Source organism: Lagenorhynchus albirostris, chromosome 1 (genome assembly GCF_949774975.1).
Source record: "Lagenorhynchus albirostris chromosome 1, mLagAlb1.1, whole genome shotgun sequence".
Classification (NCBI taxonomy): domain Eukaryota; kingdom Metazoa; phylum Chordata; class Mammalia; order Artiodactyla; family Delphinidae; genus Lagenorhynchus; species Lagenorhynchus albirostris.
Window position 1 is genome coordinate 172,324,897 of NC_083095.1, and position 250,094 is coordinate 172,574,990.

General features: G+C 42.7%; 3 protein-coding genes across 5 annotated transcripts; 2 read left to right on the top strand and 1 right to left on the bottom strand.

The window, feature by feature from the left end:
* Nucleotides 1–3,501: 3,501 nt before the first annotated feature.
* Nucleotides 3,502–17,680, top strand: ECHDC3 (enoyl-CoA hydratase domain containing 3). The gene is given in 5 exon segments (XM_060164854.1): nucleotides 3,502–4,160; nucleotides 7,009–7,136; nucleotides 8,451–8,487; nucleotides 8,490–8,650; nucleotides 13,844–17,680. Coding segments are annotated over 5 exon segments (1,119 nt in total). The 5' UTR covers nucleotides 3,502–3,667; the 3' UTR covers nucleotides 14,144–17,680.
* A 1,099-nt stretch (nucleotides 17,681–18,779) lies between these two features.
* Nucleotides 18,780–231,968, bottom strand: UPF2 (UPF2 regulator of nonsense mediated mRNA decay). Of its 3 annotated transcripts, XM_060160181.1 has the most exons (23): nucleotides 231,868–231,968; nucleotides 226,583–226,959; nucleotides 223,344–224,123; nucleotides 212,722–212,882; nucleotides 202,956–203,153; nucleotides 202,321–202,470; nucleotides 200,962–201,065; nucleotides 195,852–195,937; nucleotides 184,110–184,218; nucleotides 175,680–175,793; nucleotides 173,478–173,594; nucleotides 168,909–169,094; nucleotides 166,589–166,792; nucleotides 165,602–165,877; nucleotides 163,026–163,209; nucleotides 157,621–157,760; nucleotides 151,623–151,727; nucleotides 151,215–151,313; nucleotides 145,395–145,562; nucleotides 141,368–141,509; nucleotides 139,907–140,027; nucleotides 51,014–51,068; nucleotides 18,780–19,170 (listed from the first exon to the last, which is right to left on the bottom strand). In XM_060160181.1, the coding sequence occupies exons 2-22, from the start codon at nucleotides 226,939–226,941 to the stop codon at nucleotides 51,056–51,058; spliced, it is 3,816 nt and encodes a 1,271-aa protein (XP_060016164.1). In that variant the 5' UTR covers nucleotides 226,942–226,959; nucleotides 231,868–231,968; the 3' UTR covers nucleotides 18,780–19,170; nucleotides 51,014–51,055. The 3 variants fall into 3 exon arrangements, with proteins under 3 accessions (XP_060016164.1, XP_060016172.1, XP_060016180.1); XM_060160189.1 differs by lacking the exons at nucleotides 18,780–19,170; nucleotides 51,014–51,068 and adding an exon at nucleotides 133,378–134,656; XM_060160197.1 differs by lacking the exons at nucleotides 18,780–19,170; nucleotides 51,014–51,068 and having other exon boundaries at nucleotides 139,903–140,027.
* PROSER2 (proline and serine rich 2) lies at nucleotides 55,490–94,825 on the top strand. The gene is made up of 4 exons (XM_060121079.1): nucleotides 55,490–55,585; nucleotides 74,540–74,759; nucleotides 91,440–91,692; nucleotides 93,388–94,825. The coding sequence occupies exons 2-4, from the start codon at nucleotides 74,622–74,624 to the stop codon at nucleotides 94,359–94,361; spliced, it is 1,365 nt and encodes a 454-aa protein (XP_059977062.1). The 5' UTR covers nucleotides 55,490–55,585; nucleotides 74,540–74,621; the 3' UTR covers nucleotides 94,362–94,825.
* Nucleotides 231,969–250,094: the final 18,126 nt, after the last annotated feature.

Sequence of the window (250,094 nt, forward strand, 5' to 3'; positions counted from 1 at the left end):
TCTCCACTCTCAAACCAGGTCTAGAGGCACAGAAAGATAGGAGGGGAGGAAGGAGACGTGAAAGGGATGGGAGAACAAGCGTAGGAATTTAGATGAGCACGGAAACCTCCATCACAGCCCATCCTTCAGGTGACCCCCAGCGCCCTGTCCCAACTTTGTAACTGCTGTGCTGAGCGCGAGTGGGGCTGGCAAAACCTCTCTGAACTAGGTTAATGGTACCTGTCTCACGAGTTATCCTGAGCTGGCGTAAGTAATGCGCTAAGTGCAGGCACTGCCACAGAGTGGGCGTCTTCATAAAGAGCGGCTGTTATTAAATTAAAAAAATTTTTTTTACAATTTTCAAAGTGCTTTTTTAAAAAATTGAAGTATAGTTGATTTACAATGTTGTGTTAGTTTCCGGTGTATGGCAAAGTGATTCCATGATACACATACGTACCTATTCTTTTTCAGATTCTTTTCCCTTGTAGCTTATTACAAAATATTGAGTATAGTTCCCTATTAAATAAAGTTTAGAAGCAGGTGGAAGTTGTCTCTGAAACCTTCCATTTTCATCTGTGACGTTCATGCTCCGAGGGCCCTCCTCGTTCCTTCTCCCAAAACCCTCTACTCCAGGTCTCTCCTCTACTCCAGCTCCTAGGCTGGGAGAGAGCAGTCTCTTTATCTCTTCCCAGTCAAACCTCCCGTCCTGCCAATGACACTTCATCTTGGTAAGGAGGTGGAAAAGGTCCTCCGGTGGTGGACTTTGGCCCATGATGATCACTTTGGTCAGCGTTTTTGATCCTGCATGACTCAGCCTCAGGGAACATGTTCTGTTTCTTCTGCAGCACTTGGCATGACTGGGGGGGATGGACACAAATCCCAGTGTGCAAACTCGAGTGTTCTTAAGGATTTAACTTCCTTTTATTTCTCAGCTTATTTCTATTTCAAATCTCCATTTTGCCTGGTGGCGGAAACTAAGCCAATTTGGAATTCTATTCCCGATCCCTGAGTAATAAGCATCTGTTCATTTATAACACCAAGGCTCTGCTTGGGCAGTTGTGGCCATCATTAAGCAATCATTGCTCAAAAAGACTTGCTAAAAAAAAAAAAAAAAAAAAAAAGACTTGCTTCTTCCAAACACATGGGAGGGTTGTACTTTCCTGCACATCTGAAGGTAAGTGTGGTGGTGTGACTTGCTTTGGCAAATGAATCATGAGACCAAGTGCCAGTTCATGCTTCTCCCATCCATTCCTTTTTTTTAAAAAATTTTATAAATGTATTTATTTATTTTTGGCTGCATTGGGTCTTCGTTGCTGCGCGCAGGCTTTCTCTACTTGCAGCGAGCAGGGTCTACTCTTTGTTGTGGTGCGCGGGCTTCTCATTGCCGTGGCTTCTCTTGCTGTGGAGCACAGGCTCTAGGCACACGGGCTTCAGTAGTTGTGGCACGTGGGCTTAGTTGCTCCATAGCATGTGGGATCATCCCAGACCGGGGCTCAAACCCGTGTCCCCTGCAGTGGCAGGCGGATTCTTAACCACTGTACCACCAGGGAAGTCCTCTCCCATCCTTTCTTTTTCCTCTGCCCCAGAGACTGGCAACTTTCCAGATAGAGGCTGCTCCACTGGGTCACGAGGCAAAGACAGGGCTGACTCAGCACAGAGTTTTCAGCTGATCTGCAGTAGAACAGTAGTGTGAGTGAGAAATGAGGCTTGGTTGTTTGGGGCACATAGACTTGTTTTTGTTGTAGTTGTTTTTGTCACCTCAGCATATTCCAGTCTACCAGAAGGGTACAGGTGACAGCATCCACCCGAGATGTCCTCATCCCCACCTTGTCTTCAACTTGTCAGTCCACACCTGCTGAGTCATCTCTGTTCCCCACCTCAGGGCCTCCTCAGGTCCAGACCTTTCTCAGCTGTTTCCAATCCCCTCTCAGAGGACAGGGACAAGTTTGTTGTTACAGCACCGCACTGGACCATGGGAAATTCTATGAGGTGTTTAGGTCCATCTGCCCAGACATTCCGTGCCACCCAGAGTCTCATGAGTGACCTGGAATTCTACCAAGGAAAGGAGCAATCCTTCCCACTATTCCCACTTCTCCTCCAGGAGGCTTTGGCACACCTTTTTTCCCAAATCCCACTCTCTTCTGGCTTTTCCTGAAGCCCTACTTGCCCTATCCTTGTCCTCAAACCTGGGGGACCTTAATCTGGCCTCAGGTTAGAGGCCTTGTTCCTATTCATCAACTGCTCCCCAAATCTATTATGTCTGCATGGTGTTCTTTCCAATCCCAAGGCTGGGCTTTTACAAATTGAAAGCCAGGAATTGCCCCTGTGTGTCTCAGAGTTCTGCCCCAACTGCCTGAATGGAACGAGGACCAAGGAAATGGAGTCAGTGGTGGTGTTGGTAGAGATGTCAATTGATATTTCAAAATATTATTCTGTACATAAGTGATCTGTCCAATTATGAAGCTGAGAATTAAAGGGGGCCTCACTCAAAGGAATCCAGTGTGTGACTATTTTAAGCCACTGTGCAACCTCAATGGCCCCGCCTGTAGATGCCTTTGTATAATTGTTATCCTTGCAAAATTTCTCAGTGTCAAAGCCCGAGTAGGGTCCTGGGCATGGTGTCAACCCTACAGACTGGAAGATCTTTGAGGGCCCAGACCCTTCCTTCCAAGTATCCTGCAAATCTCCAGACTTTAGGAAGTTAAGGAATACAGGAAGCAGTTAACTAGCAAATGACAATGAGGTTCTTCTCATCACACTTCAGCTCTCAGCCGCAGGATGTGCCCTATCTCGTGCCAGCCACTTAGATCCTGAAAAGGGCCTCCCTTTCCCTCCTTGGTGCATTGGGGAAACGCAAGATATAAACGTAGATCCCACGGGTTCTCGATAAGAGAAGACACAAAGCATTTAAAAGCCAATACCTGAGAGGGATACAGCTCAAGTAGTGACCTGGGATCACATGAGAGGCCTGGGATAGGATGGGTAGGATAAAGCAAGTTGTAAAAAGGTGACGTCCCTAGCTCACATCATTCGCTACCTGCCGACACTTCATTTTTCTCCTAATCCAGGCAAACCACTATGTTCTTGGTGTTGTAACAAAAAGGAGCAAGCTACACCACTGCTCGCCTCCTTTAAACCCTTTCATCTGGCCTTGCAAGGGAAAAAACCCTCAGAGCATGCCTGAAGGTTTAGAGTCGCTCACCCCAGAACCAACCCCTCAGCTCCTCCCGGGAAGGGCGCCAAGGACCCGGGGGCGGGGCGGCGCGGGGGAAGGGGCGGCGCGGGGGAAGGGGCGGCGCGGGGGAAGGGGCAGCGCGGGGGGAGGGATCAGAGGCGGTGTAGTATATCGGGGGCGGGGCTAGGGGGTGGAGCAAGGGTGGTTGGGGCGCCAGGGGAGGGGTTACGGGGGGCGGAGCGTCGGGGCGGGGCCGGAAGACTAGGGGGCCCGGGCGGTGGGGTGGGGCGGGGCGGCAGGGACCCGGGGGCGGGGCGGCGGGGGCTGGGTCCGGCCTGGGAGAAGAGTCCGCTCGAAATCTGGGACTGCGATCCCCGACTCGGTTTTGCCCGCTGCCCGGAGTGGTCGAAGCGCAGCGGCCCGGCTCGCTCCCGCGCCCCTCGGAGCGCCCAGAGCCCGCGGTCGTTGGCGTCGAGCTCAGCGGCGTCCGACCCCGGCGCGTCTCTGGCCGCCATGGCCGCCGCCGCGGGCCTGCGGGCCTTGGGGGCGAAGGAGTCGGGCTGGCTCCGGCGCGGCCCGTGGCCTCCGCTCACTGCCGGCTTGTGCAGCGGGGGACCGGCCGGGGTCGGGCGGCCGGAGCCGGGGTCGCGACCCATCAGCACGCGGCTGCGGGACGGCATCAGGTCAGCGGCCCGCGGGCGTGCGGGGCTGTTCCCAGGGAGGGTGGCCGGCGGGACCCGGGAAGAGAGAGGGGCGGAGGAGGCCGGGCCGCCGACCGCGCCACCCCACGCGGAGTACAGCGAGGCTCCGTCAGTGGTCAGCTCCGCCCGCCACGGAGCCCAGTTTATCCATCACAGCGGATCGGTCCGGCGGAGAGGTCCGACGTGGAGGGAATCCGCGGATGCTGCGTTTACAGACGTCCCTTGCCTGGGCCCAGTGGCCTTCGCGACCCTGCAGGACGCACACGGAGGATTGAAGTGGGGCTACCTGGGAGGCTTCCAGCACTGCCTTTAAACCCAGGCCAAGTCGACAGTGCAGTTGGGCTCAGCGTGGGCAGCCTTGTGGGAGGCGCCACCGCTGCTGTACCTTTGAGAAAGCCCTTCAGTAGAGGGTTCTGTGCCTCACAAACTTGACCCGGCTCCGAGGCGAGGTCAGGCATAGCCGAGCTGCTCCTTGGCCATCATCTAGAAGTGCCCACGTGAGGGCAGGTAAATAGGCTAAAGGACACAGGGTACTGAGCTCTGCCCTTTGGCTCAACAAGCCTAAAACCCTTTTACAAAAACATACCAGGGCACAAACTTGAAAGTGGACGGTGGCGTGATAAAGGTAGAAGGCCCCAGCCCCATCCAGGCCTCACTCTGACGTTTGCCTGGCCAGGGCAAGAGTGCAGAGGGAGGCCTAGGTAGCATGTCTGAGTATTTAGACCTTACAAATCAAGCTGTGAAATATGTTTTCTTCTCCTCCCCTCACGAGTAGGCCGTCCTAAGACCTGGAAGGCTGTGTTTGAATTTACAATCCCCAGGCTCCTAGGAACTCCCCCAAAGCAGGGGAGAGCCTGCAGCTTTGTTCTTTCCTTCCCACCCTGTGCTGCCTGCCTGCCCCACCTCTCCACCCCTCCCTCCTGCTGCTCTGCCAGGGGCTTGGCACACAGGTCTGCAGACACCCCGTGCAGCATGCCCACAATCTGTCTAATCCTTCACCCCCTACAGACAACTGCTCACAGCCACCCTCTGGGCCTTGTGTTTCACGTTAATGATGTTTATGGGACATTCCGCTGTTGTGTTTGCCAGCTGGTGCTTTGCCAGCTTGGTGCTTTAAAAGTTATTTTTCTACTAATACCTGGTATGTTTGGTCGAAATAGAAGATCATCGTAGAGAACCAGTGGAGCCCTTCCATCCTCCCTAAAGGGCCTGTTTTGGTCACTTTTCTGTGGTATCTTCATGAACTGAGATCTAAATAGCAAAGGGCCACAGGGGAGCTGAGATTCTCCCCCGGACAAAGGCCAGATCTTCTGGAAGCTTCCACCCCACGGATGCCTCCAACTCACTGAAAAAAGACGCATACAGGACCTCACCCCGATGTAGTAAAATAGGACCTGAAAGTACACTGACTTCTCTAATACTTTTTCGAAGAAAATCACATTGCCCTGGATAAATCTGAACACCGTGAACTTGTGTGAGATTTCAGTTTGCAAGTGTAATCAGCAGGCAGACGGGAACAGAATGAGCTAGGTATTTCCCCTTCAGTTTATGCACGAGAACAGGGGATGGAAGAAAGGAAGAAATATCTGGTTTGTCTCCGCATCTAAGTTCTGTAGCAGATTTGTCACAGACCACAAGTGCCGCATGACGGTTAGTTATTTACAAATCAGAAATGGGGCAAATTGAAAATGAGAAGAAACACCTGGTCAGGGAAGAGCGAACGTCACCTCCCTCAGGCAGATGTGGGGGGCTTTCGCTGGAGGCCCGTCCTGGTCTCTTCTTTCGTCCCGTTCAAGTTTGAAGGTGGAAACCCTGGTCCAGGAAGAGTCTTCCCTCCTCCTCACACCCACCACTGATGTGACAAAGGGACAGGGCCACTTGCTTTGGGAACGAGCGTAGAACCCTCCGTGATGCTGTTCAGTGAGGCTGGGGCAGAGTTAAATTTATGTCCCATTTTGGAGTAGGCAGGACCAAAACAAGTACTGAATTCAGGAGGCAAAATAGGAGGACTAATCATTCTTGATAATCAAGGGATTGGTTACCCAGCTGGTGTATTAGCTAGGTTCCCTCTATCTTCCCTGAATTGCTCTCTAACTTTATTTAAAATATTTTTTAATTATAAAAGTAATAGAGGGCTTCCCTGGTGGTGCAGTGGTTGAGAGTCCGCCTGCCGATGCAGGGGACATGGGTTCGTGCCCCGGTCCAGGAAGATCCCACATGCCGCGGAGCGGCTGGGCCCGTGAGCCATGGCCGCTGAGCCTGTGCGTCTGGAGCCTGTGCTCCGTAATGGGAGAGGCCACAGCAGTGAGAAGCCCGCGTACCGAAAAAAAAAAAAAAAAAAGTAATAGATACTTCTTATAGAAAATTTGGAAAATCTAGAAGAACAAAAGGAAGAAAATTAAATTACTGATACTACACCCATGATTATGCCACCCAGAGAGAACTGTAATATTTTGCTGTATTTCTTTTTCATCCTTTCCCATGTGTACCCATTTGTTTGAATGATCATACATGGGTGTGATTATACAGTATAATTGTGTAATATCATCATAGCATTGAATGCTTACTATGTGCCAGGTGATACTTTGAGAACTTTAGACATGTTAATTTACATAATCTTCCTGTTCTGTAAGGTTGTTACTATAATTATACCCATTTTACAGATGTGAAGACTGAGGGATAGGAAGAAAGTAAGTGATAGCCGGGGTGTCGGCCCCCAGCAGCCTCACTGCAGACCACCATGCTGATATTTCTCTCAGAAAATTTCATTGTAATGAGAATGTAGCATTCCATTGCATTGGAATATATTTTAGTTTATATAGCCATTTACTTATTTTTGTATATTTGTAAGATTTATAGTTTTTACTATTATAAAGTAATGATTTGGTGAACATCTTGGTCCAGACAGCTTTTTGCCCTATTTCAGATTATCTCTTAGAATTCCTAGATCGAGGGTAGGATATTTTTAACGTTGGTGATCTACTGGATTGCCTAAGTATTTCCCATCAGCTTGTGTGGAATCTCAGCCCTTCCTAGACGACAGGCAGGAGACAGACTGTGCCACCCAAGTCACAGCCAACTGACTCTTCCTACCTTCAGCTGATCAGGTGACGGATGACACTCAGAGCTGAAACAGTCTTTCTGCCTCTGCAGTCAGACCTTACATGCTGTTGTGCAGCCTGCTTGCTACTGTGTCCCCTGAGAAGCAGCGCTGCCCCTCACCCTCCCCATCCTCACGTATGTGCACGAACCCCCTGTACCCACCAGCAGTTTGGGTGCTGGTACGTGTATGTGCATTCCTCTGGACGAGGGTCAATAGCATTTACCAGATTCTCAAAAGGCGAACCCCCAATTCCTGATATCAGGACTATGATATCATATCCCTAAATATATAATTAGTCACTTTATAATAAAGCTGACAAGTACCAAATGTTCATGAACACAAAAGGTAAGTTCCTCAGGCAAAACCTCGGAATCCGTGAAGGTCGTTTTTCTTGGAGTGGCTGCGTGGGAAGCAAGGCCAGGTCCCCGCCTCCCCTCCCTCCTGCCGGGGTCGAAGGGCAAACATTTATACACTGAAGTCACCATAGTAACACAATCTGTTTAGAGTGTCATGGAAAAAAATGGAGAAATTAGCCAAGTTACTTCATAAGCTGCAAAACTAAGTTAAAGTTCTGGAGATTTTGGGGGGAGGGGTCTCACCTGAGCCAGTTTCCAGCTACCCTCTCTGTGCCAATGCATTTTAGAATTTTGTTTATTTTATTTTATTTATGTATTTATTTATTTTCCGGTATGCCGGCCTCTCACTTTTGTGGCCTTTCCCGTTGCGGACCACAGGCTCCGGACGCGCAGGCTCAGCAGCCATGGCTCACGGGCCCAGCCACTCCGCGGCATGTGGGATCCTCCCGGACCGGGGCACGAACCCATGTCCCCTGCATCGGCAGGCGGACTTTCAACCACTGCGCCACCAGGGAAGCCCTGGAATTTTGTTTATTTTGATGACAGCAGGGTGTTCCCCACCATCTTAATAGAATTGAGAGAGTATCATGGTGGTAATTGGAGAAGTAATTACTAAGGAAATTACTTCCCAGGCAGGCCCTTTCCCACCTGTTTCAGACTTTTAACACAAGAGCTCCACACAGGCACCTTTGGGACAGAACTGCTTGTTCCCCAGAGGTCAAAGTCAGCCCTCTTCTGCAGCGGGGTTGCTAGGGGAGCGGTTGAGGGGATAGCATCCTCACAGAAATCATGCTTAGGGACAGACCAGGGGCCTGGAGTCAGACAGAGGTGGCTCAGACCCCATAGCCCCCCTCGCAGATCTGGTGGCCTTAGGGGGTTACTTCCCCCGTGAGCCTTGGTGTCCTGGTTCCTTCCTCCTGGATCTCAGGAAGACCAAATCACACAGTCTGGCTCACCATCGATATTTAATGAAAGTTATTCTCTTTGTGACTTCCCCTACCCTTTTTGTCATAGAATCTGATACACTGATAGCATATGAAAAGGGCTCTGAAAACAGTAAGGTCACATAAAATCCTGAGTGTTACTGTCGCACCTCACTCTTGGATGGAAGCGAAGCAGGTGTGTTTGCTCTTCAGGTCATGATGCTGATCCAGGCCCACCCGGTCCCCATCATCGCATGGTGAATGGCCTGGCCACTGCCGCCGGGTGTCAGCTGGTTGCCAGCTGTGACATTGCTGTGGCGAGTGACAAGTCCTCCTTTGCCATGCCGGGCGTGAACATCGGGCTCTTCTGCTCCACCCCCGGGGTGGCCTTGGGGAGAGCGGTGCCGAGAAAGGTAACTGAACTCCCGGCACCTCCTTGCTAACTGTGATCCTCCAGTGCCTGTGAGGGTGAGTTCCAGAACTTTCTTGTTGAAAGTACCGTTTGATTCAGGACATTCTGCCCAAAGCAGAGCTGGCTGAATGTACTAATATCTCGTGTTGGGAGGTTATCCCAGTGGCTGTCAGTTTGTAAATCACTGCTTTTCATTCTTGCCTTCCCCTCAATACAGCTGGTTAGGTTTTTAGATATGCTTTGTTTTCATAAAGGTGAACATTTTTTGCACTCTTACTTGAAATGCAATTCAGACACAGTTTTGTTGCACGGAAAGGTTGCCCATGAGCTATAATAGCATGGTGACATATGCCAGTATAAGAGGCTAGGACATTCTGTCGCTGGCTTCCTGTTTGCCAGCAATCTGTCTCATTCCAGAACGGACTGAAAGTAGCTGATACACTGAGTGTGTCAGGTTTGCAGTGGTTGCAGGAATGTCCTGTACATGGTGTGTCGAATCTGCCCCAGAAGGAGCTGCATTGCCAGAGTTGTTCTGTTGTTGCTAACCCGAGTGAAGTCCACTTTCTTCACAAACTTTCCTCCTTCCTATAATGTCATAAAGAATGTTTACTGAACAGCTCTTAAGTGGAAACCGGTGGTTTCCTTGTTTTCCTTGTAAGGAAAAATACATCCTTATTCTCAACTGGAAATCTGTTTTTAAAGGGGGTGCCAGAGTCGTAGCAAGTAGGGAATCTAAATTGCTTTCTAGAATATATTAACCATTTTAGCATCAACTAGGAAAATTAGCAGTTGCTCATATGCCAGAGGCACAAAAGAAATGAGCCCCAAGGGAAATCAAGCCGCGGGACCAAGAGGTTCAGGGGAGCACACCTGCCTTTCATGCACCTCATTAGCTTTTACAGAAATGTGTGTTTGTGAGAAAATTCTGGTGACAGATACCTACAAACACATACACTTATGAAAACCAGCTGGACGTGGGCTCCACATTGGAAAAGGTGACCCTCAGAACACAACAGCTTGCTCCAGTGTCCTCAGACCCAGGGGGGTGTCTGGATCCCACCAGGATACACATTTACCTTAAATGTTATGTATTAATTCAATAAATACTTCTCCAGTCCCTGCTTGGTGACAGCACATTAAATTAAAATGCATCACAAAGTTATCGTCAGAGCTTATGAACGAAGTATCTTGTAATTGTGCAAATCAAATCTCCAGGCCTTTTGCACATTAAAGGTGGTTGCTTGGCCAACCTGCTGCTGTTCAGCTTTGACACCTAACATTCTGGAAGGTTCCATGTTAAAGCATTTGAAAACTTTAAATCAGCCCTACTTTCCAGATAAGAATCTATTCTTTCTCAAAACAAACTTTAGGACTTCCCTGGTGGCGCAGTGGTTAAGAATCTGCCTGCCAATGCAGGGGAGTGCGTTCAAGCCCTGGTCAGGGAAGATCCCACATGCCGCGGAGCAACTAAGCCCGTATGCCATAACTACTGAGCCTGCGCTCTAGAGCCCGTGCTCCGCAGCAAGAGAAGCCTCCATAAAGAGAAGCCCGAGCACCACAACGAAGAGCAGTCCCCGCTCACCGCAACTAGAGAAAGCCCACACACAGCAACGAAGACCCAACACAGACAAAAATTAAAAATAAATTCTCATTTAAAAAGATATTAAAAACAAACTTTAAAAATCAAGGCTTATACTTGAGTCCCAGAAACTTACAAATTGATCATATGTGTCAAATTTTAAATTCGTTTTCGAGAAGAAAGAAGGAAAAAAATTTTTGTCAAAGACAGGCCTTAAATTCCCAGGAAGCCCAGTTCTCAGAACCATGTTGCATAAATCTCACCTGCGTGGCCCGCCCCAGGAGGAAAACTAGGGATTCACAAAAATCTAAAACCGACCAAAACACACCTGCCTATCGTCAATGCTTGGCTGCACCCACAGGGACGCATCCATACACGGGCCGCCACCTGCGTGGGTGACATGCCAGCGTTCCCGTGCACATCCGCCGGGAAGCAAAACTAGCAGGTGCCTTTGCAAAGTGGCCCAGTCGGGAAGCTCCGCCCCTTTCAACACGGCTGAGGCGGCAGGTGTGGGTCGCCAGTGCCCTCTGCTGGTCACCCTAGGGAACTGCCCAGCGTGCGGAGGACGCTGTCTTTTGTCCTGCAGAAACCGTGGCGAGGAGCCCTCGGGTTCCAGCCAGACTGAGCCTGGGCGTGAATCATTTACCACGTGTGCAAAGTGTCCCCCTCCCCCAGCTTGAGTTAAATATGCATCTTCGTTGCACGTATAGACGACCTGCCTGGTGCAGCTGCTCCCTCCCGCAGTCGGAGCTGGTCTCACCCAGCCCCTAAAGCAGTGGGTACCACGGGCAGGGGGAGCGCGTGAAAGACCAGAGCCCCGGCTTCCCAAACCAGTCAAGTCTCCGCGGGAACACTTGCTTCCTCCAGTTTACCCACGGTAACTGTGCATCTGCGGGATCTGAATTCCTAACTGATTAGATCAGAGTAGAACTTGCAAGATGGAGAGGATGTTAAGTGAAAACCTTGCTACCCAGCCCGCGTGCGGATCACCAGAGAGCCTGGGAACCGGGGGTCTCAGGCCCCCCCCCCCGACCCACCGCGTCAGAATCCGCATGTTAACGGTGACGCTGTGGCCACCACAGGCGTATGTTCAACAGCCCACCTCACGGAAGGGCTGGGGTCTCAGTGACTCACCGGAGGTCTCCCGGCTGATGAAGTTAACCCATGATCCCCTGTCAGGTCCTTCCCTTCCGGTCGTGCCGAATCGCAGCCCTAATGCTGACGCACCACCAGCTAGTTCTTCTCCTACACGTGCCTTGAGGAACCCCAGAGATGCCTCTGCTTTAAATAATCAGGGGCCTTGATACCTAAAGCCAACACTGGAGATTCATACAAATTTACAGGAGGAAGAAGCCTCTTAATAACAGGCACTGCATTTACTAGGGGCCTCCTGGGTGCCCCGCACTGTAGTATAAGTTTTACACAGCTTTCTCCAATCTTCACAATTCTGCAGGAGAATGGGAATCTTTACTCCCATTTTTTCAGATGAGGAAACAGACTCAGAGGGTTAAACTGCCCCCTTAAGTTTGTGTGGTTGGTAAGTGGGATTGGAACTTGGGGACATCAGACACCAGGGGGCAGCCTTGAAGGTCAGCCTTGGCTTCAAGTGCTTTTTGTTGCTTTTAATACAGATACTCTGGGAAGAGGAAGTATAAAATCACCACCTTGTTAGGGGGACCCTAACAAGGGTTGATAACAGAAAAGGGTGAGAGGTATTTTCTTCTCTCATCTGAAGTTTTAGGGGAAACAGTAAGTAAAGATTGTGCTAATTCGCCATAAAATAGGCTTTCTTTTTCTCAGGGAATGCCACTCTATTATCTAATCCGTGTGTGTACAACCCCTATAAATCAATGTGGTGCTAAATAGCATTACCCCACCAGGCCGGTAAGGACACTGACGCCAGAGAGGGCCATGAACTAGGCAGGACCAGGTAGGAAGCTGAAGGCAGGCCAGGAACGTGAGTGCCCGGGACGGGGGGGACTCTCATGTTCTCTTGCTCCTTCCCCAGATCGGACCCCCTGGCCTCTGCCCTTCACTGGGACTCGCTGGGAGTCTTCAGGGGCGTCTTACTTAGCAGCCCTGGATCAGCAGCACCGGTTTTTAGCTCCACATTCACACAGGCACTTCAGACACGCTTTGCAATGACAATGCTGTTCCTCTTCAACTATGAAATAGTCTCTAGCTCCTGCTGCCTCCAGCATGTCATCATGAAATTTCCAAAATTGGACAACATTGGGATTTAGTCCTCTCCCCTAACTGCAGAGGAGAAAATGGGGCCAACATCGCCTTGTCCCCGGTGGCCAGTCCAGTCCACTGTGTGCTCCATCTGCACCTATGATGGCATCTGTACCCGCCTTCTGGCCTCTCCTCTTCCACCAAAGCCCAATCCCCCAGTGATACGATCTAGTCTCATGATTCAAAAAACCACCTTAATCAGTGGTTCTAATCTGGGAGCAGTACTGGCCAGGGGCCGTTTGGCAGTGCCTTGATTGTCACAAGTTGGGACAGGGGTACTGCTGCCCGGTAGATAGAGGCCAGGGATGCCACAAACATCCTACAATGCCCAAGACAGCCCCACACAACAAAAAATTTATCTGGTCCAAAACATACAATAGCCCTGAGGTTGAAAAACCATGACCTAAGTGCTGATGATACCGCAAGCTAGTCCAATGATCTATAACAAACCACCCTCAAGTCAGTGGCTCCAAACAATAGTAATTTGTTTAGCTCGTGAATCTGCAACTTGGACAGGGCTCAGAGAGGAAGGCTTATCTCTGCACCACAGTGTCCGTGGCCTCAGCTGGGAAGATTTGGAAGGGGAGCATGACAGCTGGGGGCGGTGGTCTGAGGGCCCGCCCACTCCCACATCTGGCTGTTGAGGCTGCCACTCAGCTGAGACCTCGGCTGGGCTGGTCAGGGGCACACAGGCTGTGTCTCAGCCTCAGAGTGGCTCGGGCTTCCTCACGGCGTGGCAGCTGGGCTCCAAGCTGAACAGCCGGAGAGAAAGAACCAGTGGAAGCCGTGTCACCTTCTGACCCGGCCTCTGCAGGACTGTGGCATCACCTCTCCTGTACTGTGTTTGCCTCCATCCATCCACTCCTTAAATCACTCACCAGTAAATATCCTGGAGGCTGCCTACTATGTGCAAGGTACTCTTCTCGTGCTGGCGATACAGAAATAAACAGAAGAGTAAAAAAAAAAAAGTCTCTGACCCTAGTGAAGCTTATGTGCCAACAAAGGAGATAATACAATAAACAAAATGAATGTGTAAGCTATATAGTAAATGGTGAAAGTGCAAAGGAAGACAATGCAGCCCGAAGGGGGGATGGTGCTGGGGTGTGAGCTGTGATTTCAATAGAGTGGTGACACGTGACCTGAAGGAGATGAGAAGGGTCCCCCTCTCTCCTGGGTGCTCATGGATCCCGTCCTTGGCAGGAGTCTGGGGATGGAAGACCTCAGGGGTGATGGGGACATGGTGTTTGAGGAGCAGGTAACTGGGCCGAGCGTCACGGTACAAACAGTCTCTGCAGAGTGAAGCGGGGCGGGTGGGGCCTGGGCAGCGCTGGGTCGCAGGATGGCCGTTGCCTAAGTAACGGCCCCTGTCCCCTCCCACAGGTGGCCTTGGAGGTGCTCTTCACCGGGGAGCCTGTTTCTGCGCGGGAGGCCCTGCTCCACGGGCTGCTGAGCAGGGTGGTGCCGGAGGACGAGACCACGCGGATGGCGAGGAAGGTGGCCTCGCCGGGCCGGCCCGTGCTGTCGCTGGGCAAAGCCGCCCTCTACGGGCAGCTGGCTCGGGACCTCAGGACCGCCTGCCACCTCACCTCCCAGACTATGGTGGACAACCTGGGCCTGCCGGATGCCCAGGAGGGGGTCAAGGCCTTCCTCCAGAAGAGGAAGCCCGTCTGGTCACACTGAGTGGCCTCATCAGAGGAACCGGGGGCCGTGAGCCCAGTGGGCAGCGCTCAGGGTTTCCCCCCCACCGACCCCACCCGTGACCTTCCGACCCCCAGACACCACCGCCGCCTTGTGACTGTAGCAGAACCAGCCTGCTTTTCCGGCATCAGTCACGTCTCAGTGCACGGGGTCTGGGTTATGAGTCAGCACTCCCTGGGGAAGGGGTGACCTGGAGAGTCGGGTGCTAACGTGAATGGAAGGGCTGTGAGCACACAAGAAAGCCCATGTGTGCGCTCCTTCCCAGGACCTTAGATGAGGGGATGCCCCCCCCAGGGGAGAAGGTGAAGATAAAACTGAGGCGAGAAGGAAGGATTTCAGCCCGACTCTGTGACCGGAAAGGGCCCCCAAGGTGGAGGTGGTGCCGGTTGCCCACGACAGAAACATTGCAGATCTTCACGAGATGCTCTCCCCTCTGAAAATCTTCCTGATTCTATTGAGAAATAATCATGCCTCTGGCTTTGGGATAATCTTATGGGGTCTTTTAAAGATTACCTATTTAGAGAGACTGGTAATTTTAACTCCCCAACCAGACTGTAAGCCGGTTGAGAGAAAATCAATGAACTCTGTCTTTGATGCCTGTGCTGATGGACGTCTGATAGGTGCCTGGTGCCTCTGTAACGAAGGTCCCTGCCACCAGGATACTGGGAACCTGGACCCTGGGCTAACCCTGAGGATAAAAGCATCAGGGAGAGAAAGGAGGGACGCAGAACACACATTGTCCCCATGAAGGATCACTTCCTCTGGAAGCATTTCCAAACTCTGCTCAGCTTCTGGTGAAGAATCCCGACTAGCCTCGAGCACTTGAGTTCCCCAAAGGTGGTTCAGGACCTAAACGTCTTACCTTCTCGCTTCTGGTCCACTTAGGCCCCGGAAATGGCCCAGACCTCGCCTCCGCCAGCTCACACCTGGGGCTGATCTTGTTTGTTAAGGCCAATTTTTTTTACCTATGATTAGAGTGGCCGTAAATGTAATTCGTACCAAAGACCCGTGAGGCGCTACCCGGTGGTTCTCATTCTAATCACGGGGGCAAGCAGCCCCTGGAAGGGAGGTCCCCTAGTGGGTTTCTATTGAGATTGGCCTTTTTTTTTTTCTTTGCTAGAGTTTAGAAAGGTGAAAAAGAGTGTTTTCTTGGAGGGCTTCCCTGGTGGCGCAGTGGTTAAGAATCCACCTGCCAGTGCAGGGGACACAGGTTTGAGCTCTGGTCGGGGAAGATCCTACATGCCGCGGAGCAACTAAGCCCGTGCACCACACCTGCTGAGCCTGCGCTCTAGAGCCTGTGAGCCACAACTACGGAAGCCCACGTACCACAACTACTGAAGCCCACGCGCCTAGAGCCCGTGCTCCGCAAGAGAAGCCACTGCAATGAGAAGCCCACACATCGCAACGAAGAGCAGCCCCTGCTCGCCGCAACTAGAAAAAGCCCGCACGCAGCAGCAAAGACCCAACGCAGACAAAAATAAATAAATGTAAAAAAGAATGTTTTCTTGGAAAGGAGGAGCTTGTTACTGAGAATGTTCCTCAGAAGAAGAAAGATCATCAGAGCCACCAGTCCCTGGAGCCCAGTACACACCAGCACCCCCTGTACATCCTCATTCAGTCACCACCAGAATCCAGCAGAACAGGGCCACCATCACCTCCAGCTTACAGATGGGTGGTGGAGACCGGGGAGAGGGAGGGTCCCAGATTCTGTCTGCTGATAAAGCCGTGGGTGCCCTCCACCCCCCACCGCCGGCTGCCCACCTTGTCGGGGAGCCTGGGCTGGAGGGAGGCCAGCCTGAAGACCTGACTCCTGCCCCTCAGCTTTCCAGAACCCAGGGCTGGACTAAGCGCGCCCCCCGGAGGACTTTGCCGGTGCACCGGGGACGTGGGATTTGACTATTGGCAAATCACCAGTGGAGTTTTACTACGAATCTGATAAACAACTGTCTGAAATTTCAACCCAGGCTGTGAAGGACTGGCCGTCATGATCTGCTCAAAAATAATCCGCCGGTGGGGCCCCTGTGGGTTGCCCCCCGTGGGAGTTGCTCTGTGGCTGCTGATAGATCCCACAGTGAGGAGAGGGTGTTATAAACTCCGGGCTTCGGAGAAAGTTAGCGAAGCCTTCTCACACGTCCCAAGGAAAACCGAGTTGCCTTTCCAGTTTCTGGATGAGCGGCACCATAGCCTCCAACCAGGAAATCCTCTGGCCTCTAGGCTGGCTTCCCAACCTGTGAGCTGAGGTGCCTCAGGGACTCGCTATAAATCTTAATAATCGCCGGAGCAGAAAATAATCCAGAAGGAAAATCTGCTACCCAAACACCAGTGTCACATAATTCACCCCCACGGCAAATACAAATTGGGGGTGAATGTGCATCTCTGCTTCCTTCCACTGGGATATTGAATGAAAACGTTCTGATCACCACCACAGACGACGGCTTTTGGAAAGACTCGTGTGTTCATCTTTCCCCCTGTACCATTTACTGCTCAGGGAGCTTTACTGAGCTCAGCCCAGAAGATCCCACACCAGCAGATTCAGGGGCTAGAAAGTCAACAAAAAGGGCCTTTGATTCTGCATGGCCTGGGGGAGACAGCATTCCCAAGGCCGGCCTCAGCCCCCCAAAAAAACAAACATGGCACAAATAAATGACTAATTTTACACCAACAAATGGGGGGGCCTGCCAGGAGATTTATTGAGCCGAAACTCTTGCCAGGCAGCCCTCGGAAGGAGCTCTCTCTGCTCCCCGGTATGTGCATTGGCCACAGTTGAGCCAGCATCTATATGACTCTGAATCCCGTGCCTCTGACACCACACCGCAGCCCTCCCAATGTACCAAAAAGATCACAGTTCCAGCCTGGAGAGACGGACGACCAATGCACTCAAAGGAAACCGATCAGAAATGGCAGAGCCAAGGCAACGCAGCTTTGCTTACCGAGGGGATGAAGGAGAAGCACAGATTCAACCTCGAAGAACACCGAGTTCAAGTCCGAGGATTGCCACCATCTAGCTGTGTGACGGTGCAGGTGACGGAGCCTCTTTCAGCGCCCAGGTCCCCTTCTGGGACCCTCGTGTCCTCCCGGTTCTGACACTGCAGATTCTACAGCAATGGAAACTTGCTGTGAAACCTGAAACAGGTAGCTTTGCTCAGAGAAAATGCTCTTTTACAAAAGGAGAAGACGGGCCTCTTTCCCTAGAAGCGGTGAACAGTGAAAACACCTGATTACATTGGAGAGCGAGAAATCATTATGGAGCCTCGGAGCCTGGGGGCCACACCTGAACCTTTTAAAAACGTCTGGCTGGGAAGCACCTACAGAGTGAAATCGGCCATCATCCTAATTTTGTCTAGGGGCCCCCTTTCCTCTCTCCGTCCTCTGAAAACCCACTGCACTAAGCTTTTAAATTGTTTTAAAATATTTGACTAATGAATGGTTATTCTTTCCTGGCAGTCATCAAGAGGCCAGAGTTCAAATCAGCCTTATTGAAGCTCACCTGTTACCGTTAATAAACTTAATGAAATTTCAGTCTTGCAAGGGTTTTTCTTTCATGTTCTGGAGCCCAGAATGTATTTTTCAGGTCCCAAACAGAGGCCCGCCCCCCACCCACCCCGGAGAAGCTGGCAGGCCGTCCTGGGCCTGCAGGATGGGAGGGCCTGGCCCCCTCTGGCTCCCTAGGGGAGGGGAGGCCGCTGTCCCACAGGAAAGGGGGAGGGAAGGCTGGGGGCTGGGTGAGTCCAATGTTGTGGGGTTTATGCTCCTCTGACGTCCTTGCTGATTTTCATAACGATGTTTCCTTCCAAGCTGCCTTTCCTGCCCGGGAATGTCTCAGCTCTGACCCAATTTGCAAGTATTTGTTCACAGATTTAAGAAATCTTTCCCTTTTCTGTTGTATGTTTTCAATATTTACCTTACCTAACTCTGTATTGAGATGGTACTGGCCACGTTTAGAAATTTCTAGGAATCTAGAAACAGAAAAAAAAGTGGAGTGTGATTTAAAGCTTATCAATGCTGCGACTGATGTCGTGGTTGCTCTGTGCCGGGCACTGTTTAAGCATTTTCTGGATGTTAATACATGAAGCCTCATAAAGTCTCTATGCACTAGGCTTCATGAACCCCATTCTACAGAGAAGAAACTAAAACACAAAGATACTGTGACTTGCCTGTCATCACACAGCCGGTAGGGGGCAGGGCTAGGTCTGAAATCCAGGGGGTCGGGTTCTGAGCACGGACTCTACCCCAGGCCACCCTGCTGCCCCTCTTACTGGCTTTGAGGTGACAGCGACATTCCATCACTTTGTAGACACTTCTGTTGTGCAGGAAGCACACTGAATTATTCTTTTTTTTTTTTTTTTTTTTGCGGTACGCGGGCCTCTCACTGCTGTGGCCTCTCCCGTTGCGGAGCACAGGCTCCGGACGCGCAGGCCTAGCGGCCATGGCTCACGGGCCCAGCCGCTCTGCGGCATGTGGCATCTTCCCGGACCGGGGCACGAACCCGTGTCCCCTGCATCGGCAGGCAGACTCTCAACCACTGCGCCACCAGGGAAGCCCTGAATTATTTTTAATCACAGTCTAGTGTATCATGCTCCCTGCCCCCAAACAAGAGTGTGCGTTCCTACAGGGCCACATCAGTCCTCTGTTGTTTATTTCTCAGCTCCTGGACACTGCCTGGCACAGCATAGATCTCCCATGAGACTTTCCGGGTCCAGTTGAATGCAGCCAGGGTGCAGTTTCCCCACACACCCTCACCCCGTCCTGGCTTGTGACACAGACATGAGAAATTTCTTAAAATTCTCAGACCCACATTTTCTAAATCAGTTTTGCAAAGTTGAATAGCTCAGCCAAACGTGAATTAAATCCATGTTTTCTCTGTAGGTCCATGGAAGTTGATGGTGTCTCTGTGTAGGTCGGTATTCAGGAGTTACTTTGGATGAAATCAGATCCAGGGTTCCACAAAGCCCATTTTCTTTCTTTAAAGCACAGCTGAAGCATGTTTTGGCCTCCAAATGCTTACACGTCTGGTGATAGAACAGAGAGAAAATATATGGTTGGTTGGCAAGGTGAGAAGACAGCTAATAGATTTGCTCGAGACAGACTCTACTGAAATGGTTAATATGCCTATTTAAACCAAAATCGGCTCGTTTGTTACTGCTGTCAAAGTTATTATTCTGATCCTTTGATAATTATCCCTTAAGTTACCCAGTCAGTCTGTCCAGTTTTCACACATGAAGTTTCTTCAAGGCCCTAGTCCCATATCAGCAACCCCACCGGTCCCTAAAGGATGATGGACAGTTGCCAGGGTCACTCACTGTGCCCCTCACCCCACCCAGCCCACCCAACCCAGGGACCCCTCACACCCGTCCTCCTGCCAGTCTAGTGGTGAACCACACACACACACGTTACCATGTTCCTGTAAAAGCAGATTTAATTTCCTTTATTTCAGTTGCATGGATTTTTTTCCCCCGGGTCTATTTCCAAAAGAAACAGTTGAAAGGATTTTAAAACATCACTGCATGTATTTATTGAGTCTAAACTGCAGAGCGCTGTGCGAGGCATCATGCGATGGTTTTTTTAAGACAATTCCGACTCTCCAGGAACTTAGTCTAGTAGATAAGTCATGACCACGTTAAAACTCAAATACAAAACAGCTGTCACGCACGGGAGTCAGGTAGTTGGGCTGCCTCTGTGCCCACGCCCTGTGACTTGCTGTGTGACGTGGGGGCTAGTCGTCTAACCTCTTCGAGCCTCAGGTTCCTCATGGTTAGAAGGGGGATGATAGTGATACCTGGCTCCTAAGTGGTTCGAGGATTAACGTAGATGAGACTTGATGACCGCCGCTCCCATGTCCCCGTGACCCACCTCCATATCACGTGCAGCTGTGGTGGGCACTTTCCACAGATAACAGCTTCCCCTGTTATGAAATGAGCTGTGTTCCCACAAAGTTCATATGTTGAACTACCCTTGTCCCCCAATGGGACTGTATCTGGAACTAGGGCCTATAAGGAGGTAGTAAGGTTAAATGAGGTCATAAGGATGGATCCCTAATCTAGAAGGATTAGTGTCCTTATAAGCAGAAGGAGAGACACCGGGGATATTTATGCACAGAGGAAAGGCTGTCCACAAGCCAAGGAAAAAGGCCTTGGGAGAAACCAAACCTGCCCACACCTTGACCTTGGACTTCCAGCCTCCAGAACTGGAAGAAAATACATTTGATTGTTTTGTTTTTGGTTTTTTTTGCGGTACGCGGGCCTCTCACTGCTGTGGCCTCTCCCGTTACGGACGGAGCACAGGCTCTGGACACGCAGGCTCAGCAGCCATGGCTCACAGGCCCAGCCACTCCGCGGCATGTGGGATCTTCCCGGACCGGGGCACGAACCCGTGTCCCCTGCATCGGCAGGCGGACTCTCAACCACTGCGCCACCAGGGAAGCCCAATACATTTATTTTTAAGTCCTCCAGTCCTCCAGGTGTTCTGTTACAGCGAGCAGACTAAGACCCGCCCCCAAGCACTTTGTCTCTGCCTCTGTGGTGGTGCTAGCCCTCCAGTAACGGGCTCAGCCTTCAACACAAACCCCAAAGTGGCGGGGAGGTAAGGACTCCAGGGACACCCCTCAACACAGCAGGTGGGGGGTGTGGATAACCGCCCCGGACCCTGGCCGTCGGAGGAAGAAGCTCTTAGGTGCGGGGCTGTGTCTTCTCAGGCGGGACCGGCAGGGCTGAGCCCACCATAGCGCTGACCTGCTCATTAACGCAAACTTCATCAGCTTTTCTCCTTCCTGCCTCACCTGGTCCCACGCCCTCACCTGTGCTTCCTAGGATGACCTTCCAAATAAACTGCCTTCACACGGGCCCTTGATTCGGGGTCCGCCTTTGGGGAACCCAAACTAAGTCAAGGGATAGATTCACATCAGTCACTCAGGGAACACCCCCCATCCCTCACAAAAAAGTGGAAACAAGATTTAGCCACAGAAGGCGCGTTACAGTGGGGCCATCCGACCGGTTGCTAAATGAACACCACAGGAAATAAGTATTACAGGAAGCAAGCGGAAGGGATCTCAGCGCCCAGTTACCTTACAAACTGTGACATCACACAGACAAGGTCTAGCTGACTAAAAAGATAACAGACCTAGCCAGCCCTGGTACTCAACGCAGGATGTTCTGACCAGAAGCTGGGGTGCCCTTCCTGGTGACATCCCCTCGAGACTGTCAGGGTGAGCAGCCCCATAAACAATCCAAGCTTTCCGGAAGTTTCCTTAGCAACGTTCAGGAAAAAGGCTGAGCAAGTGCGTGGTCCCCTAACTCCCCTCCAGTGGCCCCTGGAGAAGGAATTTATGAGCTGCTGCATCTCTAGTCCCTTCCTTGACATTTATTGGCTTTTTTTTTTTTTTTTTTTTTTTTTTTTTTGCGGTACGCGGGCCTCTCACTGCTGTGGCCTCTCCCCTTGCGGAGCACAGGCTCCGGACGCGCAGGCTCAGCGGCCAGGGCTCACGGGCCCAGCCGCTCCGCGGCACGTGGGATCTTCCCGGACCGGGTCGCGAACCCGTGTCCCCTGCATCGGCAGGCGGACTCTCAACCACTGCGCCACCAGGGAAGCCCCATTTATTGGCTTTTTGATGAAGGTTAGAGCAATTTTTCTGTCAACAGCTTCTCATTAGGGGCCTGGTGATGTTCTTTTGACCATTATTTTACTCGGCATCATGCCTGGTCACTGTGAGAAGAGGTTCCACTTAGAAATCATCCGTCTTTGCAGCAGCAAAGAGCTCAGGTAATCCCACTGAAATATTCCTCCGGGCCGACAGCGCCCCGAGGCTTGTGTACTGAACTCAGACAACAAGCCATCCTTTCGTGAACCACTCAGCTTCTGGCGTGGTGCCTCCCCATCTCTTGTTAAAGACATATTTCAGGTTTAATTCTCTGTTTCTTTTAAAAATGAATTATGGAGAACTTGTTGGTGAAATAATCACTAGGACTTACTTCTCAGAGACCACAGGTTCTCACCACGAATGACAAGTCTGCCTTGGAAAAGCCTGGAACCAGCAGGTGTTGGAGGAAGGTGTCCGGTTCCCCTGACGGACTGTTTATCTCGCCCCTGAAATGCACTGTCTGCACACGGTGATGCTTTAGGAAAGCATCTGGAGACGTCTGAGGTTCCTGTCATTCATCCATACACCCTCCTCCACCTTCCCTACCACCGTGAATCTAGCCTGGAATGGCTCGTGGCCCAGCTTCCACAGTCCTCAGTGTATAGTTTATCAATCTTGTGTCACCTGTCCTATCCCCACTCCACTCGGGTCCCCACCCAGACTCTTCTGAAGTGGATCCCAGAGTCACCTCCTCAGAACAGAAAGACACTGCTCTCACCCAGGAAATTCCAAGGGATTTGGGAGCTCTGTGTAGGGAACCACGGTCAAGGAGCAAATATTAGGATAAAAGATGCTCCTGGTGCGCTCATCACTCAGGAAGTGACAAGGGTCTCAGGAGCCCTGCGCCAGGACCTGGGGACAGAGACCAGCATATACATGTTCTCTTATCTCACAAGAACCCCTTGGATGTCTTTCCCTCCTGTTCCCAGGGATCATTTTCCAAAATAACTGCCTCCATGCAGACCTGGGGCTCAGGCTCTGCTTTCCAGGGGAAACGCAGGCTGAGATGCCAACCAGGGGAGGGGCCAAGGGAGTTCCAAGAATGCCAGCAAAGGGAGTCCCAGGGTGACCACCAGGCACCAGACCCTTGTTTAATTAGAATCTCTGGTTCTCAGCGCTTGAAGCTGCAGTTCCAAACTTCTCCAGCAGAGGGAAGTGGTAGCTTAGCTCTAGACGGACATCTCCACGGCCCAACTGTTGCCAGGTTACCTGGACTAGAAAATCACATTTGCTTTTTAGTCCTGAGAATAAAAGAAACATATTTAGCAGAGTCAATACTAGTAAAGTTAGTTAGATGTCAGTTCATCTGAGGCAGTGGAGAGGAAGAAGCTCATAAATATAATTGTTTGCTTTTCTTTTTTTTTTTAATAATAGAGTCAGCTGACCTCAGAGTGTGCTATAAAGATCGCTCCCTGCATTTTTATTCCTGGGTGGTCAACGGAGGAAAGGCTCCGTATCAGGGTTTCTCAGGCTCAGCACTGTGGACATTTGGGGCCAGACAGTCCTTTGTTGTGGGGTTGTCCGGGCACTGCAGGCTGTTCAGCAGCATCCCTGGCTGCTTTCTACCCATGAGATGCCAGTATACCCTCCCCCCACCCCTGTGACAACCAAAACTGTCTCCAGATTTTGCCAAATGTCCCCAAGGGGGTGGAGGGACAAAATCACCCCAGTTGAGAACCACTGCCCTGGATGATTATCTGGGCCAGTTAGTTTATCAGCGAAACAAAGTATTGATGCTGCCAAATGAGGCCAGAACCATGTTTTCAAGCCTGCCTTGGGCTGTTAGTATCAAAGGGCAGCGTTTACTGAGAGCTTTTCGGGCCCTGGGCTAAGAGCTTCTGTTCTAGACCCAGGCCCACCTCGGAGCAGAACTCAGCACGCTCCACTCTCCCCAAATAGATTCAACTCTCAGAAAGCATTAAAGGAAAATGGGGATATTCCTGAAGATGACCTGAGGAGACAAAGACAAGCCTCTTCCTAAGACTCTTCCTTTGACGTTTCTGTCCTTGACCCCAAAATTCCTCTGCCAGGTCTGGTGGGTAGAGAGGAAAATTCTTCTGTCTTCAGCTCCAGCTCACCCTGCACCCCTCACAAAACCATTACTCCTCCAGCACACCCCATCCCAAGACTCTTATCAAAGTACCCCCCCATCAAAGAAGTTTCTTGCTAACGTGGAAGATTTTTCTCCATATTTTTACACCTTCATTCACCTCATTTTTATAGATGAGGATGCCGAGGGATTGTCCCCAAAATCATACAGCCAAAAAGTGATGGAAGCAGGACTTGGACTCCAGACAGAGAAGGAACATCTGTCAGGGCGCATGATACTTTCACGGGCTCGGAAAAGTGTTTTCGTGATCATTTCTTTTAAAATCAGAAGAATGTCATTATAAAATATAATTTAAAATTTTTTCATGGAGGAAGGAGCGCATCAAGGCAAAAGTGCCTGGGGTCCCGTAAAGTTATCCTGCACCCCGACATTGTGCTCCATTTTTGATGAGGGTGTAGCTGACACACACCTGCTTGATACAGAGCCAGTCTTGGTCCAGCATAAGACTGACCTCAATACTGGGGGAAAAATGTAAAAGTACAGGTCTTAGCTATTATGGGGTCAGTGGTATCATTTTCATGGATTCATTTATTCACTCAACAAACATTTCAAATGGCCTGCTATAAACGAAAAAGTTAAAATTTTAAATATTATTAAACTTTTGCTTTAAACACTGTTCAATACATTAGTTCTAAGTTATGAAAAATAGAGATTTTTTTTTTTATTTGACACTAAATCCTGAGGGACCGTGATCTCATTGGATATTTTTCCAACACTAGACTTGGGGATGGAGGGGGGAGTCATGATCCTTCACTCATTTTACTGCACCATCTCTGTGCCAACTAGAGGTGGGGTAATGTCTTAGTTTGCTTGGGCAGCCATGGACTGGGCAACTTAAACAACAGAAATGAATTTTCTTACAGTTCTGGAGGCTGGAAGTCCAAGACCATGCCAGTCAAGGTGCCGGCATGGTCCCGTCCTGGTGAGGGCTCTTCTTCCTGACTTGCAGATGGCTGCCTTATCAGTGGGTCCTCACATGGCAGAGAGAGATCTCTGGTATCTCTTCCTCTTCTTATAAAGGCACCAGTCCCATCGGATCAGGGCTCCATCCTTATGACCTCGTTTAACCTCAATCACCACCTTGAAGGCCCCCATCTCCAATTCAGTCACATGAGGGGGTTGGGACTTCAACATATGAATTTGGGGGTGACAGTCCAGTCCACAGCTGGTGAGTTGGTCAAACAATTTATAGCTGGTATATTTTTAGTATTTAATTGCAAGGCTGCTGTAAACAATCAAGGAGGAAGGGTGTAGTCCTTTGAGCATTCTTCCCAAAAACCTCACCTCTTCTCTGCTCCTTTGCTCCAATTAAAGCGGAATATAATGACATCATACCCTGATGGCAATCTCTTCTTTCATGGCTGGAGCTGGTAAGTAATAGGGGTTATTTCTGTTTGGGATGAGGTGGGATGTTTTGGGTTAGGTTTGGGTTTCTTCTTCTTTTCTACTCTGAGAATAAGAAAAGGCAGGATTCCTGCCTAGGAAGGGTGGCAAATTACTGTGGAAAGAAATTCTATCAGAATTGACCGTTCCATTCAGCAGCTAACATTTTTCAGCAGTCTCTTTTTTCTGCTAAGCTCCACTTCTCCACAGTTGACTCTGATTCTGAATAGTCCATTTTAATGGATATACGAAAAAGAGAAATAAGATTTTTTGAAAATGTATTTAGTGGGGGCAGAAAATTATACCATTAATTGGGTTTTGTTTGGTCTGATCTTACATTCCCTGAGCACATAGTCCTGCTTGGCTGAATGCCCCTCTTTCTATTTGCATAATAATTTCTTGACATTCAGATGATTCTCAGATGTTTAATCTTCCCTAACCACCCAATCTAGAGTCCTCTGGTCACGCCATCCACCACCTCCCTTTAATTCCCTTCTCAGCGCCTACAACTCTGATTTTCTTTCTTTTCTCTCTTTTCTTTTCCCTCCCTCTCTTGTTTATTTTTTTGCATGAGAATATAAGCTGCATGAGGGCAGGGACCCTGACTGTCTTCTTCATCTCTGTACCTCTCATTTCAAGGACATGCCTGGCATAAAGTAGGCACTCAACCATTATTTGTGGAATGCAAAAATGAGTGAGTGAATGAATGAATAAGATCTCAGCAAGGAGGAGAAGGCTTTTTATCTTGGTTCAGCAGTTTCTACCTTTGCTTGGAGAGCTCTTTACAACCACTGAGAGGATTGCAAAAGGAATCAAGGCCAAGGAGAAAGAATTCTTAACAGTGAAAAAGAGAGAATATAGAAGCAAAGAAGCAAGGATGAAGCATGGGAACTCAAGAATTCCCCTCAAAGGTGAAAAACCTGTACCATGAAAACCATAAGACACTGGTAAAAGAAACTGAAGATGGTACAAATAAATGGAAGGATATTCCATGCTCATGGATTAGAAGAACTAATATTGTTAATATGGCCATACTGCCCAAAGCCACCTTGAGATTCAGTGCGATCCCTAACAAAATTCCAATGGCATTTTTCACAGAAATAGAACAAATAATCCTAAAATCTGTGTGGAACCACAAAAGACCCCGAATAGCCAAAGTAATCTTGAGAAAGAAGAACAAAGCTGGGGGCATCATGCTTCTTGATTTCAAACTATACTACAAGCTACAGCAATCAAAACAGGATGGTACTGGCATAAAAACAGACACTTAGATCAACGGAACAGAATAGAGAGCCCAGAAATAAATCCATGCATATATGGTCCATTTACAACAGAGGAGCCAACAATATACGATGGGGAGAAGACCGTCTCTTCAATAAATGGTGTTGGGAAAACTAGACTGCTATATGCAAAAGGTATTGGATTACAATATGTTTAAAGCTGGCATTATATAACATAATGCTGTATAACAAAGATAATGTTTTTTTATTAGAGAACTACTATGCAGTCACCCAAAAAAATTTTGTAGAAAGAGGCGCTGCAGAAAATAAAAAGAAGTATACACAAGGGTCCTACTTGTTCGAGTTTCCAAGAGTAGACTTAAAGCTATCTTCACTTCAGTAGCTCAGATGCAATTGTCAATGATTGTCCTAATTTCCTCCTAGGGCCATGCATGTTAGAACCACCTGGAATGTTTCATGCCAGACCTGTTGAAGCAGAATCTCTGGGTTTGGAAGAATGCAGGTATTTGCAATTTTAACAAGTTCCTCTGTTGATCCTTATACATTATATCAAGTGGAAGAGAGAAAGACCAAGTAGAAAATTCTCCGGTACAGAACACACAAGTTCACATTTAATAACCCTCCTCCACTCCTGTGTTTGTTTTGTCTAGTCCTAAAGTTGCTTTTATTAAGGGAGTTGAGATACTCGCCCATGAAGCTTATTTGTTTTTTAAATGCTGCTTTGATTTCTCAGTCGGGCTGGGTTTACATTGCCCTTGGCATCCTCCCAGAGAATTTTTGTGCCAGTGAGAAAATGAGTCTGCTGCCCCCTTTACTTATCCCTTCCACTTTTTGAGCACGATGTCATAGGAGGTCCCCAACTTTAGACATCTGAAACTCAGAGTCGCGTACAGAGGCACGAGTGTGGATCCTGGCTAGACTTCAAGAGCAACAGAAAAAAAGCAAAAGGAAAACTCCAGGGAGAGTGGACCTTCCCCAAGGGCACTGAGGATGCTGGCAGGCTACCAAAGTCAATTTTAATAACAGTGGCAAACTAGCTGCAGTTCTTTCCAGATGATGTGTTGTATTAATGGCCATTACCTCCCTGCTTAAACTCCTGAACAGGCAGGGATTTGAAATGAGGATCTTGCAAGAAACGGACATACCTTGAAGATGAGGTCTATTCTTATAAGTTGTATAGAGCGCCCCAAGTAAGATACGTGTTTAAAGCCTCATTAATAACAACAGTAGGGACTTCCCTGGTGGCGCAGCGGTTAAGAATCCACCTGCCGATGCAGGAGACACGGGTTTGATCCCTGGTCCCACATGCCTCGGAGCAACTCAGCCAGTGCACCACAACTACTGAGCCCACACACTGCAACTACTGAGCCCACGCTCCACAAGAGAAGCCACCGCAATGAGAAGTCCGCGCACTGCAATGAAGAGTAGCCCCACTCACCACAACTAGAGAAAGCCCGCACGCAGCAACGAAGACCCAATACAGCCTAAAATAAATAAATTTATTTAAAAAAATTAAAGTAATAAATAAATAAAGGTCATAGCGTTAAAAAAGAAAACAACAACAGTAGTTTAAGTTCTACTCAGTTCCAATGAGTTTTTGGTGTGTGTCAGAAGTTGTCAACCAATCAAGTACACAAATTCCCACCTTCCCCCTAGAGAGAAAGTCAATAACAAGAGACACGCTGAGGGCCCACCTCCAGCTCTGCCAGCGCCTTCTGACTACTCAGCACTGCCCAGCAGGTCCCAAAGCACCAAAGAAGCTCCACTCTCACCTGCTTGACACTGGGCTTCTGCACATGATTTCAACTAATAAAACCATCCTGCTCCTTTAAATTTTCTAGTAAATGTTTGAAAACGATTGTGTATCACACTCCCTAATGTAAAGAACTTGAGGTCGAAAAAGAGGAATTACCCACCCAAGAGTCAAGTAGCTCCATTAATGGCAGGTGCAAGACGTATTCATTTCTTCTCGCTGCTGTAACAAGCGACCACAAACTCAGAGGCTTAAAACAACTCAAATATATGACCTCACTGTTCTGCAGGTCAGAAGTCCAACACTGGACTAAGACCAGGGTGTCAGCAGGATAGCGTTGCTCCTGGAAGCTCTGGACAGAACCAGTCTCCTTGTCTTTCCCAACTTCTCCAGGCTGCCCACGTTCTCTGTCTCATGACTCCCACCAGCGATCACATCACCCCAACCCCTACTCCTGGCATTACATCCTCTCTGGCTCTGACCCACCCGCCTCCCTGTTATAAAGAGGCTGTGATTATATTGGACCCACCTGACAACCCAGGAATCTCTACCCACCTCACAATCCTGAACTTCATCACATATGCAGAGTCCCTTTTGCCACGTAAGGTAACATATTCACTGGTTTAGGACACGGACATTTGGGGGACCATTACTCTGCCTGCTACAGAGGACCAGAACCCAGGTTCCTTGACTCCCAGCCCAGGTATCCCTATGGCTCTCAGGCCCTCACTACCCCTTGGGCTCCTCAGAGTTCAAGGTCATCTCTGAGGTTCAGAGACAGAAGCTGGGTTGCACAGCAGCAGAGGATCTCCTCTTAAAGTGGCGGTTTACCATTGTGCACACCCCGTATACCCCTGCTACCCCATAACCACCCCTACATTACATCACGCCTCAGAAGGATGGGGCTGGCCCCTGAGGTTCAGGAAGCATCTCGGTGGCTCACTGAAAAGGGCTGGGGGTATAGAGATAGTGTTGCTGACTATCCTGGGGGTACCTCTCAGGAACCTGAGTGTGGTAGGATGAAGCACCCTGATATCTGCAAGGCCCTGGGAGCAACCCGAGGGCTGGTACAAATGCCCACCAGCCATGCTGATGAGAAGCTAGCAAAGAAGGGAATCAGGATGAGGAGAGTAGGGAAGAGAAAAGCAGGCTGAACTGTGGTGTCAGTAGGTCTGTGTGAGGCCAGGACAAAGGAGCCTGTGCCCAGGGAACAGCGAAGGGCTGGCCACCCAGCACTGCCAGCTGAGTCACCTCCACCGACCACTCAGAACGGTTGGCTGGAGAAGAAACAGAAGAGGACTCCGCCCGGAAAACATGCACCAGCAGTCCTGCCAGCCTCGTTGCCATGGAAATGATAAAATTCCAAAGGTGTTCCCACTTTTCTACCACCACAGGCAGAGTCAGGGAAGGCTGGGGGCCTCAGAGAGGAGGAGCCGGGTGGGAGGAGAGTGACAGAGGGGTGTCAGCTATGACCAGGGAACCAAGCCCCACCCGCATCCCCAGTGCTGAGCAGACTAACAGGAACATCTGGAGCCAGAGGCGGGTTTTCCTTTGTCTTGGGAAAGCCAGCTGAGAATGCATCCATGGTAACTAGGGATGGGGGATGGAGAGTCTGCAAGTGAAGACAAAGCATCAGCTGCTCATCTAGAGAGGGATAATAATTAACCAGGAGGGTCCCCTTCGGTCCAATGACCCCAGGAGACAAGTGGCAGGGTCAGACGGTTGGCCTCACGTGTGTGTGACCTGGGCAGCCCCCCAGGGCCCCCACCCAGAAGGATCTCACGGTTGGGTTCAAGCTCGGCTGTCACCATCTTAAACTTATTCATCATTTTGAAACCGAACAGGACCCTGCGAGACTTTCCCCGGGGCAGACCCCTGTGTCCTCCACCTTTTGTTTGTAGAAAAGTTTTAGCCTCCTAGGCCTTCCCCAAGTTCCAGAGAGCAAATTTAATCAGAGAAGTGAGAAAATGCAGAAACAAGGGAAAGCAGTCGAGCAAGACAAAATAAAAATAGTTTAGCCATAAAACAAAGTCAAGGACCCTTAGTTCCTCCTCAGGGGCTACAGATAATATCCTGAGTCATGTCCTTGAGTTGTTTTGCAGATACTGAAACCTCCACCAGGTGGAAACTGCTGACCAGGTAGACCCCAGACTGGTTGGAACCAGAAGGTTGATGATGTTAACTCCCGAAATACCACCCTGTTACGTCACCACCAACCAATCAGAAGGACGTATACAAGCTGGTCATGCACCTGGGGACCCTCTCCCTCATGTTGCCCTTAAAATCCCTTCCCCTAAAGCCATCAGGGAGTTCGGGCCTTTTGAGCATGAGCTGCCTGGACTCCCTGCTTGGAGCCTGCAATAAACGCTGCGCTCTCCTTCCCCACAGCCCGGTGTCAGTGGGTTGGCTTTGCTGCGCGTCAGGCAAGCGGATCCAAGTTTAGTTCAGCAACAATTTTTGAACAAGAGACCCCCTCATTTTCATTTTTCACTGGCCCCCTCAAACCACGTAGCTGGTCTCCGGGTGTATCATGCAGGATACATTATGTCTGTGTAGGACGAAGGGTGAAGAAGGAATAAAATGCTCAGCATCTCATTTAAGAGGTAGATCTCTTATCTACCCATTCAGTCAGACAAAATTCAGCAGAAAATTCTCTCCCACCCTCCTCCCAACCCCCGCATGAAGGTACACACATGTACAATCCCAGGCTTACCCCTCACACAACTGGCCACACCAAACTGCAGTCCCCTGATGTCCAGGTGGGATCAGGCCAGCGTTTAGGGATGCTGAAGGGTATTTCGTTGCTTTTCAGGGAAATAATCTAATGCTCAGATGATAGGCTCATACATTTCTGCCAGGGCTCAGAGGAGCCAAGAGAAGAGCTGAACGTCAAAACGAGTTTGAACATTTGGAATTTAAGTTTTTTTACAGATTCAACCACCACCATCAGAATAAGATTTTAAAAACAGAGACGAAAGGAAGGTAAATTTTTTTTTAAAAGGTGAAGAATAATTTCCTTATAAGATGGTTGCGAAATTTCATTAAACTGCACCTAGGATACTGCCTGTGTACGTAGAGGCTAAATAAACAAATGTTAATTTCCTTATTCCCTTCAAAGCCCCTCTTTGTACACTCTTTCTTCTTTTCTTCCAATCTTGCTGAGTAAGTTACAGCCTTAAGCTGCCCCTGCCCGTGCCCCTCGGTTACCTAACGTGATGGGCTGAATCATAACAAAACTCCTATGCTGAAGACCTACCCTCAGTACCTCGGAATGTGACTGTATTTGGCGTTAAGCCTTTAAAGAGGTGGTTATGATAAAGTGAGGCTGTATAGGTGGGCCTTAATCCAACAGGACTGGCATCCTGACATAAGAGGAGATTAGGACACAGACAGGTACAGAGGGACGACCACGTGAGGGCACAGGGAGAAGATGGCCGTCTACAAGCCACGGAGAGAGGCCTCAGGAGAAGCCAACCCTGCCCACACCTTGATCTGGGACACTGAGTCTACAAATGTGAGAAGATAGAAGTCCATTGTTTAAGCCACCCAGCCTGTGGTACTTTGTTGTGGCAGCCTGAGCTGACTAATACACCTAACATCCGAGTTATGGTTCTTGGAGAGGAGCAAGCCTACACTGCCAAGAATGAGGAAAACTCTCTTATCAGGCAACACCCTGAAGAAGGGAGCACTGCTCTTCAGGAATCTAGCTGGGTGCTTTCCACCAGGTACTCTCTGGGTGTCTTTTCTCCTGGGAGTTCATTGCCTCCTTGTAAATAGAAGCCACTGTCCCCTGAGGAGTGAAGTGGGGGGTGTATTTGGGGTCATCAGTCACTCATGCCAGCCCAAAGTACCCAAATGTTCACATACTCCTGGGCCCTGTTCCAACCTCAAGAGAAGCCCTTTCTTGGTCTTACAAGCCCTGAGCAGCAAAGCACACATGGAGCCAGTCTTCTGCCCAAGGACCAGGCTGAATGAGCCCCCAAATTCTGACTAAACTTCTGGTCTAATGGGCTTTACTTGTGTTCCCCAAGGAAGTTACAGACCAAGAGTTGGAAATGGAGGAGGTGTCTTAACATGTGGGTCTTTATCATTCCTGGCAAAATTATTTGGAGCCATGAAATCTGGATCAAGGCAGGAAAGTCCAGAAGACCTTATTACACCATTCCTAAAAACAAACACTTCCACTGAGTTTTCTCATTACCAACACTGTGTTAAGCACTTCACGTACACTTTTTTCTCCCAAGCAAGATTTCAACACAAAGGAGCCAGCCTGCATTTAGAAAAGTACCAAGAGTAAGGCCTGTGTATTTAGGGTGTCAGGGAAAGAGCTTTTCCAGGGGAGCAAATGCTTTGTCCATTACCATGTCCATTGCTTCTCCCTGGATTTGCTCCCATGTACCTGGATTCTCAGGTATTTAATGGCTCCTTTCTCCTGAGCCCTCTCCCAACATATCTTATTTAATAATAATATTAGTTCTTAATGTGTTTACTTATACCCTGTCTTGTTCTGAAAAGCACTTAAGGCAACGCATAGACAGATATACTGCATATGGCGACTAGCATTCATCGATTCAACATAAACAGAGCACTTCCTATATTCTAGGCACTGTGCTGGGTCCTGGAGAAACAGCATTCACGTTCTACCGGGCTCTCCTGGGTCTCTCCTGCACATGTGCATAGTTTCCCAGCCAGCAGGGATGTGTGGAGAGCCCATCTCAACCCTTTGGCTCTCCCATTCCAAGATTTTTTGTTAAATAGGTAGCTGGTTCACCACTTACCCCAATCAGGAACACATTCTCGAACTTGCAGAGATGTGAGTTTTCCCCATCTGTTTCCTGCCAAGTTCTCTGTTGCTGTCAGTGCTGTAGGTTTTCACCCTCTGCTCAAAATTTATTTGGCCCCATTGGCAGTAAACTTGATATTTTTTTCTGGTCAGCCCCTTGCTGATAAAACAGTGGACAAAACTGGGAAGAGGGCTGGGATGGAAACAGACCAGACATAAAGGCTGCAGACCCGTTCTTGCCTGAAGCTCTATCCATTTTTCATGAGTAAATGCTTCTCAGTTTGTTATCTGCCTGTGGCCAATTTCCAAAGCACAGAAATGGTTGGTTCTGACAATATTGTCCAGTTTCATACTGTCTGGGGAGGAGAGGATTTACTGACCTTTTCATGTCACGATAGCTGGAAGTTTGGCCTCTGAAGTTTGTTTTCTTTTTAATTTTTAATTTTGATGGGGCACTAATTTCCCAGTTTTCTGCTGTTTCCACTGTCCCTATGGCCCTACACTTGTTCTGCTTCATTACCTGCCTCACCCTTGAAGGCACTGAGCTTAGGAATTATGATCCACAGTGGTGACACCTAGACAATGTCCTTAAAGTGCAATGGAATGTACAAATAGTGCTCGGGCCTGTGTGCTAGATTCTCTGGAATATAAAAGCATTCGAGAGAAGGTCCTTGTCTTCAAAGCCCCGAAAATCCCGGGGGAGATGGGGAGCATGGATACAAAGAGATAACTAACAATGCAATGGCGGGAGTCCACGATAGGCACAGGGATGGGCTTCCCTGGGGGTCCAGTGGTTAAGATTCTGCACTTCCACTGCAGGGGGTGGGGGTTCCATCCCTTGTCGGGGAACTAAGATCCTGTATGCCGACAGGGGAACTAAGATCCTGTATGCCGCATGGTGTGGCCAAAAAAAAAAAAGTACAGGGATGTCCTCTGTAGGCTGGGAAGGACAAGAAATGATTTCTCAGGTTTATGACATACAGACCCTTTATATGATTTGTCAGGTTTCTTGTCAATTACTAAATATTACTTTGGTACTTGGAATGAAATTGTTTTCATTGGAAGGAATAAACTAGTGTACCTTAATAAAGAGAGAGGAGTTTGGGAAGTGGAATACTAGGGAGTGCTAGATGTCACCTTGCTGCTGGTGGAACGTGGATAGTAAACAGAATACCACGTCCCAGCTCTGCCACTCCCGTGCTGTGAGATTTGAGAAATTCATTTCTGCATCTGTGCAGTGAAGGAGGGGTGGGGAAGTGGTAATCATTTTTGGTTCAAATGCCCTGTGGTTCTAAGAGAGGAGAGAACCTTTTTCCTACAATCTCTAGAGATATGATTATGTTTGTTCCCATGTATCACAAGGATTAGTCACTAGATTTGCCCAAAGCAATGATCCCCAGAATGGTTAAGCAGGGTTTCTGAATGTTTTAAAATTTATTTTAGTAAGAATATTTTGAAAACCTGATGAAGTTATGACATCTTTTCTAGGCGAAATAAACCACATCTTCCTAAACATACAAAACGTTGCCTAGAATCACAGGGAACTGACACCCTCAGGTTAAGGACTCTTGAGAGCAAACAACGAAAAAGAGACCATGATGAGCTTCGAAGCCCTGGATTCAGCTCTGGGTGTTGTAGGCTTCTCATTGTTTTTAAAATAGTCAAAGAAAAACCAAAGTGAAGGTCTGAATTAAAAACTAACCTAGAGGGGGCTTCCCTGGTGGCGCAGTGGTTGAGAGTCCGCCTGCCGATGCAGGGGACACGGGTTCGTGCCCCGGTCCGGGAAGATCCCACATGCCGTGGAGCGGCTGGGCCCGTGAGCCAGGGCCGCCATAACAGTAAGAGGCCCGCATGCCGCAAAAAAAAAAAAAAAAAAAAAAAAAAACTAACCTAGGAAGATCTGTTGTAGAAAATGAAAATTGTTCATCGCTGAGAAAGGCAGCCTAAAGAACAAGAAAATCTCACTCTTCACAGAATCCCAGGCCGAAGGGAGGAATGAAAAATTAAAGGCATTAATATTTTTCACAGCCAGAGTAGGAAAACCCGCAGGAAACGATGAGCAAGGCTGCAGCGGCAATTATAACCAAAGACAGGAAACTAAAACAGGAGGCTTATCTCATTAGTTAATTTCAATGCAACACTACAGAGGGGTATTTTGGCCGGATGCCTCAAAAGAACACTTAATCCTTCCGCAGTAGTATTCAGAGATCATCCGGAGAGTTATTAATGCCCTCTCAACCTCTTCTCTTTGCCCTCTCCCTTTTGGAAAGTAGAGAAGGAATCTAGCTAGGTTAAGCGAGCATTTTTTTTTTTTTGGCCATGCTGCGCCGCATGTGGGATCTTAGTTCCCCGACTAGGGATCAAACCCATGCCCTCCGCGGTGGAAGCTTAGAGTCCTAACCACTGGACTGCCAGGGAAGTCCCTAAGTGAGCATTTTTAATTTCAACTCCTAGAACATTATATTGTGTTCATTTTGAAATCATCTTACAGAGAATCAGCCCACGGGCTAAGGTATAGATGTGTCTGACAGAAGAGAAGAAGCAGAGTCCAGGGGTCCAGCAGGGCCGTGGGTTTCAGACTCACTGCTGCTTCTGCTGCCCAGGGCTGCCTCCCAGGTCAGAGGTCAGAGGTTAGAGGTTATCAAACACCCAGGGCAGGGACTCCCACGTTCTTCAAAGTCACAGGCACCACTGTCATCATCTGCTTCCAGTACTCCAGCTGTATTTACAGGCTCCCTAGTCACTCAGGGAGAACGGCATCCTGCAGAAGGACAGAACCCACAGTGCAGAAGGACTATGGGGGCAAAAATAAAATGCAATAACTTGTGCGTTGTTCTCTTTCAGGTCAGTGCTTTTTTGCTATTTAGAAGTCTGCTGAGAGACACCCCTGGCAGTCCAGTGGTTAGGAGTCCTGGCTTCCACTCCAGGGGGTGCAGGTTCCATCCCTGGTCGGGGAACTAGTATCCCACAAGCTGCTCTGCACAGCCAAAAAAAAAAAAAAAAAAAAAAGAAATAGAAGTCTGCTGAAGGGAGCAACATCAAAGCACCCCATGTCCTTAGTCTCTACAGACTGTTCTCCGCACCCAACAGCGATTTTTTGAATACTGAGTCAGATCCTAATATGCCTTCAAAATCCTCCAGACAGACCCCACCTCTCTCTGAAGGTAATCAGAGTCCCTGACATTGAGGAGGCTGTGCTCCTGGCTGTCTTTCTGACACCCGCTACCCCAGTCCCTGCACTCCAGCCCACTGGCCTCCGTGCTATGTCCAGAGCGCTCCAAGCCCACTCATACCTCAGGACCTCTGCACACACTGTTCCCATGTCTGGAGAGCTCCTTCTGAATCCCTCAATATCTGCAAGGCTCACCCTCACTTCTTTCAGGTCTCTGCTCATATGTCACCTCATCAGAGAGGCCTTGCCAGCCATGCTGCCTAAAATAACAGCCCTTGTTCATCCTTCCCTTAACCTTCTTCACTTTTTCCATAGCACACATCATTACCTGGCATTCCTATAGATCCTCTGTGTTTTTAAATTGTATCCTTTTGAATGGGGATTTTTTTTCTTGTTCCCCAACTATATCCCTAAGACCCAGAATGTGTCTGACAAATAAAAGACATTCAATAAATATTTTTGAATGAATGCTATTGGTTAGTCTGCCTAGATGGGTGTATAATGGTATTAACTATTTTCTTTTTAATAGTGAAATACCGTAATACAACAGTGCCTACAATGCGTATGTACTCTTTAAAGAATAAGTGCGCACCCATGTATTACCACAAAGTGTACCAATGATATATTCTGAGGTACCAAAATAGATCTTCGATCAAGTCCAAGTACTAAATTATTTCCCGTTATCAGTCAATTAGAACTCTCTTTGATGTAGATAGCAGAAAAGCTGACTCAAAGTGGCTTACACAATAAGGAAATTTATCATATAAAGTCTCATTTTAAAAATCCATAGGCAGATACATGCACCCCATGTTCATAGCAGCACTACTCACAATAGCCAAGACATGGATCAACCTAAATGTTCATCGACAGCTGAATGGATAAAGAAGATGTGGTACATATACAATGAAATACTACTCAGCCATAAAAAGGAACGAAATAATGCCATTTGCAGCAACGTGGATGGACCTAGAGATTATCATACTAAGTGAAGTAAGTCAGAAAGAGAAAGACAAATACCACATGATATCACTTATATGTGGAATCTAAAATAGACACAAATGAAGCTATCTACAAAGCAGAAACAAACAGACATAGAAAACAGACTTGTGGTTGCCAAAGGGGAGTGAGGTGGGGGAGGGATAGACTGGGAGTTTAGGGTTAACAGATGCAAACTATTACATATAGAATGAATGGACAAAAAGGTTCTACTGCATAGAGCACAAGGAACTATATTCAATGTCCTGAGATAAACCATAATGGAAAAGAATATAAAAAAGAATGTATATATGTAACTGAGTCACTTTGCTGTACAGCAGAAATTAACACAACACTGTAAATCAACTATACTTCAATTTTTAAAAATTCATAAGTAGAAGAAGCTTTAAGCAATGGTTGCTTCAGGGGTTAGGGAGTGTCACCAAAGTATTGTTTTGATTCTTCTCTCCATTCTGCCTTCCTTGGTATCAGCCTCGTCCTAAAGCTGACTCACTAATGGTGGCAAGATGACTGCCCATAAATGCAGGCTGTATGCTTCATCTTTCATGTCCAAGAAAGAGCATCATGAGCTAAAGATGCTGAGAGCACTCCGATTAGACTTGCGTGGGTCCATTGCTCACCTCTGGGCCAACCACATGCCTAGGGGAGTGCAATGTGCTCATTGGCTTAGCTGAGCTCAAGTGCTCCAACCTTGGATCCCCAGGTAGAAACACATGAATCCCTGAATAGAAACCAGGGACTGTCGGGCATAGAGAACAGAGTCGTGGTTGCCAAGGGGGAGAGGGGTGAGGGAGGGATGGATTGGGAGTTTGGGATTAGCAGATGCAAACTGTTATATACAGAACGGATAAACAACAAGGTCATACCATAATAGCTCAGGGAACTATATTCAATATCCTGTGATAAACCATAATGGAAAAGAATATGAAAAAGAATATATATATATGTACACTGAATCACTTTGCTATACAGTGAAAATTAACACAACATTGTAAATCAACTATACTTCAATAAAATAAGTGAAAAAAAAAAGAAGTCAGGGACGACTGGAAAGGTGTAATGCAAGCTGGGATGGCATTCACAAATGTCCACTGTACCTTTTTTCACCAAAGAGTAGTTCAGAGCTGATTTTATCCAGCTATAGACATATTCTAGCAAGCTTCATATCTGCTCTCCCAGCCCACAGCAAGTGGACAGCACTCGAAGCAGATAGATTGACAAAAACAGGCAATGGCACCAAGTAGACACAAGATTCCTAAAAACATGATCATTCAGCCACAGGGCAAAAAGCCACAGCAGCTCAGTGATGACACCCTCATTATACCTCAGTGTGACAGGAATGGTATGATGACCCTGAGGAATAAAACCTTTAAGCTGTATCCAGTGGACAATGTTTAGGAAGATAAAAGGATGTTTAATGGATTTTGAAGAGATTCTATCAAAACATTAACTATTACAATGAAGACACTCAAAGAAATGTTTCAGTTCTCCCAAATGATGCCAACTAAATGAATGGCTGTTAGCTATAATTATCAAAATTATAGTGAGATGAGAAGCCATACTTTCCACAATTTGGGGGAATTTCTACCTATTACAGACCTATTATTAAAAAAGAAAATTATAACAATTTAATGAGCAAAATGAATGGGGTTTTTTTCATAAAAAGCAATAAGTAGTTCCCTCCAACCTCAAAAGTTAAAAAGGGGAACTTAAGTCTCAGGTCACTGTATTTCCCACTTCTAGTAAGTATGCTGGAGCTGCCAATTTAACAAATACTTACTGGGAACCTGAATATTTATTTCAACTTGAATGTTCCTGATGGTTTTTTGAGCAAGGAGGCAATGGTTAGCACAACCCACAGTTTTGCACATGGAAAATCAAGACTCTAAGTAGTGAAATAACTCACTTTTGGGGGAGCATTGAGTCCACTCAACAGGAAAAATTCCAATATTGTCCCTGTGTTGGGCCATTGATTGTTTTAAGGTACTAAAGACAAAAATGAGGGGAATCAAGATCTGAGATTGAGTAAGGCACAGGGCTCCGTCTGGGGACGCCACACTGAAGATTCTGCTCAATTTTTCAACTCAGTTTTGCATCCCATGGTCCATAATTTTTTTCTTTTCAATCTTTTCCTCTTTAACCAGGGAAGTCTTAAGAGCAGAAATGGTCAGCAGTCCCCAAAGTGATATAATCTGAGGGCTACCTAGGAAAGGCCTTTACTCCAAATGTTTTCTCCACCACTATTGTGAAATTCCACCAACGGAGAGGAGGGACAGGTATTCTGCCAACTTCAGGGGTCCCCTAATATATTGCATATATTCCTGGGAGATATAACAAGACCCTGGCGGTCAAGGCCCTGACCAATGAGAAACAAGTTGGGCGGCTGGGCAAGGGGCAGGTGAGCGTGTGAGCTGAAGCTGGGAGCAGAGGTTAGATGAGCTGATTGCTATTGTCTTAACCCAGGCTGACCTACAACTGTCTGTACTTCACCCCCTGAGGCTTCCGCCCTAACCTAGAATAGTCCACTTTAGCTCTTGTCATTTCAGAGCAGTCCCTCAGGCTCCAGGCTGTGCCTCCCTCTCCTGGGCCTTGTGCCCCGCTCCCCTATAACAGTTATGCCTCAACACACCTGTAGCGGTCTGCTCAGGAGGTCTGCCCTGAGACAGTAGCACAGCCTGGGGGCTTCAACAGCAGACATTTATTGTCTTATTGTCCTGGAGGCTGAAGGCTGAGATCAAGGGGTGGGCAGGGTTGGTTTCTGCTGAGGCCTCTCTTGGCTTGTGGACGGCTGTCTTCTCCCCACATCTTCATGGGGTCTTCCCTCTGTGTCTGTGTTCGAATTTCCTCTTCTTATAAGGACAGCAGTCCTATTGGATTAGGGCCTACCTTAGTGACCTCATTTTAACTTACCCCTTTAGAGGGCTTATCTCCAAATACTGTCACATTCTGAGGTGTTGGGGGTTAAGATTTCAACATGTGAATTTGGGGGGTCGTAACTCAGCCCACAACAATACCCGACTTTGAAGAGTCCCCTCAAAGGCCCTTGACTCCCATCCTGAAACACTGCCCCTACATCCATTTCAAATTTATCAGAGCAGGTTTCCTAGATCCAGGATTTTCTAGTCTGAAGTTCTCCTGGAGAACATTAGGCAGGACACAGTGCCTTTAAATTGGGAGATCAACCCTGCAGGCAATTCACGGGTTTCTTTATTTGGTCAGAATTAGAAGTGGGTTCTGCAGGGGTATCTTGAATTTTACCCGCAAGATGACTTCTAGTCTGGATTGGGCATCTTTGGTGATGGACATCCTGTGACTTTCTGAGAAGCGGTAGACCCAGGTGAAGACTATCAATTAAAGCATTTCAGAATTAAAAGGAGAAATTGCACCACCATGGAAATAAAATCAAAAGTCCTTGTTCCCTCTGTTGTTTGAATCCTAGGGATTATGGAAATCCGACGCTGGCAGCATTAGCCCAGATCTTTGATGGGGGCCACCCCTCCGGCTCTATTTCACGTTTCGTTACCTGGGTTGCATACCTTTCAAAGAATGGCCTTTAGTCAGGGTTTGCAGCTCTTTGCCCCCCAGGCTGCAGGAATGGCATCACTCTGAGGCCCCTCATGAAAAGCAACTCCAGGTCTTTCAGCCCTTCCTTTCTGGGCTGTGTGACTCCACCTGATCCTGGGAAAGAGCCTCGCATCCCGCCATCCTGACCCCACGCCTCATCCCACCACCCTCGCTGCTGGGCTGGTCTCAGAGTCCAGAGAGCAGGAGGTAAGTTCTATACGTAGCGACATCACTCAACAAACGGCAGTGTCCCCTCCACTTCCCAACTTCCGGAGCACCCAGGACGAGACAGCAGCCTGACACACCCTCCTTGAATCAGGACCTCACAAAATACTATCCAGGCAGCCTCGAGACGTTCACCGACACGGCGTCAGTTAACCCAGGAAAGAAAGCTTCCCATGCTCTTTCCATTCCCCGCGAAAAAGGGAACGAGATCCCCTCGCCTGGGAATCCTTAAAAATAGGTGAGAGGTTCATCTGTTGTAGCTGGAGGATGCATGAGGCCGAGTGGAATGTCTCCTGGAGCCTGGGGGATCCTCTGATCCAGAACCCAGCCGTGTGGTTTAAACAGCCCTGGTCACCTCCACAGGGAACCCCTGGGATGGACCATGAACCGTCTCCTCTGTCGTGATTGCCCTGGACGCTGTGATCTTTCCCCTCCTCAGCACCGGCACTCTTACCGTTCAGCTATTCCAAGAACACTGACCATGCATTTTGTTTGTTGTAGTGCACTCCCTGAAGACATGATGCTCTGAGAGGCTAGCGCTCTGGCCGTTCCCCAAGCTCCTGTGAGCCCTCATGGAAGCAACACGCATCAGTGACACAGCGCTTAGCCCGTCTCTCTCTGCAACCTCCCACTGCATCCTCTCCTCACACTGGTTCCATCACACTTGCTGACGAGTGGCACTCAACCCTGCTGCCCTCTGAGCAGTCATCTTATTGCTCCCTTCCTTTGGCCGCCAACCTTCTGCCTCCGCCTCTTGACCCCTTGTCTCTTCCTTAACCCCCTTCAATTCGGTTTCCATCTACTCCAAATAAGCGTAATTTTCAAAATGGTGTGTTCCATGCACCAGGGGCTCAGGGGGAAGAAGGCATGGGCCTGGCTCCTAAGAGATCAAAGATCTTCCGACCCACTGGTGGATGCTCAGTTAGATGGGGGTAGAGACAACCACGCCGCCAGGCAGAATGTTTCAAGTGCTATAGAAAGAGAAAGAAAGATGGAGCTTCCTTAAACATACTCAAAATAGAGCTACCATATGATCCAGCAATCCCACTCCTGGACAAACATCTGGAAAAGATGGAGATTCTAATTAGAAAAGATACACGCACCCCAGTGTTCACAGTAGCATTATGTACAATAGCCAAAACATGGAAACAACCTGTGTCCACTGACAGGTGAATGGATAAAGAAGATGTGATATATATACACAATGGAATATTACTCAGCCATAAAAAAGGATGAAATAATGCATTTGCAGCAACATGGATGGACCCAGAGATTATCATACTAAGTGAAGTAAGTCAGACAGAGAAAGACAAATATCATATGATATGACTTACATATGGAATCTAAAATATGATACAAATGAACTTATTTACAACACAGAAACAGACTCACAGACATAGAAAATAAACCGATGGTTACCAAAGAGGAAAGGGGGGCGAGGGATAAATTAGGAGGTTGGGGTTAACATACACACACTACTATATATAAAATAGGTAAACAAGGACCTATTGTGTAGCACAGGGAACTGTGTTCAGTATCTTGTAATAACCTATAATGTAAAAGAATCTGAAAAAGAATATGTATACGCATACACACACACATATATATATATATGTATGTAACTGAATCAGTTTGCTGTACACCAGAAACTAACACAATATTGTAAATCAACTATACTTTGATTTAAAAAAAAAGAAATACAGGCACGGCCGCGACTGTTTGTCGGGGCCCTGACCGTTTGTCTGCTGCTGGGAGGGACAGAGTTTGCAGCCTTGGGGCCTCCACGTGTGCGCTCCCCAGGGCCTGTGCACCCAGGTGGACCCTCGGAGTTAGCAACCCGTGTTTTCAAAGGTAACCAACTGCCCCCACACACAAAAATATTCCAAGCAAAAGCACCAACCTGTTTGCTGTGGTCCAAGAAGGGAGTTATCTAATTTTCCTGCTTCACCCTTTCTGTATTGTCTACTTGTCTGTAGGGAGCATGGATGGCTGTTGTCATATCATGTAAGGCATTTTTAGAAAGTCAAGGAAACTTGGGGGAATTCCCTGGCGGTCCAGTGGTTAGGATGCTGTGCTTCCACTGCAGGGGGCGCAGGTTCAGTCCCTGGGACTAAGATCATGCATGCATGAATGCATAACATAAATAAATAAACTCTTCCCCTTTAAAAATAAATAAATAAATAAATAAAAAGAAATATATATTTACAGCAAAAAAAAAGAGAGAGAGAGCGAGAAAGGAGTAGGTGGAGATTTTGGGGGGACGTGCAAGCCACACTCAAGCTGAGCTTCAAAAGGACCAGCAAGATCTTTAAAGGTACAGAATGAAAGCAGCTCTGGCAGATTAGGGTGCAGGTTCAGGAAGCATTCAGGCCACAGACGCAGCAAGGGTCTGAGTGAGGAGGGAATCTGGGGGCCAAACAGAGGAATGCAGCGCTGAGGAGTCTGGGCTGAGCTTGGCGTGTGTGAGCAGGCCTCTGCTTGAGGGGCCTTTAGCGGGCAGCATTCACACATCACAAACTGGGGCTTCGCTCCAACTTGTCCACTTATTAGCAACAAAGGAATTGAGTCATTATTACAATAGATCCCCAGGTTCTGTTATGCCACGCCTCATGGTCCTGTCCTGCTTGTGAAAAAACAAAAGGAGACAGTTCAGTGGCCTCGTAGTGAGTAACTGACTTCAGCTTCTTAGCAAGGGCAGGGTCAGAAGCCTCCATTCTGAGAGTGGGATTGACATCTATACACTAATATGTATAAAATGGATAACTAATAAGAACCTGCTGTATAAAAAAATAAATAAAATTAAAAAAAAAAAGAAGTCTCCATTCTGATCTCCCATGAAAGATGTATGGGCTTGTGCCCGAGTGAGCAAAGCCTGGGGAGAGGGGCGGGTCTCTGAAGTTCAGGGGCTGCTCCAGCAGGATTGGAGGAGCCCCGTGCCTTCCTACCTCCACCTGACATCCACGGTTTCCTCCCAGTCTGTCTCCTAAGAGAACTGGGTCATCACTTCACAATCTGGAATTGGCTACCAAGAAGGCTCTGTCCCCAGAGGACGGTATTCACTGGTGAAATGGAAGAGGCCTTCAGAGAGCAGACAGTGCCCAGGAGATAGTGATCAGACCCCAGGGCGGTGGTCAGCCCACACCTGGCACTGACATGCCACACAGACTTGGCTCCCGCGGGTGCTACAGTTCCAGTTACTAGATACTTTTTCACTTATTTAAAGATGTCCGGTCAATGCCACCCTACAGGTATGTCTTCGCTGGGCTAGAGGACAAAGGCTATCTCTTTTAAAAATATATTTAAATAGCTTTTTATTTCCCTAATCCAATGTTTATGGCTTTCTTCAATTGTCTGAAAACTATTTTGCCAAAAATTACAGTGTGTTATTCTATTACCACCTTATTGTAATAATACCCTCCTTTTATAACCACTCCACCTGTTGGGCAATGTCCCTGAATTTGCAAAGGCCTTTTACTGAAGAAAGCCACAGATGGGGGAGCAAGAACCATGTCCTTCTGCAGGTTCTCTTGGAGCCTCAGTTTCTCCTCCTGAAAATGGGATATATAATGTCATCTAGTTAACGAATTAGTATCTGAAAAATACTTTGAGATTGAGGTGTGAGAACTGCTATAGGATCAGAGCTATGGATGTAGCTTTTAAGCCACAGAAGTGGTCTTGTGTGTAATCTGAATATTCTTAACACACAAAAGGAGCTTACAGTTTAAAGGCATCTTTTAGTAAATGCATTTATGAAATGAAAAATTATGTGGCCCTCTTAGAAATGTCTCAAACATTTGGAATTTCTTAACACAACATTTTAACGCAATGTTAAGTCAGAATGGCTTGTTATTTGTTCTGCCCTCTGTTGATTAGATCAGATGAATTTAGCTCTAGAGTCAGACCTCAATGGCTTCAACTATTCAATTTATGAATCTAAGCAGGCCTGTTCCTCTTCAGTGCTCATAAGCACTTCTTCCCAGGAGAGGAAGGGGAAGGGAAAGCCAATGAAAATTAATTAATTTTGCTATTTTTAGTGAATGTGGGAAATGGGCTGATGGGAGACAAAACTCAAAACCTATTATGGAGCTGTTTGGATATCAATTACCCCTGTTCCCCTCAAATGGACGCTGGAAAATGGGCATATTTAGATACTCTGTTGGGCATAATTATTCTCCCACCATAATACAGGTTTTGCAGGGATGGGCCATCTGTCCTGCCTGGGAGAGTCAGCGTGAAGCAGACTGCATCCCTTCCCCAGCCAGCTCTGCCCCTCACCTGCAGGGTCTTGCATCTATTTTTGTCACCTCTGTCAGCCTGGCTAAGGGGTTCCAAATAAAACCGAAGGAAGACATGAAGATGGCCGAAAAAATGAAGTCTGCGCAGCACGAGCCTGTAGCCTTACCTTTTTGTAGCTTCTGTGGTCTTGCCTGAATGAAGGGCTTTACTCTGTGTTGGAGGAGGTGATGCTTTAGGTAGGTTAGCCTTACCCATGGAATTATTGTTTGGATTTCTTTGGTACATGGAAGCACAGAATCTTTTCACAAGTTAAAAGTACTAACTTTGCATTTGGCATTCAGTAATTCTTTATGGAACACTTCGGGGAAATGTTGTGGCACGTTCCATCGAAATAATGGATTTTTATGTAGTTCTCAACCTTTAGCTGAGACACAGCTTCTATTTTGTTGTCATCCCTGTAGGCTTCCCTCTCAGTAACTCCTCAGCTGACTCCACTCAGATGAACATTTTATAAGACAAGATTTCCACATTTCTCATGGTTATGACTATTCCTAAAACTCTCATAAAGTTTGTACTTTCCCCCAATACTAATTTAATAACCTTGAAAATAGTCAACAGTATGAGCACAAATTCCTTAATTGGCTTTACAGAGAGAAAATGCATGAAATAGTACTGCTACACCCGGTCAACACAGACTCAGGAACGGCAGCTCTGGTCAAAAGCAGAGAGCAGTGGATTAGAACAACCACTTTGTCACTTACTACACAAGTGAGATTGAGCAAAGTCACTGAACACTTCTGAACCTCAGTTTCATCTGTAAAATGGGAATAATCACTGTCAAGAAGATTAAATGTGTGTGAATATGTTTTGGCAACCATGAAATGGTATAAAGATGTAACGGTTGTTATTATTTATGCCCCTGAAATGTGAACAACAGGGGCTCCAGGCCTTTTTTTTGGCCGTGCCATGCAGCTTGCGGGATCTTAGTTCCCGGGCCCCTGGCAGTGGAAGCGCGGAGTCCTAACCCTGGAAATTCCCTCCAGGCCTTGAAAAGAGCTTAAGAAAGAAGGTCGGGATCTGAGAGAGAAGATTATGAGCCCGAAAGGTGAGGGCCAAACACTTAGCATGAAAAACACATGTCACCGGTCCCATAAGGATGTTAACATGTATGAAGAACAGGCACCTGGTGCCCCAGGTCAAGTCTTGTTCGTGAAGATTCTATAATCCAGGCAACTCCCTGGCCTCCAACTTCCTGAGGTCACTGTTTCACTTAATATCAAAATGAAATGCAGTCATTAACAGCTGAATCTAGAATACTCTCATCTATTTCTCTAACATATCCAAGAACACATGGGTTTGCCTTCTCATCCACACTGTCACCGATTTCCCTGCTTTCCTCTGACTCCAAACCATTACTCCCAGCCCTGCTTTAACCGTCCTTGCTTTCCTGAAATCATGGGATATGACCCTTTCCGCTCCCCCAAAGCATTGCCGGCATTACATGGTTTGGGAGCAGCAGGGAGAATTACCACACGGTGTGCAAACACTTCAAATCCAACGTCAGACATTGCTGCGCTCTCCAAGTCCCATTGCTTTCGACATAAAGAATGTTTTATATCCACATCTCTCCACAGGCCCTGGTTTTCTTCCATGTTTCTAGCTAGCCCTCCCCACCCCCATTCCTCTAGACTCTTCCATTTCCTTCTTCAGGATCCCGACCCCCTTCTTGAGATACCAGTGGATTACTCCTGTTTCTGTATCATGCAGAAAGATTTAACATTTTTGTGTGTGTGTCTATACTTCTCCCAACTCAAGCATCCTAAGCAGACAGCCTCACCTTTCACAACCCAACAGGGATGATGGACGGATGAATGAATTTAAATTTAATGAGATGCCCAGCAGACAATTTAAAACCAGGTTCCTGACCACAGTGAGGGGAGGCACTCAGCTTGTTAAATGAAATGAATAATGCCCAGAGGTGAAGATTGTTCAGGTCATGGTCATAGAAGTCATATTTGAGAGCAGGGTGATGAATGTCTTTGCCCAAGGAGAGCAGAGTGAACTCTGCTATAAGACTCAACTTTGGGAATTAAATACTTCTATTTAATGGACAGTCCAAGCTCCTAGATGCCTGTAAGCTGGGACGAGAACTCAGAGAAGACAGCTTCAGAACAGTCGTGGGAATAGAACCTGGACAGCCAGGGTTTAGGAAGTGAATGGAGGTGGAATGAAGAAGGCAGTAAATGTATTTAGGCTGCTGCACTCTTACGTGAATCATTTACAAAGCTAGTAAGCATTTTAAGAAAAAGAACTCTATTCCTGTAACTGGTTTACAGAGGATTCTCACCTTGCTGGGGATGTAGGCACGGGATGGTTTCATTGCTGTCAGCAGCTGCTCTCTGCTGAATCCCCATTTCCCACCAGCGATCAGACTGGCCAGATTTAATAATCTGCCTAAGATTTTGGGTTATTAGACCAGTCTCATTTTTGTATTTAAGATTCAATTCTAATCATTCAACGACAACGACAAAGAAAATAGCAAGTGTTGATGAAGATGTGGAGAAATTGGAACCCGCATACAGGCATTGCAGGTGGGTGCAGCCACTGTGGAAAACAGTATGGTGGGTCCTCAAAAAGGTAAACATGGAATCACCATACGATTCAGCAATTCTACCTCTGGGTATGCACCCAAAATCACTGAAAGCAGGGACTTGAGCCGATTTTTGTGCACCCACATTCACTGCAGCATTATTCACAATAGCCAAAACATGGAAACAACATAAGGGTCCAGCACAGAAGAATGGATTTAAAAAGCATGGTCTATACATAAAAAGGATTATTAGTGAACTATAAAAACGATGGAAATTCTAATACATATCATGACATGGATGAACTTGAAAACATACTAAGTGAAAGACGTCGTCGCAAAAGGACAGATGCTGTGTGATTCCATTTATATGAGGTCCATAGAGTCGTCGAAATCATAGAGACAGAAAGTAGAACGGTGGTGCCAGGGGTGTGGGCTGGGGAATGGGAGTGAGGATTTAATGGGGACAGAGGTTCAGTTTGGGATAATGGAAAAGTACTGCAGATGGATAATGCCGATGGTTGTACAACACTGTGAGTGCACTTAATAGCACTGAACCGTACACTTAAAAATGGTTAAAATGGTAAATTTTATGCTATGTATATTTTACCACAATTAAAAAAAAATTTTTTTTAAAGGTTCAGTCCTAGGCATTGCATCTCAAACTCAGTCGCCTGGCCCATCGGCCCCCCAGCCGCTTGCTTGTTCTGCCCTTGGGGTAATGTATGTTCCCGCACATAGAGCCCCAAGAACTGGAGGGTCCCCTTCCACACGCTTGGACGGACTTGGAGAGTGGGGTGGGTGGAGCTGCCCCATCTTCCCGCAAGGCTCACTGAGCTTGCAGCCCTTCCAGCCCAAGGGAAGGGACTGCTCTGAAATCTCCAGCCTGGCAGGTCACAAGCCTTTCAAGTCTGTCCCCAAACCTCAGTGGGAAGGACACACTGTGCCATGCTCCTCGGCTCCCAGAATGCTCACTGTGACCTTCTCACCCCGCTCAGCTCCTCGTGGCCTGGGGGTAACTACGAGGTCACCCTAGCAAGAGTCTAATTCCCCGCTTTGCTGAACCCCAATCTTTATGAGTGATTGTCTTAGGACTCTCGCCCTGACTTGGCTGTGGGGATTAAAGGAACCCCTTCCCCTCTGTGGCAGGCAGAATTCTAAGCTGGCCCCCAAGATTCCAGCCCCCTAAGCGTGAGTGGAGCCTGCAGATAGGATGGGATGTCACCTCTGTGATTATGTCACATTATGTGGCAAAAGGGATTCTGTGGATGTAAAGTCCCTAATCAGGGACTTCCCCGGTGGTCCAGCGGTTAAGATTCCACACTCCCAGTGCAGGGGGCCCGGGTTTCAATCCCTGGTCAGGGAACTAGATCTCGCATGCCACAAGGAAGATCCCACATGCCGCAACTAAGACACGCTGCAGCCTAAATAAATAAATAAATATTTTAAAACAATAAAATTAAGTCCCTAATCAGTTGACTTGGAGATGGTTAGAAAGGAGATTGTCCTGGGTGGATAGAAAGGGAACACAGCCCCGCTCCAGTCTCCTGTTACAGCCTCCCACCATGAATACTAACTGCATCTCCACAAAGCTTACGACCTGCAAGCCTCTTCTTAGTTTGGAAATGGGACTGGGGGTGTAGCTGGCAGTACAGCCAGCTCAGAAGTGTTGACCATCAGGAAGTCCTGAGAAGCTGGTTAGTTCCTGGTGACTTCCTGAATGGGGAATGTAAGAGGTAGGTATTTTGGTCCTCAGGGCAATTTTAGTACAAGAGGGAAAAAATATTCCACATTTCATTACTCCCAGTGAACGGAAGCATTCGGTGTGATTTCTTTTCCTATTGTGATTCTCTGTAGGAAGAGGTTTTTTTTTTTTAATCCTATTTAACAATTTAGAAATTGAAATAAAACATTTTAAGCTTATCAAAGGATTGCCAGTTTCATTTTCCCCATCCTTTCCTCCACCAGTACTGCAACTTGGAAATACAGTTGAGACCCACTGTCTGAGCACCTGGTGGCATCCAGGTGGCACTGACGGGAACAGAGTTATTGAATCTGTAAGCTGGGGACAGACCTGGACTCCACGGTCCCACTAAGTGGTTAACGATCCTGCTCAGTGATTCCTCCGTCTCTCTGACTGTAACGCTACGTACATTTTGCTCCCTCAAAATCAGGGAATTAACATCCTTAAGTTCAGGGTCACATCAAAGAAGAAGTTATGTCTTGGGTCACAACAGAATTGTATAAAAAAGAAAGTCAGCCCTCAAACGTAGAAATCTGGCATAATGAAATCTTCTACCTGAAATGGGTTTAGAAGAATTCAACTTAGCAGAAGGTAACACAAACTACAAATGTTAAGTATTCCAACGCACTGTACTCATCTCTCCTTCCAAATGTCTGTGACACAAACAGGACTGGGTCTCATTGGGTCCCAGCTCTTACCTAAGACCAACCTGAGGCCAGTTTCAGCCCATATTCAAATCTCCTGAGAATAAGGTTCACGCCAAAAGCACTCGTGAGGAGTGGAGGCCTTAGTGAAATTTGTGGGAAAACGGACAGGGTTAAAAGACACCTGCACAGAAAACTTCCCAAGGCTCTCCTGTCCCCGGCTCCCCAGACACCGCAGGTTCCTGGAGCCATTTCCAAGACCCTGTCGGCTTTGCATCCTCCATCTGTAAACCGAAAGCTAGCCAGAGAACAGCGAAAGCGAAGCAAGTTATCCTCAGACAAATTTCAACCACCCCTGAGTCCTCAGGCTTATCTCTGGGGGGATACGGTTCACCTCACCATTGTTTTATTTACAGAATCACTTCTATTTCATCTAGGGATCAATAGATGGTTGGTGACTAACCAGTTTATCATTTGAGTCTTGTCTGCATCCCACCAAGCCCTCCTGGACCATAAATTCCCTGTAGACAGGGAACTTATCCATACTGTTCACTGTTGCATCTCCTGGACTTTACCCCTAGTAACACCTGGCACAGAAGAAACCACAAGCAATCCTTGGATGAAAAATGAATGGGCTCCATACATTCTCTCTTCCTGTTTGGACGTCAGTCACTTGGCAGGTCCTAAAGCATGAATGAACAGCACTTCTTCATCAGGGATCTTTTTAGAACCTAGCTTCTCTTTCAGACTCTTATCATTGAGTTCAGATAAAATTATTTACCATTTTCTTCCACGTTTGTTTCTTCCAACATGTAGTTCTCCTTCAGAATATCGACCTGGAATACAGACAAGGTGGCATGTTATCTACTTGCTTTCAGGAAGTATGGAACCACTTTATTATCATCTTTTAAAGTTTTTCTTGAAATTTGTCACCAAAAAACCTCCAGGCTGTAATTTCCTCATTTGTAGAATAATTATTTCCTTTTTTAAATCAAGAAATTTCACTAGCAAGTCATCCTTGAAATGCATCAATCTCCTTCTCTTCCCTCCTTCTATTATCTACCAAATATTTATGGAATGTTTGATATAAGCCAGACTCTATGCTATGCACATTGGCATTTATTGTATCAAAAAATTTGTATTAGTCTGTATTGATTTATAACAGTAAATATAGAACCACAACAGAAAATTTAGGACATATACAATACTATAAATAAGAATCACATAATCACAGCCAGAAAGAGTAACTGTCATCCTTTTGATATATTTCCTTCTAGTTTTTGAACATATACATGCATTTTTCCATAGTTGAAGCAATAGTTTACACACAATTCTGTAATGTTCTTTTTTCCCCTTTAATAATATATTTAGGTATTTTCTTGTGTTCATGAAAAATAGCTGCATAATAGTTCACTTTTTTTTAATAGCTCATTTTTAATAGCTGCATAATAGTTCACTTAAACTTCCCCCTAATTTTGGATTTTTTGGTTGTTTCTAATTTTCTGACATTATGAAAAAGGAGACAGTGCACAAATATTTTTCCCCTTTTCTGATTATTTCTGTTGAATCCCTAGATATGGAATTGTAGGCCAAAGTATATAAACATTTTTAAGGGTCTTGAAATATTTCACAAAATCACTTTCCAGTAAAGTTATATCAACTTATGCTCTCACTATAATATATAAAATTGCCCATTTCACTGCACTCCTGCCAGTACTGAATGTTAGAATTTTAAAATGTTTTTCTAATTTAATAGATGAAAATATTGCTTACTATTTTAATTTTTAATTTTTTCAATTACTGGGTAATCCAAACACTTTAAAATATAATTACATATACACACTAATCGTTTTTATTTTTTCTTTGAGGAAATTTTCTTATTGAGTTATTAGAGTTTTCTTATCAATGTGTGTGTACTCTTGTATTGAGGATAAAATGAACTGTCAGGGCTTCCCTGGTGGCGCAGTGGTTAAGAATGCGCCTGCCAATGCAGGGGACATGGGTTCGAGCCCTGGTCCGGGAAGATCCCACATGCCGCAGAGCAACTAAGCCCGTGCACCACAACTACTGAGCCTGTGCTCTAGAGCCCGCGAGCCACAACTACTGAGTCCACGTGCCACAACTACTGAAGCCTGCGTGCCTAGAGCCCGTGCTCCGCAACAAGAGAAGCCACCGCAATGAAGCCTGCGCACCGCAACAAAGAGTAGTCCCCACTCGCCACAACTACAGAAAGCCCGCACACAGCAACGAAGACCCAGTGAGCCAAAAATAAATTAACAAATAAATTTTTTAAAAAAAATGAACTGTCAGATTTGTTCTGTTTTCTATTTTGTTCACAATATTTTTAGTTGTCACAATTTTTATATTCTTATATAATCTAGTCTACTGGTCATTTCCTTTATGATTTTTCGATTTCTTTTCTTCCCCCATCTTGAGGTTACATAAATATTTGCCTAAATTTTCTCCTAGTTTTAAAGTTCTTTAATGTAGCTGAAATTTCTTTTAGCACATAATGAAATGTATGAGCTCAACTTGATTTTTTTTTCAAATTACTAGCTTTCTCAAGTCCATTTTATTGAGAATCTGTCCCTTTTTCATTTATTTTAGATGACTCCATCACATATTAAAATCTACAGTATATCAACACTGTCTTTTTCTGGGTTATCCTATTTTATTATCTATATCATTCAATATCTACTAATATTCTATTTTGATACTTTAAATTGTTATTTTATACTGTTTAACTAACAAACAGGGAAATTTCCCATCTGTTTCTTCATTTTCATAATCTTCTTAACCCTTCTTATCTGCTACTTGTTCAAGTAAACTTTAAAATAATTTTGTTTTAGCCTCCCAAGGTAGGTGTTAATAGCTTCATTGTACAGTTGAGGAACTGAGTCTCAAAAAGAATAAATAGCTCAAGATTACACATATTCTAAGTGGAAGAGGCATAAAGCAAAATCATGTCTTTTGACATCTCCTCTTTCAGCTCTAAAATGCTGTAATTTTTAGTAAACTCAGGAAGCTTACTCGCTAACCACTTTCTCCTTTCCTGTCTACCTCCCTCTAGTGGTCATTATAAATATTGCAGTTTCTCAAGCCAATTTTACACAGTAATTATTTTTATACAACAAAAATTATGTTTAGCTTAAATTTTTAAAGTTTACTTTAAAATTTTTAACTTACACAGAGTTAATAAGAATAATTGTCTAATATTTTGAGCCATGTATCACCGGCATTTTCTTAGCAAAGAACAACCTCAGAAGAATTTAGTAAAAATTCGAGTGAAAAGAAAGTAAAATTTTGTCAATTTCATGGTATTTTAAAGTAGTAACAACAGCAGGTCCAAAGACCCTCCAGATGTTTCTTCGTTCTTTTCTCCATTGACGTTATCTAAGTACTTTTAGGAATAACAATCTTTAAATTCCCCCTCTAAGCCATTTCTTGTTTTCTTACCTCACTTTATGTCCTTTCTCACCTTCTAGTGCCTTTGAGTAGGTTCAGTTGGCACAGAGGTGCCTGGGCAGGGGTGCAGGGGGTACTGGAAGGCAGCCTGAGCTCAGGTACTCACGCTGCGCCCTGGCCAGGTCTGCACCGGCCCCGCGGAAGGGCCACCTGTTCGCAATTCCCACAAAGATCAGGTACGAGCTAGCAGGGCTGGCCTCCTCCCCCTACCGCCTTGGTTGAAACCTCAGTCTCATTTTCTTCCCTGTTCATTTCCTGTCCGCCACACCCTCCCACCCTTTTTTTCTTTTTCCCGTTCTTTTTCTTTTCCCGTTCTTTTTCTTTTTCCCGTTCTTCCTTCCTAATCCCATCATCCTTCAATTTCTTCTTCCCTATCTCCTCTTCACCTGGAAGAAAAGATACCGTGTAAAATTTAATTCGTGCACACAAGATAATGTGTACATTAAAAATTTTAAAGCTAAAAAACTAAGCTACACATATGTTTATACATCATAAAAGCTTAACCAAGCGAAAAGAACACTACTAAAAAGGAAAAATAATTCTGGGAAGCACTTATAATGTCTTTTTTTCTTTATCTGAATTTGTGAAAAACAGGGGCTGCCTATGTTACTCTCACCTGTGGCTGTTTAATACTATTTAACTTTTACTAAGCCAATTCACGATACATGATTTAGTGTTTACATGGAACAAAATTTAAGAGAAAAAAGAACGTGAACAGAAAGCTTGGTCCATTATTCAATGAGGATTAAGGACTGACAGAATTGAGAATCTCTCCTGGATTTGGTTCAGAAAGAGGGGGATAATAATACTTGCCTAATTAACTAGTAAGTGCGGTAGATTCAAGTGCTTTGTAAACATTAATTAAAGATGCAGGGAGTTAGATGAGGCCAATATGTTATTAGTGAAAAAGTTTTCTTCCCTTTAATCAGGTATCTCCTCCTGGGGAGAGCAAAGAAATGATATAAGGAATTGGGGCTCAGCCCCGAGTGCCACCAGTGACCAGTCATCCTGTGCCACCAACCACTTCCTTAATTTTCTGTAAAATGGGGATAAGCACCAACAGCACTTTGCAATACGGGTTTTATGTCTGTCATTTGAGTATATATCAAACACTATAATTAATAAAACCCTATAACTCTTGTTTTCTCCTTTCCTACAGAGTTGTCCCACCCCATGGAAACACCGGTAACATTAACTTCCACCAACTTACAGAAGCCTTCCACAACCAGCTATTAACCTCAGTGGATATTTCCATGGTGATAAAGAAGAAATGGCACCAAGGAATGGGGTCAAAACCTCTTGGATGAGCTTCCTCTCCTTTCTGAACCTCAGTTTTCCTCCTCTGTAAAATGGGGATAAGAAATTGGGGGTTCTAAGGATTGAATGAAATAATGTGTGTGTGTTAAATGCCTTGTCCAAGGGTAATAAGAATTCGATACGTGGTAGTTATTATTGTCATTAAATGTAAAATAACCTCTCAAAACTGACCAAGGAGGGGGAAAAAATGTCCCGTCTTATTCAGAGCTTCGAATGCAAATCCCTATTTCTCCTCCGAGTGTTTAACTCAGATATGGGGCTGGAGTTTCCTCAGATCGTCCCCAATTCAAACCTCGCACCAACACCGAGAGGCGGCTGCGGGGCAGCGCCGGCGCGGGGGCCTGTCCCTTTAAATGCCCCGGGCGCGCGCCGTGTGAGTTTGGGGAGGGAGCAGCCGAGACCCCGACGGGAGCGCGCACGAGCGCGCGCGGCGGGGACGCGCGTAAGCGTGCGCGCGGCGGGGCGGCCCTGGAAGGTCTGCGAGGCGCGCGCGGGCGGACAGGCGAACGGGCGGCGGTAGGGCTCGGCTCCCGCTTGCGGTCCGGGTGGGCTCCTGCGGAACTCCTGCGAGGTGAGTGCGGGCTTCTCGATCCCGGACAGGGTCGGAGGGCGGGAGGGCGTCCTGGCAGCCGATCCCCTTGTCCAGCACGTCGGTGAGTGGGGCGACGTTTGCAGCCGGTCGGGGAAGATCGGGGCTCTGGTGGGGTCCAGGGCGGGAAGGGCGAGCCCCTTTGCTAGTGAGCCGGCTGCCTGCGCTTCCCGCGCGTCCCTGCGGGTGCCCTCCCGGCGGGGATCTCTTCTGCTTGCTCTCCCGCTCCTCCGCATCGCGTCCCTTGGAAGTTAGGAAAGGCTCTGGCGCCGTCCGAGGGGCCGTCGTCGACCCGGTGGTCTCTCACCCGGGAAACCCGGGGCCTCATTCGGGATCACGGGGGTCCGCGTGCGTCCGGCTCGGGGGCGGTGGGGAGGACGCGAGGCTTTCCGACTCCGAGGCTGTCCTGGAGGCGGGCGAAGGTGGTCCATGGCACGATTCTTGCTTTACGCGCAGAGAGGTTGTCCCAACACCCCTGCCCTGTCCCCACCGCCCTCCCCGGAGCACCAATTGCTGCCGCAGCCGTCGAATTCCCAGGGCGCTGTGTCCCATCCCCCAAGGAGAGGAGGGCAGGAGCCTCATATCGGCAGGAGGTGGCCGAAGCCACCTGTTGAACTTGGGTCCTGCGCAAAGTGACCAGTAGATTTTCGTCCCCAACCCCGCTCCCCAACCCCTGACCCCCAACAGGTAACTGAATCACGCGGGAACGTGTAGGATCAGCCAGTGAGCAGGGGCGGGAGGGATTATAAAAAGAGAAGGCGATGTGGCCGATGTGATGCAAATAAAATAAACTCCAGAATTTCTCCAAAGCTTTGAAAGTTTCCCAGTATTGTTTTACGGAGTCTAAATTTAAGCACCTAGCCTTTTATATTTTTATTTTTTATTTTTTTCTTAAACCGCAGGAACTAACATCAGAAAACATTTAACTCTTTGCCAGGACCTACTTGGTGCAAAGTGAAAACTTAGAGTAAAGGAAAATGATTTTTGTGTCTTTTCCCCCTAAACACAGTAGAACACTCAGGTCTGTTTCTGGAGACTGTAGAAAGGTTTCTCTGGCTCCAATTTTCATGCAAAACAATTTTTTTTTAAATCTATATTTCTGAAGGATATAGAAACACTAAATCAGATATAAGTATAAACGTGAGGAAAATGCTCACAGGAGAACCTAAGTTTATTAAAGATGCTTTTCTACTTTTTTTTTTAAGCACTACATTCTTACTGCTCTAGCATGCACTGAAAAGTCTGCCCTCAAAGCTCAGTGTCTGAATGTTACAGATTGTTTTTCTAGGTGGAGGAGGTATTTTGGTTCATGAGGCCAATGTGGAAATACAAACAAATGCCCTGTTTACTTGGGATTGGGCGGGAAGGGTGGAAGTTGTCTAAAATCTCTCTTGCCAAACTTGACAGTGTATGTATGGAATCTTGTGTATTTTCTTGCTCAGACCAGTAATAGCCATTTTTAAGGGACGGGGTATATGCCTTGGTAACAGCACTTCAGAGCCTTTTTTACATTTTGGGGGGGGGATATTTTGGATGCTGATAATTTAAAAGTAACACATTTTCTCCATTACTAGAAATCAGAAAGCCAAAATCAGATGATTTAGAGAAGGCTGGAAAGAGGAGAGATGCTTTTAAGAAAACATGCGGGTGTTTGACACCACGATGGCTCCCTTTGTGGCGGAGGGCGGGATTTACTTGTTTTCGTGCAGGCCCTGCGTGTTCATTAATTCATTCAGCAGTATTTTCAGGCCTGTTTGACCACCTACAATGTGCTGAGTGCTGAACTAGTCATGGGACATACAGACACATCTAGATAACAGCCACACGGCCCAAACAGATTAAAACCAGATCGAGTAAGCCTTCATCAGGAGCTGAAGATACACCTGGCCCTGGTTCCAAAGTTCTCAGACACCTTAGGAGCCTGTGGTTGGCACCCTGTGTTGATTGTCAAGATCATCTCATGTAACTACAGGAGAGCGAGCTGAGCCTTGAAGCCTGGGGGGAGAGAGGGGAAAGGCTTGGGTGGAGCAGAACTGAGAACAGGGCATCCTCTGGAACAAGAGTTCAAGTGCGTCTTATCCGCCTGGTTGTGGATGGCCGCCAGTAGTGCCGTGGCATCCTAGAAGCATCCCAGAACCTGAGCCGCTGCCATCACTGGCGGAGGGCGGCTTTTTGTTTCAGTTTCCACTGCCCTCTCTGGTGGCAGTGTTGGTGGCTTCCCCGCTGCCTGTGTGTTCTCAGGAGGATGGGCTGGGCAGCTCTACCCCTGGGACGTTGCAGCCTTCCCCTCTTGAATCTGACTGGGTCCAGCATCTGTTCACATTGACACAGTGGCGTCAGTACAGTGCAGTCACTGTAGCCACCTCTGTAGAGAACCACCCTGAAGCTGCACTTCTCAGTAACTCCGTTGTCCCCCTCCCAGACCCGCAGCATTAATCTTGAATCTTGTTTTGAGAAAGTAGGTGCTGGGTTTAAAATCCGTGCAGTCGGGATCGGTAGTAGAGGAATGTGTAGGGCAGAACATTCTGCCTTATTGGTTAGGGATGTGATTGCTCCGTACGAACTCGTATCTTCAGACTGGATATTTCCAAAGACCCTACCACTGGAAACACTTGGTTCTCTCTCTCTCTCTCTTTTTTTTTTTTTTTTGTAGTAAAATACATATAACATTGAATTTATCATTTTAGAGTGTACAAATCAGTGGCATTAAGTATATTCACATTATATGTGTTTGAGAAGAATGTGTTTTCTTTCATTTTGCTCTGTAGAGGTCTACAGATATCCGTTAAATGAACCTTATTAATTGCATCATTCCTCACTAACTTTGCGTCTGCTCAACATGTCAGTAATTGAGAGAGGTATATGAAAGATCCCACTAGAATGGGATCTTTGTCCATATCTCCTTGTATTTGAGCTAAAAAATATTCTGAGACTATTTGTATAAACAGCTTTCTATTTTAATATCTAACAGTATGCATTTGTAAATTTATATTGTTAGATTAGACATGCAATGTCTAATAGGAATTGAATTTTTATCATAACATAGTTACTTTTATCACTAGTGAGGATTTTTGCCCTAAAGTCTATTTTGTCTGATGTAGTATAACCAGAAGTGATCTTTTAATTGTTGCTGTTGTTAATATTTGCTTGATATGTCTTTTCCCATTTTTAAAAATTTTCTTTCAAATATCTTTACTAAGGTATAATTGACATTCAATAAACTGCACATATTTAAAGTGTAAAAAAGTACATTCACAATGTTTTGCAACCATCACCATTATCCAGTTCCAGAGCTTTTTCATCACCCCAAAAGGAAACTCCATACCCATTGAACAGTCACTCCCTATTTCCCCTCTGCTCCAGCCTTGGCAACCACTAATCTGCTTTCTGTCTCTATGGATTTGCCTTTCTGGATATTTCATGTTAATAGAATCATACAACATATGTCTGGCTTCTTTCACTTATGATGCTCTCAAGATTTATCCATGTTGTAGCATGAATCAGTACTTCATTCTTTTTCATGGCTGAGTAATATTCCATTGTAGGAATGTATCACAGTTTGCTTATTCACTCATCAGCTCATGGACATTGGGTCATTTCCACCTTTAGGTTACTGTGAGTAGTGAAGTTATGAGGAACCACCAAACTTTTTTCCACGGTAGCTGCACCATTTAACATTCCCACTAGCAATGTTGGAGGTTTCCAGTTTCTCCACATCCTCACCAACACTTGTTATTTTCCATGTTTTTGTTTTTATTGCCACCCCAATGGGCATGAAGTGGTGTCTCACTGAAGTGTTGATTTGCGTTTCCCTAATGAATAATAATGCTGAGCATCTTTTCATGGGCTTGTTGCCCACTTCCAGATTTTCTTTGGAGACGGGTCTATTCAAGGACTTGATTCTCTTTTGTATTAGCTTTTATATCACCAGCATCTTGCATGTAAGTATAGTTATTTTTATAGGACTTGGTTTGTATAGTATGTACCTTCTCCAACCCTCATTCTATTGTTTTGGTTTTGTTTCTTTCTCTTTCTCTTTCCGGCTTCTGCTGCTCCTTCCAGGAGACCAGTTGTCTGACTAGTGCTTTTTTAATATTTAATATTCTACCTATTTTAGTTATTGGTCTGAAGGCCTGGGCTGTTCGTCTCTTCATTCAGCAGTATTTGTAGGCTGTTGGGCCACCTGCCATGTGCTGATCACTGAGTCGTCATTGGAGATATAAACCTACTACTCCTCATACGCTTCTCTTTTGGATGTTTGCAGGTTACATTTTATTTTTTTAAACTAACTGATTCATAGAGCCTGGCATAGGGAAAAAGAGCAGTACTTAACTCTCTCCACCAGAGGTTTCAATACCAAATAGCCGTGTAACCATCGGGTTCACCACTTTACCTTTGTGGACCTCGGTTTCCTGGTCTGTAAAACTGGGGGCAGGACTAAATTACTTCTCAGGCCCTCTCAGACCTTGAAACTGGAGGTTATACATTCATGATTCACCACAGCTCTCCCTTACAAATGAGTGTATGTAAAATAGTTTATTTTGTAAAACTTAAAGGAATTATCTTGTGTGGGGAAAAAGATGCCTGTGCTCTTTTATACTAGACATGTGAGTTTGGTCAGGTGCTGTTTTCTAAAATGGCACATTTGACATTTTCTGTGAAGATTCAGAGGGTCTGAAGAGCTTTCGTGAACATTTAAGTTCCTTCCGTGCTGGGCACAACTGGGAATATAGAGGTCAATGAGTGTGGTCCCCACCTTTGAGAATCTTGTGATCTAGTAACAGACATATAGGTGTCAAGTGGGAGTCTATCTCAGAGGCCCACAGGTCTTCAGGGAGCGGAGGATAGAGGTACCCTTTCTTTCAGGAGGATGTAATGGAACCGGGCCAAGAAGGGCAGGATAGTGGGATGTAAGAATGGTAGAACCGTGGCTTTGCTCATCATGCCGAAAAGTTTAGCCTTGAGTTTGGGGGCATGAACCGCTGACGGGTCACGAGTGGCCTGTGTTCTGCTGTGGACGAGACGTTTGTACACTGAGGCAATAATCTGAGTTGAGCAGAGGGTTGAGGGTTGAGGAAGGAAGGACAGAAAGATGAAGGAGATAAGACAGTACAGACAAGGGGATGGCACTGAAAATGTCCAATGTTGAATAGAAGTTCTGGTGCAGAAAAAGTCCAAAAAAGCATTCTTCTGGAGTGGAAATCTGAAGCCTAAATCCAACTCTTTCTGACCTCAGTTTCCTCATATAACTTGTCCTCCACACGTACTAGAGAACCAATGAATTTGTGGTCTGAGCTCCTGCTGATACAGGCAGCTTCACTTCATCAGTCAGATTGTCTGTAAAGTGTGTGTGAGGTGAACCTGTTGTGTATTTTCCCCCCTATTCATTCCTTTGTGATTTCAGAGGTATCATCTGAGGAAAAGCATTTTAGTATCAATGTGTAATAAAGCCATACTGCAACCAAAATTGCATTTCAAGGAACACTTCGCTTTTTTACAATGTTAATTATCAATTCAGTTCCAAAACTGTTAGGTTAACCACAGAAAACTACCTATATTCAACTATTTTTGACCTACACCAATGGCAGCTTCATACAATTCAATTTACTAACTGCGGGCCAGGGGTCTGACCCTTCCCTTCTCAGCCGCTAGAAGAATGTTGCCGGGAACTTGAAAATTCACATAAAAATACAGTGTGTTAAATACTGTATTTCCTACCGAATTCTCATGTCAGTCTTGTTTTTCTTTTCCAAAGTGGTGAGGAGCCGGACAGCTTCAGTAGCCAAGGGGTCTTTGTCAAATTTTGAGTAATTTGAGTAATTATCAAATTCCACTGTTGATTCATTTAAGGTGCTGAGCTTTCTCTCAGAGAGGCTGATAGGCCCTTGAAATGCTGACATCAGTATCATCTTAACTGTTGGTTAGCGTCATCCAGTTTTTTCAACAAACATTCGGTTGTCCACATTTCTTTTCTTTTTTTTTTTCCAGTTTTTTTTTTTTTTTTTGCGGTACGCGGGCCTCTCACTGTTGTGGCCTCTCCCATTGCGGAGCACAGGCTCCGGACACGCAGGCTCAGCGGCCATGGCTCACGGGCCCAGCCGCTCCGCGGCATGTGGGATCTTCCTGGACCGGGGCACGAACCCGTGTCCCCTGCATTGGCAGGCAGACTCTCAACCACAATTTAACTATATTAAGTTGAAATATAGTTGATTTACAAAGTTGTGTTAGTTTCAGGTGTACAGCAAAGTGATTCATATATATATATATATATATATATATATGTCTTTTTCAGATTCTTTTCCCTTATAGGTTATTATATAATACTGAGTAGAGATCACTGTGCTATACAGCAGGTGCTTGCTGATTATCTGTTTTATACTGGTTGTCCCCATTTCTTTTTTTTTTCTGGCCACGCCCCGCACCTTGTGGGATCTTAGTTCCCTGACCCGCACCCCCTGCATTGGAAGCACGGGGTCTTAACCACTGGACCGCCAGGGAAGTCCCCCATTTCTTTAAAAAGTTCTGAAAGCCCCTTGTCTCTACCCCTCTATTAAAACTGGAGTAGGAGTTTGCACCCAAGGGCCTGGATTTGCAGGGAGGGAGTTGAGTGCTTTGTTCCTGGGTTGCAGGTGTCCAGGAAGAGGAAGGAGAGAGCCTCTGGAGATGCACGGCTGGCAAAGAGATTGGGGAAGACTGGGTTCAAAGTCTGATGCAGTGGACTGACCCAGCAGAAGGTCTTGCGGGAGCTTTGCCCCACTCAGGTTTGGACTCAAATCTGTTCAGCCTGAGATAAGAAATGTAAATCAGATCTTGGCTTCCAGTCTAACCAGGTGTTGTAAATACCAGCGCAGGATGAACATGCTCTCGGTCAGCTTTATTTTTGCTGTGAGGAGGAATGAAAAACTCAGCTAAGAATTTTTTTGAGCTTCTCAGAAGAAAGAAAAAGCATTATAAAACAATAAGGTATAATTGTTATGACAAGTAAGGAGGTCTACATTTTAGCGCCCCGGAGTAGGGCATAGTGCGTGCTCTGGTGACATTTGCTGAATAAATAAAGAGAAAGCACACAAGCTTGTTTAACGAAACAAGAGCAACTTAACCTGGGACTTTTCCTTTGATTTTTTTTTTTAATTTGTTAAACAATCCAGAAATGCAGTATGCATACAGAATGTAAATTTTTTTTAAATGAGCCAAAAATCAAAATTTGAAGTGTCTACCTTTGCAAACATTTCATCAGATGTAACTAGATTTTCCTCCTGTTGATGCTTTTCTGTTTGCTTCTTCCTGGGTTATTACTTTTTGTTATTAGTAACAAAACTCAAATCTGGTCAGGGTTTTTTCGGGTGAGGATTTACGTTGGAAAAATCTGATTTCCGAATCTTCTGTTCAGTGGTAGTACACTGGTGGTAGTACACTGGTGGTGGGAGACGTCTTCCCTTGGGACCTGTTAACCAGCCTACCTGGCTGAGGCCTCTGCTGTGAAAGTGTTTGCTTATGAGTAGGCGAATCAGTTACTTTCATGTGGCATACTGCCTTAAGTAAATTAATTACTGCCTCCTATTAACAGTTGAAAATATTCACAATTGAGAAGATCTGAAACCAACCTTGTTTTTTACATTGTTCAGTAAGAGCTTTTCCAAAAAAAAAAAAAAAAAAAACCTCTAAATGAAAGCATGCTAATTCTTCTGGAGAAGTAAAACTACCAGCCTTTGAAGTGTTTGTCTTTAATACCCTTGAGTGCCAGTTAAGAGTTTAAGGTCCTAAGTTCTTACAGCAGACATTTTCAGAAGTAAGGGAAAAAAACATTCAGAGAAAAAAGCGAAGGAAAAGGAATGCTAAACCATTGACCATGTCAACCGTTTAAAACGCCAGACAAAATTAAGCCTCCGCCCCCAGCTCTCCCAGCAACAACCAGCCTCTACCTGAAAAAGATTTCCCTTTGATGTTCTGTGCTGGGATCCAGTTCTAGTTTGCTAGTTTGCTTAGTGAGTATTTTTTGGAAGCATTCTTTTCTTTCCAAGGCTTTTGTTTTCTGCACATGGAGAAAGAGCCCATACTAAAGAATAGTTACTACTTATTTATTTTACTTCAGCTGTTTATTTGTGTAGAGGCCCATTTTAGAAGTTAATGTTGGTCATGGTTATACCTGTCGATGTACACGTGTGTGCATTCATCCTGATACTTATCACATGTTAATATCAGGAAGCATTACTGGCTTAGTGTGTCTGATGTTATTGGTGCCAAGTTTTTAACAGATCATTATTTGTGTTTAAAGTTACTCCCCTCCTGCTCCACATTTGCCCTTGATTGGAATATAAAGGTTGACTGAGAGTAATTTCTCATAAATTTCAAGGCTTTGGTCTCTGAATATGATAGAAGGATAAAGGACACTTACTGCAACAAGGTTAACATGTCTGAAACGACTCCTACATGTTCAAACTTTTCTTCTACATCAAAGGTCTGTTTTAAGGATACTCTCATGGTTTTAGAGTTTTAAAATATAAATTTTGTGTTCATAGCAGCACTATTTACAATAGGCAAGACATGGAAGCAACCCAAGTGCCCATCAACAGATGACTGGATTAAAAAAACATGGTATATATGCAATGGAATATTACCCAGCCATAAGAAAGAATGAAATACTGCCATTTGACGTAGTGTGGATGGACATAGAGAGTATTTGCTTAGTGAAATAAGACAGAGAAAAACTATATGATACTATATGATATCACTTATACATGGAATCTAAAAAATAATACAAATGCATGTACATACAAAACAGAAACAGACTCACAGAAATAGAAAACAAACATGATTACCAAAGGGGAGAGGGGGGAAGGCAAGGACAAATTAGAGGTATGGGATAAACAGATACAAACTACTACACATAAAATAGGTAAGCAACTAGGATATACTGTATAGCACAGGGAATTATAGCCGTTATATTACAATAACCTATAATGGAATATAATCTGCAAAAAATACTGAATCACTATGCTGTACACCTGAAGCTAACACAATATTGTAAAGCAACTGTATTTCCATACAATTTTTTTAAAATAAATAAAACATAAATTTTGGTTAAGTAACAAATACTAAGTCAATATTTTGGGATGAATATTTTCCAAAATCCTGTGGCTATAGTTTTAAAAAAAGAGAGAGAGAGCTTTGCCTGCAAGTCTAGTCTAACTGAGGAAAAGGAATTACGAGCATAATGAAATCTGATGTGATGAGTTGTATCAGAGGGACAAAGGTGGCATCATGTGGTTAAAAAGTGGTGGAAAGTAAGCAGTACTGGAGGAGCCAGGCGAAGGGCAGCATTCTGAAGGAAGACTAGATGGGGTTTGCCATCGTTCATGAGCCAGGCTTTGAGGATGGAGAGGAGAGGGACGGGGAAGCAGTCCAAACGTGGCTCACACCCGAGCAGAGCATGAAGGAGACCCGGCTGGATAAAAGGGTTCCTATTGTGGCAATAAGTGTGAAGAGACAAGGTTAGGCCAGATTCCAGACACACTTTAAAGCCCTATGTTCTTACAGCTCCTTGGCAGGATTGGTTAGGAAAACAAAAACGGTGCCCACTTTGATAGGCCTGTGGTCCCAAAAGGAATCCAGGATTTCAGAAAGGTTAATTAGGTCTTTGCAATTCACTGGTGAATGTTGCACTGAATCTTTTTTTTTTAAATTATTATTATTTTTAAAATTTTTATTTATTTATTTTTGGCTGCGTTGGGTCTTCGTTGCTGTGCGCGGGCTTTCTCTAGTTGCGGAAGAGGGGGCTACTCTTCATTGCAGTGCGCGGGTTTCTCATTGAGGTGGCTTCTCTCGTTGTGGAGCACGGGCTCTAGGCGCGAGGGCTTCAGTAGTTATGGCATGCGGGCTCAGTAGTTGTGGCTCACGGGCTCTAGAGTGCAGGCTCAGCAGTTGTGGTGCATGGGTTTAGTTGCTCCGCGGCATAAAGGATCTTCCCCGGCCAGGGCTCAAACTCCTGCATTGGCGGCAGGCGGATTCTTAACCACTGCGCCACCAGGGAAGCCCTGTTTTATTTTTAACAAAGTTTTTGAAGGCAGAAAACTTGGAAGAAAATGAACTACAGGACCCCAAACAACTTTTACCTGCCTACCAGGTCAGTTCTTTACATTTGGGTCTAAATGTGCATCTTTGGTACTGAGAGGGATGGGAGGGGCCAGAGACTGTCCTTTATGTGTGAAATGGGAGGTGGGACTGAGAGTTGTGTTGCATTATCAGGTGTGTTGTCATAACTAGAGCACAATCATTTCTATGGAGTTCATCTATAAATTATTTTTAGGGGGAGAAATGAAATGATTAATCTAAGAATTTTATTCAAGCCGTAATTAAGTTGAATAGTAGAAAAGAAAGAATATCAGGACTCCGTTTCCTTTTAACTTATGGATTAGGTTAATAAAACAGTATAAAAGAGTCTTGGCATCGATTACAGCTTCATTTTCTACGTAATTTCTCATTATAAAACTTTTTTTTTTTTTTTTTGGCGGTACGCGGGCTTCTCACTGCTGTGGCCCCTCCCACTGCAGAGCACAGGCTCCGGAAGCACAGGCTCAGCGGCCATGGCTCACGGGCCTAGCCGCTCCATGGCATGTGGACCGGGGCACAAACCCGTGTCCCCTGAATCGGCAGGTGGACTCTCAACCACTGCGCCAGCAGGGAAACCCTAAAACTCATTTTTGTTAATGCACATCACTACCATAAAAACAGGAATGAGCAGAGAACTAGACAGAAAACTATAGAAGCTATAGAAAGCTATAAAAGTAGGACCCCTGTCTTCTTTGTTTGTGTAAATCAGAGCAAAGTACATCAGTACATGTTCAGACAAACAAAGGTTGTCAAGAGCTGCCAGCATTAAGGCCAACAATGGCTATTTTTTGTTTTCTGATTATTTCATCTAAGATTGTGTACATTCCATGAAAAATGGATCTTTCTTTACTTTCGTCCACTGCTTAACCATAGGAAAAGCCCATGAGTGGTAATGAGCTGTGATGACCCAGAAACAGTTCCCACGGGGAAGCTCCTTCATTTTTAATGTCCTTGAAGGTCAAGAAGAACGTATCTTTTTGAAAGCGGCTTGGCCGTTAAATCATCATATTGGGATTTCTCAGGATATAGTCTTCAAGGTAATTTCTGTCCTAAGATTCTTTTTCTAGGTTTGGGAACAAATCTTCCCAACGTTCCTATGAATGGAGAATGAGATGATGAAAGAGTGGGATGTAGGTTTGCACATGGGTCTGGCCCTTGTGGATGGCCCAATATGGGAAGGGGGTGTTTTTAAAAAGCTCATTTCTTCTCCTTTCCCAGCTAAGCTGTGCTTCTGCTGACTGTACCATAGCTGTGGTGGTTCATAGTGGTGTCTAGACAGGAGTCGGGGTCTCTAAGGCTGGATCATAGCCCACAGGGTTCAGAACCCTAAGACCCAACCTTTCTTTTCTTTTGTGAAGCGTTTGCCTTGGCTGTGAGTTGGAGCAGTTCTCTTTCTAAAGTGTAAGGCAGACATGCTAAGCAAAATTAGTTCCACATCACTTGGTTAAGGAGGATCATTTTCCCCTTCGTGTTCAGAACTGCAAAGACAATAATCACCCTTGTGATTTTGTTTAGCATGTCTGCAGGGAATCTAAGTCTCAGAAGACACGATTCCCTTCCCCCCACCAAGTGGGACAAAGCTTAGTAGTTGAATGTAAGGGAACTTATCTATTTGTTCCAGTTTAGATTCTTAGGTAAATTGGATCTGGTCAACCTTTCCCTGGCTAATTTTGAGCTAAATTATGATCCAAGAAAAGTTTAAATTCAGGGTTTCTCCTTCCTAGTTAAGCCAGACCACCTTCAGCGTTTCCCTCCTAAATTGCCCCAGGGTTTCTAGATTATGGGTGTCTCCTCTGCTTCTCTCTTTAAATCCAAACTCATCTGTCCTGTGTCATCTCCTGAGATCTGGACTTTTCACAGTTTCCCAGGTGATAAAATGATCTGATAAATCATTATTATTCAAACCTGCAGGAAATCTTCCTTATTGTTTTTCGGGCAGTAAGAGGTGTGTAAGAAAACAGTGTGGTGGAGCAGACCAGGTGTAGACTATAGTACAGTCGATGTGTGCCCCGCCCCCATCCACCCATCCGCACCACTGGGATGTGTCCCTGGTTATGGATGTAAAATACAGGGCTGTGTGTGCTTTAAATGTATACACATGGATTGTGCTAAGACTCTAATTATAACTTCACTCCATACATTTCAAGATCCATCCACACCATCGTCCAATTGATTGCTTCTGACTGATGAACAGTATTCCATTGTAAAATGTTTACCTTGTTTTTGCTTATTCTTGGAGTTCATCTTTCGTTAAATCTTTTCCCAAGTAATATAATGTATATATGCATCTTTATTTTATGCTATTTTTAATTAATTATGGCTGCATTGGGTCTTCGTTGCTGCACGTGGGCTTTCTCTAGTTACGGTGAGCAGGGGCTACTCTTCGTTGCGGTGCGCGGGCTTCTCATTGCGGCGGCTTCTCTTGCTGCTGAGCACGGGCTTTAGGCACACGGGCTTCAGTAGTTGTGGCATGTGGGCTCAGTAGTTGTGGCTCCCGGGCTGTAGAGCACAGGCTCAGTAGTTGTGGTGCAGGGGCTTAGTTGCTCCGCAGCATGTGGGATCTTCCTGGACCAGGGATCAAACCTGTGTCCCCTGCATTGGCAGGCAGATTCTTAACCACTGCACCACCATGAAAGTACAATTTTATGCTTTTTTTTTTTTTTTTTTTTGCGGTACGTGGGCCTCTCACTGTTGTGGCCTCTTCTGTTGCGGAGCACAGGCTCCGGACAGGCAGGCTTAGCGGCCATGGCTCACGGGCCCAGCCGCTCCGTGGCATGTGGGATCTTCCCGGACCGGGGCATAAACCCGTGTCCCCTGCATCGGCAGGCAGACTCTCAACCACTGCGCCACCAGGGAAGCCCTATGCTATTTTTAATGGTATCTTTTTTAGCTGTTGTTTGTGGCTAGTATATAGAAATTGATTTTTTTTTATATTGGCTTATCCCCAGTGACTTTGTTAAACTCTTACTGATCCTAATAATTTGACAGAATTTTGGAGTTTTCTACAAAGACTGTAATTATATGTGAATAATAACATCTTCCATTTCAATCCCTATTCATTTTTTTTCTTGCCTTATATGTGGGTTATGACTTAATATACAATATAGAATAGAGGATGGGATGGTGGTAATGGGAGTGGTTTTAATATTTTGCCATCAAATATGATGTTTGCTATAATTTTTATGGATATCTTTTATTGGATTTAAAAAGTTCTCTTCATAATTTGTGAAGTTTATTTTTAAATTATGCATAAGATTAAATTCGTCCAATGCTTTTTGTCATCTATTGAAATGACTGTATGACTTTTCTCCTTTAATCAATTAATGTTGTACTGTATGTTGGAAAATCAACGTTATTCCAACCTTGCATTTTTGGGATTAAGTCATCTTGGTCATTATTTGTTTTCTAGATCCAGCTTACTAATAATTTTGTTTAGGACTTTTTGTATCTGTGTTCATGAATGACAGCAGCCTATAATTTTTTCTTCTTTATACATTCTTGGGTTTTGGCATCAAGGTTTTAATAGCCTCAAAATGAGATGAGTTTGTTTCTACTTTTTCTCTTCTCTGCAGAAATTTGTGTAAACTTAGAGTTATTTGTTCCTTGAATATTTCATAAAACTCTCTAGTAAAACTTTCTGGATGTGCTGTTTTCTTTGTTGTAAGATTTTTATATAATGATTTATTTTCTTTAATGATTATATTACTATTCAGATTTTTTCTTTTATTCGTGGTGTTAGTTTTAAGGAGATCTTCTCTTAGGAATTTGTCCATTTCATCTATCTTTTCAAATATACTGGCATAAAATTGTTTATAATACCCCCTTTCAATACCTGTGGCATCTATACTTATGTTTCCCTTTTCATTCTGATATTGTTTGTCTATTTTTTCTTGATTAGTTCTGCCAAAAGTTTGTCAATTTTATTAGCATTTTCAAAACAATAAATTTTGAAATTTAGTTCTCTATTGTATGTTTTTCTATTTATCTAATTTCACATTCTTTTTTTTACCCTGTCTATTCTGTGTTTATTCTTTTGGTTTTTTTTCTAATTTAAACGTTACTTGCTTGGTTCATTAAATTCCAGCCTTGTTTTCTAACACTGTAAGCATTTAAGTGATGTTTTAGCTACATCCCACAGGTTTTGATATGCAGTATTTTTATTATCATGTAGTTCAAATACTTTCTACTTTCTAATAATATTTCTAAGAGTTACTTAGAAATATAAATTCCTAACGACATGGATTCTTCTCATTATCTTTAGGTCACTGATTTCTAATTTAATTGCTTTGTAGTAAAATAATGTGTTTTCTGATACCACCAGTCTTCTGAAATTTGCTGAGACTTGATTTCTGGCCCAGGATGCCATCAGTTTCCATAAGTATTCTATGTGAACATGAAAAAATATGTATTAAGAAGTTGCTTCGGGCTTCCCTGGTGGCGCAGTGGTTGAGAGTCCGCCTGCCGATGCAGGGGACACGGGTTCATGCCGCGATCCGGGAAGATCCCACATGCCGCAGAGCGGCTGGGCCCGTGAGCCATGGCCGCTGAGCCTGCGCGTCCGGAGCCTGTGCTCCACAACAGGAAAGGCCACAACAGTGAGAGGCCCGCGTACCGCAAAAAAAAAAAAAAAAGAAAAAGAAGTTGCTTCACTTAGTATGTTGTAAATGTCGCTTAGATCAAACTTGTTAATTGTGTTGTTTAAATGTTTATTCCCAGTCTGCTGGATTTATCTATTGTTAAGAGTGGTGTGCAGAAATCTCCCACTATAATGGTGGGTTTATTAACTCATGTTATTTATATTTGAAGTACATGCAGGTAAATCGAAATTTTTATCATTTTGAAGTACTCCTCTTTGTTTCTAGTAATTCACTTTTCCCTTCTTTTCCTTTGTCTGATTTTACTGTAATGATTCCAGCTACTTCCTATCCATCCATTTCTCCCTCCCCACAGGCAGCCTTTGTTGGAATTTTTCTCGTGTATCCTTCCAGAAAGATTCTAGGCACATCAAAGCATAAACAGAGATATTTTTCATTTTTTTCCCTATACACATGGAAGTATACGAGACTCTGTTCTGTCCTTTAGCTCTTTCCACACTCTAAAATGTGTCCTGGAGAACACTGAGCAGCCTCCTCCTTCTTTTAAATCACTTGTCCTGATTGCTTTTAGGTTCTCCCCCTGGTGCTGTCACCCTCCCAACTGTTGCCAGAGTCATCTTTCTAACCTATAAATGTGATGCTGCCTCTCTCCAGGGCTCCCCATCACCTGTGGGTGAAGTTCAAGATTCAAGTCCCTCTTCGCTTGGGTCCACTTCTCTGTGTGCCTCTATTTGCACTTTCTCCCTTTTCCAGCTCATTCTGTGTTGTGCTTTAGCTCATTTCAGGGCTTCACCCCAGCCACTCACGACTTTTCAAATAGGCCATGTGTTGCTTACACTCCTTCTGTGTTTGGAATGCCCAGCATGGTTTGTTTAAACCTGAAATCTCAAACATCTCTTATTGCTGGCCTTTCTGAAAGTCTCTGAGCCCTCCTGGGGAGTATGGGCACCTTCCCCCTGCTCCCATGTGCCCTGTCTTGGCTCTGGACACGGTGATGCATCCGTCCTCCATTAGAGTTGGCGCCATGTGGCAGAATTACTTGTGGAACTTGATAAAAATGCACATGCTCAGCTGTTACCCCCACAGGTGTATTCAGTAGATCTGGTTCTGACCCGTTGCTGGATTAACTTCCCCTGGGGAGGAGATGCCTCTTACCCATCAGTCTTTCTCTAGTACCTGGAATCTGCCCCATATGAAGTAGGAGAACAGTAAACATCAGAAGAACATGCTAAGACTAGAAAGGAATATAGGGTACCAAGTGAAGCAAGGATTGATTGATAGGATGAACTTTGATTCTGCAGCCTGTGGGGAGTGGGTTGAAGGTGATTGCTTTTAGGAGAGTGGTGACATCACAGTGGTGTTTCAAGATTAATCCAGCAGGAGAATACAGCAAAAGGATGGCCAAAATGGAAAAAGCAAGAACAGTCAGACGATGTGGTAAAAATGGTCCTGAACTCGGGAGGGGGACCAGAAAGGAAGTGGATCCAACTGACATTGGGCAGGAAAAATCAACAGGGCTGGGCAGCTGGTTGGTTGTGAGTGGCAGGGACAGGGAGGTGTCAAAGATGTCCCCAAAGCTGTTTGTGTGACGAGGCTGAAAGCCCCTGTGCCTCAGGATGGGTCTTTGACAAGATGACTCATCTCTGGGGTTTGGTGAATAGTGGAAGGACCTAGCTCCTTGGGCTGCTCTGCAGACCTGACTGTGGCCATCTGGAACTTTGATGGAGTGGGGTGATAGTGGGAGGAGAGCTGGATGCCTTCCATCCAGGCCATTCTAGGTCTTTCTGGAATGTACAGGGGAGGATGAAGAGGAGGAGCTTCCTTCCTCTCTGGCTCCAGTGCACTCACTCTGGAGGTTCACTTGCCCCACTAGCTCCACCAGTTCCACGAGCACCATCAACTTGGATGGCTGCTGCGCCCTGACCGGCCATGCTTGGCAGACAGAGATTTACCAAGACTGTAGATCACTTGTGACCTTTAACCTTACCAGAAAAGGCTGTTACTAGTAAATACCGAGCAACAAACACAGGAAGCCCAAGAGAATAAACAGAAACACGCACACGCGGCTCTAGTTTCCCTTTGTGGTGCTAGCTTGTGGCGCCCCCGCAGTGAGCCTGCTCTGCGCCCTCTGGGAGAAGTCGGTTTCTTCATCTATGGAGCCCTCTTAGTCTGACCCTGGCCTCCCTTTTCTAAAGTGCACTGTTAGCAAACACAGAAAGTGAGCCCTTGTTTGGGAAAGGAGACTAGATACTGTGAGGTGGTCATGACCTCACAGACTCACGGCTCTGGCCGCTCTGTCAGACGGATCTGCTCCTGCTTCTTTATCTCACGCTCTCCCCTTTCCAGTGCAGACCTTGCCCCCCGCTCAGAAATCCACGCCCCATAGTGGCTCACCCATGGAATTCTATATTTTTGGCTCCTGGGGAACTAGGACCAGGGAGCCCCTCGTTCTCAATTCCTTAAGAGATGAAAGAAGACTGACAGCTCGAGCCTGTGAAGGATATTGAACCAAGGTTTCCACTTTCTCCCCAACAGACTCTGCCTTCTGGAGAATTCTGATTAGCTTCCTCATCTTCTTTCAAGGGAATAATTTGTAGAAGTCTAAACACTACAGTTTTACAGCATCAGAATAGCTTTTAAAACGCTAGTAGCACAGGAGAAAGGCGTGCTCTCGGATGGTATAGTCAGTTACCACCCTCCGCCCCACGGAGGGTCCCATGTGCTGTCTCATTGCACAGATCCGGAGCCAAGTTCCAGGTCCTGCCCCACCGAGCACACGGTCCCCCAGGTCCCTCATTGGAGGTGAATCAGTACCTCGCTTCCCGTCTTTCCTCTGTTGTCAGGGGAAGATTCACTGCCCGCCCCCGCCCCCACCAGATGGCACCTATGGTGGTTTTAGCTCACGTGCCCCTCGGGATTCTTTAGGGGCTCGTAAGGCCACCTGGTGGTGCTTTCAGTGTAGGGAGGGGTGAGCATCTATTTCCTCACTTGCTGTAACATCAGGTCATATGTAATGGACAGGAGGCATATTCCCTTATTCCCTACTAGCCTTCTTTAGTCTTCTGGAAGGTTTTGTTGAACTCAGTTGTCTGTTGTTCAGGGGCTGAGCTGAATTTCCTGCTGGAACAGTCAGAGGACTGTATGAGACTAGGGCTCGGGGGGGACAGTTTCAGTGTCCTTGTTCCTGAAAGTGGGAACATGAACTTCCCAATGGTATTAACTGATGGGACCTTAGCATTTTATGTAGAAACTGCAGTAGTATCACGGCCTCCAAAGAGTCTGGAATTTCGGAGATGTCAACCAAACTTCCATTAGTAATTTGTTAGCTCTTGTCACTTTACCTCAACTCTGAACTGTAACGAGGCTGGAAAAGGAACCATGATGCTGTGGTGTCTGAGGCAGAAAAGAATAGAATTTATAAGCAGTACAGGGAAAGCCTGAGTCTGAGTGTGACGGAGCGTGAAAGTACAGACGCGAAGAGCAGAGGACGGCGCCAGAACATTATTTCATCAAATTTTCAGCACGAAAGAAATTTTTAGTACACCCATCTTTCCTTAAAAATAATTCTTACTGCTACTCAACCATAAAAAAGAATGAAATAATGTCATTTGCAGCAACATGGATGGACCTAGAAATGATCATACAGTCAGACAAAGACAAATATCATATGATATCACCTATATGTGGAATCTAATATATAAACTTATCTACGAAACAGAAATAGACTCACAGACGTAGAGAACAGACTTGTGGTTGCCAAGGAGGAGAAGGGTGGGGGAGGGATGGACTGGGAGCTTGGGGTTAGCAGATGGCAACTATTATATATAGGAGGGATAAACAAGGTCCTACTGTACAGCACGGGGAAATATTGATATATTCAATATCCTGTGATAGACCATAATGGAAATGAATATAAAATGAAATATATATGTATGTATAACTGAATCACTTTGCTTGTACAGCAGAACTTAACACAACATTGTAAATCAACTCTACTTCAGTAAAAAAATAAAAATAATTCTTACGTCTTCATAATGGAGAAGGAGATAAAGGAGAAATGGAAATGAGCATCACCAAACAAGTTGACTTCGGGGGTCCTGATCACCTTAGTCCTAACGGTCGAGGCTGTGGACCAGCCAACTGTATCTCGTGACGCCTGTTCGTCCTGGGGGAATGAGGCCTTCGCTGTCTGAGCTCACTAACCCTTGTCACCTTGTGCTTACTCCTCCAGAGGTGACCCACTACTTGGGCATGGGACACCGGCCCCTTCCCCACTTCCTGTGATTGAGCCAGCGGCCGGGGTTACTGTGGGGATGCCTGTCCATCACCAGAAGTCAGACTCTTGGGAGATGGACCCTGACTTGTTGCCCGGCTGCAGGCTCAGTGGCCTGAGCAGAGGGGGCAGTCTGGAGAGTCGGGCCAGCAGCTCTCGTTCCAGAAGTCTCACTCGGGTGAGTCCCTGTTTCTCCGGTGCTCTGTGTGCTTGAATGTTGGCTGATTTCGCCCCCCTATCAGGAGTATCTTACAACATCCTTTTGGGGTAACTAGCTTGACGTCTTGGAATACTCGCTCTCTGAAGCGGCATTTCAGTGTGAATCGTATTGAGTTTTGCACAAAATCCAGAGCCGTGATAACTTGGCTGCTAAGACCCAGAGCACGCCGTGCCTGAAGGTGGCCACCAGCCCAGGCCAGGGCACCTGCCTTTCAGGTCCAATGACTGGAAGAAGGGAAACACCTCACAGGATAACATCAAATTCACTTTAAAACAGATGTTTAAGTCCTTTGCAAATATAAATGCTTTCCTATCCCTTTCTTTCGGCATCCAGACCTTTACGTAAGTGTCAACAAGCTTTGGGAACTTTCACAAAAAGTCTGTAAAGTTAAGAGAAGATCTTTTGGCCCTCCCCACCCCTCAGGGTATTCACCTTTCAGGATGGAGACCTTCATATTCATAGAGGGAAGGACAGGAGAGAATCCACCTTGGATCTCAATAAAAATGGTCCATTGTTCATCTCAGCCCATCTTCAATGGGAGCACAAATTTTCTAAAGATACACCAATCCGTAAAATTAACCCCAGCTATGCTGAACATAAGAAAGAAGTGTACAGAGGGCAGTTAATAGTAACAATAGAATTTTATAGGCTCCTACTTGCATATTTTCTTTTTTTCAATCGCCATGGTAAGTATGTAACAAATATTATTTGATTCGCCAAAGGAAAAATATATTACAAATTACTCTCTGAATATCTGAGAATCTATAAATCCTTAAGAATAGAGAATTTGGGACTAATTTTTTAATTTAAAAACTGTATTTAAAGAATATGTTAAAAGAATAGGTAGAAAGACATACAGATTAATACTCCAGTCATTAGTGGAGTCTGTTCTCCAAAGCACAGTTAGGAAGCAGCTCTGCTCTGATGTAGAGGGTATTTCTAAAACATGGTGTGGATAACTTAGGAACCATAGTCTAAAGGGCTGCCCTGTGTGTGCGGGGGGGGGGGGGGGGGCGGGAATAAAGTCGAGAATGGTCGTCAGATGACCTCGGTCTCTGAGGAAACGGGTATAGTGCGTTATGAGTCTGTGCTCGAATTATTTTCTTGCCTTTCACTTTCATCTTCTTATTGAACTTGAGGCAAATCTCTTAACATCCTTTGTACCATGGCCTCTTTTGATAGAAAGCTGAAGCAATACCTGTTCTCTGTCTCTTCCTGGGAGAGTCCATAACCCCAGGTGTGTCACGTGCGCTGAATTCTGGGCAGGAAAGTCGCTACTTTTCTATCTCCACTGTAGTCATATAGGGTCCGTTCTTCACATGCACCAACTCATACCCACCCTCACCACATCCTCTGCGGTGGGTCAAACTCATACTCCAAAGACAGAAAGGACTTGATTGAGCTCGGCAAACCCGTCCATGGAGGACTGCCTTCCGTCTGTTCTATGTAGGTGATTTATCCCTTTGCTCAAATACTGAAGCACTGTTCTCGGAGGTGAGGACAGAGGCAGAGCTTGCAGTCTGGTGGCTGTGGTTCACCCTGACAGAATTGGCTGCAGATTTGCTTCCCAGGCAGCAGACTCTGAGATGGACAACGTTACAGCACAGGAGGCTTATTAGGGTTGTTCCTGGGCTCAACATCTGGAAGGAAAAGGAAGCAGGGTTTGGGCAGAGAGAGAAGCTGGGCTGTGAGGCAGACCCAACAGAGGCCTTAGCTGTTCCTCAGGAGGCCCTGGCGCTGCTGGGCCGAGAGTGGAGCCTGGATACCCACTCTGCCATCAGCCCTGGGATGAGGACATCCCTGGAGGGAGGCACGACCTTGACAAGACAGTTCCTTTCAGTTGGAGACGTCCCCAAAGGGGACTGACAGCTGAGGGCCGCCTGCCAGCAGCATTCCCAACAGATGGGGGACCAGGTCCTTCATCCCCAGGGTGACCTGCGGGGCGCATCACACTCCCTACCACGAAGGTGTAGGAGAAAAGGAACAGAGCCTTTTAGAGGGACCGAAGGCACCAGAGCAGCTATAAGATGTCTGAACTAGAAGAAGCAAGACTGTGAAATGAATTCGGGGAGTTTACAAGAGACCACCATATAAATACAGCTCTTCACAGAGTGTCTGTCTAGGCAGGTGGGGTGTCCATTCCATCACCTGGCAGATTTGGAGAATATGCATCATTTTGACTCTTTGTCAGGATGTCAGACCCAGGAATTCATCTTCAGAGGCAAAAGCTCTTCTTTGAAAGGAGGTCTACTAAGTTTCACCTCCGGAGTCACAAGGAGAAATGGTTTATTATAAAACTTTTTATCACGGACGTATTTTTTGGTAAGATATGAGAATTATCTTTAGGTTCAAAGAGAGAAAAGACTATAAATCTCTTACGTTTGTAAATCTCAGGAGGTCAGGACGGGCGAGGTGAGCACAGCGTTATGCCTGTGAGCCGCCTGTGCTGGAAGGGCTTCGGGAGCCTTAGTGCTGCGCTAAGCGGGTTCCACAGTGGAGTCGAGTACAGATCAGAAGGACGTTCCCCAAGACGTGTATAATTTCCCTTAAGTCCTCCCATAAATCCGTATGCATTTTGCAAGTTGCTTTATTTACTGATACTAATCAGTATCCTGAAAATTGGCTCAGGATAGTAATAAACACAGGATACTGGAGACATGCCCACGTTCAAATTCACCTGTGCCTCCCTCTGGAACCTGGGAAAAGTAACTTAATCACTTTCTTCATTAGTTATTTTCTTCATTAGTTTAAAAGGGGGGTGGGGAGTGGGATAATAATTCTTTCTCAAGGGTTACCTATAGAGATGAAAGGCCCAGCATCTAATCAGTGCTTCCTAATTACTGGTACAAGCTCCTGTGAGTGCCCTGTTAGCCCCAGGTGGAGAATAACTCCACTCCATCCTGCCCCGTCATCCTGTTTGGATCTATGCTTTCCCATCTATCCATCTCTTATCAGTAGCCTTCTGAATGTCTTTCTTTGACCAGAAGGGAGTCTAAATTTGGGGAGGGTCTACATGTTTTTATTCTAAATCCTCAGTCTTTTTATGACTTGTCTCTAAAGAACGACAGTCAACTGTAGTATTTTCCCTACTCCCTGTTCTTTATTCCCTGACCTCATAAAAGGTTTGTCAGTAACAGTGTTTTTAGGCCTCCAGATTGTATGGGATTAAATGCACCCCTTGGAGGGCTCTTTACGTAAAAGATAGTTCCAATTTATAGAAGTGTGTATTTCTTTTAAGCAACGGTTATTTTTAAAAAGAAGATAAAACATTAATGCCTAAAGTTAAATGAGAGTATTGTAAAGTTTTTAAACACTAGTTGAAGTGTGGCCTGGAAGATGACAGATCTTTGCTTTTTAGACACCTTTCTCCTGAGGCAGTACAAGTTAAAAATTAAAATAGCTGCTTAGGTAGGACTGTTGTGGCTATCCACATGGCCGCCGTCATGACCCAGGCTGTTCTAGGAGGATGAAGTATGTGAACTTTTTATCGCTCAAGAGGCTAGTTGTGGTTGTGTACGTGTATTGTTTTTCTTGTAAGGAATTCTTCCTCTGAACATTTTCTAGCAAAATGTATAGCTAGAACTAGAATAAACTGGCCAGGACTTCCCTGGTGGTGCAGTGGTTAAGAATCCGCCTGCCAATGTAGGGGACACGGGTTCGATCCCTGGTCCGGGAAGATCCACATGCCACAGAGCAACTAAGCCTGTGCGCCACAACTACTGAGCCTGTGCTTTAGAGCCCGCGAGCCACAACTACTGAGTCCACACACCGCAACTACTGAGCCCACATGCCGCAACTACTGAGCCTGCGTACCTAGAGCCCGTGCTCCGCAACAAGAGACGCCACCGCAATAAGAAGCTGCGACGAAGAGTAGTCCCCGCTCACCGCAACTAGAGAAAGCCCACACGCAGCAATGAAGACCCAACACAGCCATAAATAAATAAATAAATAAATATTTTTTAAAAAGAGCAAACTGGCCAAATCCTTGTATACTTGACTAAGAGGGTCTCTTTTTCCTTTGAACTGTAAGAAGGACACCTTCAGTACAGTACAGTTGGTAGTGTAGTTCTGGAACTTACCACCTTGAGAGGTGATGGGGATTCAAAATAAAAGGTTCAGGAAGGATTTAGAGACATTCATAAATGATAGCTCTTTAAGGGGACAAAGGAAGCTTTGGGTATAAGGTGACATATTCTTAAGCTCTTAAGGCCAATATCTCAGACACATATCTCATCAAACATCCGGGGTGCACTTCCAGGGACCAGTACTGCCTCATGCCAGGATCCTTAGGTTCTTCTTATGCACATGGTCTGAAGCCTGCTCTGCCCGGCAGGCACCCTGAAGCTTCCTCCAGAGAAGAATATGATTTAACTAGCAGAAAAGAGGGGATGCTCTTAATACCCACAGGAATTAAAGAATTTCATAATGTGTGTGCCACTTTGAAGGTGGATTGGAAACAGCCCAAGTCCCCAAGCATACTTCCTATTCATTTTTGTCTCTAACTTGGGCAAAACCAATGATCCAAATTCATTGTTTTTGGAGATTTGATATTCAGTGAACTGTCTTGAAACCCTGCCTGGTCCCTCAGCAGACAAATCTTACAGCCCTCAAGTCACATAATAAGCCTGTGATCAGACAGCGGTCGTCAGCTCCTGATCACCCCTTCCTTCTCCAAAGCCTCTGAGGTCGTTTGGCCTCACCTGTCGGTCGTGGAAGAAGAAGGTAAAGCAAGCGGGGGCGAAGCTGTCTCCATGTCTGGCTCCGCCTGAAGTCTAAGCAGGACACTAGGAATCTGACATGCTTGTCGCCAGACATTTCAAGGAGAAGACACAGAACAGAGGCGTGGGAAGGAGAAGCAGACTGGTCAGTAGTAACCACATTGTCCTTTCAGCTCTGGCTCCTTCCCCAGATTGAATCCAAAACTTCCTGGACAGAGCAGCTATTTTAAAACAAAGCTAAACTGCTTTGAGGAGAGTTCAATTCAGTAAACATGCAGTAAATGCCTCCCACATACCAGATTGGATAGGTGATGGAATAAAACTCGGTTTTAATCTTTTCGGGAACTCACAGTTTAGTGACACGACAGCCACGCGGAACTCTGGGACGTGTGACAAGCTTATGTGGGATCTCACGCACGACGCCACGTGCTTAAGGCATTTCCCTCTCAGTCGGGACCACTTTATGACGTTGCCAGTTCAGGGAAGTTTAAGGCGGCCAGAGAGCCCAGCGTTGTCCTTCAAAGCCATGATTCTTTCCATCTGTAATCAAAACTGCTCGCATATCTCATCCCCCGCGGGCTTGTCTGTGTCTCTTTCCGGCCACAAGTAGAGGTTTACGTTAACCATAGTGAAAAATTACAACAGGGACTAGTTAGAAATAACCCTAATTAAGCCCTTGTAATGAAACCGTGGGAAAGGCCACATGCACTTATGGTCTTTCTTATGAGGTTGCCAAAGTAAAGCGTGGCATTCACAGGGGGGTCGGAAGCACAGAAGACACTGATTCCTCTTTTCTTCTCACTGCCCCTACGTTGTGTTTCAGCTCATGGGGGGCGTCTCTCATCACCTTGGGCTTTTAAGTCAATAAAGCCTTGCTCAAGTGTCAGGGAGATCATTTTGGTGTTTGTAGAAAGAGAATGTGACCATCAACTCACATTCTGCCTGAACAAATACCCAAGGCCACCTACCTGGGAGAGTTGGGGGTTAAGACATCTTGACTCATCTCAAGAAATTATTTTAGCCATCATAATCTTTCTTAAATTTTCTTCCTGGGCTTCCCTGGTGGCACAGTTGTTGAGAATCCGCCTGCCAATGCAGGGGACACGGGTTCGAGCCCTGGTCCGGGAAGATCCCACATGTCACGGAGCAACTAAGCCCATGCACCACAACTACTGAGCCTGTGCTCTAGAGCCGTGAGCCACAACTACTGAGCCCACGAGCCACAACTACTGAGCCTGCATGCTGCAACTACTGAAGCCTGTGTGCCTGGAGCCTGTGCTCCACAACAAGAAAGGCCACCACAATGAGAAGCCCGTGCACTACAACGAAGAGTAGCCCCTGCTTGCCACAATTAGAGAAAGCCCGTGAGCAGCAACGAAGACGTAACACAGCCAAAAATAAATAAATAAAATAAATTTATTTAAAAAAATTTTTTTTCTTTCTTTCTTTCTTTTTATTTTTCGTTGAAGATACAGATAAGTTCTGCTGGTTCTTTTTTTTTTTTTCCTCCTTCACAAGGAGTTACCACTGTTGTCTTAATCTGCTGTCAAATCCAATTTCTTTGTTTAAAAGAAAAGCAAAACAAAAGGAAAAAAAGCCTAAGAACTGAATTAATTCAGTGGCTTTTTTAGGTGGGGGTTATTTTAGTGTGAGTGTTTTAAGCCTTCTCGACATTTTTGTTCAGCCAAACAAACAAAGGTTTTTTCCTCTCTGCCATTTGCCTAAAAACTAATCTCCTGTCACACATTTGTACTCCCATAGGTACGTCTAGGATCACTGACTTTTATCACTGCTGGTTGCATTTGTTGTAAGAGTTGGTCACCCAGCCAGGACCATGTTCCTCTCAGAGCTCCACCGGGACTAGAGGGACAATTTTGCTGTCATCTTTGCAGAAGAGGATAGATGGCCCCAGTCTGGGACTCTGTCCTCCTCACGGGAGACCTGTTCAGTGTGCATTCCAGTTACGGCAGTAGATTTGGCGTTTTGAATTTTCTGGTTTGAATACATTAGAAATTATTTCTTCACCATCATAATACATAGATTAGGGTAGAAATGTATGTACTCCCAAGTTCTTGAAGCAAAACAGTGTTTCCCTGAGAGGCTTGTAGACATCACCTGCAGTCAGCATGGTAGGTGGGGTAGCACAGGTGAGGGATGTTTTTCTAGACCGTTCTTTTAGCATCAGATTTGTAGCCTTAAAGAACTTCCTTTATTCCACATCCCAAATTGGCGCATTAAAAACTTCATTGATAGAAAGGAATTAAAAAAAATTTTTTTTCTGCTGTCAGCCTACTACCTTCCAAATAATAGGGACAAATGTTCGTTCTCTTCCATTCACCCCTTTCCAAGAAAGCTGCTATGTTTTCTTATCCTCATTTCCTCTCTGCTTAGTTCTTTGGGAACTGAGTTAGCAATTCTCTCATCCAACAGCACCAGTGGTCAAGCAGGGGCCACCCCGGCCACAGTGCCAGCTCTCTTCCCTCCTCACATGGGGCCACTGGGCCACTGCCTTGCTTTTTTTTGTTAAATGTATTGTAACAGCTTTATTGAGATGTAATTCACATACCCTGTGGCTCACCCATTACAGTATGCCATTCAGTGGTTTTTAGTAGATTCACAAAGATGTGCAACCCTCATCACAACCAAATTTAGAATATCTTTATCACCCAAAAGAAACCCATGCCCACTAGCAGTCACTCCCCGCTTCCCTCCAACTGCCCTAGGCCCTGGGCAACCTCTCATCTGCTTCCTGGCTCCATAGATGTGCCTGTGCTCGCTGCCTTGCCCTTCAGGCTCTGCCTCTTCCCCGAGGCCCACGTCTTCCTCTTTAACGTCCCTGCCTGAGAGAGGCAGCAGCAGCATCTCCTGGGAATAGAGGTGTAGACGGAACTCTCTCAGCCAAGGGCCACGTGCCCCTTTTCTGGCCCTGAATTCCTGGCTCACCAGCCCTTGGCACTGCAGCTTTTCTCTGTTTCTGCTTCCTCTCCTCTCCTAGGTACAGGCAGAGTCTGGGTTCATTTGGAGGGCAGCTTCTTGTTTGGGGAATTAGGCAACAGAGTCCACGGCGTGGTTAGCCCTGCCCCTTAGGTCAAGACTCAAGGCCAGGCTGATCACGAACAAGTCACCCAGCCTGTCCTCCAGCCTCTAACGCTCGAGAGACACCTTGGATAGTTGATGACGCAAGAATCTGAGTCTGCCAGGACCTGGGGCTCTGATCGCTGACCAGCCTGGTTAAAACTGATTTATGGGGATGTCCCTGGTGGAGCAGTGGTTAAGAATCCGTTGGCCAATGCAGGGGACACGGGTTCAAGCCCTTGTCTGGGAAGATCCCTCATGCCGCGGAGCAACTAAGCCTGTGCACCACAACTACTGAGCCTGTGGTCTAGAGCCTGCGTGCCACAACTACTGAAGCCCGCGCGCCTAGAGCCCATGCTCCACGACAAGAGGAGCCACCGCAGTGAGAAGCCCGCGCACCGCAACGAAGGGTAGAAGCCCCCGCTCGCCGCAACTAGAGAAAGCCCACGCACAGCAATGAAGACCCAATGCAGCCAAAAATAAATAAATAAATTTATTTAAAAAAAAGGGAAATAAGTAGAGCAGAACAGAAAGCAAGCGGAGAACTGGTTCTGGCCTTGGCTGCTCTACAAAATAGTTGTGCGACCCTTGGAAAGTCATTACATTGCCTCTGCACCCGGAGCTGGACTGACTGATCTCCGCGTTGCATCTGTCAGCCTGTGAGTCCTGTAGTTTGTCACACAACATAAAATGGTTGAATAGGAGCTTCCCTTTCTAAGCTTATTTTCCAAATGCAATATTATGTTGGGACTCCTTGCTTTGAGGTTGGATTGGACGTGCGGGGTTTATATACCCCATTCTCACTTTTGCCGCTCACTCAATTGGGAAATGGGAGTGTGTCTTAAGCTGACGGCGTGTTACAGGTCAGTTGCCTATTTAATTCTACTGTCTGTCTAACCAAAGAGAAATCATTATACCCAGCCAAAGTATCAATAGATTATCTAAAATCTTGGGAATAACCCTATTGAAACACTGAGTTGGGAAGGTCAAAGTAGGAGGAAAAGGGTAGAGAGCATTAATTTATTTCCCCAAGACGTTTACTTCAACAAATAGTTGGGGCTAAGACTTTTTTGGTTCCCGTTGTTACCATTATCACGTCACCCTAACAACATCCATGGTGGTTGTAATTATTAACTAGAGGAACCTTTGTCATGCTAAGAGCCCTATTCATTTTAGACTTGCAGGGTTTTTTGTCATGGTGGTGGTTGAATCACCAAGCTGAACTTCTCTGCATGGAGAGAAGAAAAATGCGAAATGTCTTAGGGTGACTCTGGGAGGAGCAGGGTTGGTGTGGTGTGTGCTGAATGATGGGCGTGGGGTAATCTAGCAAGACTCAGGCTAGATTAAGAGGAAAGAGGAGGAAAGAGGAGGCAGGATGCTCTGTGCCACCTGCCAACCCGCAATAAGTCTAGAAAAATCACAGAACGAGTAGCATCGCTGGATTTTTTATGAAAGTTTCGTGTGCTGGTGGCCAGAGGGCCAAGACAGACCTACATGGTGAGGAGGCAGCTGACACTGCGGTTACAGTGACTGCATCCTGGACACGAGACAAACTCTCAGCTCTGTGCAGAGTTCACAGACGCCTCAGACATGGCTCTTTCCTCTACATATAAAGTCCAGCAAAGGTGAAATGCATAGGTGATGAGCAACTACGGTAAAAAATAGAGTTTTATACGAAGAGTCAATTCTTCCTGTTAAATAACCCTCAACTCATCTGCTTCTCTCTGTTCCCATCACCATGGCTCTACTTTAGGTGACTTTTAACTTTTGTCTAAATTGTTTCCATATTCAGTTGTCCATACTGTTTCCTATTTTCCACACTATTGCCAATGTGATCTCTCCAAAATATGTATCTAACTACCCCTGGTCCCTTTTTGTTGAACTCTCGCCCACTTCTTTCAGATTATTGACAATCATTTCACCTCCAGAGTTTTTCCATATCAGAACCCCTGTCCCAAAAGTGTGAATTGACACCCATACTATGTTTCCCTAACTCGCCATAGTCACCTTGTTATAGCCACTTTGTCTACTTTCTTGTCTGAAGCCCTCCTTAGATGAACTAAACCAGACAGCAAGAACATTATTTACACCCTCGTATATACATTGCCCGATGCTTACTAGATGCTCAGATATTTGAATGCATGATTCAGTGGGTGCTATGGGGGTAGGCTGGAGGTGTGGTGACATTTAAATTGGACCAGGAAGGACAGGTGAGATGTGGCTGTCCAGTCATGGGCATTGCTGACAGAGAAACAGGTCTAGGAAATAGCAAGTGATTTGATTTGATTATAGGGCAAGAATTAGCAAACCCCACTCTGTGGACTAAATGTGGCCCCCCGCTTGTTTTTGTAAATAAAGTTTTATTGTAACAAAGCTAATAAGCTCATTCATTTACATATCACCTGTAACTTTCACACTGTGTTGACAGAGTTGAATAGTTGCCACCATTAAGACTGCAAAGCCCCAAATATTTACTATCTGGCCCTTTACAGAAAAAGTTTACCAGCCCTGCTATAGAGTATAAAGGGGAGAGGAGTAGGAGTGACATTTAAAAGGTAAGTAGGGTGGCCCCCGCTCGCCGCAACTAGAGAAAGCCTGTGCGCAGCAACGAGGACCCAACACAGCCAAAAGTAAGTAAGTAAATAAATAAATTTAAAAGGTAGGTAGGGCCAGATCCTGGAGTTCTCAGAATTAAGTGTAAACTCATTAGTCATATATTCTGTAGACATGAAGGACTTATAAGATTTTAACCCTGGTTCTTTTGTTAAAACCTATTCCTCTCTTCTTTGGTTCAGTGCTCAATAAAAAGTATTAAATAAGGAACGCCTGGTGCCCATTTTCCCCTGTAGTATCCTGCTACTCTTCTAATGTGCCTTCACATGGATCCTCTTATTAGAGGGAAAAATTGAAGTTCTTAAGGGCTACACAACTGCTAGATATGTAAACTGATAAACTTACAGAGATCTAGTTAATACAAAACTGTTACAATTTGAACTGGAGACAATTTTTCCTTAAAATTACTCTGTTCCCCCCCCCAGCCCCACCCAATCTCAAAAGAAGTGGAACAGAAAGATATGCCATGAACTAAAATCTAAGGGCACACTGTTTCCTAAGTTCAAACTTAAAAAAGGAAATCCATACAACATCTGATTATAATGAAAGGAAAATTATAATCTGTCTTGTGGATATATATGCAAAAATTCTAAACAAAATGTTAGCAAATCAGATTCAGTGTTGTATAAAAAGGCTAATAACATCACAACCAAGTTGGACTTATTCGAAGAATGTAAGGTTGGTTTAATAGTTGAAAATCAATCACCATACTTCAGTACATTAACAGAATAAATGAGAAAATTGTGACAACTAAAATTGTCTCCAGACATTGCCAAATGCCCCAGGGAGGGTAAAATCATCCCCAGCTGAGAACCACTGCAATAAATGAAGAAAAAGCCTTTGACAGAGTTCAAAACCCATTCATTATTTTAAAGACAAACACACTTAGCAAACTAGGAATAGAAGACAGCTTTCTTAATCTGATGAAGATCATCTTTTAAAAACCTACAGCAAACACTGTACTTAATGGTGGAATATTGAAAGCTTTCTCCCCAACACTGGGAACAAGATGAAGATGCCACTTCTGTTCAGCTAACTGGAGGACCCTGGTGGTACGATAAGGCAGAATGAAGAAAATGAAAGGCATGAGGAATGGAAAGGAGGAAATAAAAACCTCTCATTTATAGACACCACTGTTTATGTAGAAAACTGAAAAGCACCTACAGATAAACTGTTAGTACTGTGCAGCAAATTTGTTAAATTTGCTTATTTCAAGATCAGTATATCTTGTATTTCTATAGACCAGAAACATTTAGAAAATGTTCAAAGTGATGCCATTTCTAATAGCATCGCAAAACATCAAATACCTAAGAGGAGAGAGAACAAAATCTGTAAAATCTCTACACTGGAAGTTACAAGATATTATTGAGAGAAAATAAAGAACCGGATCAAAGCATATCAAACGTTAGTTCATCAGTATTACCCAGAGGGTCTGTTGAAAGAGATTGAAGGCCCAACCCCTTAAAGTTTCTGATTCAGTAGATCTGAGATGGGGCCCAAGAATTTGTGTTTCTAACAAGTTCGCGGGTGCTGCTGCCACTGCTGGGTGAAGGACCACACTTTAAGAGCCACTAATCTAAATAAGTATACCATACGGATAGAAAAAATATTGTGAGACATCAGTTCTACTCAATTTGAAGAACTTCCATGAAGTCCAATCAAAATCCCAGCATGGGTGTGTGTGTATATTTATGTGTATATGGAAACTGACCAGCTGATACTGGAAATAAAAAGGGCCAGCACAGACTTAACAGCAAAACAGGAGGGCTTCAAACTCGGGACACACTATAATGTTATAATTAAAACAGTGTTTTATCATTGTACAAACAGACAAGTAGACAAATGAACAGAAAAGAGAATCTAGAAACAGATGGACTCATGACCTGTCACCTGATTTACAACCAAGGGGACCTGCAGTGGGGAAACGAGTGTCTTTTTTTTTTTTTTTTTTTTTATTTGGCTGCATTGGGTCTTCGTTGCTGCGCACGGGCTTTTCTCTAGTTGTGGCGAGCAGGGGCTACTCTTTGTTGCAGTGCGCGGGCTTCTCATTGCGGTGGCTTCTCTTGTGGAGCATGGGCTCTAGGCGCGTGGGCTCAGTAGTTGTGCTTCGTGGGCTCTAGAGTGCAGGCTCAGTAGTTGTGGCGTACAGGCTTAGCTGCTCTGAGGCATGTGGGATCTTCCTGGACCAGGGCTCGAACCTGTCTCCCCTGCATTGACAAGCAGATTCTTAACCACGGTGCCACCAGGGAAGTCCCGAAACGATAGTCTTTTCAAGCAGTTTTGCTGGAACAGTTGGGTATCAGTGTAGGAAACAGCAAATTGTGACCTCACACCATACACAAAAGTTCTTTCCGATGAATTGTAGCACAAATATGGAAGTTTAAAAACAACCATGCTTTTAGAATAAATAAAAGCAGGTGAACGTCTTCATGACCATGGAGTAGGTAGTGGTGTCTTAAATAGGACACAAAAAGCTCTAAAGAAAAGACTGATACATTGTACTGCACTAAAATTAAGGACTAGTCACCAGAAGACCCCCATTAACAGAGAGAAAAAGCAAGCCACTGGGTAGGAAAAACTATTTGCAATAAATACACCCACAAAGGATTTGTATCAAGTATGCATAAAGGAACTCCTACAAATTATTTCTTTAAAGACAACTTGATAGAAAAATAGGCAAAAGACTTGAACAGGCACTTCATAAGAGGATCTCCAAACAGCCAATTAAGTATCATGAGGGAAAAAATCTCAACACTGCTGTCTTCTTGGGAATGTACTGAATATCACAAGGAGATGCTACCACATGCAGGGCCATGCACCAACCAGTGTGTGTTGGGCCAGCCACTTGGGAGAACTGTTAGGCTATGTCTACCAAAGCAGACATGTATCTTATGACCCAGCAGTTGTATATAGGTATATATTGCTTCTCTTCCCAGCAGTGTTCTGTTCTGCTACCTAAGCCATGCGGTAGGTATCTCTCCCCAGCAATATTCTGTTATTCCTATTTACTGAACCCATGCCATGGACAGTCCCCTTTTCCTGAGTGGACTTCCTTCAGGATTCAGCTAACATGGCCAAGTTAGTTTGAGAAATTTGCATGTGTTCTTGTGCTAATCATCCCCCAAACAAGTATATACTGTGCCTGAAACTAAAGACAAGTCTCTAAACCTCTGGACACTGCAGGCTCTGTGATGGGCCTGGACAGGTGGGCATTTGAAGACCTCTCAGATCACGGTATGAAGTGCATTATTCTATACCACATGGACCAACTCATAGTCACCTTTGCTTCCACTATATTTTTTCCTGTTGTTTTATCAAAATTTATTTTCATCGTACAGACTCAAATACTTTTATAAGGTTTATAAAAAGCATTAGTCTTACTTGTACCCCTCCCCCCATTTCCGACTCACTGGAGGCAACGACTTTTAACTCATTCCTGTTTGTTATTTACCTTCATTTTCCCCCACTATTGACATTTTATCCTTTCAGTACTTTTTGTATTTGTGGATATATGAAGTATGCATATATTGATATTTAAATCAAGGCAACTCTTGCTTATCTGCATTTTTTTTCACTTAACATTATATTCTTTTGAAAACACCATTTAAAATGGCTGTATAATATTCCATCTGTGAATGTGCCCTGATTTGTTCAACCATACCTTTATTGTTGGACATTTTAGGTGGTTTCTCATTTTCTTGCTACCATAAATACTGATATAATTAGTATACCTGTGGGTGTGTGGGGGGGTGTTGCTATAGAGGAATTGACTCACAGATACATGCTTTGTCTCATAACTTTAGTTTTTCCTGTGGTTGATAATTGCTTTGGTTTTATTTGCTTTCTTTGTTCATGTTCTGTGTGGCCCCATGGCTTGCTCTGAACTAGGTTGGTTGTTCACTGCACAGCTGACATCCTGGGGACAGCACTGTTATCCTGGGGTTCCCTCCGCTTTCTCTCATTCTCTCCTATATTCTGGCTCCCAGGTTTTTCTTCTTGGCTCCTCCCTTGTCTAGGGGAACAGCCCTACCTCCACCCCGCTGCAGTAGCTTCCTGAGAAAGGCACGCATGGGAGATCTGCTGGTTAGACCTTGTGTGTCTTAAAAATTATTGGGACTTCCCTGGTGGTGCAGTGGTTAAGAATCCACCTGCCAATAATGCAGGGGACACAAGTTCGAGCCCTGGTCCAGGAAGATCCCAATGCCGCAGAGCAACTGAGCCCGTGCACCACAACTACTGAAGCCCGCGCGCCTAGAGCCCGTGCTCCGCAACAAGAGAAACCACCGTAACGAGAAAACCGCACACTGCGACGAAGAGTAGCCCCCACTCTCCACAACTAGAGAAAGCAGCAACGAGGACCCAACGTAGACAAAAATTAATTAATTAATTGAAAAAAAACCACCATTATTCTACTCTAACTTTAACTTGATTATGTACGAATTCTAGTCCTGAATTCATCTGGAATTTTAAAGGAATCACAACATCGTCTTCTGGCTTCTAAAGCTGCTGCTGAGAAGTCTGTTGCTGTTCTGACTCCTGATGTTTTGTTATGTGACCCGTTTTCCACTCTGGAAAGCTTTTAGTATCTCGCCTCGTCTCCCATGGCTGAAATTTCAATGGATGGGCCTTGGCATAGGTCTGTTTTATTCCTGTTCATCAGGTTATTCTCACGACCCTTTGATCTGGAAACGCACATCCTTCTGTTTAAGGACATTTCCTTGAATAATTTTACTTGTTTACTTTGATCATTTCTTCCCCTCTATTTTTCCTCATTCCTCTTTCTGGAACACATTATTCAGATGTTGGCCCTCCCACTCGTATTCTCTAGTTTTCAGTTTAAAAAAATTTTTTTGACTTTTTGTTGTACTTTTCCGGTTTCTCTACTTTATCTCTAGGTTTCTATTTCATTTTTTTCTGTCATAGTTTTAATTTCTAAGAGCTCTTTTCTGTCTTCTAGTTTTTTAAAATAGCATCAGATTCTTGTTTATGGTTTCAGCCTCTCCTCTGATCCCTCTGAGGATGTTCATGATCATCTTTTTGGAATTTTCACCATTCTGCATAGTTTGTTTCTTGCAAGTTGCCTTTTTTTCCTTCTTATCTTGTTTTGATGTGTCTTTCATGTTAAAGGTTTTTCTCAGCTGCTTGGTGATCATTAGCTATATGAACACACTTAAGAGCAGAATGTTAAGAAACTGATTAAGAATTCTGTGCTGGGGTTTGTTGACGGTGATTTCACTGGTAGAGTGATCTTGCTGAGCTGTTTCCCTGGGGAGCCCAAGGTGTCCACCTCTTAGCTCTTGGACCATTCACTTCCCCAGAGAAGACCCTTCCAATCCTCTGTCCAGAGGGTCAGTGTGATTCCCTGACTCCCAGTTTTCAGAACGGTTCTTTACCATGAACTTGGCTTGATGCCCCCCGGCTTTACCTTCTTTAAGAATAAACATCTAGTTTTCTGCCTGGGTGACCTGATTGCTTCTGAAAGAGACTCTCGTCCAGTTCTGCTCTTTTCAATGTCATCTTAGGCACACTTCCAGAACTGCCCAGCACCTCCCCGACGCTGTGCTGAGCCTCGTGAGGGCTCTCCACCACAGCAGGTTGATTCCGGCCCCACCCCCAGCTGCTGACTAAGATTCACCTTTCTTGGATTCTCTGAGTCAGTCACCACCTGTCCTTCTGCTGTCTACCTTCCCAAATGTTGTTGCTATCACCTCATTTCCTATATTTGTTTTTGTGACGTGTATCTTTAAAAACAGATTGTGACGTGTATCTTTAAAAACAGATAAAGCCCATTTTTGTTTTAGTGAGGTTTCTGGAGGGAGAGGAGATAAATATGTGAGTTCACTCCACTGTCTTTAACTAAAGATCCCCCCATTGCTATTACGGGGAAACCAAGCACATCTGTTAGCAGTAAGTTGAAAAGACCTCTTCCAAGGAGGTACTGAAGAATTGCTTTCTTGTCATTGACTCATGAGGAACAAAAGTGTCTAAGATCCGTAATCTGCTACACCTTTTGGACAAACTTCTTTCTCATGCAAGTCGAATGGTGAGGGACACACAGGCAGAGGTGCGCCAGCAGGGTTGCCTGGATGGTGCACTCTCCCCAGACGGGAAATTGGAGGATGCCATGAATTCCACCCCAGGCTCTGTATTGATCCCTACATTGTTGTGGGGTGTTTTCCCTTCAGTGAAACCACTGTTGCTTTCATTCCTCATGTCCAAACCTTTTGTACAGGATGATGAGAGCCTGAAGTACCTCACACATGAGGAAAAGGACGTCCTCCTGTTTTTTGAAGAGACGATTGATTCCCTGGAAGACGACTTTGAGGAACAGGTGCTGTGTGATGGTGATGCTCAGTGCCACTCTCCGCGGTCTCTGGAAGAGAGCACTTCTGGTCCCTCCGAGCCAGAGGACGTAGTGGACTTAGTGCAGCTGGGCCCTGGAGCCGGGGAACCCGAGAGCCTTCAGGATGTGACGGAGGCAGCAGGTGAGGACCAGAGAACAGGTCCCCCACCTCTGACGTGGCTTGTCGTGTGGTACAAGACACAGAGGCCCTCCTTTCTGTCGTGTTCTCTGTGTTTCCAGCCAGTAGAGTAGTTCGTGGGGCTGATCAGATTTTTGTAGGGTAGAAGCATCCTCTTGGTGGTCTGATTGTCCAACTAAATAGGTGCTTTCATGGCATATTAGGATGAAAACACATGGAAGGGAAATTTCAAAAGGGCGAGAATAAAGAATGAGACTAATTGGGCAAACAAACATTGCATACATGGATAAAAGAAAAAAGAAAACTGGAAATGGCTTCAGGAAACAATCCCATTCTACAAAGAAAATATACAAAGGACTTGTACTTTAGCCTTTGAGGTTCAATCTCAATTCTTGTGCAAGGTTATACCCCTATTCCAAGGTGGGAGTGTTTGAACTGAAAAGTCAGCTGGTTCAGGAAAACAAAAATGATCAGAACAAAAATTCAGCTCAGCATCTGCTTTGTAAAGTTTGCTTGATTCAGGGTGGCATCAGAGGAGACGTATGCTTTTTGCCCCTTGAGTTCTGTGATAGAACCAGAGGGACATGGACAAGGAGAAAACGTTCTTCCAATTTTTTTTGTCCTGATTGGAAATGTGGACAAGGGGATAAGAATTGGAAAAGATGAGGGAAAAATAGGATGGAAAATATCTTTGCTCTGTTGACTACAAAATACTTCCATTTGTCACAAGCCTCTAGAAATATATCCCCGCCCCTTTATTTTTTGTAAACAAGGCTGTGTATTACACAGAATTTCATGTACTATTGGTTATATGTTCCAAATATGGGGCTGAGTTTGCAGCCATCTCTTCAAAGAACAGACTTAATATGAACTTCCCCTTTTTATCACTTCTTCTTTGAAGTTTAGTTTCTAAAATTAATTTGAACCACTGATCCCTTAAAAATGTCACATCATATAATTGTGCCAAGGAAAACATTTCTTTGAAAGTAAGCCACTTGCCCATCAGTTCTCTAACATGATGTTTTCATAACAACTTTAAGTGCCCACTCTGTGGCAGGCATCGTGTGAGATTCTGAGGATATAAAGATAAATATAATACATAGCTCCCAATTTTGCAGCAGACATGGGTGTATAAATACTCGTGCAGAAAAGTGTTAGGTGATCTGTGATCACGTATGTTAGGATATAGTAAAGAATCATAGGCTGGTGTATTAAACTGTACTGGAGGCTGTCAGGAAACATTTCTGTTTCTAGAGGAAAGTGAAACATCCAATTATCCTTCATCTAGAGAGACCTGAGGGAGGGGTTGGTGGGTACCACAAACTTCCCAGCCTCCATTTCCCCTCTGTAAAATCCCCCATAAGGTAAGCTGTTGTTTCCTCCTGTTACATGTCTCAGGGTGATGGCTCCTTAGAAACTTGCATTCATCATATGCTTCCCAGGTACTGACTGTTTCTGGCTTGCACATCTTTCACCACTGCTAATTCATTCTTTCTCGTCAGGTGATTATGAGAATCATATACTATGTTCTCTTTCGCTAGTCCAGGGAATAGGGTAGAGGGAGTTTAGCTTACAAGAGGTACCGTTGAAATTGGTATTGAATCCCTTTGAGACCTTTGTAAATTCAGTGAAAAGGAAACGTGATGCATTTATTTCTGCATATGGTGGTAGCTTATGAGGATCCTTGCTACTTTTCAGGGGCTGGTGCTGTTGGAAAGGAAGACACTGCTGTCCTCAGGAAAGAGGATGCTGAGAAGTCTCCCCCTCCAGACGCCCCAGGTCCCGAGGCCCTGCCCCTGCCGCCTCCCAGCCCTGTCCCCGCAGCAGCCCCGGCCCACCCCGGGAGAGAGCCCCCTCCTACTCCAGCAGAGCACCCCAAACTGGCCCGCTCGGTCCCCACTCCGCTCGTCCTCGCCCAGAAGATGTCTGAGAAGCTGGCAGGGAACGAAGGGCTCTCGCCCACATCCCCGTCCAAAGAGGGCAGGCCTGCAGGATGGAGGACGCTGACTTCCGTGGCCCCTCGACACGGAGACCACTCGCTGTGGCACAGACACGCCGCACAGCCGGCGCCCAAGATCCATCGCTTCCCGAGCAACATCAGCGTGACCAACAGCGCGGGGAAGGACTTCAATAAGACCATCTCCAAGGCCGCGGTCAACGTGCAGGAGCGCAAAGCCCAGGTCCTGGCCAACATCAATGGGGTCTCCTTCCTCTCCGTGGGGGAGACGGAGGACCGGGCCCAGAGGAGCGAGCCCACCGAGCAGAGGAGAAGCATCTCCCCGGAACAGAGCCAGCCGGCCCCGGCCCGGGAGGCTGTTCCCGCGCGGGCAGGGGCGCACGGCGGCCAGCAGTCCAGAGGCGTGCAGACGGAACAGCCCTTACCGATGGCCAACGGCTTCCAGAGCCTCCACGACATCCTCAAGAGCCATCCCGGGCCCTTTGTCTCTACAGGGAAGACGGTCACCTTCCGTCCGGACCCGGCTCTCCCCAGCAAACTTGCACCCCGGCAGCCGGACTGCGGCCAGGACGCCAGGAAGCGGTCGGGCTCGCTCCCCCGGGCTGTGGGGTTCAGACCCCAGGGCATCACTGTCCAGTTCTCGGGCCGGGGCTCCACGGAGGAGGCCCGTCGGGAGGCCCTGCGGAAGCTCGGCCTCCTGAAGGAGAACTTGTGACGGAAAGTGGGCGGCGCTGGGGGAGTTAGGGTGACCAGGTACGTGTGGCCGAACGTGGATGTGCGCATGCGCACAGCACAGACCAAAGCCCGGACTGCGGAACCCCGTGGAGGACCAGCGATGGGGGCCCGGGAGTCAGCCGACTGTCTACCCCGCTCTGGCCCGCATCCGAGCTGGGACATCCTTCCGAACGAGAGCATCCCGCACCACATCTTCCCGTTTCCAAGAGCTCGGAGAATAACCTTGAACACCTACAGGTTTCAATGATTTGTAAATGCCATATGTTTTTTGGATCTAGGAGGAGGGGGATTGGGTTTGAATTTTCTGTTATTGAGTCTCTAATCTAAACTTTTATCCGAAGTGCATGACACGAAAGCCAGTTTAGATCTCTCATACTCGTATCTCTAAGAAAGGGACCATCCCCTCCTTTCCAAGAAAATAAAGACGTGCTTGTTCAATTTTCATAGTGTCTTAAAATACTGTTTTGGTTTTTTGTTTGTTTTTGAAAGGTGAAAGACAGTATGTTAGCCTAAATATGCCTTTGTTTCTTCGTCTAATTTGGTTTGCCCAGATTTTTTTTAATTGAAAATTGAAGCCTTTAGAGTATGATTTACTGTAACGTTGAGTTATGGGAGTGGAATGGAAAGGCTGAGTTTGGAAAAGGTGGTAGTTTTAAGAAAGTAAGTCTCATCAGACTACAGAGTCTGTGTTACTGGGAGATATATATACGAGCGTGTACTGTGTATATACATGTACATAATATGTGTTTATAGGTACATATATGTTATATACAGATATAGATGATGTGCACACACATATTCATTATTACATATATATATAAACTTCTTAAAACCCTATTACATAACTACAGGATGCAAGCACTTCCTATTCTTTTGATACACAAGCCATCTCAGTATTGAGATAATGACATAAAAATTGTTACTTCCTAATAAGGAAGTCTTTTAAGGACACATCTCCATAACTTGTCCTTGAACCAAAGTACTTTTTCCTCAACGTGTTCTGTTCCCAATTAAATAGTCCAAATAAGCTTCCAACTAAGCAAGAGAGTTCCTTTGTTAGTGAAGTATGCTTTTAAAGATGTCATTTATCACCTAATTTTAATTTATCACCTAATTTTAGTTTTGCATGTTCCAAGGTGGCTGGTAAACAGAAGGAAACAAAAGATTCTTAACATCCCCCATGTTCTGTGAGCAAGATCTCAGGATTAATTTAAAAGGGAAAAAACAGCAAACTAAGTTACACAGCATGAAAAGAACTGGTTTTGTCCCAGACAATGTCTTACATGCTGAGTTGTAGCCACAAGCATTATTATCAAAACTATTTCAGGCTGGAGTCTAAAACCTCTTAAAATAGACCCGGAAGGACCACACTTGAAAGTCACACCCTTTTGTTGTATGTCTCAGCCACTGTCACAGAATCTGTTTCTTTCCTGTTGAGTATTATTTAAACTCAAACTCCTAAATGAGCTGTGAAGGACGTTTTTCATAGTATTAATTTGCCTTGTAAGTTACATAAAATGATTGTAATGTTTTCCTTAGAACGACAGTATTTAGTGTCTCGCCCAGGCCTTGTCCTCCTGAAATAATCTCATAGATTCTTGATGGTCTTCATTTAAATGGGTGCTTTGATTTTACAGGTTCTTAAAAATAGTCTTTATTTTACTCCTGTTTATGTTGGATTTGTTTAAAGGATTCTTGGGCCCTGTTATTTCCTTTTTATATAGCGAGATGCCATGTTACACAGTGTTTAAAAATAGAGGATCTTGATATGGCTAACATTTTAAATATCCCTTGTATTTGAGGATTCTTTCTTTTTTTCTTATCCTATGACTTCATTGTGATTAAGGTGAACTTGACTATATGTTAGTATATTTGTTCTCATAATGGCATTTTTGAAAAATAAATTTAGAGATCTATCTTAAGTATAAGCAACTTTGTTTTTGCATTTTATACTTACTCTCAGGTATTTTCTTTTAAATGGTTATATCCTTTCCTTCTGTTTATTCATAATCTTTTCTACCTACTTATTCATAATTATACTGACTGTTACTCTGGCCATTTCTTGTGCCCAAAACCCTAGTAATTAAAGCCATATATTTTGTACAAGGTTCAAATTATAGCTGCTAATGAACTAACCTATTTTTGTATGTATCACCTTAACAAAAAAAATTCATTTTCTGAGGGGCATTTGTTTCCTTGCAATAACTCTGTGATAGGACGTTCTTAAAGGGTCATCTTCAAGGGAATCTTAAGGACCATATTTCAAAGCAAACTTGTAACGAAAAGGAAAGATGAATCCTAAGTGCTCAGTTTGTTTTTTTTTTTCAAGTGATACTTGTAAACCAGTCCATTTTAGTCTCCATTAAGATAAAGATGAAACTCTTTACCTTAATACTTAAAATCAGGAAAAAAAATTCTCCTCTGCTTTTAGGCAGGTATGTTCAAATGGCCAAACCACAGTCTCATCTGCAAAGGGTAATGCCCTGCAGTTACCAGGGTAACAGTCTGGTCCAGTGCCCTCCTCCTACTCTATTTGGCTAGCATGCGTGCTTATCTTCACAAAATTGGTAGAAATGTTGATCTTTGCTTTTCTCTCCCCAGGGTCATTCTCCTCTTATAAGGCTTGTGGGGGAGAAAAGGCAGACGTGCGGGTGTCCCTCCAGCATCTCTGAGTCTCTCAAGAGTCTCTCAAGACGCAGAGGGCTCCCCCAGAGCTGCATTCTTGCTCTCTTCCCCCCACCCCCTGACTTCAACAATACAGGATTCTTTACTCAGAGTTCCTGATGGGTAGCTCCCAGTGTGGGCTCCCCATTTGAAACAAGTTTTCGCGAAGAGCTTCATGGAGTTGATAAGTCAGGCCTTATGGAACCCTGAGGATTGATTGACCTTTTTATTTGTAAAAAAAAAAAAAAAAAAAAGAAAAATCAGAACTGTATTCTCTGAAATAATGCCATTTGCAGCAACATGGATGGACTTAGAGATTATGATACTAAGTGAAGTAAGTCAGACAAAGACATATACCATATGATATCACTTATATGTGGAATCTGAAATATGAAACAAATGAATTCATCTATGAAATAGAAACAGACTCACAGAGAACAGATTTGTGGTTGCCCAGGGGGAGGTGGGGTAGGGGAGGGATGGATTGGGAGTTTGCAATTAGCAGATGCAAACTAGTATATAAGGAATGGATAAACACCAAGATCCTACTGTACAGCACAGGGAACTATATTCAATATCCTGTAATAAACCATAATGGAAAAGAAAAATACAAAGAATGGTATTCTTTTTTTACTGAATTCCCACAGCTCTGGCTGTGAGGAATTTGACCTTTCAGGGGATTTGATGGTTATGTTTTTTATGCAGATGATCTAAGAAATCAGTTCTTTCTGTTTATTCAAGAGGAATGAAGAGAGAAAAACAAGATAAATATGAAAACAATTTACTCTTATCAAGAAACTTTTTCTGAAATGTTTGTCACCAAGTCAACACGTCCTCTGAAGGAGCACAGGTAGTTTTTCAGTGTTTTCTTCCCCCCCACTCCCCGACCTGTGATCCAGGAGGAAGGGGAGGCGCGTGGGGAATGCTCACCTGTGAGAGGTTTGTGTTTTCATTGAAATGACAAGTCACCAAACAGGTTTTGTTTCTTCTCTTCACAACAAGGCTCTTTTTCCCTGCTTCAAAGTATGGGGAACAAGTTCCCATATCCTTTCCTAATCTACTCGCTGGAAAGGCCCTGCTTTCAATATCTGAGAAAAGAGAAGGCAGGGCTGTCAGCTGCCGAGGCCTGGGAAAGTCGGAGCCCTGCCTGGACCCTGCCAGGGAGCGCCCCGTGCCTGCTTGCTGACCACGTCCTCTCCGGCGCCTGCTGGCCCTCCCCGGCCAGAAGCACCCTCTTCTCTAGAAGAAAAAAAACGCTGTTGGGGAACAAATCCACCTGTTTGCATGAGAAAAGGCTGGGCGACAGGATGATGGCCAAAGGGCATCTCCCATCCCGCTCTTTTCAGCATAAAAACCTTTGTGAGTGATGGTTGCAGTCCTTCTAAAATGTCTCTTGACTCAAAAAAATATAATATAACTCTTTCCTACACATTCCAAATTCGTAAGACTTCAGAAACGCCAGTCACTGCCGTCACCAGCAGGCTCCCTCTCCCTCCTGCTTATTGTCCTAGTGGGCACACGGATGACCCCCGGAGCCCAGTGAGGCTGCCCCACCAGGTACAAACCTGGCTCTTAATGATGTACTTCAGCCTCGCATCTTATCCTCTAAGCTGCGTGAGCGTCCTATTCAACAACAAGGTAAGAGAGGGGTAACGCGGTGGTTTCCAGAAACAACCTGCAGAGCCTGAACGCCAGACAAACCCAGTATTCTCTGACCTGGGTGGGGAGAACCATAAGTCGCCCTAAGGAGCGGGGGGTGCCCAGGGAATCCTGCGATCCCGGGATGCCCTCTGCCTCCTGATTCCGTGGCAACCCCCCGGATCTGTCTGCCATAGGCCCCCACCAGCCGTCCTGCTTTGGGGGGCACACTAGGGTCTAGGAAGCCGCCCTGTCTCCTGGTTGAGTTCAGGGTAGGTTGCTGATTCTCACTGCTTCTTCAGGATCCTCGAGGCCAGCTCTTTTCCCAGCTGAGCAGGACTTCTGAAGTTCAGGGAACGTTTTGTAAACCCACCCTCGTTTTGAGGAGCTCCCGGGTTTACGTTCTGGGTGTGGGAGCCCCTAGCTTGGTGGCTTAGGCTCAGGATTCTGTGATGCCCCCCCCCACGTCTGCCCCACTGCCCGCCCCCAGTAAAGGTGGCCACTGCGATGGCCCGACCAGGGCCAGAGGTAAGAATTGACATTTGGAAGCTGAGGTTAATGGAACTCAGTCATTGATAAACAGGTCACATTTCATAAACTTCAACCTCCGAGTATTTGTGCGTGAAGCAGAGCTGCCAAGGGCAGTAGTAACCTAAGTTCTGGAAATGCCTTTAAGAGGTGGGGCTGAGTCAACAGGGACTCCGTGTGTCCAGGGAGCTGGCAGCTCTGAGCATGTGTGTGCCCGAGGGTTTCTCAGTGGCTGGCTGGCTTCTGCCCTTGGCATACTCTGACGCTTTTGTGCGGCTAGACTCCCTTTGAGTATTGGGACATGCCTAAGAGGCTTGCCCTTGTTACTAAAGATGCTTTCGGGCCTCTGTGGCCTTTAAAGATATTACATAATTCCTTATGGAACCACATCCCTGACAAGTCGCCGTGATGGCTGTGCTACAAGGGTCTCTTCGGCTTCTAACTAGTTCTACTGTGCAACCGTTTCCTGGACCATTTATTCAGTGTCTAAGCATTTTGAATTTGGGAGAAATAACCTCTGTCTTGTGAAGACAAGTTCAAACAGCAGGAAGGTGCAGAGAGGACTGTCCACGCAGGTAACGTGGTAGCAGCCGAGGTGCCTCACCTTCCCTGGGCTTGGTTTCCAAACCCAGAGCTCGGGCCACACGTGACCCTGCTCTTCCCAGCTCACGGTCCATGTGTTTGTGAAACTCTGTAAAGCTCTTTGTTTTGTCAGTGCCATCTTAATAGCCAAATGAACTGAATGAAAGCGCTTATAAATGCACAAGTTACCTGAAACTCGTTTTCTTTTTTTGTGAAGCTTAGGAGGTGTCCCAAGTGGTACTGAATGTGACAGACACTGCGGGAGGTGCTAAATATCATCACTTAGTCCTCGTGACCACGGGCCCCTCTCCCCTTCACAAGGGCCTTGTGGGGGCCACGGGGGCCGCCCTAGTTGTGCGGGCGGCAAACCCCCTGCTTCCCGCACCTTCTGTGAAGCCACCCAAGCTGAGCCGGCCAACGCCGTCCACACGCCCAGCCCCCACCTTCCCTTCTCCCAAACACCGTCCTCCACGATGCTCATCCTGATTTGTACTCTCGTTACGTTTCAGCCCATAGGGCCGGGGCTTGTCTCTGGGGATGAGAGGAGAGATAGGTAAAGCCTGTGTTGTTTGGAAGTCAGGCTTGGCGGAAAGAGCATGCCAGTGGACTGCGCAGGATGGAAAGAGGAAAGTAAGGCAGGTAGCGTCCCTGGGCCTCCCGGCCTCCCTGCCAGCCGGGCAGGGGTGCCTTGAATCACCACGTGTGACCTCTGCCCTGGGGGATCAAGTTCAAAGCAGGTCCTTTGGCTGCATCCCTCCTCCTTCTCCCTCCCTCGGGACTTGGTTCTGGAGCCCAGAATTGCCAGGGGTGGTTTCCAACACCCCCAGGCGCAAGACTCCCACGCACACGGCTGAGTGAGTTCACTGGCGAAACTGCCCATCTGCTCCCTGGCAGTCCTTTGAAGTCATGCTTGTTACTGAAAAGGCAACCAGGCTTCAGGGAAAGTCCAGGACCTGGCTCCACAGGGCTCTGGACAGGGCGGCTGCCCACACCGGCCTTGGCCTCGCCCCCGCGAGAGGCCACCATCTCAGAGTGGGGAAGCGTCGGTGCCGCTGGGGTTGGACTATTTCACCACCGTAAATTCCCAGCCACACTGCAGTTGGGACACAGCTGCAGCACGAACTGGTGGTCTCTCTCCAATCGTGTCATAAGTTATGACACTTCTGCCAATACTTGTAAATGGCATTCTTGAAGTCTTTGTCTACATTTTACTGGGATGTGCCTGCTCTCAGAGAATTGAGCGTCTCCTTGCCTTGGGAGGGTCTACACTTCATTTAATAATGTTGCTATTGTTTATTTTTTTGTCAATTTCTTCTAGGAATAAATCCTTTTAGTGACAGTTTGGGCCAGATTTTATAATTGCTCAATTCGATCTTTTAAACCAAAAGTTTTTCTCATCTCAATCATCCACCTCACAGAGTCTTGATTCCTAAAGACCATTGGCTGTTTCTAGAAATCAGATCCACCTTCAAAGGTATATTTTGCTCTAAGTATACCATTCAGATTCCACACTGACTCCAGCCATGTTTTACAAGGGGCAGAGACAGCTGACAGGGCTGAGTGTGTAAAACCCACAAATAGAAGGGACTAGAGAGCCTATGAGAGTGACCCTAGAAGCTAAGGTCTGTCACAGTAGATAGTTCTGTGTGGCCACAGAGATCGCACCACGAGAGATTTCCACTCAACACGGGGAATTCATAGCATTAGGAGCCGACTGAAAACGGAAAGAGTGGTTGGTTCACAGAAGCATGAGCGCCCACCTCCGCGGAGGTGTGCAGACATGGGGCAAGTGCCCTGCAGAGGAAAGCGACCAGAACTGCACTCAGCGGCACTCCTTCTAATTCTGAGATTTCATGACGGATTCACATAGAGCAGGCTTTGTCATTATCCTGACCTGACCCAGCCCTGCAATTGCTGTAAGACTTAACCTCCCTCTCTGAGCCTCACTTTCTTCATCGGAGAAAATGGGGTGAACCGTAATTACCTCATAGGGTTGTTGTAAGGAGTGAATGAGACCACATATGTTAAGTACCACACACCACCGTCATCACCATCACCATCATCATCATCACCATCATCATCATCACCATCACTATCGTCATCACCATCATCACTATCGTCATCATCACCATCACTATCGCTATCATCATCATCACCATCACCATCATCACCATCACCATCACTATCATCATCACCATCATCACTATCATCATCATCATAATCACCATCATCATCACCATCACTACCACCATCACTATCGTCATCACCATCATCACTATCATCATCACCGTCACCATCACTATCATCATCACTATCATCATCACCATCACTATCATCATCACCACCATCACCATCACTATTGCTATCATCATCATCACCATCACTACCACCATCACTATCGTCATCACCATCATCACTATCATCATCACCATCACCATCACTATCATCATCACTATCATCATCACCATCACTATCATCATCACCACCATCACCATCACTATCGCTATCATCATCATCATCACCATCATCACTATCATCATCATCATCACCATCACCACCATCACCATCACTATCGCTATCATCATCATCACCATCATCATCACTATCATCATCACCATCACCACCATCACTATCGCTGTCATCATCATCACCATCACCATCACTATCATCATCACCATCATCACTATCATCATCACCATCACTATCATCATCACCATCATCACCATCAAAACCACCACCACAAAGGCGGAACGGGAATTCCTATAGAGCTTCCAGAATGGCTCTGATCAAGCCCAGCAGCATGGAGGGGTGAGCAGGTCCTGGCCTCACAGCCTGGTTCAGAATCTGCCATTCACTATGGTCCCATTCCTACATGCAATCCAGTGGTTACTTCAGTAAAGGAGCTAGTTTTAGATTTGAATTCCACTGCCTATTGAGAAACAGGGTTTTGCCACTTTCTAAAAATAGGTCTCCAGTTTATTTTCCTTCTCCAGGGCTGGGCAGGTCTGGCTTCCTGCTTAGATACACATGGGAGGACTCCCCATGCAAGCTCACACTTTTCCACGTCTTCTCTCCTCTACCCGCAGAGCTCCTCTCAGAGCTGGACTCCCCGACCGCCCCCCGGGGCCTCCTCCCAGAGGAGGAAGTGCCCGGCCCAGCCCAGCGCGTGAAAGGCTCCAGGGAATACTGGGGGATTGTGTGGCCAGGGCCCCTTGGCTGCCACAAGGCTGCCGAGGAGGAAGTGCTTTTTCTGAGTTGCTGGGCTGGCTGGGCCCTCGGACTTTCCGTCCTGCCCAGCACACTCCCAGCCAGTCCCCAAGGAGGGCAGTGGCCTGCCTCGCCAGCCAGAGCTTCCAGAGAAGCCTCCACAAGGCAGGTGGAATGACCCAGGCCCCAATTAAACCTGCCTCAGGTCAGGAGCCTCCCAGGGTGTCCCCCTCTTCCTCTGCAGCATCACCTCCACCCTCCTCCATGTTCTAGGTGGATGGGCCCAGTAGCTCTTCCTCAAGCAGCTCTCAGCCCATATTGCTCCCAGTCAGTCTCCTTCCAGAATGGAATGGTAGACCCTCTCTCCCTCCCAGAAATGTCCTCCTGGGGCCTTCCCCTGCAAACTCAACCCCTGCTTCCTCCAGCCAGACCCATCACTACCTTCTCAGGACTCCTAAGGCGGTGGGGATCTTCGGATGCCACCTGGTACCTCTAAGTGAGGGCAGCGTGCCATAGGAAGACCTGGGCTTACGATTCAACCTCAGCTCTCACCAGCTGTATGCACTTAAGGTACTCAGGTAAGAGATTTTGAAAGACTAAATGATATAATGGGTGTGCAAAACGTCCAAAAACTGTAAGAGCAGTATAGTCTACGGCAGTGATTCTCAAAGTGTGGTCCCCTGACTGGCAGAATCAACATCACCAGGAAATATGTTAGAAAGGCAAATTAGCAGAGTCACCTCAGATCTACTGAATGAGGAACTCTGGAGGTGGGACCCAGGAGTCCGGTTTGAACAAGGCTTCCATGTGATTCAGAGGCCTGGGCTAATACACAGAAAACAGGCTCCGTCTTCTAAGTGCACAGATGGGGGAGTGAGCAGAGATGCAGAAGAGGTGCTGGACTGTGATACCATGGAGGGTAGGGACCATCCCCAGTGCCTAGTGTGGCATCTGGCACATGGTGGGTGTTCACTTAACAGCTCTCACACTGAACAGGTGTTTGAACATTAAAAGACCGGAGGAGCTCTGAAGTCTTCCAGTGAGTATATGTTACTTTCAAATTTTAGAAAGCAGGTAAACCTGTTTGAGGGAGAGAGACAGAAAGAATAGTAGACTTGGGCCACTCTCTTGGTCCTGCCCAGGGCGGCCACGGGGGAGATGAGCCACAGGAACCCTCACCTAGACGAGGGGCCAGGCCACACTTCCTGCATCCTTGCCACGTGGCTTTGGGGTCTCCCTTGAGTGTATCAAGTAGTTACATGTTGGTCGTGATCACCATCCATTGATTCATCCTACGAATATCTGAGCACCTACTACATGCTGTCCCAGGGGCTGAGGAGACAGCCGTGAGCAGGGCACGCCTGGTACCATCTTCCCCGGCTGGCAGTCCAGGGAGGAGACAGACAAGTAAGCAAGGTAACTGCAAGAAGGCAGTATTGTAAAGTGGAAATCCGGGGGCCAGGGGCAGAGGAGAGGGCAGCAGTCAGGGAAGGTGGCCAAGCTGAGACCTGAAGGGCACGCAGGGCTCACGGGACTACAAGGGGAGCAGTGTTCTAGGCCAAGGGCACTGCCGGTGCAAAGACCCAGAGGTAAGTTGGGACTAAAGCAGTTAGGTGGGGAGGGCACCGTGAGGGGCTGTGGGTCTCCACAGTGACTGGGATGAAATCTCATGTGAGGCGGGGCCTCAGAGCAGGGGAGGCAGTCCCTGCCCATGTGGTCTTGCGGTCTAGCAGTCATTCAACAAACACAGGGCACCTTTCCAGGCACTGGGGACACAACCGCACAGAAACAAAGCACAACACACACCCTGCTCCTGAGGAGACAGAAACCACACAAAGCCAAGGACGGTGCTTGGGAGAGAGGTAAGCACAAGGCATGGGCGGAACGCCTAACAAGGAGGATGGGTAGGGCCGAGGAATGTGAAGGCGCTGTCATCACCAGGCAGGAACGCCGCGCTCAGCCCTCACATCATCCCAGCCACTCAGGGCTCCGTCTTCAACCAGATGGTTCCAGAATCCCGCTTTGCAATCAAAGAAAGAGGAAATTGCCAAGCCCTCACAGGAGGAACAAGACAAAAGAGTACTATGCTCTGCTATGCTAATACTCCCCTCTAGGGCACGTATTCTACTACACTATCTATACTATACATAGGACGCTATGCTGTAATAATACCATACTAATACTAAACATATTCTATTATACTATACATGTTATATTATACACACTCACTCTACTATCTAAATAGCCTGATGCCTGACACACGATCCACACTTAATACATGTTTGTGGAAGCTGACGCCTCTCCAGCTATCAACAGGGAGCCCTGTCTCTTCCGCTTGGCCTTCAGGGGCTGTGAGATAAGAAGAAATATATATATTGGTTTCTGCCCCCAATTCCTGGCACAGAGCTCCTAAAACACTTGGGATTTCCCGGGTGATGGCAGTGTCCTTTGTTCCAATGAGGTGGCTCTGGGTGGGCGCCTGGATGGGGCCGGTCACCAGAAGGACCCAGCCATGATTAGAAGCTTGGGATTTCCAGCCCTGCCCTGCAACCCGTCACCCCCCATATTCCAGGGAGCGGAGAGGGGCTGGAAACGGAGTTAATAATCGATCATGCCTATGTGAGAAGCCTCCACAAAATCCCACTGGGCGGCTGGTGAGTTTCCAAGCAGATGAGCACAACCACATACTGGGAGGGTGACACACCCCAACTCCACGGGGACAGAAGCTCATGCACTCGGGACCCTCCCAGACCTCACCCTCCGTGTCTCCTTATCAGACTGTTCATCTGTATCCTTTATCATAAAATAAACTGGTAGAGGAAGTGCTCCCCTGAGTTCTGTGAGCTGTTCTAGTAAATAATCTAACCCAAGGGGGGAGAGGTCATGGGAACCTCCAGTTTGTAGCCAAATCAGACAGAAGTCGTGGGTAACCTGGGGACCTACTACTTCTGATTGGCATCTATAGAGGAGAGGGGGGCCTCATGGGACTGAGCCCTTACCCTGTGGGATCTGACACCCTCTCCAGGTAGACGGTGTCAGAATTGAGTTAAATTGCAGGACACCCAGCTGGCGTCACAGAGAATTGCCTGGCGGGGAACCCCCTGCCACATCTGGTTTCAGAAGTGCTGAGTATGGTAGCAGCGTGCAAGTAAAGAGGGGAACAAAGGACGAAAGAAATGAGGCTTTTCCCAATACAGGGCCCAAGTTCTATGCCCTGAGAAAGCCACTTTTAAAGCTCGTTCTCTCTCCATCCAACTACCAGATCTGTCCAGATAATTCAGAGGGTAGTGGTAAATCACAGGCCGGGGACAGGTGCTTTGGGTGAAACATCAGCCAGGCTAATGACAGTTAATGGAGACTGAAGCCCGGACACCAGCCATACAGGCTGATCCTCTAATGAACAAGCAGGCCTGGTGGGCGTGCCTGTTGGGCTGGCGGCTGCCTCTGGGGGCCTCACTGTGAGTGGGTCCCAACCAGTCATCCTCTGAAACAGGACTTTGAACAAAACCCACCTCAGATTCACACTATTTCTGAAAAAGCGTTTGGGAGGGGAGAAATGCCTTGCACGGGGTGGGAACAGTATGTATAGTGAAAATGAAAATGGCGCTTGGCCCAGCCCTGCCACTAACAAGCTATTCAACCCGGCCCGAGTGACCTCCCACATCTCCATTTCCTCATTGTATTAGTCAGGATAGATTAGGCTGTGCTGTGGTAACAAATAAACCCCATGATCTCAGTGGCTTAACAAAAGTTTCTTTACTCAAAGTCACTTTGTGGGCCAGGCATCCCTCCTTGTCACATGGCTACAAAGTCAGGAACACTTGGTCTCCAGGGGCCCCGGGGAGGGAAAGAAGAGACATCTGGAGGGTCGTGTCTGAAAGTGGCTGACATCACTCCGCCGCATCACCGACTGGACTCATCACGGGCCGCACCCCACTGCGGAGGCCAGGAATGCAGCCCCTCCCGAGGAGGGGGAAGCGCACAGAGGGTGCCTTCACTGCTCAACCATTAAATCCATGGATTCAGTCATCACATTTCGGGAGGGGCCCCTAATATGTGCCAGGCATTGCATCAAGTGTGGAGCTACAGAGATTTCCCTGTCCTTGTGAAGTTCAGAAGGCAAGACGCACAAAAGGATGCAGTGCTACAGTCCCACACAGGTTACTGTGGGGTGAGCAAAGAGGCACCTGGCCCAGCCTGGGCAAGGGGTGGGCGGCCGGTGCAGGCGAGGGTTCCAGGCCAACTCTGAAAACCCGTGTTTGCTGACATATACATATTTGTGTCTGTTACAAATTTAAGTGATGTAAAGGATGTATTAGCACATGATTTACAAATAATGCTTAAAATACACAACACAGGCTCACCTCGGAGATATCGCGGGTTCGGTTCCAGACCCCCAAAATAAAGCGCATGTGCCAATAAAGTGAGTCACACGATATTTTCGGTTTCCAAAAAATATAGCACATATAAAAGTTATGTTTACACTATAATGTAATCTACTAAGTGTGCAATAGTGTTATGTCTTTAAAAAAATGCACATACCTTAATTAAAAAATACTGTATTGCTAGAAAGTGCTAACCATTATCTGAGCCTTCAGTGAGTCGTAATCCTTCTGCAATAGTGACATCAAAGATCACTGATCGCAGGCCACCAGAACAGATATAATAATAATGAAAACGCTTGAAATACCGCAAGAATTACCAAAATGTGACACAGAGACAGGAAGTGAGCAAATGCTGTTGGAAAAATGGCACCGATAGACTTGCTCGAGGCAGGGTTGCCCCAAACCTTTATTCTGTAAAAAATGCAGTATCTGCAAAGCACAATAAAATGAGGTCTGCCTGTACCCCACACTGTGAAGTCCACACAGCCAGATGGTTCTCACAGGACGCACCCACTGATTTTTGCCAAGCCCTTGCATTCAACCATGGTTCGACAAATGGAATTGCATCCCCATCAGCTCTTTCCCCAATAAATTTATGGTCCTCAAATCTGATATGTGATCTGGTAAACAACTTCTCACTTTCATATGAATTATATTTATTAAACTGAAACCTTTTTTGATCTGAGTAACTTCTTGGCTGAATCAGATAACTGTTCTCAAATGCTGGGAAACAGTCCCTCCGTTTTCTGTGTTATTCAAAAATGTCATGGCTACGGACACAGTAAGCTTTTCTTTTTTAATTAATTAATTGATTGATTTATTCATTATTTATTTATTTATGGCTGCACAGGGTCTTAGTTGTGGCATGCAGGATCTTCGTTCTGGCATGCGGGATTTTAGTTGCAGCATGTGGACTCTTAGTTGCAGCATGTGGACTCTTAGTTGCAGCATGCGGACTTCTTAGTTGTGGCATGCAAACTCTTAGTTGCAGCATGCATGCGGGATCTAGTTTCCTGACCAGAAATCTAACCCAGGCCCCCTGCATTGGGAGCGTGGAGTCTTACCCACTGGACCACCAGGGAAGTCCCTGGACAAAATAAGCTTTTAAGTTTAATCTGCATTGTTAACATTTTCCTTCTTATATCACCTTCTGAAGTACCGACAACCAACAAAACAATAATTCCAGCCCTGGTGTATAGCACTGGCCAATGTGGATGGTGTAATTACTCCCACCGTGGACAATCTCCAGCTACCACCCTGACGTCATTGAAGACACAGTCGGGAAGAAATGAAGGAATCACTGAGCCTGTGGTATTCCCACCAAACAAAGTGGACATAAATACCATCAAAAGCATAGAGAACAGTAATGTAATCAGGGACTGATGAATTTAGAGTATTTATTACCTTGTTTAATTGTAAATTCATATCATTTCACTTTAAGGTGATGACAGGTGAGGACTTCCCTGGTGGCGCAGTGGTTAAGAATCCACCTGCATTGGCAGGGGACACGGGTTTGGTCCCTGGTCCGGGAAGATCCCACATGCCGTGGAGCAACTAGGCCCGTGCGCCACAACTACTGAGCCTGTGCTCTAGAGCCCACGAGCCACAACTACCGAGCCCACGTGCCACAACTATTGAAGCACGTGCACCTAGAGCTTGTGCTCCGCAACGAGAGAAGCCACTGCGGTGAGAAGCCCGCGCACCACAACGAAGAGAAGCCCCCACTCGCTGCAACTAGAGAAAGCCTGTGCACAGCAACAAAGACCCAACACAGCCATAAATAAATAAATTAATTAATTAAAAAAAAAAAAAAAAGGATGATGACAGGTGACCTGAAAAAATTCCTGAAAATCTAACAGTCAGTCCAGTCAACCAGGAGAAGCTGGCTGTGGCCCATGACCAGGAGCAGGTCAGGGAAGACAGGAGGTCTGCCTGAGCTGAGTGAAAGCAAGTGTTGCTGGTATTCCAGGAGTAAAAGGAAGGAAGACCATGCAGGCCTGGGGAGGGCATCAGTTGGGTCAGGGTGGTATGAGGTGACGGCACTGGGGCAGGGTGACTCCATAGTCTCACCCACTGGAACCATCCCCTTTTATTTTCAAAAGCGTCTCATGTGGGATGAAAATGATAACAGGTGAAGACCTGTAGCCCTTTTGGTCCCCATGTAACTGAGCAGGACCTTCTGGGGCCTTCCTGGGACAGACACCCCCATCACCACCACCACCATTCCTCTTGTTTGTAGAAAAACTTTAGCCTCCTAGGCCTTCCCCAAGTTCCAAAGAATAAATTTAATCAGAGAAGTGAGAAAATGCAGAAATAGAGGAAAAGAGTCAAGCAAGACAAAATAATAATAGTTTAGCAAACGTCAGGGACCTTTAGTTCTTCCTCAAGGGCTATAGATAATATTCTGAGCCTTATCCTTTGAGTAATTTTACAGATACTGAAACCTCCACCAGGTGGAAGAAGTTAAATGTATGCTGCCTACAAGCACACAGACCTCAGACCAGATAGAACCAGAAGGTTGATGATGGTGACTCCTGATAACCTCACCACCAACTCAGAAGAACGTCCACGAGTTGATCACATACCCGCAACCCTCTCCCTCACCCTGTCTTCAAAAACTGCTCCCCGAAAGCCATCAGGGAGTTCGGGCCTTTTGAGCATGAGCTGCCTGGACTCCCTGCTTGGTGTCTGCAATAAACGCTGCACCTCCTTCCCCACAGCCCGGTGTCAGTAGGTTGGCTTTGTTGCGCATGGGTGATCAGACCCAAGTTTGGTTTGGTAGCACTCAGAACCTCGGTTTGGAGCAGGAGTCAGCAAGGAAGGGCTGGTGGGCAGAGAAGCCAGACTGGAGGAGGAAGCAGGAAGGAAGGAGATGGTGGTGGGGAGAGTGGAGGGCACATGCTGGGGGGCTAGGATGACAAGAGAAGGTGCGGGGCTGGCACCCAGAGACAGTTTCTGTTCGGGAGGGGCTGAGCCCTGAGGCCCCCGGGGCTGGGCAGGCTGGCCTCCCCCAGGGGAACCCGAGCCCGCGTGCCTGTTACTCACTCTTGGTCTCACCAAGCCGGCTGAGAAAGAAGAAGGGTAAATGCAGGTGAAATTCAAGCGTTTGACCCCAAGGTTTCTGACAACAAGGCAGAGGTGAGCAGGACCAGGGGCAAAAGGGGTGAAATGCCCCACATGGTCGATCTCCCATAGGCAGCTTGGAATTCCCAGGGCAGTGACTCTAAGGCTGCGTTTGCGTTTTTTTCCACAAGCCAGTTCATGTCCACCTCACTTGCTTCCCAGCCAGCAACCCTCCCAAGTGCCAAAAACGCTAACCCCTCCCAGGCCCTGCCGTGCTCTCATTTTCTCCTCCGTGGAACAGGGGATGGCTGGCCCTTCCCTGAGCACAGAGCCAGGAGGCAGCACAGAGCCCAGGCTGCAGCCTCCTGCCCCCCACTCCCTACTACACGCCAGCAGTGAGCCCTGCGTGTGGCAGGATGAGGCCAAACTGCTCTCTGGGTGAGCAGTGCAGGACAGATGGTTCCAGAATCGAAATGCTCTGAAACCTTAAGAGTCTTTCAAACCTTCTCTCAATAAGGCAAAGAAGTTAGGGAACAATATTTGGCCTTGAAGCAAAAGGGGAGGATCAAGGGCTCTTCAGGCTTTGGGACATGTGACTTGTGACTTTCACGGCAGCGTTTTATAAAGAGAGCTTAATGGATGGATAATACATTGGAGTGCTGTTTGGGGACTCTCTCTGTGCCCCTCTCTGTGTAGATAGATGATAGAGTAGATAGGTAGATAGATAGATAGACAGATAGATAGATAGTTGTGACAGATGATGGATGGATGGGATGGATAGATAGACAGGCAGAGTTCACAGATAGATAGATAGATAGGCAGGCAGACAGAGTTCATAGACAGATAGATAGATAGATAGATAGTTGTGATGGATGATGGATGAATGCGATGGTTAGATAGAGTTCATAAACAGATAGATAGATAGATAGATAGATAGATAGATAGATAGGCAGACAGAGTTCATATATATGGACGAACTTATTTAATCCTCACGTCAGCCCCGTGGGGTGAGGCAGGTGCCACTGGAGCACGGCTAGGTAACTTCCAGAATCCCTCAGCTGGTAACTGTCAGAGCTGAGATTTGAGCCCAGGCAGGGTTGTTCTTCATGACACTGACTGCTTTCCCGCCCAGTGTCCTGCGCTGGTCTTTTCTCACCCCCTGGGACTCATAGGAGCTGGAAGTCGTGGTGCACGTAGCCTTGGACCCAGGGCGGGCCAGGTGGTGGGGTCCACAGCTTAGACAATCTGGGGGCCCCTCTTTAAGGCAAAGACTACGAAATGGTGATGACTAATCGCACAGGCTTTGAAAGCGGCCATGCCCGGGAGGGGCCCTGGGTTTTCGGCTCTGTTGGCCTCGTGTAAACGGACCTCTGCCCTGGTGACCTCTGGGGCTGTCGGTCTCCGATTATCTGTGCGAGGGATTCTGGGATTCTTTCTGTCACTGGCACATTGTGTGTCTCTCTTCTGGGAAAGAGAAATGATAGTCCAGGAGAGGAAACCACAGGGGGGTCTGAGGGAACCCCCCAATCACCCGGCACCCCCTCAGCCCAGTCGGCAGACAGACCCTGGGTGGGGCCCCGTGTGTGGGCCGCTCTGAGCCATGCAGGCCCGAAGCTGCTGGCACCGGCCCACTTTCAAAAAGCACGAATAGCCAAGGGGAAGATGTGGAAAATTTCCTGCCAGACCTGAAGGTGGTGCGATCATTAAAATGTACCCCTCTCAAGGTCACGCGTGTGGCTTGAAGCCCAGAAGGAGGAAAGGACCAGGTTCTCTCCTGAACGCTGTAAACGACTCTTCCTGTGAAGAGGAACAGACGAGGTCACAGGTGATCCAAGCCAGAAAGCCTCGGTCCCCAGGGAGTCCATGTGAGGGGTCATCTTTGGTTTCTAAGTCTCAGAAATCGTCACCCCGGCTAGAATGTTCTGTGCTACCAAAGGCTCTCCCTTCCCTCACAATGTCATCCAAGAGCCACAGGGTAGGGCTGAACAAGGCTAGGCGTCTGTGCGGGTAGGGGGCACAAGGCTGGCAAGGAGGAGGGCCACTGTGGGGTAGGTGATCCAGCGCAGGGCCTCAGAGCCTGGGGGAAGTCAGAGAGGGGGTGGAAGCCTCAGCGGGGAGCAGTGTTATGATGAGAGGCTGGTCACATAATGAGAGTGACCGAGGAGGTAGCTATGTTAAGGACAGTGGGAGCCAGCTCTCTCCCCATCTGAGAAGGTGCTGAGAAAACTAGAAGGAACCTTTTGGTGTCAAGTCGGAATTGGAGATACTGGTGTGCCCTTGAGGTATTCAAGTGACGTTGACAGAAGCAGGAATAAACACAGATGTAACTGCGTGCAGATGCACGTGTGTTTACACACACAAAGGTTCCTGAGCTCAGGCCACGGACACTGCAGTATCCGCGAGTCCACATGGCGCCCAGGCACCATTGGGAAAGAAAGAATGACTCATGACACTTGTTAGAGATGGGAGGTGAGCCACTCACTCCTACAGTGGGAGATGATCAGACTCAACTCCACCTCCAACGAGGACCAGTGGGAGCTTATATCCCAGGAGCAGGGTGGGGGTCAGAGGACGGAACATCACTAAGGGGAAATGTCAGGGGTGTTCAGGCTACATCAGCTCAACACAACTCTTGCTGAAGCCAGGCTGGGTGATAGGAAACCAGGTTAGGGATGAGGAATTTGATCACATAGTGAGCGTGGCTAGATACCAAGGGGGGCTATTTAGGTAAACGGACCTGGCACGGTTCTTGCTCACACTGGATTCTCCAAGCACAAAGAGGGAAGCCCAAAGTCGAGCCCAGAGCAGAGGGCTCAGAGGAGCATGATGTAAGTTAGACCAAGGAGAGTCTTTGTCGCCATTCATTCTTCACTAAAAAGCGTCAGGGCTCCTGGGAGGAATGGCCAGTTCCAGAGCTTGGGACTGGAAACCACAAGATGCGCCTAGAACATATGCTTGTGCCAGAAAGTGAGGAAGTGAGTGCTCAAAGAACGATGGGGACACGCCAAAAAGAGAGGTCGGCTTGAACGGGCTCCCGTGGACCAGATCTCGGATGATTTGAGCATCAGGATAAATAACGATAATAATGAGTCATAACCCACCAGATGAAATAGGAAACCACAAGTCCACGTGTATGTTAACTGATTAATTACATTAATGAGTTTTATTTACCTGTTATTAACCATAATTATTTGATGAGTAACTGGTTAGGTTACATAGTTTCGAAGTATTTCCCCACAAAACACTTAACAATTAGAAACGAAAACTAACATCAGTGGAGAAGCTCGGCAGACAGACCTTAATCAGGGGTCGGTTCCATCAGTGATGGAACAAATGGAAAATCGTGCAGCGATGAGAACAGGTACCACACTTCCGTTCCTACCAAGATTTAGACGCTGAATCTAAGCATGAGGCAACACCAGAAAACTCAAACTGAGGGACATTCTATAAACAACTGAGTCTGTGATGCTCAAAAGCATTGAGATCACGTAAATCAATCAAAGACTGAGGAACGCCTCCCAGGCAAGGAAATCAAAGAGATGCGACCACTAAATGGGAAACAGGATCCTATACTGGACCTTTTGCTACAGTGGACATTACTGGGAAGACTGAATGGTAGGAACGGGACAGACTGACTTCTTCATTTGATGGTGGTGGTGGAGGAGAATGTCCTTGTGTGTAGAAAATACACACCAAAGTATTCAGGGGTATGGCCATCATGTCAACAGTTTATTCCCTAATGCTTCTGGAAAAATATCTATACCGTACTTGCCACTTTTCTGTAAAAGTGTGAGGTTGTTTCTAATGAATCAGTCTCACAGAACTGCAGGTCTCAGAGATGGCAGGGAACTCAAGAGATCAGACAGTCTGGTCCCTCGCCCGGGGGCTGGAAGGGTTTCTTGCCCCCGTTTCACAGACAAGATGGTTGCAACAGAGCAGGTAGTGCGATGGGCCTTTGGTCGCTCATTCCATGAGTGGGGCTGGAGGAAGAGACAGTGGGGAGAACAGCACGGGGCGGCCACCCCGCACCTTTCCATGGAGCCCCACTTCCACTCTGACCCTGCATTGCACCCTGGAGTCCTTTTCTGACCAGGAAATTGCCACATGGAAAGCAGAAAAGAAAAAAATAATAGGAGTTAGGCGTGCACTTGATGGTCAGGGCTCAACCCAGACGGCTGGGGAAACTTCCGCCCATTTTCAAGGTCCTCCCAGCAAGAAGAGCTCCCACTGCAGCCCATGGGGGAGGGCTCAGGGGAGAAGGAATCCCTCAGGAAAAGCCTGCTCCGGGAGACAGGTGGATATTACCTACGAAAGGACAATGAGACAAAGACGTTTATTTCAGGGGAGGCGCCTCTGGAAGAAGCAGGCATGGAGACAGGAGGAGACACACGTGCTGTCTGACGGAGGCTGCCCGCGCCGCTCCGGCCCTTGACCATGAGAGACCGTCCTGTCTGTGCCTGGAGGGGTCAGGCCCCACGAGACCGACTTTCCCTCACTGCACCCGGCCCAGACGGAGCTGGACGCCAGAGTGCCGGGCTTGTCCTTCAGAAGGAGAAACAAGAAAAGCTGCTAAGGTCTCGTGGCTGGGATGTGAGAGCACAGGTGGGCTGGCTCCAGAAACACAGATGTGACACCAGGCTGGAGATTCTTACAGCATTTTCCCCTAAAGTCAAACTACTTGAGACATCAAATCAAAGAGGGCAGTCATCTTTAGAAAAGACAATCTGCCTTAAGCTTGAATAGAGGTTTCCCAGGCAGATGCCTGGGGACAGCGGGGATACTGCCCTCGGAGGCCAGGCTGAGGGGACAGCTGCACACATGCCTGGCAGCTGCATCCCTGCCTTTGTTTTTTGGCTGAGCCACTCGGAGCATCCTTCTGTACGAGGGAGGCGTCATGTGGCCTCAGACACTGGGCATTCAGGACCCCTTTGGCAGAGGCCAGAGACGTGGCAACTCGGAGTCCTGTGTTTAAAAGCCCTGTGGCCTGGAAGGCAGTACAGCACGGCAGTGAACTATACGGGCTCTGGAGTCAGAACTCCTAGACTCCAGTTCCGGCTCCAGCGTTTATGAGCTTGGGCCTGTGGGGCGGTTACCTGGTGTCTCTCTGTCTGGGTTTCCCATCTATAAAACGGAGATCACCACGCCTATGGGATGGGACGGGACAGCCACGGTGGGCTGGTCCTTGTGAGCACCAGCCACTCCTATTCCTCCACCTCTCAGGGCCTCCGCTTCCCCATGCGTGTAGGTGAGGAAACTGTTCCCACGCTGAGCAAGGGACATTGACGGTGAATGTCTTGCATCTCTAGAAGGTTCTCTGTGTAAGCGCGTTCTCCTTCGTTTCTGTACTCTGCTTTCCTGGGTCTGGCTTCTCTACATATAGGAGGGAGACAAATGATTATCCCCAATTGCCCCCCCAGAGAATTCACACAAGCTCTCAATCCAGAGATGGGCCTGTGAGGGCCTTACTGGCCTGTGGGGCTTTCCTGCCCTTTATGCTGTGTTGTGGCCAATTGTGACCCACGTGACTGACAGAACGCAGCCAAGGACAGAGGGAGGTGGGAAGGGTGCCTGGTGCACGCTAGAATCAAAGGGTTTGGGTGGGGAGCAATAGCCCGGGAAGCCCTTCGAGGAATGTCATCACCATCAGTCCTGGAGCCCACGGGTGCCGAGGGGCACTGAACGGAGGCACACTGGGACACCAGGGGATTTCAGGAGGAAAGAGAGGGAATTCCAAAGGGTGACGCCAGCGCCCCCAAGGGCGAGGTCCATCCTTGCCCGGGTTCCAGGAAGCAGTCCTTAACAAAACACTACCGTGTCTATTTCCTCATTCACCCATCTCACCATCAGCGTGATTCACCTCATTCCTCCAGCATCCACTGACTGATTATAATATTGGGAATCTTCAGAGCAATCTCATTGCAGCAAAAGTCATCAGAGAGCAAATATAAACTTTGGAAAACAGAAGCAGATTCTCTCAAAAGTCAGCTGCTGTGGCTTTGACTTTGAGACAGCTGCACTCTAGGGAACTTTCCCCCTTTGGAGATGCGGGGCGTATGTGAGGCAGATAGTAGAGGCATAAGGAGGACAGGGTTCAGGCTGCTGCAGAGCCGAGAGCCTTCACGCAGCCCCCCAACTCTCCCTGTCCAGCTCTTCTGTGTGACTTCCTGGTGGTGGCCCTCTTTCCCAATTTCCAAGCTTTCTCCTTTTTCTTTCATATTCTCAAGTCCACCTTCGTGCTCCTTGTACTTTTATTTTGTCCTTGTAGCCTGTGCTCTCCAAGGTTTCATGAACAGTTTTCACCTGTGATTGCTCAGAGCTTTACACCTGGTGCAGTCAGGTTTGTACTTCTTAAAACTTTTAAACCTTTAAGTAAACACGTGCTCAGAAACACAGGGCAATCTGGTGGATGCCCTTAAAGCTCTGTGTAAGGGTAACATGGGTTTTACACTTACACGAAGTCTAACCTTCATCTCAAAAATATTCTTTAAATGTACAAAGTCTTGTAGAGCAAGACTTACCAACCTGTCGACAAGATGGTAAATGACCGGGAGGGGCTGTCTTGTCATCACGGGATGTTCCCACAGTCCATGGCTAGAGTAATCAGGTGGGAACTATGCTCCTCTGAGCCTTGAGGAAACAAATTTAACTACTGCATATGGAGAGTAGACTCTGTTTTGTCTTTAAAATCCAGGCACATTTTTCCTACTCTATAACACACCTATGTTTATTTTCATAGATAATTGTTTTCTCATCGTCGAATAAAATGGATGTTCCAGGGAGGTGCAGCAGCTTATCCTCTGGCTTTGTCTGCCCCCCTGGAGCATCACCAGGTATCCCCAGAGATTCATGATCCCAGTTTCAGAAGCCCAAGACTGAGGCCATGTGGAGCTTGTTAAAAGGATAGAGAGAAAGGGGGGTGGCAGAGCATTGAAGGGCTGCCAGTCATTTATACTGTAGTCTAAATGCACTCCGCTTTCCAGAGGAGAAGTTTCAAGGTCAGGAAGGAGGAGAAAGGAAGAGAGGCCCAGGATGTGTAAGGGCAGCAGAAGGTACAAAGAGGAGAGAGGAAAGCTGGGATTAGCAAAGTCAGCCTTCACCTCTACGTCTGGCACAGGGCCAGCCCTGATCCTCTGACATCAGTAAGCAAGCATCTGTAGCATTTGTCACACACCTGCTGGCCCCAGAACATTCCATTCTGAGGCCCCTGGTCAGGAGAGGGCTGCATGGAAGCCCCAGGGAGACCAAGACCCACTGGGACCTGGCTGGGAGCTCAGGCCACAGTATTGATCAGCCCGGGAGATCCTTTCAATCTCCAGGCACCTCTGGCTCCACATTAATTCTCAGCTTCTGGGCTGCCCAGGGCCCTGCCCTTGGGGAGCAGGAGGCACTGATACGGGGTGGCCGGACCCACCCAAAAGGTGACTTCCAGGCCAGGCTAGAAATTCACACTTAGGGCCCAGAGGATGGGTTGCCGGAATGTTCCCTGCGCTGTCTTCACTTCCGGCTGCTGCACTGGCTGCCAGCTACACACCCAGTTCTCGGGAGTCTCAGGAAGGGGATCAAACTGAGATTAGAGCAGCCTGTCCCGTGCATCGCTGGGACCCCAGAAGCCCTTTCAGCTGAGGATGACTTTGGGCCTGTTGGGAAGGGAGGGGGCCTCCCTGACACCCCTTGGCTGAGTTTGTGACGGGAGAGGGCACGGAGTCCACTTATTCAAGCTGAGTTTGTTGTTTAGGGCCAACAAGGGTCCCTCGGAGGTAAGACTGTGCCATACAGTTTGAGCCTGGACGCCCTCACGTCCAAACACAGACTCGCTGTCTTCACTGCCGAGTAAGCAGCGGGCATCTCGGCCTCGGGCGTGATTCCACCTCAGGTAGGCTGCGCTCTGACCAATACCCAGCAGGAGCTCCCATGCTAAGGTCTGGACGTGGGTCACCTTAATTCCTCCTTGTGACAAACTTGTTCCTTTATTATCTCCGCTGAAGGATGAGGAAGCTGAAGGTTAGAGAGGCCAAGGTCCAAGGTCACAGAGCCAGAAAGTGACCGGGCAACACTGGGCACAAAACCCATCTTCTGCCATCTGCTGTCCCCCACCCCAGTGCCCTGCAGGTGGGATGAGGATGCTCCGGGGACACACAGGCTGGTGAGGCTACATCCCCACGTCCGAGGTCAACTGGCCAGGTCAGGGGCACCATGCAAATATCCTGTCCCCAGCTGGGTAGATGTAGGTCAACAGTTTACAAGAGCTCATCAGAAGGGGTTACAGCCTCCAGCCCAGCAGCCCTGAGATATAAGTGACACACAGAACAGGACCTGAGGGCCGAGGCGAGGTCACACCCTGCTCGTAGAGGCATCCTGACCCCAGTTAAAGGAGAGCCCTAGGATGGGAACAGCTTCTGCCGCTTCAGCAGGAAGCAGGGCCTTCCTCCATCCACAGAGGCCCCTCTGGTCTTAAATGCACTCATTTCTTTAGTTAACCAGGTGCCAGGGAACGAGGGCTATGTGCCCACTGACCGCTCTTCTCAAATCAACAGTCTCCACCCAGGGCTGCCTCCCAGCGCTGTGGGGCCGAGTGTTTGAAGTCGGAACTGAACCAAAACCTGGGTCCCACCATCACTGGACGTGACACTCCCTCCCTCATTCCCCACCCCTGCCTACAAGGGTGGACACGGCCAAAATAAAGCCAGCCAACCCCACCAGGCCCGGCGGTTGCTCTGCTGGCCGGCAGGTCCATCGAGGACGTGGCGGGGGGTGGAGCATGGGGCGCCACAGAGCATGGCTTTCTCCCAATGCAGTGACAGGTACCAAGAGGTGTGTGTTCTAAAAGTCTTGGAACCTCTTTATAGAGAAGATGTGGTTTAGCTGTGGCTGCACAGGCTTGGGGGCGAGCGGGGACCTCAGCAGCAGACAGCAGCCCCCTCCTCCCCAACTCCACCCCACCACAGATGCCCTTCCTGACTCTTCTTCTCCAGGGGGCTACGGCTTTACCACACGGAGCCAGAAAACACTGCGCACAGGTCACAATAAGGCTGTACTAAGAGCAGGCCTCTCCAGAGACCGTGTTCTCCCACCGCAAGTCAGGAGTGACAGTGCTCAGAGAGGCAAATGCTCTTTTTGTTACCCGACGGGGCAGGTCTCAGAATTCCATATTTTCCTAAAAATGGCACTTGTGGGTCTGAAAGGGATTGCCCAAATTCATTTTTCAATGAAGACATCATTTTCTCAAAAAAAAAAAAAAAAAAAGCCTTTTGGGTCTGGGTCAGTACAGAACGTTGTTATCAAGGGTGGGTTGTGGAGAGATTAAGAGAGAGGGAACTGACACAGAGCAAGCAGGCCAGGAGAGCAGAGGGCGGACAGGGAGAGGATGATGGGCCTCTCAGCTGGGCTGCGGCCGCTCCTCCCCTCCCCCAGCCCCAGCCTCAGCCTCAGCCCCTGACCTTGAGCCCAGCCGGCTTCCCACAGCTCCTGTCACTCTGGCCTGACCTTGCCCACCCAAATGCTGGCCCCATCTGCAAACACAAACAAGGCCACTTATCTGCATTGCCTAACCAAGGTAAACAGCCTTGCAAGGGCCCAGGCCCTGCCCTCACCCCCAAGGTCGGGCTGCTGGGCCAAAGGTATGCAGAGAGTGATTTTTTTCGGTGACTATTTCCTCCTGGCAAGACTTTCGGATTCATGTGGTTCCTGTTGAGTAGTTCCCTAATTGTCACCAAAAAATCCTAAGTCTAGGAGGAGGTTGAAGCAGTTATAAGTCCATCCCCTTGCCCCTCTGCCCACCTTTCCGCCACTTTCAGAGGAAGAAGCCCCATAACTGTCACTGGCCATACTTGGCAGTGACTCCCCACTTTTTCAAACAGGAAGCCTTTCTGAGGTCTGAGCTAAATCCTTATGGTTTTGGGTGGGCCTATTCCCCTCTGCTCCTGTCTCACATAAACAGAGGGCTGGTACTGGAGGGCACGCCTCCGCAGGCCTCACCACACACCCTCAACAGCTAGAAGACACTGTCCCTTCCTCCACACATCTGGAAGATGATGGGCCTGACTTCCGGTCCTGGCTATGCTGCCAGCCAACTGTGTGACCTTAAGCAAACCACTTAACCTCTCTGAGCCTCAGTGTCCTCATCGGTTAAAATAAGGGGGCTGGACCAGAGGGTCTCTTAGGCTCTCTTACAAATGATTTATGTCCCCTTAAATTCATGTGTTGAGGCCCCAAATAACCCCCGATGTGACCTTATTTGAAGATAGGGCCTTGAAGGAGGTAACCAAGGTGAAATGAGGTTGTTAGCATGGGGCCCTGATCCAACAGGGCTGGGATCCCTATAAGAAGAGGAAGAGACACTAGAGCACCCTTTCTCACTCCCACAAATGCACACAGGAAAGTCCGTGAGAGGGTGGCTGACTGCAAGCCGAGGAGAGAGGCCTCACCAGGGCCCGGCCCCGCCAACATCTTGACCCTAGACTTCCAGCCTCCAGAACTGTGAGAAACAGATGTCTGTGGGACTTGTTTATGGCAGCCCAGGCAGACAGGCCCTTCCCCTCTGCCATCCTGGAGTCAGTAAGATGGCTGGAACCCCAGTGGGAAACTCAGCAACTCCCAGTCCCTGCCTCTGGGGGTTACGGGGGCTCTGTCTTTGATGTCATCTCTGGCAGTGAGTTTCTGCTTCCACAGCGTTCTTTCAGGAGTAGATCTTTGCCATCTTTCACCTGCCCCCAGACACCACCCCAATCTCTTTGCTAGTAAAGGCCTCCAGACCTCAGAGGGCTCCTCAGAGCCCATGAGGGGCTGAAGGGATGGGGTATCAGAGAGAGAGGGGGAGAGAGAGAGAGCGCGTGTGTGTGTGTGCGTGTCTGTGTAGGGGTGGTGACTTCATTTGGCAGTATCCTTCTCCTGGTGTCTTTTCTATCCCTCATCCCCACCTCCAGGTCACCTCTATGCCGAGCACTACTGCCATGTCTGTTTGGTGACCTCCTTCCCAACCTTGCTGGTTGCGTCTTTTGGCCCAAAGAGGCAACCAAGGCCTTTGGCTAACAGACACCCATCCTCTGGTTACGATCTTAAGTAACACTCCCTTGGTCCACAGCCGGCCACAGTGCTCTAAAGCCAGGCCTCTGGCTCCCGCAGCCCTGAGACCTCTCTGTGAAACTGAGCAGGACCCTGTGGAGCCCTCCTGGGTACAAAAACCCCTCCATGTCCCCGTTTCTTGTTTGTAGAAAAAGGCTTTAGTCTCCTAGGCCTTCCCTGAGTTCCAAAGAGCAAACTCAAGCAGTTACTAATTAGGGAAGTGAGGGAATGCAGAAACAAAGGAAAAGCAGATAAGCAAGAAAAGTAATGACAAGAGTTCAGCTATGAAACAGAGTCCTAGTTCCTCCTCAAGGGATACACATAACAATCTGATGCACATCTTCAAGTTGTTCTGCAGAAACTAAGACACACCCAGCCCCGCCCCCTCAAACATGCAGACCCCATACTGGCTGGAACCAGAAGGTTGATGATTAAGATTCCTGAACCATCACTCTGTTACCCCACCACCAACCAATCAGAAGAAAGTCCACGAGCCGCAACCCTTACCCCAAACGTCACCTTTAAAACCCCTCCCCTGAGAGCCATCAGGGAGTTCAGGTCTTCTGAGCGTGAGCTGCCTGTTCTCCATGTTTGGAGTCTTGACATAAAGGCTGTACTTTCCTTCACCACAACCCAGTGGTGAAGACTGGCTCTGCTGCACCCCAGGCAAGTGGACTACAGTTCAGTTTGGTGCCATCTGGAGCATCTCTCGCACCCCTGGAGCCCGAGCAGCCACTGCAGCATCTCCCCGCCTCCTGCAGGCCCCATTTAGCACCCTCTCCTCCAGCCCGTCACAGCGACACCCCCAGCACCCCCTCTTCTGCCTCCTGGTGGAGGTCGTGGTCAGCTCCCCACATCACCAGAGCCCCGGGTGGTCCCCACTGGGCTGGCCCTTCCATTTCCCTCTCCTGCTCAGTGGGTTACAGCTCTGGGCTCTGGAGAGCAGCCGACTTGGCTTCATCCAGGCCCCATTAGCTGGGTGACCTCAGGCAAGCCACCAACCTCTTCAAGCCTTGTTTCCTTGTCCTTACAGAGGGGACCCCTCCCAGGGCTACTGGCCTGTGTAAAGAAAGCTCTGAGCACGGTGCCTGGGCACATAAGCATCCACAGACTCCAGTCACGGTTACGGCCTCCGAGAGTGGGCCCTGTGCTGTGGCTGACCACACCCTACCCATTGGGAGACAATCCTCAGAGAGGTGGGGAGACACAGCCTGACCTTGGGTACCTGCCTAAGCTGGTTCTTCAACCTTCCGATCAGTTCTGAGAGCCATCTCAGAACTAGTCCCATCATAACCAAAGCTAGTCCCTATTATTTGGTGGCCAGGGACCCCACTGCACCTCTGGAGCCTCCGCCGGCTGAAACCACACCCCATCAGCCCCAGGCTCACAGCCGTGAAACACAAGCACAACATGCTGCCCGCCTCCGGCTTTTGCTTGAGTGGCTCCCTCTAACCGGGAGAGTCCAACTGGACTCCTCTTTATCCAAGTAACTCCCACTGCTCTTCAAAAGCTCTCAAGGGTCCCCTCCTCATGAAGCCCCTCACCCACCCACTTCTTCTGTGCTCCCATAGCACCTGCACACATAACACAGGTTCATCAATCCCACTGGGCTCTGGGATCCCTGCAGGGGAAAACTGGGCCTTCTCCATCCTTCCCCAGGGTCTGGAGAATAATATGCGTCTAACAAATATAAGCAGATGGCAGACAGATGTTGGGTAGATGCGTAGATGGGTGGGTAGATGGACGGGTGGGTGGGTGGATGGATACATGGGCGTATGACAAATCACTGTCCCTCTAGTTGCCCCCGCTCCATCTCTCCACTGAGTAATTTCCGGGCTAATCTTCCTAACAGCCAGCTTGGTTCATTTCATGACCCAAATACCTTCAGAGGTTGTGCACTGCCTGCCAAATACAGTTCAAACTCCTCAGCCTGGAATCTGGCCCCCACCTACTTTTCCAGTTCTGCTCTCCTTCCCTTCCACTGTTCTCCAGCCAAATCATATCAGACGTTCTCTACACTCTTGCAACTCAGGGTGACCCTCTGACCCGCGCATCAGCCTCACCTGAGAGCTTGTCAGAACTCTCAAGTCTTTTCCCAGACCCATGGAATCAGAATCGGAATTTTCACAAGCCCTCAGGCGAGTCATGCGCATATGAGAGTTTTCAGCTCTAGGGTGTCCCCAAAGCTGCTGCCAGTCATCTGTCAAAATCCTTTACATCATTTAGGGTTCAGCTTGCCTATGCCCCCCCCTACTGGTAACAACCCCCATCCCACTTGCCCTAACCACACCTCCCAACACACACACACACACACACACACACACACACACACACACACACACACACACACACACACACACACACACACACACACACAGAGTTTCCTTTCTCCGAAAGACCATAGCACTTGTTTATGCCTCTCCCGTCCCAGGGATCACATTGTTTCTGAAGTATAAGCATTTGAGACTCATCCCTCTGTTGTAAATTATAAGTGTCTGGTGAATAAGGATCTTGTTAGTCTATTTCATCCCATGCCACGACTCAAAAGATGCCTTGCACCTAGCAGGTATCAGACAAATGCATTAAATAAGTGAATGGATTAATGAAGGTCAGGTTCCTAATAGGGGAAGAAGGTCCACAGGATCCCCACTGGGGCAAGAGTTTCAGGTGCCTGGTCCTACCTTTCTTCCCTGGAACATTTGGGAGCCTCTCAGTTTGCCTGCCCCTGCCCCCTGGAGTGACGGGGAGTGAGATGCAGCCTGTGAGGGCACAGGACCCTTAGAGGCCGTCTGGCTGTCTCATTCCTGGGTGTGGTGGGGAGGGAGAGGAGGTCGACCTTGTCAGGGAAGCATAGCTAAGCCTGCAACAGCATCAGCAGTGCTGAGTCCGTCCTCTTCAGCTGTCAGTTCCCGTACTGGAATGTCGGGACAAACTCACAGACTTCCTGACCTCGGTGAGCTCATCTTCCTCCCAACCCGTCTCCTCGGGAAGCAGATGTCCTCACCCACCCCCCACCCCCCCTTCTCAGGACTCTGGTACTTGGCCAGTATGTGGTGCTCTCTGTATTATATTACACGGTTAAAAACAGAATGCTTTCTCCTAAGACGAGGCAAGGATGTTCGCTCCCACCACTTCTACTGGTTACTGTATCGGAGATTCTAGACAGTGCAATCAGGTAAGAAAAAGAAAACACATCCAGATTGGAAAGCAAGAAGTCAAACTGTATTTGCAGATGACATGATCCTGTATAAGGAAAATCCTAAGGAATCCACTAAACAGCTACTAGAACTAATTGGGTCAAACAACATCACAGGATACCAGACCAGTGTAAAAAAAATAGACTGCGTTTCTAGATATTAGCAATAAACAATCTGAAAACGGTATTACGAAAACAATTCTATTCACAGTATCTCAAAAATAATAATGCCAATTCCTATGGAAATCCCAGCAAGATATTTTTGTAGACAGAGACAAGCTTATTCTAAAATTTATATGCAGAGGAACTAGATTAGCTAACAAGCTTGACAAAGAATAAAGTGGGTGGAAATCACTCTACCTGATATCAAGGCTTACCACAGAGCTCACCAAACAGTAATACAGTGTGGTATTAGTGAAGCGACAGACCCAGAGATCAATGGAACAGAAGAGAGAACCCAGAAATAGACCCACGCGGTAGGTTCTGTGGTTTTCTTGACAAAGGTGCAAAAGCTACCCAATAGAGAATGACAGCCTCTCCAACAAACGGCACTGGAGCAATTGATCATGCATAGGCTAAAAAAAATCCTAAACCTCACACCTTACACCAAAATTAACTCAAAATGGATCATGGACCTAATGTAAAGCATACAACAATTAAACTTTTAGGAAAGAAGGACAACATAAAATCTTTGATATCTAGGGCTAGACAAAGAGTAATCAGACATGATAACAAAAGAATCATTTATGGAAAAAAACGATAAGTTGGACTTCATCAAAATTTGAAACTTTTGCTGAGCAAAAGACCCCTTTAAAAGGATGGAAGGCATGCTACAGATTGGGAAAAATTATTTGGAAACCACATATCTGACTTATATCTGGAATCTGTAAAAGAATTTAAAGAATTCTCAAAACTCGAAAACACAAATGCAATAAATACACAAACGTTTGGTCCTGCTTCTAATTAAATTAGAAAGGCAGAAGACATGAACAGACATTTCACCAAAGAGGATCTATGAATGGCAAACAAGCACATAAAAAGGTGCTTACCATCATTAACCATTAGGGAAACGCAAATCGTAACAAGGAGATACCAGTACACACTGATTATAGCAGGTAAAATAAAAAAAAAAACAAACAGTGATAAGACCAAATGCTGGCAGCAGTGTGGAGCAACTGGATCTCCCCTACATTGCTGGTGGGAACAGACAATCGTATAGTCACTCCAGAAAATAGTTCGGCAGTTGTTTCTTAAAAAACTAAACATGCACTTACCACATGATCCAGCAATTATACTCTTAGGCATTTATCCCAGAGAAGTGAAAACTTACATCCATACAAAAACCTATACACATGCTAAATTATACACTTAAAAATGGTTACAGTGGTAAATTTTATGTGTATTTTACCAAAATTTTTTTAAAACTTGTACAGAAGTATTCATAGAAGATTTATTCAGAATAGCCTCAAACTGGGAACAACCCAAATGTCCTTCAGTGGGTAAGTGGTTAAACTCTGGGACATCCATACACTGGGGTACCATTCATCAATAAGAAGGAACCACATGCACCGACTTGGATGGATCTCAAGGGCATCATAAATCCATCATCGATCCATACTGTGCAGTTTCATTTACATAACACTCTCAAAATGACAAAACTATACAGATGAAACCAGGTTAGTTATTTCCAGGTATGATGACTAATTTTATGTGTCAACTTGACTGGGCTACGGGATGCCCAGGTTGTTGGTGTGACATTATTTCTGGGTGTGTCTGTGAGGGTGTCTCCAGAAGAGATGAACATGTGAATCCGTGGACTGAGTAAAGACCCTCCTCACGCATGTGGGTGGGCATCTGCCAGTCCACTGAGGGCGTGAAGAGAACAGGGTGGATGAAGGGGCGCCTGCTCTCTCTGCTCGAGCTGGGACGTCCATCTTCTCTTGACCCCAGACATGGGTGCCCCTGGTTCTCGCCTTCTGACTCAAGAGTGAGTCTCAGGGCTTCAGACTTGGGATGAACTGAAGAACTGACTTTCCTGCTTCTCCAGTTTGCAGATGGCAGACCGTGAGATATCTTGGCCTCCATAATTACATGAGCCTACTCCTATTATAAAATATCCCCATATTCATCTCTTTTTATCCTTTTGGTTCTGTTTCTCTGAAGAACACTAATACACCAGGGGTCAAGGAGTAGCACACAGGAAGGAGTTCCTTTGTGGTGCTGGAACATTTCTGTATCTTGATGGTGGTGGAGTTACACAAATCTACACATGGAATCCCATTCTGTAGAAACACACACACACACACGTGCCTGTGTAAAAACTTGTGGAAACTGAATGAGGTCTATAGTCTAGTTACCAGTATTGAACCAATGTCGGTTTCCTGGTTTTGATATTGTACTATCATCATATAAGATGTCACCCCTGGGGGAAGCTGGACCCAGGGTTTGCAGGGCTCGACTATTTTTGCAACCTCTGGTGAGTCTGTAATTATTTCTAGATAAAAAGTTTTTAAAAAGTAGAATGGGATTAGGGATTCTGTAGTTATTTTAGAATTCCTCTCCCCGTAACACCCAGGGTGACCTGGCTTTCATGCACTGGCTCTCTGTGCTTGCTTGCAGGTTAGAGCAGCAGGCACGGAACACCATGGGAGCTGGTGCAGAAACCCCAGTGGACCATGGAAGACACCAAAGTCACACGTTGCTGGCTCTAGGGACCTAAATACACAGATCTTCTCTCCCACCCTCCGCCACTCCCGAGGGAGTGACCAGATGGCTTCCTCCTGAGGGGGGCCGTGTGGGCCAATGGCGCCTCTCAGTTCCTACAGCAGGGGGTGGTAAAGAGGAGGGAAAGAGAGGCCCCGGGTGGGTGAGGTCTGCCTGGTGCTGAGGCTTCGGGAAGCTGGGGGTTTGCAGAAGAAGGCCCGGGCCTCTGGGAGGGCCAAGGGGAGGCTGCGGCCGGGCAGTCCCAGCCTGACCTGGGTGTGCAGCCACCAGCCCAGGTGCCTTGGGTCTCTCTCTAGAGTCTCTCAGAAACAATGCAAAGCAAACAAACAAAAGTCAGATTTAAAAAAAAAAAAGGAAAGGAAAATCCAGGTCAGGCAGAACAGAGAGACAACCGTTTACAGTCGGCCCCGTCCCACCAGTGTGCACAGGGCCGGTGGGAGGGTCCCCTTGCTCCTCACCCGGCCCAGGCCCAGGGCCTGCGCTCCAAAAGCACAGCTGGACAGCACTCCTGGAGAAGAGGCCCCGGGGCCCCCCTCCACTTGCCCAGGGCAACGTCACGGTCTCAGCTCTCTGGCCGAGACCTTTGCCTGCCCACCTGCAGACGAGGAAGTCTCCAGAAACCAGGTGCATTTGGCAGTGGCCATTTTCCCTGGCAGCCTGTGAAAACATCATGCAAACCCTCGAAGGGAGACGGGTGGGAGCCTGCCGGCAGCTCCCGCTCCATGAATGACAGCACCTGGGGACGGGCTGCACCCACTCCCTCCGTCCCTCCCTCCCAGGCCCCACCACCACAACCGTGCAGGCCAGGACATCCTACCCTCTCCCACATCTACCCATAATGCAGCCCTCTCCCCTCTACTTGGGAAATCTGCCCCCTCTTTCTGCCACCACCCCATCGTCTCTTGGCCAGGCCCTGGCCATACCCTGCTCCCAGGTCCCCCCAGTTCTACTTTAGCCCCTACAATCTGACCTCCACTCAGCAGCCAGATGATCCTGTACAGTCAGAGCAAATCAATCGTATCACATCCAGAAGAAAATCCACGTGTCCCTCTGGCTTACAAGTCCTCTCTGATACGGGCCCTGCCTCTCAAAGCTCTGCGTCCACCTCTCACTGGTTTTTCCTTCCATTCCTCAAGCAGGCCATGCTCGTCCCTCCCTCTCTGACCTCTTGTCTGGAATGTGTATCTTCCAGGGGCTGATCCTTGCCATCTGGGGGGGTCAATCTCGAGGGGCCACCAGTCACGGCACCTCTCCCTGCACAGCGCTTGGGCTGCAGTCGGGTCTCAGGAAAGCAGAGCCTGGGAAGGAGGTTAGAGCACGCGATGTTCATTAGGGAGCACGCTTGGGACCAACTGCCGTGGAGGGGAGCCGGCAAGACGGGCAGAGGGGCAAGGCGGCTGTGATGTGGGCTTAACGACAGCTGGACTGGCCCTTGGGTTGTCCTGACTTGGGCCGAGGATGCCAGGCCTTCCTGCTCCTGCTGCATCAGCCCTTTCACGTGGGCTTCCGCAGGCCTCCTCCTGCGCCTACAGCTAAGCCCATCCCAGAAAAGGGCCTTCGGCATTGCAGTATCCATCTCAGCTTCTCTCATTTTGATATTTTTCTTAATTTTTCATTCCTATGTGTCTCTCCCTCCAAGAACGGAAACTCCATAGAAGCAGGATTTGCCTTGTGTGTCACGGGGACGTCAGCCTAAGCACGTGGTAGGTGTTGAGTGAATGCTTTACATTCACGACCACCCTGGAAAATTCATCATTTGATTCTCATTGCACAAATGACATCAGTGAGGCTTCAGTTAAGAAACTTACCCAAGAAGTGGCAGGAGCAGAACCCCGGGTCGCTCTGTGTGGCTCCCCCGCCAGTGCCCCCCACCTCACCAGAATCAAGGCAGGGGCAGCGCCATGATGGCCCCGGGCCGACATGGGAGGCTGCACATTCTGTGCGTGGCTTAGAACAAGATTATAAATTACTGGGGGATTTGGGCCATTCCTTACAATCCTTCCTAGGCTCGGTGTTCAGTCAGTGGCCCCCATGTACACAGAAGTCATAGTGAACCAGCCCTAAGTGCCCTTCTGCTACACACACAAGCAGGTGGTCAACCTGATTAAGCTGAGGACAACTCTGCTTTCTCTTTGCAAATCCGCTGCCTGTTCTGCTCTGTCTGCTTCTTCTCCATTGCCGATGCCCCCTCAGAGAAGCCTGGCAAAAAATCCCACCTTCGAGCACGGAAGTCCTGTTGCAGACATGGCAGGGGAGGTGTTTGGGAACGTGGCCACACACACTTCCTGAGGTGGAGCAGATTCCCTGAGAATTCCCATAGTTCGGGGGAAGCACATGTTGAGCACCGCACAGGGTCCCCCAGTCCTAGCCTGGTACTCCTATCAAGGGGCTCTGCATGCCTCTTGCAGAACAGTCACTGAGCACCACCCTCCAATTAACCTCATCCCCCTGCCAGGTGCAGGTGGGCAGGCAGAGGTCCCTTTGATGAAGCTCAAGGAAAGCATCTAAATTAAATCAGGGATGAGGGGACAGCAAGGTTTCCTAGAGGAGGCAAAGCTTGAACTACATCTTGGAAGGCCAGTAGCACAGCCAGGCAGTAAGGAGAGGACATTTCTGGCAAAGGAAACGGCATATGCAAAGGTGTCATAGTAACACTAGCCACCATCAGATGGACCCTTCCTGTATGCCACGTGATGAGCTAAGCACTTTACAGATACCATCACTTAATTTCACGGAATTTTTCACATTTCTTGTCTGTCTCCTCTACTAGAACATCAGTCCCATGGGGGCAGTGATTCTTTCCCCACCTCTGTATCCCCAGTGCCTGGTATACAGAATGGGGTCAATCAATCTTTCCCTTCTCATGGTCACCAAGTATTCATCTAAATGTTTAAATCCATGAATCTAATCAGACTGACTATACAGTATCAATAGGAAACCAAAGACAGGGTAATAGCATGAGCACCTGTACACCATACACACACACACTCAGCAGAATTTGAAATGCTTTCCCCAATAACTATAAAACTAGAACCGCTTCCAAGGAAACAAACATTTGAGTAATAATCCAACAATTTCCAAAGTTACTCCTCCGGAAAGAAGAATTTCTACTGAGATAACAGAAGATGGCTGACTGTCCCTTGTACTTTGTCCAAAGGTTTAAAAAAAAAATTGCATTTAAATAAGAATGCCAAAAACATGATTTTACTTATATAGCATGCTAAATATTTTAAAATTGATTCCACCTCCATTCTGTTTTCATTCAAAACAAGTCTAGGGAAGAGCACTAGACAGAGGTGGGGCAGCTATACCCTGGTGCCAGCCACACAGAGGGAATGAGATGTTTTAATGAGAGGTTGTACAGATAAAACATTTGGAGTTCTTTAAAACCCAAACTTTAGAAATAAATGTATAGCTATGTGGAAAACCTCATGTTTAAAATCTGAGAACCCCAATTATGGATAACTGAGTGTAGGAAGCGCCCGCCCCCCCCAGGTAATTCTTAAGGCTCCTGCTTGAGCGGCTATGGTTTCACAGAACCTGCCTCCTTGACCACAGATCCAAGGATGGACCAGCAGATCTGTGGGTATGCAGACTTGGCTGCACTGTCCATCAAGTTGTTTCTGTAGCTGCAAGATTTAAAACTCAGGAGCTGTTGGCAGCCAAGTTTACAATGAGTGTTATGGACTGAATAGTGTGCCCCCCCTCAAAATTCATAGGTTGAAGGCCCAAGCCCCCATGTAACTGTATTTGAAGATGGAGCCTTTAAGGAGGTAACTAAGGTTAAATGGGGTCAGAAGGGTGGGGCCCTAACCCAATAAGACTGGTGTCCTTATGAGGAAGAGACACCAGGGATGCCGAATAAAGGCCATGTGAGGGTGACGGCTACAAGCCAAAGAACAGAATCCTCACCAGAAGCCGTGCTTGGGCTTCCAGCCTCCACAACTGTGAGGAATAAGTGTCTGCTGTTTAAGCTGCTGCTTTGTGGTATTCTGTTATGGCACACCTGAGCAGACTACAAGGAGCAGAAAGCACACACACCGGAGGATTCTGGTTGCATTTAGGTATCTTTAAAGCCCAACAATATTCTCATGTTGGTTTCAAACTTTAGGATCCTTACAATAATCTCCTGTGAGTTTAAGTGAATTCAAATTGGGTCTCTTTCATTTGCAACTAAATGAAAGAGCTTCTGAATAGCTGGAGGTTTACCCCCCACCCCGGTCCAAGCACACAAAATTTTAAAACCATTTTAGAAGGGAACCTGAGATACATTTCATCTCTGCCTTTTATAAGAAGATATTTTGTCTTAAAAAAAAATTATCCCAGGTTTTCCATTATGAGTATTCCAAAGATATTCTATGATATGGCTGGAGTTATTAGGAAATCTGAGGTCTACACCTCTCTTTGCTGTTGGCCTCACCACTCTGGGCCTATTTCCTTTCTACAACAAGTTATTTCTGCTAATCACAAAAATTCTGATACCGCCAATGACTGATCTCACTACGCTGAAAGTTAAGTCACCGCACTGCTCAGGATGACTCCCCATCTGCAAAATGAGTGTTTCTTCCAGGACTAACATTCTACGTGTTCCAGGATTACTACCTAACCAGGTCTCTCGGGGTCCTGTGCCATGCTCTCCCCTTTGGTATTGCCGCGTCCTGCTTATGTGGTTTGCCTTTTCTAGTCTGGCTCCTTGTTGGGCTCTTTCAGCTGCTGTGTGCTATCTGTCCAGCCCCCGAGTCTCACACAGGTCAGGTACTCTATGGGGTATGAGCTCACAGGGCCTGGGCGGCTCTCGTAGGCAAGTGCAGAGACTCACTGGGAGAGTGACCCTTGGGCTGCCTAGAGGCCTTCTCAGCTTATTTGTTCCCCCAAAAGGCATCAAAGGATCAAAGGGAGAAGTCTGACAGCAAACATCAGGTTTTTTCACATCTTTGCTTACCTTTGGTGGATCACAAGGTGGGGGAAAGAGGCCAAAAGACTGACCAGCTATGAGAATCAGTCTTCTCCAAAATCCAGCAGGCTTTCCCCCTTATTTATGTTTTTAAATATAAGCAAGCTCCTTGGTGGTTAAAACAGAACCTAGCTTACGTGTCACTAATCTTTTGGTCACCAGTAACCGATCTCTGCTACAGAAATCTAACGGAATAAAGCGCAGTGCTGCACCCCATCTTATTTGGTCTACTTCCTTTATGGTTACACCTGCTAGTGACCTTGTTTATTCCAGATGAAAGATGAAAAGTGAATGAAGGTGAATTATCACAGCTGATTTTCAGATATTCTCTGCCTTGTGCATGATACACAACAGAATTACCCCTGGTTCCCTCTAACAATTTAAACTTGGAAACAATATAAACATGACAAAACTTGGAAACCACTCTCCTCAACACCGAATAGCAAGAAATAGGACACAGGTCAGCAAGGAAGATGGCGATGAGGGTTGGAAAATAGGGTTAAGAGAATTAAGTCGAGTTTTGAAACTTCCTTCATGCCTTCTGGATTTGTCTCAGCCAGCCTTGGAATAAACACCTGGAAAGAAATTGAAAACGACGGTTCTCGCAATTCCCTTCTGAACCACCTGCCTTACAGAGGCGTTTATCAGCCCTGCGGCACACACGTGGGTAAGATCATAAACACCACCCCAGGCTAGACTGCGCTGTACCAGCATTTTCCATCATAACCAGCTTCAAGCCTGTTCTAAAAATGTTTATTCTATTGGACTCCACTGGCTACTTTTTGTACTGACCCCAAAGGTAACTAACTCAGGAACCCAGGAAAACAATGCAAGTAACAGATGCTAAAGGGAGAGCAACAATACTAGTGAAATGCTAAAGAAATCATCTCTGAGACTATTTTATAAAGAATAGTGATGACCGTGGAAGATACTGATTTACCCATTTAATAGGTTTCCAAAACCCAAACCAAATAAAACACAACCACACCAAATCTAAATTACAACACTTTATTGCAGCATCGGCAAAGGTCAGATTTCTGAAGCTGGTGAAGATCGGGCAGCATTTCCATGTGAAATGTTACAACTTTACAAGTTTTGTTTCTTATTTAATTCTACATGCAGAAACTGAAACATGGTAAAAGAAAAAATGCAAAATAGCTAGAAAAAAAGATGTAATCAAGTTGTAGCATACAGATGTGCTCTTCAACTAAATTTACTATGCCTATCGGAAAGCAAACGAAAGACAACTATCCTAATAAATTAACAGATTGCCAGAAACAGACTAAGAATGCTCATTTCTACTTAGTGGGGGGAAAACAAAACAAAACAAAAGAAAAACAAAAGCAAAATAAAAGCTCTACTGTTTCCATACTTTGTTTAGAGACAGAGGCTGTAAACCCATGAAGGTCAACAAAATCTCCGGATCCCCTTCTCGCTGTCCTTCGTCCATCTTCTGTGACATCTGCCTGGTACGCTGTCTGTTTTCAATGATACTTACAATGGGCTCAACTATCCCTGTTCTTAGGCTGGTGTCAGACTCCCCTAAGCCATCTGGGTACATGCTTTGTACACTAATCGTCTTCACATTTTCTTTTTACCCTAGTAGGCAATGTTACATTACTGACTCTGATGGGTAAAACTGATTTTTCTCCCTCATCCCTTGTTCCTCTTGAAACAAATTCCTAAACAAAAGCCTTCCTGGTGGATTATCTGGTATTTGGATATCTTTCATCATTTTGTTGTCCTGCATGTAAGTTTTCACTAGAAGATTTTACTGCTTGCTCTATACTTTGCTACTATAGTCCTGGAGCCCCCAAATGTATCTTCTTCCAACTTGGGATGTTCAATTCAGAGACACTGTAACTCAAATCAAGTTTAAACTCAAGTTCATTTCCCCCATACCATTACCATTACAATCGTTTCTTCTTCGGCTCAATCATCTCACTGACGCTCTTCTTGGTGTAACTGCTCAGGAATCAAGTCAACCATCTCATTTCTTGACTGCATTCTCAAGAGAAGATGAACCCTCGCGAGATTTCCATTACAAAAGGCCTTTTCTGCCTTATCTGGAAGCGTCGGCTTGTTCCGGTGTTGGCAGAGGCTGCTGTTTCTGCCTCATGGCCCCAGCCTGTCCCAGGTTTAGATTCGCAACTCTCTAGACCGACATGCTGAGATGTGTCCACTGCTCTCATTCAATTGCTGGAGGACTCCACTATCCACAACATCAGATACAGGACCTAATGAAATGACACGTGCTGCTGGATCAACGTCTCCTAGAGGCACAAACAGGGCAATGTTAAAGAACCAGGACTGAGGACGACCCTCCAGCAAGAAAAGGCCCCTAAAAAAGGCCCCAGCCACTATTCTCTGATGTCTGCAGACAAGTCAGTGCTTTTTAAAGAGCACACAAACTCCTACTGAACTAAGAAACAACAGGGGGCGGAGGGGCACTAAAAAGAGCAATTCTGATGCTGATCAGAAGGGGGTGGTCCCAGTAGCTCTCCTGTTAACTACTTTCTAAGATGCTGAAAATTCATGGTTTGTGTCATGGCTGAACGGTGTACCCTCCAAATTCACATGTTGAAGTCTAACCGCAGTACCTCAGAATGTGACCTTATTTGAAGACAGGGTCACTGCAGATATAATTTGTTAAGATGAGGCCAGACTGGTGTAGGATGGGCCCCTGATCCAGTGTGACTGTGTCCTCGTAACAGGAGGAAACCCAGACACAAACACCCTGGGAGAACGCCACGTGACGATGAAGACATGGGTCAGACGGTGCTGTGGAAGCCTGGGGATGCCAAAGATTGCTGGCAAAGCACAGAAGCCAGGAGGGAGCCTGGAGCGGATTCTCCTCTCAGCCTCAGAAGGAACCAACCCGGCCCTGACCCTGGATTTCGGCCTCCAGAAGTGTGAGGCAAACCGTTCTGTTGTTTAAGTCACAAAGTTTATCATGCTTTCTTTTGACAGCTCTAGCAAACTCATACAGGTTGTCTCTCACAAGGCAAGTTGCATTAGCAAGAAACTTTCAAAGAATAAAATGCAAATACGGAAAAGTCTATCTTCAGCTGGATACATCCGTTAAGTCGTGCAGAACTGAACTGAATGGGAAAAGGTCAGTAGAAGTATTCTCTGAGAGAAAGAAACAGTCTCTCCCCTGATGTCAAGACAAAGCAATGGTCTAAAACAGAATACTTTAGATAAACGCAATGAATGACAGGAAAAGCGTTCACAGTCTTTGATAAATAAGACACACTTATTATAACCCCTTGCTACTCAGAGTGTGGTCCACACTCCAGCAGCTTTGACATCGCCTGGGAGCTTGTTAGAAACTAATCAGAACCAGCAGTTTAACAAGAGTCAGGATGGTTAAAATAGGTATTTTAAAGTTTGAGGAGCGCTGGTATAATCCACACAAATTTATAGCATATAAACCATATTAGTATTAACACTTGCCAAAGATGCTGAGTTTCACAGTTTATTCAACACTCACAGGGTAGAAAGCAACCCTGTCCTGCACTACAGAACACCTTGGTAATTGTATTACTTAGAGTGCTACTGCCATTTTAACTCATTATAAGCAAATGCTTACTCCTTCTTAGAGCATTCCTGCCCAGGGAGAAGGACTGAAATTTTAACTTACAGCCCTATTTCAATCCTGATTATAAAATATAAAAATCATTATAATTAATGTCTGGGAGCCTTATCAAAATCTACAAGTAATAAAAACTTAAAACTGCTTTAATAACCAGTTTCCAAGTAAATTTCCCTTTATCTGACATATAATGTCAACAATTTAATAACTTTTTAAAAAAAGTACTAGCCAAGTTAAGAGTCAAATTGAAAACAGTTTCTCAGACCTCACTCACAGAACCCCCCTCTGCCTCTTCCTACAGGACTTCAGCACACAGACACCCAAGGACCACGGCTCTAGACGCACAGGTTCCTATTGAGTCTGGCCCAGCGTTAAAAATAGAAGAAAATAAAGAGGAGCCAAACTACCAAAAGACACCACCCATGACCTAACGTTCTTCCACGTGACTACATTTCTTCACTTAAGTTTAAAAAATAGCAAAGAACATTTGGTACTTGAAAGGCTTCAAAAACTCACTTTTACACATTTGCTTGTTCCTCTACAATGTTCATCTGAACCTGCATTTTAAGAGCACTGGCTTTGAGAAGACTATAAAACCATAAGACTTTACAGAGGGCCATTTTCAAGAGTGTTGGACAAGTTAGGATTTCTTTTTCCCAAGTCATTATTTGAGGAAGAGATTTAAAATAGGTAAAGCCAAGTAGCTCAAGAGGTGGGAGTCTCACAAAATCAGGAAAACAAAAGGGAATGAGGGTGCTAGGGAGCATAACACAGGGAGAAAGTTTGTTAAATGACTAAGCATAGATTTTTTTTGAAGTCCCTCTGTCCATTCAACAAATATTTACTGGGCATCTACTATGTGCCAGGCACCAAGAGATATAACGGAAAGCAAGACAAGGCTTCATGTCTGCCCTGAGTCTTCAATCTCCTGGGGGATGGAGACAAGCTAGCAGGTGACGAAGCACAACAAGGTCTGGGAAAGCACAGTGAGTCAGGGCAGCAAGGTCAGGCTCCCGAGTTTCAAGGGGAGACCTGACGGAGGAGCAGGAGTCATCCGGGGAAGAGCCCGAAAGGGTTCCAAACAGAGGGAGGCAAAAAAGGGCATAACTAGAAGAGCTAAAAGGCCAGCTGGGTGGAAGTAGGGGAAAAAATAGCAAGAGGTAAAGCCAGTAAGGGGAGTGCACCCCCATCATGCAGGGTCGTGTTAACCAAGTGAGGAGCTGGGACTTTTATCCCACAAGCCACGAGGAGCCACTGAAGGGTTTAAGCACAAGAGCTCACTCCTGGTCAGACGGCAGGTTTGCACTTGAGAAAGAACACTGTGGGGAGAGCAGAGAGGATGCATTGGAAGGGGTTGAAATTGGAGACTGAGAAGCATATCTGGAGGCTGCAGGCAGTAATCCAGATGAGAGGTGACAGTAGCTTGATCTAGGATCTCCATGGCGGAGATGGAATAAACAGGGCCAGTGTGAGAAAGCCATTTACCAGTAGAATCAGGGTATTTGTTAATTAACTACACAGAGAGACTGATGCAGAGGAAGAGTCAAAAACAAAACCTCCTTTTCTAGTTTGGACAACTGCGAGGGCAGAGCTTCCGTTCACTGGGCTAGAGAACAGAGGAGGGGAGAGGATGGGGCGGGGATACGCTGAAGTTGAAGTTCCCGGGAGACGTCTAGGTGGTTGTTCAGAAGACAGCAGGTGCACGGTCAGAAACCAGAGTGGAGGCTTGGGCTGGAGACCTGGCTGGTAATGGAGCCACAGGAGGGGACACCTGCGAGAGCGCTCGGCGTAAGTGAGGAGGGGCCAAGGACCAGCCTGAGGGGCACGGGTGTTTCCAGGAGGAGGCAAGGCCACCCCGGAGTCAGGAGACAAGCAGAGGAGGCAGACAGTGAAGAAGACCAGAAAGGGCAGCAGAGCCGCAGAGGTCACGGGAAGAGAGTGTGCTGACAGAAGAGGGGGGCCCACGTGCAGAGCGCTCCAAGACAGCCACCCAGATGGCTGAACGGAGCACTGAGGCGGCCGGGCCAAGGCCAAGGTGTCAGGGAAGGGGCAGGGAGGCAGATGCACAGTGAGTGCGAGGTGAGAGAGAGCCAGCGTGGCCAGTTCCAAGTCTGGCTGCCTGCAGGGCTGGAGGGAGGGAAGGAAATCAGAAAGGTAACAAAGAACTTTGAAAAACGACTGAGTAACTGGTAGCAAACTAAGAAAGGCACATCTCTGTGTTCATATACACAACTACAGCAGCATGTTTAAGCTGATACACCTGATACACCTGCTTTCCCATATTTTATTCCACACTCCTTGAGAAATGCTTGGTGCTTAGACTCTCCATCAATGATTTTTTAAATAAATACATGACTAGGGAAGAATTAGCTGTCAAGTACCTGGACCTGGTTTCTCAACTGGACTATAACCCTTAGAGGAAAGGCTCTGTCTTCTACTTCTGAATTTTCCATAGTGCAGGACTGAACCCATGGAAGGTGCTGGATGAAATGTAAGCTCAGGGGAGCAAATCCTACTGCAAATAGTAATTATGTAGCAAATGTCACATTTATTGATTCTGTAAAGTCACCCAAACATTGAAAAATTAGGAAACGATGCTACTGTTACAATACCTAAACTGAGAAAGGATTAGGGATTAATAGAAACAATGCTGTTCAGAGATGTTAGGCTGCAATATGGCCGGTGAAGTTGATGAAAAATGTCAAGATAAGAAAGAGGAAGCAGACATTACCAAGAACACAATGGTATATATTTAAAGCTACTCTAAGAAAATGTAAAAGGAGAAAACTAAAATTTCCATGGCCTCTTTCTTAACTTAGCCGGTTCCATGTCTTAGCACAATAAAAGGTATTATTAAAGGACTTTAATGAAGGTTGGGTAATTTAAAATAACCTAATATCTTATGCCTATTGTACATCATTTGTAACGTACATTTCTAAAAAAAAAAAATTACACTCAATAGCTGTTAAAAAACAGATCCCTAAACTGTCAATGACAAACCAATTTCCTAAATTGCAATTTGATTAGAGTTGTCTGAACATATAGTTCAAAGAAAAATGTTACCAGGAACACGAATATACTTAGTGAGTGAAGACACAGGCTGGAACATCTGTGCTTTCTCCAATGCTACTACTCTCCTCAGTGGACCATTTCTCTACCCCAGCACTCTTTTCTACACCTGCTCGCCTGTCTCCAACAACAAGGTGACAACATTTGAGGGCTGCTGTAGAGCCTCAGTCTAAATACCCCAAGGAAGACCAGTAAGAGCACAAAGCCTATGTCACTTTTGATAATAACCCAAACACAAGACAGAAAACAAAGTTGATAGGTACGGGTCTTTAGATCAGATCCCAGCAAAACTTTCAACAACTTTAAAAACAAGATGAGTGAGGTCTTAGGCAATATCTTCTATATGAAATACCTTCCAGAGTTTTAATTATTTCACATTAAGCAACTCAAGTTTAAGAAGAACTGGCATAGATCCCAGCAGGATATTTTATAATTTAAAAACAAACAAACAAAATACCTCAAAACAAACTCAATCTGCATGACTGGAAGTCTAGTAACAGGTTTTGAGTTTTTGTAAACACTATGATTACACAACACTGGCTTGAGAGATTCTAACAAAAAGCCTGTGACTTCTCTCAAACTAATCTGTAACTAGTCCTCAAAAGAGGAAACTAAAAAATCCGAAGAAGCCCACTCAGAAAAAGTGAAAGCCAAGATTGGTGTGGCTGAAATTAAGATTAAAAAACAAACAAACAATTTTATAAATAGGTTTTCTTTACTCAAATATCTACAACTCAAACACTTTTCTATTTTGCTAGTCATTGGGCCTTGATCATTAGGTATAATCCAGAACTATCTAATTTGCTCACATGGACACCATGAAAAATAGCTAAGGCAGAAATAAGAGAGACCGTCCTACCTCCCACCAGTCTTAAAGATTAGATCTGCATTAGGCGCTCCCTTTGGATGTTGGTAACGAGGCCGCCGCTCCCGATTGGTGTTTGCTGGAGCCGGCCGCTGGGCAAGAGACTGCAGCATTTCTGGAATTAGGAGCAAAACAGAAAAGGCATTTAACGTTGGTAAATGTACTCCCAAGAAGCAAATAAAACCCTACGGAGATCAAGTTTATTAGTCCTGTCAGGTAGCTGACTAAAGAAAAATAACCATTATATGGACTAAAATGATTAATAAGTACAAGAAGAGCAATCAAGAGAGGAGACATGCTCTTGAGTATCATTTAACATCCAAAGCTCCCTTTACAGTCAATGTGGCCACGACGTTAAGTGTCCTGAGGCAGTGAAACAGCGTAAGAAGCAGTTTAGTACAACAGCTATCAGCACGGTGTTTGGAGCCAGATAATATTAGCTCAAATCCCAGCTCTGCCACATACTAGCTATGCGACTTTTGGTTCAGTTTCCCTAAATGTAAAATGGGAATAATAATAAGCACTTATCTCATAGAACTGTTGTGAGGATTAAGTGATTTGATAAAGTACATAAGTGTCCGGCCACAGTAAGCACTTACACTGAGTGTTACCTACCATTATTTATTATTAAGAACATTGGGTATCAACTGAACTGGAAGAGAAGATTCTAGAAGTGGGATTTAAAGATAGAAACCTGGGACTTCCCTGGCGGTCCAGTGGTTAAGACTCCACGCTTCCACTGTAGGAGGCACGGGTTTGATCCCTGGTCGGGGAACTAAGACCCCACATGCCACGAAGCGTGGCCAAAAAAAAAAATTAATTGATAACAAAAAAAGATAGAAAACCAACTATTTATTTATACAACAATCTCTTGCACAAAAAGCAGTCGGTGAGTATAGCACTATACAGACAGCCATGTTATGGCTCTAAAATCTGGATGCCAGGGGAATGACAAAAGGCTGACTTATGAAGTGTCAGTGGACTCTATATGTAAAGTTCCAGTTAATCCAAGTGTGCTGGGTATGTCTCTATAAAACTGGAATCCTAACTTGATGCCCGCAAATCTGAAGGAATAGAGGGTCCTCGAGACCAGGATTCTCAAGTAGACAAAAGAAATGACATTTGTTGAATAATAATTTGCTCACAGTTGACTGGCAGCATGAGGCAATTAGAACTTGGTACTATATCACTTGCAAACATAGCTCTAACAGTATAGAACCTAACTGAATTATGGGGGAAGCAAAATATGACGAAAATTACATTAGTAATTACACATTAGTGTTACTTTACAAAATAAGTGAGAGAAAAATGAAGACAGAATGGAATATAAAAAACAATCAACTTCTCAGGCTAAATATATACAAACATGACATGAAAAGGTGCAGAATAAAAGCTTTGATGTTCTGTACTTTAAAAGCTCAAATTTCCACTTCCATCCTGAAAAAGATTTGATACCTTGATAATCTTCTTGTTCTTGCCGTTCATTGATATCTAGTGTGAGCTTTTTCATTCTCATCCTCTCTTCCTGTTCTGCCTGTTGCTGGTTCCAATGATTTGCAGCAAGTTGGGAAGACATGGGTACATTAAGGATCTTAAACTGAGAAAAAAAAATAATAAAGAAATCACAAATGGCTTGAGAAAATCAAAGAAAAAAAGATTTCAAATAAATTAGTAAGTAGAATTAAATGAGTTTAGAAAAATAATAATCTTTCCTTCCTTAATAAGTCAATAAAGACAGCATCATCTAAGAACGTAAACAGACAACAGTGTTACTCTACTAGAGACAAACCCATTAGGGCTGGATGGGAAGTGGAAGGCCATCAAGTTCAACCTCCATCAAGTTCAACCTTTTCTGCACCCTGTTTGGGAGCACACATCTAAGCAACAGGGGATCATTTTCCACTGTACAGACCCTATTACATATGGCTAACTATCAGAAAAGGTTTTATACGGAAAGCTGTAATCTGCACCCTTTTCATTTCTACCCTCTGGAATCAGTTCTGCCCTCCTGAACTATACAGTCTAGTCCGCGTTCAGGCTTAACAGACCTTCATATTCCAAAGATAGCTGTGACACCGGAAAAGAGAAAAAGTTAATCAACTGACCAATAAGATCTATTTCTCTATTATGGGGGAGAGTTCTTATCTACGGAATGGTTTGTTTTTAGCAGGATGTCCCTGTTTCAGGACTGTTAACAAGGACTAAACTATAATAAATATATTGTGCATTTGTTTAAAACAATCAAAAAGTTCTTCAAAACATTACATAATGGCTCTATTACATTAAAACTTTTGCTTTAATGATCAAAACATTTTATTTCATTATTCTAATTCATAGACATTTAGATATAGAAAGAAACTATCAACAGTATTATCCTTTCTTTTCAACTACTTACTTCATTGGTGCAAATTTTTCTTTTCCTACTGACTACAGAAGAAAGTTATTTCTGGGCACAAATCTGGTGCACAAAGAGATCTTTCACTTAAAAACTAAAGATTCCTATAAAGCTACACATTTCACAGTTCTAAAAAAACCATTGCACCAGAAGGGCCAACACCCAAAAGTCAAATAAAGAAATAAAAATCAGAACAAAATATACTTTCTTTTTCAGACCACAAAATAACAGTGATGTTTCTTCAAATAATGTTCCTAAAATTGAACATTTTCCAAAATTCCAAATAATGTTTATGAGTTGAAAATTTACTTAATAACCAAGTACTCTGAGCTCTCATTTCATATTTGCTAACATTTTAAAAATAAAGTTCAATAAAAATGTTTCCTTAAACAAAATTTCACATTTTAAGAAATAAGGACTTCACTCCTCATTCTGAAGCTATATAGGTTACACACTATATAATCTATCCACTTTGAACCAAAAATATTTCTTCTAAAACACAGACATATGGTCCTATGTTGACCCATACAATTTAGAATTCAGGACAGCTGAAATGAATTTTCCTTTCAAAGCTCCAAAGTTTCTGAAGGTAGGTTTTAATTTTATGCCTACACGTTCTGAAAAGATCAAATGGGGTGTGCAAATTCACAGGTATACTGAATTTTCATGTGTGTCTCAGAAAAGGGAGGGCCGAATGAAGAAAACTGATTATTTACTGTTGTGTAATTTGATCTTCACAGAAAGATATTCCTAAGGCTCCTTTTAAATAAGAAAAATCAAGGCTCAAGAAGTGTGCCAATGTAGTACAAATGTTCAGGAGCTGTACGGGAATAGGAACCAAGGCCTACCGAACTGATGTTGCCACGTACTGCCCTTCACAATTAAAAAAAAACACACAACTTCCTTTTTGTGCCAAGAAATCTGGTGATGAGGGGAGAGCGAGGGAGTGGAAAGGGGAAGCTGAGAGGTTTTAAAGAAAAAGAAAATGAATCAGACCTAAAATGTGATGACTGAAATAGAAAAGTCTACTCAGAGTACTAAGTCATTCCTAGAAAAGAAAAAAGCAAAAACTCTGGGCTTTGAAAATCCTGGTAACCATGGTGAACTAGCAGTTCCAAGTGCTGAGAAGAGCAATTTTACAAAGATCTCACTCCAACACCAAGTTTAGGGTCTTGATCAAAAACAAACCCTTATTTTTCTAGGGACTGGGTGGAGGATGAGGGAAAGGGGAAATGTGAGGGCTCATCTCTGGCCTGAGGGTGAGAAAGGGGGGGAAATTTCCTAAAAACTTGATAACCCTAGAACCTGCGACGGAGGAAAGTCCTATTGACTAGAAAGGAATTAGGAAGAGTGTCCGAAAAAGATACAGCAGTGCTCGGAATCGAAGTCAAAGTTAACTATTTAAACATGACTCATGATGGAAACCCTGTTCCCAGCCCTCCATTCTGTGATCCTAACTGGTATTCAGTTTTCATATCTCAAGATTTATTTGCAGTATAGCAAAATAATGGTATACTGTACAACTTTGATCTTTTGAGTAACAAGAAATTACCTGACCAAAGCAGAGATAAAAAATTAAGGTAGGCATCATCTCCTGGAGGCTGTGCTAGGAGGGAGGAAACAGAACATCCCTGCCCTCACAGAGAACACCTCATTCCAGGTCTTCTCCGGTCACCCCCGCAGCAGCTGTCTCCCTCTCGTAGCCTCCTCCCCACCCGGTCTCTTCTATCCTCTTATCTTGCTTTATCTTCCAACACAGCACTGTCTCCAACCTGACATTACTTCTTTATTGCTGCCTCTCAATACTGGAATGAAAGCTCCCAAGAGAGGAGGGACTTGGTTGACTCCTGCATTTCTGCACATGGAACAGTACCTGGTATGTGGCAAGTCAACAATAAGTATCTGTTAAATTACTATTTAAATGAATGGGGGAGCCAGGTGCTGAACTTGTCTGTGATAAGCTGTGGTAGGCACTGTATTTCATAGACACTTCCATTAATTATAAGATGTACCATTATTTTACATACCACTAAAACAGAAAAAAATGCTGTCAATTATCCCAAGAGTGCACCAACTCTAAGAGGTGGCTTGCCTTCAGAAATTATTAAAGTGTGGAATTTTTTTTTACAGAACTGGTAATATATGATGTATCCTAGAGTTGTGTCTGAGAGCCAGGCTCTATTTTCTTCAGGGCACTTTTCACTATCTGCAAATATATTATGCTGTCTCTCTCCCTCATCTGGGTTGTGCATTCACGAGGCCAGGGGCTGCATCTTGTTCATCACTGTAGCCTCACACTTAGGATGGTATTTGGCACATAGTAGACAATATTTGATGAGTGAATGTATGAATCAAAGTGATAGCTTAGTAGTTGGGGAAATGATTTTGAGGGCCATCTGTGAGATAAGGGAAAGAAGGAAGAGGTAATTTAAGGAGAATGGAGGAGAAGGATTAGGGGTCAGAAAACAATGATTTTTGTTTTTTTCCCAAGAGAAATCTTGGCAAGTGAGCATTTTCTTGAGATTATCTGCCCTCACCCTCCTTTCCTTTCCCACCCTGAGCTTACACATGAAACCCTTCTACTGAAAGTCAAGGTATTTATATCTTCTAACAAATAGATATGATTTAAATTTTATTTTATTTATCTGGCTGCGTCGGGTCTTCGTTGCGGCACGCAGGATCTTCGTTGAGGCATGCAGGATCTTTCGTTGTGGCACACAGGCTTCTCTCTAGTCGTGGCATACGGATTTTTTCTCTTCTCTAGTTGTGGCGTGCGGGCTCCAGAGCACATGGGCTCTGTAGTTTGCAGCACGCAGGCTCTCTAGTTACTAGAGGCGCTCAGGCTTAGTTGCTCCGCAGCATGTGGGATCTTAGTTCCCCGACCAGGGATCGAACACGCGTCCCCTGCACTGCAAGGCAGATTCTTTACCTCTGGACCACCAGGGAAGTCCCTATCACTGAATACTTTAAATGTTTCCAGTCTTTCCCCTTGTAAGCAAAAGATAATTTAGAACCTATAAAACAAAGTTACTGCTTACACTTGATAACTAACAACCAACTGTGAATACAGGGTGGACAGATTCTTACCTGCTGTTTATTGCCTTTTCTGGTTAACATGACAAATGGCATCGTATCTGCAGACTCTGTCTCTCCCTCCCCACCACCGAGTGGGGGCCCTTTCCTCAGCTGGCTTTTGAGATGCAAGGGAATGGCAACATCAAGTTGGTGCACTTTAACAGATTCGCCACTTCGTTGCTTAAAGACAGAAATGAAAAAATGTAAATAACCCAATACATTGCAAACAATTCCTTCAGTGCTATATTTCTTAGAGCAAACACTAGGGCCAAGTCGTCTTTCTGAAACCACAGAGCCATCCCCCACCTCCAAACCCTTACACACGCCTTGGAAGAACCATATGATTTGGCTCCTATTGATGGCTCCAGCCTCTCCCAAGCTCAAACAATGCTGTAGGTTCTACTGTTTCCCTGTTCCTTGAGTGCACTTGTCCTCTCATTCACACTCATGGCACACATGTTCCTCTGTAGTTATCATAGGCCATAACTGCCTGCTTATCCATGAGACGTCCCACCTGACTGATGGGGTTCATCACTGAACCCTTTCCCTGGCATTCTGTGGTGGTGCTTTACACACAGCAGGTGCCCAATTAATATTTAAGAGTGAATGGAATCAATTAATGTTCAGATTAACTTCTTGCTTATTAATATCAATTACTTCTAGCATTCACACTGGATTTATCAACCAATTATTTAAACAAACCTTCACCAATGACTTACATGTTAGGCTTGGAGATACTAATATTAAAAAGATAGTCTCTACCCTCAAAGAGCTCATAAACTTGTTAAGTAAGAGAGAGAAATAAATTAATTACGATTCATCTGGGTTGTATATAATGTGTGTTGGGGATGGAGTGACCACACAGGCCTAGCTGAGAGTGGGTGGGTGCTGAGATTTCACAAAAGGTCGAACGAAAATGGGACATTTGAGAACATTAAGACTTCACATGACTTCTTCCAAGCAGATGGTAAAAGAGCAATTTGGGGGATATGGAGGGAGTTTAGGCAGGGGAAGAATAGGTGCAAAAGCAAGGATGTGAAACAGCAGGTGCATTTAGGGAACTGCAAATAATTTTCTAAGTCTGATGAATGGAGCACGAATGAGAAAAGAGCGGAACATGACTCTTCAAAGCTAAGAAGGTAATGCCGAAAGGCCATGAAGGTGTTAAAACTGCTTAACTGCTATGTAAATAGTCTCTTGATATAGGTGCCATATATGCAAGAGACTTGCAAATCAAGCAAAATGGTAATAAAGGTGTAAGGTTTTATTGTTTTGTTTTGTTTTGTTTTTTTGCGGTACGCGGGCCTCTCACTGCTGTGGCCTCTCCCGTTGCGGAGCACAGGCTCCGGATGCGCAGGCTCAGCGGCCACGGCTCATGGGCCCAGCCGCTCTGTGGCATGTGGGATCTTCCCGGACCGGGGCACGAACCCGTGTCCCCTGCATCAGCAGGCGGACTCTCAACCACTGCGCCACCAGAGAAGCCTGGTTTTATTGTTTTGATTTCTAAGTTCCAATTTCTTAGAATTTGCTTAAAGTTCTCCCAGGTTCATAAGATTTATCAAGACTTTTTATCAATACTTAAAATTTGAAAGAATCATGTTAGATGAATCTTGATTTGTAAATTACCTTTCTTTCCTGATTACAAAATTAACATGCTCTTTTCATAAACTATTTCAATACAAAAATATATTACCGGGCTTCCCTGGTGGCGCAGTGGTTAAGAATCCACCTGCCAGGCAGGGGAAAATGGGTTCGAGCCCTGGTCTGGGAAGATCGCACATGCCGCAGAGCAAATAAGCCTGTGCACCACAACTACAGAGCCTGCGCTCTAGAGCCCGCAAGCCACAGCTACTGAGCCTGCGTGCCGAAACTACTGAAGCCCGCACGCCTACAGCCAGTGCTCCACAACGAGAAGCCACTGCAATGAGAAGCCCACGCACCGCAACGAAGAGTAGCCCCCGCTCACTGCAACTAAAGAAAGCCTGTGCACAGCAAAGACCTAACGCAGCGAAAACTAAATTAATTAATTAAAAAAAATATATATATATATTACCAAGTACGTCCATACCAATCCCTCCAGTTACCTCCCTCAGCCCGACTCCTATTAACAATGGGTCATGTCCTTCCAGATTTTTTTCTTGCATATATATACATATATAAACATATACTACATACACATATAAACAGGAGCAACCATGATGCATATTATTCTATACTAAACATACATGTTTTTCTTCTTTTTGATTCAATATCTTGGGCATCTAGTTGAATATATACAGAGCTAATTATAGGGGTGTGTCTTATTTATTTTATTGGTCCTCTATTGATAGACAGCTTAGACTTTTTTTTCTATTACAATGTCACATCTTTGTGACATTATATTTAACTTCATGCACTTGAGAGACTATTATTAAGGGTACATTTTTAGATCAAATGGCATGCCCATCTGACAGGTTTACCAAATTTTCTCTAAAAAACAATGGACTCATTTACCCTTACCACATATAGATGTTTGCCCGCACTTAACCACAATAGATACGGTCACTTTTTAAATCTTAATATCTGATGATCTGATAAAAAGGCCCTTCTTAGTTTGCTTATCTTTTGATTGTCAGTGAGCTTTAGCACGATTTTGCATATTCTTTTCAACAACAACAAAATGAGTCATTCATCTTTTCTCATTAGTTTGTACGATCTCTTTGGTATAGTAGAGATACTGACTTGTGTTGTGTCGGCTATAGACACCCCACCCCCACCCCCGCCCCGGTTTGTTATTTCTTAAAGGTTTTTATGGCATTCTGTGCTGGAAAGTAATGCAACAAATGGTTGATAAGAGACTACACCACTCACTACCCTTTCACCTTAAGCAAGATTTTTTGTCTTTCCAAGCCTATTTCTTTAAGTGAAACATGGGAATATGAACAGCATCAACAGCACTGTATGAAGAATAAATGTAAAGTCTTAATGCAGTGCTCAACAGTCTTCACAATGATTAAGATTTTTTGAGAGATTTGCAATTAATTCTGGTGTGGAAATAAAACAGAAATCCAGCTTTATTTTTATTGACCATTTGTTGAATACACCATTTTCCCTCAACTGATGTGAAATGTTAACTTCATCATGATTAAACTGCCATGTTCTGAGGTCTATTCTGGACTCTCCTCTGTTTGATTAATCTATCTATTCCTGCAACAACCTATAACTGTATGTATATCTTGTATCTCAACTCACCCTTCATTTTCTACAAGTCTCCTAGCTTTTCTGTTTGTTCTTACAGATGCTTTTAGGAATAATTTTGTTAAGTTCACGCTGCATTCATGTCCCTGTTCTTCTCTCCCCCAACCCCTACCCCATCCCCAAATGCCCCCCGTGGGACAGAATTAGGACTGCATGAAATTTAAGGATCTGATTCATGAAGAGTCAATGTCTTCACGATACTGCATCTTCCTATGATTTTTAGCAAAAGGAAGACATCTGTACAACTGTTTGTTTGGGGTATTTGATAATGATTTAAAATCAGTGCCTAACAGAGGATGAAGTTTTCTCCAGTACATAAACACAAATGCAAAAATGTGAATTCAAAGTTTCCTCCTCTCTGATCACATCCTCACATCCTTCCAGATCACTTCTTCAAGAGTGCTCAATAAGCAACGATCACTGGACCACATCAAAAGCTCCCATTCCTCTGACTTCCTCAGCTTTTCTACCTTATTTCTAAATGTTGGGCTCCTCAGGGAGGAGGAGGGAGCTGAACCTGAACCTGCTCCTCTTCTGTCTCCACACTCTACATCTGGGTGAGTCAGTTATTGCCATGGCTTTAAATATGCTCTAACAACCGCTCCGTTTGTGTTTCTCTTCTGATTTCCAGACATTCCCACCGACACCTCACAGGCTCCTCAAACTTAACAAGTGGAACTTGGGCTCACTCTCCCGTTTCCTGTCAGAGACCAGCCAGTGGCCTCAAAGCTAAAAGACTTGAGTGTCGTCTTTGACTCCTTGGGCCCCACACACCACTTATCTAATCAAGCACCAAATAAATCCAGTTCATTCTACCTCCTAAACAGCTTTCAAATCCAGACTTCTGTCCGTGTGCCCTGCCACTCCCCTAGACAGATGGCCATCATCTCTCACCTGGGTTACCACCACAGCCTTCTAACCACCCCCCTGGTTAGTCTCCCTGCTTTCAGTCCTATTCCAGTCTGAACCAGCTCCTTAAAGGACCAGGCCACTCCCAATTACCTGTTCTCATGCTGTGATCCACCCACAGACCGTGTTCTATTAATACTGGCCTTTTTTAAGTTTTTCAAACACAAGTTCTTTTCTGCTTCAGGACCTCTGACACACTGTTTTCACGTTACCCTAATTTTTCACCCAGATGACTCCTCTGTACCTGTCTTGTCTAAAAGTCATGCTCTCAGAGACGCTTTCTCTGATCATCTTATCTAAAGAAGGCCCTTCCTTTACTCTCTACCAAAGCGTCCTTTTAGTTCCTTAGCACTTATAATTTGAAATTACATATTTGTGGTTAAGTATCTACCTCCCCCATAAAAGTACATTCCCTGAGAGCAGGAACCAGGTCTGTTTTTATTGACTACTTTATACTAAGCCTGAACAGTGCTAGTCACACAGTAGGCCCAATAAATACTTGCTAGACGAATGAATGAGTAAATCGCTACTGACTCATGTAAGATAGGAAAAACTTCTTTAAGGAGTAAACTGTTTACTACCTCGTCAAAGGGATTATAATGATTATGTTTTATTTGATGATATGTGCTCCTAAATGACATGAATATGAGGTTTGTTTCATAAAGTAAGAGTTTTCTAGATGTATGAAGAAATCTTAATATACGTAGGAAGAAGCAAATTGGCCTGTACTGCTAATTTATACATTATCATAGCTTCTGACCTTACTATCATCAATGAAAGTAAAATCCAGTATTTCTTCTCTAAAGGATTATTCCATCGGCATCTACTCCATAACATCCTCTATCTTAAAAATAACCCTCCTCTTTTAACTCTGACCTTCTCTAGCTACATCCCCATTCCTTTTCCCTTTCTAGAAAACGTCTCAAGTCAGCTCTACCTGTATCCAGTATTTTCACTTCCTCCTTTTCCGTTTCCCACTGAGCCCACACTCCATGGGGCTTTCACCTACCATTTCACCTACCATTTCTTTCACCTACCATTTCACCTACCATTTCACCTGCCATTTCACCTACCATTTCTTTCACCTACCATTTCTACCCTCTTCTTAAGTCACCAAAGGTTGAAACAATAGCTATATATAGGGCTGAAGTAAACAGTCCATGGGATTTTCCCTCTAACTACAGAAAAACATAATTACCTAAATCACTGGGAAGATGAAGCTTTTTATAAAATCTAGTATCTTAATATCATGAATACATTAAATAATGAACATTTCTTTAAATATCAAATGACCAATTTCCTCTAGATATTTATATACAAGTTATTCAAATTATAAATCAAAGTTAAGAATTTACTAAATTAAATTTCCCCAAATATTTATCTTCTGCAGTTTGACTCCTAAACAAACTGCAAGTGAAGTGTTTTAGAAATAGAGATATGACTTCAGAGAGAAAAGGCGGAGGGTGATACAATGAAGTCACTCTGTTCCAAGTATTATTACATTTTTTCCATCTATTTTCAAAGAAATGTGGCAAATCAGGATGCGGGATGCCAGAAGTATTGGCAGCTTCAAACTGTCTAACTTAGAAAAAGCTGCTGCAGAAGTAAATGTTTAGGTAGGAAACACAATCAAATGTGCTGCAGTATTTTGTACTGAATACTTTGGATAAGAGCAACAGTTAATACCTGAAGATTTTCTAGCATCATTTTATCCAGAGCTTGAATGAAGTCCTCATCTTCTACACAAGGTACATGTTTGAGTCCACCTCCTTTAATCATTACCTCCTTATAAAAACAGAATAGAAGCAAGAATTCAGACCAGAAATTCTAACTGTAATGTTTTGTATGGCAGAACCTTTTGTATTGATAACTTTTTCAACATAACTCAAGGAATGAGTGAGCAATATAACATTATTATATATTCAAAGAACTTGTTAATAAAGAAAAGTATTTAGATAGGAAAACAACTTAAAAATTAATTTCCAAAGAAACATTATTTCAATTATCACAAAAAACTAAAACTTCAGTGGCTAAAATTGAAATACTATGAAAATAATGCACAATTTCAAAAAGTGAATTTTCAGTCATACGTACAGTATTTTCTTCATCAGTTTCATTCTCCTTATTTGAATCCGTGAGGTAATCTGTATTCTCTTCCTCTTCTTCCTCCCCTTCATCGTCATCATTATCAGAACCCTCCTGAAATTAACATTTGTAGAAGATTAAAACATTTTGAAAAACATTACTACTTTTACATGCCTTAAAAAGATGTTAAAATTTCTGTATAATTGTTTATTATTCTCTGGTTTCAGCCTTTTATGCAGTCTGCCTAGAATGGTAGGGCGAAGTCAGCTGGCAACATGCACTACATACCAGTAGCTGAAAACCCATTTCACATTTTCCACTGATCTAGTAATACAAAGATCCTTTGTAGAAACTCTTCCTTGAATTCCACAAGGAACGAGTTTCCTGAACCTTTTGTTATTTTTCTCCTCCCTAACTTGAGACTGATTTTCTCATAGTAGTTCTTTAATACCCATCTAACTCTGCAATGAAAACTGACAATTCAAATTTAACATTGTTACCATTTGAAAGCAATGACACTACATTTTATAAAGCACCTCACTGTATAAAGCACCTCAGTTTAGAAAGTGCTCTCACAGCATTTTGTTTGCTCTACCTAATTCTGAAGAAGAATGGATAAGCTTTATGGTCCTCATTTTTATATGTGAAAAAACTAAGGCTCAGAAAAGTTAAGTGGCTTGCCCAAGGACACGTGCTTTATTAAGCAGAGGAGATAGACATTCTGACTCCCCTTGCTGGTGGCTTTCAAGTACTACATCTCTCCATCCTCTCCTGTCAGTCCCCCCAGCATCCTTTTCTCTCAGCCAAAATTCCTTTCAAACGGAAGATTGGGCAGAACTCCAGTGAATTTTCAAAGAGGCACAAAAAAACCAAAACTATAACCATAACCAAAACCAAAAAAACCCCAACCACACAGGGGCAGCATTCCATCTGAGTATCCTTCCAACACAATTCACTCCCACTCTGTTCCATAAAAGTTTTTTTTAAAAGACTACACTAAACCCAGCTGCTTCTCGTTGTGCCAAGAGAAATAAAGTGAATGAGAAATAATTCCTAAGAGAAAACAAATGATTTAAATTTGTTATAACACTTCTAGTATACATAGAAATTGATTTTAAAAATCCAAACAGTGCATTATTACTTATATAGAGACATTTGAAAACTTTTAGAATTTCTGAAGTGCAAATAGTTGAGGAAAATACAGAAAGGCATTAACTTTTTTTTCAAATGCATTAACCTTTTTTGACATAATTCTATAATTCAAATTTAAATTTGCAATAGAAATGCTCTTAAATTGGCCCTTGGAAAAAATTAATCATTTCTTAACACTTGAAAGATGCTTCCTATTCAAAAACTAAGCTAAAACGCATTAACTCTTTTCTTTCACCATTTTTTATATTGCTCAGGCAAAATAAAACCGATTAACTTTTGAAATTAAAATGCTGAACAAGAAATCTCCCTGTCCTAATCCCATGGTCATAATAACCTGTGAGGTGAGGAAGTCAACAGATCACATGAGCTGGTAAGGAAAGCAGGTGGTCAGCACAGCACAAGTCAAACTGTCCAAGTTCAAATGCTGGCTTGCTAGGACCTGGGGCAAATAATAAACGTATCTGTGCCTTATTTATCACCTAATTCATAGGGTGCCAAGAGAAATGGTAATATGAACACAATGACCATGCTCAATAAATATTATTGCTATTACAATAATAAATCTTGTACTTTCTCTAAAATGCTGCAGAAAATTAGAATTTTAGCAGCAGAACATTTACTTCATCTTTAAAGTTACTTTTAATTTACCCAGCTGATACTGAGAAGAAAATATTCTGGTTGTTACGTGCTAAGAATAACTTCAAAAGGCCATATGGAGCTTGGAAGAGTTGTGGACCAAGATGGAAAGGAAGAGTACAACTTTCCTGAAGAGTTCCACTCCAGCCCTGTTCTTTCTCAGTCGAGGCAAATATTTACAGAATATCCTACATTGTTCTTACTACTTTATAATCGACCCATCTTCTCTCTTTAAAAATGTGGGCTTCCCTGGTGGCGCAGTGGTTGAGAGTCCGCCTGCCGATGCAGGGGACACGGGTTTGTGTCCCGGTCCGGGAAGATCCCACATGCCACGGAGCGGCTGGGCCCATGAGCCATGGCCGCTGAGCCTGCGCGTCCGGAGCCTGTGCTCCGCAACGGGAGAGGCCACAACAGTGAGAGGCCCGCATACCACACAAAAAAAAAAAAATGTTCTCCTCCCTATGTTTGGAGGGTACTGGTGGGAAAGGATGGTCTCGGGTGGGAGAGCAAACAATTCCAACTCCATTTCCTTAAAGTAAACCAAACATTCCTTTCAATTCTCCTCCCAGACAAGGCTCATGAGTCATCCTATTGAACATTTTGTTTTTCCACTTAGGAAACACACATATATTATGTATAATATCCACTTTGCAACTGGAAAAGAAATAGTTAAAATGATACAATTTTAAAAATTATAAAGTTCACTCCTGAAAAGGAGAAAATGCGTTTAGAGGAGAAAATATAATACAACTATTCAAATGAGAAATTTATAGGAAAATGAGTCACTCTTCAATGTCATATTTACTGAGGATGTTTAATTTATTAGATTCTTTATCTGATTAGTGCAGTAGCAAAATGCAAAGACAGCCATAGATTAGTCTAAAAACACAAAATGGAAATACTCTCTCATTTCCTTTTGTTGTTATAAAGTACTTAATAAGCCAATTTAAATTATATAATTGAATGTTTCTACAACAAACTCATTTTTTAAAAAAGCAATATAGGGACTTCCCTGGTGGTGCAGTGGTTAAGAATCTGCCTGCCAGTGCAGGGACACGGGTTCGAGCCCTGGTCCGGGAAGATCCCACGTGCCGCAGAGCAACTAAGCCCATGTGTCACAACTACTGAGCCCGTGTGCCACAACTACTGAAGCCCACATGCCTACAGCCCATGCTCCACAAGAGAAGCCACTGTAATGAGAAGCCCACATGCCGCAACAAAGAGTAGCCCTCGCTCGCCACAACTAGAGAAAGCCTGCATGTAGCAACGAAGATGCAACAAGGCCAAGAATTAATTAATTAATTATTTTTCTTTTTTTAAAAAAAGGAATATAGCAATGTCCATCTCTTACATAGAAATCAATTATAGAAACATATTCCAGTTCTAAATTTTTATCAATTTATTTATATCTACTTTAGGGGAGTGGTCAGGTTGGAAAGAGAAAGTGCTGGCAATACTGTATTGTATATTTGAAATTTGCTAAGAGTAAATCTTAAAAGTTCTCATCACACACACAAAAGAAACATTTATAACTACGTGAGGTGATGGATGTTAACTAAGCTTATTATGGTAATCATTTCTCTCTCTCTCTCTCTCTCTCTCTCTCTCTATATATATATATATATCAAATCATTATGTTATATGTACACCTTAAACTAATACAATGTTATATCAATTATATCTCAATAAAACTGGGGGAAAAAGTGGTAGCAAAATAACAACACAAAGGTGTATTTCTACTGCCTATAAATGCTAACCAATTATAAAAACCATACATTATTATTTATGCTGCCTTTTACACAATAATTCATTTTTAACTAACAGCAAAGCTACTTGCTATGCAGTCAAATCATACGAAATGTTCATTAATAGTTACAGACCTTCAGGGCTAAAAAAAAAAAAAAAAGACAGGGATTTCTACTTCTAACTATAGAAAATCTTAATTACCTTAAATTATTGGTCATTTTTCAAAATTAATTAATTAATTTATTTTTGGCTGTGTTGGGGCTTCATTGCTGCACGTGGACTTTCACTAGTTGCAGTGAGCGTTATGGTGCACAGGCTTCTCATTGCAGTAGCGTCTCTTGTTGCAGAGCACAGGCTCTAGGCACATGGGCTTCAGTAGTTGTGGCATGCGGGCTCAGCAGTTCCGGCTCGCGGGCTCTAGAGCACAGGCTCAGTAGTTGGGGCGCATGGGCTTAGCTGCTCCTCGGCATGTGGGATCTTCCCGGACCAGGGCTCAAACCCATGTCCCCTGCACTGGCAGGCGGATTCTTAACCACTGCGCCACTAGGGAAGTCCCTATGGGTCATTTTTCTTTCACACTAAATGAAGCTTTTTAAAAATCCAGTTTATGAATCTCTCTTATGAATGCCTTAAATAATTTACATTCCTTTATACATTAAACAACCCATATCCTCTAAACATTTGTATTCTATTTACTCAAGTAAATCAAAACTTAAAAATTTAATAAATCCAATTTCCACAAAACATGTAAATATTGATTATAAATTTAAACTTTTAAAATATTTAATTAAAATCACACTTCTAAATTATCACACTCTCCTAAATGCTTTTAGAACCCAAGAGTCACAAAGAAACCATACACATGATATCATAATTATAAGCTTACAAAGTGAAAAAGTGCTAATTCCATGGTTTAAATTTTATATTCATCAGTATTTTATTGTTATTCTTATTCATCCTGCTTTTCATTTTCTTAACTTTCTAATTTAAATATATATTAATGTAGACAGAATAGCATAAGGAACCCTTACCCATTACACAACTGAACAATTATTAACTAATGGTCAGGTTATAGCTTCTTGTATATCCCTAACTCATTGCCCAGTCTACTTCCAGGTTATGAAGCAAACCCCAGATACTCTATTGTTTTAGGTGGAATTTTTAAAACTTAAGCAGCTTTAGAAGAAAAAAGGAACAAATTAAGACTATTAGGTTGAATCATATGTGAAAATACATTTTGGTAGGTCCGAAATGGTAGAACAGTCATTTCATATGGTTTGGCCTAACAGAGTTGTAAAAACAAAAGGGCACACTGATGATTATGGTACATGGTGATTTTCAGATTTCCTATACTATCAGATCTGGGAAAAAGCAAAGTTATTAACATCTAGTCCATAATTTTTTCATAAAATCTATAGGTTAAAAAGTCCACACTCAAAAGTGAGATTAAGGGTACTTCCTGGTGACCCAGTGGTTAAGACTCTGTGCTCCCACCACAGGGGGCACAGGTTCAATCCCTGGTTGGGGAACTTAGATCTCACATGCTGCACGGTGTGGCCAAAAAAACAAAAGTGAGATTAAGATGCATAGCAGATCGGGACTTTCCCAGTGGCACAGTGGTTAAGAATCTGTCTGCCAATGCAGGGGACACGGGTTCGAGCCCTGGTCCAGGAAGATCCCACATGCCACGGAGCAACTAAGCCCGTGCGCCACAACTACTGGGCCTGCGCCCTAGAGCCCGCAAGCCACAACTACTGAAGCCCGTGTGCCTAGAGCCCATGCTCCACAACAAGAGAAGCCACCGCAACGAGAAGCCCGCGCACCGCAACAAAGAGTAGCCCCCGCTCGCTGCAACTAGAGAAAACCTGCGCACAGCAACAAAGACCCAACGCAGCCATAATTAAATAAATAAAATTTTTTAAAAAGAAAAAAGATACATAGCAGATCAAACAATTTTTTGTCTTCAAATTGCTTATTAAATAAAAATCCTAACCATAATGATGGATACATGTCATTATACTTTTACCTAAACCCATACAAAGTACAACACCAAGAGTCAACTGTAATGTAAATAATGGACTTAGGGTGATCACGTTGCTATAAGGTTCATCAGTTGTAACAAATGTACCACTTTGGTGGGGGATGTTGACAATGGGGGAAGGTTGTGTGAGTAGGTACGAGCAGGTGACATATGGGAAATCTCTGTATCTTCCCCTTAATTTTGATATGAACCTAAAACTGCTCTAAAAAAATGGTAATTTTTAAAAATCCTATGATCAGTATTTTCTTACTTGTAAAAAAAAAAACCTCTTAATTAATCCAGCAGTTTTATAATAGACATATACTACTAGTTACATGTACTCTAATAAAACTAAAGAGGAGATCTTATTTTATACATTAAAGAAAATATTGGCTCATATAATCAAAATACTCTTACAAATGTACCTATTTTGCTATAAATAAAAGTCATCACCTCTTCCTCTGGCTCATTCACTTCACTTTCATTTCCAGATTGTTCCTCTGTTTCAGCTCCTCCTTCTTCTTCTTCTTCATCCTCTTCAAGATTTTCTCCTTCTGTCATAGAATCTTTTGAGTCTTTGTCATTTACTAGGCCTTGAAGTGAGGAGAAAGTAGAAAAAGACATAAAAAAAAAAAGATAAAGGCAAGTTTTCGACAGTGAGTATTACACCACTTGAAGTATGTATTAAGATAATTCAATAGCCATGTTCTCAGAATAAAATAAGAACAGAATTTAAAACTATTTTGAGAACCATTTAAAAAACTTAATTAGATCTTTATTTCAACAAAGGAGCACTGATACATTTCTTAACCACTAGCCAAAAAGAAAAATTGTTTTTTCCCTTTCTCAGAGCTTCAAACTGTTTATCTCAGTCTCAGATGAACAAAGGCAAACAGCAGCAGCACATAAGGTGCAGCTTCAGCCACATACAATGCAACCTTGGTCACACTTTTTATCAAATGATATTTCAAGAATCTCTAAAAACTCAATGATATAATAAAATTACATCGCTTTAATGGAGAAGTCACATTTGACTATCAATTTGAATGTCTGCAAATTAAGACTGAGGGAAAGAGGCAAAGCTATATGGTGACACATCTAACAGCTGTGTCACCAAAGAGGTTGTTTTTTTCTTCAGTAACAGCGTGTTCCTCCAAAGGGAATTCCCTGGCTTGAATCTCCTTCCTCCTCCTCATGTTCATCCACATTTTGCTGCCTAGTCAATTCTTTTTTATTGTCATTTGAGTTCCAAACTACTCTCTACTTTCAAGATGCACATACCATGGTCTCATCTGATCCGACTTTTCCCCACGCTCCCTAGTCCTAAACAAGCCTTTTCCTGTAGTTGGGGTAGACTCTTCTGTGTCACAAAGTACACTACCTTGCGTTCGTGATCATCAAATTGCTTCTCCATAGAGAATATCGTTCAATATGCACTTTCAAATCCTATACATTCTTCAAATTCAGTCTAAGTTTCACTTCCTGCATAAACTCACTGAGTACTACTTTTCCTCCTACTTACTCTAAAGCACTTGGAGAATTGATCACAGCACTTTACATTTAAAGATACACCATGAAATGGTTTTTCTAATGATTTCAATACATGTTACATCAGATTATAAGAGCCTTGAGAACAAAAAACTTTTTTTATATATTCAAAACTCATTAGAGGCCATATATTGATAAATACACAGTAGGTGTTTAGTAAATACTTGTTTATTCACAGAATCTTAGACAATTAGAGCAGACAGAAACTTTAGTGACGATGTGATTTAACCCTTTCATTTTATGAGGTATACTGAAGCCCAGAAAGTTTGAATAACTAACACAACCAACAAAAACAAAAAATTACTCCAGTGTCTTAAGTCTAACCAATTAAGAACTGACAAAAACACAGATGTACAGAGTGATGAAAGTAGGTACATTCAAGTTTGGAAATTAAAAAAAAAAAATTGAGAAAAGATGGATAAAGCTCAGAGAGATCTGTTTTAAAAGAAAAATAATACTGAGGGAAAAAACTGCTATCTCAGATTGAGATACCATTAACTTACTATTTTATTTATTTATTTATTTATTCATTTGGAATTTCAGAAGCAATATATTGGGCTTTTATGTTATCAAACACAAAAAATTAAAAGTCAGGACTATATAAATCTAAGCACTCTCAATAAAAATATCACAGTGCTGATAAACTCACATGGCCTAATATACCATTATACCTTTTTTATAGCCACTTTAAAATACGTGTCATGGGAAGAACTCTAATGGATAAGTAGCTTTGTTTTGATAGCCGTACATCTAATTTGTAAGGAAAATCCTACTATTTCTAACATATTTTCATTTGCATTGCAAGTTAGTTTCAAAAATAGTTTATAAATATATTTTGCATTTGCTAAGCTGTATAATAAACCGTTCAGTTGCTGACCTCTAGGACACTGTCAATCTAAAATAAACAATGCAGATAAAAATGTACAAAGGACATACGGTTAATAAAACGTAAAATCTAGACAGTAAAATATTTAAAATGTGGGTCAGAATTAAGTGTACTTGGGGACCAAAATCAAATACTGTTCTCTTGAATTTGAGCTGCTTGGTGCCTCAGTTTTCCTGCTCATAACAGACAGAGTAATAATTGTGATACTCCCTTTCAAATGGTTTTCATTTGTATTTCTCTGCTCACTAGACATGCTGAGCATTTTCCCCACATACTTACTATGTCAGAAAGAGCACAGTCTTTGAATTCTGGCTCGATTGTTAACCTAGTATTTTGATTTGGGCTTTACATAACTCACTTGTCAAATATGAACAACATTACCTTCCACTTTAATTTTGGCAAACTGGAAGTACTCAATAAAAATACCAACTCTTCCCTGCCCTCCCTCATTTGATTATGTTATGTTCATCTATCTGTTGTGTATCAATTTGCCTGTGTTCTTTATGTAAGTGATAATAACCTGGCACAGAAACTATTTTCACTTCAATCTTAGTTATTTCTTTCATCGTACAGAAGTTTTAAACACCCAAATCTGCCAACATATGTGTGCTTTCTTGCATCATTTTAAAATTTAGGAAAATTACCACCTCTCCAAATATCTGATGAGCAGATCTATTTTTAACTTTTAGAAAATAAATATTTAATTCCTCAATTCATCTGGAGTTTGATGACATAAGATGTGGCTTTATATCAATTTCCCCCCTAAATGCTCACCTGTTGTTCTTATCTTATTTTTAAGATTCCTATTTCGTCATACACTAAATTGTTTTGTATTTAATTGGGGCAACTTCTGGGCTTTTATTTTATTCTACTGATTTTATTTTTAATTTATGAAATACACTCTTCTGTTTTATAAGTAATTTATTCACATGACTTTTCTTCTTTCACTTTTATTCTTCCCATTTCTGTTCCTTTTATAATATTATAATATAATCTAGAACTTCCAAACCAGAATTAAATTACATTGCCTATTACCATTTTGGTTTTGTTCTTAAAGTGTGTCTTACTAGAGAATGGACTTGAGGAAATGGGGAGGGGGAAGGGTAAGCTACGACAAAGTGAGAGAGTGGCATGGACATATATACACTACCAAACGTAAAATAGATAGCTAGTGGGAAGCAGCCACATAGCACAGGGAGATCAACTCCGTGCTTTGTGACCACCTAGAGGGGTGGGATAGGGAGGGTGGGAGGGAGGGAGATGCAAGAGGGAAGAGATATGGGAACATATGTATATGTATAACTGATTCACTTTGTTATAAAGCAGAAACTAACACACCATTGTAAAGCAATTATACTCCAATGAAGATGTTAAAAAAAAAAAAAGTGTGTCTTAGAGCCAATAATTCTTTCTATCCTGAGAAAACCAAGATACACACAAAAGTAACATAATAATGTTATTTATAGGGGTGCAAGATTAGAAATAATGTGTCAAACAACAGAATTAACACATTCATACAAAGGAAAATAGCCAGTTTTGTAAAAAATTAAATATTTAGAAAAGTATTTCATGTCAGGAAGAAATTTCATAATATATTAGAAAAAAATTTCAGTTATAAAACTGCAAACACGTGAATAAATATTTTTTAAATAGAAGAACATATATCAAAATGTTAACACATGATTCTCCGTGCATATGAAATATCAGTGATTTCTGTCTTCTTGGCATTTTTCAAAATTTCTGCCATGAACACTTCATTACTTTTAATAATATTAAAATGGTTTTTAAAATATAAGAAAATGCTAACTATTAAGTTAGCATTGGGTAGCTATAAGATTGAAATGATAATGAATTTGCAAGTGCTTGAAAACAAAAAGCTACCAAAAGCAAGATGCTATATTATCTCATGGTTTACCAACAAGAAACAGATTTAATATAGATTTATTCATGTATATCTTCTCTATGATATTTAGACTCTAAAACAGAAGGAAAATGGGACGACTTGGGAGCATATTGATTCTAGTTGCCACCATCCTTAGAGTTGCACTGGCAAATGGTGACCTATTTTTTTCCTTTCCATATTCTAAACAAGGACAGACTCCTCAAAAGAAGCCCGAAGTCCTTTAATTTAACTCTTTGCTCGATAAAGGATAAAGCATACTGCTTTCTTTACTGCTACCAAACTGGGTATCCAACTAGTATTTCCTCATGCCCACTATACAGAGAGAGCCACTCAGGAAAGTCTTTGGGAAACAAGGCTAAGACTATTTCAAAGCATATAAAGTAAATGAAATAAGTACGTAGATAAATAAACACTCTACTTGAAACGATCATTTTATACAATTAGAAATCTGAAAAGGAAAAGAAAGTAGATAACTTGGGACAAAGTTCAAAGAACAAAAAGAATCACATACGCCTTTATGGGTTGAGAATTAGGAAAAGTGAATAGTTGCATTATCAGTAGCACCTTTCAAATAATGCTCAAATAGATAACAGCAATCGAATTCTCCAAAACAGGATTTACCTTGGAGAAAGAAACCCTATTAATATGCTGGATGTAATATGAAAAAATAGTCTTAAAGGAAAAGGATCACCAATGCCTTTGCCATGAAAAGTGGTTTTTCAGATATGCAGCATAGTAAATGTATACAATTAGTATAACTGGTCAAGGTAAGGGTCTCCTAATAAATAATCTCCTAATAAAATACTAGCTTCATAGGCTGAAACTATATGTCACTTTGAAATGACTACAATACAACATGCTAAGAACTATCAGCAAGCATACCAGACTGGTAAGGCCCCACCCTGTTCCAGTTATTTCCACTGGCAAGGCTGGTCGGCTCCTACAGTCCTTTTGGGGAGCCATTCAAATGCTACCTCTTCTTCCAGAACAATCGCAGAAGAATACTGAGAAAGTAAAGTGACCAATCCTCCTGTAGCACGTTTCTCACATGTTCTCTAGTCTTTAGAAACAGAGACAACTCCCCCAGTGACTAGGATCTAAAATTTGGTAGGATAGTTTCAAACTTCTAACTGGCACTCCCCTTATATAGTGTCAAGCCTGCACTGTCTTAGGAAATAGTGTTATTGAAAATATATACTGTATATGAGATGCTTTAATCAAAAGTAGGTTTTAAATTAGCAACCAAAAATTCTAAAATTAAGAGAGGCTGACAGGATTATATTTTTTCCATCATTATTATTTGCTTCAAGTTTTACATGACTGTTTTCCTCCAATTTGGGAATATTTAATGAAATCAAGAAATAAGTCAGCCAGGTCTTACCTAACACTATTATGTAACACTCAACATCAAAAAACAGAAAGTATACAAAAGTAAACGCTAACTGAAAACATTATAAAGCAAATTCTAGAAACGATCTGCCAAATACCATCTTTATTTTCTCTCTGTAATTAATTGCTTACCTAGTTTTATTAAGAATTCTCGTTCCAAGTCGTGTACCTGCCTGATGGATTCTTCCAGAGAATTACAGAGTTTGATCTTTGGTCTTAGCAGTTCTAGTGTGTCACTGATCATGTAATCTATGTCAATGGGAAATGGATGGTCTTTTGTCCAAACCTCCAAACTTTTCTTCCACCAAACATAACGCTGATAACAAATGAAAAATAAATTTAGCTATAAGAAATTAATAACAAAATATTTAAAATAATCTGTATCGTGACATCACCTAGTTATAACAACTAAAGAGTTGTACAAGACACCTACCATTTTTATTAATGGTCAACAGCAATGATCCTAGCACATTTATTTCCCTCCATGTATATAGTTCCTAAGCCATCTGGTGACTTTAATTTAAATATATTTTTTATTGTAACTGTCATAATCTTTTTTTAAAGGCAAGGAAAAATTATAAATAAATAAAACAGCAAATAAATTTTCAGGTACTGAAACCAGGCAGAAACTCCACTCCCAAATCCCAAATAGGGCTTAAATATTTAATTTTACAAAAACAACCAAATTCAAGGCAACGGTTTTGATAAATTATAATTATTTTCTCTATACTACCTGCTTTGATTTTTTTTTAAAGAGTCAAAGTATCTGAAGATAGGGTTTTTGAATATATAAAAATCAGTAATCAACAAGCATTTATTGAACATCTACTGTGTATATGGCACCATTTAGATATTTTCCCTTGTCTCCTGGCTTGGCTCCTTCATTCTATTTTGTACTTGTAATTCTCAAGTTTAACTAAAAAGCACAACCCATGAATTTACTTGTATATAAACAGGTGTTCCTCTGGGTGTTTAATCTTCCTGTCCAGTTTCTTCTAGGTCTTCGCTACTCAAAGTGTGGGAACTCAGAGCTTATTAGACATACAGAATCTGAGACGTCCCCTACCCTAGGCCAACTGAATCACAGTGTGCATCTTAACAATATAGCCAGGTGATGTGTGTACACACTGAAGGTTAGAAGCACTGCTGCAAGTGAGCCTTTCTATCTGCCTTCCAATATGTAACTGGACACTGTGTTACAGGCAGCACACACTGGCTGCATCTCCCAGGCCTCACTCACTTCTTACTCCCGTGCCCTAAGTATATCCCTGCTACACATTCCTGCTATTAATCAATGTGGAAAATACTTTTGTCTCTTTCTACTCCTGAATATTTCTGAGTGGCTCTTTTCTCTCTGCCAGTGATGTTAGAGTGAGTGCAAATAATAACACTCTTCTGAAAGGGATCCTGCTTTGGACACTGATAGTGATTACTGATATTCTGCAGCAAAACTTTGGTTTTAAATACAGGCAGTCTCCAACTTAAGGCATTTCTTACATGGAACAGAGAATCTGAGTCTCAAATCTTCAACACACCTTCCCCATTTTTGGCTCATCAATTCAGAAAACAAGAGAGTAACAAGTTACCCTCTAATGCAAAGATAAAGTAATAGGAGAAAGTTACAAACAGCTCTTCCCCAAGAGTAGTTACCCCCACTTAACATCAGCTACTATGTGGATGTATTTTTGACACCTCAAATTTGTAGTTTTAAATTTATTTTCTTTGTCAATGGGTAAACAAAAACAACATAACAGATTAGATAGAAAGGAATGATCAAATAGAACTGAATGGTACCATTGGTACTTTATTTCAGTAACATCTGGAGAATTCGATAGTGAGCTATTCCCCCTAATCAGTACTTATAACATTGTATTTGATGGGAAATAATGATTAGGTTCCAGACAACCAAGCTACAGCTAACTTTTGGAACATGAACTGTATAGAAGCTGCAGAACTGTCTCTGTATTTGTATCTGAATTTAATTTATACTGTACTTGCTCTAAATCACCAGTTTACATAAGTAACTTAAGATATGGAAAGCACAACCCAAGAGTTTAGCAATGAATGAACAAATATTTCTTTCAATGTTAATGATGGGTTTTTTTTAAAATTTAGAAACAAGAATTTTAGATATAAAACCAGAACACAGATGAGTGAGAATATTATCAAATGCATAAATATTACAAGTAATTTGATTCATGAATTACGTACCAAATACAAAATAATCCATACTACACCAAATTTATAAACTTATTAAACTTACTAAACCAAACTTATTAAACTTACTAAACCAAATTTATAAAAGCACCAAAATAATTCCCAAAATTAATGATCAATCATCAATTATAAAACTTAAAATGTAATCAGAATATTTATGATAGAATTCATCATATATATATTTTTAAAATTTTTCTTTCTTTTTTTTGGCCATGCCGTGTGGCATGCAGGATCTTAGTTCCCTGACCAGGGATCGAACCTGTGCCCCCTGCAGGAAGCACAGAGTCTTAACCACTGGACCGCCAGGGAAATCCCCATCATGTTATTTTAAAACGTCTAAAGCTAAGCATACTTGCAAGAAGAATAAATCTCACCTAACTATGAATATATCTTATACATCATATATGAATGCTACAGGGTTTCTTCTCTAATATTTTTATAACACAAGCAATGCATTAAATGATGCCAACTGCTTATTTCAATTTATGTACCTGAAAATACACAAGGAAGCAATCGAGTTTTCGTTTACTAGAACCTCTGTCAAAGTACTGGCCACAGGTATCCAAAATAGTGCACACTAGTCTAATCCTGAAAAGGTGCTCGGGAGGGTCCAGTGAACTTGGAGAGCCATCAGGGTTAACACCAAATGAAGTAAAAGAATAAAGAGTTCTAAAAATAACAGCGGATTCCACCATTCGGTAATTATAAAGTTCCCCTAAGAACTTGGCACTGCTGATACGTCTCTGATTAAATTTAGGTTGATTAACCTAAAGGGGGAAGAAAAAAAAAAGCAGATTTCCATTAAAGAATAGCAATGTGTTTGAGAAGAGGTAAAATTCCCCTATGTCACTTGACAACATCACTCACTGAACAGTGAATAAATAATGGGTTCTTTTCTAATCGGTAGTCACTTCTGGGTGTCCTTTATCTCTAAGAAATGTCTACCTTTAAAATGTTTTAATAAAAAGAACATGTTAAGTATTAAATTTAATATTAAGCTATTGTTAAATGAATTAATAGTTTATGAAACAGTTAAAATGTAATTCTCCCTATCAGCCCTCTGTGACTTATTTTCTCTGAAATCCGTGAATTAAGGAAACAACAAGCATATAGAAAGAGGGAAATTCTTACAGAAATTCTTATCAAATGATTACCAATTCTCCTAATTAATAAATTTATGAATTCCTATAATGTGAATGCCAATAGTAACCAGGAAATAATAAAAATTTACTATACTCTTCTAAAATAAGCTTAACTGGACTTGAAGAAAAGGCAAAAAATACTTCAGCATTAGCCTGAGAGAAGACTAGGAAATCTAACACAACAGGGTTTATTAAGAAATCATTATCTTCAAAAAAGTAATAGTAAATGACACCATATGGGGAAAAGAGGGTTTTCAAATCCTTATTTTTCAATAATAGGACTTAAAGGCTGTCTAAATTGTCCACAGATTCCAATTTGCTGCAGGTCTTTGTTACCTCCATTCCTAATCGAATATCTTCTAAAACTCCATCCACAACATGGATTCCAACATCCTCCTGGTAGAGCACTAGTCCTGCTAAGAGGTTGGCTACACAATGAATGCTGTTATATTTCACATTCCAGATGTTTATCATACAACAAATCACATAGTCTTTCACTTCTTGGTCCTGCCAAGGCAACTTTCGCATCTGTCTCAAAACCTAAATGAAGAGAATTTTGTTTAAATTACTAAGATAAGCACTAAGTAGTCCAAAATACCCTATAATACAAATATTTTATTATGATTGTACAGTCACAGAACTTTTGAAATGGAAAATACTCGAGATTCTCTACCAGCCTCTTCAACTTTAGAGATAGGAAAAATAAGATTTTTCTAATTATTGGTAAAATTTATTCACATTTTCCCTTTATCTTTCCATAACGCCCTTAAATTTCCTAGAGTTTCCAGGACTTCAATCAAGCTAACAGTATACACTCATACTCAGGTCACTGAAAGAAATACCCAAGATTTAACAAAAATAATGTTTTCTTTTGTGCATCATTTGATGTAAATAACCTCAGACACTTCTTTTTATAAATGAAAAATTTCCAATAAGGAAATAAACCCAAGGTCAACTGGTTAAAAGATCCCTTAAGATGGAGGACACAGGACTTCCCTGGTGGTCCAGTGGTTAAGACTCTGCCTTCCAGTGCATGGGGTACAGGTTCGATCACTGGACAGGGAGCTAAGATCCCACATGCCTCGAGGCCAAAAAACCAAAACATAAAACAGAAGCAATACTGTAACAAATTCAATAAAGACTTAAAAAAAAATGGTCCACATCAAAAAAATCTTAAAAAAAAAAAAGATGGAGGACACAACATCAAGACTGACATCACACAGTTTCCTTGCATGTGAAGGGGGGATGATAGGCACTTACTCCATAAGTCTGGTCTAAGGGTTAGACAAGTTAAAGTGCGTGAAGTACGTAGGAATGTGTCTGGCGCATTACAAGCACCCCATAAAAGTTAGCTATTACTTTCAAAATCTCTACTGGTAATGAGATAATCAGCAGAGCTCTAGTCATCATCAAGTTCTTTCCATTTTTATTCTGAAAGAAAATGGATACTGTAGGCAGAATGTAAAGTAGTCCTTTCATCTCTACTCTATATCCACAATCCACCTTTCAAGCACTAAATATGTTCTCATATCAGCTTCAATGGAAATGTTAATGTCATCTCAAATGCATAAGCATTCCATACTTTACAAACTTTTAGCCAATTCTAAAACAGCTTTCAAATCCTGTTGTCTTAAACAACTACTGTCTCTGGATCCCTGAAGGTGGCTTCAATTTTCAAAGTTGCGCTCATTCATCATCACCTTCTACCCTGCCCACTCATGACACATGTATTATTCCATGCCTCTTATCCTCCCCATAGGTTTCCTCTGTCCAGAAGTTAATTTGCTTCAATTTTTTTTCCTGAAAAGAAAAAAGTTCCATACCATGTTGTTTCAACTTGTAGAGTTGACCAAAAAATGTTTACTCAACATGTCTCACTTAAAAGTGAAGGTTCTAACAAGGTAACTACAATAATTAAGGTAACAGGTCGGTGGTTCTTAACCTTTTCTGGAAATTGACCCCTGCTGAGAATCTAAAGAAAGCTACAGACCCTCTTCCGGAAAAATACAGACAGGCCCAGAGATTCAATATCATTAAGTTCCAGAGGATCATGGGCCTCTTAAAGCCTACTTAAGGTTAAGAACCCCTGTACTGAAAGCAAAATATTTAAAGGCAAATTCATTACAGAACATCAGAGACAAAGTAATAGTTTCAAATATACACACAGCATTAACATCAAATTTAGAAGAATTACCATTTTAATTAGAATAAGAAGTTACTAACATAAAAGGAAAATAAAACATATGTCCCATACATTATGTATCATCGTATGAATTCCTTATTATGATGACTTGTATGGAATCAATCATAATGGAACTTGGGATTTAATCCTACCTCTCCTAAACTCCACTGCTGGGACTTTAACAATTCTGCTTCAATTTCTCCATTTACAAAATGTGAATAATGCAAACTACTTACATTTCCTATCTATACTTTGTGGGGCACTGAAGCAATTGATAAACAAGCTGATCTAGGAAAACTGAAATATATGTCCCTGACCTAAAACAATTTGGTGCAGGGCTAGAAGGAAAGTGCACTGCAATCAGTACTATTATCATCAGGACGAAAAAGAATTAATTTGGTTGAATGTTATATAAGCTTAGCACTACCACAAATCTCAAGTTGACTACTGTTCTATGATTTCATTAAGATTTACCTTCTCAGTGGTAACCTTGGAGAGATCCTTGTACAAAAGTTTCCGGACATATTCCTGGAGAGGAGGACGTTTCTTTTTCACTGTTTTTTCAGCTGGAGGTGGGTTGCAGTAGTAATATGCATTCTCCACCATTGTGACATATCTTGCATCGAGATGCATCGCTTGTTTCTTTCTCATCATTTGTTCCTAAAATAAAAAGTCTAGTCAAAATACTTTCATTCTAAGGTTTCTTTCTTCCCAACTAAAGTTCTACTCTCAGTGATAAGATTTCAAGATAAAGGGCTAGAAAAGGGAAAAAACAATTACTAGGTATTTCTAAGAGCATGCAAGCATACTAATTGTTGTATCACTAATCATGTTTTTAGAACAAATTAGTCCATAACTGCTTGGTCTTATGCCTTGTCCAATAAAATACTCAAGAGAACTCTGCTACAAATATATCTTGACTTATAACTCTGCCAAACTATATGAACTCTACGTAAAACAAGGCTTACATACAAGTGACTGAAATTAAGGACCAACAATATAAATAAAGGGGTGAATGCCTCTGGCTGTTCCACACACAACAGCTGAGAATAACCTTATTCTGAGAGCTTGTGCCATCCAATGTTGTACTAGGTAAATCTGACATGTCTCTACAGACAAGGAAACTAAAAGCCCCCAGTTTCACAACTTGTCCAGAGCCCTCAGCATCAGCTCCAGGAGGTGATTAAAAGCAGTCAATCATCATCTACTTCAGGATCCTCAACCTCAGCACTACGGACGTTTTGGACTGGATAGTCTTTGTCTGGGTGTGTGGGGGGAGGGTGTTCTGTGCAGCAACCTTCACCTCTACCCACCAGATGCCAGTTGAGAACCAAAGACTGATCAGCTGAAGATCTTCAAACAGTACTCCTAGTTCTAAAAACAGCACCACACTAAGTATTAAGATTACTGAATTTATTCAGCCATTTAACATTTTACTTGGCACTTACTATGTGCCAGGCACTACGCTAGGTACTGAAGTCACCAGTGAACAAGACGGACATGGCTCCTACCTTCATGAAGCCTAAGAGTTGGCGTAGGAAGACAGAATAAACAAGCCAACAAATAAACTAGCAACCTTTTAAATACTAACTGTGAATAGTGTTATGAAGGAAAATAACAAGGCCCTAAGATGGAGAGTAATGAGAGCCCACTTTAGTCAGGGTGGGCTAGGGATGGCCTCTCTGCAAAAGTGACATTTGAGTTGTGCTCTGAAGGACGACAAAAGGTTGAGAAGAGACACAGAGAGAGCACCTGAGGCAGACGCAACAGCAAGACGAGAGGCAATGAGGAGAGAAGGATCAGTTACAGGAACTACATGAAGGCCAGCGTGGCGCCAGCATGGAATGGCGTGAGATCAGTTCTAAGGAGTGAGGAGAGGCTCGGTGAGACCAGATTCTGCAGACCGACCATAGTAACAATGCTGGATTTGAAGCCTGTAGAGGGAAAGCACTGAAGAGCTTCAAGCAGGTGTCTGGACTGGGGTGGCAGGTGGTGGCGGGTGGAAGCAAGACTTCAGGCTTTGGAAAGAAGGCTGTGTCTGCAAGCTCAGGGAGGGCAGGGGCTGCAGCATGTTCACTGATGTAAACCCAGCATCTAAAAGAGTGCCTGGCCTAGCACATGGGAGGCTTGCAATTAATGTTTACTAATATACAAAGTAATGAATGAATTTTTTAAAACACATTCAAATCTTTCCCATGGTCTGCCTTTCTATACACGTAAAACCATTGTATACTGGGGGAAATTCTGCTCTTTCATAAGTTCAATTATGGGTATACCAAGTTTCACAATTGTTTCTCTTGTCTATGAATCTGCTAAAGTATACATGTTGTAGCCTAGCTCCTCTCCTGACATCTATTTTACAATTTGTAAATGCTTATTAAATGTTGACTCTTCCAGACAGAGAGAACAGTTCCATGTTTAACAGAGCTAGAGATAATGACCTCACCCTGTAAGTTCTTTGAACAAAACATAACGCAACACTTAACTTTTCATTTGTACATACATAACAGTTTTAAATCAAGACTAGTTTCAACCTGTTATGTAGACCACTTTAGAACCTTCTCCCCCAACACACATACCAAACTACTTTCTTTTTTGATGTGGACCAATTTTAAAGTCTTTATTGAATTTGTTACAATGTTGTTTCTGTTTTATGTTTTGGTTGTTTTTGGCCTCCAGGCATGTGGGATCTTAGCTCCCCCACCAGGGATGGAACCCACACCCCCTGCATAGGAAGGAGAAGTCTCAAGCACTGGACCACCCGGGGAAGTCCCCACACCAAACTACTTTTAACATCAGCCAAGAATAATTTTAAATGCAAACCAGTTAAAAGGTTATGTGTGTTCCCAAACAAATACGGGTACATTTTAGATCATCCCGCAAGCATCTGCGCTTCAAACCAAACCCTCCTCCTCCTCCCTCCTCCTCCTCCCTCATCTCTGTGACTGGCACCATCACCCGCTCAGATGCTCATGCTGGAATACGGGGTCTTATCTGAGGGCGCTTTCCCTTCCTCGTCCCTAGTATCTCACCATCACATCTCATCAGTTCTGCTTCCTAAAATTCTTCATACAGCCAATTATTATTCCCCACTCCCCCATCCTTACCATTTCTTCATTGTTTTCCCCGTAGGTTTTGAAAACAGCCGTTTCACTGTTCTGTCTACCTCTGGCCTCAGCCACCTCAGTTATCTCCTCCACACCGAGCTTCCTAAAACCATAAATCTGATCATACCTATCCTCCCTGCTTAACATCCTTCAATAGCTACTCTCTACCACAGGGGGAAAACCCTTGTTCCTTAGCACAGTGCTCATACTCGGGGCTGTGCCTACGTCTCCAGTCTTACCTGCAGCCTCTTGACTCAGTGTATCTCTCTTCTCTGCCTTTGAGACTCAGGTGAGTCTCTAAAATAAACACCATTTTTTCCAGGAAACCTTTCCTGACATACCAAGACTAGATTAAGCGCCTCTTCTATCTATACACATAATACCCTATGCTAACCCACAGTATTATATTGCATCCCCCTCCCTGTGTTCCAACCGTCCATCTGTCTGGGTTATTAGACTACAAATTCCATGAGGGCAGGAACTATCTTTTTCACTTTTATATCCCAAGGGTCTGACAGAAGAGTCAGACTCAATAAACACTGGGAAGCTGTTAGGGAAGATCTCTCCTGACTCATTCAGTCTGGTTTAAGTACTCCCTCCATGAGCCCATAAAATCCTCTGCATACCTCTCTCTGTTAAAGCACTTAAAATGCTACACTGGAATTAGCACTAGATATGGACCACTTTGAGGATGGCAACTATGTTTCATTTCTTTGTACTAACCACCCCCAACCAGCCATAACATCCCTGCAGAACTGAGTTCAGTGCCTAACACATAGGAGGAGCCCCAAAAGCATTATATGATAAACAAGGCTCCTATCCAGAAAGCAAGACAATCAATGATAAAGGCTAGCTGCTTTCGCTACAAGAGGGAGAAAGATCCGCTGAGCGAAGAAAACCAGTCGGGCAGGAAGAACTCTGGTTTCCATCAATGGCATAAGTATCCACACCACCACAACTAGTAAACTTTCCCTAGCAAAAAGTAAACATAGAGGGTTCAATATTACAAATAAAATATAGACATTTTTAAAACCTAAGCTTTCTTGGCATCTCTATTACATTTTCATATGCAGGTCTCATTTAACCTTACCAGCTTGAGCCAAAGAGGAGGAAGATTTTTTTCTGTGTTACAATAAAAATTTGAACTTGGAATGACTATTATATGAATAAGCCTAGAGAGAATGTGGAAATAAACTCCAGGTGATGGCCTTCACATTAATATTTTTGTTCACTAGAAATAAATTCCCATGTTTTTTTCATTTTAAATATTGCCAGAGAAATATTCAAGCTTACAACTAGATTCTAAAAAAATAACACACCTAGAGAAAAAGACACAATCAACACGTCCCTAAAAGCAACACTGATGTAATGACAGTCTATTCCTGGGGAGTCCTAAACCAGGGCTAATACTGACACCCTCCCCCACCACACTCTCTCCCTTGCAAAGGCTGCAGTCGAATGCATGGGTATTACCAATAAGCATACTAACTTAATTGCTTAATAAACTTGATGGCCATCCTGGCATCCTAATTAACTTAAGAAATATCTTCTCCCCCCATGTTAATTTTTCAAGCTTATGTTTTATGTTTGCCAATTTAAAAAATTTAAGCTTTATGATTTATGTGCTTATGGCACAGTAAAGATGTATCAAGAACATCCACAAAGAGGGCTCTAACACAATAGTATTTAGAGTACCTGCTCTTCTGCATCACTTGTAAAAAGTTATCTGGGGCTGAATTTAATCCCCCTTTACAATAGTGTGAACTCACTGGCAGTCAAATGAGAAAAATTCCTACAGCTCTCCAGGAACGGCTGGAGTTCTAGTTTAGGTAGAAGTGTTTAAATGGCAGAGCAAGATAAAAGGCACTGGTCAAAATTTTTAACTCCTGGAGTAAATCAAGAACTCAACCTCTTGCTAGGATCCTCAAGCCCTTACCAAAAGTACACTGGTCCTCAGGTGAGATTCTGGAGATCTGAAAAGAAATCTTCCACATGTTTCTAGTAGGGTACATGCCATTTCAATATGGTGATGGGAAAAGTCTGATAGAAGCATCTGTAAAAATAATAATGATGAAAAACCACAAAGACAACAATTCAATCCTATTAGAGAAAGAAAACATTATACACCTAATGTGTGCAACAAGTTTTAAAATGTCACTGTAAAAAGAAGAAAAGCTAAACACAATATTGTAAATCAACTAAAAAAAAAAAACCTAGTCTACTTTAGATGCCAAGCTTCATCACTGGGTATCTTTGTGTTAGGCCATAAAATTTTATCTAAAAACTTCAGGATATTTAATGTCATTCCTTTTAGATAGATATATGAAAACTAATCTATCAAAGCCCATTTTATATTTATCAGGAGATGCTATATATTTAAGCAAATGCCACATACATAGCTAATATTTTCTAAATAGCTTTTTGGTTTTGGTTTATATGACATTTACCTTTAAACTTCTTACAACAAAAGCCTTACTGTATGAAATTTACAAACACATTACCACATTTTACTATTTATCCCCCCAATATTTTTCTGTGCATATTTTCTAAGCCAAAGAAGATTTACACATATCATTTAATAATTTGGTTTTTTTGGGCTAACATGAGTATTTTTCCACGTCTTTATTATCCTTCTATGGCATGATTTAAAGGGTGCATAGTACTTATAATATGAACTATACGAAAACTTAACTGATTCTTATTTATGGGACATCCAAATTGTTTACAATTTTTTGCTACTATAAACAATGGTGTGACAAACATTCTTGCAGATAAATTTGCGCACGTTTATGATTATTTCCTTAAAACAAATGTACAGAAATGAACCTGTGTCAAATAAATGTATATTCTTCCTATATACATCAGTAATTAATACAAAGAAATATACTAATATGTCTAAGTTGTTCATGGCATGATTCCTTTCAACGACAGCGTTGAAAAAACTTTCAAACCTCTCTTAAAATGCTGTCCAAAGTTCCCCAAATGTACTTTGTAGTCTCCTGAAATGCTCCAAGTAGGTTTAGGAGACTTAACCCCTTGAATATTTACAATGATTATTAATATTTTAAATACTCTTAAGAAATCATGCAGTAAAGAAACGTGTTTAACTCAGGGTTTTCCAAATGTATTTGAACCCATGAGACCCATTTTGTGTGACATACCTAGTGATATCTCAAAGAAATTAACTTGATTAAAAATTTGTTATTGTTAGTAATGACCAATTCCAAATGTAGAAGAATTATTTCATCTATGCTGCATCAGCTTTACCACACATAACTAGTTAGTTACTAATGAATTTCTACCTTAATTCTATTGTGGACAAAAAAACATAATCTGAATAATTTCAATTTTTTTGAACTTGCTGAGACTTTCTTTTTGGTTGATTTTGGTGAATCATCCATGTGCATTTGAAGATATTATAAATTCTGATCCTGTTGGGTATAGTGTCAATTAGATTAAGGTTGTTCAATCCTGAATATACTTACTAATGTTGTCTGCCTATGCTTTCAGCTACTAAAAGGTGTTTTCAAGTCTCTCACTGTAATTATGGATTTATTTCTCTTTCCTTGTCGATTTTTTGCTTTATGTATTCTAAAAATACAGTACTGGATGCATACTGATTCAGGAAGGTAACAACACTTTCCTATTAAAAGGACCTCATCATCATTATGAACTATGCTTCTTTATTTCTAATAATGCTTCATGCCTTAAAGCCTACTTTGTCTGATAATAATAAAACCAGGTGCTTTTATTTATTTATTTATTTTTAGTGCTTCCATGGTATATTTCCCCCATCTTTTTATTTTAGGCTTCCTGGTGTTAATATTTAAGGGTATCTTCCTTGCAGTCAGCATATAATGTTGTTTTAATCAAGTCTTATATTCTTAAGGCTTTTACTTAATGTACTTTGTCCTTCTACATTTCATGTAATTACTGTTATAGTTCTATTTGTGTCTACCATCTTATTATTTGTTCTCTATTTTGCTCATCTGTTTATTGTTCCTTTTTACTCCTCTTTTGTCTTCCTATAGATTAATCAAATATTTCTTAATTACATCATTTCCCAGCATTTACAAACTGAAGCATTAAAACTTTAGATGTGTCTATTAAAAAATATTTCAAATGATTCACTACTAACCTTCAAACAATGCAGTGTATCATTTTTTGTGAACATCTTAAACTTAGTGAGTTCTCCAATAAAACGAACAGTTTTGTTCTTTGTTTCAATATTGATCTGGTCCTTTTTTCGTACCTACAAATGAAGAGAAGAGACATTGCTTAAATAATTAACACTTTGAAATCTGTGATAAGAATTGTTATTTTAATAAGACTGAATTCACTCTAGATATTTTAAATAAATTTGGGTATAATTTCTTGCTATATTCAAATTATCTTAAGTTAAAGCAAAATAAGCTCTGTGGAACACCAGTGCCAGGACATGCTTTGCAAAACTGTTTCAAACAATTTGGGGAAACAATGCATTTCACCAGCCTTAAGAGGTTCTCATATAAAGAAACCTGTTTAACTTAATTCAATGTTTCTCAAATTTATTTGGCAACATAAACCCCTCTTTTGAAATGGTAACAACGACTAGTTTGTTAAATTAATATTATAAGGAATACACTTTAGGAAATGCTGCTTTAAAAATAATAAACACCAAGAGCTCACTTAAGCAAAAATATTAAGGCTCAGTTAGTATATTATAATTATGAACTATATACATTTTTTATTGTAAATTCATTAGTACAATGAAATTTCCAATACAATCACTATTTTTTATCAACAGTCACAGTCGCATATCAAAGTTCAAATCCTTTGCAAATATAAGCCCTCTACTTAGGCACACATTTCAAGCAATATTGAACATAACAAAATCCTATTACAACAGTACCATGTGAACAGACACGTCACGATAAATGTAATTGGATTTAACCTCAGAATTACAATTTCACCAGAAAACCAAACCTGTAGTCTAGAAGCCTTTTCTATGAACAACAATAACAATAATATGGTAGTGCTTTGAACTAGTTTAGTGTTCCTTATTTTTTCAGAGTACTATCCTATCTTATTTGTTCCACATAACAACACTCTGAGAAAGGAGCAAAAGCTGTATAATTCTGATTTAATAGTTAAAACAACAACAGTAGAAGAACGCAAAGCTGTCAAATGACCTGACCAAGGATCAGTACCAAAACCCCAGACTCTAAACTCATACTTGAGAATTCCACTGCTCTATCAGGTGCTGGGATTCAAAGTAAGTCCAAACCTCACCCGCATCTGGACAATTAGTAACAATCTTTTACGTAAGTATTAAACTTCTACATAGACAGCCTATACTTAATGGAATTTATCATCTTCCTTTTTAAGGACCTACTTTCTATAGCAAACAAAGGTAGGTGCTCACTTTTTAGATCTTCAGTAATAATTTTTGAACAAAACCATGTTTACTCACTTAAAAAATCAGAGGAAATTAGAAACTCACTCTAACTATATTTAATCTAAGGCATCAATAAAACTGCAACTAAAAATAAAATCACAAAAACTCAACTTACAGAACTTTAATCACATCATTCAAGCATACAAAATAGCTTTGAGATTAGAGACAAATAGAAAAAAACTAGAACTAGATTCTAGTTTAATTAGTCTATTAAACAAACTAATATTGAATAAATTTGACTATTTATTCTAGCCTTGTAATTTAGCCTTCATAAAGGTGTTTTCACAAATAGGTGTTTGATAAGTACTGCATACTGAAAGCTCCTCTTGGAACGTCCCTGGTGGCGCAGTGGTTAAGAATCCGCCTGCTAGGGCTTCCCTGGTGGCGCAGTGGTTGAGAGTCCGCCTGTCGATGCAGGGGACATGGGTTCGTGCCCCGGTCCGGGAAGATCCCACATGCCACGGAGCGGCTGGGCCCGTGAGCCATGGCCACTGAGCTTGTGCATCCGGAGACTGTGCTCCGCAACGGGAGAGGCCGCAACAGTGAGAGGCCCGTGTACCGCAAAAAAAAAAAAAAAAAGAATCCGCCTGCCAATGTAGGGGCCACGGGTTCGAGCCCTGGTCAGTGAAGATCCCATATGCTGCGGAACAACTAAGACCGTGCGCCACAACTACTGAAGCCCGCACGCCTACAGCCTGTGCTCCACAACAAAAGAAGCCACCGCGATGAGAAGCCCGCGCACCACAATGAAGAGTAGACCCCGCTTGCTGCAACTAGAGAAAGCCTGCGTGCAGCAACGAAGATCCAAGGCAGCCAAAAATAAATAAATAAATTTATATATTTAAAAAAAAGCTCCTCTTATTAATTTATCTTATTTTGTGAACTCTGAGGCAAGTTTAATCTACACTCTAGATTAAGAGGGTAGACTCTGGACCAGATCTGCTAGGTTTAATTCCCAGCTTTATCACTTACTGTTACTTAAACTCTGTGCCTCAATTTCCTCATCTATAAAATGGAACTAATGAAAGTAACCTATATCATACGGTTGTGAGTCTTCACTAAGTGAACTGATACAAAGCACAATCAATAGTAACTGGGACCACGAAGAGTTCACTAAGTATTAGCCATTATTAATATTATCCACATTTGTACATTGTATCGCTAATACATTGACACAAAATCAATATTCACTGAGTGAACAAATTAATGAAAATGCTTTATGTTTATATACATATTGTAGTGACGTGAAAGAGTAAAAGGTCTACAGTCACAACACCTGAGGTCCTGTGGTCATTTCATGCCATTTGGGGTGGGGGTAGGGGTATATAATCTTGGACAATTCATATAAAACTCCCTGAACCTACTGGCTCACTTGGTAAAATAAGGATAAAAATAAGGATGATGATGATGGGGCAGTAATGATGATAACTATACTTCACTTGATACTAAGCAATTAATGTCTAGGACAAAAGAGTATACAAACTTTAAAATGATGCTTGAGAAGTGTTTTAAATGATGCTGTAAAATACTTCTGAGTGAGAAATAAAAGTGGGAAATTGTACATAAAATATAAAAGCATCCATAAAAAAACTACAGAAGAAAAAAAGTAAAGAAAATATACTAAAATATTAACAAGGTTTGCTTTAAGTGATGAAATTATGAGGTTCCCCCTCCTTTCTTTCTTCTTTATATATTTTCTAAATCACCCACAATGAGCATGTGTTTCTTTTACAGTTAAAGAAATGTAGAAGTAGAAAAAGGATAAAGAAGCATTTCAAAAATGATATACTGAAGCTGAATCTTTAGAGGGAGTAGGGCTGGGAAATACATATACATGTTTTTAACAGTCTCCCTGGGTGATTCTGGATGCACAAGCTCTTAACAACTGTGCTGTGGAGATCATACAATTTAAGTATTACTGAGCATCACAATTTACAAAAACACATAACATAGTGTATCGTTCACAATTATTCCTAAATATTATTGAGGTTAAGGAGGTACAATCTAACTAACATGACAAGATTGTAGAATTTTTAAATGAAGTATTAGAAATCAATTATCTCACTCCCTCATTTTCAGATGAAAAAACTGAAGGCTTTTCAAAAGACTGTGACATAAAAAACAGACTAACTTATTCTGACTCCTCATTTAATATTTTCCAATCTCATGTGTTGACTCTTTATGATCAAATGGTATGTCAAACACTTCTGCAAAAGTAAATACAGATGAATTAACAATGTAAAATTTTCTATATATTTTTAGTTCAATAATGTCTCAGATTTTACTTACATAATCAAATTTAGCAAAAATGCTGCTTACAACTCATTTATTAATAACAGCTGGAATTGAGATTACTCAAATAACTAAATTCATATACATTAATAAAAACTCTTCAAATATGTCAAGATACAAAAGTAAGAATTTCCAAGGCCTCTCATTCATTATTCCCCTGGAGGAAGAACCCTTTGTCCCAAACCAGCCCCTCTATAACTTCACCCAAATATTATATTTTCTGTCCTCCATAATTTGCTCATTTTGTTTTACATAAACATTCAATCATTCAACTAATTTTTTGGAAAATCCACTATACTCTAAACACTAAGTAGGCACTGGGTTTATAAATAAGTAAATTTGCCTTCAAAGAAACTTATTTATTTTATTCTAGGGACTACTGATCTCCAAAGTAGGGAGGGCAAGACTCTTCATCTACTGGGGTGTGGGGAAAAAGAAATGTTGAAACATCTATTTATGTTTTTGTTTTTTATCTCATACTTTTAAAGTTATTTTTGTATGTTTTATGATATACATGAAATATCTGGTAGAATTACAAATGCATATAATTTATAAATAAATATGCCTATACTGGGATATGTGGTCAACTTATTTTACCAACAGAGAGGCTTGATCAAAAAAGTTAGAAGACCACTGATTTCAAAAATGTCAATCAGTGAGGGTGATATGGCTACATTTAAATAAAAGTTGTATTCTCCATTATTAAAGAAGTAGGCCTTGCTAAAAATGTGGAGGACACAGAAAACTAGAAAGGAAAAAAATTTCGTATAACCCCACTATCCAAAGACAGCCACTGGTAGCATACTGATATACAATTTTTTCTAGTCTTTACTTGCCAAGAATTTTAACATAACTATAAATTTATTATGTGTAAGATTTTAGAGCTTGCTTTTTTTCCCCTTAAAAAAAGCACTTTCGTAGAGAATGGACTTGAGGACACGGGGAGGGGGAAGGGTAAGCTGGGACGAAGTGAGACAGTGGCATGGACATATATACACTACCAAATGTAAAACAGATAGCTAGTGGGAAGCAGCTGCATAGCACAGGGAGAGCAGCTCGGTGCTTTCTGACCACCTAGAGGGGTGGGATAGAAAGGATAGGGGGGAGACGCAAGAGGGAGGAGATATGGGGTTATATGTGTATGTGTAGCTTATTCTCTTTGTTATAAAGCAGAAAGTAACACACCATTGTAAAGCAATTATACTCCAATAAAAATGTTTAAAAAAAAGCACTTTATGATTTGAAAACTTTTTGGTAAATAAGACTTTCTAATGGTTCTATATCATTTCAGCATTGTGATTATATGACCATTTTCTTAATCCATTTTTGGACTTCTAGATTATTTTCCCTTTTTTCCCTATTACAATTCATGATGTGAATAAAGCTTTTGGGGGTACTTAGGATTGTTTACTTGGGACAGATTCCCAGAGTTGTCCACTATATGAATGCCTCTAAGGATCTTGAAACATACTGCCAAATTCCTTCTCCAAATTCCAATCTCAAGTATATGTGATGGTTTCTCATTGTTATTACCTTCACTAACCTGTTAGTCAAATTAGCAAATCCGTTGCTTTAACTAGAATTTCTTTGACCACCAGGTGAGATTTCATACTGTTTTGCTAACCAGCGTTATTTCTCAGGTGAAGTTCTTAAGCACGGGACAAATAGGATCAATTGTGACAATATGTTGGAGCGGGATAGAAGCCAGAGATGGGAAACCTGGTGAAACAGCTATTCTCCTAATTCACGCTACAGAGACTGAAAGACACACTGAAAGACAGCGGCACTGGGAATGAAGGAGAGACGCTAGCCTTGAGGAGGTGTTTTAGCAGATATATCAATAGAATTTGACAAATTTGGCTCCCGAATGTCAGAGGGGCGAAAGTAGATGTAGTTCCCTCAGTGAGTAGATAAAATATATTGCAAATTTATAGGGAGAATATAGAATCCGGTATAAGAAAGTGAATGATAAAGGCATTTTTGAGAAGAAAATGAGTTTTATGGATGTATTTAGCTAAAAGTACATGAGAACTTATTAAGCACCAGGAGAGAGGTTCTGGCAAGAGATATATACGTGAGGCTGCTGGAAACAGATGCCACCTGAACCCCAGGTAAACTGTGTTCCATCATAAAGGAGGGTGAAGGAAGTAAGTCTGGGGAAGGAACACCAACATATAAACTCAGCTGGAAAACAGAGCAAAGGATATTGAGGAGAGTAGTCATAAGCGAGAAGTAGGAGAGAGTGGTGGTAGAGAAGAGGTAATTATTATTATAATGACATCTGTGTGATAAGCTTTATATGAATTATCTCGTTTAATCAGTAAGAACAATCTCATTTAAAAAGATACAAATTGGGACTTCCCTGGTGGTGCAGTGAAGAAGAAGAATCCGCCTGCCAATGCAGGGGACACAGGTTCAAGCCCTGATCCAGGAAGATCCCACATGCCACACAGCAACTAAGCTCATGTGCCACAACTACTGAGCCTGCACTCTAGAGCCTGCGAGCCACAACTACTGAGCCCACGTGCCACAACTACTGAAGCCCTCGCGCCTAGAGCCCGTGCTCTGCAACGAGAAGCCACTGCAATGAGAAGCCCACGTACCGCAACGAAGAGTAGCCCTCACTTGCCGTAACTAGAGAAAGCCCACGCGCAGCAACGAAGACCCAACGCAGCCAAAAATAAATAAATAAATAAATTTATTAAAATACAAATTATCCCACTTAACAAGCAAGGAAATCGAGGCATGGAGCACTTAAGTAACTTGGCCAAAGTTACAATGCTAGTATGTGGTAGAGTCAGAATGAGTTTCCTAAAAGGCAGGAGAGTCCAGCAATTCAGAATCTGCAGGGACATCAACTAGGATGAGGCGATTAGGAGGACACTGGTGGTTTCTGCCAGGGCGCTATGATGGTAAAACAAAGGGTAAACGTCAGAAGTGCAAGAGACACGTATACTCTACAACATCAAACAAGAAGGAAATGAAAGAGGACGGGGGGAGAGGTGCAGTTGAGGAAAGTTTTCCTGTTTTTATTTTAAGGATGGGAGAGTGCTGAGCACATTTTTTGCCTGATAAAAAGTCAATGGCAAAGTCTGCAGATTTGAGGGTGGGAAAGGCTAGACCCTGGAGGAAGCAGAGGTGATCGATGACATCAAGTGCCCTCTCTTCTCTCCCCTGAGAATAGCAGTTCCCAAATATACTCTGGAATCCTGATACTCTTCTAGTTGTAATGAAACCTTACAACAATAACAAAAATGCCAATTCCCTCAACTCTCACCCCAATTTTCAAAGATCGGATGGGAAGTACACATGAACAGAATTTTCTTAATTTTAGGTTTCTCACCAAAAGCACTAATTATGCTTGGTCCAGCAACTCATGGTTTGTTTGACTGTGGTTTGGTGGAGGGGTGTACGCATGTAACTCATACAATGCAGTCATACTGCCTGCTAGTAAAACAGTGTCTTGTCTGTATCTGTATGATGGGATTAAAATACCAACAATATGACTTCAGACGCATCTGCCCCTGAACTAGCAGCATGTAAACACTGTGTCTTTTGAGTGACTGTATATTCAGCCCCTTCCAGGAGGCTCACAGTGCTCATTACCCTATTAAAGCTTTGAGAATTCTTACCATAAAACAAAAGCAAAACGGTTTAACTTTCTGGATTTCAGTGTTTCCAAACTTCTCTAGACATAGAAACCTGTCCTTGATTAATATTATCTATGAAAGTCTGAAACACACTTCAGCAAAAAAGCTGGCCCAGAAAAATCTTACCCACAAATCTCATACTAACAAATTAACACCCATGGCAAGAAGCCTTTAGAGACCATTCCACCCCTCACACAGACTTTTGCTTCCTCTGGACTCAAGGCACTGACTCTCCAACAATTCATTTGGCAATTAAACATGCACTTCCTTATAATATCAAATTTATTTAGGGTTTAAATTTTTATTTCACTCTTGCTTTTATCAGCATTTAGGCCTTATCTTCCCAATTACATCATGAGATTCCTGACCTCAGGAATTATGTCTGTTCTGGTGCTCAGCCATACTACCGATTTGTGTATAGCCAGTGCAATGAAATGCAAATTGAGCAGAGCAAACATTTATCTGCATTCCAAGCAACTTGCTATATAAAGCTAAATTTTACAAACACAATTTTTCCATGGGCATACATGAACACTTGCATTTCATGTCTTTTCAAATTCTACCAATGTTCACTTTCAGTCACCACTAAGGTATCCTTTTACTCCTTTCAAGCCTGTATCCACAAGATGGTGGGGTAACATGGGTTTGGGAGAACCACTCATAGGCACTCTATTAAGAATCTTTCTTCAAGCTAAGGATTCTTAAGGCAAGAATCAATAAAAACATGGTCTATGACAGCATTCACTGAGATCAGAGCATTTACGCAACTTCGTGTGCCCCAAACGTTGGACCCCCAACACCTGAACAGGCATCCTACAGGCACTGTGTGCCCTGACTTGTCATGGCCAATCTTATGTTTCTTCGGGGAACACCAATGAGGCCTGCTGGCTCTCTTGACCTTGGAGAATGTTTTTACTTTACAAAAGCAAGAAGTGCAGACCCTACAATGGGAAAACAAGGTAGCAGCAACAGCTCATCTCCAAATTGGAATAGCATTTATCAATTTCAAGCTTTGCTGAGTAGATTTACATTTAAAAAATTTAGAAGTCCATACATTCTGAACTGTTATACCACTATCAAGTTTCAAAATGTGCTTACCAATAAAATAATCATATTTTTAAACTAAAGAATCCTCACTCATAAGTGTGTGTATATATATATATAACAAAATAAATGCTTAAATACATACATGAAATCTGAAATCCCCCCTCAGCATGGAACAAAGATCCTCTGCTACATCAGACATGCAGGGATGCAATGTAGCAACCAATCTTGCATAAAATGGTAGCAAATCCAACCTGCAAAAGTTACATGTGATATGTGTAAAAGGAAAGGCACACCAGAAATAACTCATTTTAAAATTTAAACTTTCTCAGATATATTCACACATTAAATGATTATAAAAACTAATAATAATCATACAGACATGCCTATGTATTGCCATTATAATGAAGTATTTGGAAATTCAATTTGCCTTGTGAAAGTTTATTAATAATATGGTATTTTCCATTCAGTACATTTACTGCACATTTGCAATTTCCATCGAGTACTCAATTTTGATAAAATATGAAATACCAAGCAAAGAAAACATGGCTTAAAGTTTTAATCACATAATTACTGAGTAAATAAACAAAGATAACAAACAGTATAAAACAATCCTTTTAAACAATTTCCTTCATTTATCCATGGATAAGTTATTTCAAAGCTTCAATGTAAAGTAAAAGGGTAACCAATAACCAAAAGGGTATCTAAGAAGTCAAAAAAATAATAATCACAAAACCCACACACTAACTTATTCTACCCATTATAGAACCCACTCAGATTCTCCCACGGGGCTTCTCGACTCCTACTCAGGACAATAAACACAAATCTGCATTTCCTCATGCTGCTGTCCCCTTTCATCATCAGAGCACTTTCTCATCAAATTTGGATGCAACTCCAGATTCCAGGACTCCAGGCAGCCACTACTAATCAGAATCAACACACAAGCTAAAAATTTATTTTCCATTCCTGCCACAGACATTATTTTATAAAACTTGATTATCCAATGATTCAACACTCAGCAGACCAGACTCTGAAGATGAGAAGCTGTGAGGAACTAATAAAAGCAGCTGCACTGACAGCAGCAAGTAATGGGAGCTGACAGGGAGGAAGGAAGCAAAAAACTAGAAAAATTCAAAGCAAGAGCTCAAAAACTACAACAACCCGCAGCCATTTAGAACAGACAAATAATTCTACAAGTCTTACATATCCCTGAATATATCATTATACTGCAGAACATGAAAATGGTGTGATCATCAGAGAAAACTCTGCCTACCATGAAAGGCTGAGAATTAGACCTGGAAAATTCAGAAGGGACATAGTGAAGGAAGGAAGAATGGACAGAAATTTGAAAGGTGGAGTCAAGGAGAGGAAAGTGCTCAAATTCATGCCTAAGAGCCTCAAAAATTTTGTATTCCTCTTTGACCATTATAATTTCCTTTAAAACTTATCACGTATTTTTCTTCCCAAGGTGCCAGGCCCTGTCCTAGGCATCCAATCTCCATTATTTATCTTGTTGATACTGATAACCACCCCATCAGGTAGACATTATAATCACCATTTCAGAAATAAGACTACAGAGGTTGAGAGAAGTCAAGAATGTGGTGGCTCTGTAAAAGTACCTCAAAAAATTTTAAATGCATTATACCCTTCTTTAAAGAAATGAGAAGTACAGTCCGTTATGTAAAGAGCTGAATCAAAACATTTAGTGTTAAGCCTTATTTTAAATGTTTCTTTAAATTATTTTAAAAGTTTTATCAATTGAAGGTTAAGTTCCTGTCACACAGAAAATGCACACATGTGGGTCACATTACTCCTTGTTGATGTTACAAAAAAGAGGTATCCTGTAAGACACTCTCACAAATATGTAATAATTTTCTTAACGTCTGCTAGTGTGGGGAAAAAAAAAGCCTAGGGCAACTGCACATGTAATTTTCATGCATAATAGATGGATTCATACTAATACCAAATTTACTTTCTAAACTTTCAAACTTTAGAATATTATATTTTAATATATTATTATATTTTAGTTGGAACGTTAGCTTTTTCATATCCACTTTAGCAAAAAATACTTTTTTTCTCAGTTCATGATCAATTACAAATATAGGACTTTAAACCTATGCCCCAGGTTCTACCCCTCCCAACTGCCACAACTACAGGTCAGAAAAATAAGACTCAAGAGTTGAGGTCATGGGATAACAAAGAGTAATGCACTGGGAGTTGAGAGGCTCAGGCTCTAATTCTCTCAAACAGCACTTCTGTGACCTCATGAATTGACCTGACCTCATCTCCTACTATCCTGTCCAGTCTCACCGGACCCCCAGTAATCCTCAGAGCCTCAGCACTGGCTCTTCTCAGTAGCTGGAGTCTGCTTTCCCCAAATATCTCTGCCACTTACTCCCTCACAAAGGTCAAGTCTTAGTTCCAGTGACATCCCCTCCATGAGACCCATTCTGAATACACCATTGAAACTGCAAATCCATCCCACCCCCCAGCCCCTTACCCTGCACTATTATTTTTTAAATAGAGTTTATCACCTTCTAACGTATATAATTTACTTACTTGTTCATAGGTGCTTGATAGATATTTCTTACTGTCAGCTTTTATTCTAAACTATTCTTCATATTAATGAAATATCATCCAATTTTTATAAGAATAATATTAAATTTGATCAACTTTTTATATTTTATCAAACAAGCACTAGTTTATCAAATATCTTTTTTTAAATTTATTTATTTATTTATTTTTGGCCAAGTTGGGTCTTTGTTTCTGCGTGCGGGCTTCCCCTAGTTGCAGTGAATGGGGGCTACTCTTTGTTGTGGTGCATGGGCTCTAGGCACGCAGGCTTCAGTAGTTGTGGCACGTGGGCTCAGTAGTTGTGGCTGGTGGGCTCTAGAGTGCAGGCTCAGTAGTTGTGGCACACGGGCTTAGCTGCTGCTCAGCATGTGGGATCTTCCAGGACCAGGGCTCGAATCTGTGTCCCCTGCATTGGCAGGCGGATTCTTAACCACTGCGCCACCAGGGAAGCCCTATCAAATATCTTTTATGCAGTCAATGGGATAATCATATAGTTTATTTTCCCTACTGGTGTTACATATATTAGTAAGTTTCCTGGGCTTCCCTGGTGGCACAGTTGTTGAGAGTCCACCTGCCGATGCAGGGAACACGGGTTCGTGCCCCGGTCCGGGAAGATCCCACATGCTGCAGAGCGGCTGGGCCCATGAGCCATGGCCTCTGAGCCTGCGTGTCCGGAGCCTGTGCTCCGCAACAGGAGAGGCCACAACAGTGAGAGGCCCGCGTACCGCAAAAAAATAAAAATAAAAAATAAATTTCCTGTTTAAAGTAGCTTTTCATTCCTAAGATCAATCCTCTTTGATCATGCTGGATGTTTGTTTTTAATATACTATTAAATATAATTTGTTAGTATTTTACTTAGAATTTTTATATCGACATTAAAAAGTGAGACCGGTCCACACTTTTAACATCCTCACTCTTTTTTTTGTTAAGATTTTGCCTATTTCTTCATATTATGAAATGGGAAGTTCTCCTTCCTATGCTCTGGAAAAAACGATACAGCAAAGAAATTACTCTGATAATTTTTTACATTTTCTTCCATAATCACTGGTCTATTTAATTTTGTCTTGATTGAATCAAGTTTGAAAATGTGTATTTTTTCCCAAAAAATTACTTGTTTCACTGAGGTTTTCAAGTGGTTTTTTTAAACTTCTAGTATATCATCTGGCTTATTCTTAAACTTTTTAATGTTTTCTTTATATTTTCTAAATGGTTGTCTACCTGGATTTTTTTTTTTAAGAATTAGCTTCTGAGTTTACAAAATTAATATTAATCTTGATTGTCTTTTTCAATGTATTTTTCAACAAAATTTGAGATTATAGGGCTTCCCTGGTGGCGCACTGGTTGAGAGTCTGCCTGCCGATGCAGGGGACACGGGTTCGTGCCCCGGTCAGGGAAGATCCCACATGCCACAGAGCGGCTGGGCCCGTGAGCCATGGCCGCTGAGCCTGTGCGCCCAGAGACTGTGCTCCGCAGCGGGAGAGGCCACAGCAATAAGAGGTCCGCGTACCGCAAAAAAAAAAAAAAAAAATTGAGATTATAACACGTAGAAGCAAAAAATTTTAATCAAACTATGTCATTTCCTTTTTTCTTCTTTTCCTGGTCAAGTCACCTATACTTCGCTTCATTTTTTTTATTCTTCCAATTGGCTCAATCTATTGATACTTCAAAGCTTTTTCCCAGCCCCCAAAGAAAGGTGGATAGAGCCACCCATTTTAAAGTAAAGCAGCCTGTGTTATCCATGCAGAGTAACATCAGTAAAATAAGAACACAGGTCAGCACTTTCAGCTTCAACAGGAATTTAAAAATTAGGTTAAGGATCCCCTAGAAGATCTTAACTCTTTTAATTAAGCCTTTCTAAGTAGTTAGTAATCCTAGTTTTTGTTTCTTTCAGAATTGGTCATATGGAAGTAAAGCCAGATATTCTGTTTTCCCAGAATCCTCTACTAATAAACTCACCAAATCCTTCTCAAACTAAGAAATTCCTAAAATTCCTTTTTCCACTATACTTTTTACAATTAAATGGATCGTTGATACTAAATGTCATCCTGCTCCACTTAAATCTTCCAAGTTCTGTGAATGTTCATTCCTTACTTCACAAAGTAAGATCCCCTATGATGCAAATAATATAAGAAATTACATATTTTTTCAATGTTAGTCCTATTTAAGTATGTTTTTCTGTCTTTTCCACCTTCCTACAAATGCAAGCCCAAATGGAATGGAGTGCTAAATGCTATATCAATCACATGAAAGTTATAAAACACTTTAATCAACATAAAAAGCAAATTTCTGTGTTAAATTTTAAGCTAGATATATATTTTATTTTATTTGACTTTTCTAAAAGTGAACTAGAAAATAAAGTTAGACCCTTCCTCTGAAAACTGAATTTTATAATCTTCTGAGAGTGATAATTATTTTTACCAACAATTAATGAGTGAACCATTTAAAAAGAGTGTTTTTTTCTTAAATAATAATAAAACCTTGCTTATACTTTCAAGGTCTCCTAAATCACACATTTAAGTATCCTACAAGCAGTTAATGATCATCAACTAAGTAAACATCCAGTTACTAACTACAAGTAAGAACAGGAAAGCAGGATAGCATACTTTTGTTCCTGAGGGGGAAAAAAAAGGAATCTTAAAGGCTTTTATTTCGTAATCAATCAGCTTTCAAAAAAAAGTCCAGCTTTTTTCTGTCTCTTTAAAATCTAAAGAATTTAACTGTTGAAAGCTATTAATTATATCTGTGCTCAAAAATGTCTAGAAAAAAATTAATGTGAAAGAACACTGTTACTGTTCAATTAAAGAATACAAAGGTTTTTCTTCATAGGAAACACCAAAGCAGATGACGATTCAAAAAAGAGAAAATATAATAAACAAAAGACTGGGATCATTTACTCTGAAACTGACAACCAAATGCTCCGATGACTTTTTCCACAACATTCACATTCCCAATTCAACAGTGCCATCAAGTGGTGCAACATGCTAACAGATTTCCCAAAACTCAGTTTCTCATTTTTTAGCAAGGGGAGGTCAAATTATAAAGACTCTCACAAAAACTCCAGCAAATGCTCCTAAAAGATGGATCAGGAAAAGCTGTCCAAGACTTAAGTGAAGCACTTTACCTCTGAAGAATATTCTGTTTATATTAATGTAAAGAGATTCTGAACATACATCCATCTGCTAAAACACGGCAAAATCCATATGGCTTCAAAGTCACTAAAACCAATACCAGGTCCATCTATATTCAAAACAAGGAACTAAGAGATGCTTAGGTACGCTCCCTGATTCTGGCTGACTTTACACCTGAAAGTTTGCTTAGGTGAGGGAACCTCTGGAGGGGCTAGGAATGTTCTCTATCTTGATCTAGGTGTGGATATACACATATACTTAAGATGTAAGCACTTTATGTCATATGATCCAGCAATCCCACTGCCGGGCATACACCCAGACAAAACTATAATTTGAAAAGATACATGCATCCCTATGTTCATAGCAGCTTGTACAATAGCCAAGACATGGAAACAACCTAAATGTCCATGGACAGATGAATGGATAAAGAAGATGTGGTACATATATACAGTGGAATACTACTCGGCCATCTGTAGCAACATGGATGGACCTAGAGATTATCATACTAAGCGAAGTAAGTCAGACAGAGAAAGACAAATACCATATGGTATCATATGTGGAATCTAAACTACAACACAAATGAATACATCTATGAAACAAAACATAAACAGGCTCACAGACGTAGAGAACAGACCTGTGGTTGCCAAAGGTGAGGTCAGGTTGGGGAGGGAAGGGTTGGGCACTTGGGATTAGCAGATGCAAACTAGTATATATGGGATGGATAAACAACAAGGCCCTACTGTATAGTACAGGGAAATATCAATATCCTGTGATAAACCAGAATGGAAAATATGAAAAAGAATATATACATGTATAACTGAGTCACTTGGCTGTACAGCAGAAATTAACATTGTAAATCAACTATACTTCAATGAAATTTTTTTTAAAAGATGTAAGCACTTTATGTGAAATTTCATGTGTGGACAGTTATACTACAAATTAACTGTAGGATGATATATAAATATATAATTAAGGAGGTTTCTAGTAGATTTCATTTCTGTGGATTCCTTCAAATTAACAGGCTAAGAGATATAATGCCAGCCTTTTGAGATTTTTTTTAACCACTGTTTATTTAATGAAGGAAGAACACAACTGAAAGTTAAAACAGTGCTCCACATCAGACATTTAAGAACTGTAAAGATGGAATAAATCAATTTTTAAAACTTTTGTGCTGCAAATGATACCAAGAAAGTGAAAGACAACTCACAGAATGAAAGAAACCATCTGCAAATTATATCTGATAAGAGACGTGCACAAAGTATATATAAAGAACTCATACAACAATAATAAAAAGACAAATAATACAACTTAAAAGGAGGTAAAGGATTTGAACAGAACATTTTCCAAAGACATACAAATGGCCAATGAGCACATGAAAAAATGCTCAAAATAATTAGCCATTAGAGAAATGCAAATCAAAACCACAATGAGATAAGATTCCACTACACACTAAGATGGCTATAATCAAAACGGGGACAACAACAACTGTTGGTAAGGATATGGAAAAACTGGAACCTTCACACATTGCTGTTGGGAATGTAAAATGCAGCCACTGCGAAAAATAGTTTAGTGGTTACTAAAAATGTTAAACATAGTTACCCTAAAACACAGCAATTCCACTCATAGGTATATACTCAAGAGAACTGAAAACAAAGACCACACAAAAACTTGTACACAAAAGAGTCACAACGGCATATTCATAATAGCTAAAAAGTGGAAACAACTCAAATGTCCGTCAACTGACAAATGGGTAAACAAAACGTGGTATATATCTATACAATGAAATATTATTCAGCCTTTAAAAAGAAGGAAATTTTAATACATGCTATGATATGGATCAATCTTGAAAACCTACTAAGCGAAAGAAGTCAGGCACAAAAGGTCACATATTTTATGATTTCATTTACAGGAAATACCCAGAATAGGTAACTCCATAGAGACTGAAAGTAGATTAGTGGTTTCTTAGGACAGGAGAGAGAGTGGGCAGGGAGGGAATGGAACTGCCTGCTAATAGATATAAGGTTTCTTTTAGGGGGACAAAAATGTTTTCAAATTTTATTGTTGTGATAGTTGAATATATTTAAAACACTGAACTGTATACTTCAAATGGGTGAACTGTATGGTTATGTGAATTATATTCCAATAAACCCTGTTTTTTTTGTTTTTGCTTTTTTTAAAGAAAAGAACTGTAAAAACCTTAAAGAGTTATCTAGTTTAGTGCTTCCTAAACCAAACTATACAAACTAGGTAAGACAGCTTAAATTCTCTACCACATATACACACATATAAAACCTTCGGGTCCTCACAGTCATAGGCACTCAAGTAACTATAAAATGATTCATTCTGGTTTTTATAGTCGGCTCAGGCTGGAGGGGCTAAATGGATAAAGGAGGGAATCCTGGCCATAGAGAAGAATAAAGACATTCACTAGGATCCATGTCCTTTGGGAGGAGGGGAGGGAGATGCCACACAAAGAGAGAGGCGCCCCTTTTTCCAAAAATGTTTGTGGAATGTTCATGAAAACTGACTACATAATAGGACACAAGAAAATTTTTAAAAATTCCATAAAGCACAAGTAACACAGTATTCTCTAATCACAGTGCAATAAAAATATGATTAACCAGAAAACAAAACAAAAAAGTCCCACTACCTGGAAATTTCAAAACTCTCTCAAATATCTCCTTAGGTAACAATGTAAAAACAAACTGAAATTGGAGAATTTCCAGAAAACATAAAAATAGAAATCACCACATGTCAGAACTAAGAGATACAGCTAAAACCAGGGTCAGAGGACAGCAATATATAATATAAATGCCAAAAAAGGAACAAAATGAATTAAAGAAACCAAAAAAGAAGAAAATAAAGATAAAATCCAAAAATAATGAGTAAGAAAACAGTAAAACAGTAGAATAAATACATAGATAATCTAGAGGCTGGGCTGTGTGTGTGTGTGTGTGTGTGTGTGTGTGTGAAAAAAACTAAAATGAATAAACCACTAGCTAATATAATGAAGAGGAGGAAGAAGAAAGGAAAGGTATTATACAAATACAGGGCTGTTTGTAATGGCAAAGACTGGAAGTCCAAAGTGGTTAAATACAGTACATTCATAAAAAGAAACACTGCAGCTTTAAAAAGAACAATAGAAATCTTTATGTATAGACCTGAAAAGATTTCCAAGATATACTGTTAAGTGAAAACAGTAAAGTTCAGAACAATAGGTATAAGAAGTTGCCCTTGTGTAAAAAAGCAGGAAATATAAGAATGTTCGCATGTTCTTGCACATGCAAAAGAAACTTTGGAAGGATGCAAGAATCAAGACAGCGGTTTCCTACTGGGAGGAGTAGGAATTGGGTAGAGGGGGAGACAAGGATAGGAAAGATAATTTTCAGCACAATGTTCTATATACTTCAGTGTTCTGAGTCCTGTGAGTGCATTACTTATTTTTTAAATAAAATTTTAAATTTGCATATGACCAATATTAATTCACCAAATATTTTCAAGCCCTTACTGTGTATCAAACACTACAGCTGATGTTGCAGATGTTCAAAATGAAAAGATCTAGTCCTCTTTTAAAGGGCCCATATTTTTACAGTTTCATAGGGGTACAGGCGCAAACCAACACTGACCCAATATGCCTAATGTAACGTGCCGAATTCTTTGTATGTATGAAGACATTAAGTCGAAAGTCTATTAAAGAGCACCTATATATATGTTAGGGAAATAAAGATGGTTGTTCAGAGACGATAACTCTTACGCTAAGAGTTCAAGACTGGAGATTTTTTGGTGGAAAAATACAGGATATCCCAGATAGAGTAGAAAGCAGAGGCTTGGAAGCAGAGAACAAAGGGTATTCAAGAAATCGTTACAGATCAGGATTTTCCAAGAGTGGCTAGAATGACGACTGAAGAAGCTGAAAAGGGGCTAGATGAGTAAGGGCATTGTAAATACCAGGTTACATAAGTTTATCACCTTCTGTCTGTGCGGCATTGTGCTCAGTGCTGAGGATAAAGAAGTAAACATGGCCTCCCTCCTGCAGCTTAGTCTAGACAACAATGTCCAGGGAAACCAAGAAACAGGTTTTTTCAGTAGTTCTGATGCGTGACCTTTCCTGTCTCTGGTTCTGTTGCCTCTATCAGAAATGCTTTCTACGTTCCCTCTCCTCATCCATCCCTCACCTAGCTCATTCCTTTCTCAGGTCTTGGATTAAATGACCCTTGTTCCAGGCAGCCTTCTCTTACTGCCGAGACTAAGTCAATCAGTTCCCCGTGTTACGTACTTCAAAACATGCTGGGATTCTTCCTGTCAACTGCACTTAGAATTCTCTTTCTTCCTCTCGAAACTGTAAGCTGCATGAATACGAGTTGAATCTGTCTTGTTCACCACTGTATCTCCAGCACTAATCACAGTATAGAGTAGACCCTTAGTTAATGAATAAATTTTAGAACATAATTTAACCTTTCCTGATCACTCAGGCTGAATATAAGAAACCTAAATTATTATATTTATATATTTCAGGTATATAAGACTATGTGGTCTCTTCCTCATAGCTCCAAAAGGATATACATTTTAAGCACTTGTATCTTTATTTTTTTCTCTCCTCTCAAACCATAATTGTCACTTCCTACTACTTTCAAGTCTGTTTCTAGCAGATTCCAACTACTTCTAATTTGCAGCCAACTGCTGAGCTAAGCAGATAAATCCAGTTATAAAGGATGTAACTGGCCTAAAACCAAGTAATAGTATATAGTTTTTCAGGAGTTTTCTCTAGGGTGAGGGAGTGGGAAGGAATGGGGATAAAGGGAGACAAGATGCTCTCTTATAAGTAAACTATTTAATATTACTGCATAATTTCTTTTGTTAACAAAGCCTTTTATTTTTGCTAAATTTGGTTCATTCTATGCTAGAAGTCCAGATAATTGTTACTACGTTTCTTCATTCAAATAAACAGTTGAAAAGAAAACTATGAAAGTAAACACTCCACTGTATAGGTAAAGAAAAGAATCACTTTAAAAAACTGGTCCAAAATATTAAGGAAAAAAATTTTGGAGTTTGAAATTTTGAGTTTGAAAGTAAAATGTGTCTCACAATCAAAGGCTTAAAAGTAACTGGCAATATTCTTTTCTTTCTTAGTTGTACATGAAATAATGATGCACCTCATAACTGACGGCACCTCAGATTTGATGAAATGCAGAATATAATTTTACATAATAAAAATAATTCATCTATGATTTTCTCAATTAGATAATTCTGAATTATCTACTCACTATATTAGCACATTCCATCTCCCTTGTCCCACTAAAATGAAAAAACAAATGCTCATTAATGCTGCTGACAAGGAGATAAAAACCAATATAAAGGAAAAAAGTAGTGATCTGGTTTCACTGCGAAATGTTACCATTTAAGAGACCAATGAATGAAGCAAATTAAAATTTTGCTTAAGAAATCTTTAGTGAAATCCCTCAGAATCCGTATCTTCTGGGGAAAGTATATATCTTAGCTATGATGTATGTAATCATGATAATAGCTAACAAAATCCTTTGATTATTCACTGTTGAATAAACAGAAATGGATCTCCTCCAGGTTCCTAAGGTCAACAATCTATGACCTGTTGTGGTCCTAAAATATGCGGGTGAAGTAGGGGTTTTAATTTAGTGTAAGTTAGAGCATTAGAATTGTCTACCAGCATTATTCATAATTTCTTGAATTACCAGCAACATAATCACTAATGTGACTTCCAAGTCCAAACCAGCATAATTACAAAAAAAAACTTGAAAATTTTCATTTAAACACAACTCTTAAAAATTAGATACAATCAATTTAGTCTGATCTTTCTATAAAATAAAAACTCTCCAAAAAAAGATATACCATTTATTATTTTTTCTCCTTAGAGGCAAAAGTGTAAACAAGTTGCTTCTAGCAATGATTAAGTTACTTAAGTTCCTATAATTCTTAAATTTTTTCTCTCAAAATAACAAGAAAGCATCAGAAGAAATATTCCCACTAGAGCTCATGAACAAAAATCAATGAGAAATAAGTTCTAGAAAATATGCTAACAACAATGATAATAAGTTCTGTTGACAAGGGATATTTTCTAAGAGATAAATAAACAAGAACTTAGACCTTACAATCATCATTGCAGGGTAAAAACACTAAGAAATTACTTTTTTTTTTTTTTTTTTACCTACCTTTGTCTGGGAACTATAAAGAGCGCCCGGACCAGCTTCTTCCTATTTGCTTTTGTGTTCATGTTCATGCAAAAATCCATTGCTGCCTATAGGAGAAAAAGCAAACTTTTTTCTTAAAAAAATCTCCATTTAGCTACTGAAAGCAGAAACTCTGCATGCTACAATGATTTCTAATAGTTCCTAAACAGTTCACAAAGGTTTTAAGACACTAGTATTATAAGCATATCCCAAACTTTAAAGATCACTAAGCTTAAACTCCTCTCTCCTTATATATCTCAAAATATATGTTTCATAAACTTTTTAATTGCAACCTAGTGTTAGAAACAGAACTTCAAGTGAGTAGATTGAAGACCCACCATGACATGTTTGGCAAATAACTATATGAAATGTACAATCCAAATAACTATATGAAATGTACAATCCATGCTTTTGATCTCATAAATCAATGTTAATACCAGTTAAGTTTTCTGGTAAAATGTACAAAGTAACAAGAAGCCAGGAACCAAGAAAATTACTAATGCTAATAAGGATAACCAAAAAAGAATAAAGACCAACTACGTATGAGACATAGACACAGATTATCCCTAGAAACGTGTAAGAGTAAGTGCTTCAACACTGAGTAAAAATGTCAACAGTCAGATCTGGTAACAAACTAAAGAAACCACATCATAGGACTACAATAAATACCCATAATTATTATTTAGTATAGCAATCCACTATTCTATATTTTAATAACGAAAATGTGTTCAATATTTCATCAATATGTCTAACATCTAATATAAGTGTAGAAGAAAAGCTACAAGAAGTGTATGTTCCGGGAAGCCATTAGAAAACAAAACTATGAGTAGTTGGTATTTTTTAAATATAGGTATATATATTTTTTAAACATTATCAAAGATTTTCAATATATATGGTTTAAGAAAATAACAAGTTTAAGTTATACTTTAAAAAGAAAAAAACTATTATCAAATATCCTTTTGGGTACCTCAAGTATTTTCCTTCCATAGGTTCGCATGATTATTTTATCATTAATCCCAATCTTTAGGTAGATTTGAGGATCAGGTAACAAAGATCCTCAGACTTCCCTACAAAGGGGTTCAACTCTTCAACAATACACTCACTGAAACACCTTCCATTTGATTAAAACTTTTGCTGAAAAAAATGACACAACTAATGGTGATTAGATTCAAACCCAGGAAACTAACTCACATTGAAAGTATTCACCAAGATTGAAACTGTCACTATTAGTCAAAAGTAAAACCAATGTAAATTTTTCCTTCTGCTTGTAAAGGGAGTATAATATATTTTATTAAAGTTTCTATTGTATAATATTAAAGCTTCTTACAGCTAATTAGAATAACAAAGAGAAAAGCTGAAAATATACTAAAGTTCCTTCAAGTAATTCACCCATATGAAACACTGAAAAATTCTGGACTAGTATAATAAAAATCCCAAAGGTCATGTACTCAGAAAAGAAAACTGGTTAACACTGGAAAACTTCACACACACACACACACACACACACCCCTCAAATCAACATTTTTTGAAAAATATACAGAAAAAATTTTAATGGCTAATAATGGCCTATGTTTCAACATAAATTAGGAAACAAAAAAATAAGATGTACTTCAATAACTATTTTAGAACATTATCCTTTAACAGGCAATGAACACTTTTCCTACCACAATAATCAAAGGCCAGTTAGATGGAAAAAAACTACAATGCTCAAAACTCTGCAGATTAGGAGTTCGTAAACATGTAAATGCCTGGTACACATAGTGGTGGCTCAATAAATACGTAGAATAAATGAATAAAAGACTACATGAAAACTGCCAGAATTAATAAATTTGAGGAAATTAAAAAGAAAAAAAAAGCTTCACATGTATATTAATTCTTAGATTTAACCAGCCCTGCCCTTTGGGGAGAAATGAAAGCAAAGGAATCACTGGTGTGGTGTCTGTCTGCCCGGGTTACAAGTGCTGCCTGACAACTCAACAAGCAGTTTTTGAAAACTTGTTTCAAAACGTTGTAAGTAAATGAAAGACAGTTCAACAATCCTTTTTTATTTTTTTAAGTAAAAATAAACTCTTCTGATCATCAAATGCATGCAGAAATAAGCATCACAATGAATGACATTACCTGCAGAAGTCACCTAAAAGAAATCTTCACTTCAGGTCATATATTGTTACATAAGTATTGAATTCAAAAGAATTCTTAGATTTTTCTATTTTCCAACTACTTTTCCCTCTTAAGCCATTTGGAACTCTGCCAATATAGATGGAAAAAATTCCTTTCATGAGGAAGCTGACTCCCAGGAGGAACCTACTGGGGTCCAACAGGGCAGGGTAACCTCCTATTTTCCATCTGAACCTCTAAGAGCTAACCCAGAAGTTAACATATGGTCATTACTGAGCTGGGCACTGCAGGGTACTTTCCAATACAGATTCACATGAGATCTTCCCACTCAACTTTCAGGATAGCACTCAAAACGGCTGCAAGGGTGTGGCAGGCATGTCAAGGTATCTCTCATCCTGCTGATATCCAGTGAATATATGAAAATTTAGCTGGGGAAAAATTCAATCATATCCCAACCTTAGGAAAATAAGCAGTTGTTTAAAAGGTAGTCTCTGCTATATTCTACAGATGAAAGAAAAAAGAGACTATCTCTTCAGAAAACAGAAATAAATGTTGTAATTACTAAGTTTTTGAAAACTGTACATTGACCTAATTACTCCAAGAGGTGATTAGCCAATTTTGAATTTTTTTCAAGCCTATTTGATTATATGAATAGTTACTGAAACACATCTAAATTATTTGTAGAAGAGCTAAACAAGCTGAAAGTCAAAAAACAACTTGATGTCTGTAGTACTCTATAGGGAACCCTCAATACATTATGGGGAGAAAAAAGGATAAAAGATTACATTACACCTTGACTTAAAAATGATTTAAAGCAATGATTTTCAAACTTTGGGTCTCAAGAGTGTTCTACACTCTTAAAAATTATTAAGGACCTGAAAGAACTTTGTTTTTGTGGGTTAATATGTTTATCAGCAGTTACTGTTTTTAGAAGTTAAAACTGAGAAATTTTCAAAATATTAATTCACATAAAAATACCAATAAATCTATTAGTTGTTAACATTTTTTGGAAATTTTTTTTAATGAAAAAAAAATTTAGTGACAGAAGAGTGGTATTCTTCTAGAAGATACCTTAGATTCTCATATCTATAGATTCTCGTATCTATTTCTGCACTCAATCTGTTGTGACATGTTGTTTTGGATGAAGTATATGAAGAAACTCCAGGGACTTCTCTGGTGGTGCAGTGGTTAAGAATCCACTTGCCAATGCAGGGGACACGGGTTCGAGCCCTGGTCCAGGAGGATCCCACATGTGGTGGAGCAGCTAAGCCCGTGCACCACAACTACTGAGCCCACATGCTGCAACTACTGAAGCCCAAGCACCTGGAGCCCGTGCTCTGCAACAAGTCCACGTGCCACAACTAGAGAAAGCCTGTACGCAGCAACAGAGACCCAATGCAGCCAAAAATAAATAAATAAGTTTATTAAAAAAAAAAAAAGAAACTCCAGTTTCACACATATATGTAGCTGGAAAGGGAGGCATATTTTAATATTGTTTTCAGTAATTATAGATATTCTTTGATACTTCACCAAAACTTGACAAGTGGTAGTTTCTTAAACATCAGTTGCAATGTGAAATCTGAAACTGTATCAATCAACTTCTCATGCTCTGCTAGGTTAAAATCCATTGGTCTATCTTGCACTGAGTGAATTTTTAATATCCAATCAAGATTTTGTTGACCTTATGTACTGGTAATTCAGAACAATGGTTCACTGAGCTATGCAGATCTTCCAAACACTTACACAGTATTTTTAAATTACATTATTTGACATCACCACTCATCTTATCAGAAAAGTCTCACCAATAAAGCCTCTTCAGAAAAGAACTGGGAAGATGTCAAGCTTATGGTGGTGAACAGAAGTTTTCCAAAATTCTAATTTTTGCTGGAAAGTCAAATTTATCCACTGGCAATAAATACTTTTAGTTGTTTCCCTTGAAGTGAGAGGCTCACCTGTTCATGTTAGAAAAATGTCTGCTAAACACCCACGTCTGAATAACCACAGTTTGTCCATCAGTTCTTTCAAGTAAAAACAGTATTCTATGTAAAAAGCAACTAGTTTAGCTTGCAACTCAATCACACAAATGATTGAGGCAACCTTTCCTCGAGGCAACTTAGAGATAGTATATGTGCTTTACACGTCCTTCTTATTTTATCAAGTTAAAAGGAAGTGTACTTGGGCTTCCCTGGTGGCGCAGTGATTGAGAGTCCGCCTGCCAATGCAGGGAACACGGGTTCGTGCCCCGGTCCGGGAAGATCCCACATGCCGCGGAGCGGCTGGGCCCGTGAGCCATGGCCGCTAAGCCTGTGCGTCCGGAGCCTGTGCTCCGCAGCGGGAGAGGCCACAATGGTGAGAGGCCCGCGTACCGCACACACACACACAAAAAAAAGGAAGTGTACTCAAAGACTGAAATGAAACAAAATTACTCCAATTTTAATGGATTCATCTAAGTGAAAGTAGCATTGTTCTTTTAATTGCAAATGCACGGCAGTGGCTACTAGTACAGTCTGCTACCCATGCAGCTTGATTCGTGTTAAAATGCCAGCAGCTTTACCCATCACCACTTTTGCAAATGTCAAAAACAGTGAAAAAGTGGGGAAAAAAAATCCTAGTATTAGTATGGAAAGAGTTTTGACCTTACAGACCCCTGAAAGTGCCTCAGAAGACACCAGGAATCTACAGAGCATACTTTAAGAACTTCTGGTCTAACACAGTATTTCCCACACTGAGGAATCCCTATGTGAAGGGCAGAGGTGTCAAGCTAACAGGATTCTAGAGACAGTTCCACCCCCAAACACAACATCTACAAATTGGCTACCACTGTATGTGTTTATTTTGAATTCCCATATTAGATTCCATTTGAAGAAATGGTTCATTCTACAGCCACAACAGTCCAAAAACCATAGACGTTCCTAATTCAAGCTATCCTACAAGGTCTACATGCTTGAGTAAAGTCACACAGAGGCAATCATACCTTGTCTATCAGATCACGGTTGACACAGTTGGGCAACTGCTGGAGAAAAGCATCTACTATGAGCTTGAGATGAGATCCAGTGCTGGCTTCTTCATCCTCTTGTTCTAACATGAAATTCGTTTTTAAACAGGTTTAAAAATATATATACATAGACAATATAAGAATAAAAACATCCAGTAAGAAGTTATCTGGGGCATAGATAATCTAGAGCACTTTTCTTACTCATGAAAAAATGAAGCATTTTTTGAGATATTACCCTAGAAAGTGTGGGTATCTTTAGAATCATAACCCTAAATCACTACTGTCTTTCAGATATCAACTATAAAAAGGCAAACTTTTACATGATAAGTCATAAGTTGCATGTAGTTTTATAGTAGATCTGCTATTTTCATCTGTCATGCATCCCTTCTCCCATGTCTTCAATTAACAGTACGATCATCGCTTGCCCTCGAAGGCAATCCATGGGATTCTGATGGGGAAGGGTGCTGCCCAAGCACAGACACCACCACTCCTCTCGGCCACAGGCAAGCATGACACAGGACTAGCCAAGTCCTTCCATGAGGCTTATACACAGACAGTGAGAGACAAGCCCCTTTTCTTCTGATGTCACTAACTGGTTTGAGCCAAGGGTAGCCTCCAGCCATGCCTCACTCCCTTCATGACATGGATAAACAGAATCTGCAGTAGGAAACAATGAAGCCCATAGAGAGACAGGCAATACTGACAGAAGGTATCTTTCTAATAAAAAATCCTAACTAATAAAGAAACTTGATGGGAAGTATTCAGGAAATAATTAACAATGTGATAATTTTATTACTAAATATAAAACATTACTCAATTATAAAGATAAAATTACCACAGATGAACTGATATACTAATTGTCTTTTTAACTCTCAACTTTCAAATACACTTATGTTAAGACTGTAAACATTATATCAGCATTAGAATACATTAAGGACAATGCTAGCAAGTAGAGAAGTGTAAGAAATATATATTAACATTCAGATTATCACTAAAGTTTGTAGTCACATAATATAGGACATGTAGTATTTCTGTTCCAAATCAAATTCCAAAAAAGTGATAGCCTAGAAACAACAGGAAAACAAGGAATAAAAGAGTAAAGACCCATATTCTCAGGCGAGGGCTTTGTGTAGAAACACTAATCAAAACTTGGGAATTCCCCAGCAGTCCAGCATTTAGGACTCCGTGCTCTCACTGCCAAGGGACCATGTTCAATCGCTGGTCAGGGAACTAACATCCCACAAGTTGCAGAGCGTGGCCAAAAATAAATAAAATAAAACAGACATTTAAAAAAAAAACAACTAGTCAAAAATTAAAATTTTTGGCAAAAGTGTTTACCTTGCTCATCAAGAAGTTTCTTTGTAAGATCTTCACCTTCATCTCCACCCTCTAGCTCCAAAGTGTCATCATTAATCTCTAGGTTCTCCAACTCAAGCTCCAAATCGTCAGGACTTGATACCTCCTTATTATCCTTAGGTTCCTTTGCCTCTGTTTGAAATCAAAGAATCAGTACCTCTGAATTAAAAGTCATAGTGAAATCCTGCTGCAAAAACGACAAAGACTCACAAAATCTGCATCGTTTGTCTTAGAATCTACATTTATACCTGGCAAGAAATTTGACATATTCAGATTTTTTAAAATACATTATGTTCACTGAGAACAAAGACCATAACTTCTTTGATTCTGTATGCCATCTGTTCACTGAAGAAATGAACAGATGGATGGATTGATGAATTGATGAATGGAGACATACATGGCATGAGGATCTGTGGTAAAGATGAGGGGAAGATAAAGCTGATTAGATAAAGTGAACTCAAATTAATTAAGATGTCCATATTATTCTGTCATTCATTTAATCTAGTGACTCAATGTTCGTATTACAAAACTAGTAAATAAAAAAAATTTACAAATATTATTTTGAAACTAATCTTTATAGCACTTCAATATAAAAAAATTTGTCCTCCAGCACTTACCTTTGTAATCATCCTTGTTGGACTCTTTACTCTGACAACTTTTTTCATTATCTTTAAACAAGATGGCTGGAACAAAAGCTTTCAAATCAATGAGGTTCTCATAAAAATTCCGAGCATCTTCATCCTCCCATATACCACCTTCCAAGTCATATTCTCCAGGTTTACCAGGTGTAAATATATCAATTCCAGGCCCATGCTCTACAATAAAGTAAATCACAAGGAATTAAAACCAATAAACCTTGAATGCTTTGATTAACAGATGCTTCTTCAATCCACAAGCACTCTGAACTGTTCATGTAACAATCTTTACCAGAAAATCACAAACTGTGTTTTAAGTAAAGCTCTAAACCAGGACAGACAAGAGTAAAGCATAGGATAAAGATGCTTTTCTCTTAAATGTTTTAAGCAACTGATATGAGATTAAGTAGCTATTTGATATATTACGCCCACCTTCATAAAACTTAAAACCAATATAAGAAATATATAAGCCTGGTCATTCCTAAACATCCAGCTTAAAGTCCCACCTCCCCTATGAAGCATTGTTTTAAGACTTGCAACCCTCTGTACAATTTATATCATAATTATCATCACAAGTTTATGGTTTATCTTACCATAAACCCTTAAGAAGTAACACTCCTTTTGGTATCTTATCATAAACCCTTAAGAAGCAACCATCCTTTTGGTATTTACTTGGTATAAGACAGATTGCCATAAATGGTCAATTGATAAATAACTGGAAAGGAAGGGAAGGAATGATGAGGAAATACATAGATATTTCAGTAGAGAGTGGAAAACCATGTATAACACACACACACACACACACACACACACACACAGTCTACCTTACATACAACTATACTTTCTTAAACTCAGAACATTAAAAGTAACTAATTTCCTACTTCATGATCATGAGACCATTCATGATTTTATCTATCCTCACTGTACATCTCTCCAAACTAGAGAATGATCCTGCAGATTAAAATTCACCCTGAGGGGTTCCTTGGTGGTGCAGGGGTTAAGAATCCTCCTGCCAATGCAGGAGACAAGGGTTCGAGCCCTGGTCCAGGAAGATCCCACATGCCGCAGAGCAACTAAGTCTGTGCGCCACAACTACTGAGCCTGCGCCCTAAAGCCCGCGTGCCACAACTACTGAAACCCGTGCACCTAGAGCCCATGCTCCGCAACAAGAGAAGCCACCGCAATGAGAAGCCCGTGCACCGCAAGGAAGAGTAGTTCCCGCTCGCTGCAACTAGAGAAAAGCCCACGAGCAGCAACGAACACCCAATGCAGCCCAAAATTAAGCAATTAATTAATTATTTTTTTAAAAAAGAATCTAACAGAGCAGAAACCAGAATTAAAAACAAAAACAAAACAAAACAAAAAAATCCTGAGAGGGACTTCCCTGGTGGCGCAGTGGTTAAGAATCTGCCTGCCGAATTCCCTGGTGGTCCAGTGGTTAAGACTCTGTGCTCTCAATGCAGGGGGCAGGGGTTTGATCCCTGGCTGGGGAACTAAAATCCTGCATGATGCAGAGGATGACCCCCCAAAAATAAAAAAATTAAAAAAAAAACTAAAAGGATGTTTTGGGGCTTCCCTGGTGGCACAGTGGTTGAGAGTCCGCCTGCCGATGCAGGGGACACGGGTTCGTGCCCCGGTCTGGGAAGATCCCACATGCCACGGAGCGGCTGGGCCCGGGGGCCATGGCCGCTGAGCCTGCGCGTCCAGAGCCTGCGCGTCCGGAGCCTGTGCTCTGCAACGGGAGAGGCCACAACAGTGAGAGGCCCGAGTACCGCAAAAAAAAAAAGAATCCGCCTGCCAATGCAGGAGACACGGGTTGGAGCCCTGGTCCGGGAAGATCCCACATGCTGCGGAGCAACTAAGCCTGTGCACCACAACTACTAAGCCTGCGCTCTGGAGCCTGCGAGCCACAACTACTGAGCCCACGTGCCACAACTACTGAAGCCCACATGCCTAGAGCCCATGCTCCGCAACAAGAGAAGCCACCGCAACGAGAAGCCCCTGCACCGCAACTAAGAGTAGCTCCCACTCCCCGCAACCAGAAAGCCCACGTGTAGCAACAAAGACCCAACGCAGCCAAAAATAAATAAATAAATAAATTTATTTATTTTAAATAAAAAATTAAAATGATGGCAGAACTTTGTCAACTTTGTTACACAGTATTTACATTTACATTGTATTAGGTATTATATGTAATCTACATGATGATTTAAAGTATATGGGAGGACGTGTGCAGATTATATGCAAATACTAAGCCATTTTATATGAGGGACTTGAGCATCATTGGAGGTCCTGGAACCAATCCCCCGCAGATACCAAGGAAGGACCATAAATGTATTCACAGTATACAACGGGTATTTTCTTATTGAGGATGTAAAATACAAAACACCTTCTTGTATTATAAAAGGACACTTTACAAATATTTCACTCTTAGATTTTTAAGTAAATAGGATTTTCAGATAGTTTTAAGATTAATAATGTATTAACATTTATCTACCGAAAGTAATTTTTCAAGTAGTTTTTGTGATATGTTAGAATAGTATATTAGCAGCCTTAACAAAAAGGAAGTCTAAAACACCTTAGAAATAATATGGAAAGTAACTCATCTTACAAAATGATAAACAATTTACTTTATAAAACTGCAAAGTAGGCTTTAGTTCTGAGTAACAATTTAATATAATATACCATGCAAAACAACTAAATTACCTTGGTTGTTTGGCCTGAGGCAACCCAACACTGGAGCCTACCTGGGCTCTTTGGTGGGGCTAATGGCAGATTCTGGGATGGCTCACATCAACGAGTACCTCCCAGAACTTCTGCTGCCAGTGTCCTAGTCCCCACGGTGAGCCACAGCCACCCCCCACCTCTGCAAGAGACCCTCCAACACTAGCAGGCGTGTGGATGAAACGCTCTTGGTGCTGCAACCAGGAGTCAGTGCTGTGCCTCTGACGTGGGAGAGCCTACTACAGGACACTGGTCCACAAGAGACCTCTCAGCGCCACGTAATATCAAACGGTGAAAATCTCCCAGAGATCTCCATCTCAACACCAACACCCAGCTTCACTCAACGACCAGGAAGCTACAGTGCTGGACACCCTATGCCAAACAACTAGCAAGACAGGAACACAACCCCACCCATTAGCAGAGAGGCTGCCTAAAATCATAAGGCCACAGACACCCCAAAACACACCACCAGATGTGGACCTGCCCAACAGAAAGACAAGATCCAGCCTCATCCACCAGAACACAGGCACTAGTCCCCTCCACCAGGAAGCTTACACAACCCACTGAACCAACCTTAGCGACTGGGGTCAGACACCAAAAACAACGGGAACTATGAACCTGCAGCCTGCAAAAAGGAGACCCCAAACACAGTAAGATAAGCAAAATGAGAAGACAGAAAAACACACAGCAGATGAAGGAGCAAGATAAAAACCCACCAGACCTAACAAATGAAGAGGAAATAGGCAGTCTACCTGAAAAAGAATTCAGAATAATGATAGTAAAGATGATCCAAAATCTTGGAAATAGAATAGAGAAAATGCAAGAAACATTTAACAAGGACCTAGAAGTACTAAAGAGGAAACAAGCAACGATAAACACTACAATAAATAAAATTAAAAATATTCTAAAAGGGATCAATAGCAGAATAACTGAGGCAGAAGAACGGATAAGTGACCTGGAAGATAAAATAGTGGAAATAACTACTGCAGAGCAGAATAAAGAAAAAAGAATGAAAAGAACTGAGGACAGTCTCAGAGACCTCTGGGACAACATTAAACGCACCAATATTTGAATTATAGGTGTCCCAGAAGAAGAAGAGAAAAAAAAGGGACTGAGAAAATATTTGAAGAGATTATAGTTGAAAACTTCCCTAATATGGGAAAGGAAATAGTTAATCAAGTCCAGGAAGCACAGAGAGTCCCATACAAGATAAATCCAAGGAGAAACACACCAAGACACATATTAGTCACTCAAAAATTAAATACAAAGAAAACATATTATAAGCAGCAAGGGAAAAATACCACACAAGGGAATCCCCATAAGGTTAACAGCTGATCTTTCAGCAGAAATTCTGCAAGCCAGAAGGGACTGGCAGGACATATTTAAAATGATGAAGGAGAAAAACCTACAACCAAGATTACTCTACCCAGCAAGGATCTCATTCAGATTTGATGGATAAATTAAAACCTTTACAGACAAGCAAAAGCTGAGAGAGTTCAGCACCACCAAACCAGCTTTACAACAAATGTTAAAGGAACTTCTCTAGGCAAGAAACACAAAAGAAGGAAAAGACCTACAATAACAAACCCAAAACAATTAAGAAAATGGGAACAGGAACATACATATCGATAATTATCTTAAATGTAAATGGATTAAATGCTCCCAGCAAAAGACATACACTGGGTGAACGGATACAAAAACAAGACCCATATATATGCTGTCTACAAGAGACCCACTTCAGACCTAGGGACACATACAGACTGAAAGTGAGGGGACGGAAAAAGATATTCCATGCAAATGGAAATCAAAAGAAAGCTGGAGTAGCAATTCTCATATTAGACAAAATAGACTTTAAAATAAAGACTATTACAAGAGACAAAGAAGGACACTACATAATGATTAAGGGATCAATCCAAGAAGAAGATATAACAATTGTAAATATTTACGCAACCAACATAGGAGCACCTCAATACATAAGGCAAATACTAAGAGCCATAACAGGGGAAATCGACAGTAACACAATCATAGTAGGGGACATTAACACCCCACTTTCACCAATGGACAGATCATCCAAAATGAAAATAAATAAGGAAACACAAGCTTTAAATGATACATTAAACAAGATGCACTTAATTGATATTTATAGGACATTCCATCCAAAAACAACAGAATCACATTTTTCTCAAGTGCTCATGGAACATTCTCCAGGATAGATCATACCTTGGGTCACAAATCAAGCCTTGGAAAATTTAAGAAAATTGAAATTGTATCAAGTATCTTTTCCGACCACAACACTATGAGACTAGATATCAATTACAGGAAAAGATCTGTAAAAAATACAAACACATGGAGGCTAAACAATGCACTACTTAATAACGAAGTGATCACTGAAGAAATCAAAGAGGAAATCAAAAAATACCTAGAAACAAATGACAATTGAGACACAACGACCCAAAACCTATGGGATGCAGCAAAAGAATTCAAAGAGGGAAGTTTATAGCAATACAATCCTACCTTAAGAAACAGGAAACATCTCGAATAAACAACCTAACCTTGCACCTAAAGCAATTAGAGAAAGAAGAACCAAAAAACCCCAAAGTTAGCAGAAGGAAAGAAATCATAAAGATCAGATCAGAAATAAATGAAAAATAAATGAAGGAAACGATAGCAAAGATCAATAAAACTAAAAGCTGGTTCTTTGAGAAGATAAACAAAATTGATAAACCATTAGCCAGACTCATCAAGAAAAAAAGGGAGAAGACTCAAATCAATACAATTAGAAATGAAAAAGGAGAAGTAACAACTGACACTGCAGAAATACAAAAGATCATGAGAGATTACTACAAGCAACTCTATGCCAACAAAATGGACAATCTGGAAGAAATGGACAAATTCTTAGAAAAGCACAACCTGCCAAGACTGAATCAGGAAGAAACAGAAAATATGAACAGACCAATCACAAGCACTGAAATTGAAACTGTGATTAAAAATCTTCCAACAAACAAAAGCCCAGGACCAGATGGTTTCACAGGCGAATTCTATCAAACATTTAGAGAAGAGCTAACACCTATCCTTCTCAAACTCTTCCAAAATATAGCAGAGGGAGGAACACTCCCAAACTCATTCTACGAGGCCACCATCACCCTGATACCAAAACCAGACAAAGATGTCACAAAGAAAGAAAACTACAGGCCAATATCACTGATGAACATAGATGCAAAAATGCTCAACAAAATACTAGCAAAGAGAATCCAACAGCACATTAAAAGGATCATACACCATGATCAAGTGGGGTTTATTCCAGGAACGCAAGGATTCTTCAATATACGCAAATCAATCAACGTGATAAACCATATTAACAAAGTGAGGGAGAAAAACCAAATGATCATCTCAATAGATGCAGAGAAAGCTTTCGACAAAATTCAACACCGATTTATGATAAAAACTCTGCAGAAAGTAGGCATAGAGGGAACTTTCCTCAACATAATAAAGGCCATATATGACAAACCCACAGCCAACATCATCCTCAATGGTGAAAAACTGAAACCACTTCCACTAAGATCAGGAACAAGACAAGGTTGCCCACTCCCAGCACTCTTCTTTTTTTTTTTTTTTTTTTTTTTTGCGGTACGCAGGCCTCTCACTGTTGCGGCCTCTCCCATTGCAGAGCACAGGCTCCAGACGCGCAGGCTCAGCAGCCATGGCTCACGGGCCCAGCTGCTCATCGCCACGTGGGATCTTCCCAGACTGGGACACGAAACTGTGTCCCCTGCATCGGCAGGCGGACTCTCAACCACTGCGCCACCAGGGAAGCCACTCTTATTCAACATAGTTTTGGAAGTTTTAGCCACAGCAATCAGAGAAGAAAAGGAAAAAAAAGGAATCCAAATCGGAAAAGAAGAAGTAAAGCTGTCACTGTTTGCAGATGACACGATAGTATACATAGAGAATCCTAAAGATGCTACCAGAAAACTACTAGAGCTCATCAATGAATTTGGTAAAGTAGCAGGATACAAAATTAATCCACAGAAATATCTGGCATTCCTATACACTAATGTGAAAAATCTGAAAGTGAAATTAAGAAAACACTCCCATTTACCATTGCAACAAAAAGAATAAAATATCTAGCAATAAACCTACCTAAGGAGACAAAAGACCTGTATGCAGAAAATTATAAGACACTGATGAAAGAAATTAAAGGCGATACAAATAGATGGAGAGATACACCATGTTCTTGGATTGGAAGAATCAACATTGTGAAAATGACTCTACTACCCAAAGCAATCTACAGATTCAATGCAATCCCTATCAAACTACCACTCGCATTTTTCACAGAACTAGAACAAAAAGTTTCACAATTTGTATGGAAACATAGAAGACCCCGAACAGCCAAAGCAATCTTGAGAATGAAAAACGGAGCTGGAGGAATCAGGCTCCCTGACTTCAGACTATACTACAAAGCTACAGTAATCAAGACAGTATGGTACTGGCACATAAACAGAAATATAGATCAATGGAACATGACAGAAAGGCCAGAGATAAACCCACGCACATATGGTCACCTTATCTTTGATAAAGGAGGCAGGAATGTACAGTGGAGAAAGGACAGCCTCTTCAATAAGTGATTAAGATCACTTATAAGAGATTAGATCACTCCCTAACACCATACACAAAAATAAGCTCAAAATGGATCAAAGACCTAAATGTAAGGCCAGAAACTATAAAACTCTTAGAGGAAAACATAGGCAGAACACTCTATGACATAAATCATAGCAAGATCCTTTTTGACCCACCTCCTAGAGAAATGGAAATTAAAAACAAAAATAAACAAATGGGACCTAATGAAATTTCAAAGCTTTTGCACAGCAAAGGAAACCATAAACAAGACCATAAGACAACCCTCAGAATGGGAGACAATATTTGCAAATGAAGCAACTGACAAAGGATTAATCTCCAAAATTTACAAGCAGCTCATGCAGCTCAATAACAAAAAAACAAACAACCCAATCCAAAAATGGGCAGAAGACCTAAATAGACATTTCTCCAAAGAAGATATACAGAGTGCCAACAAACACATGAAAGAATGCTCAACATCATTAATCATTAGAGAAATGCAAATCAAAACTACAATGAGATTATCATCTCACACCGGTCAGAATGGCCATCATCAAAAAATCTAGAAACAATAAATGCTGGAGAGGGTGTGGAGAAAAGGGAACACTCTTGCACTGCTGGTGGGAATGTGAATTGGTACAGCCACTATGGAGAACAGTATGGAGGTTCCTTAGAAAACTACAAATAGAACTACCATATGACCCAGCCATCCCACTACTGGGCATATACCCTGAGAAAACCATAATTCAAAAAGAGTCATGTACCAAAATGTTCATTGCAGCTCTATTTACAATAGCCAGGAGATGGAAGCAACCTAAGTGTCCATCATCGGATGAATGGATAAAGAAGATGTTGCACATATATACAATAGAATATTACTCAGCCATAAAAAGAAACGAAATTGAGTTATTCGTAGTGAGGTGGATGGACCTAGAGTCTGTCATACAGAGTGAAGTAAGTCAGAAAGAGAAAGACAAATACCGTATACTAACACATATATATGGAATCTAAGGAAAAAAAAAATGTCATGAAGAACCTAGGGGTAAGATGGGAATAAAGACACAGACCTACTAGAGAATGGACTTGAAGATATGGGGAGGGGGAAGGGTAAGCTGTGACAAAGTGAGAGAGTGGCATGGACATATATACACTACCAAACGTAAAACAGATAGCTAGTGGGAAGTAGCCGCATAGCACAGGGAGATCAGCTCGGTGCTTTGTGACCACCTAGAGGGGTGGGATAGGGAGGGTGGGAGGGACGGAGACGCAAGAGGGAAGAGATATGGGAACATATGTATATGTATAACTGATTCACTTTGTTATAAAGCAGAAACTAACACACCATTGTAAAGCAATTATACTCAAATAAAGATGTTAAAAATAAGTAAGTAAAATAAAGTAGAATCTCAGCCTTAAAAAAAAAAACAAAAAACTAAATTACAAATAAAAATAAGCACAGAAATATTAGTATCGCAAATGTCCAATTCACTTTATTACCTATCCAAGAAATAAAGTAAATCTTTCCAAGTATGGTTTAAGACAGGCCCCTGTTAGACACAATCTAAGGATATCTATTACAAAAGAACCTGAAGGGACTTCCCTGGTGGGGCAGTGGTTAAGAATCCCCCTGCCAATGCAGGGGACTCAGGTTCGAGACCTAGTCCGGGAAGATCCCACATGCCACGGAGCAACTAAGCTCGTGCACCACAACTACTGAGCCTGTGCTCTAGGGTCTGTGAGCCACAACTACTTAGCCCATGCGCTGCAACTACTGAAGGCTGCGCACCTAGAGCCCGTGCTCCACAACAAGAGAAGCCAACGCGATGAGAAGCCTACGCACCACAATGAAGAGTAGCCTCTGCTCACTGCAACTAGAGAAAGCCCATGCACAGCAACGAAGACCCAACACAGCCAAAAATTAAATAAGTAAATTTATTATTAAAAAAGAAAAGAGGGCTTCCCTGGTGGCGCAGTGGTTGAGAGTCCGCCTGCCAATGCAGGGGACACGGGTCCACGCCCCGGTACGGGAAGATCCCACATGCTGCGGAGCGGCTAGGCCAGTGAGCCGTGGCCGCTGAGCCTGCGTGTCCAGAGCCTGTGCCCCACAACGGGAGAGGCCACAACAGTGAGAGGCCCGCATACCGCAAAAAAGAAAAGAACCTGAAGAAATTTATTGTATCATATGAATTAATTATTATTCTCTAAATGCAAAGCCTTTTCCATTCAGAGAAGCATTTCAAGTGGATTTTCAATGTTCTCATTAGGTCTTAATACTACTTCTTCATTTAAAAAATTTTAAAGACTTTTCAAAACATCCATTTTAAATATTACACATCTGAGAAGACTAAAGATATAAGTGATTATTGTCTACTAAAAAAAATCACAATGTTTGTTTTTAAGGATATCTTACCTTCTGGTGTTGGTTTGTCTTGAGGAAGATCTGGCATATTTTCATCCAAAAGGTCTGCTAAGGATTGAGAATTTGCCAGCAGCTTCTGATAAGACATAGCAAATTCCTCATACTGTTTATGCCTATCTTCGCTCAGCTCCCCTTTAGAATGTAGAATACGCCTATAAACAAATGATGAAATAATCTGATAATCTTATCAAAATAGATGGGATCATGTATTATTACATTGGGAATGTTCCATAAAATTTGACTTTATCACACAAGCTTATTAACACAATCTTCTTTAACAACTTATTTTTAATACTTAACTTTCATGACGTATCTGAAATTAAAACTTGTACAGCAAATTCACCTAAACAATTAAAGTTTTTTAAACAATTAAATCTTCACATTGGTTCTTCAGAAAACATGAAGTGTGATTAACAATTATGCTTGCAGAAGTATAAAATTCAACAGTATACCACTAATTTTTAGTATTTTGTTACAGCCATATTCCCATCAGACATACAAGTTGGTTTTCAAAAACAGCATGTTATAGAAAGAATCAGTATCTTTAAACTTTCACAATGATTTGATTCGAGATTATCTTGAAAAAGCCTACATCTTCCTTGTAGTCAATTCTTAAGCTACTGTGCAAGCACTCGTTATTTATCCATTTAACAAATATTAACTGAGCAAACCCACTTAATCAAGGCCAGGCCGCCCTGAGGAGCAGAGGACACAAGTACTCCTACACTCTGCAAACAGTTCACTAATAAGCCACCCATAATTAGAAATGTAAAACTAACGAAAATTTTCAAATTGTATAAAGTAAAAATTTTACTGTAGTAGTTTAGATGGTTGAAATGTCTATAGCTGGACCCAATTTTTCTACAACTAAATATTTATGTAGTAGTGTAACATCTGAAATTTATAAACCTTAATACAAATACAATATGGATTTCAAAAATCAATTATAAATTGTAAATTAAGTCATTTTCAAAAGTAATATTTAAAAGTATTTTTTATTCCTTGTTTTGAGTTTCCTTATGAACAGTGAAGAAAATGAGAGAGTTCTGTGTGTGTTATCTCCTTAAAGTTATAGAAAATGAAGTAGAAAATCCATCCCTACACTTATTTATCCCTGCTTATTTGAAACAATTTCCAAAGTTTCCCATCTTATCCCATTCTTATCCACAGAAACTTTTGTTTAAATGCTACAATATTCCAAATATCAACATTTTCTATTTTTAGGAATAGTAGTTCCCATTTACAAGCACAAGATAGATCAATACAAAGATCAATTATTATTCATTAAATCTAATTCTTTTTTTCCCCAAATCTGGCCTATTAGGATCGAAAGTGAGAATTTTTCACTCATTTTCTTGTGATTTAAATACACATCAGACAATATCGTTCTACAAATAGATAAGTAAAATGCCAAGATAGTTTAACCATAATAATCCAGGCTAAAAAGTATTCCTCTAACAACACTGTCATTAAGGAAGTTTCTTTCTCTCTTCAAACATATATTTCAGACTAACTTTACAGGCAAAAACAAAGTTTCTTTCAGTAAGTTTTATGAATGAATTTTTTTAAAGCAAAAACCCAGGCATTTAAAAATATTCAAGCCATGAAAGAAATGACTGACAATACTTTAAATGAGCTTGTTAGAACTTTTAATTAGAAGTCATGTCATTTTTGAAGTTAAAAAAGCCATCAAAATTAAATAATTTGAATAAATAATACTCAAAGGCAGGCTACTCTAAAATGTTCTACAATTATTAGGAAAAATGTTAATTAATAAAAACTTTAGTTTATTCAGAAACAAATTATGTTAAAAGGGATAATAGTTCCAAGGGATTTCAAAACCTCTAATGACAACTAAGATGCAAAATTATTTCAGCTTGAAACGAAATTGGAAAATATCTCAAAATACCATGAACCTGGAACTTTATTTCTCTAACAAGTTGACATTCTGGTCATCTGAAGAACATACACCCAGCTTAGGTTATACAATATTCACTAAGGATTTATGACATACAAGCTGTAGCAAGGTGGTGACTATTTTATCAGAACAGAAAATGAATTCTTTTTTCCAGTATCAACTTCACTTTCAAAGTTTTGCCTGGGACTTTGCATGGGTAAATTAAAAATGACTGAATTCTATGAGGGGTCCCTTTGTATGCATTCAGTTCCTTTCCATTTCTCCTGGAACCAGTTAAAACTTTGAAGCTTCAGAGATATTCCTCGTCCTCCCAAAACCTCAATTCCACAATTAAACTTTTAACAGTACTAATTTACCTAACTATGTAATTAATACGTGTTTAGGTTATTGTCTAATGAGAATAGTGGGGAGGGCGGTTAGATTTTGGTTGACTGGTTTTCTAATCGAATTTTATACTACGCACTCAGAAAGCAGTACAGGATACCAATGAAATGGCATTAGAAGAGTTCTGTTATACACAAAACTTATATAGTCATATGTATTTTTTCCTTGACCATTTATTTAATATACATTTCCTAAACATCTGACAAATCCTATAGCATGTAATAAGACTATAGACTTCAAGCAAAGAAAGAACTCATCACAGGTACCTGAAAATTCAAAATCCCTAGTCATTTAGAGGTTCTAATGAAATTTAAATGAAACAGTTTCTAGTTAATGTACTACATAAGTCAGTTTTTATAAGTTTATGAAGTCCATATGGAAGTTTTTCAGTTTGATTAAATTTTAGACCTGTATGAGGGAACTAAATATACACAGCACCTTTGACCAGAGTACCTTTTCTGTACATCAGTATAAATCTCACCAAAATTTCTTATGTAAATTCCATGGGAATATATCACTAATCAAGCTAAAGATATGATTCATAACATATCACTTTAATTACAATCTCTTCAGAAACACATCTATTACACAAAGCTGCTTTGAAGCCATTATTCTGAGACTGTCATAAACCAGAGGTCAGCAAACTTTTACTGCAAAGCGCCAGATAATAATTATTTTAAGCTTTGCAGACCATATGGTCTTTGTTGCGACTACTCAACTCTGCTGATATAGCACAAAAGCAGCCACAGACAATATGTAAACAAACGAGTGTGACTATGTTCCAATAAAACTTTATTTATGGACACTGAAGTCTGAACATCACATAGTTTTACTATTTCACAAAATGTTCTTCTTTTGATTTATTTGAACCATGTAAAAAAGTAAAGACCATTCTTAGCTCACCGGCTGTACAAAAACGAGTGGTGGGCCTAATCTGGCCTGCAGGCCATAGTTTGCCAGTCCCTGTCATAACTGGAGATAACTAAGTATCACTGTTAAATATATTATAAACAAGTTCATTCTCTCTCCTGGTATCACAGAACAATAGGGAGGAAATAGTACCATAAAGATATGAAAAGTAAGCAATGAAAACAAAACTAATTCCAAGTCTTATTCACTGTAATAAAAAAAATAAGAAAGTAGACCTCCTTCACCCAAAATATGAGATATCACTATCTGGGAGGACCCCCTAAGGTATATCAATCCTTGATTTCTGGAGTGTTTTTTATATTATATTTAATATTAATTTAACTTAATATTGTAAAACTGACAGAAAATTTCAAATAGTCCATTCCGGAATCTAGCATTATATCTCATAAATAAGAAAAGCCACAGATGCCTCAAAAAATTCTAGTATTGAGACATTCGGTTTTCTTTTTTTCCATTTTTTTCATTTTTATTGTTACTGCCTGACTTTCTTGCTATTTCTTTTATTTTGTACAGTGTTTATTCTGTTGTTTTGTATTGTTTTTAAAAACGAATTTTTAAAATAACCCATGAAAGTTTAAGAAGTTTAACATACAAATTTTCAAAATCATAAAAAGGCACAAAGAGAAATTCTCATTCAAAAACCTTTCTGAAGGATTGAGCAGGCAATATACTATTAATGGTGAACTAACATTTATTGAATACTTACAATGTGCCAGATACTGTTTTTAAATGCTTTTACACATATGAGTTCACTGCATTGCTCACATGTACCTCAGAGGTAGAGTACTATTGTTATCCCATTTTACAGAAGAGAAAACCAAAGCACAGAGATGTGAGGTAACTTGCCCAAAGTTACAGAATGAGTAAATGACATCTAAAACTTGAACCCAAGCAGTCTGGCTCCAAAGTCCATTCTCATAACTACTGGATTATACTGCCTCTCAAATAAAATTTAAATTATCCACTTGGTACCTTATTTTGAATTAGGATGTCTCTCAAATGCATATCAAAGGCAAGCCTTCCCACATTGAGGTTCTTGTTTTATATTCTCTTTTGGGTCCTTCTTTTGTTTGGATTTGACTTTGTTAAGTCCTGAGTACCTAATGAGTTTACTAGACACCTTAGGACTTCCCTGGTGGCGCAGTGGTTAAGAATCTGCCTGCCAATGCAAGGGACACAGGTTCAAGCCCTGGTCTGGGAAGATTCCACATGCCACAGAGCAACTAAGTCCATGTGCCACAACTACTGAGCCTGAGCTCTAGAGCCCACAAGCCACAACTACTGGGCCACGGGCCACAACTACTGAAGCCTGCGCACCTAGAGCTTGTGCTCCGCAACAAGAGAAGCCACCATAATGAGAGGCCCGCGCACCACAACCAAGAGTAGCCCCCGCTCACCGCAACTAAAGAAAGCCCGCGCACAGCAACAAAGACCCAACACAGCCAAAAACAGAAAAACAAAAAAAAACAAAAAAGAGTAGCCCCTGCTCGCCACGACTAGAGAAAGTCCACGCACAGCAACAAAGACCCAAATGCAGACAAAAATAAATAATTAATTTTAAAAATATATAACATTAAAAATAATAATAAAAAAATAAGTACTAAATGCAGATGAAAATGAGTACTATGGAAGATGTGAAAAATACAGAGTGAAAAGGTAGGGAAGAACCTGATTCTATCATTTGCTATCCAAGTCACATTGGGCAAGCTCTTTAATCCCTAAATCAGATCTATCACCTTCAAAATACAGGTATTTCTTTCAAGGGTACTGTGAGGATCAATTGAAATCATACATCTGATGCACTATATCAATGTAAAACAGTATTTTCATGAAAAAAAAAAATGCCAGAGCTCACTGCAGAAAAAGCAAGAACTTCAAGGCCAAGTATTATTTTGATCTTCTATTAGCCAAGTTAAAAAAGAAAAAAATCTTGAAAAGACCACAGAAAATCCATTTTAGCTTTGTTCTTATGCAGTCATGCAAAACAACACAGAACACATGGCCAAATCTTGAAAAAATAACCATGAAGCAGACCCATGAAAAACTACTAGGTTTCACTTTTCATCTCCTTTAGCGCTCTATCAAATTCTCATGAGAACTTAAATTTTCTTGCGGTTTCATTTTAGAATTTGGTTACAGATGTTGTACAATCTTATATGAAAAGAGACTAGAGCAATAGTTAAGCATAACTGTACCCAAAGATTTATTAACCAACTATGTCAAAGTCTTTGACTCAGAATTAGAAATTATCTGGAAGGAGGTAATAATTTTGAAGCATTTATAAAATTGTCAAAGCCTCTGTAAGTCTAAAGCACAGTGATATAACATTTTAATAGTGCTTAAACATTACTACACAATTTATTAAACAATCTCCCTGTAAAGGCAAGGTACAACTTATCTGGAAAGAATGTGAAAGGTAAAAGCAACACTATTTAAATTCAGGTTGATGTGTTTTCAAATTTCAACACTGTTAAAGTAATGCCTCATGAATTTGCAATAATAAAAGAAACCTCTGGCGAGGGCGGGTGATAAATTGGGAGACTGGGATTGACATATATACATTAATATGTACAAAATGGATAACTAATAAGAACCTGCTGTATAAAAAAGTAAAATAAAATGCAAAAAAAAAAAAAGAAACCTCCCTGGTTTTATTAACACGGGAAAAGCCTACATTCTACCTACATTTTTCTTCCTTACTAAACTTTAAATCATTTACTGCTGTTGGACTGAGCATGCAATCATGAAGGTCATAATTCACCAGTACTGAAAAGAGAAACATACCCCCACTCCCACCAATTAATAAGGAAAAAAAAAGAAATTAAGACACTTGAGAATTATTCAAGCAAGAATTCTGACTTAATATCTGAATTCATGATTTCACTATACTGCTAGAAATGAACTGTTACACAATTAACATCAAGTTACATCTAATAAAATTAAATCATTTATTTACCCGATTTTTATTAAATGCCAAAAAAATACTAGATTATGTTACCTTAATGAGAATAATATCTCAAAGTACAAAGCATTTCAAGTATAAAGAGCACTGAACATAAAAAAAAAAAACTTAGCAAGAAGTAAAGCTATTAATTCTAAATTGGCAAATATTACTAAATGATCTTTTAAATGTGTAAATATTAATTCCCCAGATCAATCACTTAACCAAATGCATTTTAAAAATAAGATTTGTACTTAAAGTATGAAAAGCTTATAAATTCAAATTTATTAGAATTCACCCAACGCTAGGGTCAATTGTATTGCTAGCTGACAACTGTAAATCCCTCAGGGGGCTAGAAACAGAAGTAGCTATCTAAAATCTATCAGCCGAGATAACAGCTGAGATTCGATAGGTCTTATTCAGTCACCGTCTTCATTCATTCATTACAGTGTTTTTAAGAAAACACCAGAGATTTTATTACTCTATTTTTTTAATTGGTTAAATCAATTTTTAAGTAAAGACTTTAATGAGTACAGACTAACACCTCACAACCCCTAAGCACAGTGCCATCTCCCAAGTTAATTATAATGACCAAGAGCATTTATAATCCATAGACTGAAAATATAGTCACTTTTTTAAAATCATCATTATGAATTATTGAATAAAGGCTTAAAGTATTTCAACTATGTACGAGCATTAAATACTCACTAGCTTGGCACTTAGATTTCTAGCATTATCATGCCTAAGAGAAACCTTACTGGGAAAAACGATTGCCTATGATTTATTCCTATGATACAGAAAAACTTCAAAACACCTACTGGACAATGATTGGGAGCGAGAAGCTTTTGGAAACTGGTCATTTTAACTGTAACGTACCCTCTTAGAAGTAAGGAGACTAACATTAGGCCAAGTAGGGACTCTGCACTAACCAATTCCTCATGTCTTCTTTGCTCAGTCAGGCATTTAAATCCTCACTACAGAGGCTGCTCAAGTTGAAGCTATCCTAAGGCATGAGTGACTTATTAAGCTATATGCCAATTATTTTCTACATTGTGATTAAGATTCTCACATTCCCCCAAATTACTGCATCTAATTGGACAGTCCCTGTGATAAAATAACTGGTACCATGCTAAGGTCAATTTACACTTAGTAAATAACCTCCTCTAATAACCAACCATAGTTAATAGTTCTGTATTAAAATGAGTAAGTTTCTAGGAAAAGGCCATAAAGCTGTGCTCTCAACACAAGATCCTGTTCAAAATTTTCTTGCGTGACTTTAATAAAATAAAAAAAAAGGTCTCGGCTTCCCTGGTGGCGCAGTGGTTGGGAGTCCGCCTGCCGATGCAGGGGACACGGGTTCGTGCCCCGGTCCGGGAAGATCCCACATGCCGCAGAGCGGCTGGGCCCGTGAGCCATGGCCGCTGAGCCTGCGCGTCCGGAGCCTGTGCTCCGTAACGGGAGGGACCACGACGGTGAGAGGCCCGCGTACCGCAAAAAAAAAAAAAAAAAAAAAAAAAGGTCTCCTTATCTAATCTAAATGTGACCAATGCATAAGTACAATTAATAATATACACATCATTGGGACTTCCCTGGAGATCCAGTGGTTAGAACTCAGTGCTTTCACTGCCGTGGCCTGGGTTCAATTCCTTGTTGGGGAACTAAGATCCCACAAGCTGCGCAGTGCAGCAAACACACACACACACACATCATCATCATCGATTATCATTAGGCTAACATAATATGCCAAAAGTATCTAAATAAAGTTTCAAAGAGGTAAGTCTGTATTAGGTATAAAAAAATTATTTCACTAGTTCGAGGTGAAGAACTGGCTGGGCAGCAGTTCCTCTGAGAAATTAGTCTTTAGGTGTAACAAAAAGTCAAGACTGACAAGGCAGCTATAAAAACTAATGGAATTGTAGGTCACAAGCAGATAAGAAGGCATCCAAAACAAACGTCCTAAGGATAGTGAAGTGTCTGGAAATCATGTAGCATACTAAGGGAACCAGAGGTATTTAGCCTGGAGAAGATGAAAGGGAAACATCTTGGCAGTCTGCAAATATTTGAGACATCCTGGTGTAAAAGAAGAGACATGTCACATGCCAGTGCTTCTCAAACTATCTGCCATAAAGGAATAATTTTCTTTCCAATCACAGCACAGCTATAAAACACAGTGACAATATCATGGCAATGGAGAATTGCTATCAAAATGTCTAAATGGTTAGTCTCAGTTTCTCAGCTTAATTCATTGTGAACAGGTAAACAGTTCATGGACCCCCACTTGGAGTAGCTTTATTCCATCTGTATCAGAAAAAAGAAGTAAATCAAAGGGAACCATTACATGGGGCGTTAAACATCAGCTTGAATTCCTAGCAAATAGGTATGTCCAACAGTGGAATGGCTCAGAGCACTGAGCTCGAGAAGTTTTCAGAAGGATAATTTATGTCAGATAATCTATAAAATGGATTCCATTTTGCATTGGAAGGATGACCAGATTAAATCATTACAGACTCTCTACCCTATAAGCTTCTGTGAGGCCAATCAAAAACACACACACAAAACCCTTAAAGTAGCCAATAAAAAGTAATCAAAACATACTTTCAAAATCAGCTGTGATATATTAGGTAGGACACACGAGAAATGGAAAAAGAGTAGAAAACTTGGGGAAAAAAAGAAAAAAAACAAAAAACTTTGGGGCTTCCCTGGTGGCGCTGTGGTTCAAATCCGCCTGCCAATGCAGGGGACAAAGGTTCGATCCCGGGTCCAAGAAGATCCCATATGCCGCGGTGCAACTAAGCCCATGCTCCACAACTACTGAACCTGCACTCTAGAGCCCGCGTGCCACAACTACTGAGCCCATGTGCCACAACTACTGAGCCCATGTGCCTAAAGCCTGTGCTCCACAACAAGAGAAGCCATGGCAATGAGAAGACCGCGCACCGCAACTAAGAGTAGCCCCCACTCGCCGCAACTAGAAAAAGCCGCAGCCAAAAATAAAATAAATAAATTTTAAAAAAGAAACGGGGCTTCCCTGGTGGCGCAGTGGTTGAGAGTCCGCCTGCCGATGCAAGGGACACGGATTCGTGCCCCCGTCCGGGAAGATCCCACATGCCGCGGAGCGGCTGGGCCCGTGAGCCATGGCCGCTGAGCCTGCGCATCCGGAGCCTGTGCTCCGCAACGGGGGAGGCCACAACAGTGAGAGGCCCAAGTACCGCAAAAAAAAAAGAGAAGTCACCACAATGAGAAGCCCGTGCACCGCAACAAAGAGTAGCCCCTGCTCGCCGCAATTAGAGAAAGCCCATGCGCAGCAACGAAGACCCAACACAGCCATAAATAAATTAATTAATTAATTATTTTAAAAAACCTGCCCTTGCTATTCAAAAGCAAAAAAACGAGGATGCTTTTTTTTAAGAAACATTAAGGAGCACCGCTGCCATCTTAAATTCTCACCTCTTAGTGATCTTCAGCCACCAAGGATTTTTCCATATAGTCTCTGCACCTATCTTACCCCTGACCTAACTGAACTACCGGCATACACTATTGCAGTCTTTTCTGGTTGAGTCAATCACCTTCTAGTGGTAACTACTTAAACCAGTCAGTCCTCTCCAACTACAGGCTTATAGGAATAAGTGTTCTCCCCGCGACACGCACTTTAAATAGTTATAGAGTATCCAACCAAAGGCTACTGCTGTTGCCTCCTTTCTGTACCCCTTCAGCCCTCCTCCAAATCCAACCCTCCATAAAGTTGACCTAATACCCACCAACTGCACCTACTTCTAGCTTGTTGATGCCTTCTAGGTACAGATGCTACACAGTAGTCTACAGTATCTTGTAACTGTCAAAGGTGGCCTAAATCAGGCACACACATTCCTTTAGAATTTTGAATGGATGTCCCCAGGAGAAAGACTCCCATAAATGCATAGTTGCACTTGAAGAATTTTTTCACAGCTACTTTGGTACACTATTTTCCAAATTTCTAATCTAAAGTATCACTGATAATGAATGACTTGTTTTCTTAAAAAGCGAGTATCAACAGTGACATCAATAAACTTAAAATACAAAACAATGAAAGCAAACCTGTTATAGAGAGGGAACAGCGAAACACACAGAAAAATAGCAGATAAGTTAAAGTGACAGAAAAAGAAAACTTATCCCTCAACATTACGGAGTTTTTTAAATCACAGGAAGAAAACAGATCCACAAAGTAAAAATCACCACATACTTGCCGGATTTCTTTCAAAATCAGAAACAAGAATCTATCGAAGACTCACATTTAAACATGAGTACTTAGATTGTTACACTGTGAAATTTTCCTGGAATGTTAAGAAATCACCTGCAATGAGCCCTTTTCCAAAAGTTCTTTCAGTGGCATGAAGACTTTAAAATTTTTTAAGTATGAGCTCCAAAATAAATTCTCATTTCTGAGAAACATTTGAAAATCACCTGTTTTGTCTCTCAGTATTCTGTAGCTCCCTGTGGTCCCTTTTCAGGTGTTTGGTCAAAGACGTAAAGTATTCTTTTAAAAGATTCTGGAAAGGTTGCTGTTTCTCTGGACTAATTATCTCACTAGGAGGAAAACTCAAATTAAACTTCTCTGCAGCACTCTTTACTTTCCTTGGTACAAGTCCAGCAATATCATCTCCACAATGTCGACAAAAACTAATCACCACAGAAACATGGGTATGGGATTCCCGATCAGCATTAATAATATTTTTTAGCTGTTCATAGATTACGGAAAGACCTTCCTTGTCAGTGAAAATCCCAACTATTGTCAATTCTGCAATGAAACGCAAATCAGTTCTTAACTTGGTAATGTTAGGTGTTTTCTCTTCTTTCCTTGCTTCAAAATGTTTTTTCCAAACCTGAAGAAGTGATGGGGCAAAGTCGGCGTAACGCTGGTGAAAGAGAGAGCATAAGTGCACAGCACAATTCACATCAGATATTTTTAGCTTTGCTTCCACAATAGAAGCTACAGCCTCTGCAATGTACTTGCTTAAATTTAGGCCATTAAAATCATGGGACAAGGAGTCTCTCTGTTGTTCCGTAATAGTTTTTAGTTTCTTGACAAAAGCGGTATTTTTCTTCAAACTTGAGTCTAGTCGGCTAAAGAAATTTTCCTCTGGTCGGTTGTCTGGAGCATTTTGGTTTCTGCTGCGAAGTTCCTTCCTTAACTGATGTCGTTCCCAAGCCTCCTGATGAAGCTGAAGGGATTCCTCTTTCTCTCTATATAAAAAAACAAACAAACACGTAAGTAAAATACCCTGTATATTTTGAAGCATCACTGATGAATCCTATAAGAGTGAAAGCCAATGAAAAGGTGATCAGAAAAGCAAGAGAATCCAAGAGGAACAAAAGATGCAAGAGGCCCTTTCACTACTAAAGACATCTGATTAATGACTTAAGATAATGAGAACCCATTCTACTGATAACACCAAAAGTGGCAGAGCGGAGGATTCTGAATAACTAGATTAAAAATCATTCTGCCAACTGGCAAGCTAAATGGATAAAACACTTTTATTTGTCAACTCTAACTCAATAAAGCTGAAAAAAAAATAAATGGATAAAACACATGATGCTTAACATGAAAAAACAAAGTAATACGTTTGAGAAAGATAACCTAAAACAACTAAAAGCATTGGGAAAACAGAAAAACACAAAGAATATTTTAATTAAAGAATAAACATTATAAAAGAATGCATTAAAATGTTTTGAAATGTTACGTACCATTTCTCCATACTTCAACATTAAACAAACCTTTATTAATAAAAGTACTTGCTAGGTTTAGGTCTTAAAATTCAAGTGTAATTAAGAAAGCTTGTATAGGAACCAGGACTATAGGATAAAAGCACTTTAATAAAAGGTTAACAGACTCAGTGTATCCTGAAAAGAATAATTAAAAACAAATCTACCTATGTTTCCACTAAAAAGATGGGACATGTTTAAACTGTAGAAGCAGTAAAATAACTTGGGCAGGAGTGGGAGAGTGGAGACAATCTGACTTTGAGGTTTCTGAGATACCAAAATATGTAGCTTTAAAATATAAATTTCTAATAAAATAGATTTTCATCTTTCTGAGATAACCATCCCTGAGCTACCCTATAATTCTATGATTTTTCCACTAACAGCCACAATATGTTAACAGAGAGTTGCATCTACCACTGGGAACAGGGACATGTGAGTATCTCTTGGAAGCCTCCCAGCCACACAGAAACGCAAGATTAGCAGTGAGAGTACACGTTAAGAAAGCATAACTCATTACGTGTATGCACTCAAGAACTCCATTACCATCTTTATTAGAAACACTTTGATATATAATTAATATATATACATACATACACACACACACACACACACACTTACTTCAGGTATTTATTTATATTTATAAATTTACAGGTGAAATAATGTGATGCTTTAAAATACTCTAAAGGAAAAAAATGTGAATTGTTGATGCTGCGTAGATGGGGAGGGGTGGTAGATCATTTCATTCTACTTTTTGCACCCTTGAATTTTTCCCAGTAAGAAGTTGGGGTTTTGGTTGCTGTTGTTTTTTTAAGCTCTTTGTATAGGAGGGGTGAGAGAACAAAACTTACAGTGAAATTAAATATCCTTGTGAATTGTTTTTTTAAAACTAAAATAGAAAATAAGCAAGAAACTCTCAAGAATCATGGTTCTGAATATTCCAAAACAGGTCACTACTACTGCTTTTCAGACCCAAGGCTCCAGTTCCTCATTAAAAACAGAGGTACAAAAGAGCTTTGGTAAGAAAGTAGGTAGCTGAGCTGTTCTAGAGATTCATGAAAATTCATGTTTGCAAACAGCTTTTTAAATTATATATATGAAGGGAGGAGCTCATGCACCATTCAACAACTGTCATTTCTGCTACATCCTGGTAGTCTTCCCATGAGGACTACCTCGTTTTTCACCAGTTCATTATATCACTTGCACAGATTTACATGGTTAAAAATAGATTTAGATAAAGATAAGAATGGGAGGCATTATGGAATTGTACGTAAGGACAAAAGTTTTAAAGTCAGCCCAGCATAGGTTCAAATCCCAGCTGTTCTACTACTTACTGTGACCTTAGGCAAGTCATTTAACCTCTTGAAGCTTCATTTTATTAATCCGTAAAACGAGGATCACAGAGCTTACTTCATTAGACTGCCTTGAAGACATGTACTGATACAATCGTAGTGCCTGGCATATAATAAGAACTCAACAAATAGCTGTCATTTAGAACTAAAAATTTTCGGGAATTCCCTGGCAACCCAGTGGTTAGGGCTTGGCACTGTCACTGCCAGGAGCCAGGCTGGATCCCTGGTCAGGGAACTAAGATCCTGCAAGCCGCATGGCACGGCCAAAAAGAAAAAAACAAACTAAAGATTTTCAACTTAGAAAGATGGCATAAGGTACCATGAAAAAAAGCTTTTTTGAAAAACAAAAACAGCCCAGATTGCCCCACACCTCAAAAAACACTTATTAAAGATCACTATTATTTAATTTAAAGAATGAAAGCACTGTAAGCATGCCGCTCGTCAGTAAAACTAACAGAACAAGTAAATTAAGATACTCCCAACTCTCAAGAAACTGCACCCTGGAAGTTTTATTTCAAATAATCACTGTTTTTCCAAAACATTCCAATCTTCCCATTCCTGCACATCAATAGTCAGAATAAACGTTCTTACTTCAACTGGGCAGCCTCTTCTTCCTGCTGACGTTTTGCCTGCTCTTCTTGCTTCTTTCTCTCTTCTTCATGTTTCTTTTTTTCTTCTTCCTCTTTTTTCTTTAATTCTTCCTCTGCCTTCACCTTTTCTTCTTCTTTTTTCTTGCGTTCCTTGTCTTCTTTTTTTCTCTTATCTTCTTCCAGTTTCTTCTTCTTATCTTCAGGGACCTTAATAACCTCCTTCTTGGCGGTAAGCTTGATCTCCTCTTTTGGTTTCTCCCTGCTGCTCACTGGCCGCCTTTCACTGCAGTCTTTTTCCTTGCTGTTTAGTAAAGATTCTTTTTCTTCCATACTTGCTGGCTTTTTACGCTCAGCTGGCATTATGTTACCCAGGACAATCTGTAAGAGTAAAAGAATGTCAGCATTGTAGACGCAGTGACGTTTTTTAGTGACGTGACACTATTTTGTTAAGCAGAACATATTAATGCAACTTGGCAATTGTGAGAGATTAAATAAAATGCATGCAAAACGAATACTATTTCAGTGATAAAATTCCATATTCTATGATTATTAGTTATGCCTATGTCTAAGTATTTTTTTTCTTTTTACTTTTTATTAAGGAAATACAAACAGAAGTGGAGAGCACAACATAAGGAACTCCATGTAACCATTCCCTAGATTCAACCACTGTCAACTTCAAAACAACATATTTAATAATAAATACTTCAGTATGTAACTGAGAACATTCTGAATCAGTTTTACACCCCCCATTTCACAGCCATTAAGAAATGCTGGTGACACTACTTCATACAATATTCAATACAAGTATCTAAGTGGGAGCATAAATGAGCTCTTGCCTCCTATGAAGACTCATAAATTTCACCTCATTGCTCTAACCTTATCGAACTTTCAAATACAAAAACTGTTAACTATCCCAAACTGGACTAGACCTTTCATCTCTTTATTAGTATTAGTCAAAATCAGTTTATAAATAAACATAATAATGATTATAAAAAAACTGTATATTCTCTTCTACATCGGCCAATACAAGGGCCACCAGCCCAGGGTTTCTCAGCCTCAGGACATCTTGGGCAAGACAATTCTCTGGATGGGAGGAGGGAGACGCTGTTCTGTGCACTGCACAAAGTTTAAACGCAGCATCCCTGCCTTCTATCCAGTAGATGCCAGTAGTATCTCCCCAGTTTTAAAAACCAAAAATTACTCTGGACATCACCAAATGTCCCCTGGGAGGAAAATCACCACCAGTTGAAAACCACTGCACTAGCCACATGTGGCTACTTACATTGTAAATTAATTAAAATTAAACAGAATTTGAAATTCAGTTCTCCAGTCACTATCCATATATCAAGTGCTCAACTCTACATGTGGCTAGTGGGTACGGACAGTGCAGATACAGAACATTTTTATCATCACAGAAGATTCTTTTGGAGAGCACTGGTCTATAGTACAGGTTCCATACAGTTAACTGTAAATAAACTCTGGAACAAAAAATGTATTCCCCAGCAAAATTCATGATTTTCTTTTCTAAAAATACATCTCTACTTAGAACTTAATGTCCTCATATAATTTCTTTTATGGACAGTACTTCATGTTTTAATTCCTAAATCATCTGAAAGTTGTACCCAAGATAATCAAAATACTTTCCATTTAAGAAGTATAGAATGACTTTACCTAGTTTTTTTTTTTACAAGCTAAAGACAAACACAGTACTCTTTAAGTATTTTCAAATATAGGTTTTAAATTACATCAATAAAAACTAGGTTAGCAAAGAAAACATTTGCAATAATATTTTATAGACACAAAGCATTTATTTCAGCCCTCTAATAAAATATTACCACAGAAAGACAATCTAAGCCAACAGAAGCACTTTCAGTAATTTTTGGAGGCACATGCCATAGTCTGTACCTTCTCTCAGCCACCTCTTCCTTTCCCTTTTTCTGTTTTTACTCTTATTCTCCTCCACTTCCATGTTCTATGCATTTTTTTGGACAATGACACCCAAAGGCTTTAGTTAACACCATTGGTAGAACTTGAACAAAAAAAGGCTGTTAATCCTGTTCAAACAATCATTAAAATATATAAGAGCATAACTACATATTTATGTGGTAAGATACTGTTAGTATTTATATTATCTGGGAAGTGTAGTTATCAATTTCTCATGCAGCTTCAATTAAATAACCACCTTTGCCGCAAAGCAAGCAAACTTTCAAAAGATTGAATACTAATAGCTACTACTCACTGGTACCAGAGTAAACATCTTACATACATTATCTCATTTGATACTAAAATCTTTATGAGGTGGGTATTACTTTCCCTATTTTATAAATGAGTAAATGGAGACCTGACCAGGTAACCTGACCAAGGCCGCCACAGCTAGTGACAGAACTGGAATCTGAACTCATACTCTTAACTCAAGTTATGAAGAACCTTTAGAATATGAAACTGTCAGCTGGAAAACTTGACAACAGATACTGACTACAACAAATCAGAATTACGTATCTCAGAGTAGAAAGAGTCCCTGATAATGGCTATGCAGTTTTCACATGATGTTTCAACTTCTGGCATATTCTCTGCTAAAATATATGGGGACAGGTAATTCCTAGGTAACAAGATAATCTTACTTAGGAATATTTGTAATTCTATGCAAAAAATAATAATAATGATTATACAGAATTTGTATTTTGTTGTGAAGCAGCAACAAGCAACATTTCAGCTGATACGAGGAAGTGTAGTTCTCAGGATACAAAAAAGAATGGCATCAAATTTTATAATTAATATCTCATCTATGAAGATGAAATTAGATATTAAGTTCTGTTAAAACATTAAGAAATTCACTCGGAATCTGACAAATTTATAAAGGATCATCATTTATTAGCACAAGAGTCTCCCAGACTTTTGTGACTCTCCACAGTACTCAATTATTCAATAGATTTTTAAGTGCCTTCTACATCAAACTGTAGTAGTCATTCATGAATAAAATTCTGCTCTAAAGCATGGCAAAACAGATTCTCAGTAAGACCCTTAAGTCTTGGGAGTGGTATCTCCTTTGAATCATTTCATCCCTGTATCACAAACATATACCCAAAGTAAACTTGGAACTAAATTTCAGTGAACAAAAAATACGATGGAAACCTAAAGGTTCATGTAAAGGCAGCAATGCAATATGTGAAAGTAATATGAGCTTTAAAGTCAGTCAGACTTTTAAGTTTGCGTCCCAACTCTGCAAACTGCTAGCTATGGCAACTGGGCAATGTAACTTCTCTGAGTCTACTCATCAATAAAATGGAACTATTGCTACCTCTCTGGAATTACAAACTTCTTAAATTTCTAAACCAGTAGCAGCATGAGGGAGGCATTCAACAAATGTTTATTCTCTTTCACAGAGAACACTGAAAAGTTCATCCTAAAATGAGAGATTTTTCAAGTTAGGAGTACTAGATTTTACCTCCTCCAATTCTCAATCTTTACGTTGAGTGACCTGCCTTAGATTACACAACTAGTTTAGTGGCTGGGTTGAAACTCTGTGTCCAGTGCTCTTTTCCACTATATGCCCTGACTCTAAGATTTAGAAAGACAAATAAAAGATACGAACAACATGATTCAGATCAGTATGCATTTGTACCACATCAAGTTTCAAAAACTTGTGTTAAATTGAACTGTGTTAAATTATATTTAATGAAACGCTCAAATTTCTTTAAATTATTTTAATAAACTCATGCTTTAATAAATACCTATTTTACCTAAAATGTTTCACAAATTTTTCAAATAAAAACTAAAACTTTTAAATAGATTCTATCTCAAAATAAGGTAAAAATTAGTGACCTTTTAATTGGATATGATTAGCTCTTACAAGCTATTTTACTGAGTATAATTACATTCACACAGTCCTTAAAAGGAAGCCATGCTTTAAAACCACCTTCCTAGCTCCCAAAATAGTGTCTTGGCCTTTGAGCTGTATATTTTGCTTGGTTTTCTAAATATACTCTGAACTTCCAGAAGAAAGTAAAAACTACTTTACTGGCAAAACAGGTATTAGCAATGGCGTGTACGGGGAGAGTGCAGAGAAAGGGGGGTGTTTCCCTTTCAAAGATATTCCTTCGCAAACTACCATATGGACGATGTATGAAATCACAAAGAGACTGCTCTGAAAATACTCCAAAGTAAAAGAATGCTGTTTTTTCTTTTCATTCTCGGTTATTCATTCAAAATGTTGTAAGGGCAGAACCGCACAGGGGCATTACCTCCCAGTCTTCGACTTTAAAGAACGTCCTCAGTATAAAGGACTCTTTCAAAGCTTTTACAAATTTCACCAGAGTTCAAAAACGATTTTCTCGAGGAGTTGTACAGTCCTCATGAACAACGCAACAACTCTGCTAAAGGAGCAAAGCGAGTAATAGTTTTCCTCAGGTCTGAGGCATCACTGCGTACAAGCCCCAAGGGAGCAACAGAACTGACGGTTCGGTCCAGAGTGTCCCCTCAAGCCTGAAAGCTGGCTCTGCTTGGCCAACCTGGAGACCAAATACCCCACGATCGTCCGGTTACTTCAACAGGGCCAACAAGAGAAGACCAGGAGGCCCGGCATGAAGGCAAAGTGAGGAATCACCAGCCCACGGGACTAAAAAACAAAGTACACCCACTAATGCCTGCCCCAATACACCCAAACCCCTTCCCCTACACCCTCGTCTCCCACAACCCCCTGCTCTTGCTCCACACGCCTCTGCCCGACACGCTTCCCCACCACAGCTCCCCTTCCCACGCGGGTCCACGGTCACCTTAGCGCACCATCCCTGCCCCAACCCGAACTTCGCACCCCACACTCCCTCACCGACGGAGCCCGACACGCTCCGGCCGGTCTCCCCGCTCCACATCCTCCCACACACGCACCCTCCCCACTTCCTCGCCCTCGCTTCCCTCCCGGCTCCCCGAGCGCTTTCCCCAACCTCCCCTCGCTCTCCTCCACACCCCCAAACGGCTGCAGCCCGTCACGGCGGGCTCCCCGCCTCCGGCCCCGAGGCCCGGCCCGGGCATGTGGGGCAGGCACCCCCTCAACCGCACCTCCTGCCTGCCCCGGGCCAGGGGCTTCCGCGTTGATGGGAGCCTCCGGAGGAGAGGGGTGTGAGGACGACGCCGGACCCGCGGTCCGGCTCCTGCTCGCCACCCCCGGAGCGCTGGGGTGCGGAGGCGCCTCTTGGGTCCCCCAGGGAGTACGAGTCCAGGCCGGTGCCCCCCAGCCCCGCTTCCTCCCGATCGTTGGAGCGGAGGGGAAGGAGGTTCCCCGGGACTCACCTCGAGCCTGTTGTCAACATTAGCCCCGGGTTTCCCAGCACCAACTCCAGCGCTCGGGCTCTCCCCTCCCCTCCCCCAACCTAGCTCGCAGCCGAGGGCCCGCCTTCCCTCAGCTCCCCCTCCTCCCTCCGCCCGCCGGCCCTCCCGCCCGCCACTCACCAGCGCGGCCGGGCTGCGAGTGGGGGCGGGGCGGAGGGAGGTGGAAAGGAAGCAGCTTTCCGTGCGATTGCCAGATCGAAAACAGCCCGGTGCTTCCTTCCGCCGGCATCCCCACGCGCTTAGCTTAGCTCCGGGGTGGAGGATCGCGAGTAAATACTCAGAAAGGTGCCACACACATAGCGACTGCTTCAAATTGCCCTCTCAATGACAGGAGCGAATTTTTCAGACAGGCAGTCCTCAGGGCAGCCACAACCAGCACCTCTGGCCAGGACCTCAAGGGAGGGGAGGAATGTTCCGAGGACCGGAGGCAGGAAGTGGATTGGTCGCCAGGAAAGGGAAAGCGCCTGAATTGGAGGTGCGCAAGCGCAGGCACTGAGGTTGGGGGGGTGGGGAAGGGGAGGAAAGCGAGAAGGGGGCGGGGCGGAGCTAACAGGAGGTGAGGAAGGGTGGTGGCACAGTAAGCGAGTTACGGAGCGCCATTAAGGACAAATTTAGCCACGTGATTCTCATGGGAGTTTCCTGGAGCTAACGTAAGGAAGAGGTCTAAGAAGGGAAAGTTTGATTGGACTAATTCCTGGGGTGAAGTTAAAGATTTAGGAAGTTGAAAACTGGAGAGACTAAAGAATATGGCTGGTGAGGAAGGTACAAAGTGGTAAGGAACGGGTCTAGATTTAAGAAAGTCCCGTGGGGGAATTTCCAGAAGCAGTTTTAGGTGTTCGACCTAAAAGTACCCCAGAGTGAAGAAGAACCAGAGCTTTTTTCATACAGATCTTAGAAAGTACCCTGTTCTAGCAAGAAACTTCTTAAAATTACAGTGGAATGACCTCCTGGAATTATTGAATGAGATCACCAGCTTAAAAAATTGGCCAGTGTTGCCATTTCTTCTGAAATGTGAGACCAAGTCAACTTTAAAAAATGGCTCAGCTTATCTAAACAACTTATTATCTAAACAACTTATTTTCTTTTAAATTGATGAACTCGTGCATCTGGCCTCCGATTTTTATCAAAACGGTGCTAGGGTTTGCCAACAGAATCTGACTGGGTGTTAAGTACAGGCCGGCTTTGACTGGTCAGGAGCCAAAGGAACAAAGGTGCAGAACTGGTCTTGTTTCTTGCTTGATGTGCGGCGCCCCGCCCACAAAATAAGCTACTATCAACCTCAAATCCTTGACGCAGGTCTAGGTTCACGTGTGTTCAGCTTTTGCCCTTTGCCTCTATTTACTGTTTTTTACTTACCATTTATTCTTTTTTTTTTAATTGTTGAGGTATAATTGATTTACAATGTTATATAAGATTCGGGTGTACAACATAGTGATTCAAAATTTTTAAAGATTGTATTCTATTAATAATTATTACAAAATGTTGGCCGTATTCCCTGTACTGTACAATATATCCTTGTAACTTATTTATTGTACATAGAATTTATCCTCTTAATCCTTTACCCCTACCTTGCCCCTCCCCCTGGCCCCCCTTGCCCTACTGGTAACCACTAGTTTGTTCTCTGTATCTGTGAGTCTGTTTCTCTTTTGTTGTATTCACTAGTTTGTTTTCTTTTTTAGATTCCACATACAAGTGATAACCTACAGTATTTGTCCTTCTCTGTCTGACTTATTTCACTAAGCATAAAGCCCTCCAAGTCCATTGTGTTTTTGCAAATGGCAAAATTTCGTTCTTTTTTTATGGCTGAGTAGTATTCCATTGTATGTATATACCACATCTTTCTCCATTCATCTGTTGGTGGCAACCAATTAGGTTGCTTCCACTTACCATTTATTCTTAGCACACAAGTTGTGCTTCCAAACTGACTGTTGATGCGTCCTGTACTTAGAAAAAAAAAACTACCAACAGGCCCATCATTTAAAGGGTAGTGAAAGAGAAAGACAACTACTGCTATTTTGTACCATTGATAAACAACTATGAGAGAAGTATCCGAAAACACCATACTAGCAATAGCCACCAAGTTCTCATCAAAATTTTCTTTTTCTCATTTTGTCTGATTACCTTAAGAAGATTCACCTATGCTGCTGATAAATAAATTCTTCTTCTCAATCCTTTGCCTTTCATTAGGTGTTAAAAAGAAATCAGGGGCTTCCCTGGTGGCGCAGTGGTTGGGAGTCCGCCTGCCAATGCAGGAGACGCGGGTTCGTGCCCCGGTCCGGGAAGATCCCACATGCCGCGGAGTGGCTGGGCCCGTGAACCATGGCTTCTGAGCCTGCGCGTCCGGAGCCTGTGCTCTGCAACGGGAAAGGCCACAACAGTGAGAGGCCCGCGTACCGCAAAAAAAAAAAAAGAAATCAGGTGTTAAAAAGAAATCATGTGAATACAGGGATCAAAAAAGGAGAGCATTTTATCAAGCATTTGCTATTTTACATTTGTTATTTTAATAATCACAATAATCCTGTAGGTAAGTGTAGAAACTGAGTCACAGAAATATTAAGTAATTTATTCAAGATCACAAAGCTAGTAAATATATTATCTACTATCATCCTGAACACTAACGCCACTAGAGAAAGCCCACATGCAGCAGTGAGGACCCAACGCAGCCAAAAGTAAATAAAATAAATAAATTTATTTTAAAAAATAAACCGAAGTGTATTTAAGCAAGTGTAAGTATAAAGTATATGGAACATGATACTAGTTAGCAAACCATATTGAAATTTCTCATGAAACTGTAAGGTTGAAAATCAGTTTACTAACACTGGCTTCTATTTCACCAAAATAAAAGTGAAGCAATGTGAGGTTACTCTTTTTTTCTTTTAGCTTTTGATAAACATGGTCAGTCAAAAAAGCAAATTAGATCTTATAAAGGGCTTAAAATACTGCATAGCAAATAGTGAAAGTCAAATAAATGAAGTTATAATCAAATGCACAAGATAGACAGTAAACAAAAAACTTAAATAGAATAAATGCTACAAAGGAAATAACAGGGAAAGGACTTCCCTGGTGGTCCAGTGGGTAAGACTCCGTGTTCCCAGTGCAGGGGGCCTCGGTTCAATCCCTGGTCAGGGAACTAGATCATGCATGCAGGCCGCAACTAAGAAGCCATATGCCACAAAACTAAAAATCCCATGTGCTTCAACTAAGACCTGGCATGGCAAAAATAAATAAATAATAAATCAATAAATATTAAAAAAATAATAGAAATATAATGGTGAGGAACTGGAGAGAGAGAATAAGGTGGCTTCTGTTACAGTGGTCAGGAAAGGCTTCTTTAATGATGCAAAGTTCAGGCTAAAACCTGAAGAATTAGATGATCTGAGTTATCCAAATACAGATATCAATGGGCAGTTGGAGCTCAGAGAAGTGTACTGGCACAGAGATGATAATTTGAGCACCATCAACATAGCTAATATTTAAGGTCATAAGAAAGGGGGAATCCCCTGGTGGTCCAGTGGTTAGGACTCCATGCCTCCACTGCAGGGGGCACAGGTTTCATCCTTGGTCAGGGAACTAAGATCCGGCCTGCCATGCGGTGTGGCCAGTAAATAAATAAAGTCATAAGAAAGAACGAGATCAAAGAAAATGTAATAAGAGCAGAAGGTCCAGGACAAAGCCCTGAAAAACTTCCAAATATAGAGGTTAGGTCCCTAAAAAGGTGACTGGGTGAGGAGAGAGGAAAGCTGGAGGGTATAGTGTTGTAAAAGCCAAAAAAAGAGATGCTCCAGGAAAGGAAAAGTGGTTAACTGTCTCAAGTGTTACTGAGAGAACAGGTAACATCAAGACAGAAAAGAGCTCACTGGATTGACACCATGGGGCTCAATATTGACTTGGTCGGAGGCAGTTCAGTGAAGTAGGGGGGACGGATTGGAATAGTTCAAGACTAAGCTGGAGATGGAAAAAGTGAAGACAGGTATTTGAGACATTTTATTGTGAAGAGCGATAGAAAACTATAACTGGGAGAATGTGAAGTCAGGGAGGATTTTGTTTTTGTATCTTTTATATTGTTTTTGTATTTTTTAACGAAAGGTATAGGGAATGTATACTAATGGGAATGATCCAACAGGGAGGGAAATATTGGGGATGCAAGAGAGAAAAAAAAGATAACAAAGGAGCGAAATCTTTGTGATGGAAAGGAATGGTATCCAAAGTACAAGTGGAGGGACTTCCCTGGTGGTCCAGTGGTTAAGATTCCGCACTTCCACTTCCAGGTTTGATCCCAGGTCGGGGAACTAAGGTGTCACGTGGTGAGGCCAGAAATTGTTTTAAAAATAAAGTACAAGTGGAAAGAGTGCCTATGATAGAAGTAGGGGCATTTCTGCATTATACTAAGAGAAGACAAAGATGATGGATACATGTACAGATAGGCTTGTAGGTTTAGGGGGTGGTCCATGAAGGACTTCCTTGACCATCCCATTTTCTCAATGAAATTTGAGGCAGGCTCATCAGCTAAGAGTAGGTTGAGGGAGACATTGTGGGAGGTTTAAAAAGAGGAGAAAATAGTGTTTCAGACCCAAGTTCGTGTGCCTGACACACAGTGAGACCAAACAGAAACGTCAAGTTTGGAGCAGAGAAAGTTTTATCGCAAGGGCTGAGCAAGGAGAACAGGATGCTCCTGCTAAAAAAGTTCAAACTCCCCAATGGTGTTTGGCATAGAGTTTGTTTGTTTTCTTTTTTTGGCCGCACAGAGCAGCTTGCGAGATTTTAGTTCCCTGACCAGCGATGGAAGCCAGGCCCCCAGCAGTGGAAACACGGAGTCCTAACCACTGGACCACCAGGGAATTCCGTCAGGAAAGAGTTTTTATAGGCAAAATTTGGGGGGAGGGCTGCAGGGTGTGTGGCAATCCTCTGACTTGGTGGTGGTGAGGTAACAGGGTGGTGTTCCAGGAATCTGCCTTCTGGTTCCAACCAGCCGTGTTTACACTCAGCCTGAAGTTACCATCCTCCAGCTGGGTGGGGGCCTTAGTTCCTGTAGAAGAACTCAGGTATTTATATCAGGTTGTTGTGTATATCCCTTGAGAAGAAACCAGGCCCCTGCCCCTGTGGCTGCACTATCATTTCTTTCCTGCCTTTCCTTTGTTTCTGCATTCCCTTACTCCCTGAATTAGTAACTGTTTAAATCTGCCCTTTGGGACTCGGGGGAAGGTCTAAAAGTCTTTTGTACCTGGGAGGGCCCTACAAAGTGTGAAAGCAATGGAGATTGCCTGCAGAGCCAGTTGAGGTTTGTGGTCGTGAATTTAAAGTAAAACCATCCAGCCTACGTATGCCAATTTCTCCAGAAGAGATGGACAATTAGATTTAATCAGGGTTGTGGCTTTTTTTTTTCCCCATGAGAGTAATGAAAGAGAAAGAGACAGCTACTGGAATTTGGGTGTTTGCAAAAGAATGATTATAAAGAGGGATCTTGGGATCTAAGCTGGGTGCAGAGGCAGGTTAAGGGAGAGGAGGTATGTGCGTCACTGTGGATGAGGTTAACAGATTGACAGGAGTACAGGTTGCAAAGAAAACAGTAACAAAAGAGCTTGGCTTCGGTGAATTAATGGGGACAGACAAGGACATAAGAAAGTGGTTCAGAAGAATTGCGGTAGCAGGAGGCGTAGACAGAAGAAGCAAGCCCAAAGGGGCCAAGGCTCTTGAAAGAACGGAAGAGAACTGGTTTGGAAGCCACAAAGGGAAGCAAGAAATGTGCATCTCTGAAGCCAGACGACATGAGTCCAAATTCTAGGCCCAACATTTACTAGCTATTTGAAATTCACAGCTTTTTATTCTTGAAAATTGTGATAGCGGTACTTTTTTCTAGGGTTTTGTGAACAGTTATTGAGGTGATTTAAATAAAAGCACTTAACACAGTGTTCATAGTTTATGCTCTATAAGTGTTAGCTATTACTAAATCATTTTGGAAACAATAAACACTATCATCTAAATGGCTTTGCAATTTGAGTAAATAGTGCTTCAGTGGCCCTTTCTTTGCCCTCCCACTGGTGTGAAACCAGTGCACCTGGGAGTTTTTACTCCAGCATTACTTATCCTGCTAAGACAGTGAACTCTAAAATGAAGATTTAAAAGAAAGGGGAAAAGTCAAATCACCACGCTGCACATTTTACTTTTCTTACAATTTTGTCAATTATACCTCAGTAAAACTGAGAAAAAACAAAAAAGAGAAAAAAGGAATTGTGTTCTCAGCTATCATAATGAATAATGACAGAGGTTTGTAAATATCACCTCTAATTCTGGTTTCACTTCTATTTGTCCAGCAGAATAACCATTTTCAGTATTCTTTAGGAGAACTAATGGGTAAGTGGTGAGAAAGCTAACCCTTTGTCATCTACTTGATCTCAGTTCTTTAATTCCTTATATTTCTAAGTCTTTGCAGTGGGATAACTGTGATGAAATATACCACATATACTTCAAAACTAAAATGTCCAAAACTGAACTTAATATTGGCCTCCAATCCCATCTACTTCTTTTTCTATTTTTATTCTTTCAGCTAGTGGTGCTAAAGAGGATCAGACAGGCCACCCCCAAAATGTGTCTTCATCATAAGAATTATTTTGAGCGGAAGGCAATTGAGAATCAACAGATGCAGGAAGAGTTCTCTAGGACTCTCCTTATCTGCCTAAATGCAAGACATGGATTTCCCTTTGTGAAAGTGTCTACCCCCAACCTCAACCCCAGCATCAAGAAGAAAATGACTCTTATCACCGGAAATGTAGAGACAACATCCAGATGGGTTTGCATAAACAGATCTTACTGAAATAATCCTTATCTTCCATTAGTTCCCCCATATATTTCCTGGTGATGTCCCACAATTTGTCATCCCTTGAAACCCAAGTCCCCTTTCCTTTGTTAGGATGGTACCTAAGCCCCGAGTCTAACTGCTTCTTTGTGTTTCACTTCTTTTCTGCGAACTCTTATGCACATAAATATAAGTGAAAATTGTATGCCTTTTCTCCTGTTAATCAGTCTTTCCTTAGTTTAATCTGCACACTCCCAATTAAAGAACATAAGAGGATAGAGGAAAAGTTATTCCTCCCCAATCGTTTTTTTTTTTAATTTTTTTTGATGTGGATCATTTTTTTTGTCTTTATTGAATTTGTTACAATATTGCTTCTGTTTTATGTTTTGTTTTTTTGGCCGTGAGACATGTGGGATCTTAGCTCCTCGACCAGGGATCAAACCTGCACCCCCTGCACTGGAAGGCAAAGTCTTAACAACTGGACCGCCAGGGAAGTCCCCGCAATAGTTTCTTAGTCCCAACTCACCGTCTCTTATCCAAATGCAATCAGTATGTCTTAAAAAGATCTTGCCTGGGTCCTCCTCTGTATCCCCACTGACATAGCCTTAGTTCAGGCCCACAGCAACTCAAACCTACACCATTGGCAACCATCTCTTCTTCTCCCTAATTGCTTCCAATCTTGCCCCCTCCTGACCTTAGAGAGCATTGTTTCAAACACAAATCTAATTGTTTAACTCCCGTGCAAAACACCTTTTAATGGCAATAATCTCCGAACTTCTTTGGTCATACAACCCTATGGGGAGGGGAGGAGGGCATATACTCCCAACCCATGTCTATTTACTTAGATATAAACTGTGTATATATGTAATACTACACAAATTTATACATTATACTACATACCCCAAAGTAGAAGAAATTTAAAAAAACAAGTTCTAATATTTTGGCCTCGATGGATCATCTTGCACAGCCCCTAGTGCCAAGCCACCTTAGAAGCCACTCACTTACAAGGTGAAATTCAGTCTTAAGCAGGAGGCTTTAATACAATGGCTCTTGCCTGTATATCTAGTCTCATTTCCTGCTGATCCCCCACAGGTCTGAGTTCTAGCCATAGTTAATAACCTGCATGTACTGGACGCCCTCTTCCCTTGGTGCACATATTATGACTTTGCCTAGAATGCTTTTTCTCCCATGACTGTTTTCAGACTGGTCGCTCAAGCATTATTTCCTCAGGGAAGCCATTTCTTATCACCACCCCCCCACATATATCAGATTACGTCTCTCTCCCTACCTGGGTTCCCATAGCAGCCTCTGAACAACTCAATTGCAACACTCACGATATTATATTGAAGTAATTTGTTTATATTTGTTTTCCTATTAAGACTGTGAGCTCCTTGAGGCTACGATTGGTAGCTTATTAGTCTTTGTGTCCTGGGACCACAACCACATTTTTTTTTTTCACAGTCACATTTTGATAGAAGAATTAAAAGTGATGAATATGAAAGGGATTAGAGTATACCACCTCAAAATATGCCACTTTGGCATATGGATTATTTTGAGCTGAAGTCCATTGGGAATCAACAGATGCAGAAAGAAAACTTCTTGGAGCTCTTTATCCGACTAAAAGCAGAAACTTCTGAGGAATGAGGACTGCCATAAATACCCTCCCTGGGAGATTTATGGACCTGAAGAAGATGGAAAGCCAACACCAAGATGAGTCTGCATAAACAAACTTTATTCAAATAACCCTTATATAGGTTATTTATATAGGTAATGTGTCTTAAAGGGGTTCCATTGGTTATCCCATATATTTGCCTTCCAACAATTTTCTGCCCCTAGAAGTCCACACACACACCCCTTTTTTTGTCTAGTCACCCTTTGTTAAAATGGTATATAAGCTTCTGAGTCTAACTGTTTCATTAGATTTTCACTTCTTTTCTGTGTAGCCCCATGCATGCAAAATTAAAAACATCAATTAAATGTATATACCTTTTCCCCCTGTTCATCTGTCTGTTGTCAGTTTAATTCACACACCCCAGGTATTAAATCTAAAAGGGTAGAGGGGAAAAATTTTCCTTTCTTACAAACACTTTTTTGGAAGAGAGTGAAAAACCTGTGTACTTATGCAGGAATGTGTAGGATTAAACTAAAGTGAAAGAACAGACTTTTAAAGACTGGAATTTCATTTTTATTTACCAAGCAATATACCAACTCTTAACAGTCCAAATATAGGATTACATGTCCCTTTTTGTGATTTCCATTAAAGGTAATTCAAGTTTTTAACACTGGGTGATTGAATGGATGAATGGAGAGAAATAAACAGATAACTCTTTCTTAATGTGTATTAGGCATTAATCCATCCAATGATTCTTTTTGAGAGACACTGTTTTTCTTGTTTTTATAAATGGGGAAACTAGGGCTTAACATAGTTTAATAATGTGCCCAGGATGACAGAGCTACTAAATAGAACCTCAATTCTGGACTATCTGATCCCAAAGTTCACAGTCTTATGTAATATTTCCTCTTATTCTAGGGTGCTTTCTCCACCTTATACAACTGAATACCATACACATGTTCATACAAATGTCCCTTTTTACACAATCAGAATATAGAATAAGAAAATACATAATTTTATAATCTAGTCCTAACAAGACCGACCAATACATATAATGATATAAAAAAAAAATCTCTGCCTGTGTCAGACATACCAATGAAAGTGCAAAGGGAAGAGAACTGGGTCTGGTTTTACAGCCCCACTAATGTCCATGGAATGCAGTGAACTAGGGCAAGTGGTTTGTAACCTGTGACTCAGATGCTTCACTTAAAAAATGAGTACATTAGAACTTATGATCCCTAACTTCATTATTTTAATTTAATTTTGGCATCACACTTCGTCATGGCTTCCAAGTGTTTAAGTATTCAGAAGAAAAGTGGTTGCCTTCATAACCCAGGACAATATTGTCACATTGAGAAATATAGCTGGAGAGAATAAAGGTATTACTCAGAGAGTCCTCTGGCATCACCTCACTCCTTGTGTCAGTTGCTAAGGGAAAGTAAAGCAGTGAGCGTCATTTCTAGCTTATTTGTCTTCTGGAATGTTCTACACTGCAGACATGATACTATATACTTTATACTTCCCTACCTTTTCCCCACGGAAGCTGTAGAAACAGCCATTCCATTGTGTTTTACCCTTTTTCATCCAACTTAAGGAAAGACTCATTTAAACAGGGATGTCGGGGGTGGGGGGGGGATAAATTGGGAGATTGGGATTGACATATCCACACTACTGTATATAAAAATAGATACCTAATAAGAACCTACTGTAGAGCACAGGGAACTCTACTCAATATTCTATAATGACCTATATGGGAATAGAATATAAAAAAGAGTGGATTTATGTGTATGTATAAACTGACTCACTTTGCTGTACAGTAGAAATTAACACATCATTATAAATCATCTATACTCCAGTAAAAAATTAATTAAAAAAATAAAATAAACAGAGATGTCATGGGAATTCCCATGACAGTGGTTAGGACTCTGTGCTTCCACTGCAGAGGGCACAGGTTCGATCCCTGGTCAGAGAACTAAGATCCTGCAAGCCGTGCGTGGAACGGCCAAAAAAAAAAAAAAAACTTAAAAAAAAAAAGTAAAATAAACAGGATGTCACTTTGTATTAATGGTCTCATACCCAACATTTAATATCAATTTAAGAAGAAGAATAAGCTAATAACCATAGTTGTAATCCTTTGGGCAGAGTGTCATAGCATCCCATGGAAGAGTTACATGAGAGTTCATGATTGATAGGCCAAAAGGATGAACACTGCATATACTTCAGTCAAACCTTTCTAGAAATGGTCATGTGGGTATGGTAGGTGACCTCTAAAATGGTCCTCAAGGGCTTCCCTGGTGGCGCAGTGGTTAAAAATCCGCCTGCTAATGCGGGGGACACAGGTTCGAGCCCTGGTCTGGGAAGATCCCACATGCCACAGAGCAACTAAGCCTGTGTGCCACAAGTACTGAGTCTGTGCTCTAGAGCCCGTGAGCCACAACTACTGAGCCTGCGTGCTGCAACTACTGAAGCCCACTTGCCTAGAGCCCATGCTCCACAAGAGAAGCCACTGCAATGAGAAGCCCGTACACTGCAACAAAGAGTAGGCCCCGCTCTCCACAACTAGAGAAAAGCCTGTGCACAGCAATGAAGACCCAATGCAGCCAAAAATAAAATAAATAAAAATTTGAAAAAAAAAATTTCCTTCCTAAAAAAAATTAATTTATTAAATAAATAAATAAATAAAATGATCCTCAGGGATCCCTTCCTCCTGGTATTTACGCCCTTGTGTAAAGCTCTTCTCTTGAGTGTAGCCTGGATTTAGTGAGTAACTTCTAGTGAATATAATACAGCAGAGGTGATGGGGTGTTAATACCAATAGTTTACAGAAATGCTGTGGTTCATCTCCCCATACCTCTCCCTGAGGACAATTGACTGCCATGTTGTAAGCTACGCTTGGAGAGGCCCACAGGGCAGAGAATTGAGGGAGGCTTCTGGCCAATGGCCAGTGAGGAACTCAATCCTGCCAACAAACAAATGAATGGAATGAAAGTTGATTCTCCCCTGCTTGAGCTTTCACATGAGATCATAATCTCAGCCTGCAGCCTGACTGCAACCTTGTGAGATGCCTTGAGCCTGAGGCCCTGAGCTAAACTGTGTCTGGATTACTGACCTACAAAAACTGTGAGGTAATATATGTTTGTCACTTCAAGCCATTAAGTTGTGAGGTAACGTGTTATACAACAATAGATAACTAGTAGATGATAATCATTATTATAACATTACGTGTTGTTTTTGGTTTTTTTTTTTGGCTGTACTGCATGTGGGATCTTAGTTCCCTGACCAGGGACCAAACCCATGCCCCCTGAAGTGGAAGCGCAGAGTCCTAACCACTGCACGGCCAGGGAATTCCCTACATTACATGTTTTATACATATAGTTAAACAAATATATTTTATAAGTATGACATATTTCAGACTTTAAATCTGGCCTATAGTCTTCTTCATAAACACTTTTTTTTTTAACCCCATTTGACTTCAACAGATTCCTGAATTAACCACACAGTTTGTTTTCATTCATTCATTCATCCATGCATACACCTATTTTTTAAAAAATATTTATTTATTTGGCTGCACCTGGTCTTAGTTGTGGCACGTGGGATCTTTAGCTGCAGCATGCGGGATCTAGTTCCCTGACCAAGGATCGAACCTGGGCCCCCTGCATTGGGAGCGCGGAGGCTTACCACTGGACCACTAAGGAAGGTCCACATCTAATTTTTTTGAGACTTTATTTTTTAGAGCAGTTTTAACTTCACAGCAAATTGAGAAGATAAAAACTTTTCTCATATACTGCCTTCTTCCCACATATGCACAACCTCCCCCATTATCAACATCCCCACCAGGGTGATGCATTTGTTATAGTTGATTAACCTATGTTGATATGCCATCATCACCCAAAGTCCATGGTTTACATTAGGGTTCACTCTTGGTTCTGTACTCTCACACGTAACCATCTTTGTAGTATATCATACAGAGTACTTTCCCTGCCTTAAAAATCCTCTGTGCTCTGCCTATTCATCCCTCCCTCCCCTCAACCCCTGGCAACCACTGATCTTTTTATTGTCTCCAGTTTGCCTTTTCCAGAATGCCATATAGTTGGAATCATACATTATGTGACCCTTTCAGACTGGCTTCTTCCACTTTGCAATATGCATTTATGTTTCCTCCATGGCTTTTCATGGCTTGATAACTCACTCGTTTTAGTGCTGAATAATATTCCATTGTCTGGATGTACCACAGTTTATTTATCCATTCATCTACTGAAGGACATCGGATTGTGTACAAGTTTAGCAGTTATGAACAAAGCTGCTATAAACATCCATGTGCTGGTGTTTGAGTAGGCCTAAAGTTTCAACTCATTTGGAAAAATACCAAGGTGTGTGATTTCTGGATCATATGTAAGAGTATCTTTAGTTTTGTAAGAAACTTCCAAACTGACTTTCAAAGTGGTTGTACCATCTTGCGTCCCCACCAACAATGTATGAGAGTTCCTGATGCTCCAAATCCTTGTCAGCATTTGGTATTGTCAGTATTTTATGTTTTGGCCATTCTTATAGGTGTGTAGTGGTGTCTTTTTTTTTTTCTTACTATATCACTGGTTTGTTATAAAAGGATATAACTCAGGAACAGCTAGATGGAAGAGATGCCTAGGGCAGGGTACCGTGAAGGACCAGGAGCTTCCGTGATCTCCATCTTCCCCACATCTCCATGTGGTCACCAACCTCTCATTGTTGTTTTAATTTGTATTTCTCAAATGACATATGATATGGAGTATTTTTTCATGTGCTTATTTGCCGTCTGTATATCTTCTTTGGTGAGGTATCTGTTAGGGTCTTTGGCCCATTTTACAAATCAGGTTGTTTGTTTTCTTATTGTTAAATTTAAGAGTTCTTTGTATATTTTGGATACCAATCCTTTATCAGATATGTCTCTTTTTCTGAAAGACAAATGCCATATGATATCACTTATATGTGGAATCTAAAATATGACACAAATGAATTTATCTACAAAACAGAAAAAGACTCACAGACAAAGAGAACAGACTTGTGGTTGCCAAGGGGGAGGGGTGGGGGAGGGATGGATTGGGAGTTTGAGATTAGCAGATGCAAACTATTATATATAGAATGGGTAAACAACAAGGTCCTACTGTCCAGCACAGGGAATTATATTCAATATCTTGTGATAAACTATAATGGAAAAGAATGTGAAAAAGAATATATATATATATGTATAACTGAATCACTTTGCTGTACAGCAGAAATTAACACAATATTGTATATCAACTATACTTCAATAAATTTTAAAAAGGTATGTCTCTTTTTTAGGACTTTATATTTTTAGAGCAATTTAAGGTTCACAGCAAAATTGAGGGGAAGGTACAGGATTTCCTAATGTACTCCGTGGCCCTACACGTGCACAGCAGCTGCCCCCATTATCAACATCCCCCACCTGAGTTAGACATTTGCTATGGCTGATGAGCCTACATTGACACATCATAATCACCCAAAGTCCATAGTTTACATTAAAGCTAACCTGTGGTGCTGTACATTCTGTGGGTTTGAACAGATGTATAATGACATTTATCCATCATTATGGTCAGATACATCTTTTGCAAATATTTCCTTCCATCTGTGTCTTGTCTTCTCATTCTCTGGACAGTGTCATGCATCCAATTTTGAAAGTGTTACTACGTATCAATCACTGTTTTGGAAATAAAGTAGAAAAATGAATAAAGCACTATTTCTGGCCTCAAGAAAGACAGGCAGAAACTGATAATGACAAAATTGCATGAAAGCCCCACTATTATTCTAGGCCATTTCATTGTCCATGTAGAAGTCTCTATCCTGTATCCTAACCTCATTGGACCTTAACTTTAGCTCTGACAATTTTAACTTCCACCTCACTTCAGCATTATATATAACTCTATCTTCTCAATCACTTTCTTACTCTAATAATAATAATAATAGTGGTAGCTACCGCTTATTGATCATCTACTATGTTCTAGTCATGGACTTTATGTGTTTTACACAAATACTTAAATATTTTACAGGTAAGTATATGGATTAAGAGTTAAAGGAATCTGCCTAAAGCTTATGTAGTAAAGGGGATCAGGGCATGCCACCCCAAATATGCCACTTTGGCATATTAATTATTTTAAGCTGCAGGGAATTGAGAAACAAATTTCCCTTTGTAAAGATGACATAAACTTCCCGAGTCCCATACCAGTAAGAGGAGAATGATTCTTACCACCAGAGAGGAATTGAATCTGCATAACAAACCGTACCAAATATCCCTTATCTACCACACTTTTCGTAGTCACCCTTCACAACGTACCATTCCTAGGAGCACAAATCCCTTTTCCTTTGCCTAGTCACTTCTCCATAATATATCGCTCTTTGTTAAAACGGTATATGAGGCCCCAAGTCTAGTCACTCCTCTGGGTTTTCATTCTTTTCTGTGAAGCCCCCATGTACAAAAAGTATTAACACCAGTAAGGAAATATATGCCTTTTCTCATGTTATTATATCTTTTCTCAGTTTAATTCACAGTCCCCCAGAAGCAGATCATGAGTAGATAGAGAATGAGTTTTCTCCTCTCCTACAGTAGTAAGTGACAGGGCCTGGATTCAAATCCAGATCTCTCTGGCCCAGAGCTCGTATTTTTTTCTGCTAGGCCACACTGTTCTTTATCCTTTGACAAAACATTCTGGCAGGAAAGCATTATACAATTTTATACTGGCACCCAAGCCTAAGGGTGAGTTATTGTCTGCAGTTTAAGAAACGATGAGTAGAAATTGAAGATTGTGATTTAAAATATGTTATTTTAGGGGCTTCCCTGGTGGAGCAGTGGTTAAGAATCTGCCTGCCAATGCAAGGGACATGGGTTCGAGCCCTGGTCCAGGAAGATCCCACATGCCGCGGAACAACTAAGCCCGTGTGCCACAACTACTGAGCCTGCGCTCTAGAGCCCACAAACCACAACTACTGAGCCCACGCTCCTAGAACCCGTGCTCCGCAACAGAGAAGCCACCGCAATGAGAATCCCGCGCACCGCAACTAGAGAAAGCCCGTGAGCAGCAACGAAGACCCAACGCAGCCAAAAATAAATAAATAAATATTTAAAAATAAATAAAATAAAATGTTATTTTATTATAAGCTCTGTTAAGAATGAATATTTTAGAAGGACAGGTCTCTAAAATGAATAGTGTTCTTTATAATACAACAAGTGTCATAGCAATAAGGAAGAGAATGGATAGTATTAAACCTTAGGCCTGAAAAATTGGTTAGTATTAATCTCAGGCCTAACAAACAGGATTTAGGTCCTATCTCTGCTGCTTATTAGTTGTGTGTGCCTGGGGTCTGTCTGACCTCAACTCTGCAAAATAAAGATACTATCCACTTTAAAGAGTTTTCTGAGTTCTAGACACATGTGTTTAATTATGTGCCAGATACCTGTACTCAGGAGTCTCATAAACATCCAATGTCCAAAACGGAATTAATCCTGCCTCACAGGCTTCTGCTTGTCCAGTGCACCTTTATCCGTTAATGGCACCACCAACCATACAGTGGCTCAACTCAGAAGCCAGGAGGTCTTCATCTCCCCACCTCCCCTTAGTTTTCATATCCAATCCCTTTATCCTATATTCTTCTTCTTTCATTAATTCATGTACTTAACATTTTTTACTCAGTACCTACTATTAAATTACTGGGTGCTCAACAGTAAATTAGGTGCTGGGGATAGAACAACGCTGTAGACAGACATAATCCCACACTCTAGTCATTTACAATTTAGTGGGAGGGCCACCCACAAAGGAGTCATATCATACGTTTAAGTTACACAAATTTAATCAATTATTTAATTATGTTTGAGAGGGTAGAGAAAGAGTCATTGAAATACGCTAAGTGGGCAAAAATTTAGATAACTATAATTATGACATATCTGGTACTCAGGAAACACTTAACAAAATTGTACTAATATAATAAGGAAATTTGTGGAGTACTATGAGGGCGTAGAGTAGAACTAAATAAGCCAAGGAGGCCAGGAACACTTTCTTTTTTTTTTCAGGAAGTAATTCCAAGCCCAGTGGAGAAGGAGGGTAGGAATCATCCAGGTATATGTGTTGTTGTGGGACGGGAGGAAGAAGAGCCTTCCTGGAAGAGAGCATAGCTTGTGTGAAAATCCTCAAGTAGGAAAAGTATGGATGTTTGAGGAACTGAAAATAGTATCGCTGGTGCACATCGAGAACCACAGGAAGTGTGGATCTAATTAAGGGTGGAAGAAGAGGCAGGCAGACACACCATAGCAGACTAGGGGTTGCAAACACAAGTGGCTATAGGTCCCAGCAAGCAGACCACATAAAGGTAAGAGTGATGGTGTCTGAAAACGGGCACCCATACGCCCCATCTAGAGAGGCCAGCCACCGCTCAGCTCATGCTGATCCCTATGGAGGACAGTGGGTGCAGTGTGGCCAAATCTTTCCGCTTTCTAAGAAAAACCACGAATCTGGACTTGAATAGGCAATCTTCCACGTTTTTAATAAAAGCATCCAATTAAAAAAAATTAAGACACTCTGATGGCAAACAAAGCATATATCAGCCATTTATTTATTTTATTTTTGGCGGTGCCACACAGCTTGTGTGATCTTATTTCCCCAACCAGGGACTGAACCCTCTCCCTCGGCGGTGAAAGCACCGAGTCCTGACCACTGCACCCACAAGGAATTCCCCATATCATCAGTTTAGATGGGACTTGTGGGTCACCAGTTTGCAAAATGATCATATTTTAATATATCATGGAGTTTAGTATATCATGAGTTCATAATGACACACAAGAGGGAAAATGTCGGGTAAGCAGTATTCCACATATGTGGATCCTGGGTGAAGAGAGATTATGATGGTGATCTGTATTTGGTGTCATTTCTTTTTTATTGTTAATTAAAGTCCTGAGTGTGAATGAGATTACAAAGGAAAAAGGGTTTGTGTGTGAAAGTCTGGCACATTGAAGTTTCTGGCTGGAAAATGGGAAGATGAGAGTTTTAAAAAATGAGTCTAGGGATTTCTCTGGTGGTCCAGTGGGTAAGACTCCATGCTCCCAATGCAGGGGGCCCAGGTTCGATCCCTGGTCCGGGGAACTAGATACCACATGCCGTTATAACTAAAAGATCCTGCAGGCCGCAACTAAGACCCAGCGCAGCCAAAATATGTACATAAATATTTCTAAAATAAATAAATGAATAAAAAATGAGTCAAGGTTTGTGATCTATAAAGAACTCTTTAGCCGTAATAAGACATTCAGACTTTATCCAAAGAAGAACAGAGGACTTCTCTGGTGGCACAATGGTTAAGAATCCACCTGCCAATGCAGGGAACAAGGGTTCAATCCCTGGTCTGGGAAGATCTCACATGCCGTGGAGCAACTAAGCCCCTGAGCCACAACTACTGAGCCTGTGCTCTAGAGCCCGTGAGCCACAATTACTGAGCCCATGCTCCACAACAAGAGAAGCCACCACAATGAGAAGCCCACACACAACAACAAAGAGTAGCCCCTGCTCGCGGCAACTAGAGAAAGTCCGCGCACAGCAACAAAGACCCAACACAGCCAAAAATAAATAAATAAATAAATATATTAAAAAAAAAAAAGAAACAGAGAAGAACAGAGAGTCATGAAAAGGTTTCAGGCAATAGTGATGTGAATCTATTATTAATTTATAAAAATAACTCTGACTCAGTGTGAGAGGAGCACAGCAAAGCAAGGAAAGACCCAAGACAAGAAGACAATTTAGGAAGCTA

Coding starts and splice junctions, on each gene's coding strand:
- PROSER2 (XM_060121079.1), top strand. CDS start 74,622: ATGCCTGTCCATCACCAGAAGTCAGACTCTTGGGAGATGGACCCTGAC. Junction 74,760..91,439: donor GTTCCAGAAGTCTCACTCGG/GTGAGTCCCTGT, acceptor CCTTTTGTACAG/GATGATGAGAGCCTGAAGTA. Junction 91,693..93,387: donor GGATGTGACGGAGGCAGCAG/GTGAGGACCAGA, acceptor GCTACTTTTCAG/GGGCTGGTGCTGTTGGAAAG.
- UPF2 (XM_060160181.1), bottom strand. CDS start 226,941: ATGCCAGCTGAGCGTAAAAAGCCAGCAAGTATGGAAGAAAAAGAATCT. Junction 163,210..165,601: donor GCTTCCTTGTGTATTTTCAG/GTACATAAATTG, acceptor ATTTGTTATCAG/CGTTATGTTTGGTGGAAGAA. Junction 145,563..151,214: donor TGATGCTAGAAAATCTTCAG/GTATTAACTGTT, acceptor TCTGTCTTTAAG/CAACGAAGTGGCGAATCTGT.